General features: G+C 43.8%; 1 protein-coding gene across 1 annotated transcript; it reads right to left on the bottom strand.

Moving 5' to 3' along the window:
- Positions 1-12,768: 12,768 nt before the first annotated feature.
- SH2B2 (SH2B adaptor protein 2) lies at positions 12,769-153,080 on the bottom strand. The gene is made up of 9 exons (XM_040338411.1): positions 152,926-153,080; positions 73,299-74,176; positions 38,423-38,524; positions 29,816-29,907; positions 26,616-26,710; positions 26,321-26,494; positions 22,101-22,291; positions 17,518-17,689; positions 12,769-13,193 (listed from the first exon to the last, which is right to left on the bottom strand). Exons 2-9 carry the CDS (start codon positions 74,148-74,150, stop codon positions 12,892-12,894), a joined length of 1,980 nt encoding a protein of 659 aa, XP_040194345.1. The 5' UTR covers positions 74,151-74,176; positions 152,926-153,080; the 3' UTR covers positions 12,769-12,891.
- Between the last annotated feature and the right edge of the window lie 135,278 nt (positions 153,081-288,358).

The following is a 288,358-nucleotide window of genomic DNA, read 5'->3' on the forward strand; positions in this document are numbered from 1 at the left end:
TGAGTCTGCCTTTCTAGGGTGTGAGAGGTTGTCATTGACATTCATGGGTCTGACACCTATAAGATTCTTTGGAAACACAATTCAATAAGTAGTGATTTAATGGCAAGGGCGTTACTCACAGCGCCAACCAGATGTCACTATGTTGTACTTTGAAGTAGACTGCTAGGGGATATACTCTATTATAAGGGAGTGCTTCTTAAACTATGGGCCAAGACCCAAATTGGTTTGCAGACATGTTTGGGATGGGTCACCACTTGACTTGGTGTCCAAGTACAAAATTAGCAGACCATTGGCAGTGCTGGCACACTGACTGACTGCCAGGATATGATCTTGAGCATGTGTAAGGCCTCGTACACACGACCGAGTTTCTCAGCAAAAACCAGCAAAAAACTTGCTGGGAGATATTTTTTTGCCGAGGAAACCGGTCGTGTGTACATTTTCGTAGAGGAAACTGTTGAGAAACTCGACGAGCCAAAAAGAGAGCACGTTCTCTATTTCCTTGACGGGAATGGAGAAAATTGGCTTGTCGAATTTCTCGACAGCCTAACAAGGAACTCGACGCGGAAAACAATGTGTTTCGCCTGTCGAGTTCCTCGGTCGTGTGTACGAGGCTTCAGGGGGTGGGGGCAATTACCCAAGCAAGATTGTGAGATGAAGCGAGCCAACGCTATTTGGAAATGTCTATTAATAAAAGAACGTACAATGAAGATTTTATTTTTCTTGGCTTTGCTAAATCTTACAGAAATGAAGAGTGTCCACTGTTTTGTTCATTATGGTGAAGTTCTTACAAATAATGAAAGCCTTAAAGTGGTTGTAAACCTTTACATATACCCAGTGACTGGACGCAAGTGATACACAGAGATTAAACAAATCCTCCGCCATAAGTTCTACTTGTTTGTCTGCAGACTTCTCTTCTCTACATCTGTTCAAAGTTCAGAGTTTAGAACTTTTGTGAGCGTTCCGAAAATAGTGGACAGAGAGCTCAGTAAGGAGAGTTCTGAGAGCTGATTGCAGGAAAGAGACACATCCCCCTCCACACAGCAACAGAACTGAGACTGTCAATCGGCTGGAGGTCCCTCCATTTTTCTCTCGGTGTCAGGAAAACTTGTCAGAAATAAATCAGGCTGATAGCAGAGAAACAAAGCAGCAGGGAGAAATTACATTTAGTTCTCTTAATTGAGACGAGTACCCACTATAGAGAGATAAAAACAAGGAGAAGAGGCACCTCTAAGGCCTTGTACACATGACCGAACATGTCCGCTGAAACTGGTCCGTCAGGCCAGTTTCCGCGGACATATCCGACCGTGTGTAAGGCCTACCGGACAGTTTTCCGGCCTAGCGGACATGTTTCCAGCGGACAAAAGTTTCTTGTCCGCTGGAAGCCTGTCCGATGGTCAGTACGACTCATCGGACATGTCCGCTAGCCCGAAATCCCGTGCATGCGTCAAAGTGATTTGACGCATGCATGGAAGCATTGAACTTCCGGGTTCGCGCACGTCGCCACGTCATCGTCGCCGCATATTCTGTCCGCGGGGAATTTGGTCTGATGGTGTGTACACACATCAGACCAAAATCACCCAGCAGACATGTCCGATGAAAACGGTCCGCGGACCGTTTTCATCGGACATGTCTGGTCGTGTGTACGAGGCCTAAGTGTAAAAGTAAAATACACACAACTTGTTTTTCTCAGCTTCACTGGAAAGTGGCTTCTGTTCCTATGTGGAGGCAGCCCTCAGTGTATGGACCCCAGTCTCTGGACTATATATGGACATTTGCTTATTTTATTGGGGTGTTATCAGTGTGCTGCGCATTTTACTTGTTTGCATTATGCTTTCTCATATTTCATGTCTGAGGCTTACAACCACCTTAAACTTAACAAGCAAAAAAGGTATTTTTTAACAAAACACCAGCAATAATAAAACAAGGAATGCTTCAATGGCAAGGAAGAACACGTAAATAAAAACAGCGTTTTGACTATAGCTGGCTACACATTGTACAATGTTCTTGTACAAATTTTCCTTTAGATTTACAATTTTTCAATTTGTATGCAATCAGTCAGGCCCTTGCACTACTTAGTTGAAGGTAAATCTAAAGGAAATTAAACAAGAAAATTGTATAATGTGTAGCCAACTTATGAAAAGCTAATCTTTGAGGCCAAATCAGCTTGCAAGACAATAGCTATGGGTAGGTATTAACACCATATTAGGCAACATTGTTCTGCAGTGGTCCTCACATGTAGTCCTTGCACCCCTGCCACCCATAATGTATTATGAAAATAGTGCTACATTAATGACAACTTTTGCATTTTTTTTTAAAAAAAATTTAATAGGTGATTATTGTTATTTGTCTTTTTTGGCTTTAGTGACATTTTGGTAAAAATGTTCTTCTTGGTTTCCAGCATAGGCGTGCGCACAGGGTGTGCCAGGTGTGCCCAGGCACACCCTAATCACCCTGTGCAGCTCAGATTCGTCCTACTGCCTTGGCTCCTCCCCCTTCCTCCCGCGGCACTGCTGGCTTCCCTCCTCTCTTCTCCCACCAGCTGTTGTTGCAGGGATGTCTTAGGATGAATGGGGGAAAGGCGCCATTAAATATGTAATTTACTGTTCCCTTTCCCTTCCGCTGAATGAACATTGTGAGTAATCGGTAGGGTGTGTTTGAGCTTTGGGGTGCACACTCTAATGCAATAGGCTGTGCACACCTATGGGTTACAGTCTGGTAATAATTCTATTTGGGTTCTCAGAATAAAAAGTTTAGAAACCCCCGTATAAGGGACAGACCAAGAGGCTCTGAAGTTTCAGTCTGAATGTTGGGTACGATAACGCGTTACAAACTAGACTCTCATAACTCCTCTCCACTGATCACTGTTTAGCAGAGGCTGTAAAAGTCCCAGTTTCCTCTGCCAGCAGGAGTTTGGCAGTGTGATCTGGTCCTCTACATTTATTTGCTGGAGAGCTACCAGCTACTGAAACCTGTTAAAGGATCCCTTTTAGTACTATCAAAAAATATTTCTATTTGCACAGAAAACATAAGGTGGCACACTTGAGCTTTGAACACATTTACACAGTTAATGTAATGCACTTGTGTTCTGGCCTATAACCCAAGGACAGTAAGGTTGACCTGTTTGTTCAGCAGGGCAATACATAACCCGACCCCCCCACCCTCCCCATCACGCACACACAATAAAGTCTGTATTAAATTAACTGTGGCTTTTTCAGTTTTTTTTATGTAGCAGCACAAAATAGCAAACTATTTAACATGATCAAATCAGGAATCAAGGACAACGGCAGTAGTGCTGAAGTATTAATGAATCCAATATTCAACCAGTGATACACATCTGAGCATACAACATTTATCCCATATTACTTCGCTGGGAGCATTTCAGGAGGGAAGCTTTACATAGTCATCGTAGTGAATATTCTTACACATGGGTGATTGTGTGCTATATTGATTTTTTACATATCCAAGTACTTATGCTGTTGTTTACAAGTCAAGGTTATTGGGTAAATGATGATAATGTCATACGATTTAATAGGTTATGGAATACATGATCTAATAAGTTAGTCTCTTGGGCAGTATTTTATGGTGAAATCCTTCATAAAAGGAAAGCTTAGCTGAAGTTGTCGAAAAGCATGGGTATGGAAACTGAATGGGGAAAGACGAAAGTAGAGGAAATATCCTGGTCTTGGTTTGCGTTTCCTGTTTTACACAAATATAGAGCAGACACCATTAGAACATATGGTCCTGTGTTTGTAAGTGATGGGGTAATCTAAAGTTAAAGCGGTGGTTCACCCTATAAAAAATTTCTAACACTACATCCAGCCCAGTTCTGCAAATAAAATTACACTGACCTTTTTTTTTTTTGTCGCCGTAGATAGCGTTTATCGTTAGAATTCAATGCGGCTTCCGGTTAGGGAATCCCGCGGGAGTGGGCGTTCCTATTGACATGCCAATTGATTGACATGCTAAATGACGGCGCATACAGCGCGTCACGACTTCCCGAAAGAAGCTCGGGTCAGCTCGGCTCTGTTCGGCGCCTGCGCACCGGCGCCGAATAGAGCCGAGCCGACCCAAGCTTCTTTCGGGAAGTCGTGACGAGCTGTATGCGCCGTTGTTTAGCATGTCAATAGGAACGCCCACTCCCACGGGATTCCCTACCCGGAAGCTGCGGTGAATTCTAACAATAAACGCTATCTACGGCGACAAAAAAAAAAGGTTAGTGTAATTTTATTTGCAGAACTGGGCTGGATGTAGTGTTAGAAATTTCTTATAGGGTGAACCACCGCTTTAAAAGATATACTGTCAAAAAAAAAAAAGTTAAAAGATATATGCCATAGGCAAGGTTAATTTTCCTTGGCACACATATGTCTGAAACTCCTCACCATTCAGCATTAGGAAATGAACTAGTCAACGCAATATGCAGTTTTCTACCTTTTATAAACAAGTTTTTGATTTTTTAGTATAAAATAGCCTAATTAGCCATATAAATGTCAGCACATGGCAAAACCTAAAAAAAAAAATCCACAAAAAAACAATTTTCAGTTCTGAAATCACCAATGTTCAGGTTAGACTGTGACAGAGGGCAGACCTGGGATAGGCGCATTCTAACATTCAAAATGTTGCTGTTAGCCATGACACCTAACAAACCTCAAAAAATTCAGATATGCAGTGGGAATGGGATCACATAACAAACATATCATGACATTTTCTCAAATCTGATTGCAACAGTGGAAATATGTTTTAAAATACATTTGGGCTGGGTTCACACTATTGCACATTGGATGTGTGTTTCCCCGCATCCAATTCACATAGCAGAGAACTGTGACCGGCTCTCTATGGAGCCAGTTCACACATCTTCATAGAGGCTTCGGTACACAGTCCTGTGCGTCTTTTGTGCTGATATCACACCTAAAATGGTGAATGGACACGCACCAGACTCCTGCTGTGAGTCGCTGCGTTCTCCAGTGTGAACCCAGGCTGAGGATCAGAATGGGGAAAACGATCACTAATGACAACATGTTAATATTATTCAGAATATTGAAATGATCAATTAATGGAATAATCAGAACAATAGATATATGGTCTGCATAAGAATGATGGGCGAAGGGACATCTGCTTGTCATTTGTAGCCCCGGACCTTGCCAATGATAATCATGCAACCTAATGAAATGAGCTACCACGGGCCTCTTGGCTGCTTCTCTGATTAATGGTCTCCTTGCCCGGCCTGTGAATTTAGGTGGACGGCCATGTCTTGGTAGGTTTGCAGCTGTGCCATACTCTTTCCATTTTCGAATGCCGGATTGAACAGTGTTCTGTGAGATGTTCAAAGCTTGAGATTTTTTTTTTATAACCTAACACTGCTTTAGCCCTGGTTCACACTGGGTACGATTTGGAACGATTTGAGATGCGATTTGACATGTCAAATCGCATCTCAAATCGGCGGCAATTGTCGGCAATGGCACTGTCCTAATCAGTGCGACGCCGCATCTGCGATTTCAAAAAGTAGTTCCTGTACTACTTTTTGCGATTTCGGGCCGCGATTTACATTAAATTGCGGCCGAAATCGCGGCAAATTGCGGCAAAATCGCGGCCGCGAAATCGCGGTAAAATCGCGCATTTTACCGCGATTTTGAATTCGCAGCAGTGTGAACCTAGGCTCTAACTTTATCCCTGACCTGTTTGGTGTCTTCCTTGGCCTTCATGATGCAGTTTGTTCACTAAGGTTCTCCAACAAACCTCTAAAGGGCTTCACAGAACCGTGTATTTATACAGAGATAAAATTACACACAGGTGGACTATTTACTATTTAGGTCACTCCTAAAAGCAATTGGTTCCACTAGATTTTAGTTAGGGACACTTTAGAGTAAAGGGGGCTGAATACAAACGCACCCCACACTTTTCAGATATTTATTTGTAAAAAATGTTGAAAACCATTTATCATTTTCCTTCCACTTCACAATTATGTGCCACTTTGTGTTGGTCTATCACATAAAATCCCAATCAAAAATTTTAATGGTTTTGGTTGTAACATGAAATGTGGAAAATGTAATTGAATGTGTATACTTTTTAAAGGCACTGTATATTATGTATGAGTATTGGATTGAGGAATTAAATGTCTAAAGCCCTGTACACACGATCGGTTTGTCTGATAACGGACCGATGGACCGTTTTCAATCGGACAAACCGATCGTGTGTGGGCCCCATCGGATTGTTTTCCATCGGTGAAAAAAAAATAGAATATGTTTTAAAATGTTCCTATGGATAAAAAAACTGATGGAAAAAAATGATCGTCTGTGTGGAACTCCATCGGTCAAAAATCCACACATGCTCAGAATCAAGTCGACGCATGCTCGGAAGCGCTGAACTTAATTTTTCTCAGCACGTCGTAGTGTTTTACGTCACCGCGTTGGACACGGTCTGATTTTTGACTGATGGTGTGTAGGCAAGACTGATGAAAGTCAGCTTCATCGGATTTCCGACGAAAAAATCCATCGGATTAGATTCCATCAGATATCCGATCGTGTGTACAGGGCATAATCGTGTTAATAGCTAATGGATACTAGTAGGAGATGTCTGTACAATGAGACAAAACTTGTTTGTATTTGTTGTAATTATAATGGTTTTTACTATATGTATATCAGTTCTTCTTGGGTACGTGAACAATCCTTCGTTCTCTACGTTTTCTAGTTCCATTTACCAATAGCCCATTCTTTATTTAATTTAAATCCCTAACAAAACTCCTATGAAGGAAAGTTCTGAAGGAAACAGCCATTTTCTATTAAGTGCTTACTAATTTAGAGGAAGGAAAGAAGATCCTATTTACTTTGTCACTTCTCTGGAACCAGTACTGTGAGCTGCCTAATGGCTGCTTTCATAGGAGCCCAGACGACTGGAGTTGAAAAATTAGGTCTAAAGGGTTTTCCATTATATGCATGCTTTTATGTGGTCATGAAGCATCACGCTGACATATCTATAAAGCACAAATGTACTTCTACAGGAGTAAGATTTAATACTTCCAACCTAACCATAACTAGCTTAGCTATGAGTGCTTCTATTACTGGGTCACTCTGCTAATATAAGTCTATCCCTGTATTTGTACTCTATGGGCCGGATTCAGAAAGAGATACGACGGCGTATCTCCTGATACGCCGTCGTATCTATGCGCCTGATTCAGAGAATCAGTTACGCATAGATATCCCTAAGATCCGAATGGTGTAAGTGTCTTACACCGTCGTATCTTAGACTGCATAATCACGCTGGCCGCTAGGTGGCGCTTCCGTATAGTTACGCGAGGAATATGCTAATTTGGTATTTATGCCGATTCAGAAACGTATGTCCCGCCGGCGCATTTTTTTACGTTGTTTACGTTAGGCTTTTTTCAGCGTATAGTTACCCCTGCTATATGAGGTGTAGCTAATGTTAAGTATGGCCGTCGTTCCCGCGCCGAGTTTTGTAAATTTTACGTAGTTTGCGAATAGGGCTGGACGTCATTTATGTTCACGTCGAATCCAATACGTCCTTGCGGCGTACTTTGGCGCAATGCACACTGGGATATTTTACGGACGGCGCATGCGCCGTTCAAAAAACCGTCAAAAACGCGGGGTCAAGTAAAATTTAAATACAACACGCCCCCAACATCCCCATTTGAATTAGGCGGCCTTACGACGCAACACATTCGTTACGCCACCGTAACTAAGGGCGCAAGTTCTTTCTGAATACAGAACTTGCGCCCAAAGTTACAGCGGCGTAACGTATTGGAGATACGTTACGCCGGAAGAAAGATGCGCTCATCTTTCTGAATCTAGCCCTGTATGTGTATTTGTGATGTTTTGTCTTTAGAAAGTGAGATGCCACATCTGAGTTGAATGGACACAAGGAGCTGCAGCTCAGGTCAGGTACCCCATAGCAAGCTTCTTGCTGTGGGGACACTTGACAGGAGGGAGGGGCCAAGAATACCGAAGAGGGACCTAAGCAGAGGAGGATCTGGGCTACCCTGTGCAGTGCAGGTAAGTATGCCATGTTTTTTGTTTTTAGAAAAAAAAAAAAGACTTTACAATCACTTTAAATCAGGGGTGTGCAGCCTTTTGACCTTCCTGAGCCACATTGAAAGAAGAGGAAATGTATTGGGCAACACATACACTAACAATAGGGATAGCTGATGAGCAGAAAAAGTCAGGCAGATCACAAGTGAATGATCACTGATATAGATAATGTACCGATCTGAGTAATAACAATTTCATTTATTTATTTTTTAATATTTTTTTTATTGTAAAAAGAGGGCAACATTAAACTAGTGCGATATTTGGCACTGTTGTTGATAAGCTAACACATCAATATCTGGTTGGATGGAAGTATGTAGTAGCAATTTTCAATGAACTCTCAAGGTGCTCATAAGATATTCTGGTTCAAAATTTTGCCCTTCATGTGCTTCATCCTTGAAAATAGTTGCGCACAAATATCGGTACAGCCGAAAACTGACAACATGAATAGGACGTCATTGTGAACAGTTGGATATTTCTTTAGGAAGATAAAACTTGTTAAAGTCCAATAAAGAAACACTGTCAACTTTTTTTGGCCACATATGTTTTGTGAACATATTTTTACAAAAAATCTAAATTTTTAAGTAAATTTACGATTTTGTGTTGGGCCGCATTCATGCCCGTCTTGGGCCACATGCAGCCCGTGGGCCGTAGGTTGGACACCCCTGATTTAAATCGATTTTGCTGGACTGTCTTTAAAGCGGGAGTTCACCCGAAAAACAATTTTTAACATTAGATTGAGGCTCATTTTGTCAAGGGGAATCGGGTGTTTTTTTTTAAATCGAAGCTGTACTTACCGTTTCAGAGATACATCTTCTCCGCCGCTTCCGGATATGGTCTTCGGGAGCGGGCGTTCCTATTTGATTGACAGGCTTCCGACGGTCGCATACATCGCGTCACGAGTAGCCGAAAGAAGCCGAACGTCGGTGCGGCTCTATACGGCGCCTGCGCACCGACGTTCGGCTACTTTCGGAAAATCGTGACGCGATGTATGCGACCGTCGGAAGCCTGTCAATCAAATAGGAACGCCCAGTCCCGCAGCCCATACCCGGAAGCGGCGGAGAAGATCGCTCTCTAAAACGGTAAGTACTGCTTCGATTTAAAAAAAACCACCCGATTCCCCTAGACAAAATGAGCCTCAATCTAATGTTAAAAATTACGTTTTTGGGTGAACTCCCGCTTTAAAGTTTTTAAAATATGTAAATATATGAATATTCAAACCAAACAATGACAGGAAATTAAGTAAAATAATGTTAAAACAACACTTAGGCCGGGTACACACGGACAAACATGTATGGTGAAAGCGGTCCGTCGGACCGTTTCCACCATACATGTCTGCCAGAGGGCTTCTGTACGATGGTTGTACACACCATCGTACAGAAGTCCGCGCGTAAACAATACGCGGGGCGTGTCCGCGGTGTCGCCGCGTCGATGACGCGGTGTCGCCGCGACAATGACGCGGCGACGTGGGCGGCCCGCCTTTAAAATGCTTCCACGCATGCGTCGAAGTCATTCGACGCATGCGAGGGACGGCGGGCGCCTGGACATGTACGGTAGGTCTGTACTGACGACCGTACATGTCCGAGCGGGCTGAATTCCAGCGGGCTGTTTTAAAACAAGTCCAGGAATATTTGTCCGCTGGGAAAAGGCCCGGCGGGCAAATGTTTGCTGGAATTCAGCCCGCTCGCGCCCACACACGAGCAAACATGTCTGCTGAAACTGGCCTGCGGGCCAGTTTCAGCAGACATGTTTGCTCGTGAGTATGGGGCCTTAGAGTAAACATGAATAGATATTTTTTAACAAGTAAACATATATGTTTTTTAACCCCTTCCCACCCACCCCAGCATCCTTTAAATAGCTCTGAACACCTGGTGGGGATGGAAGCAGGATCATGTGACCGTCACAGTGGTCACACGATCAGAAACCAGTCCCGCTGGCCACCTATCTTCAGTCCGGACCAAGAGCTATCTTTTTCAACTTGGTCTCTGTCCTAGAAGTGCACAGTTAGCATGTTTTCAGCACCCAAATATCCACCACCCAGCAACGCATCGGTGTGGCATGTAGGCATTAATGTCTACCCTTTTGCCTTACATACCTTATGTATTGGGTGGTGGTAAAGGGATTAAGCTAAATTCCAGGTACTGTATAGATTTTATTGTATAGTTACATTGGTTCAGCTTGGACCAATGTAAGTATGCATATGCCATGGCTGTAAAACTGCAATGGAAAAGGTGAATCGCTGTAGTAGTCACTGCTACTACTGGAATTGCCACTGTCTTCAGGGTCCCATGTCATTTAGCATTGGTGCCATTCACAGAACCACTTGCATTGTTCTCAACACACACAAACTGTTCTCTGACTGGATGAGGTGGAGATCATGACGTCACCAATCCGCCTCTCCTCCTCATCCAATCAGAGAGCACACTGAATTCATTGAAACAAACACAAGGCCTTCAGTGAATGGCACCTGTGCCATATGCAAGCAACCCCCTGTGTACCTGAACCTGGAATTCAGCTTTAAAATGTGCCATTCCAAAAGCCCGCTAACAGCAGAACTAAAGATAAAGCAGGGGTATTGTAGGTGGAAGGCTTCAGTAAAGATTTCTACCCTAGGGACCAATTTATTTTTTCAACCCTCGTACCAGTAGCAGGAAAGCAAACACACATCCCATCTGTAAAATTCTAGAAGTAATCAAAGATCACACAAGATTTGGTGTCAACTGAGGAATAGGGAATACTCGCAGGAAACAAGAGCACAAGCAGCAATGTAAACAGACTGTCAGTGATGAATCTTTGCGGGGCTGCTAAGTTAAAGCAAACCTGTTACAAATTAGAAGAAATCACCTTGAGCATATGATGGAAAAAAAAAATACGCGATCAGGGTGTACCGTATGTTAAAAAAATGTGTAAATGCAGACAATTAGATCTAAGATTCTATTAAAATCTTGACTTTTCCTATAAAAAGTCCATCTTGACCCCATAGCATTCCACAATCCAGGTCTCCCTACTGACCAAAGAGTTCAATCCGTCACATTAAAGGCTTAGGTGGTGGGAGATCCAGGGTTATGTTTAGCTGAAAATATCTTTTGATCTACAGATTATTTTGGCATATGGGTTTGCTCATCACATAAACTGTGTTTTAAAGGGTGGTAAAAGGTTTGTAAGAAATTGCACACTGTGGAGTTGACTTACTAAAACTGGATAGTGCAAAATCTAGTGCAGCTCAATCAGCTTCTAACTACAGCTTGCTCAATTAAAGTGGATGTAAACCCACTCTCATCCTTTCTAAACTACTGACATTGCTGATCTATAAGGATATAGATGCCTCCTGCATGTATCCTTACCTGTCAAATGTCTCCCCTCTGTCTGTTATGAGACCTGAAAAACTGCAGATTCTGTGGGTGGGTCTGTTGTCTGGAGCTCGGTGGGTGGAGTCGTGATGTCAGTAGACTCCCTGCCCACCTCTACACTCCCCTTACACTAAATTCTGCTATGATCACTAACATCCAGTCAAAATCCAGAAAAGTAACCACATGACTTCAGAAAAGGAGTGGGGGTGGGAATTAAAAAATAATGCCTGTCTCCAGGCTAGTGCATGAGATATGTAAATAACCTGTCACTTACAGCAAGGGGGCGGAACGGACTAAGGTTTTTCTCTGTAAGTCCCTTTTATTTCACTGAACAATAAAAGAGGATTGCTCAGAGCTGGATTAACTCTGTGTGGCAAGACTGGGCACAGACGATAGGAAATATACTATACAATGCGACAGCAAAGAATTTTTTTTTTCTTTCGGGTTTACATCCACTTTAAGTTTAGCAAAAAAAAATGGAAGCTCATTGGTTTCTATGCAGAGCTGCACCAGATTTTGCACTTTCCAGTTTTAGTAAATCAATCCTTGTGTATTCCTATTACGCTGTATGCAAAGCAAAATTAAAAGGCCACTATACAAAATGTTCATAAACTGATTTTTGTAAAAATAGGTTGTATTAACATTAATGCATAAATATGTAAATGTTTTAGCAGATAATCCAAATCAAAATTCATATTTTGCAACAGCTACCTGTCCAATTATTTTAATGGATCATTTCTACCAAATGTAATTTTGGGGCCCACCAATGTGTAGGATAGAATATGGTAGTTGTAAATGTAATTACACTCTCTTTCACCTAATGCAGGGATATGCAATTAGCAGACCTCCAGCTGTTGCAGAACTACAATTCCCATGAGGCATAGCAAGACTCTGACACCCATTAGCAAGACACCCAGAGGCAGAGGCATGATGGGACTTGTAGTTTTGCAACAGCTGGAGGTCCGCTAATTGCATATCCCTGACCTAATGCATACAATATCATCTTTATGTGTTGAGTATAGTGGTCCTTTAAAAGCTTTGGGTGCAGGAAACTAGAATTGAGAGAATATGGTAGGCTGCCACTGTTCACTTCTCAAAATGCTTGCTGTCTTGCTGACCCAATGACTTCCATGCTTTGTACATCAATGGCTTGGAACAAGCAGGCAGATTAGGAGTTCCATGTCTTGACTCTGGACTTCTAACTGCATGCCTACCACAGGTCAGGTTGTAGAAAGTACTTAACCCAGAGACAGCCAGGCAACTGGCATTTTCAGGAGGTGGTCAGATATGGCAGCCTACAGTATCGCTCTCTGTACTTTTTCCACCAAAGGCCCTCTAATCATAGTTTCTTTTCACCATTTGGGAAGAAGATTGTGTGTATCATCATAACAGCATCTGTTCTTGGAAGAATTCATGTGGCACACAAGGACTTTGTGTATGTCAGCCATAATGCTGACATCTAATTTGAGGAAAACTAGTAGTGATGTGGCTTAAAACAGGATTCATCAGTAGAAAGAATACTGGTTCTCTACGGCTCTTGTGCGGCTCCGAGACCCGTCGCTTTCATGGTAGTCTTCTGTGCTTCCATTTGGTGATTCTAGCAAAAGCTCTGCACTGTTGCTTCGGCTTCTGGCAGCAAGGGTCCCGTCTACTCTGTGATATGTCGAGTGGCTGCTGGCAGTGGGGTTGTCTGGAGGTGTCGCAGGTGGCGCATTACTTGCCCCAGAGCTGGAGAAGTAGTGCTGAGATTGGGTATCAGTCCTGCAGCTCTGCTGCTGCTGGAAACTAGGAACAGCAGGTCCAGGCTCTAAAGCAAAGAAAAGAAAAAGAGATCCATTCTTTCATGTGTAAACAGTATCCTAAAAGAGATCCATTCTTTCATGTGTAAACAGTATCCTCATTGTCACTATACACAGATTCAAAATAAATAATACTTTTACTGAAGGCTCTCTCAAAATGTAGTAACAAAAATGGGAAGGTCCCCCAGTGGGGTTTTTTAGCGGCATAATGTTCTAGGAAAATAAGAGTAGTTGAATAATATTGAAGTTAAAATCTTTACTTTGTTTCAACATTAAATTACAATAAAATGTACAACATGGTTGGAGCATTTGTAAAAAAGTGTAGATAATATACATATAGTACACTCTGATTATACATGAATAAAGAAATAACAGTGGCAAAAATCAACAGCAATACAATACATGTTACATCGTAGTTCAATTGGTTTCCGTATGAGTACCCCAATTGGTTTCCCTATGAGTAACCCGACGCGTTTCGACCTAAACTGTCAAGGTCTTCTTCAGGGGAATTGTACTCTGATAGATATAATTAGAAAAATTATTAAAGTTACACCCCTCTAACAAAAATGTTTAACATCTGCTGAGAGGATATTGCTGAAATTATATTTACCACTCAAGGGTTAATGAAATAACATGTGATCAGAGATAGTTGCTGAGAAGTAAAAATGATCCGAAGAGTCGAAGAGTAGGGGGTCTTCGGATAATTTTTACTTCTCAGCAACTATCTCTGATCACATGTTATTTCATTAACCCTTGAGTGGTAAATGTAATTTCAGCAATATCCTCTCAGCAGATGTTAAACATTTTTGTTAGAGGGGTGTAACTTTAATAATTTTTCTAATTATATCTATCAGAGTACAATTCCCTTGAAGAAGACCGTGACAGTTTAGGTCGAAACGCGTCGGAGTACTCATACGGAAACCAATTGGGGTACTCATACAGAAACCAATTGAACTACGATGTAACATGTATGGTATTGCTGTTGATCTTTGCCACTGTTATTTCTTTATTCATGTATAATCAGAGTGTACTATATGTATATTATCTACACTTTTTTACAAATGCTCCAACCATGTTGTACATTTTATTGTAATTTAATGTTGAAACAAAGTAAAGATGTTATTGTCCGGTATGTTGTTTCACTAAGTGCTCTTGAAAGTATTTTTCACCAATATGCCTCCGTGCCTCTAACGGTGCTTATTGCCTGATTATGTTGTTCGCCAATATTGGGGCTATTACTGCTACTGCTAGTATTTTTGGTTAATATTTATTTTTATTTCATGTATGTCCTTTAATACTGTATGTCTTTACTTATACTTTCTACTCAATAAAAACTTTATTGAACAAAAAAGAAACAAAGTAAAGATTTTAACTTCAATATTATTCAACTACTCTTATTTTCCTAGAACATTATGCCGCTAAAAAACCCCACTGGGGGACCTTCCCATTTTTGTTCCTGCATTTTCGGGGTGCGCGGCACACGGACTCCACATATGCGTTTTTCTCTGTTTCTCTCAAATGCAGTTAGCTATAAAAGGCATGCCACTCTACCCTAAAATCAAGAGCTCCCCCTTTTTTTTTTTTTTACCCCACTCACAAATCTCCTTTGACTCCTCTCGTTTACCAAAGACCCTTTTCAGACCCCTTTTCTGTATTGTTCCCAGATGGCCCATATTTTGCAAGAGATGTTCATATGTGTAAAATGCAGTAAATGTGTATGTTGCTGTTTTTAAAAAGTTTTACAATTACAAATGGATATACAGTAGTAATAGTTTAATTGATTATACTGGATGTATCTCTCTGTTTACATGCCTCTTTGTGTTGTGTGTAGTTCTTTGTATCACATTTTTTCTGAATGTATATTATGCTGGTATACATTTATGCATGCATATAAAACATGAATGGACAGTCACATTCCTCTTTGTGTTGTGTGTAGTTCTTTGTATCACATTTTTTCTGAATGTATGTTATGCTGGTATACATTAATGCATGCATATAAAAGATGAATGGACAATCATATAGAGGCTCATATACACCAGATGTGATTTCAAGTAGTTTGCCTTTCTTTTTAAAACAAAGGAAGACTGCCTGTTACTTATGCTGGCCATATACAGCTTGACTTTTCACTGATTCCTGGTAAATCTAATGAAATCTGAGCCTTTGGTGACCCGTCGGCATCATCTGGTGTGGCAAACTTCCTTCCAAAAATGAGTCGCACAGAAAATTCTTGACCGAACAGTGACTGCAACCAATCTGATAAAGTCACTGTTTGGGTACTCTCAGGCCCCGTACACACAACCAAACATGTCTGCTGAAACTGGTCCGCGGGCCAGTTTCAGCAGACATGTTCGGTCGTGTGTAGGCGCGAGCGGGCAGGATTCCAGCAAACATTTGCCCGCCGGGCCTTTTCCCAGCGGGCAAATATTCCTGGACTTGTTTTAAAACAGTCCGCTGGAATCCTGCCCGCTCGGACATGTTCGGTCGTCTGTACAGACCTACCGTACATGTCTGAGCGCCCGCCATCCCTCGCATGCGTCGAATGACTTCGACGCATGCGTGGAAGCATTTAACTGGCAGGCCCGCCCACGTCGCCGCGTCATCGACGACACGCCCCGCGTATTGTTTACGCGCGCATTTCTGTACGATGGTGAGTACAGCCATCGTACAGAAAGCCCCGGGCAGACATGTACGGTGAAAACGGTCCGGCGGACCGGTTTCATCGTACATGTTTGCCCGTGTGTACACGGCCTCAGAGGCGCAGGAGCAGCATCTGTTAGAATACAATAGTCAGCCGCGGAGATCCCTCCATCTATGCTGTTTAGCATGAATAGGGGCAAATCTATTTATTTTACTTGTTCAGCCTGCTTAAAGTGGAGGTTCACCCTAAAAAACTAATTTTTAACATTAGACTAAGCATAGTAAGGGCATTTACTTTCGGCAGGTCTTTTTTTTTTTTCTCCGTACTTACCTTTATATCCTGATTTTGTCCAGGGCTTCCGCGTTCTGATGACTCCGGGACTGGGCGTTCCTATCCCTGCCTCAGGGTTCCGATGACTGCGGGACTGGGCGTTCCTATCCTTCGGTTCGATGATTGACGGCTTGTGAAACAGGTGACCTGTCGCACAACGCGCGTCACCAGATTTCCGGAAATAGCCGAGCTGCGAGTCGGCACTATACGGCGCCTGCGCCCGCCGTGTAGAGCTGACTGCGCAGGCGCCGTATAGTGCCGACTCGCAGCTCGGTTATTTCCCAACATCTGGTGATGCGCGTTGTGCGACAGGTCACCTGTTTCACAAGCCGTCAATCATCGAACAGAAGGATAGGAACGCCCAGTCCCGTAGTCATCGGAACCCGGAAGCCCTGGACAAAAACAAAATATAAAGGTATGTACGGAGGGAAAAATTTTTTTTTTCCTGCCGAAAGTAAATGTCCTTAGTATGCTGGCTCTGCTAGATGTAATTACATTTTTTTTTTTGGGTGAACCCCTGCTTTAACTGAATGAGAGAAATCTCAAAGTTTATGGCTAGCCCTAGAGAGATATTGCCATGAATTAAAAAATAACCTGCAGAGGGTATAAAGTACATACACCTAACGGTAGCTTCTAACGCCCTGCTGGCTGAATACTGGGCAGCCAAAGTTCTTTAAGGTAGTTTCAGAGCTTGCCATTACTTCACCCCCCTTATAGGAATGTGCAGGAGGCAGGAAGAAGTGGGCAAGCTGCATCGCTATCAACGGGGTGCCAAAGCTTTGCCTGTCCGAACGGCCTGAAATCCAGCTGTAAAAGCAGGGTATCACAACCATTAGGTACCTGTACTTTATACCTGAAGCAGTTTGAAATAGTTTGATTGGAGAAAACAAAACAAGCAGGAGAGTGCAAAGTGTCCCTACACAAACATATACAGAAAATTGGTGTAATAGCAGTTATCTGCCAAGTACTTTAAATTCATTCATGTCAATGAGGTCTGTTCTCTCCAGAACCATGCACTGCAGAGCATTTAGAAAAATTGCAGTTTTGGGTTTGAAACCTATAATTTACCCATCAAGTTAAATGAGTGTAGACCTAAAAAAAATAAAAACACATTGTAGCGCATATGGCAGCACGTGTTAAATCGCAGACAATATTGTCTTACCAAGAAATAAGTTAATAAAATTCAAATACATTTCTCTTTTTGTAGAAGTCATTCATAGCTATTACAGTAAATTAAAAATCTTTATTACGAGTTAAGAATTTGAGCTAAATATTTACATCCAGGGCAAATGTGATAAATGTGAGCCTACCCATATAGCTTGTCTTTGAATGCCAGTGAATAGTAACATAAATAAAAGCCTCACCAGGTATCGGAAGCTGTGGAACAACATAGCTGTGCAGGGTGATGTCAGCTGAACCACCAGATTCTAGGGGTATCGGGTGAGAGTGAAAATGTTTCAGCATATCAAAAATGGTCTGGAACCAGAGGTGCTGTACATGACATTGTCCATTCTCATTCAGAGATAATCGTAGGTGCTGAAAAATTACAATTACAATACAATTACAATAAACAAAAAAGATTAGCTTTTTGTCAGATCACTTTAAAGAAATTAGATTCTCCCTTCCAAATCAAGGCAACAAGAAACTAGGAAGTAGAAGGGACATGCATTTTCACAATTTCAATAGAATATAGAATGAAAATTAAAGTAAAACTATAGGCAAGACTTTTATTTTTTATTTTAGATCGAGTAAGAGAGGGTCATAACCTTGACACATTTTGTTTTGGCATCTGTGTCCCATTGGGGAGATTTCCCTTCACTTCCTGTCCCATAGCCAAAACAGGAAGTGAGAAAAAATCCCTGCAAATTAAGGGAATGCTTAGGCCCCCCAGGTCATCAGAACTAGTGTCCCCATTGGACAATTACCCCTCTATTATCCTTCATGGGGACAACCCAAATTTGGGATTTTCTTTTATTTTCACTTTCTCTGACAAATAAAAATAAAAAAGGTAAATGGACAAATAGAGGCACAGACAGCAATAAAAACCTTATGGGTGTTTTAATCCCTCTCCAAGATTGAACAAAGATTTTGCCTATAAATTATACTTTAAAGTCCAGTTTGGGCAAAAAATAGAAAATGTTAGCCCTAGAAGCTCTCAAGAATTAAAAAACAGCTTGGGTTGCAATACTCACCCTATCGGCAGTGATCACTGTTCAAATCTGCCAGCACACCAAGGATCTTCAAGTAAGGTCCAAACGTTTCAAAGTGACTACATCACAGTGGAAGAGTGCATCATTTCAAGGCCACGTAGGGCCCGTTTGTCAGGCATGTGATCATCGCATGCCTGACAAACGGGCCCTACGTGGCCTTGAAATGAAAGGATTCTTCATAGGCTTGAAACATTGCACTCCTTCGCTGTGATGTGCTCACTCTGAATAAAAAAACTTTTGCATGTTACTTGAAGATCCATGCTGTGCCGGGCTGTGAAAAGGATTGTCCTGTGTCTTCACTCACCCTCACAGTGTGGGCAGCAGCGGCAGATGTGTCTGCTCCTCGTGCTTGCTCTGCTTGCCAAAGCACAGCTAGGCTTCCAATAGGATCGTCTGTCGCTTTGGCCAATCGGGAAACAGGTCTCACCATCCTGCCTCCTGATTGGCAGGGAGGCACTGTAGTGTGAAAATAGCAAAAATGAATTTGCTATGGTCACACAATTGGTTGAGCCCACCCTTTTTTGAAGCCTATTAGTGCCTCTGGCTCTAATCAGTTGCTTTAAAGTGGATGTCACAATGTAGAGTATAAGATTTCCTATCATCTGTGCCCAGTCTTGCCACACAGAGTTAATCCAGCTCTGAGCAATCCTCTTTTATTGTTCAGTGAAAATTAACAGACTTCCAGATAAAACCCTGTCTAAATACAAAGCCCTTCCCTCTCTCCTTGCTTTGAGTGACAGGTTATTTACATATCTAGCTTGGACATGTTTATCATATGTTATGTTATGTTTATCATAATATTAGGTGATCCACAGTATAAAAAGTGAGAAATCCACCCCTCCCCCACATAACACATTCTGGTAATATACAATGACCTGTGGATCACCTCATATTATGATAAACATAACATAACATTCAAGATAAAAAAAAAAAACACCCCTGCCATAGGAATCCATACACTCAGCCTCCTGAAAGGGGCGGGCGCATGAATAGGGGGGCAGTGGCAGGGACGGCGCCCATGTGCCCTCAATGCATGGAGCCGCCACTGGTATATAGCCCAGCATTACAGATAGGTATATATAGACCACCCCCCCCTCCCCTTCGCAGGGCTTGCTCCACTGACACAGAACCCCCCCCCCCACAGACAGCCCCCCCCCCCCCGTGCAGGGCTTGAAGCACTGGCAGCAAACACTCCCCCCCCCCCACGCAGGCACAGGAGGCACGGGACTCACTCCACTGACAGCATGGAGCTCACAGCACCCCGGTAACTTTTCTGACCCATATCTGCTACTTGCTGTCATCCCACCAAAAGGGTACTCTCCTTGCAGGAGACTCAAATCTGGCTTTGAACAAATATCCTTCAGAACGCGTTGCCCCCTCTCCTGAGGCCAAAAAGTTTGCTTGTTCTTTACAATCTCATGATCTGGTTGATCTCTGGGGAGAGCTTCATCCCCTGGGTAAAGACTACACGCATTATTTCCACCCCCATCACTCTCATGCTAGAATACATCATATGTTTATGTTGAGGAACATCTCCCTCTAGTGGTATCTACTTCTTTCCTTGCTGCCCCATGGTCAGATCACAATCCTGTCCTGGTAGTTTGCCATTCTATACTTAATAAACCTCAGCACTCCCCCTGGGTCATGAATGGCTCTTATCTCTCAAAGAGGTCCAGGCAGATATCCCAAAAGCTTCTGTGGAATATTTCTACCTTAACGCAGGTTCGGTTTCCTCTCCTGTAACCCTCTGGGGAGGCATATAAGGCAGTTCTTAGGGGCCACATTATTTAGATGGCTGCGAAACACAAGCGAAAAAGGTTGCCTAAAACAACTTGACCTAGAGGCCCATCTGGAGGTACTCTCCACTGCATTTAAACAATAACCCACCCCTGCCAGCCATAAACTTTTGGACCAGGCCCGCTGAGAGCTGGACCTTTGTTTCACTGATGGAGCTGAGCGCATCTTGCATTGGTCCCGCCAATAGTGGTACGCTAAGGCGAATAGGCAGAATCAGATGTTGGCCAAGTGGCTAGATACTTTTACTCCTAAATTTACGCCTATCACTTTATGTACTTACTGGTAACCCAGTGTGGGTCTTGGAGAAATTCCGTTGTACTCGGCCCCTAATCAGACATGTAGTCAGGACACTGATACTTTCCTCAGTCATCTTTCAGTTCCCACATTGACTGAGGCTCGCACGTCTATGGACCGGGTATATAAATCTCGGAAGTCTTACAATGCATTAAAGACCTAAACGTGGGCAAATGACCTGGTCCGGATGGCTTTACGGCACTTTAATATAGGAAGCTAGCCAACGTTTTAGCTCCACATCTGACAGCTATGTAAAAATTCAGTTAAAAGTTGTCCAGACCTTCACATCAGACCTTTTGACCGCTAACATAGTGATGCTTCCTAAAACTCACAGCGATCACACCTCTTGGGCCAACTTCAGGCCCATTTCTCTTATTAACATAGATATCAAAATTCTAGCAAAATTCGTTTAAATTCTTTCCTTCCCTGCTTATTCAAAAAGGATCAAGTTGGCTTTGTTCCGCAGAGACAGGCAGGGGACATTGTTTGGCGAATAATACAGTTACAACATATAGCCCACAGCAGTTTCCTTAGAATCAATGCGTTTGTACCTTGATGTGAAAAAGGCATTTGATACTTTGTCATGTCCTTATTTTATGTCGGTAAGCCATCATTATGGTTTTGGATCCTCATTCCTGCGATGAATGACAGCGTATATGACTCCCCATCATATGCTGGATTGTACTAGGCCAATTTTCCACCCTTGTTCAAAAGATTGTCTGACATATGTTGTCCTCCTGGTCCCACTTACCATTGTCCTGGTTCGGTAGGATAATCACAATTCGCATGTCCTATCTCCCGAAATTACTTTATTTCTTTTGAGTCTTGCCCGTCTTAGTCATTCCACACATTTTACGCATACATCAAAGCAAGCTTTTGAAGCATATCTGGGGATCCACCAGTCCTCCAATCAGTAAACAGGTTTTGTACGCCCGAAGGATCAATGGTGGCCTTTCGGTCCCTATTTTACAGGCCTACTATACTGCAGCAAACATAGCCCTGCTATCCCATCTCCACGAAACATACCAATTACGGCTATGGGCCACCTATCTGATCCCTGCCCTGGCTCCCTCCTATTCAGCCCACTTTCTACGATTATGGGACTCTGTTAAATATTCCGCGGGTATGATCTCTCCCCATCTCCGACGTCTTCACTACTCATTATTCCCTCCAGGTTGCGAAAATCCAGCCCAATTTTCCTGGAGGACTGCAAATGGTTTCACGGACATTCACTCCCAGTTACTATAGCCCTTTCCAAGTGTTCAAGAAATATTCTTATATTAGAGAATGCCTATAAAGTGTTGTTTAGGTGGTATTATACGCCGGCTAGACTGGCTTGTTTCATCAGAACTTACTCTTCCCTCTGCTTTCGGGGATGTTCACAGGAAGGTTCTATGGCACATATTTGGTGGTCATGCCCGAAGGCATGCAGGTTATGGGTCAGAGTCTATACCTTTCTCCGTATTTTATTTCATGCTAATCTCAAGTATGTTACTGGCAGGATCACCAGGTGAAAATAAACAAAAATTCATCCAATGGATTGACCAAATATCTTTTCTTGTGTAAAACTTACTTTAAAGAATACAAATCATCAAATAACATTCATATGACGGGGAAGAACTTTTAAAGTAGTATAGAGTGCTTGCCTTTGCTTTGCCTTGAAAGTTGAATGTCAGCACATATTCTCCTGGGCGGGTTTCACTTTGCCTGATGACAAAGAGTCCGTGGCTTCGGGTTCCACCGGCAAGTACAAGTTGAGCAGCCTTGATCCTTGACAGTGTCCCATGGAACCAAGGATAATCAAAGAGATTAATTTCAAATTTCTCACCATCATCACCTATTAACACAACGAAATTAAATTTAAAAGTAATAGTACAATAACATATTTTGTTACTTTCATGTTATCATTCCTATGGAAAAGTAAAATAAGTAGTTTAAATATTACTTATTTCTGCCAACGCTTACAAAATACATACTTACTTATAAGGGTTTCTACTTTAAAGCAGAACGCCAGGAAAAAGTAGCAAGATTAAAATAAATACATAAAATAAATAGCCAAATTAAATATGAAATAATAAAATCAGCTTTTGCTGCAATATGAAAACTTCAATTCAGACATTTACCCTGCAGTCCTTTTTTTTTTGTCCCAAAGCGTCCTCAGTCTGATGGGTTAGCATTATTAGGCTTCATTTCCATGGACGTTTTTGGACGTTTTTACAGCCACTTTTCTGAGCTTTTTTTGCAGCTTAAAAACGGCTCTCCATGTTAGTCTATGGCCTCATGCCCACCATGGCATTTTTGAGCTGTAGATGGCTGAGCCGTTTTTAAGCTGCAAAAAAAACCCAGGACCAGGGCGTTCTGAAGCTCCAGCCTTAGAGCTGTAAAAACGCCAGACGTTTAAAAATGCTCAAAAACGCTCAAAAACGCTACCACTGCGTTTTTGAGCTCCAGCTCAAAAAAAAAAAAAAACATGGACAGGCGTTTTTAAGCTGTAAAAAACGTCCATGGAAATGAAGCCTAAAACCCATTTCCTGTGAGTCCAGGAATGGACAGTGAAAGGAGAAGTAGCATAGTCATAAGCTGATCCTGCTCAGTCTGCTTTCTCCTCATATCAGCACGCTTCTTGTCAGTACATGAACCGATTGGTTTCTGTGCTGCTTCTTACTCTGTTATACAGGGAAATTAAGAGGCTAATAACTGACCCAATTCAGGTTAGCTGCTTGTATTTAAAAATAAAATTGCAGCGCAACATAAATGAAGTTCAAAGAAAATCATAAAAAACATATAGTGCTTGAACACTAAAGTGCATAGTGACAGATGAAGAGAAAGTCCATTGAAGTAATATCCAAAGAAACATGATTGTTTAAATGAATATTTACCTGGTGCACCGCCACAGTAATAACAGGATGTGAGCTTACCAGATCTCTAGACTCCATGGGCCAGATTCAGAAACAACTTACGACGGCGTATCTCCAGATACGCTGTCGTAAGTCTAAGTGTGTGCCGTCGTATCTTGGCGCCTGATTCAAAGAATCAGATACGCCTCACGGTTGCCAAGATACGAGCGGCGTAAGTCTCCTACGCCGTCGTATCTTGGGGTGCATATTTACGCTGGCCGCTAGGTGGCGCTTCCGTTGATTTCTGCGTCGAATATGCAAATGACCTAGATACGCCGATTCACAAACGTAGTTCCGTCCGGCGCATCTATATACAGCGTTTACGTAAGGCGTCGGTCCGGCGTAACTTTACCCCTCATAAAGCAGGGGTAAGTCATGTTAGGTATGGACGTCAGAAACGTCAGAACAGCGTCGTATTTTACGTTGTTTGCGTAAGTCGTCCGTGAATGGGGATGGAGCGTAGGTTACATTCACGTCGCCGAAACATTGAGCCGACGTATCTTAGGGAGAAAATTCGACGTGATACTGAGCATGCGAGCGCATGCGCCGTTCGTAAAGCGCATCATTTACGTGGGGTCACGATTCATTTACATACAACACGCCCACTACCAGCCTAGTTTGAATTAGGTGGGCTTACGCCGGTCCATATACACTACGCCGCCGTAACTTAGAGCGCAAGTTCTTTCTGAATACGGGACCTGCCGCTCTAAGTTACGGCGGCGTAGTGTATCTGAGATACGCTACGCCCGCCTAAAGATAGGCGATTCTCAGCTGCATGGGTGAGGATTTAGGGCTCTATATCATTACAATACTTATCTGCAGCTACAAATCAATGGTGTGCCATGATCATCAGCAGCTGAATTGTGTAGCATTAGTAGCTACTGAAGTTGGCGATTCTGTCACTAACTCCAAACACTACAAAAAGTCAGTCACTTAGGGGCTGAGATACAGATTGTTTGGAATTGACAAAGACATTTTATTAACTGCAATTCATTTTTTCTCTACCAACAAAAACTCTAATGCCCCAAACACACGAGCAGAATTTTCACCAGCAAAAGTCTGATGTGAGCTTTTCATCTGAAATTCCGACTGTGTGTATGCTCCATCAGACTTTTGCTGTCGGAATTTCCGCCAGCGAAAGCTTGAGAGCAGGTTCTCAATTTTTTAGACGGAAAAAATTCCTATCGGAAAATCCGTTCATCTGAATGGAATTCCGACGGGAAAAAAAACATGCATGCTTGGAAACAATTCTACGCATTGAACTTATTTTTCTTGCCTCGTCGTAGTGTTGTACGTCACCGCGTTCTTAACGCTCGAAAGTTCAGAGAACTTTTGTGTGACTGTGTGTATGCAAGCCAAGCTTGAGCGGAATTCTGTCAGAAAAAACATCCAACTTTTTTCAGACGGCTTGTGTGTACAGGGCATCAGGCCCTTTCACATTTATCTGCATCCAGGGCCAATCAGTCGCAGGTGATCTCTCCATTAACAATTACATATGAGCAGTCATGATTAGCTGTGGGAGCTGGCAGCCTCCAATTGTGTTCAACCCCGCCAAGGTTCTCGCATGTTTTTGCTGTTGGCCCCATTCTCAAGTGTGAATGTGGTCTAAGGCCTCGTACACACGACCGGACAGTCCGCTGAAAACGTTCCGCCGGACCGTTTTCAGCGGACATGTCCGGTTGGAGATTTCTGTCTGATGGTTGTACACACCATCAGACAGAAATCCGCGCGTAAACAATACACGGGGACGTGGCCACGCCGTCGCCGCGGCGACGTGGGCGGCCCTGGAAGTTCAAAGCTTCCACGCATGCGCCGATTCAGTACGACGCATGCGAGGGATGGCGGTCGGTCATGTCCGGTGAGTCTGTACAGACGACCGAACATGTCCGACGGACATGGTTCCAGCGGACAGGTTTCTTAGCATGCTAAGAAACATTTGTCCGCTGGAAACTGTCCGATCCGCCGGACAATTGTCCGGTCGGGCCTACACACGACCGAATATGTCTGCTGAAACTGGTCCGTCGGACCAGTTTCAGCAGACAGATCCGGTCGTGTGTACGAGGCCTAAGCCCCCATTCACACCTAGGCGTTTTGTCGCCTGTAGTGTGACGCCGCTGCCGCCCCAAGACGCCAGAGGGATGATTTAACATTGCCCTCTATGGAGATGGTTCACATCTCCACGCCGAACGCTGAACGCCTGCCACCTGAAAAAAAAGTCCCGGACCTTTTTTTCAGGCGGCTTTCGGCGTTCGGCATAGGAGATGGGAACCATCTCCATAGGGGGACAATCTAGGGGCACATCTAGGCGGACAAATCGCGGTACAAAATGCCGCTATTTGTCGCCGCAATTTGTCTGCCTAGATGTGAATGCAGCCTAAGGAGTGCAAATTTGTAGCTGCTTGAAATTGCTGTTACAAAATCGCCAACATTGCACCATGGGCCTTACTTGGATTTCTAAATCCTTCTGACTGAACTGCTCTGTAAGGATAAATGTACCACATACTGTAGAATTCCGCTTATGCTGCCAATTTAATTTGCATTAATTATATTTTTCCAGCAAGGCAAGCAGTACAATAAGATCAGCTACTTTTCTGCTTCATTCTGAGGATTTAGACCACAAAATGGCTCCATTAATGATCATGTAATAACTCACCCACTAGCATATATCAAATTGCTCTATCCAGAGACCTTTATTGATCTGGAAGGATTTATTTTGATGGGTAATTTGTCATCATGTACATTTTAAACGGCTCATGTTGGTACTTTCTGAAACAACCTGGTATAACCATAATTAAAGAACACGGTGAAGTTCAGAGTTTCTGCGTTGGATAGTTTCTATGGCCCATGGCTGGGAACTGCAGTCTCCAAGGTCTGGAGAAAGTTTTTCACTGGAGATGGAATAAAAACCTTGTATAACCATAATTAAAAAGACATTGTGAATTTCAGAGTTTCTGTATTGCATAGTTTACCTGGCCCATGGCTGGGAGCTGCAGTCTCCAAGGTCTGGAGGAAGCTCTCTAGGGGGACTTGTATGATATGCTCCGATGTGGCATGTTCTCGGCTTCTTGTCGGAGGAGCTACAGCAGCTGGAAGTGTGGCAGACATTGCATCCTGACCACACATATCCAGAGGGCGGTAAGATGCTGTGGGGAATCAAGTGAATAAACAAATGGATTAGCTGAACTGAGGTAAAAAGTGTAAATTAAAGAATATGAATGTCTATAGCGTTTGGATGGAGGATGGTTCCACCACTGCACTGCTTACCTTCAGCAAGAAACTCACAGCTACAGGATGAGACTCGGCCAGGCAGACATGCTCCCTGCTCACAAGAAGAAAGTTCTATGTCATCCCCACTATCCCTGCAAGAAAGTTACTGTTAGCCATGTTATATTTTAAGTTTTTTAACAGAAAGCTTTGTCTACCCAAGCATGCTAATGTACCAGCTGAGTGAAAATAAAGGGATGGGGATCCAAACCACATGGTCTTCATTACCTTTAAAAAACATGTAATTTCAGTACCCAATTGGGGTAGGCTGGCCTAGGTCGCCGGGTACCATATTCTTTTTCTGTTAAATGTTTGACTGTACAAGGTGATTATACTGCTTAAGTTGTATATTGAATGCAACTACCCGGTTTCCCCAAAAAATAAGACCTACCCTGAAAATAAGACCTAGCGTTATTTTCCAGGAGGGCTGCAATATAAGCCCTACCCCGAAAATAAGCCCTAGTTAAAAATGCTTGTAAAATCCTCTAATCCACTATATTACAGTAGTATATAATGTACAATGTGTGTGTGTTTCTGTAATATAATTGCGGGGAAGAGAGCTCCGGCGGGTAACAGAAGTGCAGAGCGGCGCTATAACAAATGTATTTGGCACAATTATATTACAGAAACGCACACATTGTACATTATATACTACTGTAATAGAGTGGATTATAGGATCGTACAAGCATTTTAACTCGGTTCACACTGGGGATTCCTGACAATCAGGGAGAGAGAGGGGGAGAGAAGACAGCACATTACATGGTAAGACCTACCCCGAAAATAAGCCCTACTGTGTCTTTTGTTGGCATAATTAATATAAGACCCAGGCTTATTTTCGGGGAAACACGGTACCTCAAGTGTTGTAAATTGATAAACCCAATAAAAAATGTATTGATAAAAAAAAACATGTAATTTCTCCCTTGACCTTCAGGATTCATCACCAAGCAGAAGTCCCCATCTATAGTGATGAATACCAGCTCATATCCAGGAAAAAAATGGACCACACTCTCATCCACTCTAGTTTTACTGAAGTTTGCCCAAATTAAGTCTTGCAACTATTTATCTTTTTATAATCCTTAATCCCCATAGGTTATGATTTGTTACGGACTTCCTTCTAAATGTCTTAAAAAATGTTTTCCCCTGGTGCTGGTGCTTCCTTCCTCACACTACAGTACTCTGCAGCCAAGAAACAGACACCCCTCATCACATGTCCCCATGTGTCCTCATGTGGATTGCACAGAAAGATACGCCGGCCTGTTACTGAGTGCCAACTGCTGAAAGCACCAAGCCATAGATGGAGCAAATTTCTTTCCCGCAACCATGCTTTGCAAAAAAGAGATTTGACGATGTTGACAAGGGAATCCCTCCTGCAGAGCAACCGTCTTCTCCCGGTAAGTGAAGCTGTCCTTGCCGGGACAGGACAGTGATTATCGCTCGCAGCTGTAGTAGCTGCTTGCGATAACTGCAAGCGAATCAGGCAGGCTTGTTGTACCCAAGTTGATTTGAACATCCTTTGTAGGAGGACTTGTTTAATCTCTGTGCATCACTTGAGACCAGTCGCCTCACTGGTTATATGTAAGGGTTTACAACCACTTTAGGGCATATTTAATCAAGTTCAATTTGTTAAAAATAAAACAGTGCTCTTGCAGTCAAAACAATTCTACCCACATAAAAACATTGGGGCAGATTCACGTAGATGGGTGTAAATTTGGGCGGGCGTAACGTATCTGTTTTACGTTACGCTGCCGCAAGTTTTTCAGGCAAGTGCTTTATTTACAAAGCACTTGCCTGTAAAGTTGCGGCGGCGCAGCGTAAAACAACCGGCGGAATTCAAATTCGGCGGGTAGGGGGCGTGTTTCATTTAAATGAAGCGCGTCCCGCGCCGAACGAACTGCGCATGCGCCGTCCCTAAAATATCCTGGCGTGCATTGCTCTAAATGACGTCGCAAGGACGTCATTGGTTTTGACGTGGACGTAAAGTACGTCCAGCACCATTCACGGATGACTTACGCAAACGACGTAAATTTTTTAATTTTCGATGCGGGAACGACGGCCATACCTAACATTGACTGCGCCTCATAGACCCAGGGGCAACTTTACGTTCGGGAATTCGCGTATCTAGCTAATTTGCATACTCGACGGGGAAATCGACGGAAGCGCCACCTAGCGGGCAAAAAAAAAAATTGCAGTTAAGATCCTACGGCGTAAGAGACTTACGCCTGTTGGATCTAAGGGATATCTATGCGTAACTGATTCTTTGGGCCAGATTCACAAAGGAGATACGACGGAGTATCTCAGATACTCCGCCGTATCTCTCAGAGTATCTATGCGACTGATTCATAGAACCAGTTACGCATAGATATCCCTAAGATCCGACAGGTGTAATTGTTTTACACGGTCGGATCTTAGGATGCAGTACCGCGGCCCCCGCTGGGGGAAGTTTGCGTCGTAAACCAGCGTCGGGTATGCAAATTAGGAGTTACGGCGATCCACGGCGGTTTTTCGCGTTCGCTACGTCGCTGCTAGTCTAGTTTCCCGTCGCAAAGTTAGTCGTCGTTTTTGGTGCCCTAACTTTACACAGCACACGTATGTGCTGTATAAAGTATGGCCGTCGTTCCAGCGTCGAAATTTTAAAATTTTTCCTTCTTGCGTAAGACGTCCGGGAATACGGAAGTACGCTACGCATGTCGCCGTTTGAAAAAATGACGTCACTTCGCACAAAGCACGGCGGGAATTTCAAAACGGAGCATGCGCAGTAGGTCCGGCGCGGGAGCGCGCCTAATTTAAATGGCACACGCCCATTTAAATTACGCGGGCTTATGCCGGAGGCCGCCAGCGTAGGTTTTCATTGCAAGTGCTTTGTGAATTAGGCACTTGCGATGAAAACTTGCGGCGGTGTAACGTATCTACGATACGTTACGCTGCCGCACTTCTACGTGAATCTGGCCCTAAGAATCAGTCGCATAGATACGACGGCGCTAGGCAGAGATACGACGGCGTATCTGGAGATGCGCCGTCGTATCTCTTTTGAGAATCTGGGCCATTGCATGCAAACTAAGGGGTAGGTTCACTTTTATGAAAAAAGTAAGGTAAAAAATGTTCACTTAGACCCCTTTCACACTGAGGAGTTTTTCAGGAATGAATTGAATGAGCAGATTTGAGCTATTCAAATTTTAATATGCATGTTAAAACCTGCTTACCCAGGATCAATGCAATCCTGTATGTCAGCAACCCAAGAATGTTTCTGGAGAGAGTCAATGGTTTCTAAGATATATTCTGCACTGTTTTCTACCTACAAGACAAAATATTACATATATAAATTACATTATTATTAATAAAAATCTCTTTATGTATAGCTAAAAACAAAAAACACTGCAATCAATGTATTAAACCCCGTTATAACATCAGAGATACCAACAGCTCCCAAGCCATATTTTAAACATGTACAATCTAAGGCCCTGATTCATCAAACTGCAATACCATTTAACATACCATGGTATACTTAAAGTAAAAATCCTTCCTAACACTTAATAGCTTTAAACAGGTCCCCTGTGTAGGGATTGCCCCAAAAATGTCACTATTAAAAGAGCTGTGTGTCTATATTTATACCATCTGTTGAATTATGCTGTATAAACAGCTGCACATTACGATGGCTGTTTATTGTACTCACTTTATACATACCTCACAGTGGTGCCCTGGCAAACATCATGTAACCTGTCGCTATTTATGTAAAGTCTAAAGCATCTTTTATTGCGTTTGTTGTACTCTTTAAAAAAAAAAAAAAAAGGTCTTCTCTCCCCTCCGACATGTTGGGTATCAATTTACTCGGCGTAACATTATCTTTCACAATATATAAAAAAAAAATTGGGCTAACTTTACTGTTGTCTTATTTTTTAATTAAAAAATGTGTATTTTTTCCCAAAAAAAGTGCGATTGTAAGACCGCTGCGCAAATACGGTGTGACAGAAAGTATTGCAACGACCGCCATTTTATTCTATAGGGTGTTAGAATAAAAAATATATATAATGTTTGGGGGCTTCAGTTAGAGCAGTGGTTCTCAACCTGGGGGTCGGGACCCCCTTGGGGGTCGAATGATGATTTGCCAGGGGTCACCGAATCCTGGGCTGTTCCTGAAGCCTGCACTGCTCTCCCAGCCTTTTTGCGGTCACCCAGCAGGGCTGTCCCTGGAACCTGTGGCTAACCAGCAGGGCTGTTCCTGGGGCCCGTGGCCGCCCACTCAGCCTCTTCACAGCTGCCCATTCAGTTAACGGCATTGGCTGGGGAACAGAAACTAGATGTCAGCTGATGAGGAATGGGATAATGGGAGGAGCTGGAGACCCCATCTCCTGATTTTGGCATAGGTGTCACAGCTACGAGATACCACAAAGTCGGAGACACAGTAAGTAACACAACCTGTGATTATAGTTGCCATTAAAAGTCCCCACTACAGTTCTCAGATCAGCAGATGACCTTGATCAAGAGCACCTAAGTTGGCTGATCAGAACTCCCCGCCAGCACTGCCACTCATCCCAGCTCCCTGCCAGCACTGCCACTCATCCCATTGCCTTTCCTTGGGTGCGGACAACCCACGCTACGAAAATAATTTTACTGTTAGGGGTCCCCACAACTTGGGAAATTTTATCAAGGGGTCACGGCACTAGAAAGGTTGAGAACCACTGAGTTAGAGGGAAGGAGATGGCAGTGAAAACACTGGGGAAGCTCCATTAGAATTGCTGGATTGCTGGTTTACTTGTCATGCCAACGGTCACCACAAGATGGTGCCAGATCACAGAAGGAAGCTTAGGCTTGCAGAAGGCCGCAAAGCCGCGGCCTCAATTACTGGCTGGTGCGGCCCGCCGCAATCGCGCGGCGGGGGAGGTGGGGGCACACAGAGACAAAGGATGGGGTATCCTGTGTCTCCGTGTGCCCCCACCTCCGCACCGGCCGGTAATTGAGGCCACGGCTTTGCGGCCTTCTGCAGGCCTAAGCTTCCCCTGGCGCCAGGTCGCTAATTTTAGTCGCAATTTAGACCGGGTGCCCGGATTTTGTCGAGCCCTGGCTTATTGTGATTTTTATTAGCAAAAATATGTAGAAGAATACGTATCGGCCTAAACTGAGAAAGAAATTCGTTTTTTTTTATAATTTTTTTTTTATTATAGCAAAAAGTTAAAAAATACTGCTTTTTTAAAAAAATGTACACTTTTTTTGTTTATAGTGCAAAAAATTAAAACTGCAGAGGTGATCAAATACCACCAAAAGAAAGCTCTATTTGTGGAAAAAATAGGACGTCAATTTGGGTGCAACGTCGCCCGATCGCGCAATTGTCAGTTAAAGCGACGCAGTACCGCATCGCAAAAAATGGCCCGGTCATTTGGGCAACCAAATCCTCCGGGGCTCAAGTGGTTAAAAAATATATTCAACCTAAAACCAATGATTGGGAACTGATTCCAGGGCATTTTCCACAGCCGCTAGCCACAGTCCAGGCCCCTCTAATGCCTGAGGGACAGTAGATTAGCCCTTAGAAAGTTTGGGGATCCTTGATGTAGAGTGAGTATTTAATTTCAAGTGCAAAAGTTTGGCATTATACATTTACCAAACTCTAACTAAGCCTAGGTTCACATTCGAGCGATTTGTCATGCGACTTGAGAGATCAAATCGCATGACAAGTTGCAGCCTATTGGAGGCAATGGCATTGTTCCAATACCGATTTTGTAGCGACGCACCGATTTGCAAAAGTAGTTCCTGCACTACTTTTGCCGATTTCAGGTGTGACTTCAATAGACATCTGTACATGAAGCCACACAAATGTCTATCAAGTAGCACCTGAAATCATGCTGACCTTGCTACCTAGAAATCACACTACTTCAAGTGAAGTAGCGATTTCAAAGTAGCATCAATGTGAACCAGGGCTTAAAGTGGAGGTTCACCCGAAAAGTTCATTTTTAAGATTAGATTGATGCTCATTTTGTCAAGGGGAATCGGGTATTTTTTTTTTAATCGAAGCAGTACTTACCGTTTTAGAGAGCGATCTTCTCCGCCGCTTCCGGGTATGGGCTGCGGGACTGGGCGTTCCTATTTGATTGACAGGCTTCCGACGGTCGCATACATCGCGTCACGATTTTCCGAAAGTAGCCGAACGTCAGTGCGCAGGCGCCGTATAGAGCCGCACCGACGTTCGGCTTCTTTCGGCTACTCGTGACGCGATGTATGCGACCGTCGGAAGCCTGTCAATCAAATAGGAACGCCCAGTCCCGAAGACCATACCCGGAAGCGGCGGAGTAGATCGCTCTCTAAAATGGTAAGTACGGCTTTGATTTAAAAAAAAACACCCGATTCCCCTTGACAAAATGAGCATCAATCTAATCTTAAATTTTTTTTTCGGGTGAACTTCCGCTTTAAGCTTTTTCTAATGCGAATTATGAAGACCTTTACCACTTAAAAAGTACAGCAGTGACCACCAAGAGTTTTTATAGCAGAACCTGCAATCAGATCCTACTATTGATTTTCTGAATGTATAAAAAAACGATTTATACAGTTCAGATTCGGTCTGTCTTCACTAGGATGACACAGAGGGGCCCGCCACATGGCTTCCTGTGCTCTGTTTTTATTGATACTGGAGGATAGCACTATACAGTTAATAAACTCCACATTTAGGTCCAACATTCCACATTCAGATTAAGTCTTAGATTTACAGGGTCCTAACACTGATCATCTATGTCTGCAGCCAAACACGTTTTTCTTTTTTTCTATTTGTAGTAATAGTAGTAGTAGTAGCTACTGTATTAATATTCATAATATCATCACATCGCATAATAATACTATGCAGCCAGCAGATATATTTCAGTCTGTCTGTTTACGTGTTGGATATCTTATGCATGTTAATTTTCAGATGAAGGTTTTTGTGGTCTGGCTTATCCTTATTTCACCCTGAAGACTTGTTGAGGCTCTTTCACACATCAGGAAATGCCAGTATGCGACCATTCCTCTGCTCACCAAAGGCCTGGCTGGTGAACTATAGTGTGGCTGGCATGTCTGGCCCTAAGTCCCTAGGTGCTAAGCACTGATAGACGCTGCCAAGCCTCAGCTTCATCAACATCAGAAACGTTATCCTGGTCATATGCAAGGTCCACTCCTTTCCTGAATCCTTGGCTGTCAGAAGTTCACACATTTTATTTATCCTGATAACGTAGGTCATGATTTATGGAACATCTAATGGCAGAAACAAAACAAGCGTTTGCTGTCTCGCTAATGACGCAGACTGTGAACAGTATGTAGTACACCCATATTATCACAGTAGAGGCAGAGAGGGAATAATAAACAGATTATCTGTTTTTTCACCAGATTGCACTGATCTCTAATTAATTACAGTCAGGATATTGAATAGACAGTATGGCATATTGTCCATAAACAGCCTGAGAACAGCTAAACATCGAAACCAAAGAAAAATATGTTCTATATTGCAGCTTACTATTCCTTAGATGTGGCTGCATTTGTTTTCTTTTTTTTCAGGCTAAGTATATTTTAAGAAAAACACCTATTAAACTTGCCAAATATCTACTGTCCTTGTATTTCAGAGAGCCTATGGTGACAAAGCCACTACACCATAAATACAGGGCAGTGAGTGTTGTTACTCTACAGCAGGGGTCTCCAAACTGTGGCCCGGGGGCCGGGTGTGGCCCTTTGCTTGCCTTTATCAGGCCCTTGAGACACTATTCCCCACACTGATACAAGGCACTATTCCATCTACACCAACAATAGGGCACTATTCCTTCTATACCAACAATAGGGCACTATCCCTTCTATACCAACAATAGGGCACTATCCCTTCTATACCAACAATAGGGCACTATCCCTTCTATACCAACAATAGGGCACTATCCCTTCTATACCAACAATAGGGCACTATCCCTTCTATACCAACAATAGGGCACTATTCCTTCTATACCAACAATAGGGCACGATCCCTTCTATACCAACAATAGGGCACTATCCCTTCTATACCAACAATAGGGCACTATCCCTTCTATACCAACAATAGGGCACTATCCCTTCTATACCAACAATAGGGCACTATCCCTTCTATACCAACAATAGGGCACTATCCCTTCTATACCAACAATAGGACACTATCCCTTCTATACCAACAATAGGGCACTATCCCTTCTATACCAATAATAGGGCACTATCCCTTCTATACCAACAATAGGGCACTATTCCTTCTATACCAAGAATAGGGCACTATCCCTTCTATACCAACAATAGGGCACTATTCATCCCACTGACACCCAACTGCAGGGGCCCTATTCTTCCCATTGACACCAATGATGAGGCACAATTCTTTGCCCTGATACCAACAACTATTCCTCCCACTGACACTAATGAGGGGACCCTATTCCTCCCAATGATGGGGCCATATTTCTTCCACTAATACCAACAATAGGCACATTTTCCTCCCACTAATATCAATGATAGGGCATTCTTTACCCACATTGACGCTAGGGCATTTTCTACTCACACTGGTCACACTCCGGCCCTCTCAAAGTCTGAAGGACAGTAAACTGGGCCTTTGCTTAGAAAGTTTGGAGACCCCTGCTCTACAGGAAGGAAGGATGGTACTGGCAAGATCCACAACTCTGCCCCCAGCTACATCACTGACCTAGTCTCTAAATACCAACATAATCGTTCTCTTTGCTCTTCTCAAGACCTCCTACTCTCTAGCTCTCTCATCACCTGCTCCCATGCTCGTCTCCAGGACTTCTCCAGAGCCTCGCCAAGCCTATGGAACTCCTTACCCCAATCTATCCGCCTATCTCCTTCTCTATTAGCTTTTAGAGGATCCCTGAAAACCCTCCTTTTCAGAGAAGCCTATCCTACCCACACCTAACAACTGTATTTGCATTTTAATCCATATGATCATCCCCCACAGCTACTACCCTTTGTTCCACTTGACCCTCCCTTCTAGATTGTAAGCTCTAACGAGCAGGGCCCTCTGATCCCTCCTGTATTGAATTGTATTGTGACTGTACTGTCTTCCCTGATGTAAAGCGCTGCGCAAACTGTTGGCGCTATATAAATCCTGTATAATAATAATAAATAATCACTAGGTGAAAATAAAGGGGAGGGAATGTTAAAAAAAAGGGGGGGGCTAAAGCTGGCCATTGATGGATCAAAATTCGACTGGTTTAGAAGGGACCAGAATAATATTGATCCATCTATGGCCATTCCTGCTCTAGAGAAGTCAATCTAATGATTGACTTTACTAGAACTGGACTGTTGGAAAACCGGCTGCATTGTATTCTAGCAGTGGAGGAGTCACCGCTGTCAGAATAAAATAGCACAGAAGGGAGGATTCCTCCATCTACCTTGTTTGTGTGGATGAGAGAATGATAAAAAAAAATAAACAGTCAATGCATGGCCAGCCTAGGACGGCCACCTAATAATCATCCTTGTTCAGACTTCATACATTTTATGGCCCAATTGTGTAAATAATTACTAGCTGCACAGTTGTTTTTATGTTGCTGGCTGTATGATACAATTTAGCCCTTGCTTTCACCCTTAAAGTGATTCTAAACTTTCATTTTTTTATTTGAATAAACAGGTTATACTTACCTGCTCTGTGTAATGGTTTTGCACAGAGCAGCACTGATCCTTCTCTTCTCAGGTCCCCCGACAGTGCTCCTGGCTTCTCTTCTTCAACAAGCTCTCCCATAAGAAGCTGATTCCTATGCAGGCCCCGCGGCCTGCATTACAACTTGGCCCCGCCCTGTCACAACTTGGCTCCGCCCCTCCAATGGCTCTCACTGCTATCAATCTGACTTGTGAGGAGGGAGAGAGCGGAGAAAGCCACTGTTTTGGGGCACATTGCTGGATTGAGATCAGGCTCAGGTAAGTAAAAGGGGGGGGGGGGGGGTACTGTGAAGGATCCTGGACCTAGAAGGTTTTTATCTTAATGCAGAGAATGCATTAAGGTAAAAAATAAATAAAAAATGAAGGCCTAGATTCACGTAGGGCAGCTTTACGTTGTGCGGGTGTAGCGTATCTTATTTACGCTACACCGCCGCTACTTAGAGAGCCAAGTGCTGTATTCACAAAGCACTTGCGTCCTAAGTTACGGTGGCGTAGCGTAAATCGGCCGGCGTAAGCGCGCGTAATTCAAAGTAGGCAGGTTGTGGGCGTGTTGTATTTAAATTAAGCGTGACCCCATGTGGATGCATGGCCGAACGAATGGCGCATGCGCGCGCATGCTCAGTATCACGTCGTATTTACGCCCAAAGATACGCCGTCTCAATGCCTGTGACGTGAAAGTAACCTACGCACAGCCCCATTCACGTACGACTTACGTAAACGACGTAAAAAAATAAGCTTTCTCCGGCGTCCATACCTTGCATGGGCTGCGCCACCTAGAGACCTGCTTTATCTTTACGCCGGCGTATGTCTTACGTAAACGGCGTAACTAATTGCGACGGGCGTACGTACGTTCATGAATCGGCGTATCTTGCTCATTTACATATTCGACGCGGAAATCAACGGAAGCGCCACCTAGCGGCCAGCGTAAATATGCACCCCAAGATACGACGGTGTAGGAGATTCTATGAATCAGGCGCATAGATACGACGGCGGCCATTCGGACTTACGATGGTGTATCTGGAGATACGCCGTTGTAAGTCTTTGTGAATCTGGGCCTAAAGCTTTAGAACCACATTGAGTCTGTGACCCATCATTATTAAAATCCACTGCATTTACAAAGCTCAGTGCCCCTGCTGCCTTTCATTCATGACTCGTAAAGTTACTGACAGATCCTCCTGCTTTTTTTTTTTTTTTTTTAACCCTAATTTGTGAAAGATGGCAACATATAGCATTATACATCCACAATCAAGTGTGACACGTTTTTTCACTGGTTGAATAAAGGGGCAACTCCCACCCAGCTCTTCTAGGGTTAACATCACGTTCACTCAGTACAATGGGTGGAACCAATGGGCCAGATTCACAGACAGCGGCGTATGTTTGAGCGGGTGTAGCGCATCTCATTTGCGCTTCTCCGATGTAACAGAGAGGCAAGACCAGTATTCACAAAGCACTTGCTCCCTAAGTTACGGCGGCATAGCGTAAATGGGCCGGCGTAAGCCTGCCTAATTCAAATTAGGAAGGTAGTGGGCGTGTTGTATTAAAATTAACCGTGACCCCATGTAAATGAATGGCCGAACAAACGGCGCATGCTCAGAATGAACGTAACCTACGCCCAGCCCCATTCACGTACGACTTACGGAAACAACGTAAAATACGATGGCTGTTCCGACGTCCATACCCTAACATGACTTACACCTGCTTTAGGTGGCATAACTTTACGCCGGACGTACGCCTTACGTAAACGGCATAGCTTACTGCGACGGGCGCAAGTACGTTCGTGAATCGGCGTATCTAGGTCATTTACATATTCGACGTGTAAATCAATGGAAGCGCCCCTAGCGGCCAGCGTAAATATGCACCCAAGATACGACGGCGTAGGAGACATACGTCGGTCGGATGGAGCCAGAATTCAGGCGTATCTGGTTTAAAGAATACGGCGCAAAGATACGACGGCGCATTCGTGGACTTACGCGGCGTAAAAAGTAGATACGTCGGCGTAAGTCCTACCTGAATCTGGCCCATTGTGTGCAGTGGCTTTAGCTGGTCTTTGGGATGCCCTGGAAGTGCTAGCATCCAAAAACTTTGCATGACATGGGTTGGAGAAATGCATTTTCTTTCTTATTCAGCAACAGATACCAATGTATAGTGGAACATTCACAATATAGTTTGAAACAATATACCTTTAGAACAAATGTGTTGTCCTTGTCAGGCATTTCCAGCGGCATTGTAGTGCGGACCTCGATAATTGCAGAGAGTGGAATGCTTACTTTAGGTTTGGAGGACTGTAAAAGAAAATTGAACACATCATAAGATACTTATGCATGTTGCCATAACTGGTAATAATTAATATGGTTAATTATAACAGAAAAAACACGAGAGACAGAATTCTTTGAAGCCTAACTTCAGGCAATTTTTTTTATGTACAGCTGTGCAGATTGTCCCTGTCGTGCCCGTTTTTTTTTTTTTTTTGACTGAGCAGCTAGTATGCTTGTTACATAAATGCAATAATAAAATCACGCCATACATTTTGTCAAGGCAAAAAAATAAATACATACATATTTTTCATGTTGTATTACATTAAAGATATTGCAAGTGGAATGAAAATTTTCTAAGATGTCCAACATTAACCTCTCCCCGTCGCTAATATCAGAAATTATTTATTATCAGTATTACATGGCAGGAGAGGCTTTCACAATGCAGCTATTCCTGGGTAAAATTACACTTGTAGATAGTCAAGAAAATGTACTTCTTCTTCCTCTTAGCCAATATTTTCATTTTTTATAAATAAAGTAGAAGTATGGCCAAAGCACTTGTGATCCAGATTCAGGCTAAAATCCACTGTCAGCTGAGGTCACAGGCTCTTCAGGGATCCTGACAATAATGTTGGGATCCACCCAGATGCCTGACAATCAGCTGGCTCAGCCTCTCAACGCAGCACTGAGAGCCTGAGCCATCTGCTACCGCCCCCCTCCACAGACCAGCATTCCAATTAGCGCTGGAGGAGTTGACTACAGTCACCGCTCTCTTCTCAGTGAAACCCGAGAACTGAGCAATCAGCGGTCATGTGATAGCTCAGTTCTTAGTCTTAGAGCTGGCAAGGGACCGATGCTGCAGCATTGGACTCATACTGCAGCCACATAGGCAAGTATAATTTGTTTTTTTAATCCCACACTACGCTTATTACAGGGGTTGACAAATTTGCTTGGAATCTAGGAGCCAGCTAAAAAAGTTAGGAGCCAGAAAACGCGCCCCGTCCCGACGAGCTTGCGCGCAGAAGCGAACACATACGTGAGCAGCACCCGCATATGTAAACGGTGTTCAAACCACACATGTGAGGTATCACCGCGATTGGTAGAGCGAGAGAAATAATTCTAGCCCTAGACCTCCTCTGTAACTCAAAACATGCAACCTGTAGATTTTTTTAAACGTCGCCTATGGAGATTTTAAAGGGTAAAAGTTTGTCGGCATTCCACGAGCGGACGCAATTTTGAAGCGTGACATGTTGGGTATGAATTTACTCGGCGTAACATTATCTTTCATAATATTAAAAAAAATGGGGATAACTTTACTGTTGTCTTATTTTTTAATTAAAAAAAGTGTAATTTTTTCCCCAAAAAAGTGCGCTTGTAAGACCGCTGCGCAAATATGGCGTGACAGAAAGTATTGCAACGATCGTCATTTTATTCTCTAGGGTATTAGGATAAAAAATATATATAATGTTTGGGGGTTCTAATTAGAGGGAAGAAGATGGCAGTGAAAATAGTGAAAAATGACATTAGAATTGCTGTTTAACTGCTTAACTTGTAATACCAATGGCCACCACCAGATAGCGCCAGTTATTACCACCACATAACGTCATTGCGCAGGCGCCGTATAGAGTCGGCTCTATACGGCACCTGCGCAGCGACGTTCGGCTTCTTTCGGAAAGTCGTGACGTCACGTATGCGCCCGTCCGAGGAACGTCAATCAAATAGGAACGCCCACTGACAAGGGACGAGACGCCGAGATCTCGGTATGTACTAAAAAAAAAAAAAAAGCCAGCCTACCCGCAGTGTAACGGGTCTTACGAATCTATTGTTAGAAATGTGTTTTAGGGGGAACCACCCCTTTAAGGTCCGGTAAATAGTCTTGGAGGAGCAGGTCCTCCAGGCAGAGGAATATCTAGTGAAAATAGCGCCTATGGCAAGCACTAAAACTGCGCTCCTGTCGAAACATTTGAAACCCATCTTTCAGATAACCTTTACCAAAAAAACAGCTAAGAAAACTAGTGATATTTATCATCCCTTGTGATACCATGGGTAGGGACATATCCTCTTTATGGAGAAATCTGGGGTTTAGTAGACCCCTGATCCCTCCTCTGCCCTCCAAGGCCAGGTAAATGCAGAACCAATACTGGAAGTGATGAAATCTTCATCATTTAAGGCCTCAGTTTTCACAGAGGAGAGGGAGAAACTGATGTTCCTCCTTCTTCTTTGTGCACTGCCAATCCGACCAGATGGTATGGGAGAGCTGTGGCTGAACGTAGCAGGGATAGCGCTGCCATTGTCCATTAGCAAAGGTGCTGAAAAGGAGATCCTGCCAATGCTCGGGAGGAGGAAAGAAGAGACCCTCAGACCCTGGTAAGTGCCTTGCTGCCCATTCACTCAACAGCGCCCCCTTCATATGGCGCCCATGGCACTTGCCATGGCTGCCATACCCTAGATACGCCACTGCCTCCAGGGGTGTCAAGTCTTTACCTAATAGGTCCTCATCTGGCAAAGAGTGAAAGAAGCACAAAAACTGGTTATACTCCAACCAGTGGGTGAAGGATGCTGGTCCAACAGGAACAATTGAAGAGAGAGGGGGTACTGTCCCACTCCATAAGATCTAAACAAAGCAGCGAGACACAAATTTGTTCCAAGTTAAGAATGTCGTGTGAGACAAAGCTGGTGGGGACTTTAAGATTCCAAAAAAAGACAGAGAGAACCTGTCCATGTACCTATCCCAAGTAAGGGGAAGTTGAATTGTAAGAAAGGGCAGGGAGACAGAGACCTTCCAAGAAGCAGGTTCGATCCAAAAAAGGGCTGGGAGATCACAAGGGACAGTGGCCTGTTCTATAGAGGCCCATTGTTTGTTTTTTTGGTCGCTATGAAACCAATTTACCACTCTGGGGCTCAAGCCCTGGATTTTGGAAGAGATAAGACTGTTTTTTAAAGAAGCCGCAGTTTTTAACAACCCCAAAGAAAGTTGGCAAATGCTGTTTGTAAAGGTTTGAAGAAAATGAGTAGAGCAGCAATAGGTATTGTATGAAAAGCATAAGAAAAAAGAGCAAAACCATATTCATTTTTAAAATGGTAACCCTACTAAACCAGGAATATATGTTGCAATCATAGGATTTGAGATCTGTAATGTCTTGTACACACGATCGGAATTACCGATGGAAAAAAATCAATCAGATGAAATTTTTTGTGTGTGTGCCCCATCTGAGTTTTTCCATCGGAAATTCCGACGGACTTAGAAAGAGAACATGTTCTCTTTTTTCCCCGTTCGTCTGTATGGAACTCCGTCGGAGAAAAAAAACACGCATGCTCAGAATCAAGTCGACCCACGCTCAGAAGCATTGAACTTAATTTTTCTCGGCTCATCGTAGCGTTGTACGTCACCGCGTTTTGGAATGTCGGAATTTGGTGTGACAGTGTTTATGCAAGACAGCTTGAATGGAATTCTGTCAGAAAAATCTGTCTAGTTTATCCCAATGGAAATTCCGATCGTGTGTACAGGACATAAGAGTCTGTTGAAGAAGGGAAATGTAGTTTAAAGGAGTTGTAAAGGCAGAAGTTTTTTATTTTAATGCATTCTATGCATTAAGATAAAAAAAACCTTCTGTGTGTAGCAGCCCCCCCCAGCACCCCCCTATTACCTACCTGAGCTCCTTCCATCTCCAGTGATGTCCACGATCACCTCAGCCATCCAGTACACTCCTCCCGATTGGCTGAGACAGAGAAGTGGTGCCATTGGCTCCCACAGCTGTCAATCAAAGTCAGTCAGCCAATCAGGGGAGAGAGGCAGGGGCACGGGTACATGTCTGAATGGATAAACGGAACTCTGACTCGGCTTGGGTGGCCCCTGTTGCAAGCTGCTGGCTGAGGGGCACTCAAAGGAGGACTGGGGTAGGAGCAGCAAAGAGGGACCAGAGAAGAGGAGAATCTGGGCTGCTCTGTGCAAAACCAACTGCACAGAGGAGGGAAGTATAACATGTTTGTTATTTTTATATATTTTTTTAAACAAGCCTTTATACAATACAGTTGGGTGAGATCAGCAAGGATTTTGATACCCAAGTATTTAACCACTTAAGACCTGGACCATTATGCAGGTAAAGTACCTGGCCCCTTTTTGTGATTCAGCACTGCGTCGCTTTAACAGACAATTGCGCGGGCTCCCAAACAAAATTGGCGTCCTTTTTTTCCCACAAATAGAGCTTTCTTTTGGTGGCATTTGATCACCTCTGCGGTTTTTATTTTTTGCGCTATAAACAAAAATAGAGCGACAATTTTGAAAAAAAATCTGAATTTTTTACTTTTTGCTATAATAAATATCCCCCCCCAAAAAAAAATATATATATATATATATATATATATATATATATATATATATATATATATATATAAAAATTTCCTCAGTTTAGGCCAATACGTATTCTTCTACCTATTTTTGGTAAAAAAAAAATCGCAATAAGCGTTTATTGATTGGTTTGCGCAAAATTTATAGCGTTTACAAAATAGGGGATAGTTTTATTGCATTTTTATAAAAAAAATTGTTTACTACTAATGGCGGCGATCAGCGATTTTTTTCGTGACTGCGACATTATGGCGGATACATCGGAAAATGTTGATACATTTTTGGGACCATTGTCATTTTCACAGCAACAAATGCTATAAAAATGCATTGTTTACTGTGAAAATTACAATTGCAGTTTGGGAGTTAACCACTAGGGGGCCCTGAAGGGGTTAAGTGTGACCTCATATGTGTTTCTAACTTTAGGGGGGCGGGGCTGGAGGTGTGACATCATTGATCGCCTTTCCCTATATCAATGACAGTGCCACAGTGAAGAACGGGGAAGCTGTGTTTACACACAGCTCTCCCCGTTCTTCAGCTCCGGGGGCCGATCGCGGGACTCCGGCGGCGATCGGGTCCACGGGTCCCGCGGCCACGGAGCTTCGGACCGGGTACGGCTGGGCACTTAATGAGGATGTAGTGCTTGTGCCCAGCCGTGCCATTCTTCCGACTTATATGTGCAGGAGGCGGTCCTTAAGTGGTTAAAGAGAAAGTAAACCCTCTTAAAACAATCTAGAAAAGAAAACCCACCTGCAAGAGAAAGATATAATGAGCTAATATGCATAGCATACTAGCTCATTGTGTGGCAATCGACCTGAAATCGAGGCCCCAAAAGTGCTCCTCGTTCCCCTCCGCCGCCGCAACCATGTCCCCTCGGAGCTTCTTCCTGGTATCGCCGCTCTGGCATGCGCATGGGACCGGCACAATCCTGCGCATGTGCGGGGGACGGCATATTCACGGCATGATCCCATTCAGAATGCCGGGATGCTCAGTGCGCCTGTGCCGTTGTCTACAGCGTGCATGCGCGGCAGACATCGGTGCAGTGTTTTCTGCATATATCTCCTTAACTGTATAGGTTAAGGAGATATTTCTTGCGCCTATAGGTAAGCCTTAATGTAGGCTTACCTGTAGGTGCAAGTTATCAAAGTGAGTTTACAACCACTTTAACAAGGGGCCCCCAGATACCAGACCCATTTCTTTGTAAGTGGGCAAACATACAAAATCTGCAGGGGATCATATAAGTGTTTTCGCCACTGTATTTGCATAAGCGTTTCATTGTCTTCGCCGCATCTACAGAGAGAAGGCAGGATGGAATATTGGAGACTTTTGTATGGTTCATAAGCTGCTCTGTGCAAATCCATTACACAGAGCAAGTAAGTAAATGTTTGTTATTTTTATAGAAACAAAACAGGACGTTACAATCACTTTAAGTAAAGACAAAGTTAGTGCAGATTACACTGTTTAAATACTGCAAGGACACTGGTGCATAATTCAAAAGGAAGAGTTTTTTTTATTTATTTTTTTATGACTTTGCTAATCACTTCTGTTATATGGAAGAGTTTACTGAATAAATGATATGCTGCAGTTCGTACAGTACTATTTCAAAACACATTCAATTTATATAAAAAATGAGTGCTGGGGAAATTAAAGATTAATTCCTCAATTAATCTTTAATTTTTTTGATCGATCAAAATTCTTGACGTGACCGGACAGCCTGGACAGTGAGACTTACTCTGTTGGATGTGAGCAAACTGCACCCATTGGATTGAGGTACATTTGCATCTGTGGAGCAGGAGGATGCATCAGGCTCCATCAGGGGAAGGGGGCAAAAATAACCATCGTTTTCCTGTCCTAAGCAGTTTTGTGCAGACAATTCTTTGTGTATCGGCAACATCTGTTCCGTGCGAAAGACTGTTCAGTTCTTCAGGGTATATTGTCAATAAAATGCGATCATGTCTGGCTAAAGTGATGCCTACTTGCCGACTATAAAGTGACTGACAGTCAATATACTAGATATTGGCCTGAATTCAGATACAATTGCGTATCTATTGGCGGAGGAGATCAGCTAAAAGTAGTTGGATCTGTATGTGCGTTATAATTAATCAAAATTAGTCGATTACCGATTTTAAAAAAAACTATTAATCGAACACGAAAATTTTAATCAGTAACAGCCCTAATAAAAATACATGAAATTAGGGTCTTATGTATCTGGCCGTGTAGTGTGGTTCTGTTTTAATTCAAAAGCTGTTTTTATAATGGGAGAAATAAATAAGTTCCCTAATTACACTTACAAAGAAAATGGGCCAAATGATCACATTGCACTTTATCTGCACACTAGCTGAATACCCGGCGTTGCCCGGTCTTCCTATCTTAACCTTTTGGGGAGGAAAATCAAAGTAATATAAATATCCCCATCTTTTATATAAGGGTGTAGGTAAGGGTTAATTTAACTGTCATATATTTTTATTTGGCATATAAGTAATATGTGTACCAGGTATTATTGAAATATCTCCAGGCGTACAGAAGTTATGTGGGAACATACATTTCCCATTGATTTGCATGGGACTTTAAACAAAAACCCCGACCCTCACAAATGGGGGTAGTTAAGGGATAAATTAACTATCCTATAGTTTAAGTGGACATATAAGTAACATGTGACCAAGTGTTATCGAAATATCTACAGCCGTTTGGAAGTTATGAAGTAACATGTATTTCCCATAGAGTTGAATGGGACTTTAAAGGAAAACCCCGACCATGGCAAATGGCAATATTCTCTGCAGAACTTGTGTCCTTTCAACCCACTTCCTCCAATTCTGGACGCACCCTGGCCTGTGACTAGACCGTGAAAAGTGAAGCAGTATAGTGATAAGCCCATCTCTCTGTCACATTTCATTCTCTTTAGACATGTGCGGTTCATTTCGTTCCGAATTCAAATTTGGACACATTTTAGTTACGAATTACGATAGTACCAGATTTAAACGAATCCGAAATGACGAGAAAATACTTCAGACGTAATTCGAATTCAAATCGTTTATAACATTTTAAATGTTTTCCAATTTCCAAAAAGAATAAAATAGAATAGAACATAAAGGAATAGAATAGAAAAAAAATTGACTACAAAAGAAGATAACAGAAAATAGAACATTATAATATAATAGAGTAAAACAGAACAAGAGAGAATAGAAATAAAAAAAAAAAGACTAGAATATAATAGAATAACATAGAAAGAATATAACCATCTTCTGAAATAAGAATTTGAATACATAAGAAAAGAATAGAATAGAAAATAGAATTAAAAAAATTAAATAGAATAGAATGAACATAACCATTTCCTGAAATTCAAATATAATCAATTTGAATAGAATAGCAACGAAAAGAATAGTATAGAAAAAAACATAAAGAATATAACCATGTTCCCGAAATTAAAATGTTCGAATAGAATAAATTTGAATAGAAAAGAATAGAATAAACAAACAAAAAAAAAGGAGTATAATAATAATAAACAAATATATAAAAATAGAATAGATTAGAATAGAAAGAATTTTTCCCAAAATTCAAGGTCTATGGAGCGACTGATGTCAGCGGTGACATGTCCGCTGACAACCAATCCGCTGAATCCAGATGGATGGAAACCCTATTTTCCATCTGTCTGGTGGATCGGATCGGATGAAAAAAATGGACAGGTGGTCTCTTTTCATCCGATCCCCCATAGAGGAGAGCGGGGCTCTGACAGGTCAATCCCTTCACAGTGAGCAGAGACGGACCAGTCATCCACCGGCTCAGCAGGGCTCAATGGTGCGATCCCCGCTGAGCAAGCAGAGTCCGTCAAAATGGACATGTGTGTGTGAAAGGGGCCTTAGTGTGCTATTTGCATTTGGAATCTATTGCTGTAAACCTACAGCTCTGTTCCTGTGTGAAGAGGGATGTGTCCCTTCCCTCCAATCAGCTCTTACTGCGCTTTGCAGAGTGAAACTACAGCTCCCCACCCCCTGCTTTATGAAAGCTCAGGCAAGCTGCATAAATTCTGCACTTTGAACTGTTGTAGAAAAGAGAGGGCTGCAGATAAACAGGTGCAGCTTATGTAGGAGGATTGTTTAATTTCTGTGTATCACCTAAGGCCATTCACTTCACTGGGTATATGTAAGGGTTTACAACCACTTTAAGCAATGCAGTTTGGTCACCTCCTTGCACCCAGCCTTTTAATTGGGCAACAAGATGGGCAATCTTTCTTCTTTCTCCTCCTGTCAGAATGTTCCTTGTCAGTACATATGCATGCAACATAGCCAATCAGCTCCCAGTGCTGCCCCCTTATCGTGCTCGCGACCCGATCCTGAGCTCCGTGACCGCGCACGCGGGACCCGCGGACCTGATCGCCCGCCGGTGTCCCGCGATTGGGTCACAGAGCTGAAGAACGGGGAGAGGTGAGTGTAAACAAACCTTTCCCCATTCTTCCTAGGGCCGTGTCAGTGATCGTCTGTTCCCTGTCATAGGGAATGACAATCAGTGATGTGTCACGCCAGACCACGCCCCCCTACAGTAAGAATCACACACTAGGGCACACTTAACCCCCTTCACTGCCAGAGTAATTTTCACAGTAATCAGTGCATTTTTATAGCAATGATCGCTGTAAAAATGACAATGGTCCCAAAAATGTGTCAAAAGTGTCCGATGCGTCCGCCACAATGTCGCAGTCACGATAAAAATCGCGGATCGCCGCCATTACTAGTGAAAAATAAAATATTAATAAAAATGCCATAAAACTATCCCCTATTTTGTAGACGCTATAAATTTTGTGCAAACCGATCAATAAACGCTTATTGCGGGTTTTTTTTACCCAAAATATGTAGAAGAATACGTATCGACCTTAACGGAGGGAAAAAAAGTTTTTTTTTTTATATATATTTTTGGGGGGTATTTATTATAGCAAAAAGTAAAAAATATAGGGCCAGATTCACAAAAGAGATACGACTGAGTATCTCAGATACTCCGTCGTATCTCTCAGAGTATCTATGCGACTGATTCATAGAATCAGTTACGCGTAGATATCCCTTAGATCCGACAGGTGTAATGGACTTACACTGTCGGATCTTAGGATGCAATACCGCGGCCGCCGCTGGGGGGAGTTCGCGTCGTAAACCAGCGTCGGGTATGCAAATTAGGAGTTACGGCGATCCACAAAGGTTTTTCCTGTCGTTACGTCGTCGCAAGTGTTAGATTTCCGTTGCAAAGATAGTGCACCTTTAACATGGTGGAAAAGTACTCCACCATGTTAAAGTATGCTCGTCTTTCCCGCGTCGCTTTTGAATTTTTCTAAAAAATGTTCTTTTTCCTGGCGTAAGTGCTTTGATGACGTTGCGATTCTCAAAACGTCTGCGCGTCGTAATTTCGCGCAAAGCACGTCGGGAAATTTGCGACGGGAGCATGCGCAGTACGTCCGGCGCGGAAGCGCACCTAATTTAAATGGTACCCGCCCCCTTTTGAATTGGGCCGCCTTGCGCCGGACGTGTTTACGATACACCGCCGCAAATTTCCAGGTAAGTGCTTTGTGGATTGGGCACTAAATCTGAAAACTTGCGGCGGTGTAAAGTAAACGGGTTACGTTACGCTGCGCCCAAGCTACGTGAATCTGGCCCATAGTTTTTTTTCTAAATTTTTGCTCTATTTTTGTTTATAGCACAAAAAATAAAAACCGCAGAGGTAATCAAATACCATAAAAAAAAATCTCTATTTGTGGGGAAAAAAAGGATGTCAATTTTGTTTGGAAGCCACGTCGCACGACCACGCAACTGTCAGTTAAAGCGACGCCGAATCGCAAAAAGTGGCCGGGTCCTTTAGCTACAAAATGGTCAGGGGCTTAAGTGGTTAAGAAATGGGTATTTTTGTCCAAATTGCATTTTATCATCAGGGGCAACAACTGAAATCTCATTCATGGCCCTGGGCATAACTGTTTTTCATAAATCAGACTCAGTATTACAAAAGTGATAAATGAAAATATACATGTAGTCATTATGAGTATACTCCTACATTTTTATCGAATTAGGCCCCATTCTATTTGCATTAAGATGTGTATAAAACAAGGTGAATATTCCGCTAGATAGAACCGTAACATTTTCTTAATGATCTGGCAGACAAGGGAGATTAAACAGGTTTTTACTTTGAAATGTAAATAGCAGGGTTGCGCCTCTTCGCCTCCATTTGTTAAGGCTGCCATTAAGTTCATGGCACTCCCGCCCAGATCAATTAGCCCGACCACAAAGGAAAGCAAGAGCGAGCATATATGGCTCCGAGAAGTGCAGCTGATGCCAAGACAAGCAATTTGAATATTTGGCTGGATTTCTTTGTGTGCGCCGGGAAAATCTGTTTTGCTCGTGTGTGTGCGTGCGCGTGTGCTCTGATACAACTGTATACATACATTGAGTAGTTCCAGTGTTGGACAGGCATATAAAAGGCACTTAGGAAATCACGCCTTAATGTAAGAGGTAAACAGACAATCAAAGATAATATATTTTAAGCCATATAAACAGTAGCTGGATATTTAAATAGTGCTGATAACAAGGAAATGTCAGCCTTCCTGTAAATTGAATCTCTAATGTTTTAACCTACAATGCACGTGTCTATAAGCTACCCGAAGCCAACCTGTGTCCACTAGGAGCACTTTGCTGGGAAAAAAGTGTGTATGTCTATACACCATCAGGGCTCGATCATAATAACAACTAGACATGTGCAGACTGGAATATTTCGTTTCGTTTTTTCGTTTGGAAAATAAATTTATTTAGTTTCTCCCGAAAATCGTTTCGATTTATTTCGTTTTTCGTTGGGGAATAGCTTTCGTCCGAAAATCCAATAATACTTGGTTTCTGTCGAATGGTCAAAAGATTATTCGACGGAACGTCGAATATTTTTGGTTTCTGTCGCTTGGTCAAACGAATGTTCGACGGAACGTCGAATCTTTACGTCTAATCGTATATTTCCGTTTGAATATTCCGCCTACAAGAATTCTAATGTTGTATGACTAGTAATAATGTCGAATCTATTCTCTATAATGTCAAATCTATTTTCTCATAAATCGAAATCTATTCTCTGTAATGTCGAATCTATTATTTCTATAGTGTCGAATCTTTTCTCTATAATGTCGGATCTTTTCTATATGATGTCGAATCTTTTCCCTATAATGTCGAATCTCTCTATATCGAATTTTTACCGCAACGAAAACGAAAATAAAGCATTTTTTATGTCGGATCTTTCGGTTTTCGTTTCTTGCACTTTCGTTATCGTTTGTAAAACGATAACGAAAAAAACAGATTTTCGGACGAAAATGCATTCTAACGAAAACGAATGCACATGTCTAATAACAACTGGGGGGGCAGTAAAACCTTGCAGTTGAGCTACAGCTTTACAGCCCCCCCCCCCAACAACCGCTTCTCCTTTAGCTGCAGAAGAAACATGCTTTGCTTTAAAGCGGGGGGTTCACCCTAAAAAAAACATTCTAACATTACAATGAGCTGACCTGTGACACGGACATTATGCTGGTCTTTTTTTTTTTTCTTTTTCGTACATACCGTTTTATCTGTATTTTCTCCCCGGATTCCCCGCGGGAGTGGGCGTTCCTATTCACAGGGTAAGTGATTGACGTTCTTCCGACCGGCGCATACAGCGCGTTACGAGCTGCCGAAAGAAACCGAACGTCGGGTCGGCTCTATACGGTGCTTGCGCACCGACGTTCGGCTTCTTTCGTCAACTCGTGACGCGCTGTATGCGCCGGTCGGAAGAACGTCAATCACTTACCCTGTAAATAGGAACGCCCACTCCCGCGGGGAATCCGGGGAGAAAATACAGATAAAACGGTATGTACGAAAAAAAAAAAAGACCAGCATAATGTCCGTGTCACAGGTCAGCTCATTGTAATGTTAGAAAGGGTGAACCCCCGCTTTAATTGTCGCAGCAGGAATAATGCTCCATGCTGCTTTCAGTGGCCGGTAACCGTTCAAGCGAATGAGGCCGCGCTGCAACCGTCCCCACAATTTTGTGCAATGCATACAGAAGTTTCGGAGGAGCACTGGAAAAATCACTATTTATTCCACAATCAATTTTGTTAAAAGCAAATAATACTATATTTTGAATGACATTCGTAAGTGCCGGTTCACACAGCGGCAACCCGACTTACAGCGCGACTTTGCAAGGTGACTTCAGCACAACTTGGAGCGACTTAAAGTGGAGTTCCACCCAACAAAACAAAAAAAGACACCAAAAACCTGCAAAAAAAAAAAATGTTTTACTTACCAGAAATGATAGGTTGCTATGCAGATGTTCCTAATCTGCCACTTACTAGTCCGCGGCAGTTCTTCTTCCTCGTCCTCCTCGCGGTGTCTTCTGGGGAATGGGGCGCGCTGCCTTCTGGGAACTGTGTGTATCCCAGAAAGCAGCCGCCCATTCACAAAAGCGCCACGAGACTCGCGCATGAACAGTAGGAAATGGGCAGTGAAGCAGCAAGGCTCCACTTCCTGTTTCCCTCAGTAAGAATGGCAGCGCCATGAGCTGCCAGGATCGAGGGATCGGCCTCGGGGGGCCGACATTGCGGGCGCCTAGGACAGGCAAGTGTCCTTAAAAGTCAGCAGCTACAGTGTTTGTAGCTGCTGGCTTAATAAAAAAAAAAAAGAAATCGCGGGTGGAACCCCGCTTTAAAGTTTCCTCCAGGACAGGCGACTTTGATTGTGGCCAATCACAGAATAATCAGCTCTGTGGGAGGGAGGGGTTTGTCTGAGTAAACTATTTTCTTTTCCTGTAAAGTTGAGTTTAGTTAAGATGGAGATCTGACTTCTGAGGCAACTTCCATTGAAATCAATGGGTACAAGTTGCCTAGAAGTCGCCTTGAAGTAGTACAGGAACCTTTTCTGAAGTCGGAGCGACTTTAGTAGTGTGCATTAAGACGGCTCTCATTGACTAACATGGGATTACTGATGTCAAGCGACTTGCGGCGACTTGAGGTTTGACAAGTCTCTGTAGTGTAAACCAACACTTAGTCATCAAACGTACAAAAAAAAACATTAATTCTAAAGTCTACTGGTACTGTATATAGACAGCTTTGGACACAGCAGGTGGTAGTTGGGTGATGCTTAGCACCAGAGTCAAAGCTTAGGCCCAAAGTCATGGCCTCCATTACAAGCGGAAAGCAATCACAAACAGGGAATTTAAGTGTTTGGGGTTTTTTTGGGGCAAGGAAGGTAACAGAAGCCACTTTGTGATGCCTGCTCTTTGGTAGCACCTTTAGTTTCAGACGATCAGACCTGGTGACAGGTTAATTTAAAGTGGACCTGAACTTACATAATGAACATTTGCTATCTTATAAGGAACATCTAAAAATGCTAGATGTGCCCAATTAGTACCCTAAAAATGTTACCGTTGTCTTAGATGCCTCCAAAAAAGTATCGGAGTACTTCCTTTGCATAGATATCATTCTAAGACACTGCTGCCCCTGACTGCTAGTATAATAAGCTGTGCCAAAGCAGTACCCTAAAAAACTTACCTTTTTTCTGGAATTCCACCTGTGCCCAAAACTCCCAACTGTCCCTGATTTCAAGGGACTGTCCCTGATTTGGAAAAGTCGCTCTTTTGTCCGATTTATATAGTTGTATATAAAATGCACTTTTTATCTTTCAAATAGTGTTTCCCGGTGCTAAACCTTTCATCCAATTTCTAAAATGCTGCATTTGTACATTTTTAAAAGCCAATATAAGGGAATAGTAGTGGTAAAGAAAATCACTTGTGGGTTTAAAGGAGAAGTATTGCCAAAGCTCGTCTGGCTGTACTTCTGTGGATCACAGAAGTACAGCCAGTGCAGTGCAGTTCTTTCTGCCCTCCTGTGACCCGTTTTCAGCAGAGAAAACTTCTAAGACCCACTAGTTCTGTTTATTTTTTTTCCAGCCACTAAACCCCTACCAGAAAAACGCTCATAACAGCAAACATGTGCATGGATACATAAAATACCATGCTGGGGAGTTTACTGGCTGCAGAAAAAAATGCCTGAAGCCAAAAACAGCAGCTGTAAAAACGTCCAGTGTGCATGAGGCCTTATGGACCTGGGGGTCCCCAAGGAATTTCCTTAATTTGCAGGGATTTCCTACCACTTCTCATTGGGCTATGAGAGAGGGAATGAAGGGAAATCTCGGCAATGGGACAGATGGTGAAAAAAAATTTGACAGGGGTTATAGCCATCCCTTACTCTTTCCAAAAAAAAAAAAAAAAGTGTGTGTAAAGGGGGTACTGAATAACATTTAAAGCAACTTTTTTTAGACATATGTAAAAACCTAAGAAACATCATCTTATCGCCATCTTGTGGACAAATATGGTGTGTAACTGCCATCTATGTCCTATTGAAAATGCTAAAATCAATAATAATAGAGTGAAATAAAATAAAACTATTTAAAAATGAGAAGAATACCTATAAGAATAACCTAATGCAACATTTTTAAAAGAGCAATGACCTAGTGCTAATTTTTACAAATCTGTGATGAAACAGTCCAAATCTATATCGATGTTCATGCCATGGAGAGTTAAGGTGTCCAATTCGTAGATCCATCATGTTTCATTTTCTTGAGGTCTGGCCCCCTCCAATATCTGGTGACGTTATCTATGCAATAAAATTTAAATAGCCTGCGATCCTTATTATGAAATAAAATGAAAATGGTTGGATACACTATGCTTTTGATATCCCTTACGTATATTTTGAACATGTTCATTAATTTTTTTTGAAAGTTTTCTAGTAGTCCTACCCACGTACTGGAGCCCGCACAGGCACTCCATCATGTAGGTAACAAAAGTATTATCGCAAGAAATTTCAATCAGATGATCAGTGAGTGAGTGGGAAAAAAAAAGGCTAAAAGGCATTTTCTTTAACACATAGATGTGAATGCACATTTGTCAACAGATATTACAACTCATACTGGGATATGTGAAAATGTGAGAGAATGTCTACAACGAAGGTCTCCAGTCCAAACATGAGCGAGTTATTTATTAGAGTGCAGAGTCAGGTGGTGAATCAGAGCCAGCAGATGGTAAATTAGTTAAATAAAAGCAGAACATGAATGAGGAATGACCCCGGTTCCCAGGAGTCTTGGGATACATTTACAGAACACCATTCATGGAACATATTGCAAGTAGGAGGTCAGTCACCCCCAAAACTCTACACTAACGATTGACTGTGGCTACAATTCTTTTCTTTATGTTACAACACTACTAACCTGATCCCAGATTGTTCAGAAAGTACAGCCAGCCATTTTATGGTTGGAATCAATATCAAGGCTACAATAACTAGAGTCACCAATAAGGCATGAAACACAAAATGATCAGTCATGTAGCATACTAAAAAGTAAAAAATCGGATTCACAGAAATCAAAAATGGCTGCCAGTGTTAATTTTGACATAAAAAAATTAGATTTAGTTTTAGTCTTCTTTTTTTTTTACTAAAATGCCATTTTAGCTTTAGTCGTATTTTAGTCATCTGAATTGTTTTAGTTTTAGTCATATTTTAGTCAACTAAAATCTCCAGTACATGTTAGTGGACTAAATTTGAATGGTGCAGATCCTCAAAGAAATTGCGCGTCGTATCTTTGTTTTGGTATCCCCAAAACAACATACGACGGCATCTGGGTTAGATCCGACAGGCGTATGTCTTTGTACGCCATCGGATCTTAGATGCAATTTTCCGGCGGCCGCTGGGTGGCGTTCACGTCGTTATCCGCGTCGAGTATGCAAATTAGCTATTTCCGACGATCCACGAACGTACGAGCGGCCGCCGCATTTTTTTACGTCGTTTCCGTTCGGCTTTTTCCGGCGTATAGTTAAAGCTGCTATCTGGTGGCGTACTCAATGTTAAGTATGGCCGTCGTTCCCACGTTTAATTTTGAAAATGTTACGTTGTTTGCGTAAGTCGTCCATGAATGGGGCTGGACGCCATTTACGTTCACGTTGAAAACAATGACGTCCTTGCGACGTCATTTAGCGCAATGCACGGCGGGAAATTTTAGGGACGGCGCATGCGTAGTTCGTTGAGGATTCAAACCAAAGCCAGGTAAGTAACAGCGGCGTAGCGTATCTCACATCTGCGCCGGGCTCAGTGGAGGTACGTGGATCTACCCCGAATGGGTTTAGTTGAATTGTAATGCATTATTTAGGCATTTTTCTAAAATTGGTAAACTCATTATATACGCCTGGGAGTAAAAATCGAATAACGTTATTATTTATGGTATTAAAGCAGTTGTATACCCCCCCCCAAAAAAAAACCTGCAAGGCAAAGGCATAATGAGCTAGTATGACCAGCATTCTAGCTAATTATCAATTACTTACCTTAGATCGAAGCCCCCGCAGCGGTCCTCGGAAGGTCCTCCAACGCTGCCATGATACCCGGAGTGAATTCCATGTATCGCCGCTCCGGCGCCGTGACTGATCGGAGCGGCGATGACGTCACTCCTGCGCATGCACGCGGAACGGCACGATCCCTGCGCACATTTCCGGCAGGCTACCATTCAAGAGCCGGCGCGCATGCGCCATAGACATCGGCGCTCGCTTTTCTGCAAATATCTCCTTAACAATGTAGGTTAAGGAGATATTGCAAGCACCTACAGGTAAGCCTTAATTTAGGCTTACCTGTAGGTGCAAGTAGGATATGAGGGTATACAACCACTTTAAGGTTTGAAAATGCACTACAGACAGATTTAGCCATTGTGATATATAAGGTCTTTATAAATAAAACCAAGTTTCATAAACAAAACAAAAATATTGCTTTTTGACAAAACAAAAGTGCAACTTTAAAATGAAAAAAAAAATGTAAACTCTATTGGTTGTAATGCCATTGCATATATTACCTGAATATAATGCCAGCTTTAAATATAAAAAAAAAGAAAGAAGAAAAGCCCTTTTTCTTTTTCCCTTTCAGCAGCTTAGTAGACACCCCCTACTTATTCTTCTATGGTAGTGCAGTGTTCATTTTTATGCCAAATTTCAAATTAGTTTTAGTCATAGTCTTTTGACTAGAATGTAATTTTGGTTTTAGTTGCATTTTAACCACTTGCCACCCAGGCCAATTCTGACACTTCTCTCCTACATGTAAAATTCATATTTTTTTTGCTAGAAAATTATATATGTTTTTTTAGCAGAGACCCTACAGAATAAAATGGCGGCCATTGTAACTTTTTATCTTACACAGGATTTGCGCAGTAATTTGTCAAACGCATTATTTTTGGGGAAAAAAACAACGTTTAATGCTAAAAAAAAAAAAAAGATGAAGAAAACAGTAAAGTTAGTCCAATTTTTTTTGCATAATGTGAAAGATGATGTTAAGCCGAGTAAGTAGATGCCCAACATGTGACGCTTTAAAATTGCGCACAGTCGTGGAATGGCACCAAACTTTGGTACTTAAAATTCCCCATAAGCGATGATTTAAATTTTTTTACAGTTTACCTCTTTAGAGTTACAGAGAAAATCTTGGGTTAGAATTATGGCTCTCGCTCTAACGTTCGCAGAGATACATCACATTTGTGGTTTTAACACCATGCTGCCACCACCATGCTTCACTGTAGAGATGGTATAGGCCAGGTGATGAGCGGTACCTGGTTTCCTCCAGACATGACACTTGCCATTTAGGCCAAAGAGTTCAATCTTTGTTTCATCAGACCTGAGAAGTTTGTTTCTTATTGTCACAGGGTGGATATTGATCACCAAGCCAGCAGTCATCTGTCACAAGGGATGAGAAGACCACTGTGGGGATAATCTCAGACCTGCCGTATGGAGGTATATAACCAGCAGCATCTCCAGTTCTCACACTGGCTCTCAATGCATTTCCGAGGCGCCGCCTCCTTCAGGCAAAACCTGATTTTGCTTGAAGGAGGCAGTGCCTCGGAAACGAGTTGCGGCCCGCCCCGTCCTGATTTGGTCTCTTGCTAGCTCAGTGAGAGCTGAAGATGCTTCTGGTTATATACCTCCATACGGCAGGTCTGAGATTATCCCCACAGTGGTCTTCTCATCCCCTGTGATGGTTGACTGCTTGATTGGTGATCCACATCCACCCTGTGTGCAGCTTGCAAGATACTTTTATGTAAGTGTATCTGAATAAAGTGTTACTTGCTTTTACTATCCCACTGACCCAGGCGCCCTCTTTCTGCTGTTTTTCATTAGGACGACCATAGGCTCTAATAGGCTTCAAAATAGGGTGGACTTGCTTTGATACTTAGAAGTTAAGTCTACTGCTTAGTATAGCCATAACATGTGGTTAGTCCGGAAGGACAATGGCCAGCTTGCACTTCGCCATGTTGGCGGCACTGGTTTTAATAGGCAAGCTGGCATACTTGCAATTGCTAGGCAGAGATAACATGAACGCCCTAGGCTACTGTTAAGGTGTTTATTCTTTATGGTCCCCCTGCGGGCCTGGGGCTCTATGAGGCTGTATGTTATGTACATTTGAACCATTGACCAATAAAATTGTTATTGATAAAAAAAAAAATAGGGTGGACTTGTGGTGCAGAGCACTGTCTTTTGTAATTAACCACTTGAGATCCGCGCTATAGACGAAAGACGTCCACATCGCGGCTCTCAAGTGCCGAGTGGACGTTCTGTTGTTGACATTCCCCATGCGCGCTGCTGGGGGCGCGCAGCGGGGAAACAACGTGCCCGGTGCATCGCTGAGAAGCCGATGCGTGTGCCTGGTGGCCGCGATGTCCGCCAGGTACCTGCGATCGGCGGTGACAGCAGGGACGTGGAGCGTCCTGTCAGGGAGAGAGGAGACCAATCTGTGTCCCTTTTACATAGGGACACAGCATCGGTCACCTCCCCCAGTCAGTCCCCTCCCCCCCCACACAGTTAGAACACACCCAGGATACACATTTTACCCCTTCCTCACCCTAGTGTTAACCCCTTCACTGCCAGTCACATTTATACAGTAATTAGTGCATTTTTACAACACTGATCGCTGTATAAATGTGAATGGTCCCAAAATTGTGTCAAAAGTGTCCGATACGTCCGCTGCAATATCGCAGACCTGACAAAAAAAAAACGCAGATCGCCGCCATTACTATTAAAAAAAAGAAAAAAGAAAAATCATAAATCTATCCCCTATTTTGTAGGCGCTATAACTTTTGCGCAAACCAATCAATATACGCTTATTGTGATTTTTTTTAACAAAAATATGTAGAAGAATACGTATCGCCTAAACCGAGGGAAATTTTTTTTTTTTTTTTTTTAAATGGGATATTATTATAACAAAAAGTTAAAAATATTGTGTTTTTTTCCCAAATTTTCTGTCTTTTTTTTGTTTATAGCGCAAAAAATAAAAATCGCAGAGATGATCAAATACCACCAAAAGAAAGCTCGATTTGTGGGAGAAAAATGATAAAAATATAATTTGGGTACAGTGTTGTATGACGGCGCAATTGTCATTCAAAATGCATCAGCGCTGAAAGCTCAAAATTGGTCTGGGCACGAAGGGGGTTTAAGTGCCCAGTAATGAAGTGGTTAAATTCCTCTGTCCCTCTTTCAATCTGAGTTCTTTTTTGGTCTAATGTATGGACCACAATAAAAAATCTACTATTTACCTACCAAAAGTGATAAAATACACTAAACCCTTCACCCAGCCTCGAAATGATTGTATCTATTTAGAAAAGCTGTGAACCAGCCACCCAGATGAAGCCAGGAAGAAGAGGTCCGTGTAGGTGAGGGACAACATATCATGGAGGGGAGGTGAGGTATTTGTGGTTTTTGTTCTGCTTTAACCAAACATTTTTTGCATCAAAATTCTTCATACCCCACATAATTGGGGTGAGACAGGAGTGTTTGAATACTTTTGTAGCACCCTCATAGATAGGATTATGCAAGTTTAATTCTGGATCACTGTAACCAGTATGGCTTTGTTGATTGTTCTGGCCTTATCTATGTCTCACTGGCTGCAGAATTGATTGCTTCTCCCTGGTGGGTCCAGAAATGTTCCGTAAGTTAGTGGACAGGAAGAGTCTAATCAGCAGCTGAATATTAATAATACAGCCCTGGTCAATCCCTGGGGAGAGGTTGCCAGATGGTGCCTGGGAGTCTATATAAGTACTCTTAGCTAGAGAGCAGCCTGGTGTTTTTCCCTGAGATCACTGCCTAGGGGCATTTTGCCATGTGCCTGCACAGTGTTGAGGCCTTCGGTGGGTGACCTGGGAGGCCCGCTCTGCTGAAAGTTGACTGAGGAACTGTCATCAGAGAATCTAGTCTGGTATCATGGGGTGGAAGTGTCATGGGGATACTGGAAGGAGGCATCTAATTTTCCAAGCACATTTGTGAGTACAGAAGTACAGGCTGGTGAGAGATCCTGGAGACTGTGTGCCGAGGCCATACCTCGTGTGCTCGAGTCAGTGGGTTCAAATAGCACATTGTGTCCTTTGTCCTGAAGAGCTTAATCTGTTTAAATTCCTGGTAAAAAGGACTTTGCTTGCACTGTCCACAGAGAGGAAGATACATTTCCCTAAACTGCTATTTCAAAGCCCAATCCACTCTTTACTTGAGTCCTCAAATCATTGCTTATGGTTACTGGAGTATCCTACCATTACCCACTACCTATCCAAGTTCTTCAATAAAGCATTGGCAAAAGCATACCCCTAGACTGGATAATGAGCCTGAAGAATGATTGAGCGGTTAGTTGTGCTGCAAAGAAACTATTGGCAAAGGGATTCAGGCAAACTATGGGCCAGATTCAGGTACAAATACGTTACGCTGCGGCGGCGTAACGTATCCCATTTAGCGTAAGTGCCTGATTCACAAAGCTCTTACCTGTAAACTTGCGGCGGTGTAACGTAAATCCGCTTGGCGCAAGCCCGCCTAATTCAAATGGGGCGGGCACCATTTAAATTAGGCGCGTTCCTGCGCCGAACGTTCGGCGCATGCTCCGTGTGAAAATTTCCGACGTGCTTTGCGCGAAATTACGGCGCCCCGACGTTTTTTTTGAACGGCGACGTGCGTTACGTCGTTTCGTATTCCCGGACGTCTTACGCAAAAAAAAAAAATTGAAATTCGACGCGGGAACGACGGCCATACTTTAACATGGCTGTTCTAAATATAAGCCATGAAAAAGCAGGCCTAAGTTTGCGACGGGAAAAACCGACTAGCGACGTCGTAAGAGATTGCGACGAACGCGCGTATCTTCGTGGATCGCCGCAATCAGCTAATTTGCATACCCGACGCTGGAAAACGACGCAAACTCCACCCAGCGGCCGCCGGAAAATTACACCTAGGATCCGAAGGCGTACGAAGCCGTACGTCTGTCGGATCTTAGCCAAAAGCCGTCGTATCTTTTTTGTGAATTACAAATAAAGATACGACGCGGCAAATTTGAAAATACACCGGAGTATCAGTAGATACTTTGGCGTATTTCCTCTGTGAATCTGGCCCTATACTCCTACGGGGGATAGAGCTACACTTTGTACTAAAGTGTCTCACTTTATCATCTCACCTCTGATGTGGCCCGCGACCTCCTGCTCTGGAATAGCGTGTTGGCATAAGCTGATGCTTCATGTATAGCGCCAACTCCTTTCACAGGACACTGCACATGCACTTTGCCTGGGACAGCAACAGTTGGCGATACTTGAATGGAAGACTGTTTTTAAAGGTATGTTTAAAGGGTTTGTAAACAATTTTTTTTATTTTATAAAAATAACAAACATGTTATGCTTACCTCGTTTGGCACAGAGTGGCCCCGATCTACGTCTTCTGGGGTCCCTCGGCGGCTGTCTCTGGTCCTCCCCGCAAGTACTACACACATTCATGCGAGAGAGCTCGCATTGTGTGTAGTCCTTGCGGGCGCGTTTCCGTGATACAGCGAGCGGCCATAGCCGCTCATTGTATCACTCGGCCCCGCCCCTCGGCGCGCCACGTCACTGGATATGATTGACAGCAGCGCCAGCCAATGGCTGTGCTGCTTTCAGCCCATTCGCTCTAGCCAATCAGCGGCCAAGCTGAGCGGCGAAGAGGATGTCGGGGCCGAGCGGGCGACTTTCGCGGGGTCAGGCAAGTATAACGAGGGCCAGTAAACTCTAAAGTTTTTTCACCTTAATGCATAGAATGCATTGAGGTGAAAAAACTTTTTCCTTTACAACTCCTTTAATACTAAAATCACAGTGTATACATGGGCATATCCGTTCTGCTTTCAAACTGATTCGCGCAGGTACAGTGCAGGTTAACACCTGTGGGTTACCTGCCCTGAGCCGTGTAATTCTGTTATTACCTGTGGGTTGGTGCACTTCAGAAAGTGCACCACACACCAAGGGATCCAGTATTGTTAGTTTAGCCCTTATGGCCATTGGTTCCTCCTGTTCTGTGGTTACTGCAGGCGGGACTTGCACTTATACCCCTGGCTACATGTCGGCATTGATCCCGTTATTTGTGTTTTGTACTGTCTGTATTTTACTACACTCTGTGAACTACCTTATATAAATAAAAATTGTTATTTGAAAAAAAAAGAAAGTGCACCACACCAGCAGGATATAATAGAAGTCTATGGCAAAGTGCAGCTAACCCGCAGGAAAGCCACAGGTGCACTGTGTTGCACCCTCGGTGTGGGTGTACTGCAGCGCATCAGTGTGAAAGCAGCCTTAGGCCCCTTTGACGCGATCAGTCTGACCCAATTGGACCCTTCGTTCAGCTCTATTGAGCCACAGATGTAAACAGACTTGTGGCCGATTACATACACCTACCTCTAATTCAATACACAAAAAAAAATAGAGTAGTGTGGGCTGTGCCCCCTTTCTGCTCTGCCCTGCTCTGGGCCTGTCATCTACCCGCTCCACTCATTGTGGCCCGTGCCCTGTTACCAAGTCGCTTAAGTGGCCCTAGCTCTTCAAAAGGTTGGGCACCCCTGGTGTAATCTATGCTATCAATGTGATGTATTGGACAGATGGACAAAGGCACACAATTATTAGGTGTATCAAGTCCATGACTGCATACAGAAAGCAAATAAAGGTTTTTAGGGCCAGATTCACGTAGCCCGGGCGCAACGTAACTTAAACGATTTAAGTTACACCGCCGCAAATTTTCCAAGTTAGTGCCCGATCCACAAAAGCACTTACCTGGAAATTTGCGGCGGTGTATCCTAAATCCGTCCGGCGCAAGGCGGGCCAATTCAAATGGGGCGAGTCCCATTTAAATTAGGCGCGCTCCCGCGCCAGACGTACTGCGCATGCTCCCGACGTGCTTTGCGCGAAGTTACGATGCGCCAAGGTTTTGTGAATCGCAAAGGGGTAAAAAAGTGTTGCGCCGGGAAAAAAAAAATGTTAAAAAAAATTTGAAAGCGATGCGGGAAAGACGGGTATACTTTTACATGGTGTACTAATTTTACACTTTGTAAAAGCAGCCCTATCTTTGCGACGGCAAACTAACACTTGCGGCGACTTTCCGACGGGAAAAAGTTTAGTGGATCGCCGTAAGTGCTAATTTGCATACCCGACGCTGGTTTACGACGAGAACTCCCCCCAGCGGCGGCCGCAGTATTGCATCCTAAGATCCGACAGTGTAAAACAATTACACCTGTCGGATCTTAGGGATATCTATGCGTAACTGATTCTATGAATCAGCCGCATAGATAGAAACAGGGATACGACGGCGTATCAGCAGATACGCCTGCGTATCCCTTTTGTGAATCTGGCCCTAAGTACTTATGGTTCAGTTGAAAGTGTATTCCTTAAGCCATGGTGAGCATAATGCACTTAAGAATTGCAGGACAGGCTTAAAGCATACAAGCAAAACATATTCCGGAAAAACAAAGTAGTGCCTTGTTGTAGCTCATTAAAACAATATCCTTTTTCTCAGCAGCTTCCAAGTTTTGGCATAAAGTGCTGAGTACTGGTCAAAATGTCTATTTACTCCTAGGATCATTTTGTGTTTCTTTCCAGCTTCAAACAGGACATTAATGCTGAAAGCATGCAACACAGGGTTCTTTTGTGACATCATCCTCTAGTCTATCCGCACACTTGACCCAAAATAATGTGCTTATTATACAAAAGCATACTGTAACATATCTCCGTGTTTTATGGGGCTAGTGTAGGAGGTCCACAGCTATTCAGCAGCTGGACACAGGTCTCCTTGGCTTCATAAGATTCCGAATTCTCAGCCAGGACCCGCCTTGAAACGATCCCCTACACATTCCCAGCGTACTACTGGGACAGACAATTTGAGGTTATAATAGCTTCACTATGCTACTTTCGCTTCGATTATTCACTGATAAACAATGATGTTTTGTTGATTATCATAGTAGTAAGCAGATAATACCCGATAATGCTGTATTACACTTCCCATAATTCTCAATCAAGCTCTACTAAGTTGTGCATTGTAGGGGGATACACAGTAAGGGCCAGATTCACAAAGGAGATACGACGGATTATCTCAGATACGCCGTCGTATCTCTCAGAGTATTCTATGCGACTGATTCATAGAATCAGTTACGCATAGATATCCCTAAGATCCGGCAGGTGTAATTGTTTTACACTGTCGGATCTTAGGATGCAGTACCGCGGCCGCCGCTGGGGGGAGTTCGCGTCGTAAACCAGCGTCGGGTATGCAAATTCGGAGTTACGGCGATCCACAACGGTTTTTCGCGTTCGCTACGTCACCACTAGTCTAGTTTCCCGTCGCAAAGTTAGTCGTCGTTTTGGGTGCCTTAACTTTAGTCAGCAATCGTATTGCTGTCTAAAGTATGGCCGTCGTTCCCGCGTCGAAATTTAAAATTTCACGTCGTTTGCGTAACACTTCCGGGAATACGGAAGTACGCTACGCACGTCGCCGTTCGAAAAAATGACGTCACTTCGCGCAAAGCACGGCGGGAGTTAAGAAACGGAGCATGCGCAGTAGGTCCGGCGCGGGAGCGCGCCTAATTTAAATGTTAGCCGCCCATTCGATTTGGACCGCCTTGCGCCGGACGTATATTTATGATACACCGCCGCAAGTTTCCAGGTAAGTGCTTTGTGGATCGGGCACTAAAACTGAAAACTTGCGGTGGTGTAACGTAAACGGCTTACGTTACACCGGCGCTAATGTACCTGAATCTGGCCCTAAATGCTTAAGGCCCCGTACACACGACCGGATCTATCCGCTGGGATTGATCCGCGGATCAGTTCCAGCGGACAAATCCGGTCGTCTGTACGGCCTAGCGGATATTTACCCGCGGAGATTTCTCGGGCCGATCGATTTCAAGCGGATATAAATTTCTTAGCATGCTAAGAAATCTATCCGCTTGAATCGGGTCCAGCGGATTGATCCGGTGGTCTGTACAGACTCACCGGATCAATCCGTTCACTCCCCTCCCTCGCATGTGTCGTAATGATTCGACGCATGCGTGGAAGTACTTACCTTCCAGCGTCGCGCACGTCGCCGCGTCATCATCGCGACGACGGCGCGACACGTCCCCGCGGATGAATTATGAATTCCGCGCGGATTTTGATCCGATGGTGAGTACAAGCTCCAAATCCGGAGGAGGAATCTCCGCTGGAAACGGTCCGGCGGACCGTTTCCAGCGGAGATCCCCTCGTGTGTACGGGGCCTAAGCCTTGTTTTAACCTAAAACTAAACTCCAAGCAGATATAAAAGAACCAAATAAATGCAGCTTTGCATTCATTTACATGCAGGGTTTGACAAATTTGCTTGGAATCTAGGAGCCAGCTAAAAAAGTTAGGAGCCAGAAACGCGCCCCCGTCCCGCCGCACTGGTGTGATCCAGGGCTAAAACCTGGAAGCCGATTGGCTACTATGCACAGATTCTGTGCTCCAGTTTTAAGCTGGATTCTCACTTATGCATTTTTTGCAGATTTGCACTACAGAACGCATTCCATAGGAAACCATGTTATATGGACTGTAGTGCATATCTACAAAATGCACTAAAAATGCATAGGTGTGAATCAGGCCATAGTAAATCTCCCCCAGTGGCTCCTATAATCCCAGTATGTATTGTTATACTGCAATCAGGGCCAGGCAGAGTCCACCCAGGCAGGACCGGCACCTTATACTTGGAGTTTGTTCACCCAAAGAGGCGAGCAAGCTTTTTTTTTTTTTTTTTGCATTTTCCTGCCTGTTGCGTTTAGATTCCAATAGGCTGCCCTATCAGGATGGGGTACAGAGGAGCCTCCAAAGCTTGGGGTGGAGGACACTACGCCCAGCTGATGACCTAGGGCACAACCCTGGCCTAGGTACACCCTCATTGCATGTACAAAGCACTAGGACAGTGACGACTGCAGCAGGCAACCATGTTTCCAAATCACTTACCTCATAGGAACAGAATGGAGGGTCACGTCTCTTTAATTACAGCGTCCCCATGGGCTCCATGGCATTGCCTTCCACATGCATGGTGCACAAAACTGCACGGGCGCCCCAAGCCTGGAAAGTTGGTGTGCAGGCACCGCCCTGTCTGGGATTTTTCTCCTTTGGTTACACAGTTACAAGACTGAAGCGACAAGTACTGAGCGCATCACTATTTGCCAGGAAGAGAGCCGGATCCTCCCGCGCGGATAGACTCACTATCTGGCAGCTGTATAGGGGAGGCACTGGAACAGGCAGGGGTTTTGCATGTGAAGGAGGGAGGGCAGGGACTGGGCTGTTGTGGGCCACACACTCCATAACAAACAGTTCAGTCCGGAGACAATAAAAGGTGACGGAAGAAGTCGCCGCTCAGTCAAGCCTGGACGACTTGTATGTAGTGCACAGAGCGCTCAGCTGAGGACAGAGATGAGCCTGCAGACTCCTTCCCGCTGCGCTTCCGGAGAGCATTCCGGGAAATGTAGTTCCAAAGTGGTTAGCAGTGGGTGTGGTCAGCGGAGCGATATGTATTGGGGAAAGCCGGCCTCCCCACCTCCCCCGCCGCGCGATCGCGCCGGCAATTGAGGCCGCGGCTTTGCGGCCTATGCTTCCTTCCTTCACCAGGTCGCAAATTCTAGTCGCAATTGCGACCTGGCGCCTGGATTTTGTCGAGCCCTGATTTACATGTATTTTTGTCCATGCAAACACTGTATGCACTTGAATCTTGACAAAACGTGAGAGCAGAGAGACAAAAAAAAACAAGCTCATGTAAATTTTCCAAAACTCCTAGAACAAACTAATAATGATCTGCACCAAATCCAAAAAGCTCAACTTTCATGGGTCGGGAAGATAGCAGCATTTAATATGCAAATATTGGCCAAAATACTATATTACTTCCACTCTCTTCCAATTCAGTTACCCTCCAAATTCTTTAAACAAATAAACACTAAATTAAAAAACGACATATGGAATGGGAGAAAAACAAGAGTAGCATTCTCAATACTAACTGCCAACAAAGACCTAGGAGGAATGGGACTGCCAGCATTAGAAACTATCGTTATGTTTCTTTATTAGGCCAAATAAAGAGGTTGTAAAGGTTTGTTTTTTATTTTCTAAATAGGTTACTTTAAGCTAGTGCATTGTTGGTTCACTTACCTTTTCCTTCGATTTCCCTTCTAAATGTTTTTTTTTCTTTGTCTGAATTTCTCACTTCCTGTTTCTCCTCAGTAAGCTTGCCCCTATCATCTAGCTGGAGGTTAGTCAGCCAGAAAAGCTTACTGAGGAGATTCAGACAAAGAAAACAAAGAAAAAAAACATTTAGAAGGGAAAGGTAAGTGAAGCAACAATGCACCGCTGCCGACGGCTCCAGGAAGCGGCGGGAGGGGGGCCCCTTTCCCGCCGCCAATACCGGTGATCTCGCGGCGAATCTGCCACGGAGACCACCGTTATCGTTTACAGGACCGCTCACTGAAAGGTTGGATATCTCGGTTGTGGCAGCAGCTGCTGCCGTTACCGAGATATCCATCTTTAAAAACATGACATATATATACAGTGAGGGGTCCTTAAAGTGTCTTTTTGGGACATGCGCTGTTCGGTGGGACGTGTTGTGGGATATGTGATGTGCGGTGCGGCGGGACATGTGCTGTCATTTTATTTGCAAATATTTTTAATTTTAGAGCCCATTCACACCTAGGCGTTTTGTCGCCTGTAGCGCGACGCTCACAAACGCCAGAGGGACCAAAATACATGAAAGTCTATGGGGATGGTTCACATCTGAACGCTGATGCGCCTGACGCCCATCGCCTGTAGCCAAAAAAAGTTCTGGACCCTTTTTTGTCGCGCGTATCGGGCGGTTTGGGCGTTTCCATTTCCCATAGAAAGTAATGGAAACGCTCGATTCAAGCGACTTGCGCGACAACGGGCGTTTGCTACGGGCGTTTCGTCGCTTTAATCAATAGAACTTGTCGCCCATGCAGAAGATTAAAAAAATCTACCAACATAGCAACAAGTGATGAAAAGATGATAGTTTTTCCTATTGGCTAAAATAAAAAACGTCAAAGTACAAAAACGTCGGACAACGCTGTATGCAAACGCGCAAATAAGCATGAATACGCGCGACAAAACGCCGGAAAAAAACGCAGAAAAAACGCCGAACAACCGACGCTCAGGTGTGAATGCAGCCTTATAATCTCATTCATTTTATTATTTTTTTTGTTTGTTTGTTTTTAATCTTCTAGGTTAAAGATCCAAGTGGTTTTGCGAAATTCAAATTAAGAATTTTTTTTCCCAAAAAAATTAATTTCGGTTGTAATCTAAAAACTATTTTAAATATCTCTCGCTCTTCATCTCGCTCTCACTCTCGCTCGCTCTTCATCCCTCACTCTCGCTCGCTCTTCATCCCTCACTCTCGCTCGCTCTTCATCCCTCACTCTCGCTCGCTCTTCATCCCTCACTCTCGCTCGCTCTTCATCCCTCACTCTCGCTCGCTCTTCATCCCTCACTCTCGCTCGCTCTTCATCCCTCACTCTCGCTCGCTCTTCATTTCGCTCGCTCGCTGTTCATCTCGCACTCTCGCTCGCTCTTCATCTCACTCTCCTCAGGTGCCCTCTCTCTTCATCTCTTGCTCCCTCTCTCCTCGGGTGCTCTCTCCACATTGTAATGTAATTATAAAAAGATTTTTTTTTAAATATTGTAAAATGTAATAAATATATAAAAAAATACTATATTTTCAGAATTTTTTGTGTGTTTTTTTTTTCCGGGGTATAAATACAGTCTTTGTTGTGCACCTGGGCAAATTTTTTCTCACAGATGTATGGTGATACCTAGTGAACATTTTACATATATAAAAATTAAAAAGTGTGTGTGTATAGATAGATTTATCTATCTATTAGGGCTGTTTCGTGTTCGATTAATCGATATAATGTAATATCCATGGGGGGGGGGACACTGCCCCCTCTTCCATCATACAGGGGTCAGTGTGCCCCCCCTCCATCATACAGGGGTCAGTGTGCCCCCCTCTCCATCATACAGGGGTCAGTGTGCCCCCCTCTCCATCATACAGGGGTCAGAGTCCCCCCCTCCATCATACAGGGGTCAGTGTCCCGTCCCCCCTCCATTATACAGGGGTCAGTGTCTCTCCTCCCCATCATACAGAGGTCAGTGTCCCCCTCCTCCTCCTCCATCATCATATTCATGGTGTGACCCCATCCAGCCTGTGTGTATGTGATCGAGCTTGTTGCTGTCCATGCCCTCGCCATGTCCCGCAACTGCTGTCATCTAGATCAGTGGTCATCAACCCTGTCCTCAGGGCCCGCTAACAGGCCAGGTTTTATGTATTACCTTGGGGAGAAGCAGACTAGAATACTGCAATCACTGAGGAGCAAATGATATTACCTGTGATGTATTTCAGTTATCTTGCAAACCTGGCCTGTTAGTGGGCACTGAGGACAGGGTTGATGACCACTGATCTAGATGGCGTCAGCGTGTCGTTCTAGGCTCACATAGGCCGCCGTCGGGTGGACCAAGATGGCCGCCGCTCCGGGAGCTAGACCGAAGCCGCGGCCTTTCCTATGACCGAAGCCACAGCAGAGCTCCGTGAATCACATGGTCTGCTGATCGATCAAACATTTTTTGATCGATCAAAGACATTAACGATTAATCGAGGCATTAATCGTTAATTTCCGCAGCCCTAATTATATATACATATATATATATATATATATATATATATATATATATATATATATATTGTGAGGGATTAGCTCGTGGGGATCACCTTTTCTGAAATCACAGTCTGTAAGCAGGCACTTTCTTTTAAGTCTGGCGGATGCCAGATTTTATTTATAAACGGTTTGCAGATTAAAATAAACAAAACAGTAAATTAAATCCTTGCCGTCCGGCGCTAAACTAAACAAACAGGATCTCCTCTCTATACAGTGTGGGGCTAGTCCCTGACACCCACAAAACATGTAGTAAAGCAAACCTTTTCAGTCCAGCACTCAGCGCTCCCCTCACTCAGGTCCCTTCCTGAGTTTCAAGCCAGAGCCCTGTTGTGCTCTCTTCCTGGACATTTAAAGTCCAGCTGATTGTGGACTCCAGTGGACCCAAACATCCGGACCGGAATCCTAGCCAGGCCCAGAGGCTGTAAAACCCGGAATGGATTCCGGTTCAGTCTCTCATAATGGAACGTATGCGAGGTGAAATGTACCTATGATCATGTATCGCACCTCGCATACTGTCACAATATATATATATAAACACATACACACACATATATAATAGTATTTTATAATAAAGGTTTTTATATTTGTGTGTGTGTATATTATATTTAATATACATCTATATATATAATTTGTGTGTGTGAACCTTTATCAACAGATTTCTGTATCTAGAATAATATTCCTTGTATATACAGGGAGGAGATGTTTACATAAATAGGGGGCGGCAACTTCCTCTGACACTGGAGAGAAATTGAAAAATGAAACTGAAGCCTATTATACTGCTTGTGCAGCACTGAGCATGTGCGAGATTTGCAAGTCTGAAAAAGCTTCATGATGCTCACACTTAAGATGGCCACAGTCTATTTCAAGTTTATAAACTAAAATAATCTAAATGCTGTAACAACCTAAAAAAACGGACCTTAGTTTACAGACTAAGGCCCGGATTTATGAAACATTTACGCCGACGTATCTACAGATACGCCGCGTAAGTGCACAGATGCGTAAAGTTATTCCACCTATAGGAGGTGCATCCCATGCAAAGGTATGGATGACGGAACAGCCGTCGAATTTTACATTGTTTACCTAGGACTACGTGAATAGGGCTGGGCGTAGGTTACATTACGTCGTAGGCAGTCATTCGAGGTATCTTATGGAGTAATTTAGACGTGATTCTGAGCATGCGCACTGGGATGCGTCCACGGTACGGCACATGCGCCGTTCATTCGGCCCATCATTTGCATGGGGTCACGGTTCATTTAAATGGATCACGCCCACCGTCCACCTACTTTGAATTAGGCGGGCTTACGCCGAATAATTTACGTTACGCTGGCGCAACGTAGGGAGCAAGTGCTTTGTGAATACCTTGCTTGCCTCTCTGCGCTACGCCGGCAGAAAGATGCGCGGATCTACCTGAATCCAGCCCTAACTGTACTAGAATACACTAAGCTTGTGTATTACAGGGGTATTTATATTTAAAAAGTGTAATTGTGTCCGGAGCTCCACTTTAAGTGGTTAATAGAAAAAAAAAACAGACTTTACAATCACTTTAAATCACAATATATAAATGCTCCAAGAGGTTATCCAAAGAGAATGATTCATGAGAAGAGATATCTCCGGCATGGTATATTTTTACATGGTTACATTGGCAAAGCTTAAACCAAAGACATCCTGCCAGGCCTGCCCTCCTCCTCCATCTGCTGTATAGAAGGTGTGGCCTCCTGGGATATATGACTTGCAAATTCCAGGAGGCACCAGGACAGGGGCAGATCATTCTCGCCTAGGTGAGGATAGGTGATGTAAAGAGGGCCGGAATGCGAATAATAAAAAAAAAAAGGTAATCAAAAAAGGGGGTTATGATACGGAGGTGTAAGAGTTTAAAGCGGAGGTTCCGCGGTCCGTCGTTTTTTTTTTCTTTATGTTTATTCAATGGTGTTCCAGATTACATTTTAGTACTCACTTGTTTGGCGCTGTAAATCACCCCCCGTCCGTTTTCGTATAAAATATTAACTTTTAAAAAACGATTTTGCCATTTTCCATTTTGCTTGTGGGCATTGTGAAGCCCACAAGCACGGACTTCCGGGATGCAGTGAATGCTCGTAGCCGCTCTATCTCGCGCACTCACAGTCAACACTTCCTGTTGCCATATATTCACCTGTGTGCCCTGATTTAGGATGGCGGAATTGGATTCGCTCTCGTCACGTGACCGGCTTGATGAGTCACGTGACGAGTGAAATCTCGAGAGATTTCGCTGGACGGCGTTACGCATTGTCTCCTGGGAATGATGACACTGTACCCAGGAGACATCCCAGCAATCACAGCGGCGTCGGGAGAAAACAGCAGAAACGCCCACTCCCGTGGGAGGAAAACCCGGAAGTGCATCTTTAGACATCTGAATCAGGGTAATTAAAACAGCACTATAAAAAATATTAGCCATATGTGTTTGTATATGGTGCAATGATAAGGATAGAATAAAGTTGCTATTTTGGGTGAACCTCCGCTTTAAGGGTAGCAAAGTCATCTATTATTGTTGAGGTCTGCTCAAATTACATTGCTGTTTTCAACACATTTGAGTTCAACTTTAATATTAAAGTCAAAAGGACAACATTTATAACATTAAAAGCTGGGCCCAGGGTTTTCAAAAATATGGTAACTTCTTATCAACTATGATATTTATTAAAATGGCTAGGAACTCGAAAAAAATATTTGCTATGTTTAGGGAGCATCTACAAATTAATCCCTAAAATATTTAACATTTCTCTAGAAATTCCTGTGGTAATACAGCAGTGCACTTCCTGTGCCTTCAGCCTCATAAATGTATATCTGCAATGTGAGGTCATCTAAGGCACTTCTGCCAGTCTCTCAGGATTTCAAGTGAGATTTGGTGAGGTCACTACAGTGCTGCTCACTGTTCTCCTTGCTGGAGAGAAAGCTGTACCAGAAGATCAGTAGTGCAAGGATATCGCTGCTTTTGCTTCACTTACGGCATTCCATGGAGATATGCTTTCTGCACCCTCTCTTTAGGTCCTTTTTACCTACTTATTATTATGATTAATAATCTATGTGTCATTGCTATCTTTCAACCTCAAGGAAATGTATTTTCTTTACAATGGCCTTTGCCTCCTCATCTTTTCAGACCTGATGCGCTAGATATAAACATGGCTGAATGCATTTTACACAAGTACAATTACTTATTCTCTCAAGGGTGGTGTTGTAGTGGTGCAAGGGAATTTATTGCAGTATTTTTTTTACAGTAGAAGGGGGATTGGGGGGTCTTTTAGAATAGGTGTACTGGTTTTCCCATTTAACCACTTAAGACCCGGACCAAAATGCAGGTAAAGGACCCGGCCAGTTTTTGCGATTCGGCACTGCGTCGCTTTAACTGACAATTGCGCAGTCGTACGACGTAGCTCACAAACAAAATTGGCGTCCTTTTTTCCCCACAAAAAGAGCTTTCTTTTGGTGGTATTTGATCACCTCTGCGGTTTTTATTTTTTGCGCTATAAACAAAAATAGAGCGACAATTTTGAAATATTTGCTATATTTTTTCCTTTTTGCTATAATAAATATCCCCCAAAAATATATATAAAAAAAGTTTTTTTTCTCGGTTTAGGCCGATACGTATTCTTCTACCTATTTTTGTTAAAAAAAAAAAAAAAAATCGCAATAAGCGTTTATCGATTGGTTTGCGCAAAATTTACAAAATAGGGGATAGTTTTATTGCATTTTTATTAATAATTAATTTTTTACTACTAATGGCGGCGATCTGCGTTTTTTTTCATGACCGCGACATTATGGCGGACACATTGGACAATTTTGACACATTTTTGGGACAATTGTCATTTTCACAGCAAAAAATGCTATAAAAAAGCATTGTTTACTGTGAAAATGACAATTGCAGTTTGGGAGTTAACCACTAGGGGGCGCTGAAGGGGTTAAGTGTGACCTCATATGTGTTTCTAACTGTAGGGGGCGGGGCTGGACGTGTGACGTCATTGATCGTGCTTCCCTATATCAGGGAACACACGATCAATGACAGCGCCACAGTGAAGAACGGGAAAGCTGTGTTTACACACAGCTCTCCTCGTTATTCAGCTCCGGGGACCGATCGCGGGACTCCAGCGGCGATCGGGTCCCACAGCCGCAGTCACCCGCGACCCACAGCTGGGCACTTAAAGAGGACGTACAGGTACATGCTTGTGCCCAGCATTCTGCCGATGTATATGTGCAGGAGGCGGTCCTTAAGTGGTTAACATGCAGGGTACAACCAGAAAATACATTTACGGCAGTTCTGGGCTTCCACTTTTTGTAGGCTTTTGGCATTTTTTTTTAAATATATTTTGCAGTAGGGTTCCACCAATATAGGATTATTTGTTAGAGTACGTTTTTACAAGTATGACACAGAACATTCTCATAATAAAAGTCATAAAGCAAAAATAAAAACTTACCTTTGGAGGCACATAAAATTCAAGTAGAAATCTTTCTCCCTCCATTTTCACAGCTTTTCTCAAAAGCAAACGACATTTTTGCCACTGAGAGCTACCAACACAGTTTGTGTCATCCGCTACCATGAACCTGAGAGTTCCTTCCCTTTGAATGTCTACAACATCGATTTTGGCTGCTTGCATTTTAGACAGCCGTAACTTGTGAGTCCATTTTTCACGTGTCTCCACTTGTTCCTTGTTACCCGGTGTGCAATGTTCGCGTTCTGATCGTTTAATCTGCACATTATCCAGGCTTGGCTCTGGAGAAGACTTCCTGTGCCACATCTCCTTCATGCCATCCACCACACACAAACTCATATTTCTCAGTGAGAACCCCTTTTTAAATTTCGGCTTGGCGCTCCCGTGGACTGAAACATCCTCAGAGCTTCGGGAATGGCCATAGGAGGAGACCTTGTGGACTCGGGCCTGAGTCCGGCTTAAGTATTTATTTGTGACAGGATTGTCCATGCTGTCTAAAGACTCGGTGGAGGTCTCTTCTTTCCTGGGGACAAAATCCCTTGCTAAAGGCACCTGGCAGTTTTGTAGTCCAACAAAGGGAACAATATTATATTTTGTTGGAGAATCTGACACATATACCCTGCTCACCTCAAAACTAAAGAAATCTAAAAAGTTGGCAGCAAAATGGTGAGAGAAGGAAGTCTCTGCTGCGGGGACATTATAATGAGGGTTTTCTCTCAAAAACTGACAGAATTTCTGGGCAAAATCCACTGCAGCAGCTTGTGCATGGAGCTCACAGAACTCCTTCCAGTCGGGAATCTGGGAGGAAGAGTCTTGATTAGGTGCATCACCATTCATGGCTGTTCCATTTCACTCTCAGAAATCTGAAATAATAATAAGAAAAAGACAAAATAGTGTATGGTTAGCATAAGTCAGAGATAATCAGGTAATTTTCAGGGCGTCATCAATTACCAACTACAATTTTCTCTTAGTACAAGTTCCCTTTAAAGCAAAATGTTATTAAAATAGGTAATTTCCTAAAATAAAGTAAGGTCAAGGTATGGTAAGTTTGCATAAAACTTATATGTTAAGAAGTTGATACCTTCTTAAGAAAAAAAAAAAAAAAAAAAGATTGTAAAGAAACATACATATAGGGCTAGATTCAGCAAGCAGATGCGATATACGCCGCCGTAATTTCAAATCTGCGCCGTCGTATCTTTACGCCGATTCTCAAAGGCAGATACGTTCAAAAAATAGGCTTCCTCTGCCGACGTAACTTGAATACGGCGGCGTATAATTGAGTGCAATTTTACGCTGGCCGCTAGGGGCGCTTCCGTTGTTTTCGGCGTAGAATATGCAAATGGCCTAGATACGCCGATTCACAAATGTACGTACGCCTGGCGCAATTTAGTTACGTCGTATACGTTAGGCTTTTTCGGCGTAAGGTTACTCCTGCTATTAGGAGGTGCAGCCAATGTTAAGTATGGACGTCGTTCCCGCTTCGAATTTTTTATTTTTTACGTTGTTTGCTTAAGTCGTTCGCGAATAGGGCTGGACGTAATTTACGTTCACGTCGAAACCAATACGTCGTTGCGGCATACTTGGGAGCAATGCACACTGAGATATGTACACGGACGGCGCATGCGCCGTTCGTAAAAACCGTCAATCACGTCAGGTTATCATACATTAACATAAAACACGCCCCCTCATCCACATTTGAATTACGCGCGCTTACGCTGGCCCCATTTACGCTACGGCGCCGTAACTTAGAAGGCAAGTGCTTTGTGAATGCAGCACTTGCCTCTCTAACTTACGGCGGCGTAGCGTAAATACGATACGCTGCGCCGCCGTAACTATGCGCGCCCCTACCTGAATCTAGCCCATAGTATTTTTCTGCCATTTTTCTGTAAAGGCAATTCACAGCAGTATGCACTTCATACATTTCAGCCAAACCATACACTTTTGGTCAACCATACAAGGTATTACAAGCACGCCATAATGTTCCCGCTTACCAAATCAGCAGTATGGGGTCAATAACATTTTTAACTAAGAGGTGCGCCGAAACATAATTGGTTGAAAATTGTGTTTTCAAAGAAAAAAAAGGTGCCGATAATGGAGCCAAAAAGGGGGCGGTCCGCCCCGGGTGCCACACATGCGTCATCCTGGCACGCCGAGCTCCCGCTGTGTCATGGAGCTGAATTTGATTTGCCGGGCGCCCACTGTAACAATATTCCGCCTCCTAGACCGGCTCTTGTGATAGACGGCACACTGATCCAATGCTGGGAAATTGAATCGGTATGTCATAGGAGCCGGTCTAGGAGGCAGAACTGTTACAGCGGCTGCCTAGCGATTCAAATCCAGCTCCTTGACAGAGCGGGATATCGCAGTACCAGACACTGGTGAGGCTGCATCTGATGGGCACTGGTGAGGCTGCATCTGATGGGCACTGGTGAGGCTGCATTTATCTCTTGTTTCATGTCTGCAGTCTCTGACCATCTCCTGTATCATGTCTGCAGTCTCTGACCATGTCCTGTATCATGTCTGCAGTCTCTGACCATCTCCTGTATCATGTCTGCTAGAGGTGCACCAAATGGAAATTGTGTTAATACTATTAACAATGTGCTTAAGTTTAATTAAGAGATTACAGACATGATACAAGAGATAGTTAGAGACTGCAGACTGCATTTTTCTTGAGCTTTTATTGTACTAAAAGGTGCCAATAACGGGCAACAATAAATTCATATTAATTTAAATTAATTATATTAATTAAAAAGTCGAATATAATACAATTATATATATATATATATATATATATATATATATATATATATATATATATATATATATATATATATATATATATATATATATATTTATATATATAAAAATAATGTTATTTTCTGGTTCGGCAGTGCATCCTCCATTTTCGGATTCAGCACAAAAAAATTCATTCCGTGCACCTTTATTTGAAACAGCTACTGTTATGGGGAAAGATTACTTGGCACTGATGCAAAATCTTTACAAAGGTAGTTGTATCTCATATGCCTCGTACACACACGATCGGAATTTCCGACGGGAAAAGTACAACAGACTTTTTCCATCAGAAATTCCGACCGTGTGTATGCCCATCGGAGTTTTTCCATCAGATATTCTGATGAATTCCATCAGAGTTTCGTCGGAATTCCGATGTGAGTTTGGTCGGACAAAGGTCTGATCGTGTGTAGGGGGCTTTACTGTACAAAAAAATTGCTGTCCCTAGTAGCTAAGCCTACTAGAAAATCAAAGATAAATCAAAGCAAACGGAAAAAAAAAAGCACAAGTAGGAAAACACTGCTCGGGGCTGCACTACATGGGTGCTTTTAGTTTTTGAGAAAAAACAAAATAAGCTTTTTTTTTTATCTAAAGCTACTATATTTAATGGAGCTTCTCCAAAAATTATACCTATAGTGTAATAACCAAGTTTTACATTACAAGACCATTTTTTGGGATACAGCACTGCGGTAATTTAACTGACAATTGCACGTGCGACACTGTACCCCAAAAAAAAATGTTTTTTTTCCCCCACAAATAGAGCTTTCCTTAGGTGGTATTTTATTACTTCCGAGGCTTTTTTATCTTTTGCGCAAAAAACATAACAAAAAAAGTAGGGTTGTCCCGATACCACTTTTTTAGGACCGAGTACGAGTACCGATACTTTTTTTCATGTACTCGCCGATACCGAATACCGATACTTTTTTTAAATGCAGCCTTGTGTCCCCAAATGCAGCCTTGTCCCTAAATGTAGCCTTGTCCCTAAATTCAGCCATGTTCCTAATTCAGTCATGTCCCTAAATTCAGCCATGTCTCTAATTCAGTCATGTCCCTAATTCAGCCATGTCCCTAATTCAGCCATGTCCCTAAATTCAGCCATGTCCCTAAATTCAGCCATGTCCCTGATGCAGCCATGTCCCTCATGCAGCCATGTCCCTCATGCAGCCATGTCCCTAATGCAGCCTTGTGTCCTCTAAGACAAAGCCAAGTCCCCCCCCCCCCCCCGCCGACATCTAGTTAATTTGCATTGGAGGAACACAACAGCTTTCATTTAAATAGCTGTGTGTTCCCCGCCGCGCCTCGTCACGTATAGACATTCCCCCTTGCCCGGGCACTTTGATAGACAGATCACCCGTCCAATCCCGAGACGGGTGATCTGCCTGTCAAAGTTTCTGGGCAAGGGGGAGTGTCTATACATGAGGAGGGGCGGGGAACACACAGCTATTCAAATGAAAGTTGTTGTGTTCCCCAAGCGCAAATTAACTAGATGTCGGCAGCGGCGCGGGGGGGGACTTGGCTTTGTCTTAGGTGGCTGCAGCGGCAGCAGCTCTCCTCTCCTCCATACGAGGACTGCTCTTCTCCGCTCTCCGCCCCCTCTCCACCAGCTCTCCACAAGCTCTTGGGAAAAAAAAACACAATATTTTTTACTTTCTGCTATAAAACATACCCAATAAAAAAAAAAAATATATATATATATATATATATATAAAATCACATTTCTTCATCAATTTCTGCCAATATGTATTCTGCTACATATTTTTGGTAAAAACAAAATCCCAATAAGCATATATTGATTGTTTTTTTTACTAGTAATGGTGGAAAACAGCGACTTATGATATTGTGGCGGACAAAACCAGACACCTGACACTTTTTGAGGACCAGTGACAATAATACAGTGCTTTGCAGAGACACAGGATCCATGCCTCTCCTTCTGAAAAAACAACAATCTGCTTTGTTTACATAGGCAGATTATCATTCTGTCTCTGTACTGTGTAATCGGCGGGTGCCAGCGGACATCGAGTCCCAGATCCAGAAGTGCCAGATCACGCATGTGATCTGGTGCAGAGCGGCAGCCCTGCCGCAGTATATCTGCGGTGGGCAGTCGTTAAGTGGTTAAAGTAGAACTATAGGAAAAACCTTCCCCCCTCCCCCATTTTGAATAGCATAAGGAAAAGTTATAACCCCTGACAGCTGTTCTTATCCCTCTAAAACTAAGAAAAAAAAGATTTTGGGGTAGATTCACGTAGAATGGCGTATCTTTGTGCGGGCGTAACGTATCCTATTTACGTTACGCCTCCGCAACTTTTACAGGCAAGTGCCGTATTCTTAAAAGAAAGTTGCGGCAGCGTAGCGTAAATAGGCTGGCGTAAGCCCGCCTAATTCAAATTGTGAAGAGGTGGGCATGTGTTATGTAAATTAACCCTGACCCGACGTGATTGACGTTTTTCACGAACGGTGCATGTGCCGTCCGTGGAATTTCCCAGTGTGCATTGCTCCAAAGTACGCCGCAAGGACGTCATTGGTTTCGACGTGAACGTAAATGACGTCCAGCCCCATTCACGGACGACTTACGCAAACGACGTAAATTTTTCAAATTTCGTTGCGGGAACGACGGCCATACTTAACATTGGTACGCCGCATATACGCCTCATATAGCAGGGGTAACTTTACGCCGGGAAAAGCCTAACATAAACGGCGTAACTGTACTGCGTTGGCCGGGTGTACGTTCGTGAATTCGCGTATCTAGCTGATTTACATATTCTAGGCGTAAATCAGCGTACACGCCCCTAGCGGCCAGCGTAAATATGCAGTTAAGATCCGACGGCGTAAGAGACTTACGCCGGTCGGATCTAATAGAAATCTATGCGTAACTGATTCTATGAATCAGGCGCATAGATACAACCGGCCAGACTCAGAGATACGACGGCGTATCTGGAGATACGCCGTCGTATCTCCTTTGTGAATCTACCCCTTTGCGTTTAGTTATACCTAAAAAAATTCAGCTGATATGTCTACTGTACTGTAATTGGTGGTCATGTATCTGTTTCCCCAATGCTTCTTTATGGCACCAGTATTGGGCTGCTGAAGTTTAGTGATTTTTTTAAAAAAAATAACCCCCGGGGTGGGCATAGTCTGCACTTTTCACAAGCTCCTGAAGCCACTCATATTAACCCTCGCAGCATCAGAAGAGCACAGCTACGGGGGTATCTGGAGGGTGGGGGTGGCAGAGGACAGAAGATTTCAACTTATCACAGCAGCCACAAGCACATGGGGCATTCTCCATTCATGCAAGTACTGTCCTTGGTACTGATTTAAACAAGAAAAACTGTAAACTTTAGCTTTAATATACAAATCTGGAAACTTTAACTAATCCATTTGATGAATATAAATCCTTTAAACTGCGGCAGTTTTTAGGCAATCAGTCCCCATTTCCTGGAATTTTTTATCATCCTGCCAGGATTGTCCCATATGCCTCGTCTTCTTTTGAACTGTATCTAAAACCTAGAATAAAAATGTAATATATACCGTAACAGATTACCAGTCCTTTTCTAAAGATAGGGGGGCAGATCCTCAAAAAAATTACGCCGGCGTATCTCTTGATACGCCGCGTAATTTCAAATTTTGCGCATCGTACCTTTGATTTGGTATCCACAAAACAAGATACGACGGCATCTGTGTTAGATTCGACAAGCGTACATCTTCGTACGCCGTCGGATCTTAGATGCAATTTTCCGGCGTCCGTTAGGTGGCGTTCTCGTCGTAATCCACGTCGAGTATGAAAATTAGCTATTTCCGACGATCCACGAACGTACGACCGGCCGTCGCAATTTTTTACGTTGTTTCCGTTTGGCTTTTTCCGGCGTATAGTTAAAGCTGCTATATGGTGGCGTACTCAATGTTAAGTATGGCCGTCGTTCCCCGCGTCTAATTTTGAAAAATTTTACGTCGTTTGCGTAAGTCCACCGTGAATGGGGCTGGACGCCATTTACGTTCACGTTGAAAACAATGACGTCCTTGCGACGTCATTTGAAGCAATGCACCCTGGGAGTTTTTACGGATGGCGCATGCAAATTCGTTGAGGATTCAAACCAAAGCCAAGTAAGTTACAGCGGCATAGCGTATCTTACATCTGCGCCGGGCACAGCGTATGTATGTGGATCTGCCCCAAGCTTACCAGTCCTTGGTTTGGTGGCTGCATTTGTTTTATTTTTCAGGCTAAGAACATTTTCAGCAGAAATAGTTGATCTTGCTACACATGCAATGTCCTTGTCAACTTCTGTGAACTTAAAGTGGAACTTTATTCAGAAAATTAAGTCCTGCTAGATCACTTCAGATTGGCCCCTTCTGCAGGTATAGCCATGTAAAACATTAAATCGGAGGTTCACCCTAAAAAACATCTATATACCATTACATCCAGCATAATTCCAACATCTACAGTATGATGTTTTTTTGTTTTTTTTTGCCGTACATACCGTTATTGTTATTTTCCCCCCGGCTTCCGGGTTCTGGCTCCCGCGGGAGTGGGCGTTCCTATTCAGAGGTCAGATGATTGACATCTGGTGAAAAACTTCCCCTGGCGCATAAGGCGCGTCACGAGTTTTCCGTAAGTAGCCGGCTCTATATGGCGCCTGTGCAGTCAGCTCTACACGGCGGGCGCAGGCACCGTATAGAGCCGACTCGCAGGTCGGCTACTTACGGAAAACTGGTGATGTGCCTTATGCGCCAGGGGAAGTTTTTCACCAGACGTCAATAATCTAACCTCTGAATAGGAACGCCCACTCCCGCGGGAGCCAGAACCCGGAAGCCGGGAGGAAAATAACAATAAAACGGTATGTACGGCTAAATAGAATAAAAAATACCCATCATACTGTACAGTCTCCCCCTGCTGTGCACATGCTCAGTTGCTCTCCATTTTTAGGCACTGCCGAGTTTGTAGAGGCCGATCTGCTACAGTCAAATAAGCTGCTTCTGTTTCATCTGCAACTGCAATGGTGCTGTACATGTGATCAGTTATTATGCCAGCCATTTGATGGTTTGATGGTTTGGTTGAGGACACAATTAAATGTTCACTACCCACCCATCTCCTTTCCTTTACTTAGAATAAAAAATATATATAATGTTTGGGGGTTCCAACACCCTAGAGAATAAATTGCAGTCGTTGCAATACTTTCTGTCACACCGTATTTGCGCAGCAGTCTTACAAGCGCACTTTTTTGGGACAAAATGCACTTTTTTTTAATGCAAAAAAAAAAGACAACAGTAAAGTTAGCCCAATTTTATTTTATATTGTGAAAGATAATGTTACGCCAAGTAAATTGATATCCAACATGTCACGCTTCAAAATTGCGTCCGCTTGTGGAATGGCGACAAACTTTTACCCTTTAAAATCTCCATAGGCGACATTTAAAAAATTCTACAGGTTGCATGTTTTGAGTTACAGAGGAGGTCTAGGGCTAGAATTATTGCTCTCACTCTACCGATCACGATGATACCTCACGTGTGTGGTTTGAACACCGTTTACATATGCGGGCGCTACTCATGTATGCATTGGCTTCTGCACGCGTGCTCGGGGGGGGGGCAGAGCGCGTTTCTGGCTCCTAACTTTTTTAGCTGGCTCTTAGATTCCAAGCAAATTTGTCAAGCCCTGATGTAGGCAATGCTTCCTGTGTCACAGTGCAACATAACACATTACTCTTATTACATAAGTAGGCAATGCTTCCTGCTTCGCAGTGCTACATAACACTTTAATGCAAGCAAGTCTATGATTCAGCCAATACTGAAAACAATGCACTCCCTCTTCTCTCAACAGGCAGAGCAATTGCAAATTAAGTGTTTTCTTCTTCTAATGTAATCTACAGAGCTCTATCTTTGTCCTTGTCAAAGAGCCCTACTCTAATAAAAAAACATTTCCATGCTTTCTTTGACTAGATTTTCAAATATTACAGTTTTATCCGATTTCCTAATTCGAGAGTCACAATAGTGCCGCATACCAGCGCCGCCAATCAGTGCCACCTCATCTGTGCCCATCAGTACTACCTCATCGATGTCCATCAGTGCCATCTCATCGGTGCCCATCAGTGCCGCCATATCAGTGCCCGTAATTGAAAGAGAAAACTTACTTATTTACAAAAAAATTACAGAAAAAAATAAAAACTTTTTTTTTTTTCGAAATTTTCGGTCTGTTTTTAGTTGTTGCGCAAAAAAAAAAAGCAGAGGTGATCAAATACCACCAAAATATAGCTCTATTTGTGGGGAAAAAAGGACGCCAATTTTGTTTGGGTACAGTGTAGCATGACCGCGCAATTGCCATTCAAATTGCGACAGTGCTGAAAGCTGAAAATTGGCTTGGGCGGGAAGGTGCGTAAGTGCCTGGTATGGAAGTGATTAAAGATAGTACTAGATCCGCAATCGATCGTTCAATCAATCATCCACTTGCCTTATTAGTTGCAGCTCATGCTGTGGCTGTTGCCATTCTATGTGTGGGAATCTGAAGCCCAGTACATTTTTTATGCTTTGTTTTCGCGCAGCGGTGCATGCTGGGTTTCAATCTTGCGCGTGCGCACTAGAGCGGCGCAGGTTGTTTGTGCCGTTGTCATGACAACGGGCGGCGGCGGAGGAACGTCCCGCCCCGTTGTTATGACAACAGAGATAAAACAATGCACACAATTGAACATGGCGCCGTAAACAGCCTTAATCGCGTCATTTCATGTGTTGAAATCCCGCGATTTTTCAGCACAGAAGGGCGCACAGTCTCCTGGGAAATTGTGACACTCCTTTCCCAGGAGTCTGTGCGGCTTAGGTTGAAGAGGAATAGGACCAGGAAAAAGGCAGATTAGGATTTCTGCCTAGCAACAGTGATTTAAAAGCTTGACATTTTTTTATTTTTTTTTACTTGGTTAATCGTATTTAAAGGAAACTGGTGCTGTGTTTTAATTGTAATTTTAGGGTGGAGCTCCGCTTTAACAAAGTAAAACATTTTCATTAATACAAATAAACAGCAGAAAATCGCATTATTTCCACTATGCATAGCAGCATTCTTTTCACAATGGGGCACAGTTCACTGCTCTGTCCTTGTAAGATTATGTACAATTTTGTTAATTGGCTCTAAAAATAATTACTTTGGTGTATATGGTATACGCTGAACAGAAGCAATAATAAGAAAAAAGACTTTTCCTGCCAGCTTCGGACAACCTATTTTAAAACGCATTCAATTTTAATAGCTGTAAATATCAGCAAGATGACCTGGAGCGTTGGCACAGAAAACACTGTCAGGAGCTGTTCATCTCAACGTCTTATCAAATTCACGGGTGCAGGACACCCTGGACATAACATTATGCCTCGCCGCAATCCTTCATCCCACGCAGCACAAGACTGTAACAAATATATCCACTTAATATGTTTAAATCGCTTTCATGATCAGAATTAACAGATCACTTAATTAATTAATATTAAAAATGTACTTAATATTACATTTCATTCATTTGCACAGATAATCTAGCTTTCTACAACATTATTTTAATTTGTTTGGATATGTATATAAGCTAGCCATACACTCTTCGAATAGCCCTCAGGAACAGATTGCTCCCTCCATGCCAACAGCGTAGATGGGTAAATCCCCCTGCTGGGCTATTGTACTCTAACTATACCCAGTGGCCAGTTTATCAGGAACCAAACAAAATTCAAAGTGTATGGCCAGCTTTAATTCCTCTTCCAGAGACAGCTTTTAGTCTAAAGCCTCGTACACACGATCAGTCCATCCGATGAGAACGGTCTGAAGGACCGTTGTCATCAGTCAGCTTCAGTTAACCGATGAAGCTGACTGATGGTCCGTTGCGCCTACACACCATTGGTTAAAAAAACGATCGTGTCAGAATGCGGTGACGTAAAACACAACAACGTGCTGAAAAAAACGAAGTTCAATGCTTCCAAGCATGCGTCAACTTGATTCTGAGAATGCATGGATTTTTAACCGATGGTTGTGCCTACTATCGGTTAGGAATCCATAAATTTAAAGCAAGTTGGCTTTTTTTTAACCGATGGTTAAATAACCTATGGGGCCCACACGATCAGTTTTGACCGATGAAAATGGTCCATCAGACCGTTGTCCTCTGGTTAACCTATCATGTGTACGAGGCCTAATAGGACAGTCTAACCTACGATGATGACATATCTGAAAGATAGCTGGGAGGGTACCTAGTTCCCATATCATCAAGAAAGCAACTGTACCAGTCCCACATGTTCCCCATTAAGGATGAAATGTAAATGTATTTTTTTTTTTTCACAAGAAAACTCTAAACGTATTTTATACATAGGCCCAATATAATTATGCATATGCCATGCCTGGTCAACCCCCATTGGAACCTGGAAAGCACTGTGTAACGGCACCCCAAATGGGACAGTGGTTAAAGCCATTTAGGATATTCCATTCCCGAACACAAGGCAGCTACCGACACTCCACAATCCGGCAAACAAGACCCAAAATAATAATTCTTCCTAATAACGAGACACAGCTCTTGTTGTTAGGTTTCCAGCAGGTCTGACGATCTTTATTGAGAAAGCAGGCTCTTATATACACAAAAAGAATACTGCAGCAACCAAATGAACAATGACCCAACTCCACCCACAACATCACACAATAGTTACCTAATGAGCCCCCTCAATACATCTCTTTAGCAGACACCCTGTCTCCGGGACCTGGCCTAATTTACATGAGCTAATTAACTACAGCTGATGACTCAGACGCCTGACCTTTAGGCTTTCCAGTCTGGCTGTCTGTTAACTTACAATACACATTATCATCAATAGACCTTAACACAATACAGGGTCAATTAGCACAAGCCACAATGAAAGATCCTTAGAAGTTAGTCTGGATTCAATTTACATTACACAGGCAGCCAGGTACCTGGAGGTGATGAAATCTTTCAATTAACATCTTTCAATTAACCTGTTGAGTTCAGAATCAACAAACAGTAATAGTTCTTTACAGATATCCTGGAATATATTGTGAATTACAGACCCATGTTAAAGCAATCCAAGATATATTCTGAATGTCCATTATTTTCTGGCTCATGCTTTCTAAGAGCTTCTGGGTTCCACAGGCCCTCCCGTTACACACTGTAGTAGACACTGCTGCTCCAGTGATCTTCCAGGTCCCACACAAAGTGGCTACTCTGCTGCATTTGGAACACAGGAGGATGGTCGCTCAGCACGGGCACCATTCAGAGAATGCTTGGCATTTTTTTAATGAGTATGAAGTATTTTCTGATTGGACAAAGTAGAGAGGTGAGCCAGTGACATCACACTGTCCACCTTGCCCAATCAGAGAACAATTTGCATTCATTTAGAAAATGCAAACCTCCTTTGCTCACAAGTAGCAGAGCATCTGCTCAGCACAGCACCCAGAAGCAAGTGAATATCACTGTAGCGGTATCTACTTCAGTGATTTCCACCTATCAGGGGGATCAGCCAGTTATGATATATACATAGTTACATTTGTCCAAACTGAACCAGTGTAACTATATAAAAATATACCATATCTAGAATTCCCATTTAGGTGACCACACTTTCTTTCCCAGCTAATTGATATCAGGGCAGATGCCACCGATTCCTGAATGGGTAAAGCTACCAGTGGCAATCCCCCCCCCCCCCCCCCCCCGGTTTGGCCAGCAACACCCCCTCCTATGGTGCAGCCGGCATTGGGCGGGTTGCAGGCTTCTACATGCAGCAGACCCCCTAATGTCTACCTGAGCCCCATCTAAATCCAGCGATGTTGTAGGAGGGTCTCGGCTGCCCGGGATTCTCTCCTCATCGGTTGAGACAGCTGCGTAGTACCATTGGCTCCCGCTGCTGTCAAAGTCAGTCAATGAAGAGAGAAATGGTATGGAGCCAGGCTGTGGCTCCATGTCTCAATGAACACACGGAGCTGTGGATCAGTTTGGATGCCCCCATAGCAAGCTGCTTGCTGTTGGGGTACTTGACAGGAGGGAGGGGCCAGGAGCAGCAAAGAAGGACCCAAGAAGAGGAGGATCTGGGTTGCTCTGTTCAAATCCACTACACATGGCAGGTAAGTATAACATGTTTTACCCAAAAAAAGAGACCTTAGTATCACTTTAGGTTATAGTTAATTAGTTGCTGTTCAAGCTTTGGAAAAATAAATAGTTTTATTCAAGGTCGGTTTTAGAATTATTTAGAAATATTGTCAGCACTTACATAATAAGTCAAGGGTTATACATTTCCATAGATAAAGCCATTCAGGAGCTTCAACAATATTAGGTCAGTGACAAGGTTTTATTTTTTACTGGGAAAGTGCAAGCAGAGCTACCATGCAAAAAATATTCCTCATAAAACAACATTCGCCATCCATCATTAGAACAAATACCATATTATATTATATTGTGAAGCTAATAGAAGAAGAGATAGGGGAAGAAATGGTCTAATCCCGCCTCCTTACTTTGCTACTCCTATAAGCCTCTCCAACTATAGATGCAAAAAAAAAAAATTGAAGGTAGAAAACATCTGCATTATGATTATTGTAATGGCAAAATAACCTGGGAACTACAATCACAAGGTTATGTATGGTAAGTTATTGATAGGGCATGTGCTCTTATACGATTGCCCCAGTTCTCTTTTAGATTTTCACAGGAAAAACAAAAAGAAAAAAGAAACCGTAATTGTATTTCCTATGACAAAGTATTTTCTTCTCAGACCTACCCAAGCTAGCAGCACTAAGGATATACCTGTAGCTCTGCCCAAGCTTCTACTATTTTTTTTGGCCAACTCATGGCTTCTCTACCACTAAAACCTGGAACCATCTGCGAAAATGCAGAATGTCAGGCATGTGACAAAATTTGTTTGAAATCAGGGACAGTTGGGAGCGATGGCTATACCATAACCTAAATAAATTAGATCCTTGACAGACCATACAGGCCAACTGGTGTTTCACGAGAGCCTGCTCTATTCAATACCCTCTTGGGCATGTGTGAGCACTGGAATGCTCACACTTTGATGGGTCAGACTCATATTAAGATGGTAAAGGATGAGGGCTCCCTGAGCTTCATGCATAGATCACAGTAGAGAAAACAAGAGAAGGTTTTGCCTACAGCAACCAGATTACATTGAGTAGCTGGTTCCAAGAAGCACATGTGACCCACCACCCTTTCATTACTCTAGTTTTTTTTCATGATGAAAACTGCACTATTAAACTATTCATTGGGGTTGATTTACTAAAGGAAAATAAGATTTTAATTTTGCAGGAAATGTTGCACTTTGTAGGGGAATTTGCCTCAGAGCTTAGTAAATGGGCCGAAATTTCAATTTGCAAAGCATACCCAATCACATGCAAGGAGCGCTCCCACCCCTCAAAAAAAACACAGCACTTTTGCTTGCACATGATTGGATAATGGAAGTAAGCAGAGCTTTACCTAATTCGCTAAGCTCTGGGGAAAACATCCTTTTAATGTGAACATTCTATTTACCCTTAGTAAATCAACGCCACTGGGTTTAACCACTTGAGACCCGTGCTGTAGACGAAAGACGTCCACAGCGCGGCTCTTAACCCGCGCGCATCGGGCAAAAACTGTGCCCGGCGCATCGCTGAGATGCCGATGCGCGTGCCTGGTGGCCACGATATCCGCCAAGTACCCGTGATCGGCATTGACAGAGCAGGGACTTGGAGCTCTGTGTGTAAACACAGAGCTCCACGTCCTGTCAGGGAGAGAGGAGACCGATGCTGTGTCCCTTGTACATAGGGACACAGATCGGTCACCTCCCCCAGTCAGTCCCCTCCCCCCACAGTAAGAATCACTCCCAGGGAATACATTTAACCCCTTCTTCGCTACCTAGTGTTAACCCCTTCCCTGACAGTCACATTTATACAGTATCAGTGCATTACTATAGCACTGTTTGCTGTATAAATGTGAATTGTTCCAAAATAGTGTCAAAAGTGTCCGGCGCAATTTCGCAGGCCTGAAAAAAAAAAAAAAAAAAAACGCAGATCGCCGCCATTACTAGTAAAAAAAAAAAAAAAACATAAATCTATCCCCTATTTTGTAGACGCTATGGGCCAGATTCTCATACATTAGCGCTGCTCCTGGGCAGCGTAATGTATGAGCTCTACGTTACACCGCCGCAGGTCTACAGGTTTAAATCCTGATTCTCAGAACACTTACCTGTAAACTTGCGGCGGTGTAGCGTTAGATTGCTCGGCGCAAGCCCGCCCAATTCAAATGGGGCGGGCACCATTTAAATTAGGCGCGCTCCCGCGCCGAGCGTACTGCGCATGCTCCGTCGGGTAAATTACCCGACGTGCATTGCGCTAAATGACGTCGCCCCGACGTCATTTGCCTAGATGTCTACGTAAATGGCGTCCAGCGCCATTCACGGACGTCTTACGCAAACGACGTAATTTTTATTCAATTTGACGCGGGAACGACGGCCATAGTTAACATTGGTTGCGCCTGCTAATTAGCAGGGGCAACCTTACGCGTCGGGTACGCTACGCAAACGACGTTAATTCGCTGTGTCGACCTCGCGTATGTTCGGGAATCGCCGTACTTACCTCATTTGCATAGACGACGGGGAAAAGCGACGATGCGACACCTAGCGGCGGGAAAAAAAAATACTTTTAAGATCTGACAGCGTAACAGCCTTACGCTTGTCAGATCTAATGGGTACCTATGCGCAACTGATTCTGAGAATCAGTCGCATAGATACCCGGGGCCAGATGAGGTGTTACGACGGCGCTAATGGTGTTGCGCCGTCGTAACGCCTTTGAGAATCTGGCCCTATAACTTTTGCACAAACCAATCAATAAACGCTTATTGTGATTTTTTTTTTACCAAAAATATGTAGAAGAATACGTATCGGTCTAAACTGAGGAAAAACATATTTTTAAAAAAAAAAAAATTGGGATATTATTATAACAAAAAGTAAAAAATATTGGGCTAGATTCAGATAGCCCGCCGTAAGTTTGTACGGGCATAGCGTATCTCAGATACGCTACGCCGCAACTTAGTGAGGCTGGGGCTGGATTCACAAAGAACCTGCGCCCTAAGTTACGGCAGCGTAGCGTAAATCTGCCGGCGTAAGCGCGCCGAATTCCAATTCTGAAGAGGTGGGTGTGTTTCAGGTAAATAAAACATGACCCCACGTAAATGACATCTCTAACGAATGGCGCACACGCCGTCCGTGAACGTATCCCAGTGTGCATGCTCCTAATCACGTCGCAAATAGTCAATTACGTAATTTACGCAAAGCCCTATTCGCGAACGACTTACGCAAATGACGCAAAATTCGACGCTGTCCCGACGTCCATACTTAACATTGGATACGCCTCATATAGCAGGAGTAACCGTACGCCGGAAAAAGCCTTACGTAAACAACGTAAAAAAATCCGCCGGGCGCACGTACGTTTCTGAATCGACGTATCTAGCTCATTTGCATATTCTACGCCAAAATAAATGGAAGCGCCACCTAGCGGCCAGCGTAAATATGCACCCTAAGATACCATGGCGTAGGAGACATACGCCGCTCGTATCTTAGCCCAATTTAAGCGTATCTGGTTCCTGCCAGCGTAACTCTCTCTGAATCTAGCCCATTGTGTTTTTTTCAAAATTTTCTGTCTTTTTTGTTTATAGCGCAAAAAATAAAAACCGCAGAGGTGATCAAATACCACCAAAAGAAAGCTCTATTTGTGGGGAAAAAATTATAAAAATATAATTTGGGTACAGTGTTGTATGACCGCGCAATTGTCATTCAAAATGCGTCAGTGCTGAAAGCTAAAAATTGGTCTGGGCAGGAAGGGGGTTTAAGTGCCCAGTAATGAAGTGGTTAATGTATATACTCTACAAAACTTTACCTTCCAGTGTATTTTTCCTGCCACTCCTAATCTTCAACATTTCTCTGTAAAGGTAGTTCAGCCCTTTCTTCCATTGAGAATAGTGCCCTTTTCATGTCGGCTTGCCCTGTAGTGTGTTCCTTCTTGTGGACGGTAAACATGCATTACAAACGCAGCCTGCAAGCTCTTCTCTGGGGGCTTAGTATCTTCTGTGGTCTGTACTCCAGTTTGATGCTGGCATGGAGTCTGTGTGCTCATCTTTTATTCAATGTTTACTGCAATTGCACATGCTGAAGTCTCATCAGTGGCCCCTAGCAATGCCACTTAACAGCCCCCCCACACAGAACTGTGTGTTCCCGCCTTGTGGTAATCATCTGGTTTTCAAATGTATGTAGCAAACCGTAAAATTCACAGTTGTACATTCCTCGGCTTTTTGACAGGACGCCTTGTTCAAGCTATTTTTCCACACTGTCGCTTGTATTTATTCTACTAGCTTGATTTTCTAATCTCCTTTCTTTGCCGACTGATCTAGAAAGAGATCAATATCTTTTTATTGATTTCCTTAGAAAACAACATTCATAATTTATAATGTGTGCATTATTTCCTGCCCTATAAGTTTAATGATGGTATAATTATATATCCAACATATGAAAGTAATAATTACTTTAAAAGCCAAGAAAAAGTATTTCTTTGCACGGGTAAATTTGACTAACTCTGTGGGGCTAATTTTAAAAAACTAGGGGGGGACGGGGGGACGGGTGCAAAATAAAAGCAAATGCCCATAGCAACCAATTTGTTTTCAGTGGCCCAGATACAAGAAGCAATTGCATCTGCGTAACCATAGTTACGCAGCGCAATTGCTTACTTGCGCCGGCGCAACGACTTCTCCTGATTCAGAGAGCTCGTTACGCCGACTGCAGCCTAAGATATGCGTGGCATAAGGCTCTTATGCCCTCATATCTTAGGCTGCATTCTTACGCAGGCCGCTAGGTGGCGTTCCCGTTGTGGTCAGCGTATAGTCTGCAAATTGCATACTAACGCCGATTCACAACGTTACGCGAGCCCTGCGTACGCAGTTTACGCCGTTTGCGTACATCGGGTTTCGTGTAAGGCTGCACATGCTAAAAGCAGGGGCAGCCAATGCTAAGGATACCCGTCGTTCCCGCGTCGCGAGGTTTAAATTTTACGTTGTTTGCGTAAGTGAATCGTAAATGGCGCTGGACGCCATTCACGTTCACTTCGAAGCAAATGACGTCCTTGCGACGTCATTTACCGCAATGCACGTCGGGAAAGTTTCCAGATGGAGCATGCGCTCTACGCTCGGCGCGGGAACGCGCCTAATTTAAATGATTCCCGCCCCCTACGGGATCATTTACATTAGGCGCCCTTACGCAGGGCATTTTTGAGGAGTGCCCACGCAAAGTACGTGGCTACTGCTTCATGAATGAAGCGTAGCGCAAATAATTTGCGTAGGCGCAGGGTAAAAAGGGTACACTGCGCCTCCGTAAGGAGCGCGCAGCTGTACCTGAATCTACCCCATTGTTTAAATCAAACAAGCAATCTGATTGTTTGTTGTAAGTAACTGCACTAGGTTTTGTAAAGCTTGAGCACATATTTCAAACAAAGTCCATAGGCCAAATCTGGCCCACCAAGCCATTTAATGTGGCCCTCACACCTCTCCTACAGCTGCTGCACCCCCCCCCCCCGTCTCTGCCCCACATTATCTCAGAGGTCAGCAACAGACAAGATGGCAGAACTCCTCTGCCAGATCCTGAGCTTCTCCGTACAGTCACAGAGAGAGGCTTGTCTCTGCCCTCCCATCTCAGCAGTCTGTAGCAAAGAGGACAGAATTCCTCCTCCAGATTCTGTGCCTCTGCTTCCCCTGGTCTTAGCATTCAGCAGACTCCGGCAGCCCTCCTCTGGTCCTCCTCCAGACCCTGCACTTTGTTTCCGAACTCGGGCCCCCAACTGCTTCCCAAAAGCAGCACAAGGTAAGGGGTGCCCTGTGATGTAAGGGAGGGTGGGGCACCTTTGACTTCTGATGGTGGGGGGGGGGCTCTTGTGATCTGATGTAAGGGGGGTGATGCTCTGGACATCTGCTTATAATTATCATAAGAATAATTAGGGATGCACTGAAATTTCGGAGGCCGAAACATATTGGCCAAAAATTGTGTTTTCAGCACATTGCCTAAAGAAAAAGAATTGCTGATCGTTGCGCATGTGCAGTAGCGGTGGGCGTGCCGCTGGGTGACGTCACTTGTGTGGACGCCGTGCACGTTCCTTGGGGTTGAGACGCTGGAGTTGGGAGCACTTTCCCCACGGATGGACACTGGAGTCGAGAGCACGTTCCCCATGGTTGAGACGCAGTTGGGACTCGGCAGACGGGAGCATACAGGGCTGCATTGGAGAGTGGACAACGTCCCTCCTGGATGGCTACTATTACTACTATTCGCCAGTGAGCATTGCTGCTGCAGATCTTTCCAACTCTTTCCTCTTAAACTGACAATCCAACTAATACTATAAAAAAATACAAAACATTGATTGACTTCATGTTATTTAGAAAGAGAAATTCAGTAGTATGTAATATGTACTACTAATAAACTATATAACAGGGTAATGCATGTTTGAACTGCTATTTAGAAAGAGAGACAGCATTCAGTAGTACGTTTTTAAACATGAACATGCTACTAGTAGTAGTAGTAGTAGTAGTAGTAGTAATAGTAGTAGTAATATACTGCTAAATATCTCAAACAAATAGTATGCATATATTCTATTCTATTCTTCTATACTACCGAAATTTGGAGTTTAGTTTAGTCCAATAAGCATGCTTAGCCTGACAGCACAGTGGTGGATGCCAAATTTCAATTGCAAAACATCCTACTTAAAGTGGAGGTTCACCCTAAAAAACAACTATGTACCATCCCATCCAGCATACTAGCGTCAGCTACAGTATGCCTTTTTTTTTTTTTTCGCTGTACTTACCATTTAATCCTTCAGTTTCATTTCAGACCTTCCTATGAAGAGGGGAACATGATTGACGTCCGGCAATGGCGCGTCATGCGTTCCAAAAATAGCCGGAGTAAGACTCTGCGCTATACGGCGCCTGCGCACAGACTAGGAGCTGACTGCGCAGGCACAGTATATATCCGAGTCCTATTTCGGCTATTTTCGGAACGCGTGACGCGCCATAGCCTGACATCAATCATGTTCCCCTCTTCATAGGAACGCCTATTTCTCCGCCGGAGTCTGAAAAGAAACTGGACGATTAAACGGTAAGTACAGCGCAAAAAAAAAAAAGGCATACTGTAGCTGACGCTAGTATGCTGGATGGGATGGTAGATAAAGAATTTTTTTTTTTTAGGGTGAACCCCTGCTTTAACACACATGAGTTTGTTGGATCACATACTGCAGCAGCAATATCTGATGCTTTAAAAACCATGCTTGACACTTGGCACATTGAGAAGTCTAAAGTGCATCTGATTGTCTGACATAATTCTCGAAACATGGCAAAGGCAATGGAAGACAGTGAACTTAAAAGCATACCATGCATGGAACACACGCTACAGTTGGCTGTGAATGAGAGATTGCTGAGTCAGCGCACCATATGAGATATAGTATCAAAAAGGAAAGAAAAATTGTGAGTCACTTTAAGCAGTCTCTGCTTGCTTATTCCAGATTACAAGCTTTGCAGATACAGTTTGGAATGCCACAAAACAACTGCAGCAAGATGTAGCCACTCGTTGGAATAGCATCTACTAATATGCTGCAAAGTCTTTTCAAACAAAAGCGTGTTTTAGCTGCGTACGTTGCAGATTACGAGCTGCCGGCAACACTGAGCGCACATCAGTGGATGTTAGTTGAGAATAGTTTGTCCCTTCTATCTCCATTTGAACAGTTAACAAAAGAAATAAGCGCAGCTAATGTTTCCATTACTGAAGTTATTCCCTTGATTGCTGCACTGAAGCATCTGCTAGGAATAAAGGTAGAAATAGACCATGGCGTAAAAACGGCTAAAACTACTCTACTGGAGGCCGTTAACAACCGGTTTTAAAGGGGTGGTTCCCCTAAAAATAAACTTTTGACATCGCATTTAGCAAATTAATTACAATTAGAATCGGCTTGTTTTATTTAAAAAATACCTCCGTACGTATCGTTTCCTATATTCGGTCCCACCGCCACTTCCGGGTACGATGCAGGCGGTGGGCGTTCCTAATTGATGGACAGGCATCCGACCGACGCATCCATTGCGTCACGAGATGCCGAAAAAAGCCGTATAGAGCCGCACCGACGTTCGGCTTTTTTCGGCATCTCGTGACGCGATGGATGCGTCGGTCGGATGCCTGTCCATCAATTAGGAACGCCCACCGCCTGCATCGTACCCGGAAGTGGCGGTGGGACCGAATATAGGAAACGATACGTACGGAGGTATTTTTTAAATAAAACAAGCCGATTCTAATTGTAATTTATTTGCTAAATGCGATGTCAAAAGTTTATTTTTAGGGGAACCACCCCTTTAAGACACAGAGTCCAACCCTCTGTACTGCATTTCAACAGTTCTAGATCCTTGATTTAAAGAGCATTATTTTAATGCAGAGAAAAAAGCAGCGTGCGCGGGAAAGGATACAGGCACAAATGGAGGTGAAGGAAGCATCTGGCAAAGGAGTTTCGAGGTGTAGCACAGAGGAAAGTATACCAGAGAAACGGTCGCATACAAGTGAAGAGGAATACACTCCCTCGATATCTGATATGTTTGAAGAAGTTTTACATGAATGCACCCCGGTCCATAGCAGTTCAACAACAAGTGCAGCTACCAAACAGCTTGAGATTTATTTAGCTGAACAGCCAGAAGCGACAATCCCCTTGAGTACTGGGGCATTAACAAAGAACGTTTTCCATTGCTTGCACAGATTGCATGCAGATATTTATCTGCCCCAAGCACCAGTACAGAGAGTGAGAGACTATTCAGTCTAGCATCTCATATTCTTGATGAGAAGAGGAACTTTTTGCGATAATAAATATCCCCAAAAAATATATAAAAAACTTTTTTTTCCCTCAATGTAGGCCAATACGTATTCTTCTACATGTTTTTGGTTTGCGCAAAATGTATAGCATCTACCAAATAGAGGATAGTTTTATTGCATTTTTATTAATAATTTTTTTTCTAGTAATGGCGGCCATCAGCGATTTTTATTGTGACTGGGACATTATGGCGGACACATCGGACACTTTTGACACTATTTTGGGACCGTTGTCATTTTTACAGAGAACAGTTTTAACCCTTCTCTACTTACATATCCCCTTTCCAAACAAGAAAAAGGTTTTGGCCTCAAGATAAAGTAATGCTACAGAAGCAACATTTGCCAGGGTCTTTTGGTAGAAAATAATTTATAATTCTCTTTTGCCAAGAAATGTTACTTACCTGCTAGCTTTTTTTTTTAGAATATGCACACAGACTGCAGTGCATGTGCAGTACCAGGGCCGGCCTTAGGTGTTCAGGCGCCCTGTGCGAACTAATCCTGTGGCGCCCCTCCCCCCCATATTCACCCCTCGCCCCTGGGTCACCTAAACATACACAAAGAGGAAAAAAATATTTGTAACAATTTGTTTTAATTTAACTTTACATTACACAGCACTGCACCTCTGGACCCCCTGCATGTTACACAGACCACCCCTTCAGAGTAGCCCCCCCCTTCTGAGTAGCCTCCCCCCGTTCAGTGCAGCCCTCCGTTAAGTGTAGTCCCCCCTGTTCAGTGCAGCCCCCCTTCTGTACCTCAGATCAGCGTGGCGGCACATGCACAGCAGGTCCACTCCCCCTGTTTACACATAAACAGAGAGGAGGGGGAGGCGGCTTCACTCGGCTGTGCCTGTGTGACATCCGGGATCGCACAGACAGGCAGCCCGTGGCCACAAGAGGAAGGGATGGTAGGTGCAGTGGTGTCACCCTGCACCCCCCTCGCACACCCCCTCCCCCTCGCCACTGTAGCTAGCTCGCCTCTCCCTGCCTGTGCCAGTGTGCCACTGCCACCGCGGGTGTAATACATTCGCGGAGGGGGGTGCCAGTCTGACACCCCCCCCAGTGTGTGGTACCCGGGGGCGGTTCGCCCCCCCCCCAGTACACCTCTGGATGGCTGCACGGCGCCCCTGTTGCCCATGGCGCCCTGTGCAGCCGCACAGCTCGCACACCCCAAAGGCCGGCCCTGCGCAGTACAGTATACAATCCCAGCACCCTACAGATGCAGGGAATGGAGCCAAGTGCCAAGATGATGTATACAACATGCATGGCAGGAGTACCTGCCCAATTGGTGCAGTAAGAAGACCGTGAACCCAGAAGATGATAAAAAAAAAACATGACATGGGACCAGCATGGATGGAGTGGGTGAGGGGAGTTCGGACTCCATAGCACTGGGTAATATCCCACCCAGAGGTAAGTGTGCCATAATATGCAAGTCTGTTATACAAACTTGCACATTATGGTAAATGTTATGGTAAATGCTGCCACACTTGTGTTTTAACAGAACAATATAATGGCATAACATGTTCTGCTTTTGATATTGGCTAATAATTGCATTTATGGCAGTAGTTCCTGGAAGAGCAGGTTTCTGCCAAACAAGCTCAGGAGTGCCAATTAGTATCAGAGATTGATAGGATTGCCAGTGTTAATTGGTTTACCAATACCAGGCTTTCTCTGGCCATGTTGGATAAAAGGGATAGTGCTTTGTATAGAAATCAATCAGCCCTCAGGCTCCCGCAGTGACCAAGGGTGGTTTTCCCAATTAAAGCAGAATAACTAACAATAAACAGTTTGCAAAGAAAAATCTATTTTTCATTAGGTTTGGCATCATGCTTTACCACATATAGTTTTCTTAAGCAAATCATTTATTGTGAATCCGTTTCAAACTTTCCTGCCTGCAAAATTGACCAGTAACAGCACTACTTGTTTTAGGCTGACAACTCAAAGCCTCTGCCTTGCACTTAGCAGCAGTGTTGTCGCCTGTCACGTACACACCTCCAGTTGGCCACTGGCCTGCCAATCAGGTCTGTGTATGCCTTCTGCAGAGTTGACAGGCAGCTCAACATCCACATAAAGGAGTGACGATGTAAAACACACTGAACAGAATTTGTGCTCACATACACTTTAAGGCAACTTTAACACTAGGGCCATCCGAGCGTTAGCGCTTAGGCTAGGTTCACACTGCTGCGAATTCAAAATTGCACGATTTAGTGGCCGCGATTTGCAGACGCGATTTCAGGGAATGCCAGTCTGTAGAGCATTAATAGGACGTTATCAGGACCCATTGATAACTTCCTATTGATGACGAAACACGTCTGGGAGGACGCGCAGTGACGTCACCATGCAAAGGAGGAGGGCTCCTTGAATGCCGGCCGGCTTCATTTGTTTTTTAATGCTGATTTTACTTCTATGTTTGTAAGTACATCTACTGTTTTAATAAATCCTTATTTGATACGGAGTTACGCTATGGTGCATCTTTTCTTTACTTTTTCACTGGATGCATTGGATGGTGATGCTATCGAGCGGTTCCGGGTATCTGTTCCTGTGGGATCCTGTGAATACTAAAGGCCGTGGCTGGGCTATAGCCAACTGCTCATTGTGCTTGCCCTCTGGTAAGCGGCCTCTCATTACTGGTGAAGGGTTCACTAAGTTTATTCATCCAGTCACTTTGGTGGTGTGAATTTAGCCTAGGATTTGGTTTGCTGTTATTTCCCATTGATACCTGTGTCAACAACTGGTTTATCAACCTCAATATATGGACTGGTTCTGATTCAAGGGTGTCCTTTGCTGGTTATCACTCGGGTATGGACCTGATACAAACACACCTTGAGCAATCACTATAAATTTTGGTTAATATTGTTTAATGTTTATAGCGTGGCTTTGCTCCTATTTTTTATGTCATTTTGTGTATCACACGCCAGCTGCAGCCTCTTATTAATATTCTAGATTTCTTTGTTATCACTAGCGCAGTTTTTTTCCCCTTACTTTTAACACCTACTAGCAGCCGAAGAAGGGGCTAAAACATGCTTATGTTGCGGCGCTTTGGAAGTGCTGCCCATTAATGTCAATGGGCAGGGCATTTTGGGAGCATTGCATAAAGCGCTCCCAAACTGCCCCAAAGATGCTGCCTGCAGGACTTTTTCTAACATCCCGCAAGCGCACCGCCCCAGTGTGAAAACACTCATGCTTTCACATTCGGGCAGCATGGGAGGCAGTTTTGAGGCGCTTCACAGGTACTATTTCTAGCGCTAAAACGCCTGAAAACTGCCTTAGTGTGAAAGGGGTCTAATATTATATATTATAGGTGTATTTTACAATATATATTATAGGTATAATTTGTTTTAGTTGCAATTTAAAAAAAGGAAATTATTGCTAAGGTGTAACTGTGTTAGGGGCCAACTAGGGTAAAGTTCATCCAAATCTGAAATATCATATGCCTAGGAGAGGACTGCTCCCAAATTAGCTTTCCTGGCGTCATTGTCCAGATCCAACATGATGCCAACTTGCGTTGTGTAAAGTCAGCCGATTCAAAATAATGCACAGGAACAAACAAAATGGACATACAGCATTTTTCTAACACAGATCCACAATGCGTTACTGTGCATTGTGTTGCATAGGAATGCACGAGTGCAGGAGCTGCATTGCCTTTATGGCTAATTGAATGGCACCAAAACATGCCAATGCACATAGCACCAATTACCCTGCATTGTGTTTCAGGATTTAAAGAGTCTGTCTTAAAAAATGCTACAGATTTAGGGCCAGATCCACAAAGAAGTTACGCTGGCGTATCTATTGATACGCCGCGTAACTTCTAGGATGCTCCGTACGCCCGGTGCATTTTTTTACGTCGTTTACGTAAGGCTTTTTTCGGCGTAAAGTTACCACTGCTATATGAGGCGTACGCAATGCTAAGTATGGACGTCGGGCCACCGTCAAATTTTGTTTACGTCGTTTGCGCAAGTCGTTCGCGAATAGGGCTGTGCGTAAGTTACGTTCACATCTAAAGCATTGACGATTTGCGGCGTAATTTGGAGTATGCGCACTGGGATTCTTTCACGGACGGCGCATGCGCTGTTCGTAAAAAAATTCAAATACGTGGGGTCACGATTAGTTAGCATAGAACATGCCCCCAACCAGCCTCTTTTGAATAATATCGGGCTTGCGCCGCTCGATATACGCTACGCCGCCGTAACTAAAGGCGTAACTTCTTTGTGAATACAGTACTCGCCTTTCTAAGTTACGGCGGCGTAGCGTTTCTGAGATAAGCTACGCCCGCCTAAAGATAGGCGCATGTACGTGGATCTCATGACTGAAACTTGGACCTGATAGCCAAAGAGGTGCTTTTCTGCCTACTGCACATTTCTATTGGCACGTGCTTATTATACAAATACTCAAATAAAATGTATAAAAAAATGTATAAAATAAATAAAATAAAAAAAATTCTGTACCTATACAGCAACAGTGAAACACAAAAAACAGCTGAGATACAACAAAATCCACACAACATGTAAAACTATATGAAGATGCTAACAATGCTAAATAACTCAAACAAATACATCCATGAAAATATGTGTATATAAAATAAACATAAAAAAATAAATCTTATCTTTTTATTAAGTTTTTTTTTTTTTTATTATTTATGAACTTTTTTCAAAATATTAAAGTTTTTATGTACCAGACCTTGCTTGGACTGTCTGAACAGTTTGTCATTATGATGGATACATACTATTCACAATATTGAGGTTATCTGTTTTGTACATTTATGCATCAACATAGATTTATGTTTGCCAGTAGAGCTGGTTTATTATATTATTTCATGTGAATGTACAGTGAGGGAAAAAAGTATTTGATCCCCTGCTGATTTTGTACATTTGTCCACTGACAAAGAAATGATCAGTCTATAATTTTAAGGTTTGGTTGGATATTTAAAGTGACTAATTTTACCAAGCCAAGAGAGCATAAAAAGAAAAAACAAATGCAAACTTTAAATAAAGTATGAAAACAAGTATGAACCTCCTAAGCGCCATATTAGGTCCACTATAGACTACATTTACCAAATGCAAAATGTATTACAACACTGTGAAGATAACTACAGCAATGATAACAAATAGGAAACAACTTGCTGCAATAAAAGGTATTCTGAACTATTATGCAAACATTTTTTATAAAGAAGTAAACCTGTAGAATAATTTACATTTCTGACAAGCTAAAACAAAAAAAACAAAAAAAAAACACAGGTCTCATGGGGGAAAGAAAAAGTAAAAAACAAAACAAAACATATTTGCTATTTGCGTTAGTGGAACATGTAAAATTCACGAGTCACCAAACATGCAGATGCAGATCCAGGGGGGGAGGGGCAACAGGGCAACTGCCCCCCCCCCCCCCGAGAAATTCATTGTGGGTGAGTCAGCGTGTAAGTGTGCGGGTGGCATGGTGGGTGGTGAGTGTGCAGACCGTGCAGTGGGTGAGTGTGCAGGCGACGCAGTGAATGAGCGGCCCAGCTACCTGTCCACTCGCACAGTCACACTGACTGTGCAAGAGGACGAACAGCTGGGAGGCTCGGCGGGCGTGTGAAAAAGCAGACGCAGCTAGGCGTGCAGGTGAGAGCGTGGAGGCTGGGAGACTCAGTGAGTGGATTGGCCAATCAGCGGGCAGTGGAGCAGAAAGATGACATCTCTCACCGCCCGGCATCCACCCTGCATCCCTGCAGTTCTGCCCTTACTCACTGTGCAGGCAGCGTGGGCAGCAGAGAGATTACATCATCTCTCCGCTGCCTGACTCTGGGACACAGGAAGTGACAATCCCTACCTTAGCAGGGAGGTGACAATTTGCAATTTGTGGCAGGTGACGTGGCAAGTGGACAATCCGCAACATGTGGCAAGTGGACAATCCGCAACATGTGGTAAGTGACACACTCAGGGCTCGTAATCGTATTTTCTGGCAGTGCCCCTCCCGAGACTAGACTCTGGATCCGCCCCTGCAGACATGCCTAAAGCTGCTATGTATTAGCCGATTTTCCCCAGCAAAATTAGAAGAGCAATGCTATTCTACTGCTGCCCCACCTTGTGAAGTGTGATCAGTTTTAGGATGGGCAAAATGATGCGGTTACAAAAGGCAAGTTGCCTGTCTATGGATGTTCAGGGTTCGACAAACCCCGGGCGCCAGGTCACCATTGCGACTAGAATTAGCGACCCGCCGCCTGGGGCATCCTGTGTCTCCGTGCGCCCCCGCCGCGCGATCGTGTCAGGCCGTGCCGGCTGGCCGGTAATTGAGGCCGTGGCCTTCTGCAGGCCTATGCTTTCTTTCTGTGATCTGGCGCCATCTTGTGGTGGCCGTTGGTATGACAAACAAGCAATGCTAATGGTGCTTCCCCTGTCTGTTTTCACTGTCATCTCCTTCCCTCTAATTAGAACCCCCAAACATTATATATATTTTTTATTCCAACACTCTAGAGAATAAAATGGCGGTCGTTGCAATACTTTCTGTCACACCGTATTTGCGTAGCGGTCTTACAAGAGCACTTTTTTGGGGAAAATATACTTTTTTTAATAAAAAAAAAAGACACCAGTAAAGTTAGCCCAATTTTTTTTACATTGTGAAAGATAATGTTACACCGAGTAAATTGATACCCAACATGTTACGCTTCAAAAATTACATCCGCTTGTGGAATGGCAACAAACTTTTACCCTTTAAAATCTCCATAGGCGACGTTTAAAAAATTCTACAGGTTGCATGGTTTAAGTTACAGAGGAGGTCTAGGGCTAGAATTATTGCTCTCGCTCTACCAATTGCGGCGATGCCTCACATGTGTGGTATGAACATCGATTTCATATGCGGGCCCTACTCACGTATGCGTTCGCTTCTGCGCGCAAGCTCGGAGGGACGGGGCGCGTTCCTGGCTCCTAACTTTTTTTGCTGGCTCCTAGATTCCAAGCAAATTTGTCAAGCCCTGTGGATGTCCTTATATAAAAGCGCAAGGATTAATACAGGGAAGGAGCGATTGAAAATAAGTTTAAGCTCCATTCACACTAGTGCGATTTCAGATACAACTTGAATTGCATGACAATGGAAATCGCATTGTTTTCAATGGTGCCCATTCACATCAATGCAGCGCAGCACGGAATAGCTTCCTATTCTTGCTTTGGTGCAATTCCTGCATGATTTTAGCCCCAAAGAATGTGCAAACCACATCCGTGTTTCATCCAAGTTGCACTACATAATGTTTCCTTCCGACAGCCCATAGAGAACAACAGGCTGTGTCCCTGTCCACAAGTGGAGCAGACATGGACCTGTCATCCGCCTGTTTAGCAGGGATCAGCAAAGAGATCCTCTGCTTAGTGGGCCGATCCGCTGGCGGACTGCACCAGTGTGAAAGGGGCCTTACAGGCATAAAAAAAAAAAAAGAAGCTGAACACCTGTATAAGCAGCATTTTTTAAATGTGTGTGCATGAGGTCAAAATGGAAAGAGACTTAAAAAAAACAAAAAAAACATAGGTTTATTTTTTGCACCCTGAATGTCTAAAGACTGCCACATACTGGTAGCGATTGATTGTACAATACAAATATGATTGTCTCCCTTTTAATAGAAATAGACCTAGTGGGAGATTTACTAAAACTGGTGCACTCAGAATCTGGTGCAGCTGTGCATGGTAGCCAATCAGCTTCTAACTTCAGCTTGTTTCATTAAACTTTGGCAATAAAACCTGGAAGCTGATTGGTTTCTATGCAGAGCTGCACCAAATTTTGAAGTTTTAGCAAATAACCCCCCAAGTATAACAGACTGCAGTTGGTTAGAAATCATTGTTTTGGAAATGTTAGTCTGGTCATCAGAAACTTGTTTGAGGCTCTGATCATTCACTAATTAGTAGTCACATCTGTCCCATGCATTGCCCATTTAGTAACAATAAATACACCTGACGTTGGCATATTGATCACTTGATTTCAGCTGAAGGGGTGAATCAGAGTCCAGGTAGAGTCACTGATCGGCCCCCTCTGCCCTTTATCACACTTTCATCAAGTTTACTTAGGCCCCTTTCACACAGGGCGGATCAGTAATGATCCGCCCCGTGAACCTCCGCTTACTCAGCGGGGATCGCTCTGTTGATCCCTGCTGAGCCTGGCAGATGACAGGGCGATCCCCGCACACTGTGCAGGGAGCGCCTTGTCTTTTCTCCGCTCTCCCCTATGGGGGGATCGGATGAACACGGACCGTCTGTCCGCGGTCACTCGATCCGCCAGACGGATGGAAAAGTAGGTTTTTCCTCCGTCACACTTTGGCGGATCGGAGCGGGTCGGATGTCAGCGGGCATGTCACCGCTGACATCCGTGGCTCCATAGATGAGCACGGAGCGCCCGTTCAGGTCCGCCTAAAAAACTGGGTGAAAGAGCCCTTACTTTTCAGAGGCAGTAGAGCAGAGGTTCGCAGGTGTTCTAGAGGCAATCTTTTTTTCAATCCCAAGGGTAACATACGAGCGGTTTTCCCTTCGGAAAAAAAAAAATATTGTTTTCCCAACTGAATTCCTCTCAAGCCTGCTTGCATATGCACGGTCACACAAAAGTCCGGTGAACTTTTGACTGCCAAGAACGCAGTCACATAAAAGACTACGACAAGCCGACAAAATGAAGTTCTATGCTTCCGAGCATGCGTAAAGCATGCAGACGAACGGTTTTCCCGCTCTGATTTCTTCCTGACAGGAAAAAAAAGAGGGCCAGATTCACAGAGAGATACGACGGTGTATCTCCTGATATGCCGTCATATCTCTGACTTAGGCCCGTCGTATCTATGCGACTGATTCATAGAATCAGTTACGCATAGATATTCCTAAGATCCGACAGGTGTAACTGTGTTACACCGTCGGATCTTAACTGCATTTTAAAAATGGCCGCGGGTGGCGTTCTCGCTGATTTACATTGAGAAATATGTAAATCAACGAGATACGGCAATTCACGAACGTACGCGGACCCGACGCAGTGTTGTTACGACATTTCCGTAGCGGTTTTCCCGGGGTATACTTACCCCTGCTTCTATTAGGCGCAGCCAATGTTAAGTATAGCCGTCGTTCCCGCGTCGATTTTGAATTTTTTTACGTCGTTTGCGTAAGTCGTTCTCGAATACGGATGGACGTCATTTACGTAAGCGTCAAAACCACTGACGTCCTAGCGACGTCAGTGGGAGCAATGCACGCCGGGAAATTTCGCGGACGGCGCATGCTCATTTAAATCGGCACGGGAACGCGCCTGATTTAAATAGTACACTCCCCCTAGCCGTGGAATTTGAATTCCGCCGGGGGATTTACGATCCGCCGCCGCAAGTTTGGAGGTAAGTGTGTTGTGAATTACCCACTTGCCTCTCAAACTTGCGGCAGCGGATCTTAAATCACATAGATCACGCAGATCTAAAGATCCGCTGATCTATGTGAATCTAGCCCAGACATCCTGCTCTCTTTTATTCTGGCAGTTTTCCTGTGGGTAAAAGTCTGATGGAGCATACATACGGTCGGGATTCCCGACGAAAAGCTCTCATCGCAGTACTTCCGACGGGAAAACCGGTCATGTGTACGGGGGCATCAGTCCTGATTTCAGCGGCGATTTCACAGACATCTGTGCGGGTTTCTGCACAGATGTCAATGGAAATCGCAAAAAGTAGTACAGAAACTACTTTTTGAAATTGGTACGGCGCCGCATGTGCACCAGTGTGAATCAGGGCTCAAGCACAGATCGCGCACCTGATTTTACTGTTCCTTTGCTGCCCATGTGAACTCAGCGTAACCTAATTTCACTAAGCCTCCTTAACTGAGATCACATAATTAATGCCTAGGCATACGGTCACATGACCAGAACATGAAACAGGTAAGGATTACAGAACTTTTTAAATCTATGTTTATTTTATTTGTTTATATTAAACTAATCCAGTTTGGATAATGTATTTCTCTATATATACATTTAAATAATATTTCATAGCGAAGTGATAATGTATACTAAATATACGAATTCCTGCTGGGAGATGTACATCTCAGGGTAACAGTATAGGACAGGCTATCTTAAGAATCATATGTGTTTCAGTAATAAATCTCTAGAGATATTTTTAAACACTTGGAATCGGGGACAAAGCTGCTATTATTTAAAGCCCATGACTCATATCTTGTATTTATACAAAGAAAGATGGCTCTTATTCTTAAGATAGAGCGTACATCAACATTTGGTTAGAAGTGATTTAAGGATTTGTTCCACCCAGCACTCCACATGTAGCTTCAATGGAATTTTAAACATACAGGGGCAGATTCACGTACAATTGCATGGGCGCAGCGTATGTGAGATACGCTACGCCGCTGTAACTTACTTTTCAAAGCTTTAAATCCAGAAAGAATTTGTGCCGTAAGTTACGGCAGAGTAGTGTATCTCTCGCGGCGTAACGGCGCGTAATTCAAATCGGCGAGTAGGGGGGGCGTGTTTCATTTAAATGAAGCGCGTCCCCGTGCCGAATGAACTGCGCATGCGCCGTCCCTAAATTTCCCGCCATGCATTGCGCTAAATGACGTCGCAAGGACGTCATTGTTTTGACGTAGACGTAAATTACGTCCAGCCCCATTCACGGACGACTTACGCAAACAAAATAAAATATTTTCAAATTCGACGCGGGAACGACGGCCATACTTAACATTGCGTACGCCACCAAATAGCAGCTTTAACTATACGCCGAAAAAAGCCGAACGGAAACGACGTAAAAGAATGCGACGGCCGCTCGTACGTTCGTGGATCGTCGGAAATAGCTAATTTGCATACTCGACGCGGAATACGACGGGAACGCCACCCAGCGGACGCCGAAGAATTGCATCTAAGATCCGAAGGCGTACGAAGACGTACGCCTGTCGGATCTAACCCAGATGCCGTCGTATCTTGTTTTGAGGATTCAAAACAAAGATACAACGCGGGAAATTTGAAAGTACGCCGTACTTTCTTTGTGGATCTGCCCCACAATATCTGAAAGGCTTGAAAATTTAGAAATGTAAGCTTAGATTGTTGACAACATTAACATATTTGGGCCTGGCATTTTTTTTTTTCAAAATTGTTTATTTATTAAGAACAGGAAACAGGCCCGCCGGAACCACAGCGGCAACATATACAGTACAACCACAATTGTATGGGCAAGGTAGAGTACAAAGAAATACAGTACAGGCAGGGGTGGGCATTCATCACATCTATTGTAATGCAGTTGACATCATACGTATTTTACCCATTTGTTCCAATCAAGCAATCAGCTGCCCAGCTTACACAGCGCGCAGTCTGTTCGCCATGGTCCCACGGGCCCGCCACCTGCCACTTTTTTTTAAAGAATAAGGTCTAGTGAGGAAAAGAAGATTAGAGGAGGTAGCCTAAGAGAAGGCCAGAGAGGTGCCGGGTAAAGCCCGGTTGGAAAGGGGGCAGAGAAAAAAGAACAGATATGGGGGGGGGGGGTATATGGGGGGGGGGGAAGGATCCGCAGACATGAACTTACGTTTCGCCCGAAGTAGTCTATTAGTACCGGGGGCCGTCTAGCTAGGTAAACGTAATCGAGCTTGCAAGACCCCTCTGAGTTTTCTATTGCGCTCCTCTAAGTGCTTGTCCCTCATCCGAGTACTTGAACATATTCCAGAGCTGCCACGTCTTAGAATATGCTTCGCTTCTGTTTTGGCTCGTAAGGATCAGGTCTTCTAGTCTGCTGATGTCATCCACTCTCCGCAGCCACATGGCGACCGTCGGGGGTGGGGAGACTTCCAACACAGTGGAATGCATGCCTTTGCTGCGTCAAGAAGGTGGCGGATAACTGATTTCTTATATATACGCATAGGTACGTTGTTTGCGTGCAGCAGGAAGTATGCCGGGTCGTCGGGTATCACCCGGTCAGTAAATTTTTGCGAGATTTTTCGCACTTCTTCCCAGTACGGTCGTAGGGTCGGGCATGTCCAAAAGACATGCAGCAACGTGCCCTTGTCTGTCTGGCATCGCCAACAGAGGTCCGACGTTGTCGGGAAAATCTTATTCAGAAGGGCTGGGGTCTTGTACCACCTCGTCATGATCTTATAATTGGTTTCTTGCACCTTGGTGCAGATTGACGATTTATGTGTAAACGTAAGGATGTGTTGTGCCTGCCCGGACGAAAATGTACATTGCATATCTCGCTCCCACTTAGCCAGACTTGGAATTCTGTAGTCCTCCGCCGGCGTGACCAACATAGTGTGGATAAGGGACAGGGCATGCGGCAGCGTGCCCGATTCCGAACATATCTCTTCAAAAGTTGAGAGAGGGTGGTCAGGCCGGGCGGGGGGGGGGGGGTCATTGTATTCAGAAAATGGCTAAGTTGTTGCGCACGCAGGAAGTCCAGCTGAAATTGACCCGTTGGGTCCGTGAGTTCTATCGGTGTTCTCCACCGGCCCGCCACACTGAAGTGAGAGGCCTGAAATAGGCCAGCGTCTCTCAAGGCGGAGAACTTTGCATCTCGCATGCCCGGCTCAAAAGAGGGGTTCCCTAGTATTGGTCGTAGCGGTGAGATCCCCGACGAGAGATGCGATTGTGTCAGAAGTCTAGCGCAGATTTTAATGGTGGTACCTATCAGCGGGTGGTTTTTAGATGGTTTCCGTATTTCCGCTTGACACCACGGCGCTCGGTCTAAAGGGGTCTCACACTGTAATTGTTCCAGTGTCGGCCACAGTTTAGTGGTCTTGTGTCTGCACCAGTCTACAAGGCGGTTCAGATGTGCTGCGTGGTAGTAGGTCCTAATGTTTGGCATGGCCATGCCACCATATAGCTTAGGGAGGGAAAGGACCGACTTATGAATTCTAGGGCGTTTTCCGGCCCACAGGAACGTCGTGAACACGGTCTGGGTTCGCTTGAAAAAGTCGACTGGTATGTGGACAGGGAGAGCCTGCAAGAGATATAGGAATTTTGGCAGTATGGTCATCTTGAGGATGTTGCTCCTGCCAAACCAGGAGTGGAATCCCGAGGTCCACTGTGTCAGTAGCGTCTGGACCAATCTAAGTAGGGGCGGAAAATTTAGTTTATATACTTGGGAGATCTTTGGTGGAATGCGCGTGCCCAAGTAGGTCAGGGCCGTATTCGTCCATTTCAGGGGGAAGCTGCTACGGAGACGGGCCAGCTGTAACTCGGTCACTCCCACCCCCATTGCTTCTGATTTTGTGAAGTTTATCTTTAAATTTGACAATCGCCTGGAAGGCGACTGAGCCTCCCAGGGTCAACGAATGGATAACACAGATGGGAGTTACGCTGCGCATGGAGAAATATATTTATCAGCACAGGGGCCGACGGGGGAAGTTTGATCTTCTGTGGGCGCCATGGTTGGATACCCCTGGGTTGGCTCCTCTGGAACTGGTCCTGGAGAGACTATTAGTTTAGATGCGGGCGTGGGAGGCGGAAGCACAGTTCCGGGGTGATGGATGGAGCACAGTTGCGCCTGGTGGGAAATGTGTAAAATGATGTCAACTGTACTGAATGCAGGAGAGACCTTTTTGGTTAGTTATATACTGTGTTAATATTTTCTGGAATGACTGATACAGTTCGGTAAAGTACAATGTATCTGTGATTGTTGTCAGATGTGTCAATAAACATTCTTTTTGAGAAAAAAAAAAAAAAAAATTGACAATCGCCCATATTTCTCAAATTCTCCCATTAAGGTGGGTAGGGATATCGATGGTGACGTTAACGAGAAGAGCATATCGTCAGCGTACGCTGATATTTTAAATTGTTCTTTCTCTATCTCTACACCCCTGATGTCTGAGTTTAATCTCACGTGTCTCAAGAAAGGTTCCAGGGACAGAGCAAACAACAGGGGCGAGAGTGGGCATCCCTGTCTGGTCCCATTGGTGATTGGAAATGGCTCCGACAGTGTACCATTTGCTCTAACTCTAGCTGTCGGGTTCGTGTACACCGCCGATATCCAGTTCATCATTTTTGGTCCTATTCCTATATGTCTCAGGGTGGCGAACATGAATGGCCAGCTAACCCTATCGAATGCCTTTTCGGCATCTGTCCCTATCAAGACACAGGGGGTTTTTGTTGTCGTGGCTACCTGGATCAGATTCAACACTTTAACAGTGTTGTCTCTGGCCTCTCTAGTTGGGACAAATCCGACCTGGTCGAGATGTATTAGGTCTGGGAGATGTTGTTGGATCCTGGATGCTATTATCTTGGTGAACAATTTAAGGTCCGTGTTCAACAGCGAGATCGGGCGGTAACTACCGCACTGTCCCGGGTCCTTTCCGTCTTTATGAATCACAGCTATTTGTGCCTGTAGAGTGGAGATGTGCAGTTTCGACCCGTCACTTAGGTTGTTAAGAAGTGTCACCAAATGGGTACCCAGGGAGAGAAGGAGGGTCTTGTAATAGGCAGTGGTTAGTCCGTCCGGGCCCGGGGCCCTATTCAGCTTGGTCGTACCAATTGCTGTCGTAAGTTCCGAGAGGGTGATCGGCCCTTCTAAAAAGGTCCCTCGTCTCTACGGTTAGTGTCGGCATCAGCGAGGAGGTTATGTAGGTCTCTGTCGTGTCAGCATCTGGGATCGGGGGAGTGGTGGGTAGGTTATATAGCTTATGGTAGAAGTCTCTGAATTCTTGAGAGATGTGTTGAGGCGTTGAGATCTTCCGACCTCCACGTGACATGATATGTGGTATGTAGGCTGATTTGTTTTGTGCGCGGATAGCTTGGGCAAGCATCCGTCCGCATTTATCGCCTGACTCATATACTTTCCGTCTACATATCTGAAGCGTCGCCTTAGCCTTAAATTGCAGTAGTTCAGTAACTTGTCTGCGGGTAGTGTCCAAGTCAATGCCAAGTTGTGGCGTCTGGGCCTGTTTATGTTGTGTTTCTAACGTCTGGAGTTTAGAAAGTAGCGTGTTCAGTTGTTCAGATCTCATCCTCTTTATCCTAGCCCCGTGCTTAATAAGTATGCCCCTGACAACCGCCTTATGGGCCTCCCATACTACCTCCGGATTACTATCTGGAGTAGTGTTCTCCTCGAAATAGTGCCCTATTTCCCTTACTACTTCCGTCATGGTGTCTTGGTCTTGTAAGAGGGATTCGTTCAGTCGCCATGGGTGTCTCTGGGCGGATTGCCCTTCAGACAAGGCGTAAACTAGCTTGATCGGAGCATGGTCCGACCACGTGATGGAACCTATTGTGGTGTCCTTAACGGCTGCTAATTGTCTGTGTGGGATCAAGAAGTAGTCAATCCTGGAGTAGGATTGGTGAGGTCTGGAGAAGAAGGTATAGTCCCTCTCTCCAGGGTGAAATAGACGCCAGGCATCTAACAATTGATTGGAGTGTAGCAGTGTCTGGATGTTTTTCCGCAGGGCCCCAGAGGTCGAGGACACCCCCGTGGAGGTGTCTTCCTGAGGTGACAAAGGAATGTTCAAGTCGCCCCCCACCACCAGTTGCCCTTCTACAAAATTGGTCAGTTGTTTAATATGTCTTGTCAGGAACCTGTCTTGTCGGTCGTTTGGGGCGTAGATGTTCGCAAATGTAATTCGCATCTCCCCTATTTTACCTTTTAAGAATATAAAACGACCCTCCGTGTCTAGTTTCACGTCTCCGTGCGTCCACGGCACTTTCGCAGAGATCAGTATGGATACTCCCCTGGACTTTGACAGCTCGTACGTCGAATGGTGGACTATGGGGTAATATTTGTTTTTTAGCATAGGGTATTGATTCCCCTTAAAGTGCGTCTCTTGTAGCAGGATAACGTCCGCTCGCAGGCCGCGCATATCATTCAAGAGCATCCTCCTCTTCTCAGGGATATTTAGGCCCTTGGCATTGAGTGATACAATTGTTAGTTCGTCCATGTCCGCGGATATGTAAAAAAGAAAAAAAAAATATGAAAAAAAAGGGGGGGGGGAGGGTGGAAAATCAACGGGGGTTAAAGAGGGGGAAGGTCCGTAGGGTGGTAAAAGAGTAACCACTCGGGCCTCGGATCAGATGGGATGGGGAGGGGAAGAGATTAAGAGCCAAGTAGAGAGAGATAGGCTACTGCTCCCGAAAGAGAAAGCTTAGGGCAGTAGGCCGCTACTAGGGTGTGCGGCACAAAGTAAAAGGTCTAATTTAGCCGAACGGGCTAAAGCGCTCTCCAGTTAGACACTGGATATTGAGCACGGTCCTATGTGGGTGGTTGGGTGAACAGAGCCTGCGGAGCGAGCCCACCGGCCCTACCAACCCCCTCCGGCCAGTATCTAAAGTTGGATCACATGTCGGCAAAACAATCAAACAAAACAGTGCAATTTAGTAATATCAGATCTAAAACATAGCATTTGTAACATTTATAATCTTTAATAACATTGCTGGACCCGGCATTGCTACATCGGAGCCCCTTAGTTATGTAAGGGGCCTCCAGTCTGTACGGCCAAAAAATAGGGTCTGACTATCCAATAGTCACCCCCTGATCTTAAGTGGGAAACATCATTCAGCACCCCCCATCATTCTCAGCCTCCCCCGCCCTCTCCTGGATCATACACATCAGCCCTCTGTAAGACCAGTAGGGGTTTCACTACCCCCCGCCCCCTCTCCCGCCTAGTAAAATGTCTCGTCCAACACTCTTGTCCTGTGAGTATGTCCTTCTTGCTGTAGCTTCTGCCACAAAACCATCACGGACAGGATCACTCGGATCAGGAATTCACAGAGTTTCGGGGGTGGTGGTAATCTGGGTCCTGAGCTCCATAAATCCCAACAGAGTAAATAAGAACCCAAGTACAACAGGTGGTACCAGAGCTCAGGAATGTCACCTGTTAGGGCGCGTCCTAACAACGCGGGGGCCCACAGCAACACCCAGCTCGGGGCTTCAGCATAGATCGCTGATTCCGGATCTGTATAACCCGGGGGCTCACCCCCCCTAGTCTTCAGCAGGAGAGGTGGGAGCCTGGTATGCAGGGTGAGGGGGGTATGGTGGGGGCGCGTTGGTAAAATATAGCAAACAGAGGCTCCTCTATCCGGGGGCTGTATAAGGCCTGTGAGGGACAGGGTGGGAGTCAGACGGGGTGTAAAGAAATAGTAAGATCATGGGGTGCTGGCCAAAGGCCTACTCACGTCTCTCCTCCCCGGACGGCGCTCGCTGCCTTCGTCTGCCGCCTCTCTGCTGCCTGGGTTGTGCTGCCATTCTATAGGTGGAAGGGCCAGACCTGCCGACGGAGCGTGGTTGCAGCTGGAGCCAGTCGGGGACTTCTATCTGTTCCGCTTCCATGAATCTGAAGAGGGCCGGGAGATCCGCTGGAGTCTGCAGGGTGAAGGCTGAGCCCTCCCTCCGGAAGGAGACCGACAGCGGGTAGCCCCATCTATAGGTGAAACCCTTCCATCTCGCCAGATCCAGGACAGGGCGCAGCATGGCCCTGCGTCTCAAGGTGGCTCTCGAAAGATCCGGGAGGATCTTAACCTGTGCGTCTTCCAGGAGTCCGTCTCTGCTATCCCAGGCGCTGCGCAGGATTCGTTCTTTCTGGGCGAATCGTAGAAGTCTACAGATTACGTTGCGCGGTCTGGCTGGGTCTGTTGATCTCGGGCCTAAGGCCCTGTGCGCCCTGTCGAGCTCCACCAGTACCGTCGGCTCATCTAGCACCGTGCGGAACAGCTCTTGTAGCCTCTCCTCCAGGGTCTCCGCCTCCACAGTCTCCGGTATTCCACGTATCCGCAAATTATTGCGGCGGCTCCGGTCTTCCACTTCCTCCAGGTGGAGCTGGAGGGTGACCGCTGCGTCTCTGTGTTGGTCCCTGGATCTCTCGAGGTCAGCGACTCTCAGATCCAGTGCGGTAAGTGATGTCTCTCCTGTGGTCACGCACTCCGCTATTGTGGTTACCTCTTCTCTCACCTCCTGGAATTCCCGGCGGTGGGTCTCCTCCAGTTTGAGGATAAGGGCCTCGATATCCGTTCTCGTGGGTAGGGCCCGCAGGAGGGCCCGAATATCCTGGTCTGTCTGTGGGTGTTCCGGGGACTGCGACGGGGATTCCATGGTGTCTCTATCTGTGGGTTGTGCTGACGCCTGGCTGTCCCTTGGTTCCGTTGGCCTCCGGGTGTCCGATGAGGAGACTCCCTCACTCCGCTCCTGATTCAGTGCCAATGGGACTCTTACTGTGCCTCGTGGCGTCGTAGCTCGGGCCCCGGGAGAAATCTGCTGCTGGGTCGGGAAATAGCGGTGTAAATCGCCCGCAAATGCGCCAGATCGGGTCACTCGGGTGTGCACTCTCCTTCCCTGCTTTTTGGAAGATTGCATGCCTGTTTTGATGGCCTGGTAGCCGGTGGAGGAAGGCTCAGGCCGGGAGCTCAGATGAAACACAGCTTCACACGGCCATATCCAAGCCACGCCCCCCGGGCCTGGCATTTTTTAGCTAATTTATTACTAAGTTTATTACTAATTTATTACAATGTTAAAGCGGGGGTTCACCCAAAAAAGATAAAAATTTAACATTACATCTAGCAGAGCCAGCATACTAAGGACATTTACTTTCGGCAGGTAATTTTTTTTTTACTCCGTACATACCTTTATATTCTGTTTTTGTCCAGGGCTTCCGATGACTGCGGGAATGGGCGTTCCTATCCTTCAGTTCGATGATTGACGGCTTGTGAAACAGGTGACCTGTCGCATAACGCGCGTCATCAGATGTCGGGAAATAGCCGAGCTGCAAATCAGCACTATACGGCACCTGCGCAGTCAGCTCTACACGGCGGGCGCAGGCGCCGTATAGTGCCGACTCGCAGCTCGGCTATTTCCGGAAATCTGGTGACGCGCGTTGTGCGACAGGTCACCTGTTTCACAAGCCGTCAATCATCGAACCGAAGGATAGGAACGCCCAGTCCCTCAGTCATCGGAACCCGGAAGCCCTGGACAAAAACAGAATATAAAGGTATATACAGAGAAGAAAAAAAAAACCCTGAGGCAGGGATAGGAACGCCCTGTCCCGGAGTCATCAGAACGCGGAAGCCCTGGACAAAATCAGAATATCAAGGTATGTACGGAGAAAAAAAAAATTACCTGGCGAAAGTAAATGTCCTTAGTATGCTGGCTCTAATGTTAAAAATTAGTTTTTAGGGTGAACCCCCGCTTTAAGACCAACCCAGACTTACATTTTCTTTTATGTCCCCCTTTAACCACTTCAGCCCCGGAAAATTTGACCTACATCCTGACCAGGTAATTTTTTGCAATACGGCACTGCGTCGCTTTAACTGACAATTTTGCGGTCGTGCAACGATGTATCCCAAAAATAATCCTTTTTTGCCACAAATAGAGCTTTCTTTTGGTGGCATTTGATCACCTCTACAGTTTTATTTTTTTGCGCTATAAAACAAAAAAAAAAAAGACTTTTTGGGGACAAGTGACACCAATACAGTGATCAGTGCTAAAAAAAATTCACTGATCCCTGTATAAATGGCACTGGCAGGGGATAAACACTAGGGGACGATCAAGAGGTAAATGTGTTCCCTGGGAGGTGTTTGTAACTGTGGGTGGGAGTGGATTCAGTGGAGGAAAAGAGATTGTGATTCAGCTTAGCTGAAACATATCACTTTCCCTCCCTGACAGATCAGCGGTGTGCTTTGTTTACATCGGCACACCGTTGCTCTCCTGTGAACATTTGGCGGGTCGCAGCGGTCATTGCGACCGCCGGAGCCGCTGATTGGCTACCACTGTGTCCAATCACAGTGGGAGCAGAGTGCCGGCGGCACGCGTGTGCCCCCTAAACTGCGTGTATGAAATCACGTACAGGTACGTGTTTTTGCGCACCCGGGCTGCCCTGCCACAGTAAATGTTTGTGGGGTGGTCCGGAAACAGTCAAGTTACATTTTTTTTTTATAATAACTCACCTTCAATCTGAAACTGTCCCCTGCAATACATCCTCTCTGCGTCCAAAAGGAATGAGGACCTACTATGAGTGCAGGTTGTCACTGACCCTCCCCCTATAGAGGCATTACCATGGGCATTACTCTGCACGCCAAAAAAAGGGAGAATAATATGCAACTGGTTGACAGATAGCATTAAAATGCTGAGAGGATAGTTAGTCACCTGTCATTCCATAGTTATCATCTGTCGGCATATCATACATAGCAATGAGAAGAAAAAGGGGGAAAGCCCCAGGGAAAAAGTGGGTATAAACGACCCCAGACAGTATGTGAAAAGTATAATGTACTTTAATGGACTTATTATAACTTGCATAGAAAAATGCAAACCTCTACCAACACTAAAATAGCAACATTGGTATTTTAGTGTTGGGTAGAGGTTTCCATTTTTCTATGCGAGTCATAAGAAGTCTATTAAAGTACATAACTCTGCATAGCATTAATGCAAAGAGCAGGGGCCAACATAACCACTCTCTGCATCATCAAGGACCATCCAATGACAGAAGAGGCCTGAAGAGAGAGAGAACCCAACACACCACATGATCCACACATGTCAGTAAACAGTGACGACGCCACACGTGTCGACAAATGAGGGACATCCATAATTCATAGTAAACTCATAGATGATAACCTGTAAAGGCTTTTACAGCACCACCTATGACAAATTCTAGGTACCATAGGTTGTCGCCATTTAGCAGGCATGTTCAACGTTGAGTCTTGACATAGTTGGTATCTTATTTACTCGACACGACATCATCTTTTACATTTGATCAAAAATGAGTAATTTAAAATTTCCCGCGTCGTGTCTTTGTTTTGTATCTACAAAACAAGATACGACGGCATCTGGGATCGATCCGACAGGCGTACGTCTTAGTACGCCGTCGGATCTTAGATGCAATTTTTTGGCGGCCGCTAGGTGGCGTTTCCGTCGAATTCCGCGTCGAGTATGCAAATTAGCTAGTTCCGGCGATCCACGAACGTACGTCCAGCCGGCGCATTTTTTTTCCGTCGTTTGCGTTCGGCTTTTTCTGGCGTATAGTTAAAGCTACTGTTATGAGGCGTACTCAATGTTAAGTATGGCCGTCGTTCCCGCCTCGCATTTTGAATTTTTTACGTTGTTTACGTAAGTCGTTCGCGAACAGTGATTTGCGTAGAATGACATCACCGTCTTAAACATTGGCTTGTTGGCTTGTTCCGGTTTCATTTCAAGCATGCGCACTGGGATACCCCCACGGACGCCGCATGCGCAGTTAAAAAAAAACGTAGTTTACGTCGGGTCACGACGTATTTACATAAAACACGCCCCCATCACAGAGATTTGAATGCCGCGCCATTACGCCGCCAAAGATACACTACGGTTGAACAAAGAAAAAATTAAATAAAAAAACTCAGTGTGTACCCAGCTTTAGATACACTAAACAAGTCAAAGCCAAAGTTACAGCAACATGTTTTTTTAGGGGGGGAATAAAGGTTTTACATAAATAAATAAATAAATAAAAGCTGATCATTGTAAGCACCCTTTCAGTAATAAAGTAGATTTGGTCTCAACTCTCTAACTGCTACATCCGAAGGACAGTAAAAAAAAAAAAAAAAAGGGATGCAGGCCTAAAAAAGATAAAACAAATGCAGCCATCACACCTGAGAATTTATAATCTGAAATACAATAAACATTTGCTTTTGGGTTTATTACTACTTTAAAGTGGTTCTAAAGCCTCAAGCGTTTTCACCTAAATGAACTCTATGCATTAAAATAAAAAAACGTTAGTGCTGCAGACCCCCCTTTTTCTTACCTGAGCCCGATCCGATCCAGCAATGTGCACGAGTGCAGCGACTCCAGTCGCTGTCGCTCTCCTCATTGGACAGGTTTATGGCAGAAGGAGCCATTGACTCTCGCTGCTGTCAATCAAATCCTGTAACATTGGAGAGGGGGGCAGGACGGCGTCCGGCTGCCTGTGTCAATGGACACAGCAGCAAGACTTGGGAGCGAGCCCACGCGGGTGCCCCCCCGGAAAAGCGGCTTTCCATGGGGGCTGATGATGAAGAGGAGGGGCCTGGAGCACCAGCGGGCGAACCCCAGAAGAAGAGGATCAGGGCTGCTCTGTGCAAAGCCATTGCACAGAGCAAGTACGTATAGGCATGTTTGTTATTTTTATAAAAAAAACTACTTTACGAGACCCATTGGGAGCAAATGAATAAAGCTCATTGTTGTAGTTTACATATACTCTAAAGATTAATGTGTAAAGACCACATAACAGGATATAACAATCGTTGCCTTTATATGTTATGCATGACTTGAGAGAAGGCATAGATTCTTATTTTAACCCAACGGCCAAGAAAGAAGTGGAACTGAAAGTCTGTTTTAAGCATAAAATAATGCAGGCGGTGTGCACTCAGGCAAAAACACCAATATTACGTAAGGTTTGAAGACAAAGGTTTTAAAAGTAGTAGGAATTTAAAAGAGGAATAGTATTTTATATATATATATATATATATATTTTAAGGGGTTAGCTCGGTAGCGGGGTGTGTGACCCTTGGATGGGTTCACTACACACTGAATTTATACAGACAGGCACTCAAAGACGGTTGAAAACAACGATTTTGGTTTATTCTTCCATCTTGCTGGAGACAAGTGCAAGCATCCAAAAAAGCATAAACAAAAATCAAACATAAAATAAACCCTGGCCACTTGGGGCATCTATCTTCACCACACAGGAACATATATAATGAAGTCTGGTACAGCCTAGTGCTGGGCAGACACCGCTGGTCATACAGCAGAAAAACAATAGTCTTTTGATTTTTATCACACAGAAAAATCAATCCTCTCCTCACCTTCTCAGAAGACTTTCTGGCAGTGCTCTCCTTACTCACAAAGACTCAGGATGCAGCAAATTAGTGGTAATCCTCTGGCCTACTTATAGAGGCCTTAATTGCCTCATTCCGAACAGCTGAAGTCTTCCAACGGCCTTTAGCCTTTTCTGGCTACGTTTGCAGCCGACGCCTAATAACAATTGTTGTATTGTCTAAACAAGGCAGAAATGTATGTCCCGTCTGTGACAACACCCACAGATTTACCTGACTTCCTGTCACAATATATATATATATTTATATTAGGCTTAAAATACATTTGAAACTCTTAATGGTTATTAAAAAAAATGTTCAAGAATAATTTTGCCCTGAAGATCAACTGAGTTCTGTAGGCAGGCTCAATTCCTCTGCATGGGTGTGTGTGCTTGGCTTGGTATGTTTATTCTGTATATAATTATGGATATTTTTATTCTGTCAAAATAATCGCTTAGTGCTGTAAGACCAGTGGCCACTTTTTGTCATAAATCTTTTTGTGATTTTAATGCCAAGTCCAGTCAAAAACGTAAACCTGCTCCCGCCCCCATTCTAAGCCCTATAACATCTACCCTGTAGGAAAGATGGAGGACATCACACCGCATAGGCATTGCAGTAGTTGCCGGTGAGATCTCCTCTTCACTGATGTCGGCCCCTGGGGAGATCATATGACCGGACTGGAGTGTCCAGGGAATACATAAGTATAACCACTTGCCCTCCGGAATATTTTACCCCTTTTATGAACAGGCCATTTTTCTCTATTCGGCACTGATCTACTTAAACTGGTAATTGCGTGGTCATGCAACGCTGTACTCAAGCGCAATTTTTATAATATTTTTTACACAAATAGACCTTTCTTTTGGTGGAATTTGATCCTTGCTGGGTTTTTTATTTTTTGCACTATAAAAACGATAAAAGGTACATAAATTTTGAAAAAAATAAAACAATATTTTATACTTTGTTATAAAACATATGCGTCGGTCGTATTTATGCGCCTGATTTATAGAATCAGGTTCCGCATAGATCTCCCTAAGATCCGACAGGTGTAAGTGACTTACACCGCTGGATCTTAGGCTGCAATCTCACGCTGGCCGCTAGGTGGCGCTTCCGTTTGTATACGCGAGGAATATGCAAATGAGGAGTTACGCCGATTCTGAAACGAACGACTGCCCGTCGCTTTTTTTTTTATGTCGTTTGCGTTCGCCTTTTTCCGGTGTATAGTTACCCCTGCTATATGAGGCGTATCCTATGTTAAGTATGGCCGTCGTTCCCGTCCCGTCCTAGCGATGTCATTGGAGCAATTCACGCTGGGAAATTTAGCAGACGGCGCATGTGCAGTTCGTTCGGTGCGGGGACGCGCCAGATTTAAATGTTACACGCCCCCTAGCTGCATAATTTGAATTCCGCCGGGGGATTGACGATACGCCGCCGCAACTTTAGAGGCAAGTGCTTTCTGAATAAAGCACTTGCCTCAAAAACTTGCGGCGGCGTAACGTAAATCAGATAGGTTACGCGGATCTAAAGATCCGCTGACCTATCTGAATCTGGCCCTTGGATTTTTTTTTCTATACTAGTAATGGCGGTGAGCAGCGACTTATAGTGGGACTGCAATAGTGCGGCAGAAAATCTGGCACTAACTGACACTTTGTGGGAACTGGTTAACTGCCACTGACACCAATACAGTGATTAGTGCTAATAATATACACTGACATTGTACTAATGACTGGCCGGTAAGGGGTTAACATCTGGGGCGATCAAAGGGTTAAATGTGTGCCTGTGTGTAAAGTGTTTACCGTGTGGTGTTTTAACGAAGGGATGTTTATACTCTGCATCGCAGAGAAACAAAAGCTGGAACATCGCTGCTGTCAGTTGAGAGCTTCGTGTTTTTTTACATGCACATTGCTCTCTCTTGTCGCTCGCTCCACCGAATCATAAATCCTTGGTCAGGAACCGGTGATCGGCATGTACTGGAGCCAGTGACAGCACAGCCGGGTGGGCGTGCGTGCGTGCATGCGCCCCCTCCCCGGAAATACAAAAGCATGTGTGTGTGTGTGTGTGTGTGTAAAATATATAATTTTGCGCAGCCAGCCCTCACTTTAGAAGTAAAACTACAATGCACAATTGGCAAGTGGTTAATCTTTAGTTTTTGACTGGACATGTACTTTGATACCTGAACTGCAGGAAAACTGCTAAATACACAAGTGAAAACGCACTCGGTGTCCCTGGAAAATTCATGTTACTTCCCATTTCAGTGACCACTATTAGTAAAACAGCAAGTGACTGGTTACCATAAGTTGGGAAAGTGAAACAATCGCATTGGAATTATCTTATTGGTAATAATCTTAAAAGTATTAAAATGAGAAGTCCAGCCTGAGCTTTATAGGCTGGGCTTCTCCTCTGGGTCACCGTCACAGGAGTGAAATTCGTTTTGCACTCCTGTGACCTGTTTTCAGCAGACAGTGGTCTGAAGTCCGCTCTCCACCGACATCACAAATATCAGTCCTGGCACTGAGTCATCCCGACTCTGGGAGTCTGGACCTGCCAGGTGCCTGGGCTGATGGCAGCCTCAGCTAGCCACTGAGACTGCTGCTCCCCTCCCCCCACAGCTCAGCACTCCAATGAGCGTGGAGAAGCAGAGCAGGAGAGTCAGTGGCTCTCTGCTCGAGGATCTGTTAGATCCGAGCCAATGGCTATGACAGATGGCTCGGTTCTAGGGTTGCCACCTCATCCCTTTAAAACCGAACACATATGAATTACACAGGTTCTGAGGCTAATTAAGGTGGTAATTAGACTCATTTGGTGCCTTACCTGCATTAAATTAGCCTCAGAACCTGTGTAATTCATATGTGTTCGGTTTTAAAGGGATGAGGTGGCAACCCTACGTCGGTTCTCAAAGCAGAGTCGCCGGGGGACCGATGCTGCATCCACCTAGGTATGTATGAATATGGAAAAAAAAACAAATTCCCATACTTCTCCTTTAGGCTTCATTTCCATGGACGTTTTTGGACGTTTTTACAGCCACTTTTCTGAGCATTTTGCAGCTTAAAAACGGCTCTCCATGTAAGGCCCCTTTCACATTCTGGCGTTTTTTATGCGGTACAGCGCTAAAAATAGCGCTGCTATACCGCATGAAAAATCATGCCCTGTAGTGTTAAATGTGAAAGCCCGAAGGCTTTCACATTGAAGCGGTGCGCTAGCAGGAGCGCACCAAAAGTACTGCTAGCCGCAACTTTACCGCGGTATAGGAGCGGTGTGTTCACCGCGCTTTCCCATTGAAATCAATGGGAAAGCGCGGTAATACCGTGGTATTAACCCTTTTTCGTCCGCTAGCGGGGGTTAAAACCTCACCGCTAGCGCCCGAATATCGCGGTAAATACGACGGTATAGCCGCGCTACAAATAGCGCGGCTATACCGTCACCGCGGCTGCACGCCTCAATGTGAAAGCAGCCTTAGTCTATGGCCTCATGCCCACCATGACGTTTTAAGCTATAGATGGCTGAGCCGTTTTTAAGCTGCAAAAAAAAACCCAGGACCAGTGCGTTCTGAAGCTCATGCATTAGAGCTGTAAAAAAACGCCAGACGTTAAAAAAAAACGTGCAAAAACGCTGCCGCTGCGTTTTTGAGCTCCAACAAAAAAAATTAAAAACATGGACAGGCATTTTTAAGCCGTAAAAAAGGCTAAAAAAAGTGGCTGTAAAAACGTCCATGGAAATGAAGCCTTATGCCGCGTACACACCATCACTTTATGTGATGAAAAAAAAACGACACTTTCTGTGAAGTAAAAAATTACGTTTTTGAAACTTCAATTTTCAAAGACGAAGTTGCCTACACACCATCGTTTTCTCACAATGATCTTGCAAAGTGAGGTTACGTTCCACCACGTTTTACCATTGAAGCTTGCTTCATAAGTAGCTTCTGGGCATGCGTGGATGAAAAAACGTCTTAGAAAACGACGTTTTTTGCTACACACGGTCAATTTCTGTGAAGTAAAAAGTGCACTTTTGAAAAACGACACATAAAATTGAAGCATGCTTCAATTTTTTTTGGTCGTTTTTTACAAGACATAAAACGACGTTTTCCCCCCACACACAGTCAATTAAAGTGACGTTTTTAAAAACGTCATTTTTTTCATCACATAAAGTGATGGTGTGTACGCGGCATTAATGTTGATGTAAAAAATTTGGTTCCCAGGCAGGTGCTTTCTATACCCCATGAAATCTCCATGGTCTCTTTGGCTTGTAGTGTAACAAAGATGAAAACAAAAGAGCCACACCACTGGTAAGAGATCCATTTACAACTTTATTCTTATAAAAGTCAGGGGGACATTCAAAAAAGAGTAGCCAATGAGTTTGAAAAGTCCAAAAATGCCCCTCCCATCAGGGCTTGATTGAACACAATGTGAATGAACTAAAAGTGAGCTGGACCTTTAAAACGATTTCTTCCAGTGTGAGTACAAGCGAAGGCCTGACTTTTATTGGAATAAAGTTGTATCTGGACTTCTTAGCAGTGGTTTGGTGCTTCAATTTCCATTTAGGTTACCATATGTAACACCTAAGGGCCCAGTCACACATGGAGTCACCAAAGAGAATTTGGTGACTCCATGGCAAACAGCCGTGGCACAACCAGATTTGTACCCTGGACAATTCAATGATCAGTGCCACCGCTGTTTAGACATTCTGTAATATAATGGCAAGAAAGGGAGGGCGCACCGACCTTGTGCATTGCCAAAGATAACATTTATTTAAAATTGTAAAACTCACAAATGAGCGTTTAAAAAAAAAAAGGCTCATCAGTGCTCCGGCAATTCAGAATCGTGTCTCTAGACACCTGCAACCTGGACTGGATGTTAGGAGGAACCAGATGGCATCGCAGACAGCTTACGCATTACGAGGGAGTACCCTGGCTCTGATGAAGAGGGTACTCCCTCGTAACGTGTAAGCCGTCTGTGATGCCATCTGGTTCCTCGTAACATCCGGTCCAGGTTGCAGGTGTCTAGAGACATGGTTCTGAATTGCTTAAAGCGGGAGTTCACCCAATGATCTTTTTTTTTCTCTTTTTCCCTTAGATTAATGCTCGTTTTGTCTAGGGGAATCGGCTAGTTGTTTTAAAATATGAGCCGTACTTACCGTTTTCGAGATGCATCTTCTCCGTCGCTTCCGGGTATGGGTCTTCGGGAGCGGGCGTTCCTTCTTGATTGACAGTCTTCCGAGAGGCTTCCGACGGTCGCATCCATCGCGTCACTAGTAGCCGAAAGAAGCCGAACGTCGGTGCGGCTCTATACTGCGCACCGACGTTCGGCTTCTTTCGGAAAATCGTGACGCGATGGATGCGACCGTCGGAAGCCTCTCGGAAGACTGTCAATCAAAATAGGAACGCCCAGTCCCGCAGCCCATACCCGGAAGCGGCGGAGAAGATGCATCTCGTAAACGGTAAGTACAGCTCATATTTTAAAACAACTAGACGATTCCCCTAGACAAAACGAGCATCCATCTAAGGGGAAAATGTGTCATGTACGGGTGAACCCCCGCTTTAAGTATAAGCCTTTTTTTTTAAACGCTTGTTTGTGAGTATTACTCTTGTTACAATCTTAAATACATTTTATCTTTGGTAATGCACAAGGTCGGTACGCCCTCCCTTTCTTTCTTTATATGACAGTTTTAAGGATACCCATTGTTCTGAGGAGGGCAGCAAGACTGTTGACATTCCATATTCTATCTGAGTGGTTGACTACACCACTTCCTCATTCACTAAGATCCCGAGCGCAGGAGATTGTGTTGTGTTATTTAGACATTCTGACATAGAGAGTTCAGGGGTGGGGTTTCTGGCTGCATACAAATTGGCCATAGCTAATCATACAGCTTGTATGTGGCTATAGCACAGGGTGCTGCTGTGACCAGATGTGGTGTTTAGACGCATCTGTTTGCACCAGCCTATTCCATGTAGAAGTAGATTCTTAAATTCCTCTGCAGCCAGCAATGGCTCTGTCCTGATTTATTGTAGGAATGGAGCAGCCGTTGGGACCAGTACTCCCTAGTGCCACAAGAATGGAGAGCCATCCTATTCTTTTGGACTGATGATGAGCTCAGAGATTGAGTTGGGGGGGGGGGGAGTACACACTGCACACATGTGGCTCAAAAGAAAGGAGCTACTCATGTTCAATAGCAAGTCTAGATGCCTGTTAGTGACGAGCCAAGTGTATCTGGTTCGGTTTGAGACAGGTTAAGTGAATGTCACTAAAGTTCCGATGCCAAAACCGAACCCCATAGAACTCAATGAGCGTGGAATGTTAAAAAAAAAAATATAGAATAAAAAAAAAAGTTTTAAAATTCCGTTTGCCCGAAAGCACCAATTTCAGAAATTCCTAAAATAAACCAGTAACAATGAAAAAGTGTGTTAAATAATATGCCTGGAGGATGTCCTTAACCTAACCATGAAGTGGCACATCTTTGTGATGTATAGAATCTACTGAGCAGCTCAACAGCTCCAAGCCACTTTGTCCTTTTTGTAAACTGAGCATAAAAACCCACACATGTAGCACACCGCTCAGGAAAATCAGTGAAACACATGATAGCTGTAGGTGCTCACCTCAGCTCGCCACCGTGGATGCAACAGGAAATGGTGGCACACCACAGACATAGTCAAAGTTCTTTGAAGAGATTTATTGAAATCCAGCCAGACAATTACCTCAAGGTATACAGATATGTTGACGAGTTTCACTCGAGTCACTTGAGCTTCCGAGTAAGCTCGAGTGAAATGCAGCCAGAGATTTCACTCATCTATACCAGACTCTTATCCTGAATGAGGGTCTTAGAGACGTAAATGGGGGACCACACAAGAAAAACAACAGCATACCATACCAGGTCTGGTGGCATGCCCCCCCCCCCCCATTTTCTGAACCAAACCAGGGCAGGCCACATGATGTGAACATAAAGGGTACCTTGCCAGGAGTACTCCCCTGGCAAAGCACAATGTTCCCATATTAGAAGAAAAGTCCGGCTAGCCACACTACTGGAATCCCTCATATTTAAAATCATCCATAAAATCAAAAGCAGTACAGAAAACAAAAAAGCGGAGGGAAAAAAAGGCAGCGTTAAATGGTATGTCTCAGCCCTCTAAGGCTACGTTCGATGTGACCAACATTACTGCACCTGTGAAAAGCTTTTCAGAGGTGTTTGAAAGACTGCGAGGAGGAGATGTATCACTTTCTCAGTCTGTTTAACCCGGTAAATACTGCACAGCCAGCCATGCTATAACCGCATGCATTACACATGGTTGCAGGGCAGTTGCTCCTTCAGTGGGTCACATTGGCTAAAGCTACAGGGTCATTTTTGCTGCAACTGTAAAGCATCGCGGCCATGACATGTGTACACCCCTTTCTGGCTGCCTTTGAAGCCTAAGGGCCCTTTCACACCAGCGGACGAACGGTCCGCTTTTCATAAGTCCGTTTACGGACTTACAATGGTTCCCTATGGGATCACGGCCGTTAGCGGATGGAGCATCCGCTAACGTCCGTAATCACCCGCCTCCGTCAGGATCAGGTTTTTCAGACGGAAGAAAACCCTAAACGGTCCGTATTCATCCGATTCCCCATAGGGGAGAGCGGAGGAGAGACAGGGCGGTCTCTGCACTGTGTGGAGCGGATCAATACGGATCCGCTCCGTGTGAAAGAGCCCTAAAGGGGAAGGGAGGTGAGGGGGTGTTGGTAAAAATGCAGCTCAACTGCCTATTTTTTTCCCCCCATTCAACTACAAGAATAAACAAGTTCCTAACTGCCACTTTTGCTGGACAGTTTTGTCTGTAAAAAAAAGGTAGTTGTAACATAACAGACTTACCGGTTGGATCACCGGGTAAAAATAAAGGTAAAAAATCCTAAAAAGAAAATAAAACAAGGGCTTAATACCAATTTACAACAACCCATATATCCAAGAAAGTGCTTATAGGAAGTGGGAAAAATATTGTCAGCAGATTCTCACAGAAAATAGAGAAGCTCTTTTTCAAGAAATTATTTTTCCACAATGATACACATTGTGACAATCTGATCAGATGGTTAGAGGGAAGTAAATTTTGTCAAACAATGGGTAAAACATTACTAATTTTTATTATAAAAATGCTTGCCAGATGTATCTGTTGCCACAGCATTTCCTCTGGAAATAGGTTTACTGGTAGTAAACATTACTATAATCAACATGGAGAAGAGTATCAGTACAGTAATTTAACTGAAATTAGACTTGCAGTACATGATACCAATATGCAATTTCAAGCCTAGGTTCACAGTGATGTGATTTGGCATGCGATGACATGTCAAATCGCATGCCAAATCGGAGGCTACTGCTGGCTATGGCATTGTCCGAATCAGAGCGACGCCGACTTTGCGGCACTGCACCGATTCCCAAAAGTAGTTTCTGTACTACTTTTGGTGGCTTTGGGTGCAATTTCAATAGACACCTGTGCATGAACCTGCCCAGATGTCTCTGAAATCTCCCCCCGAATTTGGACTGACATGTGGGTATAAACTTGCACGATTTCAATCCCGCTGTCAGTGTGAACCTAGGCTTAAAGAAGTAGTCTACATTTGGAAGACTGTAATGTATTGCTTGGATTTACCATCTCTGGCGTCTTTAGCAACCAGCTGTTGTAGAGCTGCACGATTCTGGCTAAAATGTGAATCACGATTTTTTGGCTTACAATTCTCGCGGCGTAACATCTTTCACATTAAAACAAAAAAAAATGGGCTAACTTTATTGTTTCTTTTATTATTATTATTCATTGAAGTGTATTTTTCCCCAAAAAATTGCATTTGAAAGACAGCTGGGCAAATGTGACGTAAAATATTGCAGCAATTGCCATTTTATTCCCTAGGGTCTCTAAAATATATATAATGTTTGGGGGTTCCGAGTAATTTCTAGCAAAAAAAAAAAAATAGATTTTAACTTAAAGCGGGAGTTCACCCCCAAAAATTTTTTTAACATTACATTCAGCCGAGTTGCTTTTTATCCCCGTACATACCGTATTTTCACCGCCGCTTCCGGGTATGTCTTCTGCGGGACTGGGCGTTCCTAATTGATTGTCAGGCTTCCGACCGTCGCATACAGCGCGTCACGAGTTGCCGAAAGAAGCCGGACTGTGAGTCGGCTCTATACGGCGCCTGCGCACCGACGTTCGGCTTTTTTCGGCAACTCGTGACGCGCAGTATGCAACGGTCGGAAGCCTGTAAATCAATTAGGAACGCCCAGTCCCGCAGAAGACATACCCGGAAGCGGCGGTGAAAGTCGGTATGTGCGGGGATAAAATTAAAAAAAACAGCCGATTGTCATTCTGACAACTCGGCTGAATGTAATGTTAAAAAATGTTTTTTGGGGTGAACCCCTGCTTTAAGAAACAAGTGGCAGAAAAAGATTTGGGGCTAGATTCAGATAGGTTACGCGGATCTTTAGATCCGCGTAACCTTTCTCATTTACGTTACGCCAGCGCAACTTTTTCAGGCAAGTGCTTTATTCACAAAGCACTTGCCTGTAAAGTTGAGCCGGCGTAACGTAAATCCGCCAGCGGAATTCAAATTCCGCGGGTAGGGGGCGTATAACATTTAAATCAGGTGCGTCCCCGCGCCGAACGAACTGCCCAATGCGCCGGCCACGACTGAATCCCAGTGCGCATGCTCCAAATGACGTCGGCAAATCGTCATGCTTTCGACGTGAACGTAAATTACGTCCATCCGTATTCGCGAACGACTTACGCAAACGACGTAAAAAATTCAAAACTCGGCACGGGAACGACGGCCATACTTATCATTAATCCAGCTCTGAGCAATCCTCTTTTGTTTTTTCAGTGAGATAAACGGACAAACAGGAGAAAACTTTTGTCCGTTCTTCCCCCTTGCTGTGAGTGACAGGTTATTTACATATCTCATGCACTAGCTTGAGACAGGCATTATTTTTTAATTCCCACCCCCACTCCTTTCTGAAGTCATGTGGTTACTTTTCTGGATTTTGACTGGATGTAAGTGATCATAGCAGAATTTAGTGTAAGGAATACTCAGGAGAAAATGCATGTTGACAAGGGGAATGTAGAGGTGGGCAGGGAGTTTACTGACATCACGACTCCTCCTACAGAGCTCCAGACAACAGACCCACCCACAAAATCTGCAGTTTCAGTTCTTATAACAGACAGAGGGGAGACATTTGACAGGTAAGGATACATGCAGGAGGCATGTATATCGTTATAGATCAGCACTGTGGCAGTAGTTTAGAAAGGATGAGAGTGGCTTTACATCCACTTTAAGTGCTTAGTTTGCTCTAAGAAGGAAGTTAGGGCCAGATCCACAGCCCTGCAGTGCAACGTAACTTAACAGATTTAAGTTACACTGCCGCAAATTTCCTAAGTTAGGTATCGATCCACAACACACTTACCTGGAAATTTGCGGCGGTGTAACTCAAATCCGTCCGGCGCAAGGCGTTCCTAATCTAATGGGGCGAGTCCCATTTAAATTAGGCGCGCTCCCGCACCGGACGTACTGCGCATGCTTGTGACACAAATGTCCCGACGTGCTTTGCGCGCCGTGACATCATTTTTTGATCGGCGCGTAGCGTATTTCCGTATTCCCGTACGGCTTACGCAATCGACGTAAAATTAAAAAATTTGACGCGGGAAGGACGGCCATACTTTACACAGCAGTACACCTGCTGTGTAAAAGTAGGGCTGCTTTACAAAAGTGTAACTAAGCAATGGGAAACTAACGTAGCGGCGACGTAGCGAATGCGAAAAAGCTTTGAGGATCGACGTGACTCCTCATTAGCATACCCAACGAGTAATTTCGACGATGAATGCCCCCAGCAGCGGTCGCGGTACTGCATCTTAAGATCCGGCAGTGTAAAACTATTACACCTGCCGGATCTTCTGTCTATCTCTTGGAAACTGATTCTGTGGATCAGTTCCAAAGATAGAAACAGGGATACGCAGGCGGAACAGCAGATCCGCCTGCGTATCTCTTTTGAGGATCTGGCCCTTAGTTACAATGTTTCATGTTGTTACAAACTTGGCAGACCAGTCGGATTTTTTCTTTACACACACAGAAGTTTATCCCTTTGATCTAAGAAGGAAGCATAAGTTACAATGGGCCAAATCCTCAAAATCGTAGCCTAACTTAATTTTTCCCATTTAAGTTACACTGGCGGGAAATTTCTACCTAAGTGCCCGATCCACAAAGCACTTACCTAGAAATTTCACGCAGTGTAACCTAAATTCTCCCGGCGCAAGGCGGTCCTGTTATCCAGGGGGCGATGACAATTTAAATGAGGCGCGCTCCCGCGCCGGCCGTACTGCGCATGCTCGTGACGTCATTTTCCCGACGTGCTTCGCGCGAAATTACGTTACGCCGGGCTTTGTGGATTGCGACGGGACAATAAAGTTGCGACGGGTTAAAAAAAATCTAATTAAAAAAAAAATCGTGGCGATCGAAAAAAAGGTCTGTTTACACCTTGTAAAAGCATCCCTAATTTTACGCATGCAAACGTAAACTTACGGAGAAAAACCCCTGCCCTAGAAGATCCCCCAAATTCCCCTGCCACAAGGCATCTACATGCTAATGGGGATCAGATGAATCGGCCTTGATGGCACTCCACCTTAAAGGTTTTTTTTTTCCTAAATAGCTTCCTTTACCTTAGTGCAGTCCTCCTTCACTTACCTCATCCTTCTATTTTGCTTTTAAATGTCCTTATTTCTTCTGAGAAATCCTCACTTCCTGTTCTTCTGTCTGTAACTCCACACAGTAATGCAAGGCTTTCTCCCTGGTGTGGAGTGTTGTGCTCGCCCCCTCCCTTGGACTACAGGAGAGTCAGGACACCCACTAACACAGCTCCTTTCTCTATCTGCGTAGAGCGTCCTGTCTCTCCTGTAGTCCAAGTGAGGGGGCGAGCACGACACTCCACACCAGGGAGAAAGCCTTGCATTACTGTGTGGAGTTACAGACAGAAGAACAGGAAGTGAGGATTTCTCAGAAGAAATAAGGACATTTAAAAGCAAAATCGAAGGATGAGATAAGTGAAGGAGGACTGCACTAAGGTAAAGGAAGCTATTTAGGAAAAAAAAAACCTTTAAGGTGGAGTGCCATCAAGGCCGATTCATCTGATCCCCATTAGCATGTAGATGCCTTGTGGCAGGGGAATTTGGGGGATCTTCTAGGGCAGGGGTCTCCAAACTTTCTAAACAAAGGCCAGTTTATTGTCCTTCAGACTTCAGGAGGGCCAGACTGTGGGCAGGGGAATGGAAATTTTCCTGGCATCAATGGTAAAGTAAAGAGTAAACATCGCCACATATGCTACGAGGAGAAGGAAAATTGCCCCATCTTTGTCATTATTGGGAAGAATAGAGCCCCGTTGTTGGTATCATTGGGAGGAATAGTGTCTCATTGTTGGTATAATTGGGAGGAATAGTGTCCAATTGTTGGTATCATTTGTAGAAATAGTGTCCCATTGTTGGTATCATTGGGAGAACCGGAGCCGCATTGTTGATGTCAGTTGGCAGAACAGTGTCTTGTATCAGTAGGAGGATGAGTGCCCCAAGCAGGGCTCGACAAATCCCGGGCGCCAGGTCGCCATGGCGACTAGAAATAGGGTCCTGGCGACTTGGCTTGGATGGGGGGGCAAAAAAAACGGTCCATCAGACCGTTCTCATCAGATGGACTGAGCGTGTCTACGAGGCTTTACTTTACGCTTTAACAAAAGGAAGGAGCAGCTGCAGGAGAATACTCAAAGTAAGAGGAAAGGGGAGGGGCTCACACAGACTACGGAAATGACAGGGAGAGAGGAAGGGGGAGATGTATAGACGCTAAGGAGAGAGCAGGATGACAAAGACACATAATCTGACCACACTATCAGGGATCAGCAACCATGATAAGCGTGGTCAGTACACACAGGAACAGGCAGGATTAACCAGGTATTGTGCAACATGGAATGGGATAAATGACACGGCAAAAGCACTGTAATATATCTCCTGCCTTAAAGGGACAGGAGCATTTATTTATTTTTGGGGGTTACAACCACTTTAAACGTGGCACTTCCAAAGTAGACTTCATCACTGGAATGCATATGTAGCTGGGAAACTATCAAAACTCTGGAGGTGGAATCAGGGCATAGAATTCTGCAGAATTAATTTGCCAACACAATATCACCACTAGACACAGTGGGGTAGATTCAAGAAGCAATTGCGCCTGTGTAACCATAGGTTACACAGCGCAATTGCTTACTTGCCCCGGCGTAACGAGTGCTCCTGATTCAGGAACCTCGTTACGCCGACTGCAGCCTAAGATCTGCGCGGCATAAGGCTCTTATGCCCGCATATCTTAGGCTGCATTCTTGCGGTGGCCACTAGGTGGCGTTCCCGTTGTGCTCAGTGTATAGTATGCAAATTGCATACTAACACCGATTCACAACGTTGCCCGAGCCCTGCGTACGCAATTTATGTCGTTTACGTACGGCGGTTTTCGCGCAAGGCTGCCCCTGCTATTAGCAGGGGCAGCCCATGTTACGTATACCCGTCGTTTCCCGCGTCGCGAAATTTGAATTTTACGTAGTTTGCGTAAGTGAATCGTGAATGGCGCTGGACGCCATTCACGTTCACTTTGAAGCAATTGACGCCCTTGCGACGTCATTTGCCGCAAGGCACGTCGGGAAAGTTTCCCGGCGGAGCATGCGCTCTACGATCGGCGCGGGAACGCGCCTAATTTAAATGATTCCCGTCCCCTACGGGATCATTTAAATTGCGTGCTCTTGTACCAGGCATTTTGCCGGCGCGCCCGCGCAATTTACGGAGCTTCTGCTTCGTGAATCAAGGGCAGCGGAGCAAATTTGCGGGGGCGCAGGGCAAAAACTTTGCCCTGCGCCTCCGTAAATTATGGGCAATTCTACCTGAATCCGGGCCATTGACAGTACTAATCCAACAAGATATCACTAACACATTAGTAACACAATTCCACTATGATAATAAACATTATAATACCATGCTAACAAGATATTTCCACTAGACATGCCAAAAATACTATTTGAACAAATAGTAGCTAGACATTTTAGCAGTAAGATCCCAAAAGTACTATTCTAATATATTATCATCATCATTTTAACTCTAACAATATTACCACTAAACACAACAAAAATAGTAATACAGCAAGATATTTAGTAATTTAAGTAAGTTATTTAATAATAGTTATATCCCAACAGATATTACTACTAAAGTTATAAACATTACAAGTTATTAGACGTTATATTACTACTATTCCAGGAAGACATTACCACTACAATTTGTGGTATTATCACCACATCAAAATAGTATTCCAGCAAGATATTTAGACATAATAGTATCACTATTCCAGCAAGATATTACTACTAAATGCATGAAAATTCATGCAAGATTAGACATTAAATTAATACTTTTCCAACAAGATATTGCTACTAAATATATATCAACTATATTATTCCAACAAGGTGTTAGACATAATATTAAAAACACTATTCGAACAAGATATTACCACTAAACACATCAACAATATTATTACAGCAAGATATTAGACATAATATTATATTAATAATACTATTCTTACAAGACATTACCACAAGATATTGGGCACATACTATTCCAAGAAGATATAACCTAGAAACTCATCAACAATTTATAACAAGATATTAGACACATTGATTTTCTGCAAACATTGCCTCAAGGAAGTCTCTCATTTGTTTTTTTCTGCCTCTACCCTCTATGTTAGCACTGTGTCCTTGCACACAGAGACATTTACAGGCATTCAGAGGCAGAAAAAAACAAAACCCAGTGCTAGTACATTCAGAAGAAGAGTGTTTTGCTACAAAAAAATTCCCAACGCAGATAAATGTACCCAAACGTGTCTAAATGCACTTGAGCGCTATGTGCGTTTAGCGCTTAAAGGGGTTGTAAATGTAAATAATTGTTTCCCTAAATAGCTTCCTTTACCTTAGTGCAGTCCTCCTTCACTTACCTCATCCTTCCATTTTGCTTTTAAATGTCCTTATTTCTTCTGAGAAATCTCCTCACTTCCTGTTCTGTCTGTAACTACACACCGTAATGCAAGGCTTTCTCCCTGGTGTGGAGAAAGCCTCTTGAGGGGGGAGGGGGAGAGCAGGAGGGTCAGGACACCCACTAACACACAGCTCCTTTCTCTATCTGCAAAGTAGAGAGCATCCTGACCCTCCTGCTTGCCCCCTCCCCCGTCAGGAGGCTTTCTCATTACAGCCTCCCAATACTGTGTGTAGTTACAGAGAGAAGTACAGGAAGTGAGGATTTCTCAGAAGAAAAAAGGACATTTAAAAGCAAAATGGAAGGATGAGGTAAGTGAAGGAGGATTGCACTAAGGTAAAGGAAGCTATTTAGGGAATTTTTTTTTTTTTACCTTTACAACCCCCTTGATTTCCGAGCCTGTTTTTCAGATTCTGTGTTTACGAGACTAAAACATTTTTTTTTGCTAGAAAATTACTTAAAACCCCCAAACATTATATATATATTTTTTTCTAAGACCGTAGAGAATAAAATGGCAGTCATTGCAATACTTTTTGTCACACCGTATTTGCGCAACGGTCTTACAAGCGCACTTTTTTTGAAAAAAAAAACACTTTTTTGAATTAAAAAATAAGACAACAATAAATTGTGCCCAATTTTTTTTATATATTGTGAAAGATAATGTTACGCCGAGTAAAATGATACCCAACTTGTCATGCTTAAAAATTGCGCCCGCTTGTGGCATGGCGTCAAAATTTTACCCTTAAAAATCTCGATAGGCGACGTTTAAAAAATTCTACAGGTTGCATTTTTTGAGTGACACTAGGGCTAGAATTATTGCTCTCGCTCTAACGATCGCGGCGATACCTCACTTGTGTGGTTTGAACACCGTTTTCATATGCGGGCGCTACTCGCGTATGCGTTCGCTTCTGTGCGCAAGCTCGTCGGGACGGGGCGTTTTAAAAAAAGTTTTTTTTGTATTCTTATTTATTTTTATTTAGTTTATAATTTTTTACACTGAAATAAAAAAAAATATATATATCACTTTTATTCCTATTACAAGGAATTTAAACATCCCTTGTAATAGAAAAAAGCATGACAGGTCCTCTTAAATATGAGATCTGGGGTCAAAAAGACCACAGATCTCATATTTAGACTAAAATGCAAGAAAAAAAAAATATTTGAAACTAATTTTTTCAAATGACAAAAAAAAATAAAAATGTTGCTTTAAGACGCTGGGCGGGACTGACGTTTTGACGTCACTTCCGCCCAGCAGAGCTATGGGGACGGGTGAAGAAAATGTTTCCTTCACTCGCAACCCCAGTCAGCTGCCGAACGGACCCGATCCCCTCCGCCGCTACGGTAAGCGGCGGAGGGCGCGGGAGAGCGGCGGGAGGGGACAAATGAGCGGAAGTTTCACTTTTGGGCGCACCTCCGCTTTAAATGTGCTTTCATTTCAATGGCCAGAATGAATAAGCATTGCTTTTGGCCAATGGAATGAACACCCAGACGCTCGACACACCCAAACGTCCCTAAATACGTTTGCAGAATGTGGCTTTAAATGCATTTTTCACACTGCTTTTTTCCTCCCCTGGAGCAAAGTTGTCCAAAAAAAACGCATAAGGCCTTATAGTATAACTGAAGGCAAAATATTTTAAATAAGAGTAGAGAGGTATTAGAACACCTGTCAGGTTTTTATTGCTGTCTATGTCCCCATTAAAGATATTCATTCTCTATTAGTCCAGGTGACCATTATTAACCACTAAAGGACCGAGCCTCTTTCTGAGATTGTTGTTTAACAAGTAGTTAGAACCCCCAAACATTATACATTTTTTCTAACACTCTAGAGAATAAAATGGCGGTTGTTGCAATACTTTCTGTCACACCGTATTTGCGCCACGGTCTTACAAGTGCACTTTTTCTGCCCAGTGGAGAGATGAAAGGAGCCACATAGTTCCACTCCATGTATAAGAGGATATGAGGACTTGAACCATAGGACAGACCACTTCACATTTGACTGGTGATCTCTGGATGTGTTGATACAAAGACTGAGCTTGTTAAGCATCAATGCAATACGCCCTTGGATGGCTATACCCTCCATGAATTACAAGTCCCTGAGATACACTGTAGCTAAATCTAGTGGCCAAACGCACTTTGTATGCAAAGTCTATCATGACACATGGGAACCATCTCGGTCCATGACACTTCGGCTGGCATCTGTGTGTGGCTCTGACGTGTCATTTATGCTTCATCTTTTGAGTGATTGTCTATTGTCGGTGGAATGCTTACACTTGGGATTTAAAGTCACAGCTTTGGAAGCTTCAAGCCCGTCTAGTCCCTGAAGAAGATCTACAACGTGTGTTGTTAAAACGCGTTGGACGCTCTGTCGGTTGGCAGCTTTCGGGCTGCCCTTTCAGCTGGCTTTATATCTGCCCCCGATCTACCAGTTTGTTTTCATCATCCTCAATTTTTGTCTTTTATGTTATAGGTAATTTATACACCTCCATACATGTGTAAATTTTATATAAATCACTGCCTGTGGTCCATTTAAAATCCCAACTTGAAGAACCAATTTCTTACCATACGTATTCGGGATGGGATCCACAAGCATTACAGTCAACTAGATGGGGCAAACCTTTTTCATACATCTACAAAAACACAGTTGAGTCCTATCTGTAATACTTTTTCATTTGCAGGACAGTTATACTTTTAGGACAAGCTTTCAGCTTTTAGGGGTTTCTATCATCCTCTTGAATGTGGAAGGGGGGGGTCACCAAGGTGGGAATGGCCATAAACCTATTTGACTGCGATTTTAAATTCTGAGGTCCACATTTAGTCATTCTGGGGAGTTAACCAACCTTTTCTGTGACGTCAGAAGTGGCGTGTGCCACATTAACAGAGTAGATAGACCTGTTTCAGGTCTATGTACATCACCTGCTCTATTTTTTATTTCAGAAATAGAAACTTGTGGTAGAACAATGTAAAAACATTATAAAACATTATACATCATATTTCTTTAGATGCTTTGCCTCCAACCAAATTTCAGATTAAGAGAATTACAACATAATGGTCTTGTTCTGTGACATATTTTGGGACTTTTTCAAATCCATCACGTAAATTTTTTTTACTAGATGTGCAAGTTTTTTTGATATCTTACATACTGTATATAGGGACCAGTAGACACCTTGGAAATCTCTACTGGATAAGACATTATTTGCAGAAACATGCTTGTTCATAGTAACATGTTAATTAGCAATTACAATTATAATTTCCAAGCCAGTAATTTCATTTGTCCAGTGACTCATGCACATGATCTATGTTGATGACTTACGAGACATTACACTTGGAGTTGTGAAATTGCATCTACTTAATGACAAAAGACTGCAAGCTTCGAGGCACAATGTCCCAGTTCCCTGAAGACACTTGCAGAATGTGTATTCACAGCAGCTGGAATTATTTAATGCTCAATTCAGTGTAAACACAAAAAAAACCTTGCATGGCACCCCACACTGGTTAACTAAAGACAACGTCTTCATGATGACTTATACAGTATGACATAGAGAAAATCATTCCACGAATGTTGCCAGGCACTGGAACGAACGTCATAATAAAGGTGTCTCAAGCTTAGTTATATGAGGAATTGAGAGGATTATCATGCCTATCACAGTTGATAGATTCAGGACACTGTGCAAAAGAGAAAATTGTTCTGGATATTTAACCTCAATACTAGGAAGCAGATGGGGTTAAACTTTGAATGGGATGTGTCCCATTTTTATGAATTTGAGAAATATTCAGTACTTCCGGCGTCTTTCTTTCCTTTACATCTTCTTATTTGTGTAACCTTAACACCATCTAGTTTGGGGATGGCCCCTCCCTGTTCCAACATGACTGCTCACCAGTGCAAAAAGCAAGGTCTATAAAGACATGGATGAGCGAGTTTGGGGTGGAGGAACTTGACTGGCCTGACCTCAACCCAAAAGAACACCTTTGGGTTGAATTAGAGCGGAGACTGCGAGCCAGGCCTTCTCATCCACATAAGTGCCTGACCTCACAAATGCCCTTCTGGAAGAATGATCCCATAGACCAGGGGTGCCCAACCTTTTGAAGAGCGAGGGTCACTTAAGCAACTTGGTAACCAGTCGCGGGCCACGTTGAGCGGAGCGGACGGATGACAGGTCACGGCTACTCTATAGGTCCTCCGATCCGCCCAGATGGAATGGGACGAATTCCCTTTTGTTTTTTTGGATTGGAGGTAGGCGAGGGTAAACGGCAATTTGTCGCTATGTAGAGGTTAATTGAGGGTCCTATTTGGTTGGGCTGATCGTGTGAAAAGGGCCTAAGACTGCTTTCACCCTGATGTGCTGCGGTTTACCCACAACGTGGGTGCAGCATAATGCACCTGTGTCTATCCTGCGGGTTAGCTTAACTTTGCCATAGACTAGCTGTAGAGAAAGCATCGGCCTATGGGGCTCTGCTCCGCAGCCACTTTCTTCCTCTACCACCACCATTCACAACACTGATGCTGCAGTATGGCGGGTTGGCAACCTGCGATCTGGGCTTGTCAACCCACCATTCCAGAGCAGGAGGTCGCGGGCCACATCAGAGGGCTCCGCGGGCCACATGTGGCCCCCGGGCTACTGGTTGGCCACCCCTGCCATAGACACACTCCGAAATCTTGTGGACAGTTTTCCCAGAAGAGTTGAAGCTCTTATAGCTGCAAAGGGTGAGACAACTCAATATTGAACCCTACAGACTAAAGCTGGGATGTCATTGAAGTTCCTCTGCATGTAAAGGCAGGCACCCCCAATAATTTTAATAATATAGTGTGTGTGTGTGTGTGTGTGTGTGTGTGTGTGTATATATATGTGTGTGTGTATATATAATATAGATTCAGTCTGTGCTCATATATTTTTAATCTCCAGTCTGTTGTTGACCCCAAGAGACTGTAAATTCAAATTTACAAAGCATATGTGCTCAACGCTAATTATACGACATTAGATAAAACAGGCTGTTTTACTGACAGTCAAAAGGACGGATGTTTGGAGCTCAACTCCATTTTCTAAATACATCCAATTACTTAAACCATTATATCAATTCCCCTATGCAATGTAAAATAATTCCGATTCTGGTACAGGCTGAAATAACAAACCTTAACTTAAACAGCTGTCACAAGACAAAATAAGGTGCTATCACGATTCCAATCTCACTTGGTACATGTTACAAACACAAAACAGAACATGCTTTATATAGTATATGTTTAGATAGGAAACTACAAAGAACCACTTTAATGAACACTTGGATCCAGCACTGAATATTTGCAGAGCCATTCCCCCAAATGATAAGTCACCCCAGACAAAATACGTGTTCACAATTACAACAGGTGTGACAATGTTTTGTGTTAGGTTTATACTAATTCCTGTTATGGTCTACAATTACATAGGGGACACGTCAGCCACCAATGTATAATTCAATCCATAGTTTAACAATGCTGTGCATATATTTTACAGTTGTAGTTGTTTTTTTGCAAGGCTGTAAAATGCACATGTAAATGATGTTACCCATACATTACAGAATGCACCCATTTGAGCCACAGTTACATCGCTTGTATTACAAACATAAAGCCAGAGGCCCAGATTCACAGCGAGCGGCGTATCTCTGTGCGGGCGTAGTGCATCTCATATGCGCTACGCCAACGTAACATAGAGAGGCAAGTACAGTATTCACAAAGCACTTGCTCCCTAAGTTACGGCGGCGTAGCGTAAATGGGCCGGTGTAAGGCCGCCTAATTCAAATTAGGAAGGTAGTGGGCGTGTTGTATTAAAATTAGCCGTGACCCCATGTAAATGAATTCCCGAACGAACGGCGCATGCTCAGAATCACGTCGAATTTACGCCCTAAAATACGACGGCTCAATGGCAACGACGTGAACGTAACCTACGCCCAGCCCCATTCACGTACGACTTACGTAAACCACGTAAAATCCGACGGCAGTTCCGACGTCCATACCCTAACATGACTTAGACCAGCTTTTTGGTGGTTTATCTTTACGCCGGACGTACGCCTTACGTAAACGGCGTAGCTTACTGCGACGGGCGCAAGTACGTTCGTGAAACGGCGTATCTCGCTCATTTACATATTCGACGCGTAAATCAATGGAAGCGCCCCTAGCGGCCAGCGTAAATATGCACCCAAGATACGACGGCGTAGGAGACTTACGTCGGTCGTAGGAAGCCAAAATTCAGGTGTATCTTGTACTGTGAATACGGTGCATAGATACGACGGCGCATCCGTGGACTTACGCGGCGTATATAAAGATACGTTGGCGTAAGTCTTTATGAATCCGGGCCAGAATGTTTATTGGAGGAAGCATACTATGGGCAGATATCCACTGCGATTGTACAGTCCACCAATCAAGAGCCTGAGCAGAAAGATGCTAAGAAAAAGGGACCTTAAAGTGTTACTAAACCCACAACAGTAAAATCAGTCAGTATATGCAGTAAAGCATGCTTGTTATACTCACTGTGGAACCCAAGGGGGTTAATCCTCCGCATTGTGTAAAAAGGCGATTTGATCTTGTATGCACAGATCCTCCCCCTCCCTGCACTGTCCCCTGATAATTTCCTGATAAAACAGAGTCTATGGAATGCTCTGTTTGGTGTGTATTGCTAGAGAGGTTTTTTTTGGGGGAGAGTGCATGTGATCAGCACAGGGCCAATCAGTACTGTCCAGACAGAGAGTTAGGGGTCTTGCAGTCTCATAGGACAGTCAGAAAACTCCTACTATAAGCTTTTACCAGTGCTTGGCTGGACATTGCTAGAAGGCACAAGACTGCTCTAACTGCCAACCTGGTGGTTTAGCAAACCGGGTCGCCGATCCACTGGTCTAAGGTTAGAAATCCCCTGAGGCTCAATCTCCAAAATGTACCTTATCAGGAGATACATTTAGGAGCATTCTAATTTTGTCGGCGCCATCACATGGGCAGCGCCAACCAATCAGTACCTTCGTATCCCATCCTGTCACCACAGGCGAAGACGAGAGGAAGCCGCAGGGATTTAAAATCCTCTGACTGGTAAAGCGGGGGATAGCCGGCTTCAGGTACTCCGGCAGGGCGGCACTATTGCGCCAAACAACATACCTGTAAGTTGTTTCGTGCACTAGATACTGTGGGCGCAGAAGCCAATCCACGGGTCCGGCGGACCTCCATGTCCGCCAGCCTCCTGCGAGCACTCAAAAGAGAGCCAGAATGGGGATCTACCTATGTAAACAAGGCAGATTCCTGTTCTGACAGGGAAGGAAACTGACATCTTCTGTCAGGAAGAACAGCGATCTCTGTGTTCTTCCTGTCAGTCCATCCCCCACACAGTTAGAAAATACTAGTAGGGAACCATTTTTTTTTAGCACCGATTACTGTATTAGTGCCATTGGTCCCCAAAAAGTGTCACTCAGATTAGTCCGCCGCAAATTTGCAGTCCTGCTAAAAATCGCTGATTCCCACTGTAACGGAAGGGCCCGTGGGACCCAGAAGCTCTTAGAAAGTATGAGATACTCCTGTTTCAGCTTCCCCGATGCCTCTTATGTGTAGATCACCCTGTGTCTCTAATAGGGGCACAGGGTGAATGAGAACCCCACTATGGTCTGTGCTAGTCAGATGTAATGCGGTATACATTGTATATTGGCTGTAGTGTACTATAAAGCTTGCTGTGATGAGGTGGGGTGTGATTGCATTCTAATGTCTATTGTGGTAATTAAGTCTGCTACTGTGATAATGTGTATTGTAAGTTATGAGACAGCCTAAAGGTCAGGTGTGTGAGTCATCAGCTGTAGTTAGCTAGCTCATGTAAATTAGGTCAGGACCCGGAGTTAGGATGTCTGTTAAAAGATGTGTATTGGGGCTCATTAGGTAACCATTGTGTGATGTTGTGGGTAGAGTTGGGTCAGTGTTCATTTGGTTACTGCAGTATCCTAAAGTGTATATAAGAGCTGTATTTCTCAATAAAGGGGCTTTTCCTGTTGAACCTCAAACAGAGCTGTGTCTTGTTAATGGGGGAATTCGTATGGGTCGTGTTTCGCCGGATTGTGGAGTGTCCGTAGCTGCCGTGTGTTCGGAAAGGGAATATCCTAAACGGCTTTAACTCCTGTCCCATTTGGGGTGCCGTTACACCCACCATTACCAGTAAAAACAAAAATGTAAATCCCTAAATCTATCCCTTGGTTTGTAAATGCTATAACTTTTGCGTAAACCAATCAATATACGCTTATTGGGATTACTGTTTTTTTTTTCAAAATTGTTGTCATTTTTTTGTTTATAGCGCTAAAAAGAAAAACTGCAGAGGTGCTCAAATACCACTAAAATAAAGCTCTATTTGTGGGAAAAAAGGACACAAATTTTACTTTGGTACATCGTCGCACGCCCGTACAATTGTCAGTTAAAGTAACACAGTGCCACATCACCGGGTGTGAAGTGGTTGAAGGGAACAAGGGATTTTACATTGGTAAAAGAAGTATGGAATGCTCCCAGTCTGGATACCTATGCATGCAAACAAGAAGTTATTTGTTAAAGATAAGAAAGCTTTCATACATTTTTTATATTTTAACATTTTATTGGAGTGGCAGAAATATTAAAGAATATGTCCAGGGCTTGACAAATTTGCTTGGAATCTAGGAGCCAGCTAAAAAAGTTAGGAGCCAGGAATGTGCCCCATCCCGCGGGCTAGGAGGTGTGTACAATTTAAATCAGGCGCGTCCCCACGCGGATCGAACAGCACATGCGCCGTCCGCAAATTTTCCCAGCGTGCATTGCTCCAAATGACGTCGCAAGGACGTCATTGGTTTCGACGTTAACGTAAATTATGTCCGGCCGTATTCGCGAACGACTTACGCAAACAACGTAAAAAATTCAAAACTTGGCGCGGGAACGATGGCCTTACTTAACATAGGATACGCAAATGAGCATTTACGCCGATTCAGAAACGGGTAACTTTCCGCCGGAAAAAGCCGAAGGCAAACGACTTAAAAAAAAAAAAGCGCCGGGCGGTCGTTCGTTTCTGAATCGGCGTAAATGCTCATTTGCATATCCGACGCGTAAAAGATATGGAAGCGCCACCTAGCGGCCGGCCTGGAATTGCAGCCTAAGATCCGACGGTGTAAGTCCCTTACACCTGTCGGATCTTAGGCATATCTATGCGTAACCTGATTCTATGAATCAGGCGCATAGATACGACGGCCGGACAGGAGATACGCCGTCGTATCTTCTTTCTGAATCCGGCCCAGTATATCTTTTTTTTTTTTATTATTATTATTATATAAACACACAAATGTTTTAATTTCTATTTTAAACCCAGTGGGTTATTTTAAAGGGAATGTTATGGCTAAATAAAAGATGCACAATGTATACTTGCAGTGATTAATAAATCGAAAAAAAAAAAAAAAAAAAATCTGCTTTTATGATCACCTACGGAGGTTTTTCTAGAAAAGTCATTGAGCTAGACCGCAGAGCCGGTAGCGGTCTTCCACTTCCGCAGTCAATACTGGAATGGTGATAAGCTTTTATGATGTACAGTACAGCAAGCAGCTGTGTACAATAGAAGCTCGGAGACCCATCTGGCTGTGCGCTGATCTGAGTGGAGTCTGCCTTCTCCTTCCAGTCATTATCATAAATACATTAAACGACCACTCACCCAGGCCGGCAGAGTTAGGAGGAATTACTGCAGCCATTAATTCAATTGAAAAGGGGATGTTTTCAAACTAAACACAAATAGGCAATATCTCCTGGTAGTACGCATGAAAACAAAAGCCAGAGATTGGTAGAGAGCAGCAATTTTTCAACACAAAGTTAGAACTGGGCCACGTGTATTAATAGCCCCGATCTTGCATACATTTACGCAAATGGCCAATAAATATCCTGATGGCCTACTGCGGTGATAGGAAAGCAATGGGAGCACTCTGCAGTAAGAGGTTTACCAATGAGCCAAGTCAATGGTGATAATGGACCGTGTAATGTTGCACTTAAATAGGCAGATTCAGAAAGACTTAGGCTGGCGTATCAGTAGATACACCAGCCTAAGTCTGAATCTGCGCCAACGCAAATTTAAGCGTATTCTGGTAACCAGATACGCTTAAATTAGGCTAAGATACGAGCGGCGTAAGTGTCTTACACCGTCGTATCTTAAAGTGTCATTTTTAGGCTGGCCGCTAGGTGGCGCTTCCATTGCGGTCGGCGTAGAATATGTAAATCACTAGATACGCCGATTCACGAACGTACGCCCGGCCGACGCTGTACAGATACGCCGTTTACGTAAGGCATTTTCAGGCGTATAGTTATTCCATCAAATAGCTGGACTAGTAATGTTAAGTATGGCCGTCGTTCCCGCTTCGAAATTTGAAATTTTTACATCGTTTGCGTAAGTCGTCCGTGATTAGTGCTGGACGTAATTTACGTCCACGTCGAAACCAATAGGTCCGTGCGGCGTACTTAGCCGCAATGCACACTGGGATATGTACACGGACGGCGCATGCGCCGTTCCTAAAAAACGTCACTCACGTCAGGTCAACCCATATTAACATAAAACACGCCCCCTCAGCCTATTTTGAATTAGGCGCGCTTACGCCTGCCGCATTTACGCTACGCCGCCGTAACTTAACAGGCAAGTACTTTGTGAATACAGTACTTGCCTTGCAAACTCACGGCGGCATAGTGTAAATACGATACGCTACGCCGCCGCAAGGATGCGCCCGCATACCTGAATCCAGCTAATAATGTAGCTTTCCTGTCAAAGTCGACAATCTGCATCAGGGTGGATTTTATTTAAATCAAGTCGATTTAAATCACTAGTAAAAAAAAGCTTGATTTCAATCAACGCGATTTAAATCATCATTTTTAAAGAGCAACTGTAATTTCTGTAGTGCGGCGGCTCCTCCGACCAGCTGTTGACTAACAGACAACGGAAAATTGATAACTCACCTCCGTCATTTTCCTTTCCTGGTGCCTACCCATGGCAGCGTACCAGTGGCATTGGTATGCTGCCATGGAGGTACCAGGAAAGTCCCATTCACTTTAATGGTGATGCGGCAGTGACACAACAAGGTGAGGGACGTGGCGGCAGCAGGTGAGTGGATGCCCGGTAACAGCTGCTGCCGTGATAGATCTGAAATGACAAGTGCTCTTTAACCACTTAAGACCCGGACCAAAATGCAGCTAAAGGACCAGTTTTTGCGATTCGGCACTGCGTCGCTTTAACTGACAATTGACCGGTCGTGCGCCGTGGCTCCCAAACAAAATTGGCATCCTTTTTTATCCACAAATAGAGCTTTCTTTTGGTGGTATTTGATCAAGCTGCGGATATTTATTTTTTGCGCTATAAACAAAAATAGAGCGACAATTTTGAAAAAAAAATGCAATATTTTTTACTTTTTGCTATAATAAACATCCCCCAAAAATATATAAAACATTATTTTTTTTCCTCAGTTTAGTCCGATACGTATTCTTCTACCTATTTTTGGTAAAGAAAAATCACAATAAGCGTTTATCGGTTGGTTTGCGCAAAATTTATAGCGTTTACAAAAAAGGGGATAGTTTTATTGCATTTTTATTATTTTTTTTTTTTTTTTACTACTAATGGCGGCGATCAGCGATTTTTTTCGTGACTGCGACATTATGGTGGACACTTCGGACAATTTTGACACATTTTTGGGACCATTGTAATTTTCACAGCAAAAAATGCATTTAAAATACATTGTTTACTGTGAAAATGACAGTTGCCGTTTGGGAGTTAACCACAGGGGGCGCTGAAGGGGTTATGTATGACCTCATCTGTGTTTCTAACTGTAGGGGGGTGTGGCTGTAGGTGTGACATCATCGATTGTGTGTGTGTCCCTATATTAGGGAACACACGATCGATGACAGTGCCACAGTGAAGAACGGGGAAGCTGTGTTTACATACAGCTCTCCCCGTTCTTCAGCTCCGGGGACCGTTCGCGGGACTCCAGCAGCGATCGGGTCCGCGAGTCCCGCGGCCGTGGTCACGGAGCTTCGGACCGGGTCGCGGGAGCGCGCCGGCGGCTGGGCTTAAAGGGCCACGTACATGTACGTGGATGTGCCCAGCCGTGCCATTCTGCCGACGTATATCGGCATGAAGGGGTCCTTAAGTGGTTAAACGTAAGCACCTATTCTTGTTGGTAGTTAGAATCTTACTATTTGCAAACAAAATGAAGATTTCCTATTTAGAATAATAAGCTGTCAGGTTAGTATAACAGCGATATCAGAACCAATTCAATCATACAGTTTGTAGTGTACATAGATTTGCAAAACAATTCCTGAACTTTGGTTTATCTCAGGGTTAATGTAAAATTGTGTGAATGCATCAATGCAGTGCATGTTATCTCAGCTTGCAGAGCTTGGATTCATTGAATAAGTTTACCAAACATGTAAATATTGCAAAATATACAGCCTCATGCCATATACAGTAACTAAGCTCCATTTCATGATGAATAAACTAAATTATTAATGTATCTTAAATAGAAAACAATCTTTAGATAGATTTTTACTCCAAAAGCATTTTACTAAAATAAAATTTGAAAAAAAATTAAAATCAAAAATATCAGATTTAAATATCCCCCCCAAAAAAATCAGATTTTTTTTTTTTTTTAAATCGTTGATTTATATCCACCCTGATCTGCATTCAGAATTCCACCTTTATGCATGATAGAATAGGGGTCTGCTGTTGGTTGTATTTGGTGACAACAAACTGCATCCCAACAGCCCACAAAAAAATTCTATATATTGCAATGACTGCGTCTGATTTGACCAAAAATAATAGGTAAGGAAAACGATCATATGTCCTCCACGTACACCCCTGGACAACCAGTTCACAGGGAATAAGGCTCTGCTCTGACTGTCCTATCAGGCTGCAGGACCCCTGATCCTCTGTCTGGACAGTGCTGATTGGCCCTGTGCTGATCACATGCACTCTCCCAAGAAAAAAACAAAACAAAAAACAACTCTCTAGCAATACACACCAAACTGAGCATGTGCAGCTTGTCCCATAGCCTCTGTTTTATCAAGAGATGGTATGGGGACTGTGGAAGAAAGGGAAGGAACAGAGAAGACAGAATCAAACAGCCTTTTTACATAATGCAGAGGATTAACCCCCTAGGTTCCACAGTGAGTACAACAAGCATGCTTTACTGCATATACAGACTGTTTTTACTATTGTGGGTTTAGTATCACTTTAAGAATGGGTACTCCATCTTTTCTACGTATAGATAAAAACTTGGATATTATATAATCAAGTGATTTAAAGTAAGGTCTTTTATATCTACATTACTGAACACCAATTTTACATTATGGGGACCACACCATAGCTATCTGTCAAACTCTGTTCCCCTGAATTAAATACGCCACAACCACAGAGCAAAGGATTGCAGCCACATGTGTACAGCCCCTGTCTAGCTGTATTATTGGCATTCCAGGGGCTGATAAAGCTGAGGCTCAGGTGCCTGTTTTTACCTTCCCTGAAACAGGCGGCCCTTAGCTCTGTTCAATGCTTATGTAGGCTCTTGGGCTACTTTCACACTGGGGTGGTGCCGGCGTTAGCGGTAAAGCACTGCTCGTTATGGCAGGCGCTTTACTGCTGTTGTAGTGGCGCTTTGGCGCCGCTTTGCGGGTGGTAGCGGGGCGCTATTAACCCCCAACAAGGGGTTAAAAGTTTTCATGATGCAGTGCTTTTCAGATGCTTCGGAAGCGGTGCCCATTCCTTCCAATGGGCAGGGGCGGTGTATACACACACCACTCCCACACCGCCCCAAAGATATTGCTTGCAGGACTTTTTTCCAGTCCTGCAAGCGCACCGCTGCAGTGTGAAAGCACTTTTTTTAGGACCGAGTACAAGTACCGATACTTTTTTTCAAGTACTCGCCAATACCGAATACTGATACTTTTTTTTAAATGTGTCCCCAAATGCAGCCATGTCCCCCCACAAATGCAGCCATGTCCCCCCACAGATGCAGCCATGTCCCCACACATATGCAGCCATGTCCCCACACATATGCAGCCATGTCCCCCCCATATATGCAGCCATGTCCCCCCATATATGCAGCCATGTCCCCCCCATATATGCAGCCATGTCCCCCCCATATATGCAGCCATGTCCCCCCCATATATGCAGCCATGTCCCCCATATATTCAGCCATGTCCCCCCCATATATGCAGCCATGTCCCCCCATATATGCAGCCATGTCCCCCATATATGCAGCCATGTCCCCCCCATATATGCAGCCATGTCCCCCCCATATATGCAGCCATGTCCCCCCCATATATGCAGCCATGTCCCCCATATATGCAGCCATCTCCCCCCCCCCATATAAGCAGCCATGTCCCCCATACCTAGATGCTACCGCGCCGCCGCCGCTTGGTTAATACGGGCGGGGAACATTACAGCTTTCATTTGAATAGCTGTAGTGTTTCCCGCCGCGCTGCGTATAGACACTCCCCCTTGCTCGGGATTGGACAGATCACCCGTCCAATCCCGAGCAAGGAGGAGTGTCTATACGCGGTGCCGTGGGAAACACTACAGCTATTCAAATGAAAGCTGTAATGTTCCCCGCCCGTATTAACCAAGCGGCAGCGGCGTTGCGGTGGGATGCGGCGTAGCGGGGGCGGGGGGGGGCTGAGTATTCAGCCACAAATACTCGGTATCGGTCCCGATACTAGTATCGGTATCGGGACAACCCTAGTTTTCAGGGCTCTATTTTTAGCGCTAAAAAGCCTGAAAACTGCCCCAGTGTAAAAGTGAGAGTAAACTCCCATGCATGAATTGTACCTATAGGTAAGGCTTTATTATAGGCTTACTTATAGGTACTGTAAAGCCTTGTACACACGATCGGTCCATACGATGGGAACGGTCAGATGGACCGTTGTCATAGGTTAACCGATGAAGCTGTCTGATGGTCCGTCGCGCCTACACACCATCGGTTAAAAAAAACTATCGTGTTAGAACGCGGTGACGTAAAACACGACGACGTGCTGAAAAAAACGAAATTCAATGCTTCCAAGCATGCGTCGACTTGATTCTTAGCAAGCGTGGATTTTTAACCGATGGTTGTGCCTACTAACGATCGTTTTTTTCCCATCGATTAGGAATCCATCGGTTAAGTTTAAAGCAAGTTGGCTTTTTTTTAACTGATGGTTAAATAACCTATGGGGCCTACACACGATCGGTTTTGACCGATGAAAACGGTCCATCAGACCATTGTCCTCTGTCTAACCTATCGTGTGTACGAGGCCTAAAGGTGCAACGTTTAGGAGATATTTACTTACATGCAGCCGGTGATGTCACCGGCGCATGCGCCCTGAAGGAACGGCATACCCGCTCCATTCCATCAGAGTCCTGTGCCGTAAACGCCGTCTCCCGCACGCAGAAGTGACATCATCGCGGCTCTGGGCCACTTACACAGCTGGTGTCCACGAACCCGGAAGGAAGACCGGGTGAAGATGGAAGCACCTTCAGCGGTGACAATGTGCTGCTGGAGGGCTTCGGTTTCACGGAAGTTTCACATAATGTGCTAGTATGTGATGCATACTAGCACGATATGACATTGCCTTTCAGGTTTAAAAAAAAAAAAGAAAAACACCCAGCGGTTTACAACTGATTTAAAGATCCCACTGTGGCCATGCCGTGCTTCTACACATAACTGGATATTATTTTAGCTGGCTTTGTCAGGTTTGTGCGTTTTTGTGTTAGCCAAAAGAAAGCCAATTACTAGAAGAGGCAAGAAACTAAGCACACGTTATTTGGGTTTTCGCGCATTCCCACTGAAGTCTGTAGGGACCCAAATGGGCGACTGGTTGCCTGGATGCTTTATAAAAAGGCTTCATTCACAAAACTGAAGGGGTCAATTTCCTACCAACTGACAATCTGGAGGATTTTTTTTTCTCTATCATAAATCTAACAGTGTGTAGTCAGCCTAACACCCCTGGCTACAAACCCATATTTTTAACCACTTCCTGACGGCCGTATGACTTTATACGGCCACAGTGTGGATCTTAATTGCCGGGTGGTCGTCTATATATGGCCTCCAGCCACAGTGATGCGCGTGCCTGCGGCATCACTGAGATGCCGTTGCGCGTGCCTGGCGGCCGCGATGTCCGCCGGCCACCCGCGATCGGCGGTTACAGAGACAAGGACGTGGATCTGTGTGTGTAAACACACAGATCCACGTCCTGTCAGGGAGAGAGGAGACCGACCCTTGTACATAGGGACACAGATCAGTCACCTCCCCCAGTCACCCCCCTCCCCCACAGTTAGAAACACTATGCAGGGTACACATTTAACCCCTTCCTCACCCCCTAGTGTTAACCCCTTCAATGCCAGTCACATTTATACAGTAATTAGTGCATATTTATTGCACTGATCGCAGTATAAATGTGAATGGTGACAAAAATGTGTCAAAAGTGTCCGATGTGTCCGCCATAATGTCGCAGTCCCAATAAAAATCGCAGATCGCCGCCATTACTAGTAAAAAAATAAAAATAATAATTATGTCCCCTATTTTGTAGGCGCTATAACTTTTGCGCAAAATTGTCGCTTATTGCGTTTTTTTTTTTTTTACCAAAAATATGTAGAAGAATACGTATCGGCCTAGACTGAGAAAAAAAATAATATTTTTTTTAAATTCGGCTATTTATTATAGCAACAAGTAAAAAATATTGAATTTTTTTTCAAAATTGTCGCTCTTTTTTTTTTTATAACGCAAAAAATAAAAACCGCAGAGGTGATCAAATACCACCAAAAGAAAGCTCTACTTGTGGGGAAAAAAAGGACGCCAATTTTGTTTGGGAGCCACGTCGCACGACCGCACAATTGTCAGTTAAAGCGACGCAGTGCCGGAAGCTGAGATTTCAGCTGGGCAGGAGGGGGGAATACAAGTAAGCAAGTGGTTAAACAAGTAAATTCTCAATGAAATTTTAATAGTCGCATGGCTAAAATCTACCTTTTCTATCACTTGGGCTTCCCTTTAGATTGTAAGCTCTCATGAACAGGACCATCCCATTTAGAATTGTACTGTCTCCCTATTATTTTGTAATGTACTGCACAAACTGCTGGTGCTATATATTGGAAGTCCCAAATAATAATAATAATAATACATTTTTTCTAGAAGTCTATATCTTATCACAGGTCTCTATAAATTCCTGTAATGGTTCATTCTTATTGGTTGTTTATGAGTAATTGTACAATGATGACAGTAGGATTTATTAGTTGATTTTTTTTATTTCAGGTCTCTCTGTAAATATATTTCAATAAAAAATATATTGTTTAAAAAAAAAAAAAAAATGTAATCAGTCTGAAAAATCAAGTCAAGCTTCTCATAAATGAAGTCTGCAAATCTGTAGAAAGTATCACATCTGACATTGTATAGCGATTGAGTTTGTGTATCAGAAACACAGACTACATTGATCACACAAATTGATAGCATTATTTATGAACAGTGATTTTCCCATGATTGTGAAATGCTGGCGATGTAAAGAACCCCCACTGTGCTGTTTACACAGATCTCTTCCAGGGTCAGTGGTGACTGTCATACATCTCTCTCTACATGTCCCCCCAGAGCCCAGCACAAGGGCACACCAACATCTGCCCGGGACTGGCAGCTCCTCCATCAATAATGCAGGGCCAGCTGATCCAGGACAAACGTGCAGCCCCCCCCAGGCAGGCACAGGGACACCTTCTCCATACAGAAAGAGCCCGGCTGATCCCCTCATCATCTCCATAGAGGCAGGAGGAGCCGCTACTCTGTGCTAAACAGATTACACCACAGATCCCAATCAGGCAGACTAGGTAGGATGTACACACACTGTATACACACACTCAATACTGGGATCACACACACTGTATACACACACACACAATACTGGGATCACACACACACACAGACACACAATACTGGGATCACACACACTGTATACACACACAATACTGGGATCACACACACTGTATACACACACAATACTGGGATCACACACACTGTATACACACACAAAACTGGGATCACACACACTGTATACACACACAATACTGGGATCACACACACAATACTGGGATCACACACACACTCAATACTGGGATCACACACACAATACTGGGATCACACACACACTCAATACTGGGATCACACACACAATACTGGGATCACACACACACTCAATACTGGGATCACACACACAATATTGGGATCACACACACTGTATACACACAATACTGGGATCACACACACTCAATACTGGGATCACACACACAATATTGGGATCACACACACACACTCAATACTGGGATCACACACACAATATTGGGATCACACACACACACACACTAAATACTGGGATCACACACACACTGTATATACACAATGCTGGGATCACACACACACTGTATATACACAATGCTGGGATCACACACACACTGTATATACACAATGCTGGGATCACACACACACTGTATATACACAATGCTGGGATCTCACACTGTATATACACAATGCTGGGATCACACACACACTGTATATACACAATGCTGGGATCACACACACACTGTATATACACAATACTGGGATCACACACACACTGTATATACACAATGCTGGGATCACACACACACACTGTATATACACAATGCTGGGATCTTACACACTGTATTTACACAATGCTGGGATCACACACACTGTATATACACACTACTCGGATCACACACACACACACTGTATATACACAATGCTGGGATCACACACACTGTATATACACACAACGCTGGGATCACACACACTGTATATACCCAATGCTGGGATCACACACACTGTTTCTACACAATGCTGGGATCACACACACACACACTGTATATACACAATGCTGGGATCACACAAACTGTATATACACAATGCTGGGATCTCACACACACTGTATATACACAATGCTGGGATCACACACACATAGTATATACACACTACTGGGATCACACCTACACTGTATATACACACTACTGGGATCACACACTGTACACACACACACAATGCTGGGATCACACACACTGTATACACACACAATGCTGGGATCACACACTGTATATACACAATGCTGGGATCACACACTGTATATACACAATGCTGGGATCACACACTGTATATACACACTACTGGGATCACACAATGTATATACACACTACTGGGATAACACACTGTATATGCACAATGCTGAGATCACACACACACTGTATACACAATGCTGGGATCACACACACACTGTATACACAATACTGGGATCACATACACTGTATACACAATGCTGGGATCACACACACTGTATACACAATGCTGGGATCACACACACACACTGTATACACAATGCTGGGATCACACACACACTGTATACACAATACTGGGATCACACACACACTGTATACACAATGCTGGGATCACACACACTGTATACACAATGCTGGGATCACACACACCACACACACACTGTATACACAATGCTGGGATTACATACTGTATATACACAAAACTGGGATCACACACACACTGTATACACAATACTGGGATCACACACACTGTATACACAATGCTGGGATCACACACACTGTATACACAATGCTGGGATCACACACACACACACTGTATACACAATGCTGGGATCACACACACACTGTATACACAATACTGGGATCACACACACACTGTATACACAATGCTGGGATCACACACACTGTATACACAATGCTGGGATCACACACACCACACACACACTGTATACACAATGCTGGGATTACATACTGTATATACACAAAACTGGGATCACACACACACACTGTATACACAATGCTGGGATCACACACACTGTATACACAATGCTGGGATCACACACTGTATACACAATGCTGGGATCTCACACACACACACACACACACACTGTATACACAATGCTGGGATCACACACACACTGTATACACAATGCTGGGATCACACACTGTATACACAATGCTGGGATCACACACACACTGTATACACAATGCTGGGATCACACACACACTGTATACACAATGCTGGGATCACACACTGTATACACAATGATGATAGGCTCATCCATCATCGGACAGCTGTATAGACACACACACAGTGCACTTGTCCTCCGATCCCTCCCTCTGACAATGTGTCCCCAGCAGTCCTTTCTATGGAGCGGATCCAGGCTGGGTGTCCCTCCTTCTCCTCCCAGAATAACACTTACTGTGTGATGGAGATCATCGCTGGTGTCGGCTGTTCCGGGTGATTTAAATCCCGTTCTGTGAAGTCAGCATGGTCCGCTCTCCATGTCACACTATGGAGGGGAATATCACCATCACACTCATCCCTTTCTTGTTTTCCACACCCCCGGAGCTGGGGGCGGGGCCACATCACCGCACAGCTCATAAAGGGCCAGAGCCTGCTATGGTGACACTGCTGGGTGGGTGTCACACGTCCCCATCCCATGGTCACCAGACAAATACACCGGGGCCTCTCACACTCCTTTCCTTTTCCTTCAATCCATGCATTTCTTTTGATTGATTCTGATTTGTTTTTTTATCAATGCATTCATCTCTTCCCTTCATCATATATGGCCCACATCTATCTGTTTATTTCTTAGGATTGTTGAGGATGATGCATTCAGTTTTATATTTGATTCTGTTTCCATAAGAAAGGGGAGACTTGTGCTCACAGCATAGCTTCAATCACTTGTCTATGGGGCATTGTTTTTTTCTTTGTTCACACGTTCAAAATCCTTATTTATTGCTAGAAATGACCGCAAATGCTTCAAAACCCATATCGTTTCTGAAAGCAGAGACCCTGGGGAATGAAATGGTGGAAGTTGCAATTTCTTATGTCACACAATATTTGCGCAGTTATTTATCAACACATATTTTTAGGGAAAAAATATAAATTTTAGTGCACACTAACACATATAGGGCCAGATTCACAAAGGAGATACGACGGAGTATCTCAGATACTCCGTCGTATCTCTCAGAGTATCTATGCGACTGATTCATAGAACCAATTACGCATAGATATCCCTAAGATCCGACAGGTGTAATTGAATTACACTGTCGGATCTTAGGATGCAGTACCGCGGCCGCCGCTGGGGGGAGTTTGCGTCGTAAACCAGCGTCGGGTATGCAAATTAGGAGTTACGGCGATCCACGACGGATTTTCGCGTTCGATACGTCGCCGCTAGTCTAGTTTCCCGTCGCAAAGTTAGTCGTCGTTTTTGGTGCCTTAACTTTACACAGCAATCGTATTGCTGTCTAAAGTATGGCCGTCGTTCCCGTGTCGAAATTTAAAAATTCACGTCGTTTGCGTAAGCCGTCCGGGAATACGGAATTATGCTACGCGCGCCGCCGTTCGGAAAAATTACGTCACTTCGCGCAAAGCACGGCGGGAGTTACGAAACGGAGCATGCGCAGTAGGTCCGGCGCGGGAGCGCGCCTAATTTAAATGGCACACGCCCATTTAAATTACGCGGGCTTACGCCGGAGGCCGCCGGCGTAGTTTTCATCGCAAGTGCTTTGTGAATCAGGCACTTACGATGAAAAATCTACGATACGTTACGCCGCCGCGATTCTACCTGAATCTGGCCCATAAAAAACAGTTTGGGTAAAAGAAAAAAAATGTTGCCCAATCGCTTTTATCGAAAAACCTTTCACTGGCTCTTAACACTGGTGTTAAGCTCACAGCTGCAGCAGCTTTATTTAACCACTTGTCTACCATGATGTTTATAAACGAACCTTGGCAGGCAGGTGGTTAATTTTATAACATCAGCTTTACTATAACAATACAGATAATGGTCCTCCAAAATGGCACCCAGTATATGGGCAGAGATTGAAATGAGCGCCACCAGACCGGTACATCCCTGTGCCATGGTAAGTCAGTGTGTGTGTATCTATGCCATTGTCAGTAGGTCAGTGTGTGTTAGGTCATGCAGTGCAGGTAGGTCAGTGTAGGTAGGTCAGTGCTGGTAGGTCATTGGTCAGCATTGATGGGCACTGGTAAGTCACACAACCCCACCGCCCAGCCCCAAAAAAACGCTACTCCACATACAACACCTCTAAGGCCCCGTACACACGACCGAACATGTCTGCTGAAACTGGTCCACGGACGAGTTTTAGCAGACATGTTCGGTCGTGTGTACGGCCGAGCGGACAGGTTTCCAGCGGACATTTGTCCAGCCGACCGTTTTCCGGCGGACAAATGTTTCTTAGCATGCTAAGAAACATGTCCGCTGGAATCCTGTCCGTCGGACATGTTCGGTCGTCTGTACAGACTCACCGTACATGTCCGATCGGCCGCCATCCCTCGCATGCGTCAAAGTGATTCGACGCATGCGTGGTAGCATTGAACTTCCAGGGCCGCGCACGTCGCCGCGTCATCGTCGCGGCGACGGCGCGGCCACGTCATCGTGTACTCGCGGATTTCTGTCTGATGGTGTGTACAACGGCGGACCGTTTTCAGCGGACAGTCCGTCCGTCTGTACGAGGCCTAACTCTGCCACCCCCCGGTTCCAGCTTTGGACATCGGGCTGAAGCCCCTGGTCTTTTTGCCACCTAGCAACACCCCTCTTTAAGTGCACGGGTGAGGGGATGTACAATGTTTCAAAGCTGGAATATGCCCGCCTGCGTCCATGGAAGCAGACGATTGTGTGATAGGCTGTCAGGGATATCGGGATTAAACAGCACATTTAGCAGCTGGGAACACAGGGATGTGAGAGAGAATTGACGGGAGCATTTTTTCCACATGGAAAGGGAGAACAACATTGGGCCTAGGCATATATTTCTAAGTTGGTCTATGGAGGAGAACTCCCAAATCCCAGAAATTGGGTACTAACAAAATGTGATATAAAACAGGCAGTATATAACACCAGTGGTAATGGAGCGTCACTTGAACTTATTCCTTACTCAGTTTGCAGGCTGACGTGTTTCGGAGGTCACACCCCCTTCTTCAGAGCTATGCCAAACAAAGACTTCCATCCTCTTATATAAACACACATTCATTTGTACAATTTCAACCCCCAAATATGGCACAGCCTGTATCTATGAATGTGTGTGTATATATAAGAGGATGCAGATCTTTGTTTTGGCATAGCTCTGAAGAAGGGAGTGCGACCTCCAAAATGCATCAGCCTGCCAGCTGAGTGATGCATGGGTTCAAGTGATGCCCCATTACCATTACCTTTTCTGAGTACCCAATTGGCATTTTTATTTTAGTTCAATGAAAGCTTCTGGTAAGGCACTTTGGGCCAGATTCACAGAAAACTCCGGCGGCGTAACGTATCGTGTTTACGTTACACCGCCGCAAGTTTTAAGCGCAAGTGCCTGATTCACCAAGCACTTGCGTGTAAACTTACGGCGGTGTATCGTAAAGATGTCCGGCGCAAGCCCGCCTAATTCAAATGGGGCGTGTACCATTTAAATTAGGCGCGCTCCCGCACCGAACGTTCTGCGCATGCTCCGTTCGCAATTTTCCCGACGTGCTTTGCGCAAAATTACGGCGCCCCGACGTGTTTGTGAATGTAACGTACTTACGCAAAAAAAAAAAAAAAAACATTTAAAATTCGAAGCAGGAACGACGGCCATACTTTAACATGGCTGGTGTAAAGTTAAGCAATGAAAAAGATTGCTTAACTTTGCGACGGGAAAAAACGACGTTACGCAAACGAGTAGCTTCGTGGATCGCCGTAAAATCTGATTTGCATACCCGACGCAGGAAAACGACGCAAACTCCACCCAGCGGCGGCCGAAGTGTTGCAGCCTAAGATCCGAAAGCGTACGAAGCCGTAAGCCTGTCCGATCTTAGCCAAAAGCCGTCGTATCTTGTTTGTGAATCACAAATTAAGATACGACGCAGCAAATTTGAAAATAAGCCGGAGTATTAGTAGATACTCCGGCGTATTTGTTCTGTGAATCTGGCCCTAGGTGTTTAAATCCTCCATTTCTTTTCTAGTTACCTGTTGAGATCCCACAGTCTAAGGAGGGCTGCACGAGAGTTCCAGCTGAAGAACTATGAGTGTTCCACACTCATTCTATTATTGGGACTTCGTAGATGCACTAATTCTTTGAGCGTTGGGGATTTTTGTATATCCATTTTGCACCAAGACAGATCATATCTACTTTCTGCAGTCCAATACGGCTTCCTTTCTGCTGGATATCTCTTTCCACAACTTCCTGCATTCCCTGCATGCTTTGAAGCTTTTCCATTTCTAAGGACTACATATCCCATAGTACTTTGCTGCCTGCAAGCAGTCATCCCAGTACTGACTCCACCTCCTGAAACTTCGCCTCTGTAATTCAGAAGGCAGGCTCTGTCAAATGTGTGACACAGCAGAGACTATTCACAGGGCATAATGAATATGTGTCACAGAATTCAAGGTATTCAATTTATGGGGATTTTTACAAATTAAGGCCCAGATTCACGTAGGGAGTGCGTATTTGTGAGCGGGCGTAACGTATCCTCTTTACGCTACGCCTCCGCAACTTTGTCAGGCAAGTGCAGTATTCACAAAGCAAAGTTGTGGCGGCGCATCATAAATAGGCCGGCGTAAGCCCGCCTAATTCAAATGTGGAAGTGGTGGGCGTGTTTTATGGTAATTAATCGTGACCCCACGTAATTGACGCTTTTTTCAAACGGCGCATGCGCACGCATGCTCAGTATCACGTCGAATTTTCAAACTAAATTGCACCCGCTCAATGCCTAGTCGGCGTGAACGTAACTTACATCCAGCCCCATTCACGGACGACTTACGCAAACTACGTAAAACGTAAAAAATTTGACGCTGTTCCGACGTCCATACCTAACATTGGTACCCCTCATAGAGCTGGGGTAACTATACGCCGAACAAAGCCTTACAAACTACGTAAAAAAATGCGCCGGCCGCACGTACGTTTTGAGAATCTGCGTATCTAGCTTTTTACCATATTCGACGCGTAAATCGACGGAAGCGCCACCTAGCGGCCAGCGTAAATATGCAACTTAGATACGACGGCGTAACTCCTACGTGAATCTGGGCCTACGTTTACAAACTTAAACATTGTTGAGATCAATAAGAGTGGGCTAGAAATAACTGAAATACAATGTGGAGATTAATATATGATTTTACATTTTGACATTTTGACCACAGAGATGCTCTCAAAGCCTAACAAAAAAAGATTTATTTATACATGCTAAAAAGTTTTTTCAAAAACTACATAAACACACACCTAATAGAGCAATGCAAATTTACAAACTTGGTGACCACAGTGCAACTCGAACTAGATGGTTATGGTGTTGCAGCCCTCCAAAGATCAGGGAATCTTGAGCTGTACAAAAAACAAAAGGGCCAAATTCTCAAAAGAGATACGCAGACTTAACTGCTGTTCAGCCTGCGTATCTCTGTGCCTAATTTTGGAAACGATTCTCAAAAGGCTTTTTCCAAAGTTAGGCAGAAAATCTGACATGTGTAAGACACTTACACGGTCAGATTTTAGGATGCAGTACCGCATCCGCCACTGGGGGCATTTCTCATTGAAATGCAGCTTTGCGTATGCAAATGAGGACTTAAGCAGATTTTCAAAGCATTTCAGCACTTTGATTTCTGCCTAAGTTCCGAATTTGCCGGCGCAAAACTAGGGCTGGTTTTATAATGTGGAAAGTTAGCCAAACCTTGTAAAGGCCCATTCCAGCGACGGCATTTGGTATGCATTCCTGAGGGAGAACTCCACGGCAATTTTTAAATTCAAAACCGGCATGGGTTCCCCCCCAGGAGCATACCAGGCCCTTAGGTCTGGTATGGGTTGTAAGGAGACCCCCCTCCGCCGAAAATTCGACGTAGGGGGTCCCCCTACAATCCATACCAGACCCGTATCCAAAGCACGCTACCCGGCCGGTCAGGAATGGGAGTGGGGACGAGCGAGCGTCCCCCCCCCTCCTGAGCCGTGCCAGGCCGCATGCCCTCAACATGGGGGGGTTGGGTGCTCTGGGGCAGGGGGGCGCACTGCGGGCCCCCCCACCCCAGAGCACCCTGTCCCCATGTTGATGAGGACAGGACCTCTTCCCGACAACCCTTGCCATTGGTTGTCGGGGTCTGCGGGAGGGGACTTATCGGAATCTGGGAGTCCCCTTTAATAAGGGGGCCCCCAGATACCGGCCCCCCACCCTAAGTGAATGGATATGGGGTACATCGTACCCCTATCCATTCACCTGGAGGCAAAAAGTAAAATTTAGTAAACACACAACACAAGGCTTTTTAAAATAATTTATTTTTCTGCTCCGGATGCCCCCCCTGTCTTCGTTATTAGCTCAATTAGCAGGGGGGGCTTCTTCTTCCACTCTCCGGGGGTCTTCCGCTCTCCGGGGGTCTTCCGCTCTCCGGGGGTCTTCTCCGCTCTCCGGGGGGGGCTTCTCCGGACTCCGGGGGGCTTCTTCCATCTTCTCCCCTCTTCCGCTGTTGACTCGGCGAACCCCGGTTCTTCTGCAGCTCTCCGGTGCCTTCTTCTTCAGCGCTGGCTGCCTGCTATGTTTGTGTGTTAGCTCAATTTCTAACAGGCAGCCGGCGCGGTCTTCTGTGACGTCAGGGTCTTCTCTTCTGTTCTTCTCCCCTCTTCCGATGTTGCCTCGTCGCCTCTTGTCGCTGTAATGATGGAAGCGCGCCTTGCATCACATTTATATAGGCATCACCGTCCCATCATGCTCCGGCAGGTACCCACGTGGTGGGTGCACGTGGGTAGGCACCCACCACGTGGGTACCTACCGGAGCATGATGGGACGGTGATGCCTATATAAATGTGATGCAAGGCGCGCTTCCATCATTACAGCGACAACAGGCGACGAGGCAACATCGGAAGAGGGGAGAAGACCAGAAGACCCTGACGCCACAGAAGACCGCGCCGGCTGCCTGTTTGAAATCGAGCTAACACACAAACATAGCAGGCAGCCAGCGCTGAAGAAGAAGGCCCCCGGAGAGCTGCAGAAGAACCGGGGTTCGCCGAGTCAACAGCGGAAGAGGGGAGAAGATGGAAGAAGCCCCCCGGAGTCCGGAGAAGCCCCCCCCGGAGAGCGGAAGAAGAAACCCCCCCCCGGAGAGCGGAGAAGACCCCCGGAGAGTGGAAGAAGAAGCCCCCCCTGCTAATTGAGCTAATAACGAAGACAGGGGGGGCATCCGGAGCAGAATAATAAATTATTTTAAAAAGCCTTGTGTTGTGTGTTTACTAAATTTTACTTTTTGCCTCCAGGTGAATGGATAGGGGTACGATGTACCCCATATCCATTCACTTAGGGTGGGGGGCCGGTATCTGGGGGCCCCCTTATTAAAGGGGACTCCCAGATTCCGATAAGTCCCCTCCCGCAGACCCCGACAACCAATGGCAAGGGTTGTCGGGAAGAGGTCCTGTCCTCATCAACATGGGGACAGGGTGCTCTGGGGTGGGGGGGCCCGCAGTGCGCCCCCCTGCCCCAGAGCACCCAACCCCCCCATGTTGAGGGCATGCGGCCTGGCACGGCTCAGGAGGGGGGGGGACGCTCGCTCGTCCCCACTCCCATTCCTGACCGGCCGGGTAGCGTGCTTTGGATACGGGTCTGGTATGGATTGTAGGGGGACCCCCTACGTCGAATTTTCGGCGGAGGGGGGTCTCCTTACAACCCATACCAGACCTAAGGGCCTGGTATGCTCCTGGGGGGGGAACCCATGCCGTTTTTTTTCTTTGAAAATTGGCATGGAGTTCTCCCTCTCAGGAATGCATGCTGAGCGACGCTGACATTTTTTTTTATAATTATTTGTTTTCCCGGCGCGTCTTTTTTTTTCACCCGTCGCAACTTTAGTGTCCCGTCGAAATTCTCAAAGCCGACCGGCGTTAATTACGTTCGCGCGCTGCACGTCGGGAAAATGACGTCACACGCATGCGCAGTACGGCCGGCGCGGGAGCGCGCCTCATTTAAATTTTAAACGCCCCCAGGAGAGGAGGACCGCCTTACGACGGCGGCACTTAAGTTACACAGCGTGTAATTTCTACCTAAGTGCTTTGACGATCAGGCACTTAGGTAGAAATTTTAAGTCAGTGTAACTTAACTGCTGAAATTTAAGTTACGCAGACTTTTTGAGAATTTGGCCCAAAAGAGTGCAAATGCCTAGTGCATTATCTACAGCACTTTTCTAAAAGAAGATAGATAGAAATGATGGGGGTAATCCACAAAAGGGATACGCCGGCGTATCTACTGATACGCCGTTGTATCCCTGTTTCTATCTATGGAACTGATCCACAGAATCAGTTTACCATAGATAGGCAGAAGATCCGACATGTGTAATTGAATTACACTGTCGGATCTTAAGGATGCAATTCTAGGCCGGCCGCTAGGTGGCGATGCCATTGCGGCCGGCCTAGAATATGCAAATGAACACTTACGGCTAACCACGAACATTCCGACGGGCCCGTCGCGCTAATTCTACGTCGTTTACGTCGAGTTACGCCGTGTAAAAATAGGGCTGAGTCCTATTTGACTAAGCCCTTTTAAGTATGGCTGTCGTTCCCGCGTCGAAAATTCAAACTCTACGTCGTTTGCGTAAGACGTCCGTGAATGGCGCTGGACGCCATTTACGTTATCGTCTAAGCCAGGGGTGTCCAAACTTTTTTCAAAGAGGGCCAGATTTGATTAAGTGAGCATGCGCGAGGGCCGACTATTTTGCCTGACATTCTTTGAACCATTAAAATTCTGTCTAAGTGTGTTCGTCTGAGCACTAATACACTGCCCAACAACAATTCTCTTGCCTTTGTGGCTGTGTGTGGTGAAGAGATGAGCTTGGGCGTGTTATTTGGATATACTGTATATATTTTATTTGTGGCCCCAACGAATCCCAGAGCGCTGCTTAGGACTAAGGATGAGCTTGGGCTTTCCATTGCCATGAATGCAGCCTTACCATTGCCATGAATGCATCCTTACCATTGCCATGAATGCAGCCTTAACATTGCAACCAATGCAGGCTTACCATTGCAACCTCATCATTGCAACCAATGCAGCCTCACATGTGCCATAAATGTAGCCATACCATTGCCATCAGTGCAGCCTGAACGATGCCCATCTGCAGCCTCGGAGGGCAGAGGGAGGGGGCGGGACAAGTGCCGACAGATTACAAACAGGAGAATGTCTTGTTTACCCTGTGGCCTCTTTAATACAAAGTCCTGCCTCCGATGATAGACAGAACATTCGTCCAATGGCATCCCAGGAGACGGGACTTCCAATAGAGACGCTGCTGAGTAAACAGGAGATTATTTTTATGTAATCTGACGGCGCTCGTCCTGCCCCCTCCCTGTCCCCTCCAAGGCAGCGTCAATAAATACAGTATATATCTTTTGTGGCCCTGGGGGCCACAAACAATATATATATATCCAAATACCCAGGGGGGCCATATTAAATCAACAGGGGGGCCACATTTGGCCCCCGGGCCTGACTTTGGACATGCCTGGTCTAAGCAAATGACGTCGGAGCGACGTCTGTTAGCGCAATGCACGTCGGGTAAGTTACCCGACGGAGCATGCGCAGTACGTCCGGCGCTTGAGCGCGCCTAATTTAAATGGGACTCGCCCATTTGAATTGGCCCGCCTTGCGCCGGACGGATTTGAGTTACACCGCCGCAAATTTCCAGGTAAGTGCTTTGTGGATTGGCAACTTTGCGGCAGTGTAACTTAAATGGAAAAAGTTACGTTGCGCTGGCTGGCTGTGGATCTGGCCCTATATATACCAAACCAATAGTGAATAGAAGTCTGCCCTCCAACCTCATAGGTCCAAACAGATGACATAACCAGTTGGCACGTTTCGGGGGACTGGCCCCTTTCTTCAGAGCAATAACTGGTTTAGCCCCAACCTCTACCTTCGTATATTAGGATGACACCATCCTAACACAAGGAGGTGGAGGTTGGGGGTAAACTAGATAGAGGAGGAAAGTCTGCCGGGGGTGGGCATGAGGCACTCAATGACCAAGCAGTATGGCTTAGCTGTCAAACAAATGTGGTCTGATAGTAAGTAGTGACTGATCCCAGGGTAAATCATATTTGATCCAAGGGGTCCAAACCTGTTCAAACCAATGCTATTTGTCTCTAAGATTCGCAGATATCTCTTCATTCAAGAAGGATCATACCACCCGCTGCCCATGGGAGTGGGGGACCACCAATCTATGGGTAGGACTTGTTTCACTACTGTAAAAAGTAAAGTAAGGAGTAGAAAATGGGTGTTTGTACAGTGGCTGATTCTCCAATTTAATAGGGCCTCTTTAGGATTTTTCTGAATATTTCTTACCAGAAGGGTGTAGACCACATGTGTCAAGCACAGGGCCCATGGCCCGAATCTGGCCCGCCAGGTCATTTTATGTGCCCCTCACACCCAGGATTTTTTTTTTGAGCCGTAACAAGACGGAACTCTGTTCCGCAACCGTTGGCTCTTGCCCCCTGCCCGCTGCTTACTACTATTACTTGTAAACACAGAAGCCCTCTGTGGTTACAAGGAGAGGTTTCCTCTCTGCGGCTCTCACAGATCCCTGCCTGCCCTGCACTCATGACAGGGACAAGGAAAATGCAGATACTGATGCAGTGTAGGATGGGGCATCACTTGGAAATCTGCACTGTGATTCCCATCTGTGCCAGGGTGCACAGATGCCAACCAATGATCTCCCTGAAAATGAGAGAGAGAGGCGGAGCCACCTACACTGCTGGGTACTAGAGTTGGGCTGGGTAGGTGAGATATGAAGAAGCTTTTGCGGGGTAGGGGGAAATATACGGGCTGTGGGGGATGGGGCAGAGTGATGCAGAGGTTAGAGCCAAGGAGGGGTGGAAGTAAGATGTGGACAGCCTGTATAAGAGAGCTGAACCCTGCACTTTGTATGTAGTGCACTCCTGAACCCTGCACATGTACACAGGGCCCCAATGAACATTGCATAGGACACCCCTGAGACTGCAATCTGTACACAATACACCCCTGAACACTGTACTCTGTATGTAGGCCACCCCTAAACTCCACACATAACTCACTCCTGGTATTTATTGCCCCTTTACGATTCTCCCACTGTTAGTGCAATTAGGCCACACCCATGGTTCAATGCAGTTCAGCAGCGAGGCATAGTTGAGATCCTGAACCTATTCTCTGAGAAAAAAAGGCACTGGATACATTTATATAGTCTTACAGTTACACCCGCCCTCTATGAAGGCAACCATACTGCGGCCTGTGATGAAATTGAGTTTGACACCCATAGTATAGACCAGAGGTCTCCAAAATTTCTAAAGAAAAGGCCAGTTTACTGTCCTTTAAACTTTAGGGGGGCCGGACTGTGCCTTGTGGGAGTAAACATTGGCTGATCTATGGTATTAAGGGGAGAAATAGTTGGTGTCAGTGGTAGGAATAGTGCCCTATTTTTGTCGTCAGTGGAAGGAATTATGCCCCAGTGTTGGTGTCAGTGGAAGGAATAGTGCCCCATTGTGGGTGTCAGTGGCAGGGATTATGCCCCATTGTTGGTGTCAGTGGCAGGAATAATAACTTAACGGGCGGATAAAGGCAAACAAGTCACCACATCCGGCCCCAGGGCCGCAGTTTGGAGACCACTGGTGTAGACCATCCGATATAGTCTGCTCCAAAACCTCCTAATGTGGGGAAAAGTCCACCATATGTAAAAAAGAATACCTGCCGATTTGACCATATTTCAAGTTACACCCCAAATATGGGCGTAACATAAAACATGGCTAGAAAGATAGAATTATGGCGCGTACACACAATCTGGCTTTTGCCCGTCCAAATCACATCGGAATGCCGACAGAGAAAAATAGAACATGTTCTATATCTAAACTCCGATGGAATTCATCAGAATTTTCAATGAAAAAACTCAGATGGGGCTACACACGATCGGAATATCCGATTAAAAAAGTCCATCAGACTTTTTCCATCGGAAATTCCGATCGTGCGTACAAGGCATTAGTCTTTAAATATAATCCTCAATAGCAACAAAAGATTTGAATCCACTTTGTATGCACCAAATGCCTTTGCAATCCCAGTTATTGCTTTTGAAAAATAGTAATGACATCTTCACACGGCTGCACATAGCCAATAAAAATAGTGGAAAATTACAGCAGGGGGGCGGATACAAGACCAGTCACTCTGCACAAAGACAAAGAACAGTATTCACTGGTCTTTATTACAGGAAGCTCTGGCACAGAGGCAACATTTAATGCTGGATCACTGGATCTGGAAGAAATATACAGTACAAAGCATACAACATTCAAGCAGGACTATGCATTCCTTTGTTATTTGGAAAATTGATGCTTATCCTGGAGTTTAACTTTAAAACAAAAAAAGAACCATATGTGGTACACTAATTTGGTGTTAAAACAATGTTCAACACAATATTAAAGTGATGTGTGTACATATGATGTGATGCTCTGTACCTGGTTAAATATCCCATGTTCAATGCAAGTGTTGATGGTTGTTATCTACAGTGCCTTTAAAAAGTATTCATATCCCTTGAAATTTTCTACATGTTGTCATGTTACAACCAAAAGTGTAAATGTATTTTATTGGGATTTCATGTGATAGACCAACACAAAGTGGCACATAATTGTGAAGTGGAAGTAAAATGATAAATGGTTTTCCATTTTTTTCACAAATAAATAACTACCTTTACTCTGATACCCCTATCTAAAATTTAGTGGAACCAATTGCTTTCAGAAGTCACCTAATTCATAAATAGAGCCCACCTTTGTGTAATTTAATCTCCATATAAATACAGCTGTTCTGTGAAGCCCTCAGAGGTTTGTTAGAGAACCTTAGTGAACAAACAGCATCATGAATGCCAAGGAACACACCAGACATCAGGTATAAAGTTGTGGAGAAGTTTAAAGCAGGGTTAGGTTATAAAAAAATATCCCAAGCTTTGAACATCTCACGGAGCACTGTTCAATCCATCATCCAAAAATGGCACAACTGAAAACCTACCAAGACATGGCCATCCGCCTAAACTGACTGGCCGGGCAAGAAAAGCATTCATCAGAGAAGCAGCCATGGTAACTTTGGAGGAGCTGCAGAGATCCACAGCTCAGGTGGAAGAATCTGTCCATAGGACAACTATTAGTCGCGCGCTCCACAAATCTGGCCTTTATGGAAGAGTGGTAAAAAGAAAGCCATTGTTGGAAGAAAGCTATTAGAAGTCTCATTTGCAGTTTGTGAGAATCCATGTGGGGGACACAGCAAACATGTGGAAGAAGGTGCTCTGATCAGATGAGACCAAAATTGAAATTTTTGTTCTAAAAGCAAAACGCTATTTGCGTCAGAAAACTAACACTGCACATCACCCTGAACACACCATCCCCACTGTGAAACATGGTGGTGGCAGCATCATGTTGTAGGGATTCTTTTCTTCGGAACAGGGAAACTGGTCAGTGTTGATGGGAAGATGGATGGAGCCAAATACAGGGCACTCTTAGAAGAAAACCTGTAAGGCCTCGTACACACGACCGGATCTCCGCTGGAAACGGTCCGGATTTGGATCCGATGGCGTGTACACACCATCGGATCAAAATCCGTGCGGAATTCCTCCGCGGTGACGTGTCGCGCCGTCGCAGCGACGATGACGCGGCGACGTGCGCAACGCTGGAAGGTAAGTACTTCCACGCATGCGTCGAATCATTACGACGCATGCAAGGGAGGGGAGCGGACGGATTGATCCGGTGAGTCTGTACAGACCACCGGATCAATCCGCTGGTCCCGATTCAAGCGGATAGATTTCTTAGCATGCTAGGAAATTTCTATCCGCTTGAAATGGACCGGCCGGACGAATCTCCGCGGATAAATATCCGCTAGGCCGTACAGACGACCGGATTTGTCCGCTGGAACTGATCCGCGGATCAATCCCAGCGGATAGATCCGGTCGTGTGTACGGGGCCTTAGAGTCTTCAAAAGACTTGATAATGTGAAGGTTTGCATTCAAGCAGGACAACGACTCTAAACATACAGCCAGAGCTACAATGGAATGGTTTAGATCAGGGATATGCAATTAGTGGACCTCCAGCTGTTGCAAAACTACAAGTCCCATGAGGCATAGCAAGACTGACAGCCAAAAGCATGACACCCAGAGGCAGAGGCATGATGGGACTTGTAGTTTTGCAACAGCTGGAGGTCCGCTAATTGCATATCTCTGGTTTAGATCAAAGCATATTCATGTGTTAGAATGGCTCAGTCAAAGTGCAGACCTAAATCCAATTGAGAATCTGTGGCAAGGCTTGAAAATTGCTGTTCCCAGATGATTTCCATCCAATCCAGTGGCGGCCCGTCCACAGGGGGCACCCGGGCGCCGCCCCCTCTCCCCCAGTCAGTAAAAAAAAAAATTATAAAAAAAAAATATGTGTTTTTATTTAAACATGTCCCTTTAAGTAAAAAACAAATCCAAAAAAGGTCCTTATGTGCACTGTGGCCAGGCACCGGGCGTAGTGCAGTATAGGTAGCGCCACGTCTGTGCAATCAAAAGATTGCAGACGAGGCGCTACATTGGGAGCCAAAAAATGCCTTTGGACTGTGATGGACTGGTGCACACACTGTAGTGTTCCGTAGTACAGGAAGTGACGTCGGGACTCTGCAGGTCAGTGGAACACAGCGCCTGTGCGGATCTGGAACAGCCAGGTAAGCTAAGCAAGCCCTCCTTGTATTCCCCCCTTAAACCCTTAAAGTGTGGTGAAATAATCGGACAGGGACGCATCCCCCCCCCCTTATTCAATGCTCGGCGGAAATAGCGGCCGTCGAATAAACATTTTGTTTATTCGATGGCCGCTATTTCCGCCGAACATTAAACTTTGAATAGGGGGGGGGGGGGTGCGCCGGCCGCTAATTTCACAGAACTTTAAGGGCTTAAGGGGGGGGTGGATGGACACTGCTGTTGCTGCCATGAAAAAGTTGATGATCAGCAGCAGCAGTGTCCACCCCCCCTCTTAAGCCCTTAAAGTTCGGTGAAAATAGCAGCCATCGTTACCCCCCCCTTATTAAAACATTTTGTGAGCTGTTTGGCATGGGCACCAATGGCACTGCCAACTGGCCAGTTGCATGTCACCTTAGAACAGGGGTGTCAAACTCATTTTCTTTGTGGGCCACATCAGCATTATGATTGTCCTCAAAAGGGCCGGTTGTATCTGTAAGATTAGATGTCCAGCGCATCCCCTCCCCTTACATGATGTCAAGAGCCACCCCACCATCATTCCCCTATTCTCCCTTACATCACAGTGCACCCCCTTTCCTTATGCTGCTGCTGGGAAGAAGCTGGATGCATTGCTTGAAAGCAGAAGTCTGGAGGAGAACCAGAGGAGGGCTGGAGCTGCAGGAGTGGTGCGAGGGCCACATAAAATGGCCTGGAGGGCCGGATTCGGCCCGCGGGCCTTGTGTTTGACACCTGTGCCTTAGAAGAATAACTGATAATGTGTTAAGAGATAACTTTTCACTTACATCACATACCTCAGTGCAAAGGGAGGAAATTGCAACGTGCCTTTGCATATCTGAAACACATCACCTAATTGTGGAATTTTACACAAGTACCAGCCTATAATATGTCAACTAAAACTGTCTATAAGTTTTCCATGATGCAGAATGTAAAGGGTATGGGTTCTGAGAACATTCATAAGCTGCTGTTGTTGAACTCTTCTTAGCTGCCCACTGGTGACACTGGTCAGGCCCGTCGGAACAGGACAGGCAAAGCAAGCAACTGCTTGGGGCCCCGAGCTGGCCAGGGGCCCCAGTAGGACGGGCCCTTGCCGCGCCGCTGCTCAGCCGCGTCCTATAAGTGCTGCAGCCTGCTGAAGCGTGGCTGAGCTCCTCCTTCAGTCCGGCCGGGTACCGTAACTGCGCGGTACAGGAGATTCAATGTCCTGTTTCCGGCCGGACTGACAGGAAGTGCACACACCCAGTGCTCACTTCCTTGTAGTCCGGCCGGGAACAACAAACTGAATCTCCTGGCGTGCGGTATGTGGTAAAGGGGGGTAGCAGCAGCAACAAGCCCCCCGCGCTTATCAGAAGAAGTACTACCCGGTTTATATACACTTATCACATTGATAAAAAAAATGCTTGCACATTGCCCCCCCCCCCCCAGCTTATCAACTTGCTTGCAAGCAATGACAGAAATACATCTCGGTGTTCCGCGGCAGCTGTTCCCCCCCCCCTCTACTTAAAACTCAGCAACACCCCGTCCCCCGCATCTTGCTTGGGGCCCCCAAATTCCTTCAAACGGCCCTGACACTGGTAGTAATGAGTCTAGAGAAAGACAAGAAACTCGCATTTTCATTAGAATGCCAGTGAGTGTAGCCTGTAGCCTATAGCGTAATTTTAACCCCTCCCTGACATCAGTGATCAGTATATTATTATTACTGATACATTAATAAAAGCCCTCCCTTGAACGGCACAAGCCAATACTTTCGCTGGCTGGTATCTCTCAATCCCAGCTATCAATGTCAATGTGGAACCACTCAGAGTGGTTTCTGGTCATGTGATCAATATATCAATAGCGGCTATTTTCGCGGTACATTAGGTATAAAAAAAATGTTTTAATAACCGGGGGGGGGGTGTTTAAGAGGGGGGGTGGATGGACACTGCTGCTGCTGCCATGAAAGAGTTGATGATCAGCAGCAGTGTCCATCCACCCCCCCTCTTAAACCCTTAAAGTTCGGTGAAATTAGCATCCGTCGTCACCCACCACCCCCCTCCCCCATTTTTAAAACATTTTTTTAATACCTAATGTGCCTCGAAAATAGCGGCCTTCAACCAACCAGCTATCTGGTAATCTAATGCAGTACGTCCGCAGTATCTGGTAATTTTGTGCAGTATGTCCGCAGTCTCTGGTAATCTTGTGCAGTATGTCCGCAGTCTCTGGTAATCTTGTGCAGTATGTCCGCAGTCTCTGGTAATCTTGTGCAGTATGTCCGCAGTATCTGGTAATCTTGTGCAGTATGTCCGCAGTCTCTGATAATCTTCTGCAGTACGTCCGTAGTTTCTGGTAATCTTGTACAGTATGTCCGCAGTCTCTGGTAATCTTGTGCAGTATGTCCGCAGTCTCTGGTAATCTTGTGCAGTACGTCCGCAGTATCTGGTAATCTTGTGCAGTACGTCCGCAGTCTCTGGTAATCTTGTGCAGTACGTCCGCAGTCTCTGGTAATCTTGTGCAGTATGTCCGCAGTCTCTGGTAATCTTGTGCAGTACGTCCGCAGTCTCTGGTAATCTTGTGCAGTATGTCTGCAGTCTCTGGTAATCTTGTGCAGTATGTCCGCAGTCTCTGGTAATCTTGTGCAGTACGTCCGCAGTCTCTGGTAATCTTGTACAGTATGTCCGCAGTCTCTGGTAATCTTGTGCAGTATGTCCGCAGTATCTGGTAATCGAATGCAGTATGTCCGCAGTATCTGGTAATCTTGTGCAGTATGTCCGCAGTCTCTGGTAATCTTGTGCAGTATGTCCGCAGTATCTGGGTGGAAGCAAGTGGAATACAGGGGACGGAGTGGGTGGATTCTATAAGGAGTGTGGCTTATGAGAAGTGGGAGGGACCAAACATGGAGGGGCGGGGTCTTGCGCCCCCCCATCCTAAAACTTCACCAGCCGCCACTGATCCAATCTGACAGAGCTTGAGATATTTTGCAAAGTAGAATGGGCAAAATAGATGTTCAAAGTTGGTAGAGACATACCCAAAAAGACTTGCAGCTCTAATTGTAGCGAAAGGTGGTTCTACAAAGTATTGACTCAGGGGGCTGAATACAAATGCACGCCACACTTTTCACATATTTATTTGTAAAAAAAAAATTAAACCCATTTATCATTTTCCTTCCACTTCACAATTATGTGTCACTTTGTGCTGGTTTATCAGATAAAATACCAATAAAATACATTTACATTTTTAGTTGTAACATGACAAAATTTGGAAAATGTCAAAGGGTATGAATACTTTTTCAAGGCACTGTATACCTTTCAACTCTACAATGTACAAGCATTTTTATTTTTTATTTTTTTAGGGATTAAAAAAAAAGGTGATATGTGTATTGGTAACTCCCACAGGCTATACCGACAATATCAGAGGTGCAATAGCCCAAAATATGACATTGTACCAGAAACTAAAAGATATACTTCCCAATAGACCCATGTATTTGTATATATAATGAACTAGAAACCACCAATACAGTATGTTTGAGAACTCTTAACCCAAGAATTATACATCTACCTAGGCTATCATTTGTGTGCAGATCTATGAGTGTCAGCCCTGAGCACCAGACAGCTGTAGCAGAAGCTGGGTGTTTTAGGAGGTATGAAATAAGGAACTGATACAAAGTAGAGAACAGGCACATCTTTATAGACTTTGCATGAAGCCTTTCTGTTTATGGGCCCTTTCTCACAGACTTTCCAATGATGTCCATCTGTCAGTTTTTCAGGTGGAGCTTCATGCAGTCCTATGAATAGGCAGATGTAAACTGACTTTTGTACGTTTACACTAAATGCTAAAGACTTAAAAAAATGCGTAGTACGTAACTACATTCGTGTTTGTTGGCCGACAATTGTGTGCCGTTTGTATGCAAGACAAGTTTTTGGCCAACGCCCTTCGGACAAAAGTCAGAGGCTTTATGCCTCGTACACACGGCTGGGATTTCCGATGGGAAAACTGCGATGAGAGCTTTTGGTCGGGAATCACAGCCGTGTGTATGCTCCCTCGCAGTTTTTCCAAGGGAAAACTTACAAAAACTGCTGCCTAAAAAAAAAGAGAACTGGCTCTCTTTTTTTCCGTCGGGATACCCGACTAACTTTTTCCCGTCGGAAATCCTGAGTGTGTGTACGAGGCATAATGGCGCGTACACACGATCATTTTTCGGGTGGTAAAAAATTACGTTTTTTTTTAATGACATTAAAAACAACCGTGTGTGGGCTTCAGAACATTTTTCGGGTTCTGAAAAACGGCCAATTTTTTTTTTCAAACGTGCTCTATTTTTTAACAACTTTTTCAATGTTGTCGTTTTTCGGGTTGTAAAAAAATGGTTGTGTGTGGGCTTTAACGACGTGAAAAATCCGCACATGCTCAGAAGCAAGTTATGAGACGGGAGCGCTCGTTCTGGTAAAACTAGTGTTCGTAATGGAGATAGCACATAAGACAGAAAAGCGCAAATGGTCTTTTACTATCACAAAATCAGCTAAAGCAGCCCAAAGGGTGGCGCCATGCGCATGGAACTTCCCCTTTATAGTGCCGTTGTATGTGTTGTACGTCACCGCGCTTTGCTAGAGCTTTTTTTTTTTTCACGATCGTGTGTAGGCAAGGCCGTTTTAATGATCGAGTTGAAAAAAACTTAGTTTTTTCTAGACCCTTAAAAACTTTGTTTTTTTTCAACCCGAAAAATGATCGTGTGTACGCGGCATTAGAGTCTGTTCAGGTGCAGAAAAAAAAATTAAAAGGACTGTCTCCTTTTCCATTTTTACAGACCTAAGCGTGATGAATCTGAGGTAGTCTGATGTAAGCGGACACAAGTCTATTTACATTCGGCCACCATTAGAGATATCACGGGTCCACCGGACACAAACTAAATAGGTATAGATGTAAACAAACTGACATCCTTCCCAATCGGCTTTGATTCAGCAAGGGCTCTGCTCATGTGAAAGAGCTATATATGCCAGTGAGGGAGCAGAGAAAGAGCGCAAAGTAATGGCAAGTGGAAAATGCTGGATCTTATATATCTATGACTCATCATGGTAATATAGGATGACAGTCCCAGAGGGCTATGGGTGTCATTTTCTCATCATTATTAAATATAGATCCAAATTTATTAAGAGTAAGATTTACACACAGCTGTACAAATAATAATTTTACAGGCTACATAAAAAATGACGCGCTCCCGCGTATACCGCGCACCCCTAAAGTTGCCCCCGAAATTCCTGTAAAAAAAAGTTATATGATTTTATTACTTACAGTTTTGGTGTCTTCCCAGCGTCCATCTTCCGGTCCGGCGTCCGTCTGCGGCCTCGATGGTGTTCTCCCGGCTTCTCCAGCGCGCTCCTCAAGTCGAGTCCCTGCTTCCCGCGCTCAGTTCGAACGCCTCCGCCGACATATACCGAGTGCAGTACACTCGGGTACATTCGGCAAGGCTCGGCTTCGCTCACGCTCTGTGACGTTTATGCGCGAGCACGAGCGAAGCCGAGACTAGCCGAATGTAGCCGAGTGTACTGCACTCGGTATATGTCGGCGCAGGATTTCAAACTGAGCGCGGGAAGCGGCTATCGGCGTATATCGCGCACTCACGATTTTCCCCTTATTTTAAGGGGAAAATAGTGCGCGATATACGCCGATAAATACGGTAAGTGAAGTATAAAGTGATAAGCGCTAAAGCACAAAAAGAAATCAAAAGCAAAATAAATAAAAATAAAAATAAATGAGTATACACAAAAGACTAGAGTGTCAATGCACAGTGAAATCTGTGATGGATGGGTGAGTGCTAGAACCAACACTGGCACAGAATTTCTGACCAATTCCTATGGGAAAGCAGCAACCTAATCCTCAGTGATGCATAGAAATATGAACATATAAAATGTGAACATATATAATGTATGATGACAGTCTATAGTTCCAAGAGATCATTAAAGGGATGTTGATCTTGAATGGATCACCATAAATGACATAAATGGCTGAGAGTCTATACAGATGCTCTGATGGGATAAATGATGGTGATAGATCTTCTACATGTGGTGTCACACTCCAGCTTTAGTTGCACATTGCCCTTACCTTTATCCAGGTGTAAAACAGCATCTAGGACAAGTGTTCTCCGTCTGGTTAGCCTCACCGATCCCGCTGTTATCTTCAATAGATGTTCCGTCCTCGGGGAGGAGGGGGGGTGGGTGTACTTCAGGCCTGTTATTCTCAAATGAGAAGGAGGAATGACACCGCAATCGTGAAGTATGTTCCGGTAAATGGATACGATTTATTTGGGTAAAAGGTGTAGTACAGGTTTTAAAATTCAGCGCTCGAGCATCGAGCGTGACGCGGCAGTCAGCTGGCTAGTTTCCGCTGGCCTCCGGTTGGTTGCCTGTATCACGTGGTCGCTATTGTCCTACGTCGTTGCGTCACCGTCACGTGACTTCATCAGGGATGCCGATTGGCTGTTAGGCCCGACCTTTTATTACAGGGGACCGGATGTAAATAAAGCGCCATTTTCTTGAAGTCCTATTCTATTGGACTTACAATGCGCGCTGTGCAGAGCCTATTAACGATAGCATTGGGAATACATACTGATAAAAAATGTAATACTTAAAAAGCAACTCCAATATCAGTATTCCTGTATACATCCATATGTGGATTTCAGGCTACAAGGTGGTTGCTACATGATTAAAAATAAGATGAAAAAAGTTAAAAGTTAAAAATGAACATACATGATGGGCGTCTATTTTTAAAGGGCCAGCCTAAAAAATAGAAGATGAATTCCAATCCATACATGTTGGTGGAGGGGTAAGATATTTAGGTGTGACCCATCTCTCATGTATATAATACATGAAAACACACTACAATGGATGAAAAATAGATTTATATTAAAATCAAATCGATTATGCAGAACAGGTCAGGCTCTCGTGGATTGACTAGCCCTAAATTAGGTGATGTCGCATCCAACCTGAGGCCTGAGGATATGGAACCACAATTATACATGGACATTTGGATATTACAAATAAATATGTCACAGGTGTGTACAACTGTTAACATTCAAATTAGTGTTCCTAATGTATAGGACCGTGTATAGTGTACCAAATGTATATAGGACAATGAATTTGTCTTATGTGGATTTTGGGACAGTGGATATGCCTTGTGTAATTAATGTAACTGTACAGCTAGAAGACTAAACTGATCTCTAATAAGCCTTCAGTTTTAATTAAAAGTTATTCAAGAAACAATTTAGGTCAAAGTCCACATTCAGGCCTGTGGGGGTTAATGTATTTAGTGTGTGGATCCATCTTGATTCCATCTGACTAATAACCCTCACCATGTGGCTGCCTCTCCAAGATGCTTTGAATTTCTCAATACCCCAAAATTGTAAAGTACTGGGGTCTTTATTGTGAAATTTTTCAAAGTGTCTTGATACATTGTGTTTGGAGTGACCCTTTTTGATGTTTCGTACATGTTCCTCTATACGATCTTTAAGTGCTCTCTTTGTCCTACCAAAAAGTGCCAAAAAGTTCCAAGGGAAAAGAACACAATATACACAATATATAGGCACCAACACAGGCCATACCCACCAAATCAAAGATTTCATAGGGTGTCATACAGTAGGTGTCATCTATGTCCTCCAATGTGACTGTAATTTACAGTACGTTGGTAGGACAAAGAGAGCACTTAAAGATCGTATAGAGGAACATGTACGAAACATCAAAAAGGGTCACTCCAAACACAATGTATCAAGACACTTTGAAAAATTTCACAATAAAGACCCCAGTACTTTACAATTTTGGGGTATTGAGAAATTCAAAGCATCTTGGAGAGGCAGCCACATGGTGAGGGTTATTAGTCAGATGGAATCAAGATGGATCCACACACTAAATACATTAACCCCCACAGGCCTGAATGTGGACTTTGACCTAAATTGTTTCTTGAATAACTTTTAATTAAAACTGAAGGCTTATTAGAGATCAGTTTAGTCTTCTAGCTGTACAGTTACATTAATTACACAAGGCATATCCACTGTCCCAAAATCCACATAAGACAAATTCATTGTCCTATATACATTTGGTACACTATACACGGTCCTATACATTAGGAACACTAATTTGAATGTTAACAGTTGTACACACCTGTGACATATTTATTTGTAATATCCAAATGTCCATGTATAATTGTGGTTCCATATCCTCAGGCCTCAGGTTGGATGCGACATCACCTAATTTAGGGCTAGTCAATCCACGAGAGCCTGACCTGTTCTGCATAATCGATTTGATTTTAATATAAATCTATTTTTCATCCACTGTAGTGTGTTTTCATGTATTATATACATGAGAGATGGGTCACACCTAAATATCTTACCCCTCCACCAACATGTATGGATTGGAATTCATCTTCTATTTTTTAGGCTGGCCCTTTAAAAATAGACGCCCATCATGTATGTTCATTTTTAACTTTTAACTTTTTTCATCTTATTTTTAATCATGTAGCAACCACCTTGTAGCCTGAAATCCACATATGGATGTATACAGGAATACTGATATTGGAGTTGCTTTTTAAGTATTACATTTTTTATCAGTATGTATTCCCAATGCTATCGTTAATAGGCTCTGCACAGCGCGCATTGTAAGTCCAATAGAATAGGACTTCAAGAAAATGGCGCTTTATTTACATCCGGTCCCCTGTAATAAAAGGTCGGGCCTAACAGCCAATCGGCATCCCTGATGAAGTCACGTGACGGTGACGCAACGACGTAGGACAATAGCGACCACGTGATACAGGCAACCAACCGGAGGCCAGCGGAAACTAGCCAGCTGACTGCCGCGTCACGCTCGATGCTCGAGCGCTGAATTTTAAAACCTGTACTACACCTTTTACCCAAATAAATCGTATCCATTTACCGGAACATACTTCACGATTGCGGTGTCATTCCTCCTTCTCATTTGAGAATAACAGGCCTGAAGTACACCCACCCCCCCTCCTCCCCGAGGACGGAACATCTATTGAAGATAACAGCGGGATCGGTGAGGCTAACCAGACGGAGAACACTTGTCCTAGATGCTGTTTTACACCTGGATAAAGGTAAGGGCAATGTGCAACTAAAGCTGGAGTGTGACACCACATGTAGAAGATCTATCACCATCATTTATCCCATCAGAGCATCTGTATAGACTCTCAGCCATTTATGTCATTTATGGTGATCCATTCAAGATCAACATCCCTTTAATGATCCCTTGGAACTATAGACTGTCATCATACATTATATATGTTCACATTTTATATGTTCATATTTCTATGCATCACTGAGGATTAGGTTGCTGCTTTCCCATAGGAATTGGTCAGAAATTCTGTGCCAGTGTTGGTTCTAGCACTCACCCATCCATCACAGATTTCACTGTGCATTGACACTCTAGTCTTTTGTGTATACTCATTTATTTTTATTTTTATTTATTTTGCTTTTGATTTCTTTTTGTGCTTTAGCGCTTATCACTTTATACTTCATTTCACTTTTATGGTTTTGTGCACCGTCTAGATATAGCTGCTCTAGACATTTGCCCCATATAGGGGTACACGTTCCACCACTCGCAGTAGCGCAATAAGACTTTATTTTACCAAATACGGTAAGTGATTTGATCATTTTTTATGATACAAGAAAATGGGAAAATGTTTATACCAAAAATAGTAGCGCAACAATATCTAAACATACATAAACATTACAGTGCACATATTATAAAAAACAACACAATGCAATCACAAATTAGCAATTATTTAATAACAGTATTCTAATCTAAAAACATAAAATAGAATAGAATAATAAAGTGACTGGTTACTGAACATAAACATACTTGAGGCATTTTTTTTTATGTAGCCTGTAAAATTATTATTTGTACAGCTGTGTGTAAATCTTACTCTTAATACATTTGGATCTATATTTAATAATGATGAGAAAATGACACCCATAGCCCTCTGGGACTGTCATCCTATATTACCATGATGAGTCATAGATATATAAGATCCAGCATTTTCCACTTGCCATTACTTTGCGCTCTTTCTCTGCTCCCTCACTGGCATATTGATAATTAAACAGGACATGCAGTTTCTTTGTATACCTCTTCAGGTTCTGCTGCCTGCATGACATCACCAGGTGACTCAATCTTAAAATCTGTCTACCATGACAATGGTTGAGCATAAGCAATGATTTATTTCAGATCCTTTGAGATTCAGTAATGTTGTCCCTGATTTACAGTTATTTATCCTAAGTCACATTGGTTTATTCTTGGTCTGTTTGCCTCCTGCTGTATTGCTCTATCTGGTTCTTCACTACATCTGTCTTCTTCTTGCTATGATCTTATGTCTGGTTTCCAGACATATACTGCATGCCTGCTGCCTGTCCTGACCTTCAGCCTGTTTTCAAACAACAAATACGTGTATGTGCTTCTATCCTGACCTTCCATTTTGTTTTCAATAAAATATGTCTGCTGCCTGCCTAGTGTCCAACTACAAATGTCTGTTGCCTGCACTGGCCTTGCATCTGATTTCCAACTACATGTCTGTTGCCTGTGTACAGGACACCAGGAATGTGTCCTGATTGGCAGGTACATTCCCTCGATATTTGAGTTGTGGTTCCTTTAGAGGGCACAGTTGCAGAGCTTTTGTGGTACTCAGGGATTCTCACCCATGCAGGGTGAGGTGTCCAGGGTTAAGTTTGGAAGGAGAGGACTGACTTCCAGGACTCTCTGGATTTCGAAGGTTCAAAGAGGCTTGGGGGGGAAGAGCCTTCAAACCCTGAGTACCAGGACTTTGGTCGCGAAGGGGTTCAGTCCCAGTTGAGGGAGGCTTGAAAGGCAGCAGAAGGGAAATCAGCACCTGTGTCAAGGAAGTGAGTGGAAGAGAGAGAGAGACTTACAAGCTGTGCAGCAAGTGTGAGCTCTCAGACCAACTGAGGCACGGGCTGCTAACCCCCTGTGTGGCCTGCCTTGCACCCTTACTTTGGAAGAGCCTTACCCCTGTATGGGACCGAAGACTAGCGGTAAGTCTGCTGTTTAACCACTTTAAGACCAGCCATCGCAGTTGCACTGAGGCATGTTGGCTCCCCTGGGCGAATCGGCATCATTGTACGTCAGCCGTTTAAAGAGCTCTAGGGAGCGTGTGCGCACACCCGCAGTCACAACGCCGGAACCGATGCTCGTGGTTGACGGCCGCGATGTTCGCCAGCCACTCGCAGTTGCTCCTGAGACAGAACGGGGGTCTGTCACTGTAAACAGACAGATCCCTGTTCTGTTAGGGGAGGAGAGACAGGTCTGCTGCTCCTAGTGATTCGGAACATCAACCTCTCTCCTCCTCCAATCACTACACTTAGAAACACCTCCCTAGGGCACACTTAACCCCTTTTGATCGCCCCTAGTGTTAACCCCTTCCCTGCCAGTGACATTTATATAGTAATCAGTGGCTATTTTTAGCACTGATCACTATATAAATGTCACTGGTCCCAAAAAAGTGTCCAATCTATCAGCCGCAATGTCGCAGTCCCACTAAAGATCGCTGATCACCGCCATTACTGGTAAAAAATAATAATAAAAATGCCATAAATCTTTGTAGACTCTATAACTTTTGCGCAAACCAATCAATATACGTTTATTGCGGTATTTTGTTTACCAAAAATATGTAGAAGAATACATATTGAAGCTAGTTTGGGAATATCTGTTTTGTGGTTCACTTTTTGAGTATGTGGTCCTGTGAAACACTTGTGGTTCCCTGGTTGAGCTTCATGGACACTTATCGGTGACCCAGCACCCGAGTAGCTGTGCATGAACTGGACGGTATCATGTGAGCAGTGCTGTCTTTCATTTGGTCAAGGCAACGTTAAAATCACATTAAAAACACTGCACTTCTTGTACCACCTTCCCTCTTGCCCTAGACCCTGGTCCTATTATGAGAAATATGTCTATAACTGTAAAATGTATATGTGTATTACAGATTACAGCTAAAGATAAGCTCAGGACACCAAAACGGCATTAAAACTTGGTTAGTCAAAGTGAAATAGTATATCTGATCCTGCTGGATACCCTTTCTTTGAAGAACACAGCAGATAACAGTGACCTACAGAACATTTGTAATAGCAAAATTTAACATTGATCCCAAAAGGATGTTCATTTTAGGTAAGTGCACTCTACAAAATAAACTTGTACATTGATAACTGTCCTCAACTTTTTGCTGCTATTTTGAGAGAGTCCACATCAGTGGATGTACTGCTGCAACAAAAACCAATTGGATTCACCATTGGGTCTACAAAGGAGGTAACCACTGATTGTGTATGAACCCAGCGACTACAGGATAGTAAAGTTTGCTCCTTGAGAGTCTGGAGGCTTTGAGGTTCGGAGAATAAGCTACAGGAGCGGTCCAGTTGGGAGTCAGCTGCACACTCACTATAGGCGATTTGCCCCTGCAGGGGTGCCAGGAGTTGGTGAGTGGGGACCCAAAAGGGAGAGCAAAAGAGTAACTTGATTTTTTCTGAAACAGCGAGCACAAGTCACTTTGAATTTGAATTACTGCACGAGTCATAGGAGAACTATGTGTGATTTATTTTTGGACTGCCTTTTTTCAATGCTTTTTATATGAACTTTTTATATATCTGCCTATGTGTTTTTTGATGAACTACTGCACAGCGCTCGATTGAGCAATACAGTCACCCTCTTTATGAATGGTTAAGGACACCTTTAGATTTTTAATGTTTGATATATGTTGGTATTTGGTGTAACTTTGCTAATGGAATATTGATATGTTCATGTTATCTTATTAAGGGTTAAAGTGTACTCTGTGAGATTACAATCCACTGGACTAAGTCACTTAGTGATATAAAGTCACTTTTTAGTTCATAGGCAGTGCCAATTTCCCCATTTCACCTACACAAATTTTAATTTATTTGGAAAACCTTCTTCTGGAGCCAGGGCCGCCATCAAGGGGGTACCGGCAGTACACCTGTAAGGGGCCCGGAGGTCCCCAGGGCCCCGGATGGCAACCCCTCCTTTTTTTTATTTTTTATTAAAGGGCCCAGAGGTCTCCAGGGGCCCGGTAGTCCCCAGGGCCCTGGATGGCAACCCCTTCTTTTTTTTTATTAAAATAAAAAAAAGAAAATATATATATATATATATATATATATATAAATATATATTTGTTTTTTTATTAAATGGCCCAGAGATCCCCGTGGGCCCGGAGGTCCCCAGGGCCCCGGATGGCAACCGCCCTTTTATTTCTTAAAACTATTTTTATTTATTTGTATATGTTTTATTTTTTTTAAAGGGCCCGGAGGTCCCCAGGACCCCGGATGGCTACCCCCCTTTTTTTTATATGTATATATTTTTTCATTTTTTTTTTTATTTGTAAAGGGGCCAGAGGTGGCACCCCCCGATTCCCAATTCGCGGCAGCCCCCACTGCTTCTCAATTTGAGGCAGCAGCACACCCCCCCCCCCCCGGTTCTCTGCTCCAGGCCCCATAATTCCTGATGGCGGCCCTGTCTGGACCAGTTAATGTATAAACAACAAATAGCACATTATATGCACGATGTGAGTGTTACATGTCTCCATAGTTTACAAATCGCAATAGATTTTCCCGTGATATATTCTATAGAAAGATTTTTTGGACATCCTAAAGTGCTCTTTTAGTACACTTAAAATCAATGTTAAATATATAGGCAGAATAATTGCCCCTCTCCCATGGTCCGAAATTGGCTGTCCGTGCCTTTGATTATACCATCTTTTTTTATCAAATGTATATTAAGAATGGTATAAGGGTTTTCAAAAGCAAGGGACCAGCACTAGTGAAACAAATCACTGCAGTAACTACCGAAAGAACTAAAAGAGAATGCTTTTATGCAGCCATTCCACCAATCGCTGACATTTCAGTGCTGAGTGGAGTTCTTCTTTACTTCTGCATTCGGTCAAATCTGGATCTATCCTCTTACATGTGGAATTTCAGTGGCTTGTGCTAGTATCTCTAGTCCAGAACAGTTACAGTATGGCTGTGTAACTGATCACAGCTCTAAGCTCAGTAAATGACGGAGGCCATTAGGTCAGGAAGACACTTCTAATGTATCATTCTTTTGCAGCAGTGGCTGTCACTCACTGCGCTGGCTAAGTACCATACCATGAGAAGAAAGGAAGGCTTTCACTCTCAACATTGTGTAAGTGCAGAAGTTTCCCTTGGTCCGGGTTGGCAAAATAGTCATAATTACAGCTAACCCAAGCCAACATACAGTGCCTTGAAAAAGTATTCATACCCCTTGAAATTTTCCACATTTTGTCATGTTACAACCAAAAACATAAATGTATTTTATTTAGGATTTTATGTGATGGACCAACACAAAGTGGCATAATATTGTGAATTAAAAGGAAAATGATAAATCGTTTTCAATTTATTTCTTCAAATAAATATCTGAAATGTGTGGCGTGCATTTGTATTCAGCCCCCTTTGCTCTGATACCCCTAAGGCCTCTTTCACACTGACACGTTTTTCAGGCGGTTTAGCGCTAAAAATAGCGCTGCTATACCGCCTGAAAAAATCGTGCCCTGCAGTCTTCAGTGTAAAAGGCCGAAGGCTTTCACACTGAAGCGGTGCGCTAGCAGGACGGCTCCAAAAGTCCTGCTAGCCGCATCTTTGGAGCGTTATAGGAGCAGGGTGTTTACCGCTCCAACACCGCTCTGCAGAGGCGCATTGCCAGCGCAGCGGTATTAACCCTTTTTCGGCCGCTAGCGGGGGTTAAAACCACACCGCTAGTGGCCCGAATATCGCGAAAAATACGAGGGTAAAGCGGTGCTAAAAATCAATCCGCTATACCGCCACCGCACCTCCCGTGCCCAGTGTGAAAGGGGCCTAACTAAAATCTAGTGGAACCATTTGCCTTCAGAAGTCACCTATTTGATAAATAGAGTCCACCTGTGTGCAATTTAATCTCAGTATAAATACAGCTGTTCTTCAAAGCCTTCAGAGGTTTGTAAGAGAATCTTTATAAACAAACAGCATCATAAAGGCCAAGACAGGTCAGGGAAAAAGTTGTGGAGAAGTTTAAAGCAGGGTTAGGTTATAAAAAAAAATTCTCAAGCTTTGAACATCTTACGGAGCACTGTTCAATCCATCACCCTAAAATTGAAAGAGTATGGCACAACTGCAAACCTACCCAGACATGGCCACCTACCTAAACTGACAGGCAAGGAGAACATTAATCAGAGAAGCAGCCAAAAGGCCCATGATAACTATGGAGGAGCTGCAGAGGTCCACAGCTCAGGTGGGAGAATCTGTCCACTTGACAACTATTAGTCATGCACTCCACAATTTTGGCCTTTGAGTGGCAAGAAGAAAGCCATTGTTAAAAGAAAGCCCTAAGAAGTCCCATTTGCAGTTTGCAAGAAGCCACGTGGGGGACAGAGTAAACATGTTGAAGAAGGTGCTCTGATCAGATGAGACCAAAATGTAACTTTTTGGCCTAAAAGCAAAACGCAATGTGTGGCAGAACATTAACACTGCACATCACCCTGAACACACCATCCCCACTGTGAAACATGGTGGTGACAGCATCATGTTGTGGGGATGCTTTTCTTCAGCAGGGACAGGGAAGCTGGTCAGAGTTGATGGGAAGTTGGTTGGAGCCAAATATAGGGCAATCTTAGAAGAAAGCTTATTAGAGTCTGAAAAAGACTTGAGACTGGAGTAGAAGTTCACCTTCCAGTAGGACAACAGCTCTACAGCCAGAGCTACAATGGAATGGTTTAGGTCAAAGCATATTCATGTGTTAGAATGGTCCATTCAAAGTCCAGACCTAAATCCAATTGAGAATCTGTAGCAAGACTTGAAAATTGCTATTCACAGACGCTCTCCCTCCAATCTGAGAGAGCTTGAGCTATTTTGCAAAGAAGAATGGGCAAAAATGTCACTCTCTAGATGTGAAAAGCTGGTAGAGACATCCCGAAAAAGACTTGTAGCTGTAATTTGCAGTGCAGGTTGGTTCTACAAAGTATTGACTCAGGGGGGCTGAATACAAATGCACTCAGATATTTATTTGTAAAAAAATGTTGAAAACCATTTATCATTTTCCTTTCACTTCACAATTATGTGCCATTTGTGTTGGTCTATCACATAAAGCATGGCAAAATTTGAAACATTTCAAGGAGTATGAATACTTAAACAAAAAATACATAGGGAAAACATTTATAAAAAAAAGGTTCGGGGGCTGAATTGAATGGGCTGCCCTACATGCATAGAGCTGCACAGATGTGAACCAATGCGGTTGGTGAACGGTTAAAACTATGCGGTTGAGACCCATTTTTACCACCCAAACTGCTCCCCTTGCATTGGTGACAGCTAGGGACGTAGACACATTTTGTGGCCTCGGCTGGAATTATACCCCCAGGTGAATGGGGCTGCGATACAATCGCTCCGCAACCGGGTGCATTCAGTGGTCAATTGGCCTGAAAACATGGCTGTTTTAAAAAGAATGCCTCAGCTGCCATCAGTTATTAAGACTTACAGTGACCACCATCAGATACGACTAATAAATGCCATATGTGTAACAATTTCTTTATACAGCTCATTGATCTGTTCTGAGAATTTTTCAGATTTTTTTAGTTTTGAATGATGCCATCTTTAAAATAGTGAAACCATGGTTTTTCATATCCTGTGCTGTTAATTTGTTGTGTAGCAGGTGTTAGAATAGAAACCTTTAGTTGTGACGTACGACTCTTAAGAGAAAAAAAATGTAACCATTTGTTAGGTACAGAGACTTAAAAGGATAGGGCCATATCCACAAAAGAGATACTCCGGCGTAAGCCGTCGTATCTCTGGTTCTAACTTTGGAACTGATCCTCAGAAGCAGTTTTCCTAAGTTAGGCAGAAGATCCGACATCTGTAAGGGACTTACACTGCCGGATCTTAGGATGCAGTACCGCATCCGCCGCTGGGGGCATTTCGAGTCGAAATGCCTCTTCTAGTATGCAAATTAGCACTTAGGACGATCCTCAAAGCTTTTTTGCTTAGTTTTTTCGCCGTAAGTGTTAGTTTGCCTGGTGTAAAACTAGGGCTGCTTTTACAAAGTGTAAAGTTAGTCACACCTTGTAAAGGCCCATTCAAGCGACGGCATTTGGTATGCATTCCCGAGGGAGAACTCCACGGCAATTTGTAAAATCCAAACCGGCATGGGTTCCCCCCCAGGAGCATACCAGGCCCGTAGGTCTGTTATGGGTTGTAAGGAGACCCCCCTACGCCGAAAAATTGACGTAGGGGGTCCCCCTACAATCCATACCAGACCCGTATCCAAAGCACGCTACCCGGCCGGTCAGGAATGGGAGTGGGGACGAGCGAGCGTCCCCCCCCCTCCTGAGCCGTGCCAGGCCGCATGCCCTCAACATGGGGGGGTTGGGTGCTCTGGTGCAGGGGGGCGCACTGCGGGCCCCCCCACCCCAGAGCACCCTGTCCCCATGTTGATGAGGACAGGACCTCTTCCCGACAACCGTTGCTGTTGGTTGTCGGGGTATGCGGGCGGGGGCTTATCGGAATCTGGGAGTCCCCTTTAATAAGGGGGCCCCCAGATACCGGCCCCCCACCCTAAGTGAATGGATATGGGGTACATCGTACCCCTATCCATTCACCTGTAGGCAAAAAGTAAAATGTAGTAAACACACAACACAAGGGTTTTTAAAATAATTTATTATTCTGCTCCGGATGCCCCCCCTGTCTTCGTTATTAGCTCAATTACCAGGGGGGGCTTCTTCTTCCACTCTCCGGGGGTCTTTTTCCACTCTCCGGGGGTCTTCTCCGCTCTCCGGGGGGGGTTTCTTCTTCCGCTCTCCGGGGGGGAGCTTCTCCGCTCTCCGGGGGGCTTCTTCCATCTTCTCCCCTCTTCCGCTGTTGACTCGGCGAACCCCGGTTCTTCTGCAGATGTCCGTTGCCTTCTTCTTCAGCGCTGGCTGCCTGCTATGTTTGTGTGTTAGCTCAATTTCTAACAGGCAGCCGGCGCGGTCTTCTGTGACGTCAGGGTCTCCTCTTCTGTTCTTCTCCCCTCTTCCGATGTTGCCTCGTCGCCTCTTGTCGCTGCAATGATGGAAGCGCGCCTTGCATCCCATTTATATAGGCATCACCGTCCCATCATGCTCCGGTAGGTACCCACGTGGTGGGTGCACGTGGGTAGGCACCCACCACGTGGGTACCTGCCGGAGCATGATGGGACGGTGATGCCTATATAAATGGGATGCAAGGCGCGCTTCCATCATTGCAGCGACAAGAGGCGACGAGGCAACATCGGAAGAGGGGAGAAGAACAGAAGAGGAGACCCTGACGTCACAGAAGACCGCGCCGGCTGCCTGTTAGAAATTGAGCTAACACACAAACATAGCAGGCAGCCAGCGCTGAAGAAGAAGGCAACGGACATCTGCAGAAGAACCGGGGTTCGCCGAATCAACAGCGGAAGAGGGGAGAAGATGGAAGAAGCCCCCCGGAGAGCGGAGAAGCTCCCCCCCGGAGAGCGGAAGAAGAAACCCCCCCCGGAGAGCGGAGAAGACCCCCGGAGAGTGGAAGAAGACCCCCGGAGAGTGGAAGAAGAAGCCCCCCCTGGTAATTGAGCTAATAACGAAGACAGGGGGGCATCCGGAGCAGAATAATAAATTATTTTAAAAACCCTTGTGTTGTGTGTTTACTACATTTTACTTTTTGCCTACAGGTGAATGGATAGGGGTACGATGTACCCCATATCCATTCACTTAGGGTGGGGGGCCGGTATCTGGGGGCCCCCTTATTAAAGGGGACTCCCAGATTCCGATAAGCCCCCGCCCGCATACCCCGACAACCAACGGCAAGGGTTGTCGGGAAGAGGTCCTGTCCTCATCAACATGGGGACAGGGTGCTCTGGGGTGGGGGGGCCCGCAGTGCGCCCCCCTGCCCCAGAGCACCCAACCCCCCCATGTTGAGGGCATGCGGCCTGGCACGGCTCAGGAGGGGGGGGGCGCTCGCTCGTCCCCACTCCCATTCCTGACCGGCCGGGTAGCGTGCTTTGGATACGGGTCTGGTATGGATTGTAGGGGGACCCCCTACGTCTATTTTTCGGCGGAGGGGGGTCTCCTTACAACCCATAACAGACCTAAGGGCCTGGTATGCTCCTGGGGGGGGAACCCATGCCGGTTTTTTCTTTGAAAATTGGCATGGAGTTCTCCCTCTCAGGAATGCATGCTGAGCGACGCTGTCATTTTTTTTTTAATTATTTGTTTTCCCGGCGCGTCTTTGTTTTCACCCGTCGCAACTTTAGTGTCCCGTCGCAATCCACAAAGCCGCCCGGCGTCAATTACGTTCGCGCGATGCACGTCGGGAAAATTACGTCACACGCATGCGCAGTACGGCCGGCGCGGGAGCGCGCCTCATTTAAATTGTAAACGCCCCCCGGAGAGGAGGAACGCCTTACGACGGCGGCACTTAACTTACACGGCTTGAAATTTTTACGTAAGTGCTTTGTGGATCAGGCACTTAGGTAAAAACTTTAAGTCAGTGTAACTTAACTGCTGAAAGTTAAGTTACGCCGCCTGGCTGAGGATTTGGCCCTTAGTTCTCATAATAGATAGTTCTGGAGAATGAGACAATGCCAATGAAATTATGAATGGACTGTTAGGGTACATAGAACATCACATTCAGTATCTCTATGGCAATGGCCTCAAACGATTATTAAAGTGGCGCATCACAAAGCTTTTTATTTTTTCCTTGAAATCTATAACCTTGTTACAGAATGCATTGATGGGTACAGTCAGTAGTGTATTTAGGTTTTGTGCTGCCCTAGGCCTTACTAAACTCATGCACCCCTAATTTAAATATGACCCACCCCTTCCTGCCAAGGCCACACCCCTTGCTGTTTAAGACCAGCCCTGAAAATTTAGAGTGGGGACACTAGTTCTGAGGGCCTGGGGGGGGGGGGGGCAATGGAGTCCCTTAATTTGCAAAGATTTCCTCTCACTTCCTTGGGTACAGTAGCTTATCATATGTCGCTATTTATCTTTGAATAGTTAGTACATGTAAACAGTACATATTAAAGGTAACTGAAAAAAACACTATCCACTTCACATACTGTATGTAGGAAAGAGTTACTGTTTAACTACTATGTGTAACAACCATTAATTCTGTTTTTTTTTTTTTTGTTTTTTTTTTTTTTATCAGAATTAAAACGCAGAACAAATTTAAATCTAAAAAACAGGCTTTCCCACCTGTAAGCCCCTCAAAAAACACATGCACGTATCTCTCTCTGTATGCTGAATAATTGAGGAACTGAGTTTGTAGACAAACATTTTTCAGGAAAAATATAACATTTTGCTTACTTCCTGGTCTTCTGGAGATACTTGTGACATAGCTAGGACCTCACAGATGCACCTTGGGAAGGTTACATCACCAGCGCCTTCACGCATGATCTCGTCCTAAAACTACTAGGGATTTTAAAAGAAAAATTTTTTGTTTTTAAAAGATGGGTGTAATGTTGCATTGGCCATGCGCAAGATCAGGTACATGCAGTGGCGTAGCGTGGGTTGTCAGCACCCAGGTAATTTGCGCCCCCTAACCTGCAAACTTTTAGCACTCCCCAAGTCCCTTCAAATACAATAGTACTGACCTACCTGATTCCTATACTGACCGCTATACTAACCTACTTGATTTCAACACTGATCAACCTGATTCCTTTACTGACCATTACACACTACACTGACCACTATACTATACTGTCCACTACACTGACCACTATGCTGTCCACTACACTACACTGCCCACTACACTACACTGACCACTGCACTGACCACTATACTGTTCACTACACTGAGAACTACACTGACCACTATACTGTCCACTACATTACACTACACTGACCACTACACAGAGAACTACACTGACCACTATACTGTCCACTACACTATACTGACCACTATACTGTCCACTACACTGACCACTACACTGATAACTACACTGACCACTATACTATCCACTACACTGACCACTATACTGTCCACTACACTACACTGTCCACTACACTTCACTGACCACTACACTACACTGACCACTAAACTGTCCACTACACTGAGAACTACACTGACCATTATACTGTCCACTACACTACACTGACCACTACACAGAGAACTACACTGACCACTATACTGTCCACTACACTACACTGACCACTATACTGTCCACTACACTGACCACTATACTATACTATACTGTCCACTACACTGACCACTACACTGATAACTACACTGACCACTATACTACAACTGACCACTATACTATCCACTACACTGACCACTATGCTGTCCACTACACTACACTGACCACTATACTGTCCACTACACTACACTGACCACAATACTACACTAACCACTACACTGACCACAATACTACACTGACCACAATACTACACTAACCACTACACTGACCACAATACTACACTAACCGGCGGCTCACACTTTGCAGAGCTCCGGCCACCATGTTCAGTGCTGAGGAGGAGAAGGAGACAGCGGCCCCAGCGGCTCACACTGTGCAGAGCTCTGGCCTCCATGTTCAGTGCTGAGGAGGAGGAGGAGGAGGAGGAGGAGGAGGAGGAGAAGACAGCGGCCCCCGGCAGCTTACACGATTCAACACTCCGGCAGCCATGTTCATTGTTTCCCGCCACACTGTGATTGGGCGTATTTGGGGTCACGTGCGGAGGTCTTCAGGAGCAACCGCAATCACAGACAGGCCAGCCCCACGCCGCACATGACCCCCATACACCCAATCACAGGGCGCCGGATACTGAAAATGGTGGCCGGAGCTCTGAATTTAAATTAAGAGGAGATAGCCAGTAGTGTCACTACTGGCATGAAAATTTAGCCCCCCTAAATGTCGTGCCCGGGGCCACGGCACCCCCTGCCCCACCCACGCTACGCCACTGGGTGCATGAAGTTTGCACTGCCTCATCTTGCACTGTATGACATTTCATTCATCTGTTGAAAAAAAAAGCTTTCTGAGGAACCCCATTTATGAAGGCAGGCTCAGGAGTTTCTGGAAAATTTGGAGGTACGATTCACATGACCTAACCTTAGGAGGCCATGTGAGCTTACCTCAAATCAACCAATCCTAGCCAGGCTCTCTGTGTGCCTGTATAAAAAGCGGTGAGGCTCTCATGGCCTAACCCTTATAGGCCATGTGACCTCACCTCAGGCCACTAAACCTAAACAAGGCTCCCTGTGCGCCTCAGGCTCACAAGGGGGCCTTGAAACTGCCTCCTGTCGCAATACCACGAGGAAAGGTGGGTTCCTAAAAAACGGACTCTACGGTCCGTCTTCATCCGATCCCCCATAGGGGAGAGCAGAGCTCTGACAGGTCGGTCCCTGCACAGTGTGCAGAGATAGAGCTGTCATCTGCCTGCTCAACTGGAATCAACGGAGCAATTCCTGCAGAGCAAAGCGGAGACCGTACACGGACAGCCCCGTGTGAAAGCGCCCTAAGGGTTTAGAGAAATTTTGAGTGTAAAAATGAAACCCCATTTGATAAAAACCCCTGCACTTACAGGTTCCCCACAGCGTCTAACATCACGTCCACCCTCAATGCGTTTTGTCACATGTATTCCTCAGGAGCCAGCGTACCTATGGGATCAAATTTTTACTGCTCTTTTGTGAGTGCAATTTTATAACGTAAAAAAATGTGTTTTTATACGCTACACTATGGTGATTGTGTTTTTAGATTTTATGCTGAGTGAAGGGTTTGGATAAGTGATGACATAACCTGAGGGGGAGCCATATTTACCTAACACAATGAATATCAGGTGTTGTATGACCTTCTTGGTCTGTATTTAAATTTCCTGGCCCTACCTCACATCAGCACACAATGGGTTAATGCCTCCTCTGGAACCCACAGGACCACCTCTTCCTAGATAAATAAAAGGCAGTCTCTCCCCCGCCGAAATGTTCTTTTTTTTTTGTCATGCCCCAGGCCACCTGTTGATTGCAGTTGGTAAGAACTTTGGTTCAGCCTCTCCTGGAGTTGGAAGACCCTGAATTTAATGGGCAATGTTGCTTAAACAGCATGAATATTCTACAGGTGTGGTATTGCCAAGCTCTGCAACGTCGCCATTGGCCTCTCCCTTGTTTTTGCAAGAGGTAGTCAAGAAATGATATGTGTAATTTATGTCCCTAGAACGCCTGATGGTGCTCCCTGCATGTTGGACCTCTGTATGTGGTCAGGCTGTGTATTAGGCCCCATACACACGGGAGGATTTATCCGCGGATACGGTCCAGCGGACCGTTTCCGCGGATAAATCCTCTCGAGGATTTCAGCAGATTTTAATGCGATGGAGTGTACTCACCATCGCATTGAAATCCGCGCCTAAATCCTCTGGTGATGACGTGTCGCGCCGTCGCCGCGATTATGACGCGGCGACGTGCGCGACGCTGTCATATAAGGAATTCCACGCATGCGTCGAATCATTACGACGCATGCGGGGGATCCCTTCAGAAGGATGGATCCGGTGAGTCTATACAGACCAGCGGATCCATCCGTTGGGATGGACTCCAGCAGATGGGCAGATGGATATGTTCTGCATGTCAGCGAATATTCGATCTGCTGGAATCCATCCCAGGGGAGATATATCCGCGGAAACAGATCCGCTGGCGTGTACACACCATAGGATCTATCCGCTGAAACCCATTTGCTGGGATTTATCTGCGGATGGATTCTATGGTGTGTACGGGGCCTAAGTCTCACACATGTGGTATCGAAAATACTTAGGAGTCATAGTATAATGTGTTTTGGGGTGTAATTTGTAGTATGCATATGCTGTGTGTGAGAAATAACCTGTTATTATGACAATTTTGTGGGGAAAAAAAGAAAAAAAATCTTCATTTTGCAAAGAATTGTGGGAAAAAATTACAACTTCAAAAAACTCACTATGCCTCTTACTAAATACATTGGAATGTCTACTTTCCAAAAAGGAATAGTTTGGGTGGTATTTGTACTTTCCTCGCTTGTTAGGGTCTCAAGAAGTGAGATAGGCCATCAGTACTTCAGGTGTGATAAATTTTCAATGATTGGCACCATAGATTGTAGACTCTGTAACTGTCGCAAAGACCAAATTATGGGCCAGATTCATAGAGAACTGCGGCGGCATAACGTATCGTCTTTAAGTTACACTGCCGCAAGTTTTCCTCGTAAGTGCTTGATTCACAAAGCACTTGAGTATAAACTTGCGGGGGAGTAACGTAAAGACGTTCGGCGCAAGCCCGCCTAATTCAAATGGGGCGTGTACCATTTAAATTAGGCGCGTTCCCGCGCCAAACGTTCTGCACATGCTCCGTTAGGAAATTTCCCGACATGCATTGCATGAAATTACGGCGCCCCGATGTGTTTTTTGAATAACGTACTTTCGTATTCCCGGACGTCTTACGCAAAAAAAAAAAAATGTGAAATTCGACCCGGGAACAACGGCCATACTTTAACTTGGCTCGTCTAAAGTTAAGCCATGAAAAAGCAGGCCTAACTTTGCGACGGGAAAAACCGACTAGCGACGACGTAATGAACGCTCGTACCTTCGTGGATCGCCGTAAAAGCTAATTTGCATACCCGACGCAAACTCCACCCAGCGGCGGCCGAAGTATTGCATCCTAAGATCCGACGGTGTAAGTCAATTACACCTGTGGGCAGGGCCGTTTGAAGACATTTGGGGGCCCCAGGCAAAAAAAAATAATCCACGCACACGCCGGCAGATGTTGGTGTCCGCACAGGGGCCCCAGCAGGGAGGGCCCTTGCTGCATCGCTGCGTCCTCCTGCAGTCCGGTCGGCCGTGTAACATTACCGCGCGGAACAGGAGATTCAGTTTGCTGTTCCCGGGGCCGGACTGAAAGGAAGTGAACACTCCGTGTGCTTGCTTTGCCTGTCGGGTTCCGACGGGCCTGCCTGTCGGATTTAGGGCTATCTATGCGTAACTGATTCTATGAATCAGCCGCATAGATACTCTCAGAGATACGACGGCGTATCAGAAGATACGCCGTTGTATCTCTTTTGTGAATCTGACCCAATATACACAGATTTGGGTTATTTTTTACCAAAAATATGTAGCAGTATAAAGTTTGGCCAAAATTTATGAATAAAAATTACTAATTTGCAAAACTTTATAACAGAAAGGAAGAAACATGCATTTTTTTTGCAAACATTTCTGTTTTTTTTCATTTATAGAACAAAGAACCAAGATATTATCAAATACCACCAAAAGAAAGATCAATTTGTGTGAAAAAAAAGGACAAACATTTCATATGGGTACAGTGTTGCATGACTGAGTAATTGTCATTCAAAATGTGAGAGCACCGAAAGCTGAAAATTGGTTTGGTTAGGAAGTGGGTTTCAGTGCCCAGTGGTTAAGTGGTTAAAGAGATAACACATTATTAGCTATTGTCATTTATTGTTTATGATGTACTGAGCATATCACACAGCGTTGTTTATTATTTGTTCTTTATTCAAATAGACAGCGGACCATTTTTTATTAGCTTTCTTTTTGGCTTATGTATTATGTATTTATTTTTGTTTTTGACTTATATTTATTTATATAATTAATAATACATTATGGTGATATAGGTATATATATATCTATATATATCTATAAGCAAAGAGAAGGTACATTGGCAACAAAATTGTACAAAAGTGAGGTCTGCGTCTCGTCCCCTTCTTCCCCAGTGGAAAGTGTCTTGAATATTGAGTCCACAGTGAAACATTTCCTCCTGTACAATGAGAAGACCTAATAAAGGAAATAATTATATTCAGAATGAATTGTTACTTGTGTTCCTTTTTCATTTCTAAAATAGAAAATAAAGAAATCAAGGGCTGCCGCACTCCTTAAAACTATGGGGTAGATTCACATAGGAGATACGACGGCGTATCTCCTGATACACCGTCTTTTCTCTGAGTCCGGCCGGTCGTATCTATGCGCCTGATTCATAGAATCAGTTACGCATAGATTTGACTAAGATCCGACCGACGTAAGTCTCTTACGCCGTCGGATCTTAACTGCATATTTACGCTGGTCGCTAGGGATGTGTACGCTGATTTACGCCTAGAATATGTAAATCAGCTAGATACGCCTATTCACAAACGTACGCCTGGCCGACGCAGTACATTTACGCCGTTTACGTTAGGCTTTTCCCGGCGTAAAGTTACCCCTGCTATATGAGGCGTATCCTATGTTAAGTATGGCCGTCGTTCCCGCGTCGAATTTTGAAAATGTTACGTCGTTTGCGTAAGTTGTCCGTGAATGGGGCTCGACGTCATTTACGTTCACATCGAAACCAATGACGTCCTAGCGGCGTACTTTGGAGCAATGCACACTGGGAAATTCCACGGACGGCGCAAGCGCCGTTCGGGAAAAACGGCAATCACGTCAGGTCAAGCCTGATTTACATAACACACGCCCACCTCATCACAATTTTAATTAGGCGGGCTTACGCCGGCCTATTTACGCTACGCCGCTAAGTTGCGGAGGCGTAACGTAAATAGGATACGTTACGCCCGCACAAAGAAGCGCCATTCTACCTGAATCTACCTATTGGTCTTTATTGTACAAATAAAATCCAAAAAACAACCAAAGCGATGCAGTCAAAATGAAGTGAACAACAGGAAAAATCAAAAAGGGGAATCAGGGGGGAAGGCCATGTTCAAGTTAATAAGGTGACTTTGTAGGGACAGCTGCATTGGCAAACATCTGGTGCAAAAGAATTAGTGGTGAAGTTGTGGTGGGGAGGGTATTTGTGTAAATAGGAGTGCCAAAAAATATGAAGGGGTAAGAAAACGAATGGGGTAGGGCAGGGCAGGGCCGTCTTTACCATAGGACAAACAGGGGCAGCCGCCCAGGGCCCTGTCACTGTTGGGGGCCCAAAGCAACCCCCTTTGAAAAAAAAAAAATATATATATAGATATATATATATATTTTTTTTTATTATTTTTTTAGGGGTCTGGAGGTCCCCAGGGGCCCCCAGGGTCCCAGATGGCAACCCCCCTTTTTTTATTTATTTTTAAATAAAAAAAATATATATATATTTTTTTTTTTTTTTTTTTTTTTTTTTTTTAAAGGGCCAATTTTTTTTTAGAGGTCTGGAGGTCCCCAGGGCCCCGGATGACAACCCCCCTTTTTTTATATAAAAACAACTTTTTTTATATATTTCTTTATTTCTTTTGTTTTTTATATATACAAAGGCATGGCAGCCCATTCAAATCAATGGGCTGCTGTGCCTGCACAAATGAGGGCTGCCAAAACACATACATGTGAACCAGCCAGGCCCAAAATAAGCTGGAGGGGGGCCCAAAAAAAATGTTTGCCCAGGGCCCAAACCATATTAAAGACGGCCCTGGGGCAGGGTATGGGGTCCATAGAGGCAGATCCAGGGGAAGATTCATCTGACACAGGGCCTAGTAGATTCTCAGCCAATCAGGTTTAGTTTGAGTTGGAAAGAATAAATATCCCAGTGAATCCATACCTGTGGTCTTTTTCTTGGGGGTACATTCCCACTAATGTGCTGTAACCACTGAGAGTACCAAATACTTCAATGCACATTGGCCCACAATTAAAAGTTCTTTTTAAAATACTGCTGTAATCCTGCGACATTGATCAAATGTGACCTATAACTGTAGAATTCAAAGTGTAGTGGTTCCCTGTGGATGCAAAAATTAATTAAACAACCTGACAATTAAATCAGTAAAATTATAACATCAAAGAAAAACACTGATTAGCATAATTCAGTGAAAACTGAGTTCATAAAGTTAAATGAATACATTTGTTTAAATTAAAAATTCTAAAAGAGGTTTTATTTCACAACATCAAACATTTTAAAATTTGTACATCTATTTTGTACCCTTGCTTATAACAGATGAATTAAAGGTCTGAAATAACATTATTATCTTACTTTATGTTTTAAAATGGCAATTATTTTAAAAGTCCACTACTGCAAAATATTTTTTTTGATAACTGTGTGCAGTTATTACATGCAATTAAAGTATTCATTATATCCTTATTTTCTTTTTTTTTACATTCCTTTAATTTCTATTTTTTGCAGGAAGACTTATGCCGCGTACACACGACCAGTGCATCCGATGAGAAAGGACCGATGGATAATTTTCATAGGTTAACCGATGAAGCTGACTGATGGTCCGTCGTGCCTACACACCATCGGTTAAAAAAACTATTGTGTCAGAACGCAGTGACGTAAAAAACAAAGACATGCTGAAAAAAACGAAGTTCAATGCTTCCAAGCATGCGTCGACTTGATTCTGAGCATGTGTGGATTTTTAACCGATGGTTGTGCCTACTAACGATCGGTTTTGTCCTATCGGTTAGGAATCCATCGGTTAATTTTAAAACAAGTTGCCTTTTTTTTTAAACGATGGTTAACTAACCGATGGCGCTCACACACGATTGGTTTTGACCGATGAAAACGGTCCATCAGACCATTCTCATCGGTTTAACCGATCGTGTGTACGCGGCATAAGCTCTCCAGCCAAAGTAGAAATGACAGGGGTTGGGATAAACTGTAATGCCGCGTACACACGATCGGAAATTCCGACAAGAAAACTGTGGGTTTTTTTTCCGATGGAATCTTGGCTCAAACTTGTGTTGCATACACACGGTCACACAAATGTCAAGAACGCGGTGACGTACAACACTACGACAAGCTGAGAAAAATTAAGTTCAATGATTCCGAACATGCGTAGGATTTTTGTGCGTCGGAATTGCATACAGACGATTGGAATTTCCAACAAGAACAAGAAACAGTGGCAGCATCAGTTGTGTTGTTTGATTTTTTTTCTTTGAAGCAGACTTAATCCAAATGAGTAAAAGGTAATGAGTAGTGTTAGTTTGCTTAAATCACTGTTACTTTTTTTTTTTTTTTTTTTGAAGCAACACTAAAAATATTAACAAAATGGAAAAAAATGTAAATAAAATAAAATCAGCAATAAAATATTAGCTAAGGGAAAAGGAAAAGAAGCAGTCAATTAGGGTTGATTATGGTGAAAAGGGTCAAATTGAAATGAATTCCTATTCTATTTAATATGAAATGTTTTTTGCCAGGTTGCTTCAACTGACATCATGCAGAAGGAAGCTCATTACCATGTTCTGCAGATGAATGAGACATCAAAGAAAATAAATGGTCAGTATAACTCAGTACCAGGGTGGATTCGATTTAAATCATAATTTTTAAAGAGCAACTGTCACCTGTCCTGTAGCGGCTCCTCCTCTGACCCGCTATTGACTCACTGACAGTCCTATTCACTTTAATGGGACAGCTGGTGATGCGGCAGTGACGCAACAAGGTGAGGGATGGGGCGGCAGCAGGTGAGTGGATGCCCGCTAACAGGCACTGCCATGATGGATTTAAAAATAACAAATGCTCTTTAAATGTAAGAACTCATTGTTGCTGGTAGTTAGAATCTTTAATATTTGCAAACAAAATTAAGGTTTCCTATTTGGAATAATAAGCTGCCAGGTTAGTAAAATGGCGATATCAGAACCGATTTTACGGTAATAGGGTAATCACATATAATTGGAGAACTACTCAAATTATTTTATTTAATTAAAACAATAGCATTGCCGTTCAGGTTATCGCAGCTTGCAGAGCTAGGATTCATTAAATGAGTTTACCAAAATAGCAAATATTGCAGAATATACAGCCTAATGCTACATAACTAAGCTCAGTTTCATGCTGAATAAATTAAATCATTAATGTATCTTAAATATAAAAGTATCTTTAAATACTTTAGATTTTTACTTCAAAACCACTTTATTAAAATACATTTGATAAAAGTAAAAACAATCAGATTTAAATAAAAAAAAAAAAGATTTTTTTGATTTTCTTAAAAAAATCATTGTTTTTTATCCACCCTGCTCAGTACTCAGTTTATAAAGTTGAATGAATACATTTGTTTAACCACTTAAGGACCAGCCACCGCAGTTATACTGCGGCAGGATGGCTCCCATGTGCCACTTGCCATCATGGTACGTTGGCAGCTTCAAAAGCTCTAGGGGGGTGCACGATCGCTCCTGAGAGAGACAGAATGGAGGTCTGTCAATGTAAACAGACATATCTTCACTCTGTCAGGAGAGAGGAGACAGATCTGTTGTTCCTACTGATTAGGAACAGCGATCAGTCTCCTCCTCCAGGCAGTCCCATCCCCCCACAGTTAGAAACACTACCTAGGACACACATTTAACACTTTGATTATGCCCTAGTGTTAACCCCTTCCCTGCCAATGACATTTATACAGTAATCAGTGACTTTTTTTTAGCTCTGATCGCTGTATAAATGTCAATGGTCTCAAAAAAGTGTCAAAAGTGTCTGATCTGTCTCCCGCAATGTCGCAGTCTCGCTAAAAATCACTGATCACCGCCATTACTAGTAAAACAAATATATAATAATAAAAATGCCATAAATCTATGCCCTATATTGAAGATTTTTGTGCAAACTAATCAATATAGGCTTATTGCGATTTTTTAATTCCCCTAATTAGTAACTAACTACACTATTTGCAGGCATCTGTGTATCCTTATATTGGAGTCTGTTTGGTCCTTTCTAATTTGTGATTGCCTGATACGCGATTTTGATCCCCTTCATATTTATATAAGACAGTTCCCGCATGCATTATTTTCATTCGGTCTATATACACTAATAGTGGAATATTTGTGTTTCACTTGAGTATAAGCTTATACCATCTTTTCAAAAGAATTTTTATATCCATCACAGATATATATACCATCCTTTTCATGACCGATGTTTTAATTGGTTCCACTTTATTTTAATCCGTTTTTTTGGGGTTTTTGCGTATACCTATCGGGTTGCATCGTGTCCAATCACGGTACATCACTTGACTGGGGACTAGGAGCCCCTTGTGTAGTTATGTTCATATTTTTGTACCTCTTCACACTGATGCACCCACACACCGTTGTATTGGGTTCACCATCTTCCATTTTTCACATCAATACATTTTTGTATTTAACCCTTAACTCCCCTTTTGGTACACTTATTATACAACACTTTTTCTTGACTCCTTCTCATCATCATTAACAATAATAATTTTCTCACATTAAATACGTCCACATTGTCTTAGCACATACCCGGTATGCGTACACAATAGATGTGTTCACTGTAATGTGACTGGGTTGCGGTGTATCTACACACTACCCATGCATTTTGTCCTCCTTCCTGTTCATTTTTAACATATGATATTATCTTAGTTTTACATTTAATTTTCAGTCTCCAGAGTCATTTCAGTACTTGCAATGCACTAATTATATGCATACAATTTTACATACTTGTGCACTATACTGCGTCCTAGCTCTACACTCAACGTGCATGAACTAGCATACAAATTTATATATTTATTCATTATAGTGCGCTCTATATATATGCTCATCGGCTCTTGGTTTGGAGACTGTTCACTTCTGATAGGTACGGTTGATGGACTAATATCAAGATATCACATATATTTTGTTTTTTTTATTATACTTTCATTTACTTATGGGTTTGTTCACTGTTCACATTATATCTACGATAGAGAGGTATATAGCGGGACACACCCACACATGGGTGTCCTCTGACTTATAAATCTCTATATATACACATGTATGTGTTATGTCTAGATTACTACACTATAATGTTTATGATTATGTATTATGCACAACTTTCTTTGTATAGGGTGTTTTTGGTTTACATGATGACTGTGTTATGTATATGTATTTTTCATTCTCACTCTATACATGCAAAAGAAGTTTGGTGAGGAATCAGAGAGTTTGTGTTGATTAAGGTGTGTTCACACATATGTGTTTTAGTATGCACAGGTGAGCCGTGACTCCCACCAGGTGTGGAGGGGGGGGAGTCTCCCAATCACAGGCTCCTCCCGGCCTGTTGGTGATGGGAGTCACGTGCTCACCTTTATTTCTTTCATATAGGTCAAACAGTCCAGTTTGCACACTAGCCATGATTAAGCACTAGCCTAGTGCAAAACGCGTCGGCTATCTACCTGTTCCTTTGTTGCACCTTGTGAAGTGATGTACTTGCTGTGTTTTTTTTAATAAAAGACAACCGTTTGGTCATTGGAGTGCGGCTATCCATCCTCTTTCTTCGTATCTTATGCATGGTCAAGTGCATCGCCAGCACCCACGGTATCCTGAGTCAGTCCATCTCTACATAGTGACCCACCTGGAGCGGTGATCCCTTCTCTTCTCACTGACAGTCCTATTCACTTTAATTGGACAGCTGGTGATGCAGCAGTGACGCAACAAGGTGAGGGATGGGGCGGCAGCAGGTGAGTGGATGCCCGCTAACAGGCACTGCCATGATGGATTTAAAAATAACAGATGCTCTTTAAATGTAAGAACTCATTGTTGCTGGTAGTTAGAATCTTTAATATTTGCAAACAAAATTAAGGTTTCCTATTTGGAATAATAAGCTGCCAGGTTAGTAAAATGGCGATGTCAGAACCGATTTTACGGTAATAGGGTAATCACATATAATTGGAGAACTACTCAAATTATTTTTTATTTAATTAAAACAATAGCATTGCCGTTCAGGTTATCGCAGCTTGCAGAGCTAGGATTCATTAAATGAGTTTACCAAAATAGCAAATATTGCAGAATATACAAGCTAATGCTACATAACTAAACTCAGATTCATGCGGAATGAATTAAATCATTAATGTATCTTAAATATAAAAGTATCTTTAAATACTTTAGATTTTTACTCCAAAACCACTTTATTAGAATACATTTGATAAAAGTAAAAAAAATCTGATTTAAATTTTAAAAAAAATACATATTTTTTGTATTTTCTTAAAAAAAATCATCGGTTTTTATCCACCCTGCTCAGTACTTAGTTTATAAAGTTAAATGAATACATTTGTTTAACCACTTAAGGACCAGCCACCGCAGTTATACTGCGGCAGGATGGCTCCCATGTGCCACTTGCCATCATGGTACGTTGGCAGCTTCAAGAGCTCTAGGGGGGTGCACGATCGCTCCTGAGAGAGACAGAATGGAGGTCTGTCAATGTAAACATACATATCTTCACTCTGTCAGGGGAGAGGAGACAGATCTGTTGTTCCTACTGATTAGGAACAGTGATCAGTCTCCTCCTCCAGGCAGTCCCATCTCCCCACAGTTAGAAACACTACCTAGGACACACATTTAACACTTTGATTATGCCCTAGTGTTAACCCCTTCCCTGCCAATGACATTTATACAGTAATCAGTGACTTTTTTAGCTCTGATCGCTGTATAAATGTCAATGGTCTCAAAAAAGTGTCAAAAGTGTCTGATCTGTCTCCCGCAATTTTGCAGTCTCGCTAAAAATCACTGATTACCGCCATTACTAGTAAAAAAAAAATCTAATAATAAAAATGCCATAAATCTATGCCCTATTTTGTAGATTTTTGTGCAAACTAATCAATATAGACTTATTGCGATTTTTTTTTACCAAAAATATGCAGAATAATACATATGGGCCTAAACTGAGTAAGATTTTTTTTTATACATTTTTTTGTTTTGGGATAATATTATAGCAAAAATATTTTTTTTTCAAAATTGTCAGTTTTTTTTTGTTTATAGCGCAAAAAATAAAAAACGCAGGGGTAATCAAATACCACCAAAAGAAAGCTCTATTTGTGGGGAAAATATAACATACATTTTATTAGAGTACAACGTCGCACGACCGCGCAATTGACAGTTAAAGCGATGCAGTGCTGTATAGCAAAAAATGGCCTGGTCATTTAGTTTCCGGTCCTTAAAGGGTTTGTAAAGGTTCATCTTTTATATTCTAAATTGGTTCATTTAAGCTAGTGCATTGTTGGTTCACTTACCTTTTCCTTCGATTTCCCTTCTATTTCATGAATTCCCCACCCTCTTGAGTGCAGCTTACGTTCCTCAAATGTGTCCCCACTGGGTTCCCTTAGTTCCTTTTTTTATATATATTTTTCTTTATTTCGTCTTTATCAATTCGTGGCAGCACCCCCCCAGGCCCATGCCTGAAGCTGTGTAAGGGGCCCCATAATTCCTGATGGCGGCCCTGCCTGGCATGTTGGCATACAGGTGTTGTCCTGCAAGTGTGGTTGCTCAGCTCGTCCGTAACGGTGCTGCTGCAGCTGCCCTCCAGCTGACCTGTGCACGTCTGGTGCTGAGTTACACCTGCTTTATGTGGAATAACTTTAGGCCGGACGTTGAACTTACGCGCACCGCGCGTAGCCTGCGCCGGGCGCACGTACATTCGTGAATCACCGTATCTCCCTCATTTGCATATTTGAATACAAAATCAATGGGAGCGGCAAATGCACCCAGCGTAAATATGCGCCTACGATACGCCGGCGTAGGAAAGTTACGTTGGTCGTAGGAAGCCTATTTTCAGGCGTATCTAGTTTTGTGGGCACGGCGCACAGATACGACGGCACATATTTACACTTACGCAGCGTATCTCGAGATACGTCGGCGTAAGTGTTTTGTGAATCCGGGCCTATAACTTTTGCGCAAACCAATTTTTTTTTACCAAAAATATGTAGAAGAATACGTATCGGCCTAAACTGAGGAAAAAAAATATTTTTTTATATATTTTTTGGGGATCTCTATTATAGCAAAAAGTAAAAAATATATATATTTTTTTTTAAATGCCACTCTATTTTTGTTTATAGCGCAAAAAATAAAAACCGCAGAGGTGATCAAATACCACCAAAAGAGGGCTCTATTTGTGGGGAAAAAAGGACGCCAATTTTGTTTGGGAGCCACATCGCACGACCGCACAATTGTCAGTTAAAGCGGCGCAGTGTCGAATCGCAAAAAGGGACCAGGTCCTTAACCTGCATAATGGTCCGGGTCTTAACCGGTTCAATACCTGCATTGGAATATTTCCCATCTATACCTGTTCTAGTAAAATCCATAACATTTTGAATTTGGCATAATTTCCTCTTCAGGTGAAAATGATCATCAAGTAGGGAGGGTAATTCTTCCTATTTACGAATCTGCTCCTAAGTGACCATCGGTGGTGCCCTCTCCAGTCAGGGCCGTCTTTAATGTTGATTGGACCCTGGGTAAAAAAATTCTTGGGGGGGACCCCCCCATGCAATTTTGCTCTCCACCTGCTCTGAGACATACAATAAATATCAGCTAGACTTAAAATCAGTTTACTGTATCAGATCAGACAGTGATTGCAATTGGTTGCCAGAGGTTACAGCATATCATTACCATTTACTGACTGGTTGCTAGAGGTTACAGCACACATTACAGCTCACTGATTAGTTGCTAGAGGTTACAGTACATGATTTCTTCTTGTTCATTGGTTGCTAGAGATTATTTTACAGTAATTCTGCTCAGTGGTTGGTTGCTAGAGGTTACAGCACATCATCTCTTCACTGCAGAGGGGCATAATATACATATGTAAATATACGTTGGCAGAATGGCACGTACAGGCAGATGGACGTGCCTATACATCCCTGCCTAGACGTGGGACGGGGGTTGTGAGTCGATCGGGACCCCCCCCCCCCCCGGTACATGCTGCGGTCGGTAATCGTCTGGGAGCGATCCGGGATGAGGGGGCGGCTATTCGTTTCTAGCCGCCACCCCCCCCCCCGCGATCGCTCCCCGGAGCTGAAGAACGGGGAGAGCCATGTGTAAACACGACTTCCCCGTGCTTCACTGTGGCGGCTGCATCGAATGTGTCATCTCTTTTATAGGGAAACACAATCGATGATGTCAGACCTACAGCCACACCCCCCTACAGTTGTAAACACACACTAGGTGAAACATAACCCCTTCAGCGCCCCCTGTGGTTAACTCCCAAACTGCAACTGTCATTTTCACAATAAACAATGCAATTTAAATGCATTTTTTGCTGTGAAAATGACAATGGTCCCAAAAATTTGTCAAAATTGTCCGAAGTGTCCGCCATAATGTCGCAGTCACGAAAAAAATCGATGATCGCCGCCATTATTTTGTAAACGTTATAAATTTTGCGCAAACCAACCGATAAACGCTTATTGCGATTTTTTTTCTTCAAAAATAGGTAGAAGAATACGTATCGGCCTAAACTGAGGAAATTTTTTTTTTTTTATATATATTTTTGGGGGATATTTATTATAGAAAAAAGTAAAAAATATTGCATCTTTTTCAAAACTGTCGCTCTATTTTTGTTTATAGCGCAAAAAATAAAAACCGCAGAGGTGATCAAATACCACCAAAAGAAAGCTCTATTTGTGGGAAAAAAAGGACGTCAATTTTGTTTGGGAGCCACGTCGCACGACCGCGCAATTGTCTGTTAAAGTGACGCAGTGCCGAATCGCAAAACCTGGCCTGGTCCTTTAGCTGCATTTTGGTCTGGGGCTTAAGTGGTTAAACTGGGATAGTTGGCAAGTATGAGGCAGCTGCTTTGGGCCCCACAACAATAACAGGGCCCAGGGAAGCTGCTCCTTTTGCCCTGACTTAAAGACAGCCCTGCTTCCAGTAATGAAGACCAGTGATCTCATGCTGTTCTCTGTACAAAAAACTAGTCGTGTTGCTGACCTTCACAGTTGCGGACCCTGTGAGAACCCTGCAATATATTAAATTTTTGTTCTTGGATTTAGGTATGGAAAGCAACTTCATTGACATACCCAAACTTTTATAATATAAAACAGAAAATACATTGATAATTGAAAACCATTTACATCAAAAATGTTTACTGAATATAATGTCCTAAAACATTTTTTTGGGGTTCCCAAACATCTAGAGCTGTACTCTGAGTAACCAAAAATGTAAAATGGGTATGAAACCAAAAGAGGGAAGAGGAAAACGACAAGCGGGGGAGGAAAAAGGGGAAGGTATACAGTCTCTTCTACAAAAATTGCAGAGTTGTGCCACTATACACAATACACTGTATATACAGTATATATTAGACAGGGACAAGTCCAATTTTTGTTTCCTTGCTCAGTACTCTGTTCCAAAATAAACCTGCTTAAACAGTGATGCTTGATGCTTATCCAATTAAAAGGATTACTAATGGAAGGAAGAGATATGTAATCCAATACACTGAACACTAACTTGCACATAGGATTGATTACAAAACCACACAGCTGATCAATTCCTTCTGCTTTTAGAAGATTCCTAGGAACACATTTTGGTAACAAAGTAACAAAGCTGTCATGCCAGCAAAATGTAATGTTACTCAAACATCCTACATTAGCAGACACGCAGAAACAAATTCTATATTGGTGCCATTTGTAGTCATACTGGAGCCCCAGTACTGTGCATTCAGTGAGGATTCACTACATTGGTGGATGAGTAGGCTGTGTGAAGAGGATGTTCGCCTATACCAAGAGCACTGGGGTGGGCTTTTTTGATGCCTATTTATTGTCTGCTGCCTTGGGGCAGTTACTGACACTTTTTCTGAACAGTAGCTCCTGACGTTTCGCTGCTATTTTGGAAATGTTTCTTAGTTACTATAAACTCCATTTACGGTGCTGTTTCCTAGAGGGCGGTCTTTCCATCAGTAAGTGGGCAGTGCTTGTGCAAGAACCCATCTTGTGGTAAAGAGAGCTCTCTGCATGTGTCTGCTCCAATAAAAGGTCTACTCGCTCTAGGGCAGTGGTTTTCAACCTTCCCAATACCGTGACCCCTTGGTAACGTTTCCCAAGTTGTGGGGACCCCTAACAGAATTTTTTTTGTTGTACCGTGGGTTGTCAGCACCTTTAACCCACGGACATTTAGCGCTCCCCGAGTCCCTTCCACTCATACAGTATAAAAAACCCTTATGGTACATTTTAGGATGTACCACTCTTTATTCTCTTTTCTTTGCCTATTATTTCTCTCTATCGTAATTTCCTGTGTTTTCCCTCCATCCCTCTCTCTAGCCGTGTTTCTTGTTCTTTCTCTTATTCTTTCTCTCCCTTTTTCTTTGTCCCCCCCCCTCTTTTCCTCTACCTTCCATGTATTCTCTATTCCTTGGTGGGGTGGTGGGGGGAGTAGGATGAGTAGGATGAGTGGCAGAGCTGGCGGGGGTGGGATCAGTGGCAGAGCTAGCGGGGAGTTGTAATGAGTGGCAATGCAGGCGGGGAGTTCTGATCAGCCAACTTAGGTGCTCTTGATTAAGGTCATCTGCTGATCCGAGAACTGTAGTGGCGACTTTTACTTTCAAAATATTTTTATTTTCATAGTATATAGAATACAATGTTATACTTTGTTCCAAAGTCACATAAATAATAAATCCTGGACAATGACAAAATTAATTGAATAAGTGCTGAGTAGCTTAAATACCTGTATGCATAGATAAAAGAAGTTAAGAGGGTAAAATAATCCTATTAAAGGGGTTTTCCACACATTTTTTAAGTTTATTAAAAGTCAGCAGCTACAAAAAGTGTAGCTGCTGGCTTTTAATAAACTGACACTTACCTGCTCCAGCGTTCCAGCGACTTGCCGGGCCGGGGGTCCGCTCCTCTCCCCCCCTCCCCGGCCGACGTCTTCATTGTCACTGTGGGCACCCGGCCGTGACAGCTTTCGGCTTCACGGCCGGGCACCCACTGCGCATGCGCGAGCGGCACTGCGCATGCGCGCGCGGCGCTGTTTAATTGGACAGGCGATCGCCTGGGACCTGTCACGTGTCCCAGGCGATCGCCTACAGGGAGGGGCTGCCAAAAGGCGATATGACGTATCGCCTTTGCAGCCCCTCGGCGGAAGGAGGAAGTGGGACAGGAAGTCCCCTTCTCCTGAAGCCCCCCCCCCCAAAAAAAAAATTACATGCCAAATGTGGCATGTAAGGGGGAGGGGAGTGGGTTAAGAGGAAGTTCCATTTTTGGGTGGAACTCCTCTTTAAGTCCTACCGAGAAAGCAAGGGAGAGACACCAAGGAGCAGAGGTATTCTCCAAATTTGTAGTGTATTGCAGCAGTGACACCTATGCCAAAATCAGGAGATAGGGTCTCCTCCAGCCCCTCCCACTTCACATTCCTCACCAGTCAGCTGACCTCTATTCTCTGCCCCCCAGCCATGTGGTGCAAATTGATGGCACAGTGGCTGCGTTTGATGGCATGGCACAGTGGTGCGAATTGATGGCACAGTGGCTGCGTTTGATGGCATGGCATAGTGACTGCATTTGATGGCATGGAACAGTGGTGACAATTAATGGCACAGTGGCTGCGTTTGATGGCATGGAAGAGTGGCTGCGTTTAATGGCATGGCACAGTGGTGCGAATTGATGGCACAGTGGCTGTGTTTTATGGCATGGCACAGTGACTGCATTTGATGGCATGGCACAGTGGTGACAATTGATGGCACAGTGGCTGCATTTGATGGGCACAGTGAGGCTGCAATTTTTTTTCTTTTTGTTTGCGACCCCCTAAAAACTTTGAGCACCAGCCGCCACTGACAGGAGCCTACATTTGCAAGATTATTTTTTAAAGGGATAATGCCTGCAGCGTTGCTTATACTGTTCCTTAGTTACTTATGCCTGAAAACATGTCTGATACCAAAAAGAGGAACATCACTTTGCTTATGTTATGGACCTTCACAGGTTTGATCTTGGACAGGACACATCATTTGTGACGCTGTAAACCCCCCCTTCAGGATACCTTGGTTTGTTTCCATCTGTGACTTATCTCTGGGCCCAAAAGGTATAGGCGGCTAGTATATCTGGTTTATCTCAGATACCCTGATGCCGGAGGGTATGCCATCTAAGCTAGCTACGATGTTCGATTTTAGACACCTGTTTGTGGAAACAGATTTCCAGGAAAGGACCCCTTCCTTCATGAATTGTCATCTGTGTCTTTATCAGGGCATGTTGACCTGCTGAGGGCCAGGATGAGAGGGGCAGGAAGGGCAGCCCCAGGTGCACTGTTTTCATATGGGAAGGGATGGTGAGTTCTTACCATAAAATCATTTTCTTTAGTAGTTAATTGGGAGACACAGATCCTCCCCTTCATATGGTGTTTCTGCTGTTGACTTGTTTTTATAGTTAAGTTTCTTTTGAAGGTTATTATTCTTCACTATGGTTTACTGTTTGCCACTTATGAGTTTGTTTAGTATGTGCAAGGCAATATCCATTAAGCTGCCTTTGTACTTTTATTAAAGCCAAGCAACTTTTGTCTTGAGCCTTTTGCCTGCTGTCCAACCTCCTAAAGGCAGGGGCCAGAGGTCAGAAACAGTACATTTTTTTTTTTTTTTTTTTTTTTATAGATAATAAACATAATAGCAGGCATCTTGGGGTGTCTGCTCTTACCTAGGACTTTACATTTTAATAAGTGGAAGAGGCAGAAAAGTAGTTAATATAAAAACAAAACATTTGTAATAAATCATTGTGACTGCTAGTTTTGCTCTCAGGGGTCCCAAACAAGGTGCAACTATTTTGACTAATTCACCAGTATGTGAAGGTCCCTGAGATCTACTTTAGAAATTATTGCTCAGTAGATCCAAAAGTTGTCAAAGAAGACTCCAGAGACATTAATGACAAATTTAGGCTCAAAGGTGAAAGTAAACTCCAAATGTGGCAATTTATTTACACCTTGGATCACATACACAACCAAACTACATACTGCTATATAATATATAGATACACCACTGATAGGCTTAGACATAAATTATGTAGAAAGGCCTTCTGCGTTCTTTCTTTTTTTTTTATTGTTTTAGTTTTACATACTTTTTCAGTGTGCTTCCTTGTCCATATTCCATTTAGGAGCAGATAATGTATGCATTATGAATTGGACAGCAGTAAAATTTTACTGCTTGCCTCCTATGAGTAGTCAAAGACTGCTGGTACAAAAGCTTTAGACTACTCTAAGGCCCCGTACACACGACCGGATCTATCCGCTGGGATTGATCCGCGGATCAGTTCCAGCAGATAGATCCGGTCGTGTGTACCGCCTAGCGGACATTTCCCAGCGGATAAAAATCCAGCCGACGGATTCCCAGCAGATAAAAATTTCTTAGCATGCTAAGAAATCTATCCACTGGAATCCAGTCCAGCGCACTGATCCGGTCGTCTGTACAGACTCACCGGATCAGTCCGTCCGCTCCCATCCCTCGCATGCGTCGTAATGATTCGACGCATGCGTGGAAGTATTTACCTTCCAGGGTCGCGCACGTCGCCGCGTCATCGTCGCGGCGACGGCGCAGCCACGTCACCGCGGATGTATTCCGCAGGGATTTCGATCTGATGGTGTGTACAGCCATCAGATCCAAATCTGCCAGAGGATTTATCCACTGGAAACGGTCCGGCGGACCGTTTCCAGCGGATATCCTCTCATCAGTACGAGGCCTTAGGCCTTGTACACACAGGCAAGAATCTCGTCAGGAAAAAACATAGTTTTTCACGATGACATTCTTGGCAAGAATCTCTTGCCGCCCGAGTGTACACACAGACCTTTCAAAATAACCGCGGTTCTCTTGAAAGGCAAGAACGCGGTGACGTCATCGCGTACGACGAGCATGCGCTCATCACATTCGATGCCGTCGCCGCCATCTTGCTTCACCCTACCTATGCCGTGAAAGCTACCGACTCATTTCGAGCATGCCCGTGTTTCCACGGCATCAGTTAAGTATACACACTCTCAGGTTTCTCGTCGAGAAACACGCGGACAAAAAGTTTGACGAGAAAATAGAGAGCAGGTTCTCTATTTTTCTCGTCGAGATTCTGCCAGATTTCCAGACGAGAAACTTGAAAGCCTCGTACAAACGCTCGGTTTACTCGGCAAGAAAGCTCTGCCAGCAGTTTTCTTGCTGGTTCTTGCCGAGAAAACCGAGCGTGTGTACGAGGCTTCAGTCAAGCCCCCACCAATATGATGAGTCACTGTAGGATGCTTATTACAAAAGTGATCTGTGAAATAAATGGCTTATGGTTCAATACCTTTCCCTGTTCTGAATAAATGATCACAGTATAAAAATAACATTGACAGTAAAAAGCGTTAAATTCAGCCATAAACCCATTTTTACGTAAGACAGAGAGCTAGCTCTCTGTCTTACGTAAAACAGAAATTGCCTAAAAACTGACCTAAGAAAGACATATTGTGAAAGGCAGCAATTTCAGTTAACTTAGCAGAAGAAAGCAACACATTTTACTGTAAAAGCCTGTTCTTTAAAATGTTAGCACTTATGGTTTCATGCTATTGAAAACACACGTGTGCATTAAAGGGGGTTTTCATTTTCCATAACAAATGTTAGATAGGCTAAAATAAAAGTAGTAGGTGCAGCTCAAGAAATGTAATATAAAAAAAGCTCACTTTAGGAATAATACAATATTTGTGAATCTATAGTATACCTTGTGGGCCCCTTGCACACAGGGGCATCTAGCTGCTGTGTGTCCCTCTTGACATTTTATTGCACCTGTGAAGGACATGTGCAGTGTCCAGCCCTGCTGCCCGCAGACTGTCAAAGTCTATGGCAAGCTGTGGCTGAATGCTGTATCTAGTGCATAGCTCCAAACTGTCCCGGATTTCGAGGGACTGTCCCTGATCTATATAGTTATATAAATCTTTCAAAAAGCGTTTTCCAGTGCTAAACCTTTCATCCAAAAATTTCTGCATTTGTAAATTTCAAAAGCCAGTATAAAGGAATAGTTGTAAAAAAGCCCATGGGTTTAACAAATAGTGTTTTTTTTTTTGTTGAACTCTTCTTTAAGGGGGTGTGGCAGTTGGTGTGTCCTATGCCTACATACTTTTTCTAGTAGGTGTTCCTCATTCCCATCTCAAAAAGTTGGGAGGTCTAGTGGGCCTTGCATTTAGGGCCTCATGCATTCCAGGACAAATGCCCAGAAAGAAGAAGACCTGCCTTTTGGCATTTGTCCATGAATATACAGAACCCTAAACATGAGTACCACTTGATACAGCATTCAGCCCCATCCAGTTGCAGTCTGGCATGACTCTTTAACAGTACTGTGGAGCTAGAAGTGCTAAGAAACAGCACATTAACGCTACCTTTTTCTTTTCTCGTACAGGCAGGGCCATCTATACCCCAACCTTCTCCCCTCACCTGCTTTCCACACTTATATAGATACATTTCCCTTGCTCCCTTGCAGTTCCATTTATCTACCAGGAGCAAAGTAAAATGCCCAGCACTTTCGGGTATGGCTGAACATGTCACTTGCGCTGATGTGCCCTATGATTGGCCTAGCACTGTCAAATGGAGGGAAGTGTCTTGTGTAAATTCTGACAAGTAAATTTGGGGCTTACATAGGGACTTTTTTTCCCTGGTTAGCTGAACAGAGTGATAGGAGAGCAAAGAAAAGGTGGGTGTATAGTACTGGGAATGTGGGGAAGTTTCATGGTTATGTAGCGGTACCCCCATGGGGACTGCTAATTGACTCCATACCACATGGGCTATCCCTACTCTGCAGATTCTCTCTTACCTCTGACACATTGGGTTCCATTGTAATATTCCACAATAATAATGCACTCACAAGAGATTACTGAATCACTTAAAAAACTTTACTAGAACAATAGGAATGGCATGAAGTTCTTGTATAATAATCAACAATGAATGAACTCAGATTATTATAATTAGTGGTGATGTATATTCAAATTAGCAATATATATCACCATACCCAAACAGCAGGATATGTGAGTAGGTAGGCAGTGGAGCGGCCCCCAATACTTCAATACCTCTACTGAATTACCTCTCCACAAATGCCCACACACACACACACCAAACACAACAGTAAACAGTATATGGCTCAATTTTATATTGCTAAATGGCTCCCTCTAGAGTGTAGTTCCATGTGACCTTATTGTATTATGCAAAGCTTAGAAAATCACAAAGTAATGGCAGTTCTTTATGTTCCAGTCTTTTCTTCTGCTAGCTTAGTTGTCTTGAGGTATAAGGTGGTGCACTTAAATGTAATCCAAAGCTTCCTGAAGCTGTAGAGACACTGTAGGTGCTAGGCAGGGGCCAGCGGCGCCCTGCCCTTTTGCCATCACTTCTGCTGGGGACTCCATATTATCCGCTCCAGCTAACTGTTGGGGAAGGAGGCTGGATTCCTCCACACCCAAACTGTGTAGCTGCCATTGTGGAGGTGAGCTGGCTGCTTCCTTTTCCATTCCCTCATGTGGTTGCTGGGACAACATGTCTGTGGTACTGTCTCCCAGATGCACGGATCTTTGCTGGGGAGGAAAGACCACGTTCTCCACCCTGGCCAACTGTTGGGGAGGGACGATGAACACCTTCTCTCTCTTCTCCCCCTGTATCGGCTGCTGGGAAGTGATCGCCACCTTCTCACCCTGAGCCTCCGGAACTGCCACAGGGGTGGGGCAGAGGTCTTGAACCCTCTGACCGGTGACCAGCGCTTTAGCTGGGGAAGTTCCATGCAACTCCACAGATACTGCTGTTGGTGATGGGCAGAGCATAGTGAAGTGTGGCCCTGATACCAGCTCTTCTGCTGAAGGCTCATCAAGTTGTTCTAACTCAGCAGAAAAGTCGATCAGATCCCCCGTCTCCGCAACTGGTGTCTGGGGATGGGGGTTAACCATCTCCTGTCCGTGGAACCCAGAAGATGCTATCGGTGCTGGGCAGAGGTTAGCAGTACTCTGCCCTGCTGTCAGCACTTGATATTTGGGGAGGCAATATCCAGATTTTCCACTGCCGATTCTCTGGCATACTGCTGAATAGGCACATTCCTACATCCAAGATCATCCCATACAGAAACAGGATCATCAAGGTCAGTCAGCACTTGCTGCATCCGCCATAAGACCTCCGCGTTCATAGCTGCGGGGGCAGGTTGGCAAAGCACACTGTTACTTTGCCACATTGCCGACTCTTCAGACAGGATTTCAGCGTTGTCCACTGGTATTTCCTGATAGTCGCAGGCAAAGGGAGCCCAGCCCTGGCGCTGAGCAGAGTCTAGCAGCCGTCTGTAGGTGATCTCCAGCTCCTATTTCTGAACAGCCAGAAACTCCAAATCTTCCAGTGCCCAGTGCACTTTCGAGATGTTCAGTAGCCCTTCTCTGAAATCCATGATTTTGTCCAACCGCCACTCCAAATCACTCCCAAAGTTAGAGTCCCCTGTCAGCTTCACATACAACAGTCCCAGGCCGCCATAGCTTAAGCCTTCTGTTGGACTGTCATCCATTATCCAGGGACATGCTTGGGATACATGCCACCGAAGAGCTCTGTAGCTCTCATCCAGCCGCATCTCTGCCCAGACCGGCCTGCTTAATTCAGCTGTCTGTTCCTTGTGCGTTTTTTCTCCCAACAGCACCCGCAATCCATACTGCGACCAGTACCTTTCTTGGTTGGAGGGGAGAACTTTTCCCTGGTGTCGCTGCTCTACTTGTTTTTGCCAGAAAATTAAGTAGAACCCCAAAACATCATATATTTTTTTAGCAGAGACCCTAGAGAATAAAATTATGGGTGTTGCAACTTTTTATGTCACACAGTATTTGCGGTCTTTTAAACGCAATTTTACGCAGAGTAAATAGATACATAACATGTCACGCCTTAAAATTGCGTCTGCCCGAGGAATGGCAGCAAACTACGGTACTTAAAAATCTCCATAGACAATGCTTTAAACGCCTTTACAGGTTTACCAGTTTAGAGTTACACAGGAGGTCTGGTGCTAGAATTATTGCTCTCCCTCTCACGTTCACGACAATGCCTCACATGTGTGGTGTGATCACCGTTTACATATGCGTATGGGAGTAACGTATGTGTTCACATTTGCGCGTAAACACGGTGGGATGGGGGCGCTTTAAATTTATAATTTTTTTTATTTCTGTTATATTTTTTTTGCACACTTTTTTTTGTATTAACTTTATTGCTATCACAAGGGATGAACAACATCCTTTGTGATAGCATGGGCCGTGACAGGTCCTTTTTTTGGAGAGATATGGGGTCACATCTCTCCTCTGGTCCCCCGAGATCGGTCTGATCGGTTGCTTCCTTGGCCGTTGTTAACCAGGGAAACGAAGGGGTGGAACCGGAAGTGACGAACTGCTCGTCGCTCCCGGTTTCCAGGGTTATAGAGAGAGGGGAGCGATGCCAGTTCCTCTCTCTCTCTGTACAGGGCCATCATTGCCGACGGCCGCATCGCTCCCGACCTCCGCAATGGGACTGGAGAACCCGGAAGAGGCGGAGGTGGCAGAAGGGGTGTGGGACCCGCTCCCACCACCCGCAGAAGTGATTAAGTGACTATTTAGCCGCTCAGATCACTTCTGCTTTACTCACAATCGCCAGCTGAACAAAATGGTACTGAGATGATACCTGTGGGTGAAGGCATCATCCCGATGTAACCACTGAAACCCAAGGATGTTTAGGAAACATCCTTGGGTGGGAAGTGGTTTTTAACCACTTAAGACCCGGAACTTTAGGTAGGTAAAGGACCTGGCCAGTTTTTGCGATTCGGCACTGCGTCGCTTTAACTGACATTTGCGCGGTCGTGCGAAGTGGCTCCCAAACAAAATTGGCATCCTTTTTTTCCCACAAATAGAGCTTTCTTTTGGTGGTATTTGATCACCTCTGCGGTTTTTATTTTTTGCGCTATAAACAAAAATAGAGCGAAAATGTTGAAAAAAATTCAATATTTTTTACTTTTTGCTATAATAAATATCCCCCAAAAATATATAAAACCTCAGTTTAGGCCGATACGTATTCTTCTACCTATTTTTGGTTTGCGCAAAATTTATAGTGTTTACAAAATAGGGGATAGTTTTATTGCATTTTTATAATTTTTTTTCATCGATTTTTTTCGTGACTGCGACATTATGGCGGAAACATCTGACAATTTTGACACATTTTTGGGACCATTGTCATTTTCACAGCAAAAAATGCTATAAAAATGCATTGTTTACTGTGAAAATGACAATTGCTGTTTGGGAGTTAACCACTAGGGGGCGCTGAAGGGGTTAAGTGTGACCTCATCTGTGTTTCTAACTGTAGGGGGGTGGGGCTGGACGTGTGACGTCATTGATCGTGTTTCCCTAAAACAGGGAACACACGATCGATCACAGCGCCACAGTGAAGAACGGGGAAGCTCTGTTCAGCAGCCAATCCCAGACGACGTCAACATATGACGAAACGCGTAGGTTTGGCTTGCGTCCTGACATCATCACGTTCTTCGGAACAGACCGATACAGGAGAAGGAACGAGAAGGGACGCCGAGACTCTTTTGCACTACGGATGAGATATATTATACCGTGCACTCATTACATCCAGTTTTTGTAAGTGTATTTCCACTTTTTTAATAAATTTGTGTCGCAGTCTACACTATGGGCTTTTTCTGTTTTTATACCTGAGATCCCCATCAGCGTTTGATTCAGCACATCTGAACCAGCTCCAGTTATGAGCCTTTCTTGGGAGACTTTAAACACCCTGGCCCCGATTCACAAAGACTATCTACAGATACGCAGCGTAAGTTCCCTGATGCGCCGTCGTATCTATGCACCTGATGCTTGAAATAAGATACGCCTGAATTTTGGCTCCATCCGACCGACGTTAGTCTCCTACGCCGTCGTATCTTGGGTGCATATTTACGCTGGCCGCAAGGGGCGCTTCCATTGATTTACGCGTCGAATATGCAAATGACCGAGATACGCCGATTTACGAACGAACTTGCGCCCGTCGCATAAGTATACGCCGTTTACGTAAGGCGTACGTCCGGCGTAAAGATAAAACACCTCTAGGGAGGCGCAACCCATGCAAAGGTATGGACGACGGAACAGCCAACGTATTTTACGTCGTTTACGTAAGTCGTACGTGAATGGGGCTGGGCGTAGGTTACGTCATGTCGTAGGCATTGAGCCGTCGTATCTTAGGGCGTAAATGCGATGTGATTCTGAGCATGCACGCGCATGCGCCGTTCGTTCGGCCCTTCATTTACATGGGGTCACGCTTCATTTTAATAGATCACGCCCACTACCTCCCAACTTTGAATTAGGTGGGCTTACACCGGCCAATTTACGTTACGGTGGCGCAACGTAGGGAGCTTGTGCTTTGTGAATACTGTTCTTGCCTCTCACAGTTACGTCGGCGTAGCGCATATGAGATGCGCTACGCCGACACAAAGATGCGCCGCTCTACGTGAATCTGGCCCCCTGTGCCTGGTCTGACCGCCTGTTTGTGGTCTCAGTATCTGGTAAGGAGACTACATCTCTCTCACTTGGGTGCTCACTTGGTGGAAGGAGGTTCAATCTCTGATGTTACATCACTTATTATAAGAAGACTTTGGATTCATTTTTCACTTCTATTACACTTGGGACTTATTTATGGACATTTCCATTCACTTTAAATCATTTATTTGTTTTAATGGTACATTCGTGGTTTGATTTTCTTGGCTACGAACAGATTGGTTTTCATTTACTCTGTCTTTAGCTTATGTACACCATTTATATTAATCACGTTAGGTTGTGGTTACATTTTGGGGTATTATTATATGCATTAATTTTTTCTCCTTTTTTTGGTGTCATCACTAATTTTTCACATATACTGTTTTTGCGCTGTACCTCTTGTTTTAACATATTTCCTGAATTTTGTATCTACATTTTTTGGTACCGGCAGCATTAACACCTTTTTGTTTAGTGCAGAGTTCTCTCCTATTTTTACCTGTGTTTACACATAGCTCTTCCCGTTCTTCAGCTCCGAGGACCGATCGCGGGACTCCAGCGGCGATCGGGTCCGCGGGTCCTGCGGTCGCGGTCACGGAGCTTTGGACCATGGCTGGACACTTAAAGAGGACGTACAGGTACGTGCTTGTGCCCAGCCGTGCCATTCTGCCGACATATATCTGCAGGAGGCGGTCCTTAAGTGGATAAAGTACAAGTTTTGGGTAGAGGGAAGATGGATTACAAACCCTATCAGTTTTTATTGCTGTCTGTGCCCCCCCCCCCCCCATTAGGTAGCTTCACCCTCTCTATTTGACCCATTTACCATTATTATTAAAAGTGAATGTAAAATAAAAACACACATATTAGGTCGTCCCCAGAAAAATAAGGGAAATTCTTCCAATAGGGACACTAGTTCTGGTGACCTAGGGGTCCCCAAGTAATTCTCTTATTTTGCAGGGATTTCCTCTCACTTCCCGATTATGGGACAGGAACTAAAGGGAAATCTTCACAATAGGACACAGATGGGGGGGATCTGACAGGAGTTAACCCCCCTCCACTGACCAACAAGATTCCCCTTCTACCTTCTGTGTAAGTGGGCCCTTTTTCCACTGCTTGCCAGCAGAGGATCATTTCTGCTGCCCAGCAATGTAATAGGACACATACATTTTCACAGTTTACATGTCTTTTTCCATCCATTATTATTGTTAATTTAACCACTTGCCGACCTCCTCATGTAGATATACGTCAGCAGAATGGCACGGACAGGCACATGTACGTACCTGTACGTCCTCTGCTTGACGTGGGTCGGGGGTCCGATCGGGACCCCCCCCCCCCGCTACATGCGGCGGTCGGTAAGCCTCGGGGAGCAATCCGGGACGACGGGGCGGCTCGTTTATAGCCGCCCCGTCGCGATCACTCCCCGGAGCTGAAGAACGGGGAGAGCCGTATGTAAACACGGCTTCCCCGTGCTTCACTATGGCGGCGCATCGATCGAGTGATCCCTTATATAAGGGAGACTTGATCGATCACGTCAGTCCTACAGCCACACCCCCCTACAGTTGTAAACACACACTAAGTGAACACTAAATGTTACAGCGCCCCCTGTGTTTAACTCCCAAACTGCAACTATAATTTTCACAATAAAGAATGCAATTTAAATGCATTTTTTGCTGTGAAAATGACAATGGTCCCAAAAATGTGTCAAAATTGTCCGAAGTGTCCGGCATAATGTCGCAGTCACAAAAAAAATTGCTGATCGCCGCCATTAGTAGTAAAAAAAAAAAAAAAAAAAATGCAATAAAACTATCCCCTATTTTGTAAACGCTATAAATTTTGCGCAAACCAACAGATAAGCGATTATTGCGATTTTTTTTTTACCAAAAATAGGTAGAAGAATACGTATCTGCCTAAACTGAGGAATTTTTTTTTATATATATATGTTTTTGGGGGATATTTATTATAGCAAAAAGTTAAAAATATTGCATTTTTTTCAAAATTGTCGCTCTATTTTTGTTTATAGCGCAAAAAATAAAAAACGCAGAGGTGATCAAATACCACAAAAAGAAAGCTCTATTTGTGGGGATAAAAGGACGCCAATTTTGTTTGGGAGCCACGTCGCACGACCGCGCAATTGTCTGTTAAAGCGACGCAGTCCCGAACTCTAAAAACCCCTTGGGTCTTTAGGCAGCATATTGGTCCGGGGCTTAAGTGGTTAATGTTAATTGTTGCCAACAATTATTTTGTCATATAGAGCAGAGGGCACCATGAGCTGTAGATTATTATCATTATTTTTAGTAAGGGTTCCCTGAGACCTGAAAATTACTCCAAGGATTCTTCCATAGCGAAAAGGTAATAATAATAAGCTTTATATCCTGCTACAGACCCAAACTTTTTTGGAATGTTGCTTTCTCCTTCAAACAGCAGATCCAAAAAAAAAAAAAAACTAAAGCAAACAGAGGCAAAGGTGAATTTCAGGTAAATAGCTGTTCACCTTTTTCCTACTGAAAGTTGTGGTAAGCCTGAATAGTGAATCATTATCTGTCTAGCAAATGTAGTTTATAAATAGCATTTTTGGTTGGTCAATCACACATAAAATAGTCTATTCAACTTCCTTATTTTTGTGGAGTGTTTTGTCACACAAAATAACATAGTTAAAGCGGGGGTTCATCCTAAAAAAAAATTCTAACATTACATTGAGCTCACTTCCGACATTGACAGTATGCTGATCTTTTTTTTTTTTTCTGCCGTACATACCGTTGTATCGTTATTTCCCCCCCGGCTTCCGGGTAGTGAATCCCGCGGGAGTGGGCGTTCCTATGCGCAGGCTAAGTGATTGACGTATGACAAAAGCTTCCCCCCGAAGCATACGGCCGCGTCACGAAAGAAAGTTGCCGAAAGAAGCCGAACGTGGGTGCGCAGGCGCCATATAGAGCCGACTCTATATGGCTTCTTTCGGCAACTCGTGACGCGGCCGTATGTGCCGGGGGGAAGCTTTTGTCATACGTCAATCACTTTGCCTGTGCATAGGAACGCCCACTCCCACGGGATTCACTACCCGGAAGCCAGGGGGGGGGGGGGGGGAAATAACGATACAACGGTATGTACGGCAAAAAAAAAAAAAAAAAATCAGCATACTGTCAATGTCGGAAGTGAGCTCAATGTAATGTTAGATTTTTTTTTTAGAGTGAACCCCCGCTTTAACTACTGTCCAGACACATGGTGTGTAATATATGTGTGTGTGTGTGTGTGTGTGTGTAATATATATATATATGTATATAGACTATATTGTCAAAAGTATTGGGACACCTGCCTTTGCACACACAAACTTTAATGGCATCCCAGTCTTCGTCCGTAGGGTTCAATATTTTTGGCCCATCCTTTGCAGCTATAACAGCTTCAACTCTTCTGGGAAGGTTTAGGAGTGTGTCTATGGGAATATTTGACCATTCTTCAAGAAGCGCATTATGAGGTCAAGCACTGATGTTGGGCGAGAAGGCCTGGCTTGCAGTCTCCGTTCTAATTCATCCAAAAGGTGTTGAGGTCAGGACTCTATGCTGGCCACTCAAGTCCCTCCACCCCAAACTCGTTCAACCATGTCTTTATGGACCTTGCTTTGTGCACTGGTCCAAATCATTTGGTGGAGGGGGGATTATGGTGTGGGGTTGTTTTTCAGGGGTTGGGCTTGGCCCCTTCGTTCCAGTGAAAGTAACTCTTAAGGAGTCAGCATAACAAGACAGTTTGGACAATCTCATGCTCCCAACTTTGTAGAAACAGTTTGGGGATGGCTCCTTCCTGTTCCAACATTACTGCGCACCATTGCACAAAGCAAGGTCCATAAAGACATGAATGAGCGGGTTTGGGGTGGAGGAACTTGACTGGCCTGCACCTCCACCCGATAGAAAACCTTTGGGATGAATTAGAACAGAGACTGTGAGCCAGGCCTTCTCGCCTTCCAAGAAGAGTTGAAGCTATTATAGTTGCAAAGTGTGGGTAAACTCAATATTCACACTAATGCATTTTTTTTTATGCTTTTTGCATTTTGCAGAAATGCAGGGAATTTCTTTTAACATGGGTTCCTATGGAACAAGTTTACATCAATGCATTTTTGTGCCTCTGCATTCTTGGAAAGGGTCGGGGACAATTTTTTCCCGCAAAATGCAGGGTTTTGCATGTAATAGACTTCAATGGACCCGCATCAAAAATGCAAGTATTTCAAGATCTGGAGAGGTACACAATTAGAGGAAGAGACAGTTTGGACCAGGTTGGCTTGATCTGGCTACAACAGGGAAGCAACACGTGTACAGCAAAGATTGTGATCAGAGCGAAAAAGGCAGCCTGAATTGTGGATGGAGACATGGATGACATTTTACTTTTCCTTATCATGAACTCTAATTCTATGTGAAATGTAACATTTTTCGTATTCTTTACATAATTGAAATTTCAAGATACTGAAACTGTATAAAGAGAAGAAATCATCTGGCACAGTTTTCAGAAAGAGCAAAGCAGAAAAAGAAAAGGCTGGGAAGCAGATGTCTGGATATTTAATGAAGTAGTTGTCCTCAATCAAAATCAGAAAGCAAGATACTCCAGCATCAGAATGAGTATTCAATGTGGAAGAAGATCCGGTACAAGTAGATATTTATGAGAAATCTTCAACATCATCTGGACTATACAGTGAGCCTGTCTCGGCCCATTAAACTGCTGATCAGGATAATGCAAATATAGAAGAAAGACAAGAAAAAGAAGATGGTGAACAACCTTCAACATCATGTGCACACACTGTTTTACTTGAAAAGACTATTGATGCAGAACGGTCAACTGATGAAGAAAGTGAAGAACTGGTGCAGGAGGAACGGATTGGCCAGCTGTTCTCACAACAACACTAAGGCCCCATACACACGAGAGGATTTATCTGCAGATACGGTCCAGCGGACCGTTTCCACGGATAAATCCTCTCAAAGAAATCCGCTGATTTCGATGGGATGGAGTGTACACACCATCCCATTGAAATCCGCGCGGAAATCCTCTGCCGATGACGTGTCGCGCCGTCGCCGCGATTATGACGCGGCGACGGGCGCGACGCTGTCATATAAGGAATTCCACGCATGCGTCAAATCATTACGACGCGTGCGGGGAATCCCTTTGGACGAATGGATCCGGTAAGTCTGTACAGACGAGCGGATCCATCCGTTGGAATGGATTCCAGCAGATGGATATGTTGTGCAGCACAACAAATATTCGATCTGCTGGAATCCATCCCAGAGGAGATTTCTCCGCGGAAACAGATCCGCTGGCGTGTACACACCATAGGATCTATCCGCAGAAACCCATTTGCTGGGATTTATCTGCGGATAGATTCTATCGTGTGTACGGGGCCTAAGGGATGCTCAGCAAAGGTACTGAAAAGTAAAAAATGTATTTTGTTTTCCCCAAAGATGCATCCAATATACAGTTTACTAAAGCATATTACAAGCGACGGCTGCCATTCATGAAAGGTCTAACTTGCATCTTGCCACCTTAACCTCCCTGGCGGTATGATTCTTTCAGAAAAAACATGCTGAAAGCGGTACCATTATTTGCAAGGAAATTTGGCGTTTTATATTGTAGGTCTGTCATTTTTAGAAATAACTCACTTAAATCTGACCAAACAAGCTTCTAATAGGCATCCCGGGTATGACATTTTTTTAAAAACAAAATGATAAATTATAATATAATAAATAATTATAAATAATTATAACACATAATAATATAATTATAATAAAAATTATTCAATAATGTAATCAAATCAAAATCACTGAAATTTGCTCAGTTGCAGAATTGTTGCTGTCATTATTTTTTTTTTTTTATGACGAATTTCCCCACAAATCGCTATCGCACAATTCTGCAAGTGATTATAATTTATTATCGCTGTTTTTTAGCTGATCTAAAACTATTTTTGACATAAAGGGACACTTTTGGTTGCTATGGACAATCTACAGTTTGCAGGGAGAAAGAAACGTTTTTATTATATAAAATGACATGCAGGGCACTGGACAGACCACTAGGGACAAGGGGGGTGTGTATTTTTTACATACAGTACTGTAATCTATAAGATTACAGTATACTGTATGTAATGTGTTTGTTTACGTTTTTGAATTTGGCGCCGTTCTCCATCCCCGTGCGTCGTAACGTCGCAGGGAACAGAGATCGGCGTCACACGGAGGCACTGTGTGAATCGAGCGAGGTCCTGCTCGCTCACAAAGCGCGGTGGCATCGCTGGATCCAGGGACAAGGTAAGTAAAACTCCCTGTACATCCAGCGAGGCGAGCCCAAGTCTGACTCGGGGTTACCGATCCTTGCCCAAAAATCTCACCCCGAGTCAGACTCGGGAACACCGCCCAGAAGGTTAAGAGACCGGACTGGACTTTTCTAGAAGGCTTGGATCTGGATAAACAATAGACGCCTTTCGGAGAATTTTTTATTTCTTTTTTAATCACCTTTTATTTTATTATATTGACATAAGTAAACACAGTCACATGTTAAAAACATCCTGTTATTCCCCCTACCCCTAGAAACCCTCCCACAAAAAAAAAAAAAAGTACCGGTATATATGGAAAATATAGGTCAACCTTGGTAAAATATTCATTTTTAAAGCGTTAATTCTTCCTGTCCATGAAAGGGGCTTATGTCTCAGGTTCTCCAAATATTCTTTAATCTTATTGAGTGCTGGTATATAATTGGCCTTGAACATAGTCGCTACGGATGCAGTCAGTTTTATTCCCAGATACCCCAATCCCCCCTTACAAAGGGAAATTTAGGTTGGATCGCCCGCTGTTCCTCCTTTGAGATAGTAATATTCAATATCTCAGATTTAGACATATTTATTTTAAAGTTAGTCAGTTTCCCGTACCTAAGTAACTCATCTAATATAACTGGGATTGTTATTCTAGGGTTAGACATATAGAAAAGCAGGTCGTTGGCACATGCAGCTACCTTAAACTCCCTTTCCCCTACTTTTACCCCTTCAATATATGGGTTTTTACGGATTCCTCTAACAAGGGTTTCAATGCTATTATGAACAGCATTGGCGACAGGGGGCACCCCTGCCTTGTCTGATTAAATAAGTCCCATTTATTCGCCTTTCAGAGATTTTTGACAGCAGAGACACAGCTTTGGCAAAATGTTGTTAAGCGTCTTGTAGGTATAGTACAATTCCTTGGTTGCAATGCTTGGTTTTCAGAGGTAGCAGAGATACATTACAGTGGGGCAAAAAAGTATTTAGTAGTTCTCCCACTTAAAAAGATGAGAGAGACCTGTAATTGTCATCATAGGTATACCTCAACTATGAGAGACAGAATGTGGAAACAAATCCAGACAATCACACTGTCTGATTTGGAAAGAATTTATTTGCAAATTATGGTGGAAAATAAGTATTTGGTCACCTACAAACAAGCAAGATTTCTGTCTCTCACAGACCTGTATCTTCTTCTTTAAGGCCCGTACACACGACCGGATCTGTCCGCTGAAACTGGTCCGACGGACCAGTTTCAGCGGACAGATCCGGTTGTGTGTAGGCCCGACCGGACAATTGTCCGGCGGATCGGACAGTTTCCAGCGGACAAATGTTTCTTAGCAAGCTAAGAAATCTGTCCGCTGGAACCATGTCCGTCGGACATGTTCGGTCGTCTGTACAGACTCACCGGACATGTCCGACCGACCGCCATCCCTCGCATGCGTCGTACTGAATCGACGCATGCGTGGAAGCTTTGAACTTCCAGGGCCACCCACGTCGCCACTTCATCGTCGCGGCGACGGCGCGGCCACATCCCCGCGTATTGTTTACGCGCGGATTTCTGTCTGATGGTGTGTACAACCATCAGACAGAAATCCGGCAGCGGACGCAGCGGACATGTCTGCTGAAAACGGTCCGGCGGACCGTTTTCAGCGGACAGATCCGCTGGTGTGTACGAGGCCTAAGAGGCTCCTTTGTCCTCCACTCATTACCTGTATTAATGGCACCAGTTTGAACTTGTTATCAGTATAAAAGACACCTGTCCACAACCTCAAACAGTCACACTCCAAACTCCACTATGGTGAAGACCAAAGAGCTGTTGAAGGACACCAGAAACAAAATTGTAGACCTGCACCAGGCTGGGAAGACTTAATCTTCAATAGGCAAGCAGCTTGGTGTGAAGAAATCAACTGTGGGAGCAATAATTAGAAAATAGAAGACATACAAGACCACTGATAATCTCCCTCGATCTGGGACTCCACGCAAGATCTCACCCCGTAGGGTCAAAATGATCACAAGAACAATGAGCAAAAATCCCAGAACCACACAGGGGGACCTAGTGAATGACCTGCAGAGAGCTGGGACCAACGTAACAAAGGCTACCATCAGTAACACACTACGCCGCCAGGGACTCAGATCCTGCAGTGCCAGACGTGTCCCCCTGCTTAAGCCAGTACATGTCCGGGCCTGTCTGAGGTTTGCTAGAGAGCATTTGGATGATCCAGAAGAGGATTGGGAGAATATCATATGGTCAGATGAAACCAAAGTAGAACTATTTGGTAGAAACACAACTCGTTGTGTTTGGAGGAGAGAGAATGCTGAGTTGCAACCAAAGAACACCATACCTACTGTGAAGCATGGGGGTGGCAACATCATGCTTTGGGCTGTTTCTCTGCAAAGGGAACAGGACGACTGATCCGTGTACATGAAAGAAGGAATGGGGCCATGTATCATGAGATTTTGAGTGCAAACCTCCTCCCATCAGCAAGGGCATTGAAGTTGAAACGTGGCTGGGTCTTTCAGCATGACAATGATCCCAAAAACACTGCCTGGGCAACGAAGGAGTGGCTTCATAAAATAAGCATTTCAAGTTCCTGGAGTGGCCTAGCCAGTCTCCAGAACTTAACCCCATAGAAAACCTTTTGGAGGGAGGTGAACGTCTGTGTTGCCCAGCGACAGCCCCAAAACATCACTGCTCTAGAGGAGATCTGCATGGAGGAACGGGCCAACATACCAGCAACAGTGTGTGACAACCTTGTGAAGACTTACAGAAAACGTTTGACCAACAAAGGATATATAACAGTATTATACGCCTGAAAATATTAACTTTCCTACGCCGTTGTATCGTAGGCGCATATTTACGCTGGCCGCACGGGGCGCTCCCATTGATTTACGATTTGAATATGCAAATGAGTGAGATACGCCGATTCACAAACGTACTTGCGCCCGGCGCATTAAGATACGTGGTTTACGTAAGGCTTACGTCCGGCGTATAGTTATTCCCCATCTATGAGGCGCAACTCATGCAAAGGTATGGACCTGGGAACAACCGTCGTATTTTACGTAGTTTACATAGTAGTACGTGAATAGGGATGGGCGTAGGTTACGTTCACGTCGTAGGCAGTGATTCGACGTATCTTAGGGAGTATTTCCGACGTGATTCTGAGCATGCGCACTGGGTTGCGTCCACGGGACGGCGCATGAGCCGTTCGTTCGGCCCATCGTTTGCATGGGGTCACGCTTCATTTAAATGGATCACGCCCACTTCCACCTACTTTGAATTAAGCCGGCTTACGCCTACGAATTTACGTTACGCCGGCGCAACGTTGGGAGCATTTGCTTTGTGAATTCCATGCTTGCCTTTCTGCGTTGCGTCGGCGTAGGGTAAAAGAGATACGCTACGGCGGCATATATATGCGCCGATGTCTGTGAATCCGGGCCTATGTTTCTTTGTCAGGATCTACATTTTGTTGGAATGTCTTGAAGAAGCACATTGGCAGACTAACAGAAAAACCTTTGTCTGACACCAGATGGTCTTCAAGAATAGATGCTGTTCGTCCGTTTAGGTTTCAGGTTGGAGAAATGTATGATGCTTTTTTTCTGAAATTTCAAGAGATGACTAGCACACAGCAATGGCCCAATCGGATGCTGAATCACTCGCAAAAAAATTAAATAACTTTACATTTTTGTGTTTCATTGTATTGTGGTACAACATACCGAATAGAATCAACTTTTTTGAAGGACTACCGTTCAGATACAGGTTTTGAAGATTTGCTGGAAGAGGCTAAAGAACTAGCAATAGAAATTAAAATTGATCCTTTGTTTCCCCCTTTGAAGGAAAATAAAGAGGATTTTTTTTTATGAAGCTCAAGATGATCCCGTATATTATCCGGCAAAAAAAAATTCAAGTTGAGTGCTTTTATAGCATTTTGGATGTATGCATTAGCGCTCTTGATGAGAGATTTGAGCAGATTAAGCATCACAGTGGGCACTTTCACTTTCTTTATGACATTTAGAAACTTAGAGATGTACCACAGGAAACACTGATGAAGTACTGTCTAGATTTGCAGAATGTTTTGACTGATAAAAACACAGAAGATTCTGATCTGGATGGAGCACAACCGTGTGAAGAGCTCACAATATTGGCTCCTAGCTTAAAACCTGCAATGACACCTAGTCAAGTTCTGGCATATGCAGCTAAAAATGGCTTTGCTCCCAATGTCTCCTATTGACATTGACAAAAAATGTAACACACGCCTGCAGCCCGCATAAAAGTGAACCTAGCCTTATAGCTTTTCTGCTTAAAGGGGTTGTAAAGGTTTGTTTTTTATTTTCTAAATAGGTTCCTTTAACCACTTAAGCCCCGGACCATATTGCTGCCTAAAGACCCAAGGGGTTTTTACAGTTCGGGACTGTGTCGCTTTAACAGACAATTGCGCGGTCGTGGCTCCCAAACAAAATTGGCGTCCTTTTTTCCCCACAAATAGAGCTTTCTTTTGGTGGTATTTGATCACCTCTGCGGTTTTTATTTTTTGCGCTATAAACAAAAATAGAGCGACAATTTTGAAAAAAATGCAATATTTTTTACTTTTTGCTGTAATAAATATCCCCCAAAAACATATATAAAAACATTTTTTTTCCTCAGTTTAGGCCGATACGTATTCTTCTACCTATTTTTAGTAAAAAAAATCGCAATAAGCGTTTATCGATTGGTTTGCGCAAAATTTATAGCGTTTACAAAATAGGGGATAGTTTTATTGCATTTTTATTAATTTTTTTTTTTTTACTACTAATGGCGGCGATCAGCGATTTTTTTCGTGACTGCGACATTATGGCGGACACTTCGGACAATTTTGACACATTTTTGGGACCATTGTCATTTTCACAGCAAAAAATGCATTTAAATTGCATTCTTTATTGTGAAAATGACAGTTGCAGTTTGGGAGTTAACCACAGGGGGTGCTGTAGGAGTTAGGGTGCACCTAGTATGTGTTTACAACTGTTGGGGGGTGTGGCTGTAGGAATGACGTCATCGATCGTGTCTTCCCTATAAAGGGAATGACGCGATCGATGCGCCGACACAGTGAAGCACGGGGAAGCCGTGTTTACACACGGCTCTCCTCGTTCTTCAGCTCCGGGGAGCGATCGCGACGGAGCGGCTATAAACAAATAGCCGCGCCGTGGTCCCGGATCGCTCCCCGAGCGGACCCGACCTCCGCATGTAGCGGGGGGGGTCCCGATCGGACCCCCCACCCGCTAATAGGCGAGGACGTACCTATACGCCCATGTGCCTGTACGTGCCATATTGTGGACGTATATGTACATGCGGGGGTCGGGAAGTGGTTAAGCTAGTGCATTGTTGGTTCACTTACCTTTTCCTTTGATTTCCCTTCTTAAATTGTTTTTCTTTGTTTTCTTTGTCTGAATTTCTCACTTCCTGTTCCTCCTCAGTAAGCTGTTCATTAAGCTGTTCTAAATGACTTTCCACCGCTCAGATGATGGTGGAAAGCTTACTGAGGAGAAACAGGAAGTGAGAAATTAAAACAAAGAAAAAAAACATTTAGAAGGGAAATCGAAGGAAAAGGTAAGTGAAACAACAATGCACTAGCTTAAAGGAACCCATTTAGAAAATAAAAGAAGAACCTTTACAACCCCTTTAACAACATATGAGTTATAAAAAGGAACACAACTGAAATTATAACCTGATGTTGTAAATAGTAATGTAGCGCTACCCCCGGAGGAGCCGCTGCTTAGATTTGGGATCGGCATATTTAAGTTACCTCTATGTTGTGTCTAGGGGTGATGGTAGTGAAGAGAGCAGTAATAGAATGTCCAGGCCGTTGGTTGAGGTTTTCAAATGCTTTATTTCCTGGTCAAACATGACCAACATGTCAACCTGAAGTAGACAGGATAGTTTGGTGAAGGAAGAACAACTTCGCAGAATCAGGCTATGGATAGAGAAAGCAGTCCTGCCTTCTATAATTGTATTCGTCTCGTCGCCACTCCAGCCGAAGTGGGTAAAGTGCCCCTGGACAGACCTCTCTCACAGGCCTGGCAGCCAGAACGTCACTTAAATCTTCTGGGAAGGAACAAGTCTCTGCCACCGACTTGGCTCTAATTGAATTGAGGTGTTGAGGTGACACCTCTGCCACAGGCCTAGTGCTTGAAAGTTTGAAAGGTAGAGCGAATCCTCCCAGTATGCCTTTTGGGGTCACCGACTGACAGCCTGAATACCACCTGTCAGTGTCCGGTGCCCAGATCCCCGATGGTTCGTTCAAGCCCTCTTGGATCACCTGCCTCCGGGTTCTCCTCAGACCGATCCCCCACCGAACAGCACCCAGCTTGGGATCTTCTCAAAAAGGATGGGAACCCAGTAAGTCACTGGGGTCCCCTGGCAGCATCAGTCGCTCCGGGCTATAAGAGCCTAGAGTCAGGAACTCTGCGTAGCATGCGACCCCGGCCTGGTAGGCCAGTGGTGGGGCCCGTGATGTGCGCACACCCTAAAGGTGGGTGCCGCACCCGGAACCAGGAACCCGCGGAAGAACCTCGAACAACGTCCTCCGTCACAGAAATACCCCTCCCCAGCATGCCCCGCGAGGGAAAACTCCTCCAATTGGCTGCTGGGAGGAAGCGGCTCCGCCTGGACCCCTCTGGCGCCACCTGCCGTCCAGAGATGAAACTGCATCTCTTGAGTACAGACTGACCCACAGGACAGCCAAATTTAACAAATCAAATGAATGAGAGCAACATAACTATCATTCCCCCACTAAATTTAATATAGCACCTGTACGAAAAGTACACAAGCGCTACAGTAAGATAACAGAATGTATACATCAGGGGTGCCCAACATTTTGAAGAGCAAGGGCCACTTAAGCGACTTTGTGGCCCGCGATCGGTTACCATGAGCGGAGCGGGTGGATGGCCAGCCCAGTCGGCTGGCTCTATAGAGCCCAGTCTACTCTATCTCTTCTTTCTTTTTTTTTGTTTTTGTTTTGCGGATTGGAGGTAGGCGTTTGTAAATGGACACAAGTACATTTACATCTTCCACTCCTTATAGGTGAATGGAGGGTCAGATTTGGTCGGACTGACAATGTGAAAGGGGCCTAAGGCTGCTTTCACACTGATGCACTGTTAATCCGCACCGTGGGTGCAGCACAGTTTACCTGTGGCTTTCCTGCAGGTTAGCTGCACTTTGCCATAGACTTCTATTATATCCTGTAGGTGTGGTGCACTTTCAGAAAGCTCACCAAACCTGCAGGTAATAGAAGTCTATGGCTCAGTGCAAGTAACCCGCAGGTGCACTTCTCTGCACCTGTGGACCAGTTTGAAAGCAGCCCAGTAACCACTGCAGAAGAGATGCCCATATATACACTGTAATTTTAGTAATAAACATACCTTTAATAACGGTATACTATTCTATTCCATCCCAGAGCAGGAGGTCGTGGGCCACATCAGAGGGCTCCGCGGGCCACATGTTGGGCTCCCCTGGTATACATGGTTACTTTACAAGGGGGGAAAGTTAGAATGAGGGTTCCAATACTTGAATTTTCTTTATTATTAGTGTAGAAGATTGGAAGACCACCTGATTGACTACACTTTAGCAAGCGAACAGAGCTGTCTCAGGCCAAAGTCAAAAGTGTGGCCAAATCCCCCAAAAATATTTAGTGTGTAACTGCGCACAGTATAATCAGAGAGCTCTCATATTGTGTAATGATATTTAGGACTAGGTAATTTTAAGTATTAAAGGGGTTGTAAAGGCTCCTGTTTTTTCACCTTAATTCATCCTATGCATTAAGGTAAAAAACATCTGTCGATTAGTGCCCCCCCAGCCCCCCGTTTTACCTACCTGAGCCCTGGAAAGTCCTGCGTCGCGAATGCGCTGGATCTTTGCTCAGGCTTCTTGGCTCTTCATTGGATAAATTGATAGCAGCACAGCCATTGGCTTGCGCTGCTGTCAATCAAATCCAATGATGCGGGGGGCGGGGCCAAGTCCTGCACTCGGCGGCTATGGATGCCGAATGTAGGACTTGGGAGCGCGCACGCAAGGTAACCTCCTTGGGAGAGCGCTTCCCATAGGGGGTTATTTAGAGGCAGGGAGGAGCCGAGAGAGCCGACAGGGGACCCCAGAAAACGCAGTTCAGGGCCACTCTGTGCAAAATGAGCTGCACAGTGGAAGTAAATATGACATGTTTGTTTTATAAAAAAAATAAAATGCGAACCTTTAGCGTCACTTTAATATTGGATGAAACATTACAGTAACTCTAAAAAGCATAATTGCATAAACAAACCAAGTGTATAATTGTTTACTGTTTAATAATGGGCTTCTTGGTTGGAGAAGGCTGCAGTGTAAGGGGACAAAGCACTAAGAACACACTATTAATAGACTGCTGTGTGCTGAGTCTGGTATTCTAGTGCACTTGAAACTAACACCGTGGAGCCAAATGCACGATGAAGCGGACATCCTCTACAGATCTCTGTTATGAAATATTATCTGAACTCTTTTGCACCGCTTCTTTCACAGCTTGTCCTTGTACAGTTACATTATGAGAACCAGCTCCACACAGAATTAAACATTTATTTTTATACAATTAGAGCATAAAGAAATGTGCTAAAATTCAAAACTGGTCTCTGCAAATGCCATGCACAGTGTTAATAAAATTATTTTATGAATAGGTTCCAGGTATGTATGTGTAGCGCTACCCCCGGAGGAGCCGCTGATTGTTTTGGGATTGGCATATTAAGTTGTGTTTCTAGGGGTGAAAGTAGTGAGTAGAGCAATAAGCGAATGTCCAGTTCGTAGATAAGGTTTTCTGAATACTTTATTTCTTGGCTCAACACGACCAACATCAACTCGAGGTAATAGGAAAGGCTGATAAAGTAGAAGAACTCTGCGGTATCAGGCTTTGGATAGGAGGAAAGCAATCCTGCTTTCAATAGTAGTACAGTTCGTCGCCACTCTAGCCAGAGTGGGTGAAGTGCCCCCGGACAGACCCCTGCCACAGGCCTGGCAGCCGGAGCGTCACTTTAAGGTTGTTGGGAGGAACAGGCCTGGCTCTGATTTGGATTAAGATGCCAGTTAAGGCCTCTGCCACAGGCTCAATGCTGGCAATGTGAACAGCAGAGCGAATCTTCCCAATAAATTACGTCAGGGTCACTGTCTGACAGTTTCAGCGTACCTCTCAATAACCGGTCACCAGATCCCCGATGGTTTGTTCAAGCCCTTTTGGATAACCTGCCTACAGGTTCTCCTCAAGCCGATCCCCCACCGAACGGCACACAGCCTGGGATCTTCTCAATAGAAGGGGGACCCAGTCAGTCACTGGGGCCCCTCTGTGACATCAGTTAGAGGGCCCAGAGTCAGGAACTCTGCGTAACGCGCGACCCCAGGCCAGGTAGGCCATAGTGGTGGGGCCCGCAACGTGCGCACACCCTAAAGGTGGGTGCCGCACCTGGAACCAGGAACCCGCGAAGAACCCAGAACAACGGCCTCTGCCACAGAAAAACTCCCTCCCAGCATGCACAGAGAGGCCCAACTCCTCTCATTGGCTGCTGGGAAGAAGCGGCTCCGCCTGGATCCCTTTGGCGCCACCTGCCGCCCAGGGATGGTACCGCATCCCTAGAACACAGTCTGACCCAGATAGCAATCCAGATTTGGCGACAGACAAATTTAACATAATCAAGAATGAGAGTAACTTACCTCTCTCATTCTCCCACTAACTTTAGCGTAGTGCCCTTACTGAAAGTAAAGGGGGCGCTACATATGCAATAATAGTGGTAAAAAAAGTAGGCCTGATCACATAATTATCTTTCTATTAGTGTAAAGATATATTTTTGGAAATTTCAATATAGTTTACATCTGGAAAACTGCATTAAAAGGTTGGAGTTACTTCCAATAAAGCATGTGTTGCTGCACATGGGCCTAAAGAGAGAGAAGGTCGAGCAGAGCAGTGCAGGAGGAGCTTCAGCAGAGGAAGCTGAGAACTGCAGCAAAATTACTAAAAACAATAAACTGCCGACTTACATATTTATTTTCTGTCAGGTTTGCTTTACTCTCAGCTAACATCGCTGCTGGCTGAAACTGGGGGAAGTCTGCTGGCACTGCAAGTAATGTGTTTGAAGCTGGCGATGTTGGAAGGGGAGATCTGTTTCAAGTAAGCAGAGAATTTCATTACAGGACGAGGAGAGCAATTTAGAGATATGTTCTGCACTGCACCCTGGGATGAGTTGGCATCCTAGCAAGCATCTAATCAGACCTTCCTAGAAAGCTCGAAGGCAGCCAATATACTAATTGATTTCCACTAGCTATGAACTGATTGAAGATTATTATAGCCAAGGCTTTCACAGAAGGCCACTATCAAAACTAGGGATGAACAAGAACTTTCGAACATTGGGAAAGTTCAAAACCGAATAATGAACCCCATTGAAATCTATGGGACCCCAACATGAAAAATTAAGTGCCCATTTTAACGGCTTATATGCAAGTAATTGGGCATACAATGGTAATGGGGGTCCAGGAACTGCCCTGGGGAATGAAATAACATTTTTGTAAAACACGTCATTTTTAAATGAGCAGTGATTTATTGATGCTTAAGGTAAAAGTATAAAAATGAAACATTCCTTTCAATATAGTGCCTGGGGGGTCCCCTTAGTCCACCTGTTAAAGTGGAGTTCCACCCAGGAAAAAAACATTTGCCCCAAAATCATAAAAAAAATTGAAAAAAAAAATTTATACTCACCCGAAATACCTGTTGCTATGCGGAAGTTCGTAATCTGCCTCTTCCGTAGCCGCGGTCCGTCTTCTTCTTCATCTTCTCCTAGTGAATGGGGCGCGCTGCTTTCTGGGAACTGTGTGTGTTCTCAGAGAGCAGCCGCCCATTCACAAGTTGGTGCGAGACTCGCGCATGCGCAGTAGGAAATGGGCAGTGAAGCCGTAAGGCTTTACTGCCTGTTTCCCTTAGTGTGAATGGCGGCACGGTACCAGCATCGATCGTGGGATCGGCATCGGGGGGGCCATCAGCGCGGGCAAGTAGGACAGGTAAGTGTCCTTATTAAAAGTCAGCAGCTACACTGTTAGTAGCTGCTGACTTTTAAAAAAAAAAAATCTGCGGGTGAAATTCCGCTTTAAGTGGCACATCTGTAGAGTGTATAGAAGCTGCTGCAGCAATAATTGAATTTATAAAGCCTAAACAATGTCATTTTCCCTGCAAGCTTTTTTTATTTTGTAAGCAACCAGTCTGTATAATAAGGACACAATGTAGTGCACAGGGCACAAGATTAGAATTTTTTGGGATAAATTCTGGTGTATCTACCACAGACTTTGGATTGCTATTCCTGTAATGCAGGCATGTCCAAAGTCCGGCCCTGGTAATTTGGATATACATATCTTTTGTGGCCCCCAGGGCCACAAAAGATATATACCGTATTTTTTGGCGCTGCCTCGGAGGGGACAGGGAGGGGGTGGGACGAGCGCCGTCAGATTACATACAGGAGAATCTGTTTCCTCTGCGGTGTCTGTAATAGGAAGTCCCGTCTCCTGGGCTGGCATTGGATGACTGTTCTGTCTATCATAGGAGGTGGGACTTTGTATTAAAGAGGCCGCCAAGTAAACAGGAGATTCTCCTGTATGTAATATGTGGCTTGCCGCCCGCCCACCGCAGTTTAACTGCGGCAGATTGGCTCGGCTGCGCAAGATCACGTAATATAACGTGATGTTGCCCTGCTCGCCCCTGGTGCTGATGCAAGTGCCCGGTGGGCGCGATCACCGCCGGGCACCCGCGACCGCTCGTGACAGAGCGAGAACCGGGAGCTGTGTGTGTTAACCCCTTGATCGCCCCCCCAGTGTTAACCCCTTCACTGCAAGTGACATTTTTTTACAGTAATCAATGCATTTTTATAGCACTGATCGCTATAAAAATGCCAATGGTCCCAAAAATGTGTCAAAAGGGTCTGATGCATCCGCCATAATGTCGCAGTACTGATAAAAATCGCTGATCGTTGCCATTACTAGTAAAAAAAAATATTAATAAAAATGCCATAAAACTATCCCCTATTTTGTAAACGCTATGGGCCAGATTCACAGAATAAGTACGCCGGAGTATCTGCTGATACTCTGGCGTACTTTAAAATTTGCCGCGTCGTATCTTTATTTTGCATTCACAAACAAATATACGACGGCATTTGGCTAAGATCCGACAGGCGTACGGCTTTGTACGCCTTCGGATCTTAGGATGCAATACTTTGGCGCCCGCTGGGTGGAGATCGCGTCATTTTCAGTATGCTATCGCGTCGTTTTCAGTCGGGTATGCTAATTAGCCGTTTACGGCGATCCACGAAGGTACGCGCGTTCGTCGCATTCTCTTACGTCGTCGCTAGTCGGCTTTTCGCGTCGCAAAGTTACGGCTGCTATTTAGACCAGAGCACTTTTTGCGATTCCGCACTGCGTCGCTTTAACTGACAATTGCGCGGTCATGCGACGTGGCTCCCAAACAAAACTGGCGTCCTTTTTTTCCCACAAATAGAGCTTTATTTTGGTGGTATTTGATCACCTCTGCGGTTTTTAGTTTTTGCGCTATAAACAAAAATAGAGCGACAATTTGGAAAAAAGTATATATTTTTTACTTTTTGCTATAATAAATATCCCCCAAAAATATATAAAAAAAATGTTTTTCCTCAGTTTAGGCCGATACGTATTCTTCAACATGTTTTTCGTAAAAAAAAATCACAATAAGCGTTTATTGATTGGTTTGCGCAAAAGTTATAGCGTTTACAAAATAGGGGGAATTTTTATGGCATTTTTATTAATATATTTTTTTTTTACTAGTAATAGCGGCGATCAGCGATTTTTTTTCGGTACTGCAACCTTATGGCGGACACTTCGGACACTTTTGACACATTTTTGGGACCATTGGCATTTTTATAGTGATCAGTGCTATAAAAATGCATTGGATTACTATAAAAATGCCACTGGCAGTGAAGGGGTTAACACTAGGGGGTGGGGAAGGGATTAAGTATGTTGCCTGGGTGCACGCGCCCCTAGTGGCCTGCGCGAGAGCTGACGTATAGCAACGATGGCGGCTGGTCGGCAAGTTGTTAATCACAACAATGCCCAGCTCACCTGAATATGGCCTATGGATGTCCTAATGTCTAGTACACATGATGAGAATATCAGACAAAAAAAGTGCATTTGGAGCGATTGTCTGATAATCTGATCACTAGTACACAGCTTTCGAGAACCGATCACGTCAGTTCATGCAAAAATATCTGAAGGGGTAAGCACAAAAATTGTTCTTGTAAGATAACAAAACAAACGATTGTTGTGTAATTAGTATTGTATTTTTATGAAAAAAAATCGTGTGACCAACACCATGCATGCTTGGAAACGAAAGAATACATTACATCACTTCTGAAGTTGTATTCTGTCTTACAAGAATTTTCGTAACTTTAGTAACCTATTTGTTTTCGATGAGACTAGCATGCAAAATAAAACGGGCGATCATTAGTCCGATATTCTCAAACTGTGTGCTAGGCTTAAAACCTGGTACACACTATCAGTTTTTTTTTTTTCGTTTTACCCAGCGGGCTGAACAAAAAAAAAAATGAGGAGCTTGGGAGGAGGTTGCTGTACTAACTATGCAGTGTTAGTACAACAATCTCCCTGCTAAGCTATTATGTACTGCCCCCGCCCTGCCAGAACACACTGGTCAGTGTTCCAAGCCATTGGCTGCTGGCAGTGATTGGATGCTGGTTGTTCAGCATGTCTGTTCAACAGAAGCTGAATCTGTGGCACAGGCTGATGTCGGCCGGTTTCTATTAATCGGGCTTAAGGCAGGGCATAAGTTATTTAAAGATGCAAAGGAACAGCGGTACAATACCTTTAACTGGTGAAAAGTTTATGCTGACTGCTGAGGTCATGTCAACCAGTTTATATAACTTACAATTACGGGAAGCAGAGGATAATAAAATGCTTTGACACCAACTGAAGCCTTAGGTGGTTTAAACAGTGATTTTTCAACTAAGATTATATGTAACGTAAAGTCATAGCTGAGAATGAATTCAGAAGAATTCCCAAAGGTCATTCCAAAATGTTATCACTGGACTTCAGAAGATTTCCCCCCAGTGATTTGTTGTCAATCACCGCTGGCAGTGTTTTACCTCGGCATATAAAACACCACTGGGGAATGAAACTCTATTGACATCAATTTTATGTGACAATATCCTGATGTACGGAGTACTCTCACAACCAATAGAAACACAATATTTTTTTGTGTTTCTTATTTGCTTGCTTCGTAATTGACATTTTTTGAGAGAAACAGTTTTAAGCCAGGTGACAAAACCCTCACAAAAATTAAAGTGAAATAGCTGAAGTAGCATAATAAACTATATGTAGCCTGTTTCTAAAACAGCCATAGCGAAGTGTATAGAATCTTATATCTTCTTGCATATTAGGTGACATAGGCCAAAGGCTAAGGTGCCACGGCTGCCAGGGTCATCGGCTTGCCAAAACGACATTCCTATTTTTATTTCACAACTTATAAACATCTGCTGCCCCTTGAGTAGCCATTGCTCTTAGATCATCTAAACCTTGTGGACATCCTTCTCAGAAGAGTTGAAGCTTTATTAGCTGCAAAGGGTGGGCCAACTCAACAGTGAACCCTACGGACTGAGACTGGGATGCCATTAAAGTTTATGAGCATGTCAAGGCAGGCGTCCCAATACGTTTGGAAATATGGAAAAAATAAATGTTCCTGGACTGCCGCACTCTGATAGGCGATTTATTGAAACAAAATAAACAAAGGATAAAATCCAAAGCTGTATAACATCCAAAAATTCATGCAACACTGCAATCAATGGTAGAAAGTGGACATAGGGGACAAAAAAGCCAACATGTTTCATATCATGGATAGATGCTTAGTCATAGCACGTTTGGAAATATAGTGTAACTTAACTTAACCTGGTCATCCACTGTGAATTAGGAAACAAGCCACGATACTTAAGGGCCGTCCAAAAGCAAATTGCGGTTTCCCAGAGGGGAATATTCCCAAGCGCTTAGGATCTTCTATGTGGAATCTTATGGTCTGGTAAGCAGCCTGTTTGCCCTCAGAAGCACGGTACACCAACACAGAAGCACTTTATTTACAGCTGTTTTCACACAAGAGCACTTTCTTTTGCGCTTGGATGGACTCTTTGGACGTTCATCTTTCATCATTTTTGTAGGGCTGCAACCAACGATTATTTTCATAATCAATTAGTTGGCCGATTATTGTTTTGATTAATCGGTTAATAACCTTAAAAAAAAGTAATTTTGCTGCGATTTGCATATTTAAAATTTTTTTGGGCCAAATTGTTGTTGGGTAGATAAAAAAAACACGAATTGCCGCAAAAAACGAATTACATGCTTTTCTGCAGCTTCTCCATTGAAGTATATTGAACCAAAAAAACAAAATAGCACAGGTGTGCATTAAAAAAAGTCCTTGCCCTTTCCAAATATTCAGCAGCTGAAAAAATCATGGATGTTAATGTGTCCCATAGGAAGCAATGTAAATGAACTGTAGTGTGTTTCTGCAAAAAGCACCAAAAAACACAGAGATGTGACCCAGGTCTGAGATGTTTAGTAACATAATGGGGTAAAAAAAACAAAAATGAGTAAAAAAAGAGCAAATAATTGCTACTGTAAGGGGTTAATTTTTTACTGTGGTACAGTGAAAGTAATATTTTCAGTAGCGATTTGCTCTTTTTGTGCTATAAAAGGGATATTTTTTTTTTTAACCCCATTATGTTACTGCCCGATTAATCGATTATGAAAATAGTAATCGATTATGAAATTAAATATTAATCATTTATTTTGGACATTTGCACTTTACAGAAAGGGGTACTATATGAATTTTTGTATATTATTTGCATTGTATCATAGATTTCTGCACAGGATTTGCACTTTAAAAATATTTGTATAGTTATATAAAGCATTGGCTATTTGATACTGTAGGTTATTAATGAGTATCAGGTGATTTTTACATTCACATTTTGCTTTTTGAGACAGCGCACCAGCGAACCCTCCTACACTAAACTACTTGTTTAATTTGGGCATTTGCATATAGATGGTGAACTTTCATCAGGATCTATGTTTATTAATTTATTAATTGGTATTTTTTGTGTCACTTTGGAATAGTGGTCGCACCCTCCGAATTTTCATCTTTTCAAACCAGTTTCCGCGGACATGTCCGACTGTGTGTACGGCCTAGTGGACAGGTTTCCAGCGGACAAAAGTTTCTTAGCAAGCTAAGAAACTTGTCCGCTGGAAACATGTTCATCGGAGATGTCCGATGGTTAGTACACCTAATCGGACATGTCCGCTGGTTAGGACGTGTAACCAGCGTCCCGAAATCCCGCGCATGCGTCAAATTGATTCGACGCATGCGTGGAAGCATTGCACTTCTGTGTTTGAGAACGTTGGTGTCTTCTACGTCACTGCGTTCTCTGTCCGTGGGGATTTTGGTCTGATGGTGTGTACACACATCAGACCAAAAGCTCCCAGGAGACATGTCCGATGAAAACGGTCCGCGGACCGTTTTCATCGGACATGTCTCCTCTTGTGTACGGGGCCTCAAGGTATTTTTTAACAAACATCTCTATACTTACCTGTTCTGTGCAATGCAATTGCAGAGCAACCCTGGACCTCCTCTTCTCTGGTCCACTGCCGGCGCTCCTGGCTCCACCTCTATGTCCAGTGCCCCCATTGAAAGCCTCTTCCCAGGGGGAATACTGATGCCTAAACATGTTTTTACTTTAAAGCATTTCTTGCATTAAGGTAAAAAATGTTTAGGCTTTAGAACCACTTTAAGCTGGCATGGTTTCATTTTCCGTAAAGCCCATCACACCGCTGCATTCACCCATCAGCCGAGTACAATGTAGCTTGTGCCAGCACCGTGGCAATGTGATCAAGGATGAGAAGATGCTTCATCATTTGTCATTCTCAATGAAAGATCTGTGAGTCTTCAGTTAGCCTTACTCAATACATCAAAAAAATGACACACTAGCCTAAGATTCCATGCCCAAACTTTATTACTTGCAAAAATCAAATGAAAAGACAAACTTTATAATAGGGTACATTGATTTGTTCGCTTATTAACAGAATATGCTCAGAACTGCAATTAAGGTAATCACAAATTTCATAAATGAAATAACTGATTGTAAAGAAAAGGGAAAGCTTCAAATAACTTCAAACATGCACTTATCCCTAGAGAAAAGAAATATTTTATTCTCATTTTCCAGTGTAAGTGCGGCCTGATCAAATATCCGATGCTTCAAACACACAAAATAGTAAGGATAATCTCAAGAAAAATATAATTATTTGATGGATTGAAAGAAATATTATTATTAAGAATTTACTGCATTCATGAACAAGCAGCATATAAAGAAACCTATAACAAGCTGGTATTACCACTAAATATTATTGTAATCATTTTTAAAAACATGATGCACATGATGCTTGGAATATATATTTTATATGTGTACAGGCTCAAGTAATGTGTACACAGGAAAAGGATGTCCAGTAATGATTATCAGCCAGCCAATCAGAATTCAGCTTAAAGCATTATATTGTAGCCAAAAAAAAAAAAAAAAATTAAGTTCTGATTGGTATTCTACATATATTTTATAGATGTGTGTGTGATATAATGGAATAAAATTACCAATTTTTCCAACATAATTTGCCCTTTCTAGTAGAGCCTATTCTAACCCTACAGAAAAGGCTATTTTACATGTAACCAATTTGTTATTATTCATCTATTAGAAACTATCTATTGATAACCTTTCACTAATGACCATGCCATTGATTGCAATCATAGGATATGTAACCAATCAAACAGGAAACTGTCAACATGTCAACCCAGAACGCAGCATGTGTCTAAACGCTCACAATAAAGTGCAGAAGGTGGTTAATTGAGATGGCAGAAGAGTAAAAGACAGCGTCATAATAAGCCACTTTAATTGTACTGTCAGTCCAAGGAAAGTCCCAAAGGAATATCCCATTTATGGAAAACCAAAGATCGCACCAGTCACAAGGCAGCCACGTCATACAAGAGGTGCAACAGAAGGACAAGAAACAGTGACGTGACCAAGGTTCCATTTCCTAATCATCAGCTAGTATTATAACAGATGATCTTTTACCATAAAGAGAACTGACACTTTCTTGTTCACAATATAGCTGCTGCCACTATGGGGGGGGGGGGTGACATGTGTAGGTAACCCAATTAAAATACGACTACTATGTACATAATCCCTTGCAGCATGCAATATTTATGTTAGCAAGTTCAAAATATATATATATATACACCAGTATATATACTGTGTATATATATATATATATATATATATATATATATATATATATTTTTTTTTATTTGAATCATGATTTCAGTTGTGCATAAATTAGTACGTCGTCTTGAAAGATTATTATGATTGCCACACTGGAATATTTGATTTACAAAAGCATATTTTTATAAATCGTTTTATCATTCAGTGATGGGTGACCTGCATTTCCCCAGATGTAGCTAAAGTCGATTTCCCAAAAGGCTTTGCTGCACTGGTGAAGCTAAGATTCCCCAGCGCAATTTAAAGTCTGGCTGTAATGGTAAACTAAATATATGATGCTCCTAATCATAAATTCCAATCATAATGTAAATGTTGTGGCTCCTTAGTCTAGTCTCTGAATAAAATGTCAGGAAGGGAAATTTTAAGAACTGCCTAGTGGATAAATTCTGTTTTTCTTCTGAAAGTAACAAGTCGCTGATAAGGGGAAATGGACAGCTGCCTATTTAAAAATGTATAAGCAGTCCATTTTCTCAGCTCCTGTGTCTGCCACTTTGCTATATCGTAAAAATCAGCTAGTCTAGGTCAATCGGCTGTGTTTAATGCATCAGGGAAGAGAAGCCAGTACAGAGACATCCGGTCATTTGGTCCTTGAGGGATTGATTAGACGACCCTGGATTGAAGATTCTTCTATTCCTGCCACATGTCACCATTTTCTCCATTTGCGTGGAATCTGTGCAAGTGGTCGGAATACCTAGAAGTGACAGACCATACACAGAATTTTATTATGCAGTTTTAAACATGACATTGATTTAAATATAGGAGTCCTCCCAATACTGATAGCTTGCCTATAGATAGATGCTGTTGGGTTAAACCACCTAAAGCAGGGGTCTCAAACTGGCAGCCCTCCAGCTGTTGAGAAACTACAAGTCTCATGATGCCTCTGCCTGTGTGAGCCATGCTTTTAACTGTCTTGCAATGCCTCATGGGACTTGTAGTTTTGCAACAGCTGGAGGGCCGCCAGCTTGAGACCCCTGTCCCTAAGGCCCCGTACACACGACCGGATCTGTCCGCTGGGATTTATCCTCGGATTAGTTCCAGCAGATAGATCCGGTCGTGTGTAGGGCCTAGCGGACATTTTCAAGTGGACATTTGTCCAGCCGACGGTTTTCCAGCGGATAACAATTTCTTAGCAAGCTAAGAAATCTATCCGCTGGAAACCTGTCCTTCGGACTTATCCGGTCGTCTGTACAGACTCACCGGATAAGTCCGTCCGATCCCCATCCCTCGCATGCGTCGAAATGATTTGACGCATGCGTGGAAGTATTTACCTTCCAGGGTCGCGCACGTCGCCGCATCATCCGTTTTCATCGGATATCCGCCCGTGTGTACAGGGCCTAAGGCTCCTCAAAGCTTTCAGGGACTCCAATGTTGAGATATCTCCATTGAAGCCGAATAACCTTTCTCTTTACAGCTATGGCGGCTCATTTATCTTACTGCAGCAAGAGGATTCTGTGGCTCCCATATTGCGACATTAAATTTGCTCAGAAACAAGGACGCAAGGTGAGCACTGAATCTGGGATCCACTCCGCTGTGGTTCAATGTTTCATTAAAGGTGCATTCATTTAGCTGTTAGTGAGCCTCAAATATGGTTGTAATAATGTAACCTTGCCCTGACCACTGTACTTATCTTCAATGTATCACTAGGGAGCCTGCATACCATTACTACAGTATACAACTCAATATATTTGCATATGGATCGTGTCTACAGTATGTGTACTGTGCAGTAATGTGTACCTCTATATCTTTGAAGTTATCCTGCGCTCCTTTGTACGGATTATAAAATTATTTAATAAAAATAAATCTAAATAGAAAAACCTGGCAGGTGGCCAGAACAGACCAAACTTAGAAACTGGGAAGCAGAAACACCAGAGTGCCTGCAGCTAGAGAGGTCAGTGAGAGCTTGTACTGCTTTTTACGTATGTATATATTTGAATTAAAAGCCTGGCCCGAATATTCCTTTAAAGGCCGTTGCTGTAATGTTTCTAAGGATGACAGTAACATTGCTGATCAGGGTACATCAGTGTCAGTCTGATCGGATACTATGACGCTTATAGAGGATCAATGTAACAAGTCAACTCTTCCACAGACAATGCATTAAAATTGATTGCTTCTAGTGCTAAAATTGTATAGCATTTTTTTTTACGTGGTTACATCACAGGAAGCTATAAATATTTTAGAATATCTCAGATTAGGTGGCAGGTCATGCTCTGGGTGGATTTGGAGACACTGCTTTCTGAATTTGTGACTGACACTGCGTAAATTTTAGGCCTCATTCACACAGGCCCGTATAGCATGAACCAGCTGTTCATGTCTCAGGGACCTGTCTGTTATGGCACATATAAATCATCTTTGCTTTCTAATGCTACCAGAAAACTCTTTAGATCTAAAATATTTATAGCTTTCTGTGATGTAACCACGTAAAAAAAATGCTATACAATTTTAGCCCTAGAAGCAATCAATTTTAATGCATTGTCTGTGGAAGAGTGGTGCAGGATAAGTTTTATGCATGTATACATTCTGAGCATTTAATGGTTAAACCCAAACAGGAACATAAAGTTAATGTTTTAATGTTGTTGTGAACCTGAAGAATAGCTAATGGTGTAATAACACATATGGAGCTGAAACTGTATACTAGGTTATCTCTACTCCATTACTGTGTTTCTAGGCTTTCCCACAACGTATACAGTTATCAAAACACACAAAAGCCAAAGGGATGGGGGAATTATTTACAACGCTGATGGGTCTCTCTTGGGAAATACTAGTAAGTGCTGCTTCCCAGGAATTTGGGTAAAAACCATTTTCTACTTCATCCATAAATATAAATACTTTTTAAAAAGCACAGCACATAAAAGAAAGGAATTCTTTTTAAAAAGCACAGCACATAAAATAAAGGAATTGAATAGGGTCTTAATAAAAAAAAAATACAAAAAAAAATACAAAAAATAAAAGAACATAACTATATAATTATAATTTTCTGCAATAAAGGGAATGGAAGCGATTCTACACATTTGACCCAGGTAACACCAGGGACGTATACGTACTTTTTAGCGCAGTAGGTGGCGCAGTCTCTTCCCACACTCTCACTCCAGGCTGTTTTGTACAGAACCTGAAAAGACAAAAATATACTTATTACATAATGTTTAATTTGTAGAGTTGTAAACATTTTGATGCAAGGGAAAGCCTAAATATGTCTATCCTGACAGATAGAATTTTGTTTTCTAATTGCAAAGGGAAATGTTAAAAAGTGTCACATTAACCAAATCAACAATGATTTGTCATCGGTCTGGCAACTTAAAATGAATGACAAGCAAAGACTGATGGTTGCTTTTCTCTTTAAATGATGTTTGTGCTACCTTTTAAGTGCACTGTGTGTTACACATCCTAATCCAAAGGGAATTCATATGGAGATGCCTCCCTTCTCTGTGGCTAGAACAGCCTCCATTTATTTGAGCTCTGGGAAGGCTTTCTACAAGGAGTGTCTGTGGGAATTTGTTCCAATTCAGCCAAAACAGCATTTGTAAGCTCAGGTGCTGATGTTGGGTGAGAAAGTGAACCGATTCCAAAGGTGTTCAATGGGCTTAATTTCAGGACTCTGTGCAGGCCCCTCAGTTTCCTCGCCTATAACTTGTTAAGCCATGTCTTTATGGACCTAGCATTTTGCACATGGGCACAGTTGTGCTAGAACAATGGAATGACTTTCCCAAAAGGTGGAAAGAGCACAGTTGTCCAAAAAACCTTTGTCTAAAATGTACCCGTTACTGGAAACGCAATAATTTGGAGGGGGTTCACATACTTTTGGTCATATAGTGGGTGAGGTGGTCAGGCGTCCACAAACTTTTGACCATATGGTTGTTTGCCACTAGGGCACAAGCTTAAAATCAGTACTGGTCTGATTTACAATGAAAGGTACGGTAAATTTGTTGCATGTTAGGCCATTCTCAGCCAAGGCTGTAAAGGCTCAGATAACACACTGATTTCTAGGCATGTGCATTTTGTTTCGTTCCGAATCGAAATTCGGACAAATTTTTCATTATTCGGACATTCGGATGCATACGAATTCCCGAATTGTAATATTAACGAATTTACTGAATCTGAGCGAACATTTTCGAATGGAAAAGCCGCGGACGAAATTCGATCGAACATCGAAAACAAATTCTATTTGAATCGAATTCGAAAACAATTCGATTCGAAAACAAATTCGAATGAAAATTGAAAGCAAATTTGAATCAAAATCTAAAAAATATAAATTGATTTCTAAAAAAGAATACAATAAAATAGAATATAAAATAATAAAACAATAGAATGAAAATCAAAGAATAGTAAAGAACAGAATGGAATTTAATAGAATGTAATCAAATACAATAGAATTATGACCTGACTTCTTCTATCTATCTTCTATCTATCTTCCATTTTCTCAAATTTGAAATCCATATAGAATGAACTCAAATTCGAATAGAAAAATATTAGAAGAGTAGAACAATAAAATATATATATAAATATTTTTTTTTCTGCTCTATTCTAATATTTTTCTATTCGAATTTGAGTTCATTCTATATGAATTTCGAATTTCAGAAAATGGAAGATAAATCGAAGATAGATAAAAGAAGCCAGGTCATAATTCTATTGTATTTGATTACATTCTATTAAATTCCATTCTGTTCTTTACTATTCTTTGATTTTCATTATATTGTTTTATTATTTTATATTCTATTTTATCGTATTCTTTGTTAGAAATCGATTTATATTTTTTTTGATTCAAATTTGCTTTCAATTTTCATTCAAATTTGTTTTTGAATTGAATTGTTTTCGAATTCGATTCAAATAGAATTTGTTTTCGAATCCGATTGAAATATTATCAAATCCGGTCGAAATAATTTCGAAATCGACCGGATTTTTTGAAATTCGGTCAAAAACGAACGAATTCCGAAAACGAATTTAACACATGTAACGAATCTAACTTAACAAAATTAATTAAATAACAAATTAAAACAAAACAAATTTTTCCCTTTTGCACATGCCTACTGATTTCAGTAATGGTAAGCAGATCACTCATTATGTAGTGCCACCCACTCCAAGAGATCTGTCATCTATGGGCAGCCTATGATACAATAATCAAAGTGTAATATAAATGGGTATCTTGGTATAAAATTATGGATGTAGTGTCTATGCGACTTACCAGGAAGACTAGACAATGCAGAAACAGAGTGTAGAAAAATGCAATAGTCCTAGCCATCTTATTGGAAAGAATAAGTCTCCCCTAGAAAGAAAAAAGATACATCAAGATTTTAAATTACAACTATTTCAAGCAGTGGCATGGTCTTGCTGCCACTACACTGCAGCTTTAAAAATAATCTACACATATATAGCATATTGATTACAACATGCATAGTGCTTTGCTTACTCTGGTACTCTAAAGCAATTAGAGCACTGTGCAAATGAATGGACATAATAATAATACAAAATAGCAGGAGAGCCCAGTCATGTGACCTGCCAAAAGTCATGCAACTGGTCTCTTCTCCAATAACTCTGAGAGACACTGCAGCTGCCATTTTCTGTTTAAAATGAAAAATGGGGACACTATAATGTTTACTGAGGAGTGAAAGGCAACAGCTCATATAATGCCGAAATATATAAATTAACATTTGTCTTTCTAAAATAGTGTCTATGGACAGTTCTATAATGTAAAAAGGTGCATTGGTAATATTTTTCAAGGAATTTTTTCTTGAAATGCTTTAAGAAAATGTTCTTAAAGCATTTGTTACTCCAACACTTCATATTCCTGATGTGCGTGCTGTACCATGTACTTGTATGAAGACATATCCTGTTCTCTTTGTACTGCTTTCTTTGTGTGAAATATCTGGTGATCGTGACAGTTCCCTCTGTTTTCCTATTAAAAACTGACCACAGTAAGCAGGAGGGCACACCGTTGTCAGTTCTCTAGCTATGCTGAGAACTCAGCCTGCTCTCCTCCAATGATCAGACTTGTCCTGACATGCCCCTACTGCATAGCCATTCACTGGGAAGCTCGGTGTGCTGCTGCTTCTCCTCCCCCAGCTCTTATGCAGCTGAGAACAGAGGGAATGTGATCACTTATAAAAAAAAGGTATTAATTATGTTTTTTATGTTTTTACATCTATACCAAAATAGTTTGCCTTTCATTTCTATTTTAAACGGAATGAGTTGTTTTACAAAGTGATCGTTTACAGTCACTTTAAGTACTGTCAATGTATAACATGTTTAACTCTCACTACATTTGCAGTAATAATGTAGGATTAACAGGTGGAGTACTAAGGCACAGAACAAGTACTCTAATTATGCTGGCCAGTACATAAAGTAATACTTCACATACTTTGTCCCAAAATGATTGTTTGCACTACCCAAATATAGACAATTGAATATTTTAACCACTTAACCCCCGGACCATATTGTTGGTCAAAGACCAGAGCACTTTTTGAGTTTCGGCACTGCGTCGCTTTAACTGACAATTGCGCGGTCGTGCGACCTGGTTACCAAACAAAATTGGCGTCCTTTTTTCCCCACAAATAGAGCTTTCTTTTGGTGGTATTTGATCACCTCTGCAATTTTTAGTTTTTGCGCTATAAACAAAAATAGAGCGACAATTTTAATTTTTTTTTATATTTTTTACTTTTTGCTATAATAAATATCCCCCAAAAATATATAAAAAAAAAAATTTTTTCCTCAGTTTAGGCCGATACGTATTCTTCTACATATTTTTCGTAAAAAAAATCGCAATAAGCGTTTATTGATTGGTTTGCGCAAAAGTTATAGCATTTACAAAATAGGGGGTATTTTTATGGCATTTTTATTAATATTTATTTTACTAGTAATGGCGGTGATCAGTGATTTTTTTTCGGTACTGCGACATTATGGCGGACACTTCGGACACTTTTGACACATTTTTGGGACCATTGGCATTTTTATAGCGATCAGTGCTATAAAAATGCATTGGATTACTATAAAAATGCCACTGGCAGTGAAGGGGTTAACAATAGGGGGCGGGGAAGGGGTTAAGTATGTTTCCTGGGTGTGTTCTAACTGTAGGGGGGGTGGCCTTACTAGGGGAAATGACTGATCTTCTGTTCATACAGGACCGGACCGGGAGCTGTGTGGCCTGCGTGAGAGCCGACGTATAGCTACGGACTCTCGCGCAGGGGAGCCGACCTGCCGGCGGCTGATCGGCAAGCTGTTAAAAGGAACAGAATCCAAATGAGTGATTTGGCTGGATATCAGATGTCAATTGTTTCCCCAAGAAAATGGGCAGCAAGTGGTTTGATGTACTCAATCACATGGCAATGCAACTGGGACCTATGTGTAATGTGGCTGACGGGTAAATGGGGTGTATAACCAGTGAAATATTGTATTTATTGGCGTATAACACTCACTTTTTTACCCTGAAAATAGAGGATAAACTGTGCCTGCGTGTTATACGCAGGGGGCTATGGAACCTTCTTTTCCTGAAACTTCCCTCTTAAAGTTAGGGTGCGTGTTATACGCCGATAAATACGGTAACTAGTTTACGCCATAGAAAATCTTAGCATTTGCTTAGACTGGGATTTTTTGCAACTCCTGTAAATGACTAGAATTTTCAGTGATCAGAAGTACTTGTTGTTGCCCCCTAGGGAAGTACTACATGGTCCAACATTCACAAGCAGTGCTCAAAATGAGATCTACATCTTGAAAACGTCTGGAACAGATAAGAATACTTTAGCTAAGTACTAAGAAAGACAAGAGTTCTCTAATGCCTCGTACACACGGTCAGACTTTTGACCATGTAAAAGTCCGCCGTGAGTCCGTTCTCTAAGGTCCGTCGAACTTCCGACCAAAAAAGTCAGATGGAGGCTACACACGGCTGGACATTCTGAGAAAAAAAGCCTGTCTGACAATGCATGACCCCGTCCATTGGTACCTCAATGTGACAAAGTCAGTCTGTACCTTTGGAAGAGAAACAGCCCCAAAGAATCATGTTTCCACCTCCATGCTTGACTGTAGGGATGGTGTTCTTAGAGTCATAGTCAGCATTCTTCTTCCTCCAAATATGGCAAGTCGAGTTAAAGTTTTTTTTTTTGATGTCACAATGTACACTATAAAATTTCCTATCATCTGTGCCCAGTCTTGCCACACAGAGTTAATCCAGCTCTGAGCAATCCTCTTTTATTGTTCAGTGAAATAAAACAGACTTACAGAGAAAAACCTTAGTCCGTTCCGCCCCCTTGCTGTGAGTGACAGGTTATTTACATATCTCATGCACTAGCCTGGAGACAGGCATCATTTTTTAATTCCCACCCCCACTCCTTTTCTGAAGTCAAGTGGTTACTTTTCTGGATTTTGACTGGATGTTAGTGATCATAGCAGAATTTTGAGTAAGGAATACATAGGAAAAAATGCATGTTGACAAGGGGAGTGTAGAGGAGGGCAGGGAGTCTACTGACATCACAACTCCACCCACTGAGCTCCAGACAACCGATCCACCCACAGAATCTGCAGTTTTTCAGTTCTTATAACAGACAGAGGGGAAACATTTGACAGGTAAGGATACATGCAGGAGGCATGTATATCCTTATAGATCAGCACTAGGGCAGTCGTTTTGAAAGGATGAGAGTGGGTTTACATCCAACACCAAAGAGCTCAATTTTGGTCTCATATGACCACAGCACTTTCTCCCAATCCTTCACTGAACCATTTAGCGGACCTCCAGCTGTTGCAGAACTACAAGTCCCATGAGGCATAGCAAGACTCTGACAGCCACAAGCATGACACAAAGGGGCAGAGAAATGATGGGACTTATAATTTTGCAACAGCTAAAGGTCCGTTAATTGCATATCCCTGATTTAGATGTTCATTAGCATGACTGTACATGTGCGATCTTGAGGAGGGAGACACACTGTGTTTGGAGGAAGAAAAATGCTGACTATGACCCTAAGAACACCATCCCTACAGTCAAACACGGAGATGGAAACATTATGCTTTGGGGCTATTTCTATACTAAAGGTACAGACTGACTTTTCCACATTGAGGGGCCAATGGATGGGGCCATGTATTGTAAAATCTTGGATGAGAAGCTTCTTCCCTCAGGCAGAACACTGAAGATGAGTCATGGATGGTTCTTTTAGCATGACAATGACCCAAAACATAACACCAAGGCAACAAATGAGTGGTGCAAGAGGAAGCACATTAGGGTCATGGAGTGGTGGTCCGGCCAGTCTACAGACCTTAAAGTGATTGTAAAGTCTCAGTTTTTTTACTATAAAAATAACAAACATGTTAGACTTACCTGCTGCGGATTTGCACAAAGCAGCCTGGATCCTCCCCTTCTAGGGTCCCTCTTCTTTGCTCCTGGCCCCTCCCTCCTGTTCAGTGCCCCCAAAGCAAGCAGCTTGCTATGGGGGCACTTGAGCTGAGTCGCAGCTTTATGTATCCCCATTCCCGCCATCTCTCTCTTCTGATTGGCTAGCTGACACTCCTGAACATCTCTGGACAGAGAGGGACTTCAGGTAAGTGTTAAGAGGGCTGCTGCACAAAAAATGCTTTTTTATCTTAATGCATATTAGGAGATAACAAATCTTCTGACTTTACAACTCCTTTAATCCTATAGAAAATGTATGGAGGGAACTGAAACTTTAAGCTGCCAAGCGACAGCCAAGAAACCTTAAGGATTTAGAGAAGATCTGTAAAGAATGGACCAAAATCCCTCCTCAGATGTGCGCAAACCTGGTCACCAACTTTAAGAAACGTCTTACCTCTGTGCTTGCCAACAAGAGCCTCTCCACCAAGTACTAAGTCATGTTTTGCTTGGGGCTCAAATACTTATTTTACTCACTGAACTGCAACTCAATTTTTAACATTTGATAGACCCTTAATTTCTTTGTAAGTGGGCAAACTTATAATTTCTGCAGAGGATCAAATAATTATTTTCCCCACTGTATGTGAGAGGCTATACTAGATAGATACCAATAACAACCCACTGGACAAGATCTCAGAAGAAACTCCACTCCAAAATTTTTAAAACCCCACTATCAGAGAAAATTGGAATACCAAATCAAACCCATTCAACGGAACAAACACTCAATTTTTTAAATAAAGCACTACTACAAACAGCAGATGCAGTCGCTCCGAAACGCAGAGTACTCATCCGCAAAAACAACTCTGGCTGGTTTAATGACGCGCTCAAGCTACTGAAGCAAGAACGAAGAAGAGCTGAAGGAGCCTGGAGAAGAACCCCTTCGAAGGAAAACCACACAAATTACAAAGCACTCACTAAGAAATACCACAAAGCAATCTTCAATGCAAAAAAATAACACTTTTCAAACACCATCTCAAAAGCCCTAAACCGACCCCGTGAACTGTTCAAATTAGTGGCGCAGACTATGAACCCCACCTGCCTAGAGCCACCGGCAAACGACACTCAAGAATTCTGCAATGAATTATCGGATTTCTTTATCAACAAAATTAAAAACATTCAGGAAATAATTCAACAGAAAAAAACAATAACCCCATGTCAGCTAAAGCAAGAGGAGGAAAACAATAAAAATAGTCTAAAACAATATAAAAAGCCGCGCCAGGTATCAACAACAAAAAATGAATATAGTAGTTCAACAGTCCACAAATGGTATGAGTAAGTGGATTTTAAATTGGTTCTCAACAGAGACAGAATCGCTGTATTGATCAGAGGCTGATTTGCATGTAGAGATGTTTAGCTTTTCAATGCACCAGGTGACATGCATACAATGTGTGAGATCCCACCACCGGAATTGTATATCAGCTTACCAGATAGCAAGCCTTTAGTGCAGTTGGCTATAGCCCAGCCACGGCCTTTGAATCCCCTGGGCTAAGATGTTTCAAAATTCCCAATCAAATGGCAGCCTTGAAGTTGAAAGTGGTGCGTGTTTGCGATTTAGGACGCCCCGCACCTCATCAATAATCACAGTAACACGATAAGCGTAACCCAATCCGGTTCACATGCAGGCAGGAAAATAGAAAGGGACGCAATAGCGTGATATCGTAGGTAACAGATTTATTTAAAAAAAGTAATGTACTTACACTTAGACAGTATAAACACAGCATATAATAGGTAAAAAAAGCCGGCCGGCTTATGGAGCCCTCCTCCTAGGCGTGGTGACGTCACTGACGCTGCCTCCAGACGCGTTTCGTCCTATTGGACATTCTCAATGGGGGTAGGGCTAGCAACAGTGTGTCACCTTATATAATAGCCACTCAATGCAAAGGGAGGTCCATAGAAACTGACCCCGCCATCTTTGTTGAGGGAAAAGTTTTCCCATACAACCGCGCGCAATCTCGCGGCCAGGGAAGAGAGTGTAAAGCATTCACCAACGTTCTGTAACGAGGATGAGAATACTCTCTCTACGGATTGATAATATAGATATAAAAATAAAAATAGTCTACAATCGACAAATTTCTCGCTGATTCCAATCACCGTCGACATCACCAAAAACATCATCAGAAGCCTCCGAGATAGCACAGCGCCAGGTAATATAATTTCCACAAAACGACTGAAAGAATGTACCGATATTTTGGCACCCACCATAACACATTTTGTAAATTAATCTTTAAAAGAAGGTATTGTTCCGATCTCCCTTAAACAAGGGATAATAAAACCCCTCCTAAAAAAAACAACCTGAACCCCAAAAACCCAAACCACCGTAGACCAATAACAAGCTTGAACAACTTCTCCAAAATCATGGAGAAAGCAGTAGTTCAGCAGCTACAACGCCATTTGGACACCAACAAACTCCTTGACCCACTACAATAAGGCTTCCGCCCAGGCCATGGCACAGAAACGGCACTGCTCAAAATATGGGATGATGCCCTCGAAGCAGCAGATGACGGAGAATCATGCCTACTGGTGCTACTGGACCTAAGGGAGGCATTCGACACAGTGGATCACAAAACTCTACTCATTCGCCTCAAAGAAGTAGCCGGAGTTACAGACACAGATCTACCCTGGTTTGCTTCCTTCCTAGGAAATCGGTCCCAAACAGTGAAACTAGGAGTCTTCACCTCGGAAACGTGCACCATTTCTTGCGGAGTCCCTCAAGGATCGCCCCTATCTCCGATGCTCTTCAACATCTACCTCCGCCCTCTCCTTAAAATCATCAGTGAGCAAGATTTGTGCCACCACTCCTATGCGGACGACACTCAACTCTACTTTCGAGTCACCAAAAAAACGATCGATATCGCGGATTAGAAAAACGCCTGGCATTGATCGACGAATGGATGACTGAGAGCTCCCTCAAACTCAACGGATCCAAAACAGAACTACTTCTCCACGCAGACCGAAACACTACAGCGAGGACCTCATGGACACCACCCACCATCCTGGGACAGATCATCACCCCAAATACCAAGATCAAAAGATTGGGAGTAACCTTTGACTCAGAGATGTCGATGGATGCGCAATAGGATCAGTAGTCAGCGGATCCCATTACCTTCTCTGCCTACTACGTAGACTCATCCCCTTCATCTCGGAAGAGGATACAGAGGTAGTAGTCGGTACAATCATCAATTCTAGACTCGACTACGCAAACTCCCTCTACTTAGGACTACCAAAATACCAGATCTCGTGCCTACAAGTCGTTCAGAACACAGCAGCCAGGTTGGTAACAGGAAAGAAACCCTTGGAATCCATCACCTCATCCCTGAGGGCCCTTCATTGGCTAACAGTAAAGGATCAGGTCACATTCAAGACCCTCTGTCTCACCCACAAATGCACACAAGGAAAGGCTCCTCAATACTTATGCGAGAAAATAAAACACTACACCCCCCATCGCACTCTCCGATCATCAAACCAAAACCTCCTCTACATCCCCAAGTCCAATTAAAAATGAAAGGGAGAACGAAGATTTGCAGTCCAAGGACCACGGCTATGGAACGCTCTACCAACGGATATCCGCGTGGAAGAAAACCATCGGACCTTCAGGAAAAAAACTGAAGACCCACCTCTTCTGAAGGATCAGGAAGACATCGGATGGAATAAGCGCCTTGAGGCGATTTAGTTCGCATGTGTAGCGCTATACAAGTTATTCACTCACTCACTCATATGCTGTTTTTTTGGTTTACCGACACAAATTAAATAATATTACTTTACACTTGGTTTTGTGTTTTACAGATCTGTGCAAATGGATCAAATGTTTGCACAAATGCTAGTTTCTGCAGATTAGAATATCCAATTACTGAACAAACTTAAAAAAAAAGTAAAATTATTGTAAATATTGGAAAAAAGCCTATAATGTCATAATAGCGCCCCCATCAAGACAGCACCCCTCCCCTAAAAGCCAATTTATTTTTAGTTTTGGATAGAGTGGAGCGGTATTAGAAACCCTTTCAGGTTTTTACTGCTGTCAGATTCACACTCTCGATTAGTAATTTTTTCTCCATCATAATCGAAAGTGAAAGTAAAAGAAAACCCTAAATTTTGGGTTGTTCCCAAATCAGTAATAGAGGGGAAATCTTCCTATGGGGACACTAGTCCTGTTGACAGCAAGAAATTTCCTCACTTCAGAGGGATTTTTTCTCACTTTCTGTTTTAGCTTTGGGACAGAAAGTGAAGGCTATAACCCTCCCTTACTCCATCAAAAAAGTTTTGCCTTTAGTTATACTTTGGGGAAGGTGTTCTGCCTGATGATGGCAGTGATACTTTCCTAGGTTGAGATATCGATCCCTGTGGACCAACCACTGAAACAACTTATGTTATAGATGAAATGGTAAGCACCCTTATTAACTGCTATTTGCATATATGCTTTCCTATCCGTGCACAATAATGGAGGCGCCTCTTCAAAATCTTGATGCTGCATCGAATAATGAATGGCTTGTGTCTTCCCACAGCTCCCTGGCACAATCTACTTTTGCCTTGCCCTGGATTTAGCACTTGATAAATCTCCATACTGAATTATATAAAGTGCATGGCTTTTAGTCACCTTTTAGCCCACACAACTGTATGCGCTATTAATAACAATGAATAATTTAAAAAAGAATAGCGATCAATATGCTATAAATCCTACCACTAATTATGTTGCCAACCTAACAGTGTTAATCTTGTAAAGTCTATCCATTAAAACTTGGATACAATTTGTAACTTCTTTGTCTTTAATGAATGTCTGCAATGATGGTATGCAAAGACACATTTGGCAGTACTTTTGTACAGGAGATATGTATATGCTAGGAGAAAATTAACAAAATCCACTATACAGTGGGGATCGAAAGTTTGGGCAATTCAGGTAAAAATTTGTATTAATGTGCATAACGAAGCCAAGGAAAGATGGAAAAATCTCCAAAAAGCATCAAATTACAGATTAGACATTCTTATAATATGTCAAAAAAAGTTAGATTTTATTTCCATCATTTACACTTTCAAAATGACAGAAAACAAAAAAATGGCATCTGCAAAAGTTTGGGCACCCTGCAGAGTTAATATCTTGTACTGCCCCCTTTGGCAAGTATCATAGCTTGTAAACACTTTTTGTTGCCAGCCAAGAGTTTTTTAATTCTTGTTTGAGGTATCTTTGCCCATTCTTCCTTACAAAAGTCTTCCAGTTCTTTGAGATTTCTGGGCTGTCTGTCACGCACTGCCCTTTTAAGGTCTATCCATAGATTTTCAGTTATGTTGAGGTCAGGAGATTGTGAAGGCCATGGCAAAACATTCAGTTTACGCCTCTTGATGTAATCCCCTGTGAATTTTGAGGTGTGTTTAGGATCATCATCCATTTGTAGAAGCCATCCTCTCTTTAACTTCAGCTTTTTCACAGATGGCATAAAGTTACCATCCAAAATTTGCTGAAATTGAATCCATTTTTCCTTCTACTCGTGAAATGTTCCCTATGCCACTGGCGGCAATACAACCCCAAAGCATGATTGATCCACCCCCATGCTTAACAGTTGGACAGAGGTTCTTTTCATTAAATTCTGTGCCCTTTCTTCTCCAAACGCATCTTTGCTCATTCTGGCCAAAAAGTTTGATTTTAACCTCATCGGTCCACAGAACTTGTTTCCAAAATGCATCAGGCTTGTCTATATGTTCATTTGCAAAGTTCAAACGCTGATTTTTGTGGTGAGGACGTAGAAGAGGTTTTCTTCTGATGACTCTTCCATGAAGACCATATTTGTACAAGTATCTTTTTATAGTGGAATAGTGTACCACAACTCCAGTGTCTGACAGATCTTTCTGGAGGGATCGTGCAGTCAAATGTGAGGTTTGAATTGCTTTTCTCATAATCCTGCGAGCTGTTCTGTCTGATATTTTTCTTGGTCTTCCAGATCTTGCTTTAACTCCCACTGTTCCTGATGACTGACATTTCTTAATTACATTCCGAACAGAGGATATTGACATCTGAAAACGCTTTGATATCTTCTTATAGCCTTCTCCAGCTTTGTGAGCGTCAACTATTTTCAGTTTCAGTTTTCAAGACAACTGCTTAGAAGAACCCATGGTGCTGATTGTTTGGGCAAGGTAAGATGAGTCTGGGCATTTAAAACCTTTGAGATTGACATCACCTGGTCTTCCCAGACGATGATTGAGAACAATCCATGACACTGGCAGGTCTCAGCTTTGCAAAGGGGGCAGTGCATGCTATAAATTCTCCAGGGTGATCAAACTTTTGCAGACGCCATTTTTTTGTTTTCTGTAATCTTAAAAGTGTAAATGACGGAAATAAAATCTAACTTTTTTTGACATGTTTTAATAATGTCTAATCTGTAATTTGATGCCTTTGGGCTTCAAAGCGGAGCAGGTAGGGCGGGCTGTGTGGGAGGACCCCCTCACACACCCACCATTGCCACCCGGGGCATGGAGAAAGGTGGCAGATTGCCTCTGGGGGAGGCCTGCCTACTCCCAAATCCTGCAGTCCGGCTCCTCTCTCGAGTAAACGCACAAAATACACTTTAAAAAAGAAAAAAAAAGAAAATAATTTTTTTTACCTGGGGTGCCCAAACTTTCGATCCCCACTGTAACAGTCAGTCCTGAAAAAGCAGCTTCATTCTCCCACTGTAGCGATCCAGAAGGAAGTGGGAGTGGGTACCTGTCAAGACCAGGTACCCACTCGCCCCCCCCCCCCCAAAAACAGCTAAGTGCCAAATGTGGTAGAGTAGAGGAGGGGAGTAGGCAAACGAGCTGAACTTTCTCTTTTAGGTTAAGTTCCGCTTTAGGAACTTACATCTTAAATTCTATTTCTGATCCCTTCTTTATCTCTTCTTTTCAGGCTTTGATGATTCGAGGTAAGACCGCGCTATATTAAGATACCTCTCAACTCAACTCTTTCCTTTCTGTTTCTTTCGTTTTTATATCCACTCTTTCCTTTCCTATCTCATTCACAGTTTTCAGAGAATACACCTAATACAGAAATTGCCCTGTGCGATATTCTTTTTCATCTACTGTATTCTCTTTATTAAATTAGAAACTCTCCTGTAAGGAGCCAGTTTCATGTGTCAGTTCCCTTTTGTTTCCTATAATGGATATCTCCTTCTAAAACAGGCTATTTATTATTCCCCATTGTATTGTCAAACTTCTTCAAACTTGTACTCTCATTTACTTAATAAAAGAATATTTGAACAAAAGGCACATGTCCAAGTACTTACCATACTAAGTGTGGCTTTATCCCAAGGACTTAGACTGAGATATTTCCGTTGTCGTTCCTATGAAATAAAACACACATTGAGAAATGCATCTTTGTATCTAAGAAAATATGTGCCATTATCAAGAATATTTTTTTACTAATAGCACAAATGCATTATCAGAGTATCACTTACTGTATATGGAAATAAACTAATCGGGTCGAGACTGCAGAGCTTTGTATATACACAGGATTTTCAAAAGACATAGCTAAACCTCTATGGGCCTTTTCACTGCATCCTGGAGGAACGTTTGCTAAAGCCCCCCAATTATACCCGTTTCCCTGGGGAATGATCTATTTACTCTGCACTAACTAGTGCAACATGTAAAAGCAGAACTGTAAAAGCAGGAAGTAGCAAATAATCTTGCCATAATGTGAAAGCGCTGTATCTATCAATGATAACTATAGGCGTTGCAATGGTTTTATAAACAGACTAGGATCTTGGGTGACAACAATTTAGACGTTCTGAAAATAAATAGCTTTACTAGACCTAAAGTGGACCTAAACTCAAAAAGTGAACATTTGCCATGTTATACGGAATATCTAGAAATGTTATTTGTGCACAACCATGAAAAATCAACCTTTTGTCTTGAATTCCTCCTGAAAAATAGCAGTGAAATTCCTGACATGTAAGTTGTGCCTAGGTACTCCTGTTTTGTAGCCTAAAAGCTACAGATCTGCAGTGTGAGATCATCTAGAGCACTGCATGCCATGATTGTTAGTCTCATGAAATTTGGAATGAGATTTGGTGATGTCACTACTGTGCTGCTCGCTGTAACATCCGGTAGGGCTCCCCCTGTTTATGTCTACTCTTCTACCAAGATGGCCACCTCTACACAGAGACAAAGGGGTTGATTTACTAAAGGCAAATAAGCCATTCAAGTTGCAATGAAAATTACACTTTTCAAGAGAACTATACCCAGAGCTTAGAGAATGTGGTAACATTTGACTTGGCAAAGAAAACAACAAAAACTGCATTTTTGTTTGCATATGATTAAATAAAGGAACATCACTACATTCACTAAGCTCTCAAAAAAATCCCATTGCAAAGTGCTCAGCCTATTTGCTTTTAGTAAATCAACAAAGCAAGCCAGTTATGGGGAAAAACTGCTGATGGGAGATATTGGTAACTAGACCTTTTTCTACTGCTTGCCTTTTTTTCAGCACAGCTTCCATAATTTAGGTCCTATATAAAATATTTGAAAAGTCCTTTAAAAAAACAGATATTTTTTTTATCTATCAACTATGTTGTCTCTAGAAACAGCTGCTCAAACTTACCGAAATAAATCTTTTCCAGGGTCATAGGCGTGCGCACAGGGTGTGCCGGGTGTGCCCAGGCACACCCTAATCACCCCATGTGCATTAGTGTTATCACTCTGTGTAGCAGCAGGAACATGGGAAAGATCTCCCTCTTACCGGCTCTGCCATAAGTGTTTATGCTCTTCCCTTTCACTGTGCCGGCATGGAGAACAATGTGGCGGGGTCATATATATATATATATATATATGTAGACACATACACATGCATGTGTGTTTGAGCTTAAGGGTGCATACTCTAATGCAGGGGTCTCCAAACTTTCTAAACAAAGGGCCAGTTTACGGTCCTTCAGACATTAGGGGGGCCAGACTAGGGCCATTGGGAGTAAAAAAATGTCCAGTGGGAGTAAATAATACCATATCTTTGGTGACAGTGGAAGGACTAGTGTTATACCTGAAGGGTTCCACATGTACTGGCACTTTAAGGCTGGCTCCACCCAGCAGTGATGACAAGGGTCAAGGGGTATAGTAGCCATTTTAGAGAGAGCACATGTAGGAGGCAGAGACATGTACTGTCCTGAGATGCATGTTGCAGTGTACAGCCTGTACTGAAATAAACATCCATTGTTCCAGACCAGAGCCTTGTGTCTCTCACAACACACAGGACACAACAACTAGTGCCCCATCACTGGTGTTAATGGAAAGAATCGATGGTGTCAGTTGGAGGAATAGTGCCCCATTGGTGCCAGCAACAAGAATAATGCCCCAAGGGCCACATTAAGGCAAGCAAAGGGCCACATCCGGCCCCAGGGCCGCAGTTTGGAGACCCCTGTTCTAATGCAATAGGCTGCACACACCTATGCCCAGGGTCTATTTGTCACAAAAACCTTGTTGTATATTGATTTGTTTTTCAGCAATTGCAAACATTTAGCTGCTCCATGAAGGTGCTCAGAAAATTATAAGACCACGTTTTTCTGGAGATAGAAATATAGGACTAGAGAGAAAGTTTTGTAATGACCTGTGGAGCTTCTGATCAGAAAATGTAACAGGGATCTTAGATTTTCCAGCTATGTATGCCAGCAGACCAATCCTGCAGTCCTAATTACCAGGTTTTATGATCATGAAAGCTATTTTTTAATTTATAAACCAGACCAATAAAAAAAAAACTCCTTTCTCTGACCAGGGGACCATGTAAAAATTCACTTAGAGGTCTCCACTATTCTTTCATAACTTTGTGGCAAACCACAAGCTGATCTTCCCCTGCATAGCGATGTTACCATCAGAGGCTGATGTGTGTGCCAAATGGTTCTTACAAAATTCATTGGTGGATTGAGAAAACTAGTAAATAACAATTTAAGTGCAACAATCAATAAAAGGGAACGGAAAAGCTTTTATAGTGGATATGCAGAGACAAATGCATTCTTTCCGCAAATCTCTAAAAACGCATTCCATCAAAAGTTGTTTTGGAAGCATTCTGCGGTTTTATGTTAGAAACACGGAGACCGCCAAGTAAATCTGCAAGTTCATTTCCATGGAAAAGATCTATAATCCTTTGCTTGCATTTTATGATTTGGCCTGTTCAAGCAAACACTGCATTTCACCTTCTAGCAGTCAATTTCATTATCTCTACCCCAGGGGTGTCCAAACTTTTTTCAAAGAGGGCCAGATTTGATTAAGTGAACATGCGTGAAGGGCCGACTATTTTGCCTGACATTCTTTGAACCATTAAAATTCTGAAGTGTGTTCGTCTGAGCACTAATACACTGCCCAACAAGAATTCTCTTGCCTTTGTGGCTGTGTGTGGTGAAGAGATGAGCTGGGGCGTGTTATTTGGATCTACTGTATATATTTTATTTGTGGCCCCAACGAATCCCAGAGCGCTGCTTAGGACTAAGGATGAGCTTGGGCGTGTTATTTGGATATACCGTATTTATCGGCGTATAACACTCACAGGCTTACCATTACCATGTATGCAGCCTCACCATTGCCATGAATGCAGCCTTACAATTGCCATGAATGCAGCCTTACCATTGCAACCAATGCAGCCTTACCATTGCAACCAATGCAGCCTCACATGTGCCATAAATGCAGCCTCACATGTGCCATAAATGCAGCCTTACCATTGCCATCAGTGCAGCCTGAACGATGCCCATCTGCAGCCTCGGAGGGCAGAGGGAGGGGGCGGGACGAGTGCCAACAGATTACAAACAGGAGAATGCCTGGTTTATCCTGTGGCCTCTTTAATAGACAGAACAGTCGTCCAATGGCATCCCAGGAGATGGGACTTAAAACAGGAGATTCTCTTCATGTAATCTGACGGCGCTCGTCCTGCCCCCTCCCTGTCCCCTCCAAGGCAGCGCCATTAAATACAGTATATGTCTTTTGTGGCCCTGGGGGCCACAAACAATATATACATCCAAATCCCCAGGGGGGCCATATTAAATCAACAGGGGGGCCACATTTGGCCCCCGGGCCTGACTTTGGACATGCCTGCTCTACCCTATGAAACCCTACCACAGGTAGAAGACAATAGTAGCCCTATCCTCAAGTAACCTAGTCCACATCGAATGCTGGGGAAAGAAAATATAAATTACTACTCACAGGACACACATTTAGAGCCGGTTCACGCTTGGGCGACTCGTCAGGCGACTCAGCCGCCTGACAAGTCGCGTCCCATTGTATTCAATAGAACCGTTCTAATAGCAGCGACGCAAGTCGCTCCGACTTAGAAAAAGGTTCTTGTACGACTTCGGGGGTGACTTGCATTGACTTCTATACAGAAGTCATTTTGCAAGTCGCCTCTGAAGTCGTCTTCAGGACGCCTTGCCGAGTTGCCCCCGAAGTCGTGCCGTCCCAGTGTGAACCGACTCTTACTCTTCACCTGTATGTGTGTGCAAGGGGGTACTTGTGATGGGTTCTGGAAGTAACTCTGATGGAATCAGGGTGTATTTGTGTTTTCCAAAATATTTATCATTACAAATTTTCCATAACAATATATCATGTCTAAGGCCCCTTTCACACTGACTGATCGGGTTTGCATGCCAGTTTTTCAGGCGGACACGATCGGACTATCCATTGCTCTCTATGAAGCAGTGGATGTCAACGGACTTTGTGTCTGTTGACACCTGCCGACATCTGATCCCCATTCGTCTGGTGGTTTGGATTGGATGACAGTCGGATGGAAACGGATAGGTGGTCCGTTTCTATCTGACAGCCCATAGAGGACAGCGGGCTGTATCTGCCTGCTCAGCGGAGAGATCCCATGTTGAGTGGATGGATCCACTGCCAGTGTGACAGGGGTCTAAAACAGACCTGGGTAAGTATTTATCTACCATGCAACCCTGATGGGGTGACTCCCTGGATAGCGAATCCCTACAAGTAAATCTGAACGTCTTCTGGACTATAGACAAAGACATTTCCTCTCCATAATACCAGACTGAAAGCAGTATTAAACCCAAAAGCAAATATTTATTTATATTGCAGCTTAACAACACTTAGATGTGATGGATGCATTCTTTTCTTTTTTTAGGCTTTCCTTTTTTTTTTTTCACCCGGTGATCCAGCCAGTGTCTGCTATTTTTCAACAGAACAAGCTGTCCTGCAGTTAGGTGGTTGAGACAAACCATTTACCACCGACAATGGTGCTTACAATGGTTAACTGCGTAAAAAGTGTTTGGCTTCATTTTGATAGTGTATGTAAATCTGCTAGTCCATCTAACATTCCCCTCCAACTGACAATGCTGCTGTCCAGAGGTGTCTCTGTTTCTCCTTCATCCAGTGTGGAGGCGCTATAATACAGGAAGTGTGTTAAGCAAGCCATAGATGATGTAATCTTCAGGTTGCAGGAAAAAAAATAGCTAGATACTGACTGTATGATGGTGGAAGCCCTCCCGAAGGCGCTATTGTGTCCTGCTGGTGGGGAGCCTTTCCTGCTGGCAGAAGACAATGATCACTGCTGGTGCCTATAGCTGCCAGCAGTAACCACATGCAAAAAATACAACAGGTTGGTGGCACTGAAGTCGATTGACTTCAGTACAACCAACCTGCCCATCGATGGATCAAATCTCGGCCGGTCCCCCCTAGAACCAGCTGAGATGCAATCCATCTATGGCTGGCTTTACTGGCCGGATCAACAGGAGAAAACAGGGGGGGGGGGGAAGCAAAAAAAGAAAAAAAACTAACACAGCCACCGCAGCCTAATGATTGGTAAGCTGCCATATATTACATTTGGTTTAGGGTTAAATACTGTTTGAAGTCTATGATGATTTGGGATACAAAGGATCAGTCAATGTGACTGTTTACTATTTAGATACCTGTGACTTACCTTTCTGCCAAAGGAGGAGAATGGGTCCAGTCTCTCCTCATACTGGGAAGAGTATCGCATCTCTGTGTCGTCAGTCTTAGCACCCTGTTGGAGAGAAGAAAATGATAAAACAAGGCTACACACATTTCATGATGGCCCTGTCCTGCGAGGCCTACTATTTACACCAGTCAGGTATGGCAGGCCTGTCTACAGCAGCGTTTTTCAACATTTTTATGTCCTTTGTTATTAAAATAACCAGTCTGCGCTTTGCTTGAGAAATACTACACTGCAAAATACCAGTAAATTACAAATAAAGACCCTTCTTTTGAGCATTAGGTGAGGTCTGATTACAGTCTGTGACAAGCATGTGAAGCCTTGAGAATTCCAGGTGTAAACAGCCACTATAATACTGAGAATATATAATAATAGAATGTATAAAACAAATATAGTACAATTTCCAACCAGGTAAAAAAATATGTAAAAGCAATTTTTGGCTGCCATATAGTGTTTGTATTTTCTGGTTTTATCACCCTCTGTTTTGGTGTGAATGGCTCAAATACAAAGGAGAAGTGCACACCCTAGTGCCAGGAACTGTTATATCATTTTGAGCATCAGTATGAAGAGAATACCTAATTTTTTTTGCGTATAAATAGCTTTACGCTGCAAAAAAAAAAGAAAAAAGAAGCACAGCATGCTTCCATGGATACATTGGCAGCAGAGTACAAAACAGATAATCGGGCCCACCATCATACACTTCTGTGGGGTCTACCCAGCAGTGATAGAGGGGAACCTGGAACTGGAATCTAGCTCAGCCTAATACCCAGACCCTTAAAGGGGTTGTAAAGGTAGATTTTTCCCCACCCTAAATAGCTTCCTTTACCTTAGTGCAGTCCTCCTTCACTTACCTAATCCTTCCATTTTGCTTTTAAATGTCCTTATTTCTTCTGAGAAATCCTCACTTCCTGTTCTTGTGTCTGTAACTACACACCGTAATGCAAGGCTTTCTCCCTGGTGTGGAGAAAGCCTCTTGAGGGGGCGAGCAGGAGTGTCAGGACACTCTCTACTTTGCAGATAGAGAAAGGAGCTGTGTGTTAGTTGGCGTCCTGACACTCCTGCTCGCCCCCTCCCCCCTCAAGAGGCTTTCTCCACACCAGTGAGAAAGCCTTGCATTACTGTGTGTAGTTACAGACAGAAGAACAGGAAGTGAGGATTTCTCAGAAGAAATAAGGACATTTAAAAGCAAAATTGAAGGATGAGGCAAGTGAAGGAGGACTGCACCGACAACAATATCCCTTCTCGTAATTTCCGATCGTGTGTGACAATTCTGACGCACAAAATTCCACACATGCTCTGAATCTACGAGAAAGAAGCGCTCGGTCTGGTAAAACTAGCGTTCGTAATGGAGATAGCACATTTGTTACACTGTAACGGACTGAAAAGCATGAGGCTGAAAAGTGCAAATCGTCTCTCACCAAACTTCTACTAACACGACTGGTATTGAACTTCTCCTTTCTAGTGCCGTTGTACACAGGGCCGGCCCTATGATGGGACCGGGTGGTACCATGGGTACCAGGCGGCACTTTTAGGGGGGCGGCATACTGACGCCCGCCTGTCAGCCTGTTCCGCCTGCTCCGCTGCATGTGAGGAGCGCGGCGCCGGGCTGCCTGTGAGGACACTCGCAGGGGGGGGGGAGTCAGCGAGTGAGCAGGCAGGCGCCACTGCCTGTGAGGAGCCCGGCACCGCTGCTGTTAGTGGTGACAGGAGCGGGCGGGCAGAACATTTCTATATACATGTATAGAGCCATGACACGTCCTTTTACACTCCTATATACATGTATAGAGCTATGACATGTCCTTGTATACTCCTTTATACATGTATAGAGCCATGACAGGTCCTCTTTATACTGCTTTATACATGTATAGAGCCATGACAGGTCCTCTTTATACTCCTTTATACATGTATAGAGCCATGACAGGTCCTCTTTATACTCCTTTATACATCTGTAGAGCCATGACGGGTCCCCTTTAGTTATCATGATATAAAATAATGAATGTGGGGGCCTTTTGGTGGGTGTGATTTTTTTGGGGGGGGCAGCATTTCATTCTTGGTCCCAGGCAGCACAATGTCTTGGGCCGGCACTGGTTGTACATTTTGTACGCCACCGCATTCTTGACGTTTGGAATTTCCGACAACATTTGTGTGACCCTGTTTGCGCAAGACAAGTTTGAGCCAACATCCGTCAGAAATGTATCCACGGTTTTGTTGTCAGAATGTCCGATCGTCTGTATGCGGCATTAGTCTTTTGACTAAAATGCCATTTTAGTTTTAGCCCTATTTTAATCATCCTCAATTGTTTTAGTTTTAGTTGTATTTAGTCGACTATGGGATTAGTCATTTGTAATGCAATATTTAAGTATTTCTCTAGAACTTCCAAGCTTATTATAGCCTCCATGGGCGTCCGCTGAAATTTTTTCAGGGGGGGGGGGCGCTTCGGCAGCGGCAGTACACAGTCACATTTAACCCTGTCTTTGACCGCTAGCTGGGGTTTAAAACCCCCCCTCTAGCAGTCGAATAGGATGGATGGTGTCAGTAGGGCAGTGAGCGGTGTTAGAAGGGCAGTGGACGGTGTCAGTAGTTTTTTTATTTTAATTATTTTTTTACAAATTTATTTATTTTTACATTTTTTAACAGTCTTGTTGGGGAACTTTCGTGAAATATCAGGGGACTAAACAGACCCCTGATAGCTCACTTTTAAAAAATAGAAAGGGACGGAGTGTGAATTCTCCAGTTCCTTTCTCTGAGGCATAATAAACATAGTAAATTGGAACAAATATACTCTCTGTGTACCAAACTTTTCCTGATTCCCTCAATCTCTGTGACTGGTCCCCTGCAGCTTCTGTGAAAGTTGTGACAGGCTGTGGCAGCACTCCATTATCCTCATTGTACCATACAGGGTTAATGTTCCTGTATGGTATGCAATGATGCTGAGGCTTTGGGTTGAGGAGGAGAGCAGTGTGGCTGGCTGGAACATGGAAACATAGAAGTAAAAGTGGTAATTTCCCCCCAGCAGTGCAAGGGTGGATTTTTACCTTTCCCGGAGGTGGGCTGTATTCTTTATGTGTCCATATACTCATGACAATGTCAGGAATATACTGGGACTTTTCAGGTTCTACATAGAAAGTATTCCACATTATTAAAAATAATAATTTTTAATAAGATATGGTGTGTGTGTGGAATGCATTCATGTGGAGCCTGAAAAGTGCAGTCCACTCTGACTTCCAGGGGGGGGGGGGCAATTGACCCCCCTTGCCCTATGGAGCGGACGCCCATGATAGCCTCCTGGATTAAAAAATTATAATATGTTATTTATGGTATTAAGGTTTGAACAAACTAACAGAGGTACAGATTTAGCCTCTCTGGATGGTCTGAGAAGGCCTGTAACGCACACAGTGCTCTGGACGGTGGTCTGAGAGGGCTGTAATGCTGCACAGTGCTTTGAATGGTGGTCTGAGAAGGCCTGTAATGCACAGTCTTCTGGATGGTGGTATGAGAGGCCTGTAATGCTGCCCAGTGCTTTGGGTGGTGTTCTGAGGGGAGGCCTGCAATGCACAGTGTTCTGGGAGGGTGGTCTGAGAGGCCTGTAATGCTGCACAGTGCTAGATGGTGGTCTGAGGGAAGGCCTGTAATGCACAGTGCTCTGGATGCTAGTGGTAAGAGGAGGCCTGTAATGCACACAGTGCTTTGGACGGTGGTCTGAGGGGAGGCCTGTAATGCACAGTGCTCTGGATGCCGGTGGTAAGAGGAGGCCTGTAATGCACACAGTGCTTTGGACGGTGGTCTGAGGGGAGGCCTGTAATGCATAGTGCTCTGGATGCCGGTGGCAAGAGGAGGCCTGTAATGCACACAGTGCTTTGGACGGTGGTCTGAGAGGAGGCCTGTAATGCACAGTGCTCTGGATGCCGGTGGTAAGAGGAGGCCTGTAATGCACACAGTGCTTTGGACGGTGGTCTGAGGGGAGGCCTGTAATGTACACACTCATAGTGCTCTGCTCTGGATGGTCGTGAGTCAGGACTCTCGACGGGAGGGCTGTAATGCACAGTGCTGCTCTGAACGACCATTTGAGGTGGCCTGTGATGCTGCACAGTGCTAACTGCTAAGCATGGAGCTCCATGGAAGCCAGAAGTTCAATAGGGTAAACATCCTTCCCTCACATTTTCTGTTAGTTTTCGTTCATTTACAAAAACAGAATTTTTTTTCGTCACAGTTTTTGTCAGTGGACAAAAACGCGCTGTACTTATCGTTTCGTTTTCGTCATTGTAAAAAGGCCGCCGACGCAAATTTTCACAAAAATGTTTTCGATGATGAAATTTTCCTTTAACCACTTGCCGACCACGCTATAGCAAAAAGACAGCTACAGCATGGTCGTCCAGTTCTGAGAGGGCGTCTATTGTCATCCTCCCAGAACCCTGCCCCCTTAAGAATCATGTTCAGGAGAGGAGCCTTTGGGCATAAAAACTCTCAAACGTGGCTGAACGTGCCTAAGTGCTAGGCGCATTTAGCACTTGAGTGTTTATTTCAATGGCCAGAATAAATTCTGGAATAAAAGGTGCGCCTAAACATGTTTGAGAAACGCGGCTTAGGTGCGTTTTTAAATGCTAATTTACTCATGTATAGAATAACAGCGTTTACAATAAACCAGTGTGCATGAAGCCTAAATGGAATCCTCAACAGACTCTCTCAGGGATGGACTGGCCATTGGGACTACAGGGAGTTTCCCGGTGGGCCGATGGCTCAGTGGGCCGGCTTCAGTGACAGCGGACCGCCGCCCCCCTCCTCTCCTCTGTCTCTCCCTTCCCTCAGCGCTTACCTCCTCTCCCTCCTGCAGCACTCACCTGGGGGAACAGAGAAGCAGGGGGAGGACTAGAGGAGCAGGGGGAGGACTAGAGGAGCAGGGGAGGACTAGAGGAGCAGGGGGGATGACAGAGGAGCACGGGGGAGGGGACAGACAGCCGACTCAACAGCTATGGCCTGAGAGTTTCTGACTTCTGCCTAATCTTGTCCCATAAGGGGGGGCACCGAACTGATTCTTTGCCCCGGGTGAAATAATGTCTAGCTTCCCCACTGGTACTGCCTATAAAAGTACCAGTACCAGCCGTTCTACTCTAATAAAGTAGAATGGCTAGTAAAGGGGGAGAGGGGGTTTGGGTGGCTGGGGGGGGGGGGGGTGGTGCGGGAGTTGTCCAGCCGCCATGGGAGAGACCTGTCAAAGTGGGCCAGTCAGGATGAAGTCCAGGGCCAAATTTTTGTCCCAGTCCAGGCCTGGACTCTCTAGATATAGAAAAGCCAAATCAACAGGTAAAATATTTTCAGAAGTTCCAATGAAACTGAGGCAAACAATCACATTTGTGCTCTTTATAAATATAACATATCCTTCTAAATTCCAACAAACAGAACATGACTGAACAATAGTGTATGTATACAGTTAAACAATGGTAATTGTTTATAGCTGCCAATTGATTTAGGGTACAATTCTATTGGTCATACAGACTGGGATATTACCTTGCCTGGGTAGCTCTGCAGGAACTTTATCTTCTCGTACAGCTTGATGTTGTCAGCTCTCAGGTTGTCCAGCTCAGTCTGAAGGGCTCTCATTGTATGATGCATCAGGCGGTTTTCCTGTATAGCAGAAACAATATGTATCCCTGATAAAGCTACTATTACAGTAAGGACAGGATAAATAGAAGAGTTGTAACTTTTTCTTCATACAGTATGTGAGATAATCTCCTAAATTTGTCTCATACGAGACAAAACCATAAGATAACATTTTCTTTCACTTTTTTTAATACAGAAAGTTTACAGCACAGATAAAGGATCCCAAAAAGTGGTTTATGGGCCACATGTGGTTCGCCACTTCTATTGATGTTGCTTAAAGGAGAGGTCCAGCATGAGCTTTTTAGGCAATTCGTTTGCACTCCTGTGACCCATTTTCAGCGGAGAATGGTCTGAAGTCCGCTCTCCACTGACGTCACACAGATCAGTCGAGGCCGCGCATCATCCCAACTTAGGAAGTCTGGATCCGCTAGCTGCCTGGACTGTTGCCAGTCTCAGCCTTTGAGCGAGCCACTGAGATGGTTGCACTCCGCCTTTCCACAGCTCAGCGCGAAGGAGAGCTGCTGATTGACAGTCAGCAGCTCTCCGCTCAGGGAGCCGAAAGAACCAAGCCATTGGCATTGTTCGGCGACTCAGTTCTCACTGCAGAGGCGGCGGGGGACAGATGCAGTATCGGTCTGATGCTGCATCCACCTAGGTAAGTATGAATCTAAAAAAAAAAAACATACTTCTCTGGATTTTTGCAGCCAAATCAGTGTTATTATTAATTTTGATTGGTTGTCATGGTATACTGAACTTTGTATATTAAAGCGTTCCTGTAAAAAAAAATAAGGACGCAGCTAAAAAAAACTGTAGCTGCTGACTTTTAAAAAACAGCTACTTACCTGTCCCATGATCCAGTGGTGTGCTCACTCCAGTCGGTTTCACCTGCTGTATTCTTTTCTTGGCGCCGCCATCTTAACTATGGGCTCCCGACTGACAGCTTGAGGCTTCACAGCCGGGTGCCCCCTGCCTATGTGCGAGCAGCGCTGCACATCATGAATGGTGTATGCAATCCTCTGGGACCTGTCAGTGTCAGGCGGTCAGAGCGGAAGTAGAAACGGGTACCTGCCTAAATTGGATACCTGCTTCTCAAAAGTGCCAATTCTTCAAGAGGAGCGGAACTTCCCCTTTTGGGTGGAGGTCCGCTTTAAGCTTTATTATTAAAGTTTACATGCCAAAGGATTTGGAGTTCTGTTAAAGGAAGTTCACTTTAAGAAAGTAGATCAGTAGATTACTGATGCCATGCAGATCTCCTGCATTGTACGGCTAGGCAGTTTCACACTGACAGGAACACTCAATGTACTACCACAGGGCTCAACAGCGTTGTGGCAGTTCACAGAGAACTACAAGCCCACAGTCACAAAGGATGTCGGAACTTATACACAGAGGTGTGAATGAATGATGCGGTCATGTGGGCGGTGCCCCGCATGGCTGCGCCCTTTTCAAAACGTCACAGCTAGCAAGGGGAACTTCTCCCTGTACTGCTGTCACAGGGAGAGAAGGCAGCAAGGAGCATTGGGTGCATGTTTCACCCTAAAACCAGGTGGAACATGTAACATGTTCCCAAAGGTGAACTTATCCTCTAAGCTTGTCTAATGACTTATAGACCCCAGCCATACTAAAAAGCTAGACATGTGACCAGTGGTGTAACTATAGCCACAGCCTTCAGTCCAGAACTGATCAAGATTGTTGCTGGTCACAGACCCCTATTGTTTTATATGTGTAGATAGGAAAACATGGTTAGCTGTCTTGGGTGTGTAGATTTATTGCCCTTAGAGCTTCTACTACAGCTCAATTTGCCTAATGCAGTGTTCCTGAGGCTGTTAAAAAAATCCCACAGTGTCTCTTGATATCTGCAGTTCTGAAATATGAACGGCAGAGCTTAAAGAAATTTGTGTAATTGTATGCCGTAGCACTATTAATAATTTACAGTATTTATATAAAATAACCTAATTGTTAATATTATGGCTGCTACCAAGTTAAATTTCCATGCACGGCTGCTTGCTGACCACTTATAGCCACACTTAATATGCTGACAGCTCTCCTGCTACCTGGTTATGATTTAGGAATACCTTATGTTAAGTGACAGTATTATAGATGACACTTCAAGCTGCCTGTAGTGTACTATTGTATAACCCTGCTTCAAAGAAACAACTAGAATAGTAACAATTATCATTTGTTTAGGTATGCTGCATGAATGGGAACACATATCAAACATACAGGGGGGGGGGGGGGGAGGTCTGTTAGCGTTGCTCAGTGGTAAAATGTAAGACAACCTACCGCCTCCAGCTCTTGATTTCTAGCCCTGAAGCGCTCCCTCTGACTAGATATGATTGATAGGAGAGAATCCATCTGACCTTCTGGAATTGCAACACTTGCAGAATAGCCTGCGTATAGAAAATCAACAACAAACTATAAACACAAACCCATGTTTGCAGTGCATTAATACAATAGACAAAACAGTATCAGTAATTATCTCATATCACTTCACCATTCCCTTTAGATTAATTTTGTGTTGTGTTGTGTTCATCTCAAATGATTATGTAACCCTTCAGGAGACCAAGTGCATGTAGCACTTGGTCCCATTTAAATTTGTCCTGCTTTTGCTAAGTGGTGTGCTTGGGAAGTTTGCCCCCTGCTGTCCAACACCGCTGATAGCAAGTAGAAAGATTTGTGAGGGACAGCTCTGGTATCTAGCAGCAGGGACCACTCTGAAGACCAGCACTGCCATTCACAAAAGGTCACACAGCCTGCAGTGTTATATTATACATCCATGGATGCTTCTAAACCTAAACATCCTTGGCAAATAGATCACACACAATGGCCCGGATTCACAAAGCACTTACGCCGACGTATCTCGAGATACGCAGCGTAAGTGTAAATATGCGCCGTCGTATCTATGCGCCGTGCCCACAAAACTAGATACGCCTGAAAATAGGCTTCATCCGACCGACGTAACTTTCCTACGCCGGCGTATCGTGCGCGCATATTTACGCTGGCCGCAAGGGGCGCTCCCATTGATTTTCTATGCACATATGCAAATGAGGGAGATACGCCGATTCTCGAACGTAGTTGCGCCCGGCGCATAATATAAGTCGTACGTCCGGCGTAAAGTTATTCCCCTTATAGGAGGCGCAAGTCATGCAAAGGTATGGACCAGGGAACACAGCCGTCGTATTTTACGTTGTTTACGTAGTACGTGAATAGGGCTGGGCGTAGGTTACGTTTATGTCGTAGGCAGTGATCTGTCGTATCTTAGGGAGTAGTTCCGACGTGATTCTGTGGTACAGTGATCCTGGTGTGGAAAAGTGTGGGACAGGTCTCTGCCACTGCTGGGAATGGAAACCCACGGGGCATGCTGTCAGTGTGATAAGCAGCACTGTCTGATCATTCACAATAGTAAAAGATCATTCAGCACTGCAAGGACTTTTGATCTATCTGCAGCTGCTTGTAAACATCTGCAGATAAGTCACACAGCCTCACAATGCTGAGTGGTCTTTTAGTATTATAAATGAACAATCAAGACAGGCTACACATAGTTAGGTCATAATAGTAAAAGAATAGTAAACTTAGAAAAGGGACAAGGTCTCAGTGCTGACTGTATCTCCCCAAAAAGAACGCCCATACATTGGGCTGCAGACTGGGGTTGAGCTACAGCCAGCATTAACATTAGCTAAAGAATGGGACCATGTACTATATGCAATTGGTCCCATTTGGAACCAATTGGGGGTAGGCTTATGAAGATCTTTAAAAACATTTGGAAATGTTCTTTATAATGTGGCTATAACACATTTCACTTCAATTTGCAAAGTACTGTGTTGCAACTTACTATTCATGAGCTAAAGGGAGCTACAAACTCCTATACTGTTGCTAAGGAAAAACAAGGGAAATATCTGTTATGCCCTGTACACACGATCGGTTCGTCTGATGAAAACGGACTGATGGACCGTTTTCATCGGACGAACCGATCGTGTGTGGGCCCCATCGTTTTTTTCCCCCATCAGTGGAAAAAAACAGAACCTGTTTTAAAATCTTTTGATGGTTAAAAAACCGATAGAAAAAAACGATCGTCTGTGGGGAAATCCATCGGTCAAAAATCCACGCATGCTCAGAATCAAGTCGACGCATGCTCGGAAGCATTGAACTTCATTTTTCTCTGCACGTCATTGTGTTTTACATCACCGCGTTGGACACGATCTGATTTTTAACTGATGGTGTGTAGGCAAGACTGATGAAAGTCAGCTTCATCAGATATCTGATGAAAATAATCCATCGGTCCGTTTTCATCGGATGAACCGATCGTGTGTACAGGGCATAAGTGTTATAATAGGATACAATTTTGAATGACTCACGGCTCACTCTGTTGTGTGAGGACGCTGTGTAACTCTCAGGACTGGATATTATATGTATTTCATCAATTTAGCAGTTTGCCTTAAGAGTTTAGCTTTAAATTGTACAGAATGTACCCACCTTGATTACCATAGAAAATTGCAGTGGCCTCTTTGATTGGCTCTGGAATCATTCCCATATTTGGGTCAGCAGCTCCCTGTTGAGTATCAAAAAGTAACAAGTCAATATTGTCAAAAACATTCACACTCTAAATAAAAAAAACGAATTTATATCAAAAAAGGCATAATTATTATGCTAGTTCATTTAGTCTACTAATTGCCATAGCACTTTCTCCTTAATAAATCCTGCCGACAATAGTGCATGGAAATTAGAACTGCATGAAATATACACATTTCACAGAAACATACCAAATCCACCAGAATGCTTGCTATTAGCTGGAAAATGTTATTCATTACATTCATATACTATCCAGTATCCATTAATATTTTACAATAGTTCTGTAGTCACATTCCTGTGCAGCCAGGAGCAGAACGAATATGGCAAACTGGTCACACGTGGAGTATGTGCATATTTGTCAAGGTTAAACCATATTAAAATGTTAATCATCTAGATCTACAGTAGGTTACACAGGGTCTTATGAAAACACCACCACATGAGTAAAGTCATATATTATTGTTGATGTAGGCTGACATGTGTAATTATATTTCTTAGAAACCTTGTCCCCCTGAAGAGACCCAACTGGTTGAAACGCGTCGGGGCTCAACATTGCACTCTAACATGAAACCATGATATGTACCAATATCTATGTCTACTGCATCAAGGAATGTGACTTTTTACTACCATATTTGTTTTATGTAACCTCTTTTGACTCATTTTGGTATCCAAAAATCTCGGTAATAAATACTGTTTTATACATCCAATATTTACTCAATTTTTCTACATTGCTGCCTAAAAGCCCAACCGGGGAACCTTTTTCTTTCAGTCATATATTATTTACCTTTGTTTTTACCCCCTGCAGCTTGGTTTGCTGCCAGGAATAAGTTGCTCTTTGCAAGCACTAGCTGACCTCAGTCAGCATTTACACAGGGCTAAAGACTCTCACTCAACCCCATCTGAGTACAACTGGAAGTAATGGGTATTACTCCACGCTCCTTGGAGTAACACACTGGCAGGGGAGCAAAAGCGTGCCATACACGTAAAGATTTCTCCTGTTCCCCCATCCTTGCTAAACAGGATGGATCGCCATATCTATCTTTGCCAGGTATTGTATTCTGACAGCTAGAACCTGCGGCTTTCAGAATATTAGAACAGTGACAGTGAATGATTGGCTGCACTTATTGTTCACCCAGCATTTTTCGAGCTAGGTGGTATCTGTGTGGCCACCCATCACTCGAATCCCAGGAATCAGTTCAAATTTGAGCTGTGTATGGCCAGATAAGGGAATGTGTGTATATGCAGGAGGGGACTGTGCATTAAAGTAGATCTAAACCCTAGACAGCGTGGGAGTATTTTTTACTGGCTTTAATTCAGTGCGAATATACAAACACTTCTTATAAGCTTAGATGGCATTTAGTTTGCCAAAACACTGTAATGTAAACTATTCCCATATTTTTTTATGCTCTTTAAAACTTTTATTATAATTTTTGCATATTAGTGCAGCTGATCCCCTGAAGGCTCTTTGCATCCACTCCCTGGCTATATACCTTTGCTAGCACATACAGCCAGCCATACATGTGAATGGCTGTATGCCATTATGATGCTCCTGTGCATAAGTGTTTACCTGTGCATTTGTTTACCTCACATTGCCTGAGCATACTAGCTTAGCGTTGGGGAAAATATGCTGTACATGCATTCATGGGTAAACATAGATGCAAAAAATCAGCATTACACCAGTACTTCTGTGTGCATCTATTTGCTTGTATGGCCGGCTGTACGCACAACCTGCGCAGGAATTCTATCCTTTAGCACTTTTTCATCTGGCTGAATTTGGGTTCACTTATACTATGAAGGAAACCTATTGCTTTTCCATACAGGGGAAAACCATATGCTTTGTTTAAGAATCAAACATATAATGGCACTCCAGACAATCTGTCCAGAATAACGAGGGTTGGTACGTATGCATTTAGGAACTAAATATTTCTGTTTTAGCCAAGCTGCAGGTTAATGCACAATTCTTAGGAGATTCTGGAAGGAAAACCTTAGACAGTGAGGCCCCGTACACACGACAGAGTTTCTCGGCAGAATTCACCGAGAAACTCGGTCAAAACCCGGATTCTGCCGAGAAACTCTGTCGTCTGTACAGTTTTGGCTCGATGGAGCCGCCGAGGAGCTCGTCGAGAAAATAGAGAACATGTTCTCTATTTTCTCGTTGTTCTATGGGAGAAGGCGGCCCGCCGAGCTCCTCGGCGGCTTCATCCCAGAACTCGACGAGGAACTCGACGTGCTTGGCACGTCGAGTTCCTCGGCCGTGTGTACGGGGCCTGAGTGTGAGAGCATTTCTTACTGGCCTTCATTCAGTCCTAACATACAAACCCTTTTTGTGAGCTTAGCTTCCCGTTCTGGTGCAGACAACTCATTCTAAATGGTGAACAGGCAAAACTAGATATATAGCCAACATCAGAAATCCAAAGGCTAAAACAGTTCACATTTGATATACTACTAATACTGATTATATACTTATTTATTTACTGGTCTGCAAATAAAGGTGACCAAGAGCCCAGACAAAAAGATTGCCATACCTCAGCATCTGGTCGCTGAACGGAGCCTAGGGACTGGACAGTGCTCAGGTCATGCTCCAGCTTGGAGATCAGCTCCTTCTGCTGAGAAACGGTGGACACGGCTTCTGTGAACTGCAGTTGTAACTCTCCACTGCGAGCTGTGGGAAGATATCACAATGTAAACACAAACAACTCTGTATATTCAAGTTTATCCAAGTGCCTGAAATAAGAACTGTCTGTACAAATCTCAGATGTCTCCTTCAGGAGAAGTACCAGCTTCCTTCCTATATTGATATACGCAATTTTTAGCGACAACCATTCCTTTAACCTCCTCTACACCAATGAAACACCTATGCAGGAATTTCGACAAACACACTGACCACATATCTAAAATATACAATATAAAAGTTGTTCTATATGAACAAATGGAAGCAAGATTTAGGAGAGACTTTAGAGTTGGAAGAGTGGAGTAAGTTGGCACAATGCGTATTCCAAATCATATATTAATACTTCTCTGATTGAAGAAAACTATAAAGTCTTCCTGAGGTACATGGTGGGGAACCCCAGTTGAAAAAGGCTGCTTTAGAGGTTGTGGCCTAGATGGCACCGTGTTCCACATTTGGTGCACTTGTCCAAAAGTAAGGAGGTTCTGGATCCATACCTATAATTTTATTTATTCACTCACTCAAGTGAACTTTATAAAATCACCACTAAATGCACTGTTGATGTGCCCAGTCTTGGGGACATTGAGACATATAGAGAGGCTCATAGCATTTATATTTGCAGCAGACAGAATTTCCATTGCTAGGTCTTGAAAATCCCATACGGTTCCATTCAACCTACTAAGGTCCAAGTTATCCTGGATTATGATAAATAAATGCCTATCAGCGATCCTGAACATTAAGCTCATTGTTTTTTGACAAAGCTTGGGATCCCTGGATCAAATACCTCTTGGATGCCTTATGAGACGGGTTTGCCATAGAGCTTTTTATCCATATAGGGTGCACTTCTCTCTTGCTTTGTCTTTCCTCCCTTTATCATCCACTTCCCTTCTTTATCTTTTTCTGCATTTGCCCTCTTATAGGCCCTTGGGAGAATTGTCGCATTTACAAGATACATTTTATAAGATACGCTAATATCTGAAAAGGACAGCACCCAGGTATAAAGGGGGGGGGGGGGGAGAGTAAAGTGGTGGAAAAAGGATGGGGGGGAGTGGTGGGAAAGGGGAAGAATCGGAAGGGACATGTGACCCCTACACAAGGGAAGAAAGAGCAAGATTACAAAAGAAAGAAAGATAGAAAGGTGAAACGCCCAGGGAATAAACCTGGGTCCAGGAGGTCGGCCAGGTTGCGTAACCCCTTGGAGATAGGCATCAGTGTACAAAAAATATTGCTAAGGTCTCCAGGTGTCTCTAAAGGTCTCATCCTGGTTGTGCAAGGTAGTTGTGAGATCCTCCATATCCCTAAGTGCGTTGACTTTGGAAAACCTCAAAGATTTTGGACGCCAAGTTCTCGGATCTCCAACACAAGAAGATACATGTCTCAGCCACATTTAATAACCAAATTGAGAGGGTAGCTTTATATTTCTTAATAGCACGGTCCGCGAGATGCAACAGACATGCTGCAGGGTTCCCCTCCAAGTGGACGTTAGTCAATTGCTTGATAGTACCAAACACTTCCCGCCAAAACGGCTTACGTTTGGGACAGTCCCAAAGGATATGAAGCATCGTTCCCCCTGCATTACCACATCACCAATATGTACTAGGGACCTGAGGAAAAAAGCGGTGCAAAGTGGTGGGAACCCTATACCAGAGGGTCAAGATCTTGTAGCCGGTCTCCTGGATTCTAATGCCCATGGAAGACTTCTGGGCAAAGTGGAGGATTTTCCTTCTGCAATTTAGAGAAATTAGTTTCAAGGTCCAATTCCCATTTAGAAAGAAACCTGGGAACAAACCCTGTCGCCGGTCGGTTCAACAAAAGACAGTGACAGATCGGCTCCTTCCTGTGGCATACAGTATATCTTCCAGTTCCGTAAGCTGGCAGCATATACCCAGGGCGCGCCAACACTGATGGAGAAAATTGTGCATCGGGAGAGCACTCCAGAAGTCCAAAGGGGGGGGGGGGGTCTGCAGCAGTCACACAGGCCAAAGAGGAGAGCTGTCCATCCAGCCCCAAAAAGTCACAGAGATGGAGACGGCCTTTTTCGAGGCCAGGCATTGAAAATGAGGGTTCTGGAGGCCTGGTACAAATTCTGGATTAGAAACAGAAAAGAAAAGGAGGGCGCACCGACCTTGTGCATTACCACTTAAAATTTTAATTAAAACAGAATAAAAAGCAATGGTCCTACTCACAAGACAATCGTAAGTATGCGCTTTTCAGACAACTGGACTGGGACAAATTCTGGATTACCCAGTACTGGCACCATGGGGGAAAGTAACAGTGAAATTGAAGAATGATGAAATGCGTCCCTGGCAACCAACAACATGCGGCCAAGGGTAGGATGGTCCATGAGGGCTTTTGGCAGGGGAGATGCGATCCAAGGCCAACTCTTCACCGTGAGCCAGAAGCTTTTATGGGAGTATAGTATTGCTACAAAAAAACACTACAGCCTTCTACAAATAATGTTATTGTTTTTTTAGAACGTTCAGTGTGCATCAGACCTTAAGCTTGACCTGTGCTCCCGGGGGGTACAGCAGGTTTATGATAGTCCAGGGCATAGTTTTTATACGTTACTCTTTATTTCTGAGAGATGTTTGCTAGCTCATTTTTTTTTTGTTATACAGTACATCCCTTTAACTAGCACTTAAAATCTTGCATTAAATAGCATGCTTCAAGAGAAGCAGTTTATACTTAGTACCACTAGATGTCACTATGTCCTCAATAACTAAAATATGGACATGGGTGAATAATTTGAAGGTTCACTAAATTGGAGGGGTTAAATTGCAATTTAAAGTGGAAGCTTTTTTTTTTTTTTATCTGTAGCAATCCATACTTGTCATCAACATTTCATATTTATATTATTGCACTGTAGACAGGATTCTTGATATATCGGGCCTTATATCTCAGTCTCAAAGGGATGTAATGGCAGTACTACAAAAAAAAAAAAAAACTCTTCTGCTACTGATGTCATTTAAAGCGGGGGTTCACCCTTAGAGGGCACTTTTTCCCCTTAGATTCCTGCTCGTTTTCTCTAGGGGAATCGGCTATTTGTTTTAAAATATGTGCAGTACTTACCCATTTACGAGATGCATCCTCTCCGTCGCTTCCGGGTATGGGCTGCGGGAATGGGCGTTCCTTCTTGATTGACAGTCTTTCGAGAGGCTTCCGACGGTCGCATCCATCGCGTCACGATTTTCCGAAAGAAGCCGAACGTCGGTGCGCAGGCGCAGTATAGAGCCGCACCGACGTTCGGCTTCTTTCGGCTACGAGTGACGCGATGGATGCGACCGTCGGAAGCCTCTCGGAAGACTGTCAATCAAGAAGGAACGCCCGCTCCCGAAGACCCATACCCGGAAGCGACGGAAGAAGATGCAGCTCGAAAACGGGTAAGTACTGCTCATATTTTAATACAAATAGCCGATTCCCCTAGACCGAACGAGCAGGAATCTAAGGGGAGAAAAAAAAAATTTAATACATGGGTGAACTCCCGCTTTAAGCTGGTGAAGTAAGGAGGTGAAACCCTCCAGTGATATCAAAGCCTCACCACCACTCCTGCTCCTGGAGGCTAACAGCAAACTACCTCCTTGTGCCATGCTAGTTGCAGTTGAGTGCAGTTATCTGGCAGTGCAATCATATGCTGCCAATATGAGCATCTGCAGCAATCCCTCCTTCTGGGCTGTATATTCTGTAATAGGAAGCAGAACAGCAGGATATGTGGCCTATTTTTGGAAGACAATGTTTCTGTACCGTCTTATGTCAGCTCCACCGATCGACCCCATAGGACAGAACTCTAATGCCACATACACACGATCGGTTCATCAGATGAAAACGGACCAATGGATTTTTTCATCAGATATCCGATGAAGCTGACTTTCAGCAGTCTTGCCTACACACCATCAGTTAAAACTCCGTTCGTGTCAGAACGCAGTGACGTAAAACACAACGACGTGCAGAGAAAAATGAAGTTCAATGCTTCCGAGCATGCGTCGACTTGATTCTGAGCATGCGTGGATTTTTGACCGATGGATTGAAAATTTTAAAACAGGTTCTACGTTTTTTCACCGATGGGGAAAAAAACGATGGGGCCCCCACACGATCGGTTCGTCCGATGAAAATGGTCCATCGGACCGTTTTCATCAGACTAACCGATCGTGTGTACAGGGCATTACTAGCATATAAGTCTGCCATCTATTTCTTCCAGCATTACTTTTCACTCTAGAGGTTCCCTAATTAAAAGGATGAAGAGTACCTCCTTATCTTGCATATCTTTGTTAAGGCGTGCCCAAGTTGTATAGTGACCTGATTATATACCTGGCATAATTTGCTGCCGTCTGACCCACTGCCTTCCAATTCGCCACTCCCTCCTTTTGGATCTTTTACCTCTTTAAAACGATCTGGATGATTTTTAGAGTTAACCCATTCTCTCCTTGATCTTTTAGAATCTTGCTGGGTGCATTTAATGCATGCTAAGTGGCCAGTCCTGCTCAATAATAGAGCATGTCAATATAGCAACAGTAGGGATGGTTGTTGATGCGATTCTTTATTGAGCAAGCATATTAAATTAGGTATTTTTTTTCCCAGTTGTGTAAAAAAGTTTAGGCATGCCGGGTGTGTTTGGCAAAAAATGAATAGTTCCACTTGAATGTGACTGTCTACTACTAGATATAAGCAAAAATAATGTTATCTTTGTTATTCCTACAGCTCCCATGGAGATTCACAAAGGCAGACATGTTTGAAGTCCAGCCTGGGTGGCAACCATGGCTTCCCTCAAAGTTACAGTGGAGGTGTGAATGTAGCCATCCAGAGACAGGAAGTGTGTTATTCTCAGAAATTACAAAGTAAAAAAAAAAAAAAACAATGGTCAAAAACATGAAAAAAAAATAATAATAATACGATCACCATATCTTATGCCGCGTACACACGGTCATTTTTTGTCATGGAAAAAGACAACGTTTTTAAAAACGTAATTTAAAATCATCGTGTGTGGGCTTCACATCGTTTTTCGGCTTTTGAAAAACGACAAAAAAAATGTAGTTTTTCGGGTTGTAAAAAATTATCGTGTGTGGGCTAAAACGACGTTTTAAATATGCGCATGCCCAGAAGCGAGTTATGAGACGGGAGCGCTCATTCAGGTAAAACTACCATTTATAATGGAGTAAGCACATTCATCACGCTGTAACAGGCAAAAAAAGCACGAATCGTCTTTTACTAACAAGGAATCAGCTGAAAGCAGCCCAAAGGCGAATAGAACTTCCCCTTCAGAGTGCCGTCGTACGTGTTGTACGTCACCGCACTTTGTTCATCATTTTTCAAAAACGATGGTGTGTGGGCAACATCGTTTTTAATGATGAAGTTGTAAAAACTTTGTTTTTTGGACGGGCTGAAAAACATAGTTTTTTTTCATGCCGAAAAACGACCGTGTGTACGCGGCATAAGGATTGGTAAGCTACATGACATTTTTGTGTTTATCTACACTAAAATTGCTTTTAAAGTGTATGTAAAAAGTAATGACAAACTGACCTTTCACTACATTATGGAGTATGAAATATAGTTTTATTTCTCATTATCCTTAGCATATTACTTTATTACATAACGAAACTATTTTTTTACTATCCTTTATTTCTCAGAGATTTCTCAAAATGTGTAAACTGTTAATGTAATGCATGACTGTTATGGCAACAACTGTAATTGGGTAAATTATGCAATTAGGTTAACACAATGCAAAATGCATGAAACGGGCTGATAATATATGTAGTGTCTCCAAGTGCTAAGACATTAGGCTGCCAGACCAAGATGTTAAAGCTCTCTTCTACAATCATCACTTTGCTGGCTTATTCAGAATTGTGTTGCACTGACATGCAATGTGCAGGGACACGTAGCAACTTATTTGAAGTCTGTTCAGTGAAAGATGAATTCAGATACACTACAATGGAAGGCAACCCTTTGCAATCTGCCTCATTGAAGGCCTTTGTTTTTCTGTTTCAAAAATTCTTCAAACTCAAGTTAGAAGTTTTTCATTCACTTTTTTCCCCCTATAATTTTTTATTGTTTTCTGGATAATTTGTACAAACAAGAAGTTATCATACAGAATGTGTCAAATAACGCTTAAGAATGGTCATTTTGCAGTGTGAATGATTGCTGCTAGGAGACTGTGTTCTACCGTCTTTGAATTTTTTATTTTTTTTGGACACAGAATGTTCTGTTAGGATCAGTTTGTGCTGCAGGCACACAACAGCTCCTGCTTCCATACGAATGGGTTTGAATAGTGATGTGTTCAATGCAAAATGCAACATTTGTAGATAAAGCCTGTCTAAGGAGGCCTGAATAAACCTGTTAGATTCTGGTCCCGCTTATTTTCTTCTTCTATTTATTGTTACCAGTGTGACTATAGAGGAGGGTAGGAGGTAAATTCAAATGTAATTTCATGTCTTCAGAGGTCGTTTTCCTTAATTTCCCATGAAGCAATGTGTAAGGCCCCGTACACACGAGGAGACATGTCCGATGAAAACGGTCCGCGGACCGTTTTCATCGGACATGTCTCCTGGGAGCTTTTGGTCTGATGTGTGTACACACCATCAGACCAAAATCCCTGCGGACAGAGAACGCGGTGACGTAGAAGACACCAACGTTCTCAAACACGGAAGTGCAATGCTTCCACGCATGCGTCAAATCAATTCGACGCATGCGCGGGATTTCGGGACGCTGGTTACACGTCATAACCAGCGGACATGTCCGATTAGGTGTACTAACCATTGGACATGTCCGACGGACATGTTTCCAGCGGACAAGTTTCTTAGCTTGCTAAGAAACTTTTGTCCGCTGGAAACCTGTCCGCTAGGCCGTACACACAATATGGTTGTAACCTTTAACATATTACTTAAGATGAGCCTTTAAAGAGACTCAGAGCGAGATGACAAACTACCATCATCCGACATTTAAGGTACACAGGGTTTATTTATTTTTCTGCCTCATGAGACAGTGTTCAGGCCTGGTTATTAAAGTGGTAGTAAACTCATTCACTCGTTTTTCTCATTTAACGCACTCTGAATTAAATGACATATTAGTATAATTTTTACTGTTCCAACTTGCACCCTTTATGAGAAATTGGCCGATGTATTCTTCAATGATGTCAGCGGCACATGCGTATTTTGGCTCCTGTTTACGGCATGATCCGTGTGCCGTCAGTCTGTTCATCCTGATGCCGTGTCTGCATCATCAGCAGGCAATCTCGCGAGTCTGTGAATTCATAGAGAATTATCTAATACACCCCATGTGGCATGCTACGTCATAGAGGGCATAACATCGCTGCCCAGCATAAATGGAGTAAGTGGGTCTGCTGTGCATGCGCAAGATGACACAGTGGAAAGGGCGGAAGCATGCTGCGGGGAGAAAGCAGTGGACAGAATCTAAGATGGCGCCGACTTCAGCCAGGATACAAAGAAATGAAAATACACAGTCAAAGAAAGAATAAACATGGTAGGGGGATGAAATTAATTGAGATTTATTTAAAAAGGTATACATTATTGGCCTTTTAGTTACACATGATGCGTGGGCTGGAGTTTACTACCTCTTTAATCCTGAGCATTACATCTCTAAAAAGGGGTTACAGGCCCTTTTTTATACACATAAGGGACAATTACTTACCAAGCACTCTAGAGCAGGGGTGTCAAACTCATTTTCATTGTGAGCCACATCAGCATTATGATTGTCCTCAAAAGGGCCAGTTGCATCTGTAAGATTAGATGTCTAGCGCATCCCCTCCCCTTACATTAGATGTCAAGAGCCACCCCACCATCAGAAGTTGAGTCCCCCACTCTCCCTTACATCACAGTGCACCCCCTTTCCTTATGCTGCTGGTGGGAAGAAGCTGGATGCATTGCTTGAAAGCAGAAGTCTGGAGGAGAACCAAAGGAGGGCTGGAGCTGCAGGAGTGGTGCAAGGGCCACATAAAATGGCCTGGAGGGCCGGATTCGGCCCGCAGGCTTTGTGTTTGACACCTGTGATTTACTTTGTTTTGTTTAAACTTCATGTGAAGTGTACAGAATGTACACTTCATTCATAGCAATGTACAGCAGTGAGATGCGCCGCGGTGCTGTACATTGTCATACGATTTGGCACAATGTGCTGTGGTAATGTCATGAAGACCCTGCCAGAAACAGTCGCCTCAGACTTTGCGGTTCCCGATCGCGGCTGCAACCGCACATACGGATGCGTGCACGTGTGCACACCCCTGTTGGAGCCAGGCAGGTTATTTAAGCCGGCCTCTCACACACCATCCCCGCTGTCTGCTCTACAGCGTTTGTGTATCCGAAACCTGATCTGTGACGAAACCTGTGAAAGACCCCAGCTTACCTGTGACTATTCCAGCCATCCGCCTGCACCTGACCCTTGGCCTGTTCTGACTACCCTTCTGTCTGCACCTCTGTACCTTGCTGTCCGCCTGATAACCGACCCGGCCTGTCTGACCATCTAGTCTGTTCCAGTGTGCTCTAGTCTGCTGAACAGTTCCAGTCTGTTGCTAGTTCCAGTCCAGCTGAACGATTCCAGTCTGTTCCTAGTTCCAGTCCAGTCTGCTGAATGATTCCTGTCTGTCCTGGTTCCAGTCCAAGCTGTTCCAGTCTGCTGAGTTGAGCCTGTTTGTTCCTGGTTCTGGTCCAGTCATCCAGTTCCTGTCTGCCTAATTTGTCAGCTGCTTCAGCTTCCCAGTTCCTGAGGAGTTCCTGAATGTCCGGATTACCTCTACCTCTGTTGATCCTGCCAGGCACTCGTACCACTCCTCACTCCTGCGCCTCCTGTTACTTTACCAGGGGCCGAGAGTAGGAGCCGTAAGGGAGGCCTCCCTCTGCTATATCGGGCTCACCACCATCAGGTACGTGACAGATAAAATGCAGCATGTCTGCATTTTAGCACAGCCCTAGGCTGCTTTGCAGTGTGAACGGGACACACAGGAAACAATTATTTTCTGTGTGTCCTTGAGGTGACAGAAGTTTTACAATGTCGCTGCACATAGTGTGAATTCATCCTAAAGCTAACCTTCACTGCTGCCAACACATACTATGAGTTATCTTCTAAAACAGTGGTCATCAACCCTGTCCTCAGGGCCCACTAACAGGCCAGGTTTGCAAGATAACTGAAATACATCACAGGTGATATAATTTGCTGCTCAATGATTGCAGTATTCTAGTTTGCATCTACCCAAGGTATTACATAAAATCTGGCCTGTTAGTGGGCCCTGAGGATAGGGTTGATGACCACTGTTCTAAAATGTCTTGGGTACACTGTAATACAAATACCATTTACGGTATATTTTAGAAGTTGCAGCCTTGTGCACTCCTGCCTGTGTTTCACTATTGGTCAATGAAGACGCTCATCACATCGTTACAGTTAATCAACAACAAGGAGCAGGTAGTGGATGGGCAAATCAATTTCATAAATAGTTGGTATTTTAACAGAGTATCACAGTTTTAGGGCTCCTGAGGAATTCAAGAAGACAACTCAAGGTGCGTATAGGCAATTATACATAAACTTAAAGCCCAAGAAAAGGTATTTCTTTTACAAAGTAAGAGCAGATCCGGCTGCAATACTCACCTCCTCTTCGGTGTTGATCACCACAATTAATTGCTTTCGACTACTAGATGTACTCAATGATATACTAGTAAGCCTATAGGTGAGGTCATCACCTAGGTTCTGCAGCTGTTGTCGTTGTCCCTCCTCTACATCAGGGGGTCGTCAACCCCCGAGCTGCAGCCCACAGGAAGAGACACCTGCTGGGCAACCGGCTGGGTGGATGGAAGAAGCAAGCAGGCGGACAAGCACAGATGATATCATGTCTCTCCACCCCCCCGTATCACCGTTCTTACGCCCTCACAGCCAGTGTTCTGTCTCAGTGTCGGAGGTGCGGCGGGAATCAGAGAGATAACATCATCTCTCACTGTCTGCCCTACATCACCTCTCTTCTGCGGCTTCTCTCTGAGAAAACTGAGATTCCTTTGTCAGCGACACAGATCCCCCCCTGACAGCTAATCAGTAATGGCCGAGGGCGGAGGCAGACAGTGACAGCTGAATGAGTCCCGGATCCTTTCTCTGCCTGGTGAGACTGGCTGCAGCATGAGGAGGGTGACATCCTGCTACAGAGGGGCGATCCTACAGAGATGTGACATCATCAGTAATAGGTGAGCTGTGTGTGGGTGTACATGTGGGGTGTGCTGGGACTTGTAGTTCACCCCCTCAGCTGTCTGCCTCACATACCACAAGTGGCACTCCACTCACTCTGCATCTGGTGACAGGCAGCGTGGCAGGTGGCGTGGCAAGTGACATTCCACATCTGGTGACAGGCAACGTGGCAAGTGACAATCCACATTTTGTGGCAGGCAGCGTGACAGGTGATGTGGAAAGTGACATCCCGCATCTGGTGACAGGCAACGTGGCAGGTGACAATCCACATCTTGTGGCAGGCAGCGTGGCAAGTGACAATACATATCTGGTGGCAGGCAGAGTGGCAAGTGACATTCCGCATCTTGTGGCAGGCGACACGCTCAGGGCTTCCACGGATTCTGTATTATAGTGAGTTGAACCATTTCATTAGTGGGAATGCTTAATAAGCATTCCCAGTATTGATATTCGTTTTTTATTATTATTATTCCGTACGTTTTTTGGCTCTGCGTAACTTCTGCATACTTTCAGCTATTGAGACCATTCAACTATTAAAATGTTCGTCTCGTTCAGCTAACGATGGGACTTCAAGTTTTTTTGTACTATTTATACTTTTTAAAATATTAAGCTTTTAGACACTTTTTTTTAACATTGAAGTCAATGAGAACATCCTTTTTCCCGCTCCAAATCACACGTCCTGCCAAAAGTTTCAGCTCCTTCATACTTTCACTTACAGACACCAAACAAACTTTAAAGCGGTCACAAAATATTCAGCTATCCGGCTATGACTTTTCAGATTGATATCTTTTACGGTTTTTGTGAAAACGCAATTTACGTTTACTGATTTTTTCAGAAAATTTTATCGGTTATAATGTAATCCTATGGGAGCAGTTTTAGAGTGTGTCATGTGACCTTTACAGCACAGATCATTGGAAAAAAAATTATCTTTAAAAAAAGGGGAAACAAATTGCTCTCACGCCCACAAGATCTACTTGTCATACACAATTTATATATCAAAACGTAGGTATTGTTGTCTGGTTTCAGTTTTGTGATAGGCATTTGACTTTTAGTTCCAGGAGCTTCTAAAGGACAAGAGCGACAAAACCACTCTCATTGACTCTCATGTTAAAATTTTTTAAAATGTTCCTGCAAAACACACAAAGACGCTCTTTTCTAAATCGCTGGCATGGCCACAATTTTAAGTTTATCAACATAAATTTCATATCGATGCGTTCACAAGGGCCGTGTCTTTCAAACGGTGAAGTCGCTGTATCGATCGCATGTACGGTTTTGGATTTATTACGTTTTGTTTGAAGGCTTCAATAACTGATTTTGTGTGTGGATGAAAGCGTTTCTAATGGTATTTTGATTCTCTAAATAGCTTTCTTTTACCTCAGTGCAGTCCTCCTCCCCCACCTCATGTGGAGAAAGCCTCTTGAGGGGGGAGGGGCGACCAGGCAAGTCAGGACACTCTCTATATTGCAGATAGAGAAAGGAGCTGTGTGATATTAGGCTTTATAAGTACTGAAGGAACACTGCTTGTATGTCCTAAAGATAGTGTAGTGGTTATGGTGAATGGCTTTTGTGCGGGCTCAGCAAGTCAGCAATTCAGCATTCCCACTCGCATTTTCCTCAGGAAATGCACTGTCTAGTTTATTACTACAATGTAATAATAGAAATAATGCGCTTCAATCACCCTGACACAATATCAAGCATGGTGCCGTGATGATTGAAGCGCTAACACCAGCCATTGCCCGCGAAAAAATAGTTTACACCCCCCGTGTGAGCGCCCCCCCCCCCCCGGTCCATGCCACAATTTTCTTCCACGCAGCCGATCCCCGGTGCCAAAAAGGTTGGGGACCACTGCTCTACGTTGAAGCCGGCGATGAAACCCGATCATGTGACTGGACCTGAGCGGCTTCAAAATAGGTAGGTATAGACATCTTTCATTTTACAGGGTAGATAGAATAGGCTGGTAATGGGGGTGGGAGTAGATTTAGGCTTAGCTATAATTTGACTGGAATAACACTTTAAGCTTGCTATTCCAGATTTTTGTTATTAGAATAAAATGAAGGATTTGTAGGTGAATCACTTGAGTGAGCTCCCAGGGATTCAGCACAATTGCTCTGTCTCTTAAAGTAGTAAAAACTCATCTCTGACTTGTACCTATAGGTAATCCTATAATAAGGCTTACCTATAGGTACTGTAAATGTCTCCTAAACGTGCGCCGTTGAGGAGATATTTACTGTAAATGCATCTGATGATGTCACCGGCGCATTCACTCTAAAGGAACGGCCACTCCTTCAGAGTCCTGTGCCGTAAACGGCGGATCGCTCGCGCACGCGCAGGAGTGATGTTAACGAGGCTCAGACCAGTCACACTGCTGGAGTAAGCGGACCAGCTTTAACTGTAGAGGTGTCAGCCACACAGCGAGTGCATTGTTTTAATAAGTCAGACAACTCAGAGGCTTGCATTGCAAGTCGTCAGATACTGCATATATAATGGGCAAATAAATTATACATACATAAAGATGCTTTTATAAATTATTTTATAAATTATACATGGAAGCAAGGTTTTTAAACCTCAACCTCAAATTAAGAGCTAATCCCTTCTAAATGTTTTACAAAAAAATGAAAATACTACACACTCCCTTTAATTACAAAGCACATTTTACAGCCTTTTAAAGTAATTGCACACTTGGCCAGCAGTGCTTCAGAGGTTCAACAATGCTGTCAGTTCGTAAATGTTATTTCTCGCTCTGGATTCACATTTGTAAAGTATAGAAATGTTGGCTGCCAAGCTAAGGGGCAAAACAGTTTTTCACTCTCAGTCCAGCACAAGACAGCTGATTCCTGACTGTATAAGAGTCACAGCGAGATGTCTTTTTGCTCAGCATATTTACCTCTCCTGTTCAAGATTCTCTAGAAATACCGAAAACAACATCATGACACAATGCCAGGGATCTGGGGAGGAATAGGTGTAGCTGATAGGGCTGGGATAATTAGACACATTTAGAGAGTTTCTAATCGGAAATTGGACACACACAATTGTGTTTTCTCCAAACACAGCTAAACTGACCGCATCG

Source organism: Rana temporaria, chromosome 2, assembly GCF_905171775.1.
Source record: "Rana temporaria chromosome 2, aRanTem1.1, whole genome shotgun sequence".
NCBI lineage: Eukaryota > Metazoa > Chordata > Amphibia > Anura > Ranidae > Rana > Rana temporaria.

Excerpts from the sequence above, each read along its gene's own strand:
- SH2B2 (XM_040338411.1), bottom strand. The coding sequence starts at position 74,150 with ATGAATGGTGATGCACCTAATCAAGACTCTTCCTCCCAGATTCCCGAC. Across the intron at positions 26,495-26,615 it reads CTGTGAGTTTCTTGCTGAAG|CATCTTACCGCCCTCTGGAT; the intron begins GTAAGCAGTGCA and ends GATTCCCCACAG. Across the intron at positions 17,690-22,100 it reads ACTTTCAAGGCAAAGCAAAG|CACCTACGATTATCTCTGAA; the intron begins GCAAGCACTCTA and ends GTAATTTTTCAG.